At 48.1% G+C, this 265,308-nt stretch overlaps 10 protein-coding genes across 11 annotated transcripts; 5 read left to right on the forward strand and 5 right to left on the reverse strand.

The window, feature by feature from the left end:
- Nucleotides 1-61,154: 61,154 nt before the first annotated feature.
- Nucleotides 61,155-70,917, forward strand: LOC308269330 (cytochrome P450 2F5; the record flags this gene model as incomplete). The annotated part of the gene is made up of 9 exons (XM_080704664.1): nt 61,155-61,334; nt 61,416-61,578; nt 63,619-63,768; nt 66,561-66,721; nt 67,028-67,204; nt 67,596-67,737; nt 68,368-68,555; nt 69,716-69,857; nt 70,736-70,917. The coding sequence occupies exons 1-9, from the start codon at nt 61,164-61,166 to the stop codon at nt 70,915-70,917; spliced, it is 1,476 nt and encodes a 491-aa protein (XP_080560790.1). The 5' UTR covers nt 61,155-61,163.
- A 2,843-nt stretch (nt 70,918-73,760) lies between these two features.
- On the forward strand, nt 73,761-80,019 carry LOC308269329 (cytochrome P450 2F2-like; the record flags this gene model as incomplete). The annotated part of the gene is made up of 9 exons (XM_080704663.1): nt 73,761-73,937; nt 74,191-74,353; nt 76,742-76,891; nt 77,039-77,199; nt 77,410-77,586; nt 77,685-77,826; nt 77,917-78,104; nt 79,605-79,746; nt 79,838-80,019. 9 exons carry the CDS (start codon nt 73,761-73,763, stop codon nt 80,017-80,019), a joined length of 1,482 nt encoding a protein of 493 aa, XP_080560789.1.
- A 616-nt stretch (nt 80,020-80,635) lies between these two features.
- Nucleotides 80,636-89,832, reverse strand: EGLN2 (egl-9 family hypoxia inducible factor 2; the record flags this gene model as incomplete). Of its 2 annotated transcripts, none has more annotated exons than XM_080702215.1 (5): nt 80,636-80,691; nt 81,047-81,114; nt 81,338-81,474; nt 81,871-82,013; nt 89,379-89,832. In XM_080702215.1, the coding sequence occupies 5 exons, from the start codon at nt 89,830-89,832 to the stop codon at nt 80,636-80,638; spliced, it is 858 nt and encodes a 285-aa protein (XP_080558341.1). The 2 variants fall into 2 exon arrangements, with proteins under 2 accessions (XP_080558341.1, XP_080558340.1); XM_080702214.1 differs by having other exon boundaries at nt 81,871-81,990; nt 89,020-89,832.
- Nucleotides 89,833-101,986: 12,154 nt separating this feature from the next.
- On the reverse strand, nt 101,987-107,615 carry RAB4B (RAB4B, member RAS oncogene family; the record flags this gene model as incomplete). Its single annotated transcript, XM_080702943.1, has 7 exons — nt 101,987-102,102; nt 102,189-102,284; nt 103,869-104,023; nt 104,107-104,169; nt 105,919-106,033; nt 106,294-106,374; nt 107,600-107,615. The coding sequence occupies 7 exons, from the start codon at nt 107,613-107,615 to the stop codon at nt 101,987-101,989; spliced, it is 642 nt and encodes a 213-aa protein (XP_080559069.1).
- Nucleotides 107,616-108,611: 996 nt separating this feature from the next.
- Nucleotides 108,612-110,059, reverse strand: MIA (MIA SH3 domain containing; the record flags this gene model as incomplete). Its single annotated transcript, XM_080703390.1, has 4 exons — nt 108,612-108,635; nt 108,961-109,071; nt 109,503-109,636; nt 109,930-110,059. The coding sequence occupies 4 exons, from the start codon at nt 110,057-110,059 to the stop codon at nt 108,612-108,614; spliced, it is 399 nt and encodes a 132-aa protein (XP_080559516.1).
- Nucleotides 110,060-128,903: 18,844 nt separating this feature from the next.
- Nucleotides 128,904-138,183, reverse strand: SNRPA (small nuclear ribonucleoprotein polypeptide A; the record flags this gene model as incomplete). Its single annotated transcript, XM_080702350.1, has 6 exons — nt 128,904-129,063; nt 130,611-130,699; nt 131,079-131,252; nt 133,745-133,924; nt 136,735-136,907; nt 138,111-138,183. 6 exons carry the CDS (start codon nt 138,181-138,183, stop codon nt 128,904-128,906), a joined length of 849 nt encoding a protein of 282 aa, XP_080558476.1.
- Nucleotides 138,184-140,841: 2,658 nt separating this feature from the next.
- On the forward strand, nt 140,842-144,903 carry ACTMAP (actin maturation protease; the record flags this gene model as incomplete). The annotated part of the gene is made up of 6 exons (XM_080703193.1): nt 140,842-141,158; nt 142,535-142,603; nt 143,028-143,152; nt 143,504-143,633; nt 143,717-143,787; nt 144,566-144,903. 6 exons carry the CDS (start codon nt 140,842-140,844, stop codon nt 144,901-144,903), a joined length of 1,050 nt encoding a protein of 349 aa, XP_080559319.1.
- Nucleotides 144,904-147,758: 2,855 nt separating this feature from the next.
- ITPKC (inositol-trisphosphate 3-kinase C) lies at nt 147,759-169,746 on the reverse strand (the record flags this gene model as incomplete). Its single annotated transcript, XM_080703589.1, has 7 exons — nt 147,759-147,962; nt 150,710-150,781; nt 151,425-151,526; nt 156,129-156,333; nt 160,702-160,915; nt 163,023-163,122; nt 168,628-169,746. The coding sequence occupies 7 exons, from the start codon at nt 169,744-169,746 to the stop codon at nt 147,759-147,761; spliced, it is 2,016 nt and encodes a 671-aa protein (XP_080559715.1).
- A 3,642-nt stretch (nt 169,747-173,388) lies between these two features.
- Nucleotides 173,389-205,579, forward strand: COQ8B (coenzyme Q8B; the record flags this gene model as incomplete). The annotated part of the gene is made up of 14 exons (XM_080704408.1): nt 173,389-173,490; nt 173,628-173,747; nt 173,885-173,951; nt 175,168-175,245; nt 183,570-183,692; nt 183,819-183,904; nt 187,146-187,286; nt 187,364-187,445; nt 189,094-189,187; nt 197,189-197,330; nt 197,439-197,546; nt 201,125-201,190; nt 204,699-204,785; nt 205,277-205,579. The coding sequence occupies 14 exons, from the start codon at nt 173,389-173,391 to the stop codon at nt 205,577-205,579; spliced, it is 1,599 nt and encodes a 532-aa protein (XP_080560534.1).
- A 1,635-nt stretch (nt 205,580-207,214) lies between these two features.
- NUMBL (NUMB like endocytic adaptor protein) lies at nt 207,215-243,564 on the forward strand (the record flags this gene model as incomplete). The annotated part of the gene is made up of 10 exons (XM_080704407.1): nt 207,215-207,238; nt 211,130-211,214; nt 215,457-215,596; nt 217,331-217,405; nt 217,498-217,572; nt 219,211-219,351; nt 229,865-230,054; nt 235,456-235,761; nt 240,868-240,990; nt 242,906-243,564. 10 exons carry the CDS (start codon nt 207,215-207,217, stop codon nt 243,562-243,564), a joined length of 1,818 nt encoding a protein of 605 aa, XP_080560533.1.
- Nucleotides 243,565-265,308: the final 21,744 nt, after the last annotated feature.

Consider the following 265,308-nt stretch of genomic DNA (forward strand, 5'->3'; position numbering starts at 1 on the left):
GTCTACAAAAGTTTTTTTTAATCCCACTATGATATATGAATACAGTGCACCAATAAAAAATTAAAAATTAAAAAAATAGGAGCCGGGTGTGGTGGCACCCCCTTATAATCCCAGCATTCAGGAGGCTGAGAATGGAGGATCGCAGTTCGTGGACAGCCTCAGCTACTTAGTAAGGCTCTCCGCAACTTAGTGAGACCCTGTTTCAAAAAAAAAGAATAAAAAATAGGGCAGGGGGGTGTAGCTTGGAGGTTGAATGCCCCTGGGTTCCATCCCCAGACCCGCAAAAAAAAAAAAAAAAAAAAAATAGGCTTGGAGTGTAACTCAGAGGTAGAATGGCCCTGGGTTCCACTCCCAGTACTGCAAAATAAAAAATATATATATACAGATATAACCCTTTGTATGCAGCAGAGTGTGACCTTAGGGGCTGAGAGGAGGACTGTTCTCAGTATGGTCATTGCCTGCTATAGTGAGAGAGAGATTTTACACAAATAAGAAGTCAGCATGCCAGTCATTTAAGCAGTGTTCATCTAAAGCCGGAGCTCCACCACCTTCAAGGTTGAAGACACCATGATAACAATAATTAAGGCAGCCAAGCCTGGTGGCACATACTTGTGATCCCAGTACTTGGGAGGCTCAGACTAGAAAATCCCTGCTTGAAGGCCAGCCTCAGCCAATTAGTGAGGCTCACATCAACTTAACAAGCCCTTGTTTCAAAATAAAAAATAAAGTAAGACCCAGGAGCAGTGGCACTTGTAATCCCAGTACTTGGGAGGCTGACACAGGAGAATCACAGGTTCACAAGTAACCTTCACAATTTAATGAGGCCTTGTTTCAAAATAAAAGGATAAAAATAGAGCTGGGGGGGGGGAGGTATAGCTTGGAGGTAGTATGCCCCTGAGCTCAGTGCCCAGTGCCACAATCAGTCAATCAATCAATCAGGGCTGGGGTGAAGTGCAAAGGTAGAATGCCCCTGGGTTCAATCCACAGTACCACAAAATAAATAAACAAATAGAGTAACCAAAGGCATTTTCAAGATTTGTGGGACATTCCGCTGCTAGCTTTTACTACATGCAGTTCCAGACCCCTGAAGTGGTGCCTAGAAGTCTCCAGTAGCTGTCCAACACCTTCCAGGATCAGCAGAGACTTCAGACAGATCACCCCACAATGAGTCTGCCCCACTAAGCAGGAGCAATCCCCTTGTGGGATCCGAATCACTCTCTTCCGGCATCCCACATGTAATAGATAAATATTCCGAGCTGCAAATGGAGATGGGCTCCTCAAGCAATAAGGGCTCTTCTGAAGTCACTCCACAGACCCGGAGCTGGGATGATGATCACCCAGACCACACTTGGACCAATGCTGTTCAAGTCTGCATCCTCCCACCCAAAGCCCAACACACAGTCAGTACCCTAAGGAATGGGCTGAGGCGCCTGCTCTCGCTTTACCTTCCCTTCACGACCATATTCCTTAGGCTCCTTTATTACTTCTCACCATTCCCTTTTCTCTTTGGGTTTCGAGTAGAGTGTCCAGACCTGATTTGGGGGGGAATGCAAAATTGAGACTCTCGCCCAGGACTCCAGTTAAACCCTGATCTAATGTCCGGATCTATTTAATTCTAGAGACTGTACTGTTTGTTTTATCCACTGCAGGTGGGTGTGTGTTACCGGGGATTGAACCCGGGGCCATTCTACCTCCTAACTACAACCTCAGCATTTTTTTTTGTTGTTGTTTTGTTTTGTTTTGAATCAGGGTCTTCCTAAGTTGCTGAGGGCTTTGAGAAATTGCTGAGGCTGATTTGAAACCTGTGACCCTCTGTCTCAGCCTCCCAAGTCCTGGGATTCTAAGCATGCACTACATTGTCCACCTGTTCTTTTAACTACCACCCTCAATTCCCCTGTTTCCCTTTCCCCAATCTACTGACAGGCAACTAAGGCCAAGTGGGAAGAAATTCAAACTCCAAGGCACTGTTTCATAACAAACCACAGACCTCAAATTTCAAATATGTTCCAATGTACTTTGCAGCTTAAATGTCATTTGTTGGCTGGGAGCAAGGAGGTGGGGAGGAAGGTATTAGGAAACACTGAAGCCATGTCTTGTTTTGTAACACGCACATAAATCAACAAACAAATAGTAATGTTGGACCCTAACTACCCACATGCACTTTCTCTTGGGAAGAAGCCAAGAACTTTTAACTCGGAGGTTCTTCAAGACATGGTCTTAGAATTAAAACTTGTGCTATTAAAGTCACAGTACTTGGGAGGCTGGACAAGAGAATGGCAGGTTCACTGACAGCCTCAGCTACTTAGTGAGGCCCTGTGCAACTTAGTGAGATCTTGTTTCAAAATAAGGGATAAAAAATAGGGCTGAGAATGTAGCTTGGAGGTAGAATTTCCCTGGATTCCATCCCCAGCACCACACACAAACACATAAAAATCACTGGGCATAGAATCACGGTCTCTTGAAAATCTGTATACTCACACCTGTAATCCCAGTACTTAGGAGGCTGAGACAGGAGGATCACAGGTTGGAGGACAGCCTCTGCCGACTAGAAAGACCATCTGAAACTTAGTGGGACCCTTTATATATGTGATTTGTGTGTATATTTAATATATAAATAAAATAATGTATATATAAATAAAAATAAAAGGGGCTGGGGGTATAGCTCAGAGGTAGAATGCCCCTAGATTCAATCCCTATTTCCACAGGAAAAAATTATGTTTTGTTTTGTTTTGTTTTGTTTTTGGTGGTACTGGGGTTCCTGGAAACCCTTCTACCTCTGGGCTACACTCCCAGACCTATTTTATATTTTTATTTGGAAACAGGGTCTCTTAAGCCAGCAAGGCTGGCTCCAAACCAGTGCGATCCTCCTGTCTCCGCCTCCCAAGCAGGGGGATTACAAGCGTGCGCCACCACGCCCGGCATCCACAGGAAAAAATTATGAATACTAAAAATCTTACATAAATACTACGATTGGCTTTCTAGGTTGCGGAACAAATAGTCACAACACTCATTTGCCACCAGAAACCTAAACTATTTCTCTCTCTCTCTCTCTCTCTCTCTCTCTCTCTCTCTCTCTCTCTCTCTCTCTCTCTCTCTCTCTCTCTCTCTCCCTGCCTCTTTTCTAGATCCAAGAGCATAGAACTTTAGACTTATTTCCAAAAAGCAATTCTTTTTTTTTTTCCAGGTCTGGGGATAGAAGCCAGGGGCATTTGACCTCCAAGCTACACCCCCTGTTCTATTTTTTATTCTTTATTTTGAAACAGTGTCTCACTGAGTTGCTGAGGGCCTCACTAAGTAGCTGAGGCTGTCCATGAACCGCGATCCTCCTGTCTCAGCCTCCCAAATGCTGGGATACAAGCGTGCGCCACCACGCCCGGCTCCCAAAGAGCAATTCTTACTCTCAGTCATGGCTGATGAAGCAGTCAGTATATTTGTACAACTTCAGAAGAGAGTAACGCAACCACATTTTTGTGAATTATGTAACAGCATACCCTTTGATTCTGTAACTCCACTTCTGGTAATGCCCCTTACAAATGTACTTGAAAAAAAATGAAATAATCTATGTGCACAGTTCCCATCACAGGAGAGTTTACACAGTGAAAAACTGCAAATAACCAAAATGTTCACCAAAGGATACTAGTTAAATAAGTGATGATACGTCCACTGAATGAAATGTGCCCACCAGAATCCCATGAGAAAATAGGAGAGCTTAATAAAGGGTCTGTTTACAGATCTAAGGAAAGTGGTGAATGGCATCTTCAAGATGAGGAGCCTGAGCCTGATCTGACACTGAGGGTTCAGTGAGAGGGAGAAGCTTCTGAAACGAAGACTTGCTGTAGAGGGGTAAAGAGAACTCCCTAGAGGAATCATGGTTTCTGGCAGAGGAATACAACTACTACTACCATACAGCCCAGCAAAAAGGAAGGTACCAAATAAATAACCTGACACTGCTTTCCTCTCAATCATCCATTGACCAAACCCAAACAAAAGCAGAAGTCAAGGAAGTTTGAGTGATACTGTTTATAGAGGCCACCCTTCTAAGAGGTCTCCACCACAGACCATGTGGGGAGTGAAGATAGGAGGGCAGAAAGACTATCCAGCTCCCACCACTCAGCTTCACCAACCATTCACAAACCAATTTGCTTGAGTAAAACTGAAGGTGTGAATGGAGCATCTTCGGGATGCTCTACCCAGTGAAGGACACAAGATGCAGAAGAGCAAGCATCACGAGCTCAAGATTCCATCCAATCTGGCTCTTCTCACCCTCAAGTACACGGAAAACTAAATCTCCTGGATCTCTCACTGTCATTTAGCAAGGCCACCAGGCTATTTCTAGTCAGTGGGTAGTAATGTGTGTGCCCTTTGGGGCAAAGGAATTAATTGCTGACATAAGACCTACCAGCATCCTCTTGCACCTACAGAAGTGATCGCAGAAAGCCAGGCGTGGCAGTGCACACTTGTAATCAAAGCATTTGGGAGGCTGAGACAGGAAGATCGTGGTTCACAGACAGCCTCAGCTACTTAGTGAGGCCCTTTTTCAACTCAGTTAGACCCTGTTTCAAAATTAAGAATAAAAAATAGGACTGGGCCATTGCTCGGTGGTAGAATGCATCTGAGTTCAATCCCCAGTTTCACAAAAAATAAATAAATAAGCTGGACATGGTGGCCCACATTTGTAATCCCAGCATTTGGGAGGCTGAGACAGGAGGATCGTGGCTCTCAGACAGCCTCAGCTACTTAGTGAGGCCCTTTACAACCCAGTGAGACCCTGTTTCAAAATAAAGAATAAAAAATAGGGCTGGATGTCACTCAGAGATAGAGTGTGCCTGGGTTCAATCCCCAGTTTCAAAAAATAAATGAATAAATAAATAAATAAATAAATAAATAAATAAGAATAATAAGAATAATAAAGGAGGCTGGTGAACAACTGTAATCCCAGCATTTGGGAGGCTGAGACAGGAGTATCACAGTTCACAGACAGCCTCAGCTACTAAGTGAGGCACTTTGCAAACAGGGTCAGTGAGACCCTATTTCAAAATAAAGAATAAAAAATAGGGCTGGGGGTAAAGCTCAGAGGTAGAATGGCCCTGGGTTCCATCCCCAGTACTGCAAAAACAAAAAGTGATCACACAAGTACATAATCAGTTGGAGTCTATATCGTTGAAATGGGCAGTTGCCTGTCAGTACACTCTGAATTTGAGTACTTAACTTTCTTTGTGTTAAACAAAATTCAACCTAATGGATATAGTACTGCAACCTGGTAATATTAATGTCCTCTGGGCAAGGTAAATGGGTTGAAAAGTTTTTCACTTTAAACACTATATTTTTTGAACCTTGGATCATGTGAATTGCTATTATCTGTTCAAGGAGAAAAAACTGTTTAAGCCAGATAGAAAGAAACTCTTCATCTGCTTCCAAATTTAAGCCAAGAAAAATATAGAATATAATCAGCATGGTATTGACATTGTATCTTCTATAGCTGAAGTCTCATCCCATACAAACTAAGATGGCATTCTCACTGCTATTACCCAAAACAATTGACCACACAACATAGAGGAAAGATTTATTTGTTCACAGTTTTTGGAAATTTCAGGGTTCAGTCCATATCTGGCCGGGTCCGTGGAGCTCAGGGCATAGTGGTAGGAAGCAGAGAAAGGGAGGAAGCAAGGTTCTACTCTCACATCAGGGAATCCAGAAACAAGAGAGAAAACAGGGGAGGTGAAACTATATATATAATCCATCCCCAAGACCACCCCCAGAGACCTCACCTTGACCAGGCAAACCTCCAACATGGCTGCCTACCTTCCCTAAGGTCTCAAGGTAGGTTATAAATTCAAACCATGACACAGACTGAGGAATATTTGTTTTGGCACAGTGATAATGAGTTATGGTTGGCTCAGATAGTAATAACTAATGTTCATATAGCTCTAGATGGACACATGTTTAATACAGGTTGATCCAGTCAATTATGTCAACATCCCTTTAAGGTAAGCACTGTCCTTTCCATCTTCCAGATTATGACAGAAATAAACTTACCCAAGGTCACAGAGCTAGGAAATGATAACTCAAGCAGCTTTACTACAGAACTTGAAGGTTGGTGCATGCCCAAATATCTTCAGCTCTGGTTCCCAAATGATGACCATAGGAGAAAAGTTAGGTTGAGTCTGAAGGTTTTTCAGCCTCAGCCTCAGCCTCGGCCTCTGCCCAAATCAGATTCTTCTCACTAACTTGCAAGAACCTGTTTTAAGAGAATCCTCTCCATATTCATGCTTCCTTCTCAAAATTGTGTCCTGCCATTTCAAATGCTAGCAGGAGTTCTAGAACAAGCTAAAACAAGAATTAGAAGAGTTATCAGCCAGCACTGTGGGGGCATGCCTGTAATCCCAGCAGCTGGAAGGCTGCGACATGAGGATCACAGGTTCAAGGCCAGCCTCAGCAATATAGAAAAACCCTGAGCAGCTTACTGAGACTCTGCTTCAAAATAAAAATGGCTGAGGGTATAGTTCAGAAATGTAACATATCTGGGTTCAATCCCCAGTACCCAAAAAAGTAGAAAATAAATTTTAAATAAGTTGTCTTCTTTGTTAGTATTTTCTGAATTAGGAGTCAGACTTGGCCATGAAGAGAATATCTGTTAGGAGAAAAAGAAATTATCAATGCTTTTTTAGTAACACAAAAATTATTTGACATGTTGGAAATTTGAGGGAACTCTAACGCATAGTCATTGCTTCATATGAGACACTTGCTGAATTCAAGGGGTAGACAAGAGCACAAGGAGTTAGTCTAACAGCATTTTTAGAAGTGAAGTCTCATATATTCATGTAATGTGTCAAATTTTAAAATATCACTATAGGAAATTATTTTACCCCCAAACATTCAACCATTCTGACCCACAAAATATTTACCAGATTTTTGCTCTGGGGGTGGGAGCAGGTGGCTACAAATCTAAACACAAATTCTCCAACTGGCAGCATTTCTGCAGACTTTCAAGGCTAAGGAGATGGAAACCTATTAAATTATAATAAAAAGTCCAGAGTAGGAGGAAGAGAAGCTTATTGAGCATGGACAAACCATGAGTAAACTGAGATTTGCTAAAACTGGAAATCTAGTTTCAACCAGATCAATTCCTAATTATGTTGAAATGATTAACTCTTCATCCTATCTGCCTAGAAGTGAAAAGGTGAAACCCTTTCTGGTAGTAAAATCACCTACTGTGCCCCTGGCTCATGTATTCATAACATCTATCATACAAAATAAAGACACTCAATCAGTCTCACCCACAAAATATAGTATATATGAAAAGTGAAAATGAGAATGATAATCTTTAGGGGGAACAAAACAAAAAAATAAGAAGCATACCTACAATCAATTCAGATATGGAGATAAATGATAAATTTTAAAGTAGTATAATATGTCTTTAATAAGTATGGTGATAAAATAGAGGAAATGGAGAAATGTATACAATATAGAATTCAAGTGAGAATTAGAATCCATGCAAAAAAACAAATTGACTGTCCTTATTGGTTCATGTAATTTTTTATCAGTTTTGCAAAGATAAAAAAGATATGTATTCCATATTTCATATGTGCATAAATAATTGCTTTTATTCATGTTCTTTATTTCTTTGTATTGACTCAAACTATTTTCTGGTATCATTTCCTTTCAGCCTAAATAATTTTCCTTAGTATTTCTTGTAAGGCAAGTGTATTAACAGATTCTCTCAGTCTTTATTGATCTGAGAATGTCTTGTTTCACTTCATCATTGGAGGTAGTTTTCCTGGATACAGAATTCTTGATTGATAGATTTTCCTTTCAGTTCTCTGAATGTCTGCTGGCTATATTGTCATGGATGCCTTGATGTCATGAATCATTGCTCTTCCTTTCAAGATTTTCTCCTTGCCCTTGGCTGCCAATAGTTTGCTTGTGGTATGTTTGGGTGTGGATCTCTTCAAGTGTATCCTACTCAGAGTTAAGCTTCTTGATGTATACATAATGTTTTTCATCACACTGGGGAGTGGGCATCCATTATTCAAATACTTTGTCCATTCCTTTCTCTCCTCCTAATCTTCTGGGATTTCCATCATGTGTGTATTAGTATATTTGATTGTGTCCCAGAGTCTCAGAAGCTTTGGGGGGTTTTTTGTTTTGTTTTGTTTTGTTTTTATTTTTATCCATCAGGTTGAATAATCTGTATCTACATTCCAATTTACTTATTCCTTTTTCTGCTATCTTGGGTCTTCTGTTGAGTCCCTCTACTGAAATTTTTATTCTACTTATTAAGCCTTTCAACTTAATAATTCCCATTTTGCTGGGCATGGTGGTGCAACAGAAGCATCATGAATTCACAGCCAGTTTCAACAACTTAGTGATGAGAGGCCCTTCACAATTTAGTGGGTTAATTTCGTTTTATTTAGGGTTTCCCTCAATTGAAGATTTGGTTGTTTAGTAAATTGCATGAATTAACCTGTGGAATCTGTTTTCCTCACAGCCTGTGGCTGCTGATGTCTTTATTCAATTTTTAATTTTGTATTGTTTTTATGGTTAAGTCTAGCTTCTAAGGGACAACTCCTGTGTCAAAATAATTTAATTATCATCCATGTTTCCTAGAGGCTATATTTTTATAACCAAATCCATATACTTCTACCCTTGCCTGTAGGATCTGTATAGCAGTTAAATAATGCAATCAAAGTTCAGGGAGGAAAGGTGTAGTGGCCCATGCCTGTGATACCAGTACTTGAGAGGCTGAGACAGGAGCATTGTAGGTTCAGGACCAGCCTCAGAAATTTAGTGAGACATAATAAGACACTGTTTCAAAACAAAAGTTAAAAATGTGCTAGGACTGTAGCTTAGAGGTGAAATTCTCCTGGGTTCAATCCTCAGCATGAAAAAATATTTTTCAAGCAGTTTTCAAGTCTTCTCTTCTTTCTCTCTGGATACACAATGGCTAGTGTTCATCCAGAAATTAAATAGATAATGAGTGCCCTCTTTGTTCTCTCCTGAGTGCATGTTCAGCCTTGTAGCTGTACACAGCCTTCCAGATCCCGAGATATATGAGAGCTTAGCAAGGCCCACTATGACTATCTTGTTCCCATATCTCCATGCTGAATTTCTAGTTGGTCTCCAAGTGTTTCTGTTGCTTGCCTCAACCAGAATAATTACCTCAGGCTATTTATTATGTTGGCCTTCCACAACTGCTTGAAAATATAATAGATATCTTCCACAATGTCCCTGAGGATGGGATTTTTTCCATGTTGTTTTTATTCCATTCAGCCTGTCTCAGTCAACATTCTCACTGCTACAATTCAAAACAACTGACCACACAATATAAAGGAAGAAAGATTTATTTGCTCACAGTGTTTGGAGATTTCAGGGTTCAGTTTATGTCAGGCCAGGCCTGCAGAGCTCAGAAAATGGTGGCAGGAAGCAGAGAGACAGAGAGGGCAAGGCTCTGCTCTCACATCATGTAGGCAGGAAGCAAAAGATAGCATGCAAGGGGATTCAAAGACACAAGCACAGGAGAGGACAAAATGGCAACTGCAGGACACAGCACTTCTCAGTAGCTGAAATAAATAAAGTTCAACTACCTAGAAGACAGCTTCTTAACCAACAAAATAAATATATCTCAGGAACCAAAACAGATCCAGGAACCTTGACAGAAGGAATCCAGAAACCCTAATCTACGAGATCCACGCAAAAAATTTTTTAAAGTTCGGGCATCGGATCTGCTGCAGACACAACTGGGCCGCCCACCGGCACCAGTGTGGGTTGCTGGCCCAAACCACAATCCCTGGAGCAGACTGACACTACCGTGACAAAACAATCCAAGAGTTTGAAAACGGACATAGAGCTCCAACATCGTAAGCAGCGAGTGGTGCCCGAGCCAGAAGCCTGTGTGCTCACCAAAGACAGGACTACAGTGGCACAGTGAGTCCTCCAGACACCTGGATCAAGGAAGCCAGGTATCTGAGTGCATCCAGAGAAACTGCGGGTCTTAGCGTGCACCTGAGGTCCAGCACTAGCCTGGGGCACTTATCCTCCACCCCAGGACCCACCACTATCCTCGTGTGCCCTGCCTGTGCCCCAGGACACCCAATAGTTGTCTGGGCCACCCGCACCCCTAGATTCAGTGCTCACTTTGTGCACCTAGCCCACACTCCCTTCCCGAGCCTGAGCGCTAACCTCGTGGGCCCAGCCCACTCCCCGGGACAGCAATATCTGTGTGCAGCCCACTCACAACCTGAGACCAGGAGCTATCCTTGGGCCCCCAGCCCACGCACTGGGTCCAGCATGAGCCCTATATGCTGCCCCACAACCCAGACCCACCACTGACTGTCTGCGCCCGCCCCGCAGCCTGAGACTTGGCACTAGTCTAGAGTGCCCAGCCCACACCCTGGGTCCGGCTCCAGCCCTGTGTACTCTGCCTGAGCCCTGGACCAGGTGCTAGGTGTCTTTGCACACACGCACCTGGGTCCAATGATAGCCATGCACCCAGCCTGCACCCTGGGACCTGGCAGCACTCTGGAGGTCATTGTGTGCATCCCGGGACCCTACAGCAACCCTTTGCCCAGGTTGCATCTTGGGACCCCACAGGCTAGCCCAGTTAGAATTTCCAGAGACATAGGATAAGTCATCAAGACACAATACCTACACAGGGCCTCAGGGGGAGGTTCCAAGACTGCTCTGGACATTTTCCACCCCTGTGGTAGGGAAGCATAGGCCTGAGTCTATGGTGGAGAGTGCAGAGGCGCTGACTACAGGCTGGAAATACACAGAACCCAGGACTTGTACAGAATTTATTAACAGTGACACCAAATGCCCTGACAGCTACACCCAAAGCTGTCAAAGGAAAGAAAGGTGTTCAAACACCCAGAGAGTGGCTTAAGAAGCTGACAATAGAGTACAGAACAAATTAAGAGACATTGGATTATACTCCGAAAGCTACCACAGCAATCAGACATTCAAATATTATATGGACCCAACTCCATATTTGTAAATTAGTAGGACTGGAGTTTTTTGTACTTGTTGTTGTTGTTTTGTTCTTTATTTTCCCCTTCATTCTTTTAATTTTATTTGGGTTTTTTTAAATATATTTGATAGTTTGCTTTGTTTTCTGGTCTCACACAGTCGCTAGTTCTTTTTATTTTATTTTATTCTTGTCCTTTTTTTCTTCTTTCTTACTCTTTTTTTTCTTTTTTTCTTTTTCCTCTTTCGGTTGGTTTTTTCCTTTCCTTTCTTTGATTATATAATAGTTAGCTTTTATATCTTGTGTTGATACTTTATTTGTGTGTGTTTGCTCCTCCCCCGCCCCTCTTACAAACTTCCCCACTCTAACTTATCTACTCTCTTCCCTCAAAACTTTTTCTATACTATATCTCCTTGTTTAATATTCAAATTATTTCATATCTCCATACTTAAATACTAACTACAAGAGTCCTTACTATTTAACTCTCTCTCTCTCTCTCTCTCATTCTCAACAAGATATTACCTTATTATACTTAAATTCTAACTCAACCTAAACATATCCTCTACTTAACCCGACTCCTGTACCCATCACTCTGGCTCCTCCCCCATCACCCAACCCTCAACATTGGAAAAAGCACTGCTGACCTGCTGATACCTCTAAATTCCTAATACTAAGATTGGATTAAACGTAATACTGACAAATAATGGGTAGACATCAGAAAAACAGGACTGAAAATGTTGAAAATACAAGAACCAGCAATAATGAAGAGACAACAGAAATCACGCATACTGACCTGCAAGAAATGCAAGAAGGGAAGTTCAGAATCTTGATCTACAATATGATGAAAGGATTTAAAACAAGTCTACAGGAAATGAAAGAGGAAATTGAAACACTAAGGAAGAATCAGAAAGAGGTCTGGAATGAAATGAAAGAATCAATAAATGAAACGAAGACAGCAATAAAAAGAAATTCTGGAAGATTAGATGAAATGGAAAGTAGAATATCACTATTAGAAGACAGTTCATTCAGGAGACACGTGGCCACATCAGGGAGGTTGAAAGTAGCTTATCTTCAACTGTTCTTTAACTTCAGAGACCACCCAGATTTCTTTAATGATTGCAGGGTTGAGACAGTTGTGGCAGCCTTGGCTAAGGTAGTGTGGGGAGGGAGAGTTTAAAGTTCAATCTGTCCATGTGCAGTTTTTTTTTCTTCTTTTTACGGGCTGAGTTTAGAGCGATATCACCAACTCAAACAATAGGTGATGGCATTCTTAAATCTTTTTTTTTTTTTGGTGATACTGGGGTTCCTGGAAGCCCTTCTACCTCCGGGCTACACTCCCAGACCTATTTTTATATTTTTATTTGGAAACAGGGTCTCCTAAGCCAGCACGCGTGGCTGGCTTCGAACCTGCACGATCCTCCTGTCTCTGCCTCCCAAGCGCGGGGATTACAAGCGTGTGCCACCACGCCCGGCTGCATTCTTAAATCTTTACCTGGTAGAACGAGAGGCCATCCTCAGACTGAAGGCTGCCAATTCAGTTTAACAGGGACTTGAAAAGGAAAGAAAGGATCAGGATAGAAAAATCAAGAGGGTTAAAACAAGTTGCAGAATGTTTGTGGTAAGTTGCAGAGTGTTTGTGGTATGTTTCTTTGCATATGTGATGAAGATGGATCATTAAAAGGGTGTAGGTTTCTAATAAGTCTGCCGCTTGTATATTCCCAAGAGAAAAGTGCTAGAGTTCAGCAGGGGTGTACTATGGATAGAAAGGATTACTTTTGGCAATAAAATCGCGAGAGCCCCAAAGTCTGTAATAATTCTTTAAAACTGGCTTCATGGTTGTTTACAAAAAAAAAAAAAAGTTACAGGAGACTAAGTCATATCATACAGGGATTTGAAATTTGCCTTAGAAATTAATTTTTAAAATATACAGCTTGTTAAGTCCACCAGGCAAGCAATCTAGAGACACATGTCCAGGTGAAGATTGGCAGCTTGGTTTCACTCATATGCCAGGGGAAACTTTTAGATCTTTTCTGACTGGGACATAGTCCTAGATAACAATGTTACCCTACTGTCAGTATACCAGAAAGTTTTAAGTAAACTTCAAACAATGCCAGAGGAAAAGGGTAAATTCTGTTTTGTCCAGGTGACCTGGTACTCATCAAATCATCTAAAATCTTTATTCCAAAGCCAATTTCAGGTCTCCACAGCACTAATTTCTGGATTCACGTGGTACAAAATAAACTTAATACATCCCACTTTTGTGTGTTTCAGCCTAAGTCTGCAAAACAGGTTTTAATTTCTCATTTAAGTGTTATCTTTTGGGTTTCATGGTTAACCTGTATTGTAAGTGTTGTCTCATTGGGTTAAAGCTTTCTGACAGACAGAACTTGACAGACATCTATCGAGGCCCTTTGGATCATCATAGACGTACATGGCACGGACCCATCTGATTACCCCATGCCAATTACATGCATAAATGTTACCCTAAAGCTAGGGCCCCCCAACTTCACCCCTATACAGCTTGAAGCAGCTTATGACTGACTCGCCATCCTTATTCCTTTGCCAAGGGGTACATTCATGTGATAGAAATGGGAAAAAAATTAATGGATATTGAGCTCATGTTAAATGTTTGTAAAATTATAAATATCAAAATGTATTTTCTGTATCTACCTTTGGCCTGACAGGTGTCAGAAAGTTACTAGACAGAGGGGGGAATGTACCAGTATTGGGAATGGTCTAGGAAGATTTGAGAAAGCTCTGATTATTAATATATTTAAAAATAATTGTGTCAAAATGGCGGCAGACCTGGAGAGAGTAAAGGCTTGGCTTTGGTCAGGAAGCAAACAGCTATTGAAACTCAGATTGACTTAGCTACATGTAATTAGCAAGTCAATAGGAGAGGAGAACTAGGCCTTTCTCTATCTAAAGACAGATCTACATGATTAGATAAGCTAGCTAGGACAGGAGGAGAGGTCGACCTTCATGAAAGACACCTTGCCACATCTTGCTGGGGGAGGTACCTTACAAAAATGTTCACTACATCAGAATTATGCAAACAAGATGGAGGTCATGGGTATCAAAAGTCCAGTCCACGTGCTGTATCTTGGGGGTGGTGAATCAGCTTAGACCACCCTCCCCCCATGCCATTTTGGCATGGGGCTATAACTATTTTCTGTATTTCTTTTTAATAAACTTCTTTAAATCTTAAAAAAAAGAAGACAGTTCATTCAAAACTTAAAACACAGTCAACAGCATACAGAAGTCAATACAACAACAAAACCTAAACATCCAGCAACTATAGGACAATATGAAGCATCCTAACTTATGGATAAAAGGCATTGAAGAAGGGATAGAAGTACAGACCAAGGGCATCCGTAATCTCTTCAAAGAAATAATTTTAGAGAATTTTCCAAACATGGCAAGAGACTTGGATCTTCATGTCCAGGAGACATGGAGAACATCCCTAAGACAAGATCAAAGAAGAACGTCCCCATGCCATATAATAATCAAAATGACCAACATAAATGTCAAGGAAAGAAACTTAAAGGCAGTGAGAACAAAAGGACAGGTGACATATAGAGGCAAAACAATAAGAATCATTCCAGACTATACATCCCAAGTCATGAATGCCAGGAGAGACTGGTATGATGTGATCCAGACCCTGGAAAAAAACAGCTTCCAACCAAAACTGCTATATCCAGTAAAACTACTATTCAAAATTGATGGAGAAACAAAAGTGATTCAAGATAAGCAGAACTTCAAAAAATTCATGAATTCTAAGCCAACACTAGAGAAAATACTTAAATAAATAAACCATAAAGAAGAAAAAAGAAGCAGACTCCAGAACCAGAGAAGAGATGAAGTTGATCAGCAGGGCATCTAAGTAAGAAGAAATAATACTATATCCAACAGAAGATAGAACACAAAATGACAGGAAACAAACACCATATTTCAATAATAACACTGAATGTCAAAGGTCTTAACTCTCCAATCAAAAGACACAGACTGGCAATGTGGATTTTAAAATATGATCCAAATATATGCTGTTTCAAGAAACTCACCTTACAGCAAAAGACATCGCAGACTGAAAGTGAAAGGATGGAAAAAGATTTACCATGCCAATGGGGACCAAAAAAGGGCAGGGGTAGCAACCCTGATATCCAACAAAATAGACTTTAAGCTAAAACACATCAGAAGAGACAAAGAAGGGCACTTCCTTTTATTAAAAAGAACAATCCACCAAGAAGATATAATGATAATAAATGTTTATGCCCCGAATGTGGGTGCAGCCACATTTGTAAAACAAAACCTCTTGGACATAAGATCTCAAATAGACCCAAATACAATAATAGTGGGAGACTCCAATACAGCCCTCACACCACTGGATAGACCTTCAAGGCAAAAGATGAGTAAAGACTCTTCAGAACTAGTGAAAACTAAAAACCAAATGGACTTCATAGACATATACAGAATATTTCAACCAGGAAAAACAGAATACACATTCTTCTCAGCAGCCCATGACACCTTCTCCAAAATAGATCACATTCTGGGGCACAAAGCAAGCCCCAGCAGATTCAAAAGATGTAATATAATTCCCTGCATCTTTTCAGACCATAATGGAATGAAAGTAGAAATCAACAGCAGGAAATCCAAAAGAAACTAAATACATGGAGATTGAATGATACACTCTTGAACAATGAGTGGGTAAAAGTGGAAATTAGGGGAGAAATAAAGAAATTTATGGAATAAATGAAAATAGAGAAACAACTTAACAAAATCTATGGGACACTTTGAAGGCAGTGTTGAGAGGAAAGTTCATAGCATTGAATGCCCACATAAGAAGAACAGAAAGCCACCAAGCAAACAACCAAATGACACCACTCAAGGACCTAGAAAGACTGCAACAGTCTAATCCCAAAGCCAGCAGAAGGCAAGAAATTATTAAAATCAGAGCAGAAATAAATGAAATAGAGAACAAAAAACAATTCAAAGAATCAACAAAACAAAAAGCTGGTTCTTTGAGATTAATAGGATTGACAAACCCCTGGCCAACCTAATCAAAAGAAAGAATCAACTCAAATTATTAAAAGAAAGAAAGAAGACTCCAGGAATGATGAGGTGGCACATACCTGTAATCCCAGTACTAGTACTTGGGAGGCAGAGACAGGAGGATCACAAGTGTGAGGCCAGCCTCAGCAATTTAGCAAGAGCCTGTTTCAAAATAAAAATAATAAAAGAGGCTGGGAGTATACCTCAGTGGTTAAGTCCCCCTGGGTCCAATCCCCAGCTAGGAAGGAAGGAAGGAAGGAAGGAAGGAAGGAAGGAAGGAAGGAGAAGTGAGGAAGGAGAGGGAGGAATGAAAGAAAAAAAAGGAAAAAACCTAGGATTAAGCAGTTTAAGCAGAAAGAAGAACCGAATCCTGCCTAGTGAGCTGGCACAAGAAAAGAGATTTCTTGCACTTTTTGTGGATTTGGTGAAATCCAAGTTTGTTTATTTTAAAAGGGGCTTCATGGCCGGGCGTGGTGGTGCACGCTTGTAATCCCAGCGCTTGGGAGGCTGAGACAGGAGGATCGCACGGGTTTGAAGCCAGCCTCAGCTACTCAGTGAGGCTTCCAGCAACTTAGTGAGACCCTGTTTCCAAATAAAATATTAAAAAGGTCTAGAAGAATAGCCCGGAAGTAGAAAGCCTCTGGGTTCCACCCCCAGTACCACCAATAAATTAATTAATTAATTAAATTAAATAAAAGGGGCTTCATTGCCCAGGGTGGTCTCAGACCTACAATCGTTCTGTTTCAACTCCCAAGTACTGAGATTATAGGCATGTGCCACTATGCCCAGCTAGAATCCTAAACTACTAACTAAAGAATTCTCTTTATTTTCAAGCACACATAGAGGCTTAACAACTAATAGCCATATGCCAATTCAAAATTTTTTTGTATGTGTGGTACTAGGGATGAAACTCAAGGGCATTCTACCTCCGAGCTACATCCCCTGGCCTGATTTTATTATTTTGAAACAGGGTCTCACTAAGTTGCAGGGGACCTCAATAAGTTTCTGAGGCTGGCTGTGAAGCTGTGATCCTCCTTGTCTCGGCCTCCCAAGTACTGGGATTACAAGCATACACCACCATGACTGGCCTACTCCAAGATTTAAACCTCTGCTTCCAACCCACATCAGGTCTTGCAGCTGAATGAACAAGCCACCTTCTCATTGTCCTCCACCCCCTTCATGCCAAAGGAGTCTGAAGGGATATTAATGTGGGGAAGCTCTGAGTCCCCAGGGTTGTAATGGAGAAGGCTCTGGGGAGATGTGCATGTTCTTTTCCACAGGGGCTCCCTATGGCCTAAAACAGAAAAGGAAAGAGTACGGCTGTAAGTTCTAGTCCTTTCCAGGAGGAAAGTTGTGAAGACACTCTCTGCTCAGCCTTGTGCAGTATCCTGCTGTTAGTGTGGTGGATTTGGGATTTTCAGGCTCCGGAATTCTCAGGCTTCTCACCCTCCTGAATCTCTCCCAGGATGACAAGGGCCCCAGTAGACTTGGCCAGCCACTGCCTTCGAGCCTCAGACCTTTAGAAGCCAACACCACCACAAGTTACCTCAGTCCTGTTGGGGAGTGCTTGCTTGCTTGGTTGCCATCAGTGCCCCATCCAGGGGAAGGGACCTCAGGGTGCCTTCACCTGGGCTTTGGTGAGAAGTCTGAGAAAGACAGTAAGGGAAGCTCTCAGGTACCAAGTAAGTTTACTCCTCAAGGTGTTCTACTAAGCATGGGATACACTGGAGCACACTGAATTCTCCCAAGATCCCCATGGTGCACAGACCAATGGTCCACTTTTTCAGATGAGGTCATGGGGCTCAGAAGGGAGAGGTCATTTATCCAGAACACACAGAAAAACTGAGCAGAACTGGGATTGATGCCCAGGTCTACCTGACTCTGGAGCCCCTGCTTCTAAAATGTCTTTTGCGAGGCGTGGTGGCGCACGCTTGTAATCCCCACGCTTGGGAGGCAGACAGGAGGATCGCGCTGGTTCGGAGCCAGCCTCGCTGGCTTAAGAGACCCTGTTTCGACTTCCGGGAAGATGGCGACTGAGAAAAGCGGGGCTTAAGAGCCCCGCTAACAACCAATCTCCATTACCACAAAATCAGCGCCTTTCATAGCCAGAAAACACCATCACCAGAGAAACAAAAAAACCACCAGGCTCCACAGAGAAAGCGGACTGAGAACAGAGCTCAGAGCCACAGAGGAGATACACCAGCCTCACCCCCGAGGACGCGGCAGCAGCGCCATATTGCCGGCGGCAGCGGCGAATTCACCGGACAGCTACAGCAAGTCGAGGTGAGCCGCTGCGGAACAGCCAGGCAGGATTTTTCAGCGCAGGGAACATCTAAAGTTCCCAGTGGCTGAGCTCAGCACACGCTGCAAGGACTCAGAGTGGAATTCAAAACCAAGAAGAAATAAGCCAGCCTCACAGCCAAGGGCGTAGCAGTGGTGCCATATTGCCACCGGCGGCAGCAGCAGCGAATTCAACGAGTCCAGTACAACTACATCTGTGAACTCAAGAACAGTGAGTCAAACTGCGGGCCCCAGAGGAGAAATCCCAGTACTGTACTTCCTGGGACTTGACCCAGTGGGGGAGGGGCGGTGGCAGAGATATCACACCATAGGAGAACGTGCAACCTGGCACCCCCCACAGTCTAAAGCAGCCTCTATCGACTCCCTGGGTCGGAGACTCTGTGATAAAACCCAGTAAAGGAATAGTGGGGTCTGAGATACTACAGACTCAAGATCCAGAGCACCTTAAGTGAAGTCATAGTGACCCAAGGGAAGAACCCAGAGAAGGCACAAACTTCTGAAATCATGGGAAAGAGGAATAACACTGGAGCAATGAATGCCCACAACCCCACAACATCAGAACCCGATAAAACTGAAAATCAGAGATTTCTAGAAGATCAAATCAGGAAAATAACTGTAGAAATAATAGAGGTGCTTCGAAAAGAACTCAGAGAAAGCCAAAAAGAGATAAAGGATGCAATTAATGAAGTAAAGGCCTCAATTCAAAGCACAAACAACCGATTAGACCACATGGAGAACAGAATCTCGCTCTTAGAAGATGAGCAATCCAAAAATGAATGCATAGTTTCTAATCTAGAAAAAAATATCCAACAGCGGGAATCTGACATTGAAGAAATATGGGCCCATTTTAAGAGAGCTAACCTAAGAATAATTGGAATAGAGGAGGGAAAAGAAAGTGATACCAAAGGGATCAACAATCTCTTCAAGGAAATAATAGCAGAAAATTTTCCAAACAGAGCAAGAGGTCGATACACAGATCCAGGAAACTTATAGAACTCCCTTTAGACAGGATCCGAGAAGAGGATCCCCACGCCACATAATTGTTAAAATGACCACTGTGGAAGCCAAGCAGAGAATCTTAAAGGCAACAAAAACAAAGGGCCAAGTGACATTCAGAGGCAAACCAATTAGAATCACTCCAGACTTCCCAAACCAAGTCATGAGAGCCAGAAGGGCTTGGAGTAACATATTCCAAACTCTGAAAGAAAACAACTTCCAGCCAAAAATTTTCTACCCAGCAAAACTTTCTATCAAATTAGATGGAGAAATAAGAAGCTTCCATGACAAACAGAAACTGGAGGAATTTATGTCTTCAAAACCAGCGCTAGAGAAAATACTCAAAGACATTAACTACAAAGAAGAAATAGGTAACACACACCAGAACCAGAGAAACAAGATTTTCCATCCAACAGACAACTAAGATTGGTTATCTGTGGAGATTCATTATTTATGTTAGTCTTTTACCTATCTCTAAATTGTATTGTTTGCCTTTATTGTTGTTAATTTTTAGGATTTCTAGTTGGAATATTAATATACCTTCAGATACAGCAATTGGAAATATTTTATCCAATTCTATTAGTAACTTTTAACTCTGTTTACATTGTCTCTGGAAATACAATATCTTTTTATTTTTTAGGGAGTTTGTATACTCTTCTGTTGCCTGCACCATTGAAATCATATCCGAGAAATCACTGCCAATTTCAATGTTGTGAGGTTTTATGACCCAGATTTTCTTCTAAAAGTTTATAGTCTTAAGATTTATATTTAGGTCTTTTATCTATTTTGAGTTAATACTTGTATATGGGATTAGGTAAGGGTCCAATTTTATTCTTTTCCATGTAATTATTATTTTTCAACAATATTTAGTTAAAAGATTATTATTTCCACCACCAAATGTTCGTGGAAACCTTGTCAAAAATAACTTGATAATATAGGGAAGAATTTAGCTCTAGGCTTGTATTTAACTCCAATGGTTTATATATCTGCCTTTATAACAGTACTACACTGTTTCAATTATTGTAGCTTTATATGGTTTGAAATCAGAAAATATATATCTTCTAGCTTTGTTCTTTTTCAAGATCGTTTTGGGTATCTAGAATCCATATTCCATATTAGAATAGATTTTTTTCTGAAAAATAAATATATAAATATATGATAGTTTCACCTACTAAAATAGAAAATAAAATATTCTCTGGTAAGAAAGAAAGCAAAAAGAAATATTGAAATGTTATCTTTAAGTCATCAAAAGCTTGGTATCTGACAAATGAAACTGTTATGTGAGATTATCATTTTTAATTTTGGATAAATTGCTATAATACTAGATGTCAACCACTAAGCCAAGCATGAGAAGGAGGGATGGGGAGAGAATGGGGTGGGGACCGGGTGGGGGCTGACTGGGCGATGTGTGCATGTATGTCTACAAAAGTCTGTATCACACTATGATGTATGAATACAGTGCACCAATAAAAAATGTAAAAAAATAAAAATTTAAAAAATAAAATTTAAAAAAAAAGAGACCCTGTTTCCACAAAAAGTTAAAAAATAGGTCTGGGAGTGTAGCCCATGGGAGTGTAGCCCGGAGGTAGAAGGGCTTCCAGGAACCCCAGTACCACCAAAATAAATAAATAAATAAAATGTCTTTTGATTCACTAAACATTCCTTGAGCGCCCACAGTGGGGGCAATCATTGGCTGACGATTGTCAGACAGCAGACAAGTCTGGTAAAGTCCTGTCTTCCTATGGATGACCTTCTAGGAGGGCAGAGAGGTAGGAATAGAGTCAGCATTGTCACCAATGTGACCCCAAACACCTGACGACACCAACTTAGAGGAAGAAAGACGTATTTGCTCAGGGTCCTGGAGATTTCCATCCACGCTTAGACCAGCTTCCAAAGAGGAGTCAGGGCTGCAGCGCCTTCGACATGACAGTGGGGGGCAGATGAATCCGGGTGAGACCTTGTGTGGGTCAGCTCCTCGCAGCAGAAGACCGGGAAGAGCTGGAAGCTGAAGAAGCCAACGGGAAACACTGGCCACCCCTCCTTGCCCAGCAACCACACCCAGCCTCCCGCAGGGCTGCCTCCAGCCCTTGAGGTCTGGGGCACATCCCAAATCCAACCATAACAGAACTCTAAGGTTAGAAGGTGGTGACCCTCAGGCGAACACAGCAGGCAACAGCTGCAGAGGAATGGAGGGGGCTGCTTCTAAGAAGGCAGACAGACCCCAGAGTGAGAGGAGAGAGGGGCCTGCCACTGAGGCTGGAAGGCACAGCTCATCTGCGAGCTAGCCCAGCATGCACACTATTTTCTTTTATATTATTATTTTATTTCGTACTGATATGTAATAATTAGACATATTTATGGTGGACGGCGTGCTTTTACGACAGCAGGTGTGGATCCAACCAGGAAAATTAGCATTTCCCTCTTCTTAGTCATTTTTTTTTTTTTTTTTATGTCTGGAGGCTTCCGGCTCTTGTCTTCTAGATTTGGGGGTGGGAGTGTTTACTGAGGATTGAACCCAGAGGCATTCTACCTCTGAGCTACAACCCCAATCTTTTTTTTTTTATTTTTTACTTTTGTGAAACAGAGTCTCAGTAAATTGTTGAGAGTCTCTCTCCTTGAGCTGCTGAGGCTGGCCTCAAAACTGTCATCCTCCTGTCTCAGCCTTCCAGTATTAGGATTACAGGTGTGCGCCACCATGGTTAGTGAGTCTTCGAGAGTTTTTAAAATTTGTTTCACGTGGTTATTAGAAGGGAGCTTTTAAAATAATTTTATTGGTGTAATGTGAGTACACATGATGATGACATCCGTAGTGATAAATTCATATATGCTCACACATTATTTGGTCTGTTTCTTGCCCAGAGCCTCCATTTTCCTTCCCTAGAAGAGGATTTTGAGTCAACCAAGTGCTAGTCCCATAACCAAATCCCAATTTCTGATTCCTTTGAAGCACCAAAGCCAAGCTGGAACATGGTGGCACATGCCTGTAATCCTAATACTTAGGAGGCTGAGACAGAAGGGTGACAGCCGACCTCAGCAACTTGGACCCTGTTTCAGATATATTTATTTATTTATTTAAATTTATATAAAATATAACTTTATTATATATTATATATTTATATAAAATATATCTTTATATATTTATGTTTATATAAAATATACCTTTAAATATGTATATTTACAGAGAGAGACAGACAGACAGACAGAGAGGGGACCCCTAGGTTCAATCTCCAGAGAAAGAAAGGAAAAGGGAAAGAAAGAAAGAACGAGAGCCTGACCTTTAGGTCTCCCATCCTGCTGGTCTCCCTATCCTTCCCACCCCAGGCACAGCACTTCGTAACCAGCACCTGATGCCAGGCTTCCATCACTCGGGGGAGCTGTCCTGCTTCCAGGCTCTGAAAAAAGGCTGTTATAGAGGGTACAGAGGGCTTGGACCTGTGAGTTCTCTTCCACCATCTGGATAGTGAGATGGGTATGGGCATGTGTCGCTCACACACACACACTCCCCTGCTGCCTGACTCCCAACTCAGTACCCACAGCACTTGGGTACCCACAGAACATGTCGCAGGAAGCTCGTTCATTTACCCAACACACTTATATGAAGCGGCTCCAGAGCTGCCAATCTGCCAGCAGGTCCGGGCGTTCTCTGACCTGTTGCCAGAGCCTGGTGACCAATCTGGTCAATGCTCATGCCCAACAGTTGCAAAAACGTATCCTCTTGAAACTCACTAAAGCCAGGTGTGGTGGCACACGCCTCTAATTCTAGTACCTGAGAGATTAAGACTGGAGGATGGCAGGTTTGAGGCTAGCCTAGGCAATTTATCAAAGCCCTCAGCAACTTAGTAAAACTCTGTTTCAGAATAAAAATAGGGCCAGGAATATAGCTGGGCTCAATCTCCAATATCGAAAAATAAAAGTGAGGGAGTGAGGGAGGGGGAATACCAGCTGAGCATTCAATAAACTGCCTTTTTATAAAAAGTGGGTCACCTTGAAGCCGGGTGTGGTGGCGCACGCTTGGAATCCCAGCATTCGGGAGGCTGAGACAGGAGAATCGCCGTTCGTGAACGGTCTCGGCTACTTAGTGAGGTCCTTTGCAACTCACTGAGACCCTGTTTCAAAATAAAGAATTAAAGATAGCTCTGGGGGTGTAGCTCAGAGTTAGAATGCCCCTGGGTTCCATCTCCAGTGCTGCAACAAAAAAAGAAAGAAAAGAAAGTGGGTCACGTTGGGTGCCCTCAGAAGAATGTGTCTCTGCTTTGCTCTCTTGCTTTTAGTTGATTTGCTATAGTTAAATTGACTCTGCTTTCATAAACGTGTTCTTATGTTTGTTCAAGGGATCATTCATCTTTTAATTTTATTATGAAAAATTTCCAACATGCAAAAGTAAACAGAATCAACTTCCAAGCACCCACACGCATAGCACTCAGCTTTCTCTCTTCATCTGCACCTCTCCCTCGACCCTTTGTCTCTCCCATGCAACCTGTTCTTTTGTATAGCGGGTTTTTTTTAATGTTTACATAAATTGAAATGCACCAGTCTTAACTGTACCATTCAAATAAGTGAATCCATCCATGTAGCTCACACCCTTTCAAGATAAAGAACGCTCTATTATTCACTGCTTGTTGTAGTAATCATATTTTTCGGCTTACTTTTTTTTTTTTCTTTAGTGCTGTGGATTGAAACCAAGGACATCTATCACTGAGAAACACCCCTAGGGCTTTTTATCTTTGTTTTTATTTTGAGAGACAGGCTCACTAAATTGCCAAGGTTGGCCTTCAACTTGCAATCCTCTTGTCTCAACCTCCCTGGTCTCTTGGTATTACAGGCTTGTACCACTGCCCTGGGCTTCCAGTTTACTTTACTTTTATTTTATTTTATTTTATTTTATTTTATTTTGAATGGTTCCAGGAATTGAACCGAGGGGCATTTTACTTCTGAGCTACACCCTCAGCCCTGTTTCATTTTTTATATTGAAACAGGGTCTTTCTAAATTGCTAAGGCTGTCCCTAAACCTGCAATCCTCTTGTCTCAGCCTCCCAAGTGCTGGAATTACAGGTGTGGGGCCAGGCATGATAACAGTTAAATTAGAAAACTTTGGTGTTCTCTGTATACAACACAAAAAGAAAGACAATACATAACAGCACTAAAGTGTATGCTAAAGTGAGGCATAGGTTTTGGAGGGGTTTTTTTTTGGGTTTTTTGTTTTTTGTGGTACTGGGGGTAGAACCCAGGGTCTTTCTACCTCCAAGTTATACTCCCAGACCTATTTTATATTTTATTTGGAAACAGGGTCTCACTAAGTTGCCGAGAGCCTCACTAAGTAGCTGAGGCTGGCTTCAAACCTGTGCGATCCTCCTGTCTCAGCCTCCCAAGTGTGGGGATTACAAGTGTGCACCACCACACCCAGTGGCAATAGGTATTTTAAAGATTAATTTAAGCCAGATGTGGTGGCGCACACTTGTAATCCTAGTACTTGGGATGCTAAGACAGGAGGATCACAGGTTTGAGGCCAGCCTCAGCAATTTAGTAAGGTCCTCGGCAACCTAGTGAGACCCTTTTCCAAATAAAAAATAAAATTGTCTGGGGATGTAGCTTAGACATAGAATGCCTATGGGTTTACTTCTCAGTACAAAAAAAAAATTACTTTAGCCTGATTGCTACCACTGTCCTAAAAACAGTGCTTTAGATAACATTGTAAAGTACACTAAATTAAATTTTATTTAGTGGGCTTATAGTTAATATAGAGCTATTTAAGCTGATTTGCATTTTGTTTTGTGCTTCAAATATTTGTTTTCCTTTATTTCCATCATAACTTTTTAAATACTTAAAATTTATCAAAAGTAAATGATAGCCGGGCATGGTGGCGCACGCTTGTAATCCCCATGCTTGGGAGGCGGAGACAGGAGGATTGCACAGGTTCGAAGCCAACCACACTGGCTTAAGAGACCCTGTTTCCAAATTTAAAAAAGTATAAAATAGGTCTGGGAGTGTATCCCGGAGGTAGAAGGGCTTCCAGGAACCCCAGTACCACCAAAAAAAAAAAAAAAAAGTAAATGATAGCCAGCCAGGCATGGTGGCACACACTTATAATCCCAGCATTTGGGAGGCTGCAACAGGATGATCATGGTTCATATACAGCCTCAGCTACTTAGCGAGGCCCTTTGCAACTCAGTGAGACCCTGTTTCAGAATAAAGAATAAAAAACAGGGCTAGGGATATAGCTCGGAGGTAGAATGCCCCTGGGTTCAATCCCCAGTACCCCCCCCCAAAAAAAAAAGGTAAATGATAGCAGGTTGTGGTAGTGCACACTTATAATTCCAACATTTAGGAGGCTGAGACAGGAAGATCAAGGTTCATGGACAGCCTCAGCTACTTAGTGAGACCCTCATAACTTTGTGAGACCTGCTTTCAAAATAAAGAATAAAAAATAGAACTGGGGGTGTAACTTGGAGGTAGAATGCCCCTGGGTTCAATCCCCAGTACCACAAAAAAAGAAAAAAAGTAAATGACAAAAACTAAACTTTGCCAGGCACATGGGCACAAATCTGTAACCACAGATGCTCAGGAGTCTGAAGCAGAAGGATCATAAATTCAAGGCTAGCCTTGCCAACTTAGTGAGACGCTGTCTCAAATTAAAAGAGGAGCCTGGACATGCAGAGAGGGAACCCCTAGGTTCAATCTCCAGAGAAAGAAAGGAAAAGGGAAAGAAAGAAAGAGAGAGAGAGAGAGAGAGAGAGAGAGAGAGAGAGAGAGAGAGAGAAAGAAAGAAAGAAAGAAAGAAAGAAAGAAAGAAAGAAAGAAAGAAAGAAAGAATGAGAGCCCGACTTTTAGGTCTCCCATCCTGCACACACTTGTAATCCCAGCATTTGGGAGGCTGAGACAGGAGGATCGAGGTTCATGGCCAGCCTCAGCTACTTAGTGAGGCCCTTTGCAACTCAGTCAGACCTTGTTTCAAAATAAAGAATAGAAAATAGGGCTGGAAGTGTAGCTTAGAGGTAAAATGCCCCTGAGTTCCATATCCAGTACCACAAAAAAAGAAAAAATTAAAAATAGGGCTGGAGGTGTAGCTTAAAGGTAGAACGCCCCTGGGTTCCATCCCCAGCACCACAAAATAATTAATTAATTAATTAATTAAAATTTAAAAAGAAGAATTATTTAAACAATTAGGCAAGTTGTAATTTTTTAGAGACAAAGAGATTTATTTAGGAAATTGGGGTATACACATTCAAGGAAGAACATGGACCATCTCAAAAGGGAGAGAGGCAAGTTGGAATATGTACTACATTTTAGATGATATTAAGAATGTTTTGAGCTAGGTATGGTGGTGCACACCTGAAATACCAGTACTTGGGAGGCTGAGATAGGAGGATCCCAGATTCAAAGCCTGCCTCAGCAACCTAATAAGAAGACCCTGTTTCCAAATAAAATAAATAAAATAGGGCTGGGGCTATAACTTGAAGGTAGAATGCCCCCAGGTTCAATCCCTAGCACGCCCCCAATTTTTTTTAATTAAAAAAAGAATGCTTTATCCAGTGTTTAGTTGTAATATTGGCATTGGGGTTTATTTTTTAAGCCTTTCTGTGTTAGAGATACATGCCAAAAAGTTTATAGGTAAAATAATGTATCTGAGATCATCAGGGGATTAGGAGTTCTTTCTTGTTGTTTTCGTTTTGATACCGGGGACTGAGTCCAAGGTCATTCTACCTCCAAGCTATACACCAGCCCTATTTTATTTTTTTATTTGGAAACAGGGTCTCACCAAGTGGCTGAGACTGACTTCAAACCTGTGATCATATACAGCCTCAAGAACTTAGTAAGGGTCTCCACAACTCTCCCCAAAGCACAGTGAGGCCGAAACAGGAGGATTGTAGGTTCAAAGCCAGCCTCGGCAATTTAGCAAGACCCTGTTTCAAAGTAAAAAATAAGCCGGGCGTGGTGGCACACAAGACAGGAGGCAGAGACAGGAGGATCCCGCTGGTTCGAAGCCAGCCTCCCTGGCTTAAGAGACCCTGTTTCCAAATAAAAGTATAAAATAGGTCTGGGAGTGTAGCCCAGAGGGAGAAGGGTTTCCAGGAACCCAGTGCCACCAAAAAATAAAAATAAATAAAAAAATAAAAAATAAAATAGGGTTAAGGGTGCAGCTCAGAGGTAGAATGTCCCTGGGTTCCATCCCCAGTACTAAAAAAAAAAAAAAAAGAGGGACAGTCTGGTATTCTCAGAGAGTTGTTATAAATCAGTCAACCACTATGAAGAACTGTTAAGTAACATGTTATATTCCTTTATAAGTGGCAGCTGGAATCACCCAATAGCAGCAACAAGGAATTTCCCACAAGGCAGCGCCCCCAAAGCATCCCACGATTCCAAAGAAAGAAGCACCTGAGGCAGGGCGTTCCCTCCAAAGCATTCAGTAGAGAACACACTTACAGCGTCGGAGAAAAGAGAGGTTTAGCCTAGGTGTGTCTGCGGCAGTGGATGGGTTTATAGAAAGGCTTAAGGAGCTTGGCTCCCAGTCAGGGCCAGTTTCTCTCAATACTGTGGGCAATGACCTAGATACCTTTTTCAGTGCTTGGCTTTCAAGCCCTGGCTTGGCTTCAGACTTGCCAAGGAAAACATCGAGATGGCAGGTCACAGATTGATCAAGGCCCTCTGGGACCTCTGATCTCGGAAAGAAAGCAACGTGCAGGGTGCATGAGCACATGCTTGGCACGTGTGAGGAGCCCTGAGTTCAACCAAAAGGAAGGGAGGGATGGAGGGAAGAGAAGGGAAAGGAAGGGAAAGAAAGAGAAGGAGGAAGACAGGATGGGCGGAAGGAGCTGGGCATCACGGAACAAGCTTGTAATTCCTGTACTCGGGAGCTGAAACAGGAGAATTTCAGGTTCAAGGCCAACTTCAGCAAAAGTGTAGGACCTGTTTCAAAACAAAAAATCAAAACAGGACTGAGTGTGGCTTGGGCAGAAAGCCACTGGGCTCTATCCCCAGTGCCAAAACAAATAAACACAAATTGCAAAGCCTTAGGAATTTGTGAAAGTCTAATATCAAGTCTAATTCACATCACTGGAGTCTCAGGGGAAAGAGGAAAATATTAATGCAAGAATACTGGCCCCACACTGCTCAAATTTGGTGAGAGACGTAAATGTACAGATTTAAGGTGCTCAGTGAATACTAACATAAAAAAGTCAACATTTCTGATCATATATATATATATATATATATATATATATGTATGTATAATCAAACTCCTGACAATTAAAGATAGGCAATGATTCACCAAGCACAGTGGTGCACGCCTGTAATCCCAGAACTTGGGAGGCTGAGACAGGAGGATCTCAGGTGTGAGGCCAGCCTTAGCAATTTAACAAGGCTCTCAGCAACTTAGTGAGATCCTTTTTCAAAATGAAAAATAAAGCCGGGCGTGGTGGCGCACGCTTGTAATCCCCGTGCTTGGGAGGCGGAGACAGGAGGATCGCGCAGGTTCGAAGCCAGCCGTGCTGGCGTAAGAGACCCTGTTTCAAAAATATAAAATAGGTCTGGGAGTGTAGCCCGGAGGAAGGAGAAAGAAAATAAGACTGGGGGTGTAGTTCAGATGTAGAAAGTCCCTAGGTTCAATACTGTGTGTGTGTGTGTGTGTGTGTGTGTGTGTGTGTGTGTCACTGGGGATGGAACCCAGGGGCATTCTACCTCTGAGCTACACCCCCAGCCTTATTTTTGTTCTTTTTAATTTTGCAGCAGGGTCTCACTAAGTTGCAGAGAGCCTCAGTAAGTTGCTGAGGCTGGCAGCAAGCCTGTGGTCCTCCTATCTCTTCTTCCCAAATACTGAGATTGCAAACATACATGTACACCATGCCCGGCAATGTCTTTTTTTTTTTTTTTTTTTTTTTGCAGTACTGGGATGGAACTCAGGGGCATTCTACTTCCCTGTGACACCCCCAGCCCTATTTTTTATTCTGTATTTTGAAACAAGGTCTCAGTGAGTCACAAAGGGCCTCACTAATTGGTAGGTGAGGCCGTCCGGGAACCGTAATCCTCCCATCTCAGCCTCCTGAATGCTAGGATTACAAGCATGCGTCACCATGCCCTGCTAATGTCTTTATTTTTTTAAGTTTTTTTAATATATGTGGAACATATTGAAAATGGTATACATTTAGATTGTGCTTCGTGCCCTCTCTCCCCTCATTCCCCTCCCCCCCCCAATAAAAAGTGCCCAGGTTAACCATGCTATATTTATACTATTACAACATATTCAGATGTAGCTCCTCCATTGAACAACCTCAGCCTTCTTCTTCTCCTATCCTTCCATTCTAGCTCTGCTGAGGTTTCCCCTCCATCATCTGGAGTCCCTCTGGTATTACCACTACTCCCTAGCTTGGGCATATTAGAGAAAACATATGTCCCTTCTCTTCTGTGCTTGACTAATCTCACTTAACATAATGTTCTCCAGTTCTTTCCATCTTCTTGCAAATGGTATTATTTTATTCTTCTTTATAGCTGAATAGAATTCCATTGTGTGTATTTCCCTATTTTTAATGGCACCTTGAAAATGGGCAAGATGAAGGACTCACTATCCTTGTAAAACAACACAAATTAAATTGGACTACTATGCAAACCCCTAATCTTGTTGATCTGGGTGGCTAACATTCTAAAACCCTTCAAACCGTGGCAAAGAAATAGGCCACTCAGATTAAGCATTTAAAACTCTAACAATTTATTGAGCTAAAACTCTCCCGGGATGTCAGGCGTACACCACCACACCCAGTTCAAAGAAAGCCCTTTTGATCACCCCTAGGAGTGCTCCAAGGACCTGAAGGGGACTTTCTGTTTTCTCTTAAACCATATAAGAGATTAAAATGTTTAGGTCAGGCCTGTTGGTGCACGTCTGCCATCCAGTACCTGGGAGGCTGAGACAAGAGAATTGAAGACTCGAGGACAGTTTCAGCAATTTAGTGAGGCCTTTAGCAATTTAGTGAGACTTTCTCTCAGTGGACCTTAAAACATCTTTTCTTATTTAACCTGAATCTGTTCTGTGCTCCAAAAATTTAGATTTGATTATTCATTGATCGGCGCACCAGCCATTGCCCACTTGGAGATGAGGTCACTGCAGGCATTGAGAACATGCTGAGTTCTGCTGTCTGCTTGAAACCCACAGGGATAGCTCATATCCAAACCCTCAGGCCTTAGCATCTGATGTGCTACAAATCTCCTATTCTTATCTACAAAAACAATGGTGTTGGCAGCTCCCAAATGTCAACTGCATTTCTGCACAATTTCTCCACTTCAAATGTCCCATGGCACCATCTTTTTATCAGACAGTCCAGTCACAAAGAGATTTTGCTTACTTTCATTGAGACTGAATTTGACATAAAAGGATACATTTGATTATAAAACTTTTGTAGGGGGGGAGAAGAGTACTGGGAATTAAACCCAGGGGCATTCTACCTCTGAGCTATACCCCCCAGGTCTATTTTATTTTTATTTTGAAACAGGGTCTTACTAAGTTGCTGAGGGCCTCACTAAGTCACTGAGGCCAGCCGCAACTCTGCGACCCTCCTGTCTCAGCCTCCCAAGTACTGGGATGACAAGTGTGCACCACCATGTCCAGCTCCATTTGTGAATCTCAATATACACTGTCCCGCTCAGTGCCCTAGAGTTTAAGAAACTTATCATAGGAGACGATATTGGGCTCTATAAACCTCCCATGGCTTAATTTTATAGTCCATGGAGCAAGACAGCAATAAATGGCCAGAGAGAAGAAACCATCAATCTCACTGCACCGGCACCCTTCGTGCGCCCAGATCACATGTGAGTTTGTTTGGGGAGGGGGGAAGACAGCACTTTTCAGGTGCACAGAGGACCACAGATGAGCACCATCTTCCTGGGGGGTGTGAGGATAGGGCCTCCCTGGGTAGCCACACATTTCTTTAACATGTAAGAATGTCCTCTCCTCTGCAGGTTTCTCTTCCTCCTGTTTGCCCTTCTTGTGCCTCTTGGCTGTGATTTCCTCTTGCTCTTCTTCTGAAAGTTTGGCCACATTTTTTTTTATTTTTGCTCATCTGGGGATGGAACCCAGGGGCATTCTACCTCTAAGCTACAGCCCCAGCCCTAGTTTTTATTCTTTATTTTGAAACAGGGTCTCACAGAGTTGCAGAGGGCCTCACTAAGTAGTAGCTGAGGCTGTCCGCGAACCACACTCCTCCTGTCTCAGCCACCCAAATGCTGGGATTACAAGCGTGGGCCACCAAACCCAGTTGGGCCATATCTTTGAACTTTTTCCTCTTTTCTGTTTTCTTCTGGCCAGTCTCAGATACAATTAAACCTTGGTTTCTTTTTGCAGCTTCCTTCTACAGAACCAATGTACTCTGCAGATATTCGATGATTATCTAACGAAGGGTCCAATGCATAACCTTGTGTGGCCAAAGTTCTTCTTTGCTGTTCAAACATTAAATCATTGATATGAACCCATTCGGCATATCCAGAAAGCATATTTCTAGGAACACCCATTGGCTGTGTTCTAAAGGGATTTTTCTAGTCCAAACTCAGAAGCAAACATGGTCCCAGAGGTAGGACTATATTGAACCTCTTTGACAACAGGATCAAGGTGAACTCCAAGCTCCAAACCTTCCTTAACTGCCACCTCTGGAGCCAAGTCCACCACCACTGCCAGGGAGGGCCTGGCCAGAGGTGATTTCCTCAAGTATATGAGGATAGTCGGTGCTGGCAGTTGACACCGACTGGCCTTGCTGTCCAGGATGGTTGTGACCTTGAACCCAGCCACAGCAAGCAGCCGGAGCTGGACAGCAACAGATCCTCAGCAGAGACCAGGCTCGGGGGGTAGAAGCGGCTCCCTGGTCCTCACAGAAGGAGAGGGAATTATAATAGCTTATAACTTTCAGGACCTAACTGGTAAGATTAAAGACTAGGAGATGTGAAATACCTTGAGGGATCGAGGTTCTACAGAGACCCTGCCTCAAAATAAAAAATAAGCCGGGCGTGGTGGCGCACGCTTGTAATCCCAGCGCTTGGGAGGCTGAGACAGGAGGATCACACAGGTTCGAAGCCAGCCTCAGCTACTTAGTGAGGCTCTCAACAACTTAGTGAGACCCTGTTTCCAAATAAGATATAAAAATAGGTCTGGGAGTATAGCCCGGAAGTAGAAAGCCTCTGGGTCCCACCCCCAGTACCATCAAAAAAATAAATAAAAAATAAAAAATAAAAAAGGGCTGAGCATGTAGCTCAGGGGTAGAGTGCTTGCCTAGCATGTGTGAAGCTCTGGGTTCAATCCCTAGTACCTCCAAAGAAAAAGGGGAGAAAAGAAAGCCAAATGGCAGAGGGTGGCACTCTGTTCAAGATTTGAGGGCAGTTAATATCACTGTCACATCCTATACCCAGTCGTGCCCAAGCCTTGTGTACACGCTCTTGTCTGCCATCCTAGAAGACAGCAAGGTGCTGGCCGCCATTGACCCAACAGCGCCATGTTCAGCTCTCCTGTGAGCTCAGCCAATTCCTCTTCAGTGTTTTGATTTTACCTGGGACCAGCACCGATGCGCTGGAACATGGTGCCCCGGGCTGCACTGAGGGCCCCACTTGTTGTTCTCATATAGTCAAGTCTGGTTTTCGCTGCAAGACTTGTGCTCCTGCCATATGTGGAAGATTCTTTAGTTACATTCCCAGGGAACAGCCTCCACCTGTTGTTGCTGTTGTTGTTGGCTGTGACGGTGGTGGTGGTGGTGGTGGTGGTGGTGGTGGTGTGTGTGTGTGTGTGTGTGTTGCATTCTACCTCCAAGCTACAATTCCAGCCCTATTTTTATTTATTTGCTTATTTGTTTGGTTGTTGTTTGTTTATTTAAACAGGGTCTTGCTAAGTAGCTGAAGCTGGTTTCAAACCTAAGATCCTTCTGTCTCAGCCTCCCAAGTACTGGGACTCCAGGCATGTGTCACAGTTGGCTAACCTCCACCTGTCAGATGGCATTAAAGGGACTCAAGTTCCCCCCAAGATAGACGGTCAGTTCTGCCAGACTCAAGCAAACTATGTAAGACATTATCTCCAACGTAGCTAATGATTAACCCAGACAGAATGAAAGCGTGATTAACCCAGACAGAACAAAAGCATGCATGTTAGTTTTCCCAGCCCCAAGAGCAAAGAATCAATTCTGTGTGTTTTTCAGACTAGCTGGATATTCCAGAAACTATATTCCTAACTGTTCCTAAATGACTTAACCATTGTATTCCCTTTTCAAAATGGGACAACCTGACTCCCTCGGATGGACTCCAGGACACCACTCTGCAGTACCAAAAAAAAGCTGTTAGCACCCCATCATTTGGACACCCCAACTATAAGTTGCACTTGTCTCTGTACATGAAGAAAAGAAAAATGTCTGGGGGTCCCAACCCAAAATCACAGAGGGGCTAGCTGGGCGTGGTGGCGCACGCTTGTAATCCCCGCGCTTGGGAGGCAGAGACAGGAGGATCGCGCAGGTTCAAAGCCAGCTGCACGCGCTGGCTTAGGAGACCCTGTTTTCAAATAAAAATATAAAATAGGTCTGGGAGTATAGCCCAGAGGTAGAAGGGCTTCAAGGAACCCCAGTACCACCAAAAAAAATCACAGAGGGGCTGAGGCAGGAGGATTACAGATTCAAAACCAACCTCAGCAACTTAGCAAGACCCTGTTTCAAAATAAAAAATAAAATAGGGTTGCGGGTGTAGCTCATAAATAGAATGACCCTGGTTTCACTCTCCAGTTACAGAGAGAGAGAGAGAGAGAGAGAGAGAGAGAGAGAAATCCAATAGGAATAGGAAAATATAATCAACAATTGAATGCTCAATTGAATACCATTACTAGACATCTGTCCCTATACATGAGAGCTATTTTAGCCACTGCCAATCTCCTTAAAACCACTCAAGAACCGGGTGTGGTGGCGCACGCTTATAATCCCAGCATTCGGGAGGCTGAGACCAAAGGATCACAGTTCGCGGACAGCCTCAGCTACTTAGTGAGGCCCTCTGCAACTCAGTGAGACCAAATTTCAAAATAAAGAGTTAAAAATAGGGCAGGAGGTGTAGCTCGGAGGTTGAATGCTTGGGGTTCCACCCCAAGACCCACAAAAAATATATATACCCACTCAAGATATTGTGGTGGGGCCTCCTTTAAACACTTATGTTCCCCCTTTCAGTAGAAGCTCTCCTTTTTTTTTTTTTTTTTTTTTGAGGTAATAGGGATTGAACCCAGGGACATTCTACCTCTGAGCTACACTCCACCACTATATTTTTATTCTTTATTTTGAAACATGGTCTCACTAAGTTGCAGAGGGCCTCACTAAGTAGCTGAGGCTGGCTGCAAACCTGCGATCCTCCTGTCTCAGCCTCCCAAGTGCTGGGATTACAAGCGTGCGCCACCACACGCGGCTACTAGAAGCCCTCCTCAACTCACATTAGCCCAGCACTTTTCTGTCAGTTAGTTGCCTCCTAAGAAACCCTCCTCCTGTCATCTTCCAATGTTGCCATCTCTCCTGTTAATAACCTTAACCCTGCAACTCTCTTAGCCTTGCCTTCTCAAGAGCCTCCACAGGCTTTACGAACAAAACCTATAGGCAATGCATAGATAATCTGGTTCACTGATGGTTTGGAGCTGAAGGATGACTCAGGAGTATATCAAGCAGGATGTGCCGCTGTCCCTTTGACAGAAATAATAGAATAGAAAGTAGCCCTCTCCCAGAAGCTAAATCAGCTCAACAGGCTGAACGGATTGTTTTCACAAGGGCATGTGTTTTTCCATCAGCTTTTCCATCGCTGTTACCAAGGTACCTGACAAGCACAACTTCAAGAAGGAAAGGTTTATTTGGCTCACCGTTTCAGAGGTTCAGTCCCTGGTTGGCCGGATCCAAGGTCGAAAGTGCAGTAGCAGAGCATGTGGCGGAGAAAAGCCACTCCTAGTCATGATGGGTGGAAGCAGAGAAAAGGAGAGGAGGGTGCCCACAGACCTAATGGTCTCCAGTGCCCCATTCCTCATGACCCACACCCTCCAGCCATGCACACCTCTGATCTTCACTTCACCAGGGACATGCTTTCAACACATGAGTTTTGGGGGAGACACTTCAAACCAAAACCAAAAAGCATGTCAGAAAAAAAATGCTAACATATATACAATCAGTGGATAAGCTTTTTAGTGTGGCTCATGATTTTGGAATATTAAGAAAATAGCGAGGATTTTTAAACTTCTATGGCCAGTCTATTAAAAACAACCTACAGGAGACTTCCGGGAAGATGGCGACAGAGAAAAGCAGCGTTAACGAGTCCCGCTAACAATCAATCTCTGTTACCACAAAATCAGCACCTTTCATAGCCAAAAAACACCATCAGCAGAGAAATAAAAACTGTAAATACAAAGGACAGAGGAAAAGAGGGCTGCAAGAACAACCAGACACCAGAAAAGAAACCAGCCTGCAGTGCCATGGCTGGAGCCGCAGCGCATAGCCATGGCGGCGCCATCTTCCCTCACAGCAGCAGGCTCCAGAGAGGAGAGGTACTCAGAACTGAACTCAAAACCAGAGAGGAGATACGCCAGCCTCACGGCCGAGGACACGGCACAGCACCATACTGCTGGCGGCAGCGGTGAGTTAACCAGATGTCTCCAGAACAGCGCACTCAACAAGCCACCAGGCTCCAGAGAGGAGGGGTGGACAGTGAGCTGAGGTGAACAGCTGTGGAACAGCCGGGTATAACTCAGCAGTTTTTTTTGGCGCAAAGAGAGTCTAAAGCTACCAGGGGCCGGGCTCAGCACACCCTGCAGGGACTCAGAGCAGAGCTCAAAACTAGAGAAGAAATACTCCAGCCTCACGGCCGAGGGCGTGGCAGCAGCGCCATATTGCCAGCGACGGCAGCAGCGAAATCACCGAGTCCACTACAGCTCTATCAGCACACTCAACAACCGTGAGTCAAATTGCGGCCCCTAGAGGAGAAATCCCAGTACTGCACTGCCAGGGACTTGCACAGATAGTCTCCCTGGGTCAGAAATTTTTGCAGTCCAACCCAGTGGGGGAGTGGCGGTGGCAGAGATATCACACTATAGTCACAGCTCCATGCAGAACGCCCAGCCTGGCACTTCCATGGTCTAAAGCAGCCTCAAATGACTCCCTGGGTCTGAGACTTTGTGATACAACCCAGTAAAGTAGTAGTGGGGACTGAGATACCACAGACTCGAGATCCAGAGCACCTTAAGTGAAGTCGTAGTGACCCAGGGAAGAACCGAGAAAAGGCACAAACTTCCAAAATCATGGGAAAGAGGAATAACAATGGAGCAATGAATGCTCACAATCCCACAACATCAGAACCTGGTAACACAGAAATTCAGAGATCTTTAGAAGATCAAATCAGAAAAATAACTGTAGAAATAATAGAGGACTTTCGAAAAGAATTCAGAGATAGTCAAAAAGAGATAAAGGATGCAATCATTGAAGTAAAGGCCTCAATTTAAAGTATAAACAACAGATTAGACCACAAGGAGAATAGAATCTCGCTCCTAGAAGATGATCACTCCAAAAATGAACACATAGTCTCTAATTTAGAAAAAAAAAATCTGGCAGCAGGAATCTGACATTGAAGAAATATGGGCCCATTTTAAGAGAACTAACCTAAGAATAATTGGAATAGAGGAGGGAAAAGAAGGTGAAACCAAAGGGATCAACAATCTCTTCAAGAAAGTGATAGCAGAAAATTCTACAAACATAGAGCAAGAGGTCAATACACAGGTCCAGGAAACTTATAGAACTCCCTTTAGACAGGATCAGAGAAGAGGATCCCCATGCCACATAATTGTCAAAATGACTAATGTAGAAGCCAAGGAGAGAATCTTAAAGGCAACAAAAACAAAAGACCAAGTGACATTCAGAGGCAAACCAATTAGAATCATTCCAGACTTCCAAACCAAGTCCTGAAAGCCAGAAGGGTGTGGAGTAACATATTCCAAACCCTGAAAGAAAACAACTTCCAGCCAAAAATTTCCTACCCAGCAAAACAATCTATCAAATTGGATGGGGAAATACAAAGCTTCAATGACAAACAGAAACTGAACGAATTTATGTCTTCAAAAACAGTGCTAGAGAAAATACTCAAGGAGATTAACTGCAAAGGAGAAATAGGTAATACACGCCAGAACCAAAGAAACAATATTTTCCCTCCAGCAAACAACTAAGAAAAGAAGAATAAACAGTATCTCAAACAAAAATAAAATCTTAACATGTTAGGAATTAAAAATTATCTCTCTATAATCACACTGAGTGTAAACAGCCTCAACTCCCCAATAAAAAGACATAAAGTGGCAATATGGATTAAAAACCAGAATCCATCCATCTGCTGCTTACAAGAAACACACCTGACAAGTAAAGATAGGAACAAACTCAAGGTAAAGGGCTGGAGCAAGGTAATCCATACCAATGGAACTCGAGACAGGCAGGAATAGCAACTATGATATCAGACAAGTTAGACTTCAAACCCAAACTTATTAGAATAGACAAAGAAGGTCACATTTTACTGGTAAAAGGAATAATCCAGCAAGAGGAAATAACAATAATCAACAGCTATGCCCCAAACATAGGTGCAGCTACTTTCATAAATCAAACTCGTTGTGACATGAAGTCACACATAAATCCCAACACAATAATACTGGGAGACCTCAAAACACCTCTCACAATACTAGACCAATCTTCCAGACAAAGGGTCAGTAAAGATGCCTCAGAACTAAAGAACACCATTAACCAAATGGACCTGTTGGACACATATAGAATATTTCCCCCAACTACAACAGAGTTTACATTCTTCTCAGCTGCTCACGGAATTTCTTCTCCAAAATAGATCACATCCTGGGACACAAAATGAGCACTAGCAAATTTTTAAAAATGTTACATATTTCCCTGTGTCATTTCAGACCATAATGGAATAAAACTAGAAATCACCTATAAGAAGACTCAGAGAAACAACATAAACATGTGGAGACTGAACACCACATTCTTTTTTTTCTTTTTTTTTTTATTGGTGCACTGTATTCATACATCATAATGGAATAAAGAAAATACTTTTGTAGACATACATGCACACATTGCCCAGTTAGCCCCTACCTGATCCCCACCCCGTTCACTCCCCATCCCTCCTTCCCATGCTTGGCTTATTGGCTGACATCTAGTTTTAGTGGTTGACATCTAGTTTTATAGCAATTTATCCAATATTAACAATGATAATCTCACATAACAGTTTCATTTGTCTGATACCAAGCTTTTGATGACTTAAACATTTCAATATTTCTTTTTGCTCTCTTTCTTACCAGAGAATATTTTTTTCTTTTTTTTAGGTGAAACTATCATACATTTATTTATTTGTTTTTCAGAAAAAATCTACCCTGATATGGAATATGGACTCTAGATACCCAAAACAATCTCGAAGAAGAACAAAGCTAGACGATGTATATTTTATGATTTCAAACCATATAAAGCTACAATAATTGAAACAGTGTAGTACTGTTCTAAAGGCAGATATATAAACCATTGGAGTTAAATAAAAGCCTAGAGATAAATTCTTCCATATATTGTCAAGTTATTTTTGACAAGGTTTCCACGAACATTTGGTGGAGGAAATACTAATCTTTTAACTAAATATTGTTGAAAAATAATAATTACATGAAAAAGAATAAAATTGGACCCTTACCTAACACCATATACAAATATTAACTCAAAATAGATAAAAGACCTGAATATAAATCTTAAGACTATAAACTTTTAGAAGAAAATCTGGGTCATAAAACCTCACAACATTGAAATTGGCAGTGATTTCTTGGATATGATTCAATGGCACAGGCAACAGAAGGGTAAACAAACCTAAAGAATAAAAAAAAAATTGTATATCCAAAGACAGTGTAAACCGAGTTAAAAGTTACTGATAGAATGTGAACACCACACTTCTGAATGAAGAATGGGTCATAGAAGATGTAAGAGGTGAAATCAAGACATTTCTAGAAACAAATGAAAATAAAGATGCAACATATCAAAACCTCTGGGACACTTTGAAGGCAGTATTAAGAGGAAAATTTATAGCACTGAGTGCTCACATAAGAAAAACAGAAAATCTTCAAATAAATAACCTAACGACACACCTCAAAGCCCTTGAAAAGCAGGAACAATTGAACCTACCTAAAGACACACCTCAAAGCCCTTGAAAAGCAGGAACAATTGAACCCCAAAGCCAGCAGAAGACAGGAAATTATTAAAATTAGAGCAGAAATTAATGAAATAGAGAATTAAAAAAATACAGAAAATCAACAAAACCAAAAGCTGATTTCTTGAAAAAATTAACAAGATAGATAAACCACTAGCCAACCTAACTAAAAAAAAAAGAGAGAATCAACCCAAATTATGAAGATAAGGGATGAAAAATACATTACTACTGACAGTGCAGAAATCCAGATGATTATCAGAAACTACTTTGAAACACTATAATCCAACAAAATGGAAAATCTGGAGGAAATTGACAACTTCCTAGATAAATACAACCTTCCTAAACTGAGTCAAGAAGATAAAGAACACTTAAACCAACCAATAACAATCAAAGAGATTGAAACAGCAATAAGGAGCTTACCATCAATGAAAAGCCCAGGACCAGATGGTTTCCCAAGTGAATTCTATAAAACCTTTATAGAAGAGCTAATCCCAATACTACTCAAACTATTTCACAAAATAGAAAAAACCGGGACTCTCCCAAATACATTCTATGAAGCCAATATCACACTAATACCCAAAATGAATAAAGACAGTTCAAGGAAGGAAAACTACAGGCCTATATCTCTGATGAACTTGGATGCAAAACTATTAAACAAAATACTAGCAACACGCATTCAAAATCACATCAAGAAAATCATACACCATGACCAGGTAGGGTTCATCCCAGGGATGCAAGGCTGGTTCAACATACAAAAATCAATTCATGTAATTCACTATATAAACAGAATCAAGGAAAAAAACACATGATCATTTCAATAGACTCTGAAAAGCATTTGATAAAATTCAACATCCATTTATGATAAGAACACTGCAGAGAGTTGGAATAGAAGGGACATATCTCAACATTATTAAGGCAATCTATAATAAGCCCACTGCCAACATCATATTAAATGGGGAAAAACTTCAAGAATTCCCCCTAAAAACAGGAACGAGACAAGGATATCCATTATCATTACTTCTCTTCAATATAGTACTAGAGACTCTAGCCAGAGCAATAAGGCAAGAAAAGGAAATCAGAGGAGTACAAATAGGAAAAGAAGAACTCAAGCTTTCACTATTTGCAGATGACATGATACTATATTTAGAAAACCCAACAAACTCAACCAAAAGGCTTATAGAACAGATCAACAAATCAGCAAAGTGTCTGGATACAAAATCAATCTTAAAAAATCAGAAGCTTTCCTGTACACCAACCATAAATCCACTGAAAAAGAAATTCAGAACACATTTCCACTCAGGATCTCCCACAAAAAAAATAAAATACTTAGGTATAAACTTGACCAAGGAGGTAAAAGATCTCTACAAAGAAAATTATAAAACACTGAAAAAAGAAACCAAAGAAGATCTTAGAAGATGGAAAGATCTTCCATGTTCATGGATTGGCAGAATAAATATCATTAAAATGGCCATCCTTCCAAAAGTGATCTACAGATTCAATGCAATGCCCATTAAACTACCAAGATCATTCCTCACAGACATAGAAAAATCAGTCCTTAAATTTATCTGGAATAACAAAAAGCCCAGAATAGCCAAGGTAGTTCTCAGCAACAAAAACCATGCAGGAGGAATCACAATACCTGACTTTAAACTATACTACAAAGCCATTGTAATAAAAACAGCATGGTACTGGCAAAAGAACAGATATATAGACCAATGGAGCAGAATAGAAGACCCAGAAACAAGTCCACACACTTTCAGCCAATTGATTTTTGACAAAGGGGCCAAAAACATACACTGGAAAAAAGATAGCCTCTTCCACAAATGGTGTTGGCAAAACTGGTTAACCATATGCAGAAAATTGGAAATTAATCCCACTTTCTCACCCTGCACAAGAGTCAATTCAAGATGGATCAAAGACTTGGAAATCAAACCAGAGACCTTGAAGCTCCCTGAAGAGGGCATAGGTCCAACACTGCAACACATAGGCACAGATAAACACTTTCTCAACAAGACCCCAAAGGCACAACAAATTAAAAGGAGAATCAATACATGGGATTGCATGAAACTGAAGAGCTTCTGTTCAGCAAAGGAAACTATCAAGAACCTCAACAGAGAGCCAACAGAATGGGAGAAGATTTTTGCCACCTACACCTCTGATAGAGGACTAATATCTAGAATATACAGAGAACTCAAGAAACTCAACACTAAGAAAAAAAAAGCATCCAATAACAAAATGGGCAAGTGAACTAAATAGACACTTCACAAAAGAAGAAATTCAAATGGCCAATAAATGCATGAAAAAATGCTCAACATCACTGGCAATCAGAGAGATGCAAATCAAAACTACCCTGAGATTTCACCTAACTCCACCTAGAATGGCAATCATTCAAAACACAAACAACAACAGATGCTGCCGAGGATGTGAAGAAGTGGGAACTTTAAGACATTGTTGGTGGGAGTGCAAATTAGTGCAACCACTTTGGAAAACAGTATGGAGAATCCTCAGAAGAATGGGAACAAATCTACCATTGATCCAGCAATACCACTTCTGGGTATCTACCCAAAAGATAGAAAACCAAACTACCAAACTAATGCATGTGTATCTATGTTCAGAGCCGCACAATCCACCATAGCCAAACTATGGAACCAGCCAAGATGTCCATCAACAGATGAATGGATTATAAAACTGTGGGGTATGTACACAATGGAATTTTACTCAGCCATTAAAAAAACTCAATTACATCATTTTCAGGGAAATGAATGGAACTGGAGGACATTATGCTAAGTGAGATTAGTCAGTCACAAAAAATAAGAAAGCAGATGCTTTCCCGAATATGTGAGAGTTAGGGAGAAATGGGTTATAGGAGGAACTCTAGATGAAAAGTAAAATCCTATAGAGGAGGAAACAAGGCAACCTAAAGGAGGAGAAATGAGGGGGGAAGAGGAAAATCTCTAAAACACACAATGTACTTAAACATATCGAAGTCAACCACTAAGCCGAGCAAGGGAAGGAGGGACGGGGAGGGAATGGGGTGGGAACTGGGAAGGGGTTAAATCAGTGATGTGTACATGTATGTACACACAAGTGTTTTACCCCAATATGATGTATGAATATAATACACCAATAAAAAATTTAAAAATAAATAAATAATTTTTAAAAACAACCTACAAGTTTTAAACCATTCAGGAACCATGCAGTAGCCAAAAACTCTGGCCACTATAAAAATTCCTAGTCATTCTATATCAGACACACCAGAAAACACAGGTAATTAATTCTGTTAAGTATTTTAAATATACTGCTAAAAATGTGTGTGTGTGTGTGTGTGTGTGTGTGTGTGTGTGTGTGTATGTGTGTGTTTTACTGAGAACTTTACCTCAGGGGCATTCAATCTCTGAGCTATGCCCTCTGCCTCCCCTTTTTTATATTTTGTTTTGAAACAGTCTCACTAGGTTGCTGAGATTCTTGCTACACTGCTGAGGCTATCCTCAAACCTATGATCCTTCAGTCTCAGCCTGCCAAGTACTGGGATTATAGGCATGTGCCAACATGCCCAAATCCTTATCTACTTCTTTGGGATTCTCTATAAAACTGTCAGGACAACTTCAGCCCTTTTTTTTTTTTTTTTAATGGTACTGGGGTGGAACCCAGGGGCTTTTCTACCTCCGGGCTATACTCCAGACCTATTTTATACTTTATTTGTTTTTTGTGGTTGTTATTGTTATTGTGGTGGTGGTGGTGGTTGTTGTTTGTGGTACTGGGGTTCCTGGAAGCCCTTCTACCTCCGGGCTACACTCCCAGACCTATTTTATACTTTTCTTTAATTTTGGAAACCAGCGTGGCTGGCTTCAAACCTGAGCAGTCCTGTCTCCGCCTCCCAAGCACGGGGATTACAAGCATGTGCCACCACGCCTGGCCTTTTTATACTTTATTTGGAAACAGGGTCTCACTAAGTTGCTGAGAGCCTAAGTAGCCGAAGCTGGCTTTGAACCTATCTGATCCTTCCTGTCTCAGCCTCCCAAATGCTGGGATTACAAGCGTGCGCCACCACGCCCAGCTCAACCTCAGCCCTTTTTACAAGATTACTAAACGGAGCTCAGACAGTGGTCTCAAAGGGACAAAAGAATTTGGCAAGTCATGGGTGTACTTTTTCAAAAGGCTGATCCTCCTCTCAGAAGAATTATCAACCGTGTGTGTGTGTGTGTGTGTGTGTGTGTGTGTGTGTGTGTGTGTGTGTGTGTTACTGAGGATTTAATCATGGGTGCTCTACGCCTAAACTATACCCCCAGCCCTTTTTATTTTTTACTTTGAAACATGGTCTAAATTGCTGAGACTGACTTCAAATCCTCTTATCTCAGCATCCCAAGCACTGAAATTACAGGCACGTGCCACTTACCTGGCTAATAAACAACCTTTTTACAATACATATGTGACCAGAACCAGAATACACATGTGAACCCAGATGGAGAAGCTGTCCCTAGGAGATGTGCAGAAGGCATAATTAAAATGCCACATCTAGCTGGGCGTGGTGGCTCACGCTTGTAATCCCCACGCTTGGGAGGCTGAGACAGGAGGATCACAAGGTTCGAAGCCAGCCTCAGCTACTTAGTGAGACCCTGTTTCCAAATAAAATATAAAATAGGTCTTGGAGGATAGCCCAGAGGTAGAAAGCCTCTGGGTTCCACCCCCAGTACCACCAAAAAATAAAGTAAAAAAATAAAGTAAAAATAAGTGCCGGGTATGGTGGTACACTCTTGTAATCCCCACGCTTGGGAGGCTGAGACAGGAGGATCGCGCAGGTTCAAAGCCATACTCCATTGGCCTAGGAGACCCTGTTTCCAAATAAAAAATATAAAAAATAGGTCTGGGAGTGTAGCCCGGAGGTAGAAGGCCCCTGGGTTCCATCCCCAGTACCACCAAAAAATAAATAAGTAAATAAATAATAAAATAAAATAAAATGCTACATCTAGCTGGGCGTGGTGGCACACACTTGTAATCCCAGCATTTGGGAGCCTGAGACAGGAGGATCGCGGTTCGCAAACAGCCTCAGCTACTTAGTGAAGCCCTTTGCAACTTAGTGAGACCCTGTTTCAAAATAAAGAATAAAAATTAGGACAGAAGGTATAGCTTGGAGGTAGAAAATTCCCCTAGGTTTCATCCCCAGTACCACAAAACATAAATGAATGAAATAAATAAAAATAAATAAATAAAATGCCAAATCTGTCCTGACCATAACCCTGATGAGCCATCACACAACTCACAGAGACAATTTCCTTTGTTCTTTGGGTCCTTTAAATTATGACAATTAGACTTTATCCAATATCCCCATCCCAAGAGTTACACACATGTTTTGCTAATGATTTTTTTTTTTTTTGGTGGTGGTACTGGGGTTCCTGGAAGCCCTTCCACCTCGGGGCTACACTCCCAGACCTATTTTTACATTTTCATTTTGGAAACAGGGTCTCCTAAGCCAGCGCGCGGCTGTCTTCGAACCTGCGCGATCCTCCTGTCTCCGCCTCCCAAGCGCGGGGATTACAAGCGTGCGCCACCATGCCCGGCTTTGCTAATGATTTAGATACTTCCTCATTGAGTTGAACATACCCATGACAGAGGTACAGTCCACATGGCAGGTAAAATACTGTTAGAAAAAAATAATTCCCCTTGAAGGAATTACTTTTGAACTCAGTTGTGACGAGGCATAGGTTTTGCCAGCCTAGTGATGAGATCAGTCCGTGATAGGTGGCCTGTCCTTCAGCATTGCCATTGGCATGCCCTTCATCCCTCCAACCTGGGGCAATGCGCTGGTGGGACCATCAAAACAGGTACTCTTATCAACTGTTGGTGGGAATGCAAATTAGCACAGCCACTAACGGAAATCAGTATGAAAAGTCCTCAAGAAGCTAAAAATAGAACACCATATGATCCACTGCTCCTTGGTATTTATCCAAAATAATTAGAGTACCATAGCAATGTATGCATATCCATGTGTATAGCAGCATAATTCACAAGGGCCAAACTATGGAACCAGCCTAGGGGTCTGTCAACAGATGAATGGATAACGAAAATATAGGAAGTATATACACTACGTAATTTTTCTCAGCCATAAAGAAGAACAAAATTAAGCCGATGTGGTGGCGCACGCTTGTAATCCCAGCATTCGGGAGGCTGAGACCTGGAGGATCGCGGTTCACGGACAGCCTCAGCTACCTAGTGAGGCCCTCTGCAACTCAGTGAGACCCGGTTTCAAAATAAAGAATAAAAAATAGGGCAGGGGGTGTAGCTCGGAGGTCAAATGTCCCTGTGTTCCATCCCCAGACCCGAAGAAGGAGGAGGAGGAGGAGGAGGAGGAGGAGGAGGAGGAGGAGGAGGAGGAGGAGGAGGAGGAGGAGGAGGAGAAGGAGGAGAAGGAGGAGAAGAAGGAGAAGAAGAAGGAGAAGAAGAAGAAGAAGAAGAAGAAGAAGAAGAAGAAGAAGAAGAAGAAGAAGAAGAAGAAGAAGAAGAAGAAGAAGAAGACATTACTTGTAGAAAAATGGGTGGAAAGCGGGATGTAGAGGCGCACACTTGTAATCCCAGCATTCGGGAAGCGGAGACCGGAGGAGCGCGGTTCCCAGACAGCCTCAGCTACTTACCGAGGCCCTTTTCAACCCAGTGAGATCCTGTTTCAAAAATAAAATGACAAGCCCGGCGTGGTGGCGCACGCTTGTATTCCCCGCACTTGGGAGGCAGAGACAGGAGGATCGCGCAGGTTCGAAGCCAGCCGCGCTGGCTTAAGAGACCCTGTTTCCAAATAAAAATATAAAAAATAGGTCTGGGAGTGCAGCCCCGGAGGTAGAAGGGCTTCCAGGAACCCCAGTACCACCAATAAATAAATAAATAAATAAATAAATAAATAAATAAATAAAATTACTTTAAAAAATAGGGCCGGGGGTGTAGCTTGGAGGTAGAATCCCCCTGGGTTCCATCTCGGTACAGCAAAAAAAAAAAAAAAAAAATAGATGGAACGAGAGAATATTATGCTAAATGACTATTATCAGCCAGTCTCGGAAAATCAAGGGCTGAGAATTTTCTCTCAAATGTGGAAGCTAGAGAGAAAAGAGGGAACAGAAGAAACTTTAGACGATTGAGGAGAGTGATCAGTAGACTAATGGGAGGGGTCGGGGTGGGGGGAGGGAGGAAAGGAGGAAATGATGGAAGAAGCCATTCAAATGATGTGCCCGTGTATGTACAGAGAGGGGAGACTCACCAAGACCTGTGTGCATGTGTGTTTATATGATGTTGAGCCTCACTAGACATATAATTACAATGCGCCCATAAAAGTATACAAAAATTATGTCATTTTAGCCAGGCGTGGTGGCACACAATTGTAATCCCAGTACTTGGGAGGCTGAGACCAGAGGATCACCGGTTTGAGGACAGCCTCAATAAATAGTGAGACTCTCATCAGCCTAAATAAAATAGGGCTTGGAATGTAGCTTGGAGGTAAAATTCCCCTGGGTTCAATTTCTCATGCCACACACACACACACACACACACACACACACACACACACATCATTTGCAGGAAAATGATGGAACTGGGGGTTATAATGTTAGGAGAAATAAGTTAGACTTGGAGAGAAAAGTCTTGTATGTTTAAATGTATATGTATAAACTAGAGGGAAAGAAAATCAGGGGTGGGAAAGAACACCACAAAGGTAGAAGGAAGATCATTAGGAAAGAGAAAGGGGATCAGGGGAGCAAATATTCACTATTGCCAAGAATTAGTCAAACACCTCACTAAAAATGCTAAATTAGTGAGAGCTCATTTTTACAGTGAACTCCCGAAAGACAAAGACATCAGACATGATCTCCAGCCTGGAGATTTTGTTTACAGAAAACACTACCAAATGAAAGTCTCCCTCCAGCCTCTTTAAAAGGGATCACGTCAGGTATTAATAATTAAACCTTGTGCTGCTCGATCTAAGGGCATTGATGAAGTTGGCTTCATGCCTGCGATTCTACGGTCTCAGTCTCCCAAGTACTGGGACTATCGGCCTGCACCACCCTGCCCAGCTCACATTTCTCATTCTAAAAAGGCTCTCAACCAGGCATAGTGGCCACACCTGCAGTCCCAGCTCTCAGGAGACTGAGGCAGGATGATCTCTCCAGCCCAGGAGTTTGAGGCCAGCCTAGGCAACATAGCGGACTCTTCTTCCACTGTACCTGCACGTTATAACCAACAGAGTGGCGGTGAAGTGCAGGCCTGGTGCGGGTTGTGATTCCCCTTCTAACTCACACCTTCTCTCAGCCACCATCTGAGGAGCCCTTGCCAGCCGGCCAGCCGCAGCAAAGGCCAGCCCATCCTCACGCCGCCCATCCCTCCTTGCTGGCCTTTTGCAATTTCAAGCTTTCCGTCAGGCTAATCAAGGCCGCTGAAGCTCTTGGAGCGTCTCTGTACTCGAGAGGCAGCCCGCAGTCAGTAAGCAAGCGATCAGGGGCCCCCTGTCGGCCCTTGCTGCTACCCCAGCATCCCCCCTGTCAAGGCCTCTTCCCCACCTCGTTTCTTTGGAATCCTGCCAACTACACCAATTGCTTCATTTCTCCCCCCACGCCCCAAGAAAAATTGCTGGTGGGATCCCCTCAAATGTGGGTCGGCCCCATTTTTTCACAAGGCATTGCCCCAAATCACCCAATACAAGGCCTTCAGAATCCAAAGGAAGAGTGACCAGTCTAAAGCATTTCTCGGCGACTACAATGTCCTCAACATGGACAGCAAGAGAAAGATATTCTACCTGTATATCCACAGGGAGAGGTCAGAGATGGAGCTGACATGAGGGTTCAGGAACTTGGCTCATGGCCAGAGACAATTTATTTTGGTTTGGGGCAAGAATCTAAGTATCTAAACCCCAATAGTGTGTTAGAAGTCTTAAAGCCTCAGCTTGTATCCAAGCCTGCCATCAAAAGTACACAGTTCAGCCAGCCATGTAATACCTGTAATCCCAGTACTTGGGAGGCCGAGACAGGAGGATTGCAAGTTTTTTTGTTTTGGTTTTGGTTTTTTGTTTTTGTTTTTTGTTTTTGTTTTTTGGGGTTTTTTTGGTTTGTTTTTTTGTTTTTTGTTTTTTTGGTGGTACTGGGAATAGAACCCAGGGGCCTTCTACCTCCGGGCTATAATCCCAGACCTATTTTATATTTTATTTGGAGACAGGGTCTCTTAAACCAGCTGAGGCGGGCTTCGAACCTGCACGATCCTCCTGTCTCAGCCTCCCAAGCGCGGGGATTACAAGCGTGCGCCACCACGCCCGGCGAGGATTGCAAGTTTGAAGATGACCTCAGCAATGTAGCAAGACTCTCAGTAAATTAGTGAGACCCTGTTTCAAAACAAATAAACAGAAGAGTGAGGTTGGCGGAGTGAGGCACATCTTGGAACCCACTGGGGCATGTTACCCAAGAGCCAAGTCTGTCTGCTGGAGGGTGTAAGGATCCTTAACACACAGGAAGAACATTTTCCTTGCCTTTGGGTGCATTTATGTTCATCTCAAAACAACATTCTGAACCAAGGACTTAGCGGGCATTTCTATGTTGTCTCCTAGAGTGGATCATCCTGCTTCCCTCATCCAGCCACTCTCCCTGTTGAAGTGTGGCTCTTCTCACACCTCACCTCCATGGTTTGGAAGAGAAGAATCTGATTCAACACAGGGAAGACTTAGGGTCCAGTTACCTTGCTGACATCTCCAGGGAGAAAAAAGCAACTGACGGGTCTTCTGCTGCAGTTTGTGTAATTATAAGGAAATTATTTTGCAAGCTGAAGGCGGATATTTAATTGGAAACAGGTGCTTGGATTATGGTATTTGTGAATTCCTTTCCTTTTGTCCCAAACAAAAAGGTGTGTGTGTGTGTGTGTGTGTGTGTGTGTGTGTGTTTTGCTGGAAATCCAACCCAGGGACATGCTACCTCTGAGCTATACCCCCAACCCTATTTTATTCTTTATTTTGAAACGGGTCTCACTAAGTTGCAGAGGACCTCACAAGTTACTGATGCTGGTCTTGAACCTGCGATCCTCCTGTCTCAGACTCCCAAGTACTGGGATTACAAGTGCACACCATCATGCCCAGTTACAAGAAGACTTAATAAATGGCCAAATATGGATGGCTTTAGGGTCTTTAAAAAATGTCTTCCAGCCAAGTGTGGTGGCACACGCTTGTAATCCCAGCATTTGGGAGGCTGAGACAGGAGGATCGTAGTTCACAGGCAGCCTCAGCTACTTAGTGAGGCCCTTTGCAACTCAGAGAGATGTTGTTTCAAAATAAAAAACTAAAAAATAGGTCTGGGATGTAGCTCAGGGGTAGAATGCCCCTGGGTTCCCCCCACCCAGTACTGGAAAAAAAAACTGTTCAGAACAGCTTGCAGCCCCAAAATAAGACACAAACCAAGTGCCTATTTATAGTTGAATCGGCAAAAAATAAAGAAAAATTTAAAAATGCATGTTATATTCATTCAATGGAATTCCATATAGCAATAAAAAAGAACTACTGAAACAAAAAAGACACAGATACTCACCAACATAATGAAATTGGAGCCAAATATGAAGGAGAGCATGCAGTTTTATTCTGTTTACATCAAATTCCAGAGCAAGCAAAACTAATCTATGGTGATTAGGTCAGAAAATGGGTTTTCTTTGGGAGGTATCGGAACCCTCAGGAGGTGGAACCTAGTGGGAGAAGCATGTCCTTAAAAGGAATTGTAGGGTTTATCTATCTTGTTAACTTTTTCGAGGAACCAGCTTTTGGTTTTGTTGATTTTCTGTATTGTTTTTAATTCTCCCCTTGGATGATTTCCGCTCTGATTTTAATAATTTCCTGTCTTCTACTGGCTTTGGGGTTAGATTGTTCCTGTTTTCCAAGGGCTTTGAGGTATGTCATTAGGTTATTTATTTGATGATTTTTTATTTTTCTTATGTGAGCACTCAGTGCTATAAATTTTCCTCTTAATACTGCCTTCAAAGTGTCCCAGAGGTTTTGATATGTTGTATCTCTACTTTCATTTCTAGAAATTTCTTGATTTCACACCTTACTTCTTCTATGACCCATTCTTCATTCAGCAGTGTGGTGTTCAATCTCCACATGTGTATGTGTTTTTCTCTGAGTCTTCTTATAGTGGATTTCTAATTTCATTCCATTATGATCTGAAAACACACAGGGAGGTATGCCACATTTTTTTAATTAGCTAGTGCTCATTTTGTGGCCCAAGATGTGATCTATTTTGGAGAAGGTTCTGTGAGTAGCTGAGAAGAATGTGAACTCTGCTGTAGTTGGGTGAAATATTCTATATGTATCCAACAGGTCCATTTGATTAATGATGTTCTTTAGATCTGAGGCATCTTTACTGACCTTTTGTCTAAAATATCAATCTAGTGGTGTGCGAGGTGTGTTGAAGTCTCTCAGTATTGGGATTTATGTGTGACTTCATATCACAAAGAGTTTGTTTTATGAAAGTAGCTGCACCTAAGTTTGGGGCATAGATGTTGATTATCATTATTTCCTCTTGCTGAATTGTTCCTTTTACCAGTAAAAAATGACATCTTTGTCCCTTCTAATAAACTTGGGCTTGAAATCTAACTTATCTGATATTGTAATTGCTACTCCTCCTTGTCTTCGAGTTCCATTGGCATGGATTACCTTGCTCCAGCCCTTTACCTTAAGTTTGTTACTATCTTTACTTGTAAGGTGTGTTTCTTGCAAGCAGCAGATTCTTGCCATGATGTGCTGCCTAACCACAGGCCCAAAACTATGGGGCCAATCAATCATAGGTTGGAGCCTCCTAAACCTTTTCTCTTTATAAGTTAATTATCATCAGCATTTCATTATAGTGACAGAAAGCTGACTAACAGATTGTATACGAAGTGAAAAAATATAGTTGCTTCAGAAAATAGCTAGGGGGGGGGGTTCTTATAAGCATATGCTTATCATAGGACCCAGCAGTTATATTCTTACAAATATACACGTATAAATTAAACTAATTATCACAAAGACGTGTAGATATACAGAAATAAATATGGGGGTATTGAAGCTACCTCCAAGGTGTTCTACCTCCAAGTTACATCCCTAGCCCTTTTTAATTTTGGTTTTGAAATTTGGTCTCACAGGGTACTGAAAGTCTCGCTATGTTGCTAAGGCTATCCCCAAACCTGTGATCCTCCCACCTCAGCCTCGAAACAATCTACATGCCCATCAACCTGCAATTAGATAAGTACACTGTGTTACATCCATAGCTAGTAGAATATTACTCAGCAATCAAAAGAAATGGATGTGAAGAAAAAATAAAAGGAATTAGACGCTGATATATGTAACATACAGTTGAATCTCAATAGCATTATATATACTTACCATAAGCAGTGCTAAGAGTATATGATGTAAACCGGACACAGTGGCGCACGCTTGTAATCCCAGCACTCAGGAGGCTGAGACAGGAGGACCATGATTCTTGGCCAGCCTCAGCTACTACTTAGTGGGGCCCTTTGCAACTCAGTGAGACCCTGCTTCAAAATAAAGAATAAATAGGGCTGTGAGTGTAGCTCGGAGGTAGAATGCCCCTCGTTTTTTTTGTGGTACTGGGGATGGTTCCATCCCCAGTACCACAAAAAAGAAAGAGTATATGATGTATACCTTCATTTACATGAAAGATTGATTAATGGTGTGAAGAGTAAACTAAAGCAATGGTGGGCAGCTATGTTAGTCAGCTTTCCATTGTGTGACAAAATGCCTGAAATAATCCACTTTAAAAAAAGGAAAGGTAGCTGGGCGTGGTGGTGCACATTTGTAATCCCAGCATTTGGGAGGCTGAGACAGGAGGATCGCAGTTTACAGCCAGCCTCAGCTACTTTTTTTTTTTTTTTTTTTTTTTTTTTTTTGGTGGTACTGGGGTTCCTGGAAGCCCTTCTACCTCCGGGCTACACTCCCAGACCTATTTTTTTATACTTTTTTTTTTTTATTTGGAAACAGGGTCTCTTAAGCCAGCGCGCATGGCTGGCTTCGAACCTGCGCGATCCTCCTGTCTCCGCCTCCCAAGCGCGGGGATTACAAGCGTGCGCCACCACGCCCGGCCCAGCCTCAGCTACTTCGTGAGGCATTTTGCAACTCAGTGAGACCCTGTTGCAAAATAAATAATAAAATAAATAGGGCTAGGGTGTAGCTCAGAGGTAAATGGGTTCCATCCCCATTACCAAAATAAAAAAAAGAGGAAAGGTGCCAGCCATGGTAGCACACACTTGTAATCCCAGTATTCAGGAGGCTGAGACAGGAGGATCGCAGGTTCACAGCCAGCCTCAGCTACTTAGTGAGGCCCTTTGCAACTCAGTTAGACCTTGTTTCAAAATAAAATATAGGGCCGGGGGTGTCTCAGGAAGGTAGAATGCCCCTGGGTTCCATCCCCAATAATAAAAATAAAGAGGAAAGGCTTATCCTGGCTCAGAGTTTGGAAGGTTTCCTTGGATGGTCAGCTGCACCATTGCTTTGGGGCCCATGGAATAGCAGTACACCGGGCGGAAGCGTGTGATGGAAGAAGCTGCTTGCCTCATGGTGGCAGGAAGCAGAGAAAGAAGAGGGCCAGGATCCCAATCTCTCCTTCAAGGGCACACCCCAGGTGACCTAGGACCCACCTCATAAGGACCCCACCACCCCGGTAGCACCACAGGCTGGGGACCAATCCTGTAACACACTGCCCTTTGGAAGGGCATTCTAATCCAAACTACGGCAGCTGCCTGTGGGGATGCAGGAGCATGGCTACCTGAGAGAAATATGCTAAGGCTGTCTGGGCCGATGAAATGCATGTATTTATACTGAAAATTCAGGAAGTGTTCGCTTAAGGTCTATGTATCTCGGCTGGGCGTGGTGGCGCACATTTATAATCTCAGCACTTGGGAGGCTGAGACAGGAGGATCGCAGGTTCACAGCCAGCCTCAGCTACTTAGTGAGGCCCTCCGCAACTTAGTACGACCCTGTTTCAAAAGTAAAGAATAAAGCTGGGCGTGGTGGTGCACGCTTGTAATCCCCATGCTTGGGAGGCAGAGACAGGAGGATTGCGCAGGTTCGAAGCCAGCCTCAGCTACGTAGAGAGGCTCTCAGCAACTTAGTGAGACCCTGTTTCCAAATAAAGTATATAAAATAGGTGTGGGAGTGTAGCCCAGAGGTAGAAGGCCTCTGGGTTCCATCGCCCGTACCACAAAAATGATTAATTAATTAAAAAGAAAGAAAGAATAAAAACTAGGGTAGGGAGTATTGCTCTGAGGTAGAATGCCCGTGGGTTCAGTCCCCAGTACCACAAAAAAAAAGGCTTATGTATCTCACCATATGTAAATTCTAACTCAAAAGTGTGTGTGTGTGTGTGTGTGTGTGTGTGTGTGTGTGTGTGTGTTTACTGGGAATTGAACCCAGGAGTATTCTACTTCCAAGCTATACCCCCCAGCCACTTATTTTTTTTTTTATTTGGTTTTAAAACAGGGTCTCTAAGTTGCTGAGGCTGGCCTTGAACCTACAATTCTTCTATCTCAGCCTCCCAAGTACTGAATCAGAGGCGTGTATGCCACGAAGCCAGACTGATGATCCCTTCTTGACTATTAGAGTGAAGAGCAGCCATCAGTAGAGAGTTCCTCCTCCACCACAGAGCCTGCCCGCCCACCAGCCTCTCCAGTCTAACATCTTGGTCTCCTGGCTAAGTCAGCCCTTTGCTGTTACACCACATCCCACTTTCATCCCCAACCAGAGAACTTCCTTCTCTTGTCTGTGTCATGCTTTGTGCGCACATATGTAGATGGATTTATTTTCTGTACATAATTTTTTGAGGTAAGCTGGGCACCGTGGCACATGCCTGTCATTCCAGGACTTGGGAGGCTGAGACAGGAGGATGGCAGATTCAAGAACAGCCTCAGCAATTTAGCAAGACCTTGTTGCAAAATAAAATAGGAGTGGGGGTGTAACTTGGAGGCAGAATGCCCCTGTGAAAAAGGAAGAGGAGGGGAGGGGAAGGGAGGCAGGCCTGCCAGTGCATGCCTATAATCCCTGTACTTTGGAGGCTGAGCCAGGAGGATCGCAGATTTGAGAACAGTCTCAGCAACCTAGTGAGACCCTGTTCAAAACAAAAAAAAAAAAAGAGAAAGAGCTGGGGTGTAGGTCAGAAGTTGAATGCCTCTGGGTTCAATCTCCAGTACCATGGTCAGGAGGTTGGGAGGGAATCATCAACAAAGAGTAAGGTGGGAGAAGAGTCTTGGAGGTTTCGGAGGCAGTAAAAACACCCAACAGTTGGAGGACTCAAGAAGAGTGTGATTGCCGGGCGCAGTGGCGCACGCTTGTAATCCCAGCATTTGGGAGGCCAAGACCAGAGGATGGCGGTTTGCGGACAGCCTCGGCTACTACTTAGTGAGCCCCTTTGCAACTCAGTGAGAGCCTGTTTTAAAATAAAGAATAGCCGGGCGTGGTGGCGCCCGCTTGTAATCCCTGCGCTTGGGAGGCCGAGACAGGAGGATCGCACAGGTTCGAAGCCAGCCTCAGATATTTAGTGAGGCTCTCAGCAACTTGGTGAGACCCTGTTTCCAAATAAAAATATAAAATAGGTCTGGGAGTATAGCCCGGAGGTAGAAAACCTCTGGATTCCACCCCTAGCACCACCTAGAGAGAAAGAAAGAAAGAAAGAAAGAAAGAAAGAAAGAAAGAAAGAAAGAATAAAAATAGGGCTGAGGAATAGCTTGGAGGTAGAATGCCCCTGGGTTCCATCCCCAGTATAAAAAATAATAAAAAAAAAAAGTCTGATTGAGGTGAAGGGCTGCATGGCCCTTGGGTATGTGCTGTTCTCCCCACTGCACCAACAGTTCTCAATGAGTTGGTCTTCCCCAGAGGATATTCAGTAATGTCAGACCTTTTTTGTCTGTTGCAACTAAGAAGGCTGGTGAAAGGACTTCTGGCATACCGCATCCATTGGGTATAAAGCGGGAACCTCCTACCATTCCGGGAACAGTGAATTATCAGCCCCAAAACGTCTGCCAAGTTGGGAGATTGCAATTCATCCCTCCTTGGCCCCAAATTCTGTAGCAGGAGAGCAAGTCAAGCTACGAGGAGAACTCAAATCCCCCTGAAAAAACTCCCCTGCCCCTGACCCCAGTTCCCCGCTGAGGAAGCCCCATCCGGCACTTCTCAAACCCCATTCCAGCGTCGGAGGAAAGTGGCTTAGGCTTTGGAGCGAGTCCAGGGCTGCACCCTCTCCAGAAGTAGGGGCTGATACCATGGGAAACTGGAGGCGCATAACCCCATAACAAGCCGTCACCCCTCTCCCAGAACCTGCCCTAACCAGCCTTTCCAGGGGACAAAAACAACAGAATCTGCCCCACCTGCATTTCACTGTGTGCCTGGGACTGGAGTATCAAATTCCCCGGGTCTTCCAAGGCTTCCTCCCCCGCCCCGTAAGGACTGCAAGCTCAGCACACACCCAGTGCACCCCGGGGCCCCTGGGGCACCCACACCTCCACTGGGGCTCCCAGACCCTTGATCTTAAGGGCTCTTTCTCTCACCTTTGTCCTAGACACTAGAACTCTGACCCAGCTCTGCTTCTCTAACACTGCTCTTCTGGCGAGGACAGGAATTGGGTAACTAAGACCAATTTCTAAGACAGGAGTCAAGAAAGAACATAGCTGGGGGCAGGGGAGCTTAGGAGAACAGAAGGAAACTGTATAAGCATTTGGAGGAGGGGACGGGGGAGTAGGTCATTCAAGTCTGGGGAGGTTATTTGTTTCAATAAACACACACACACACACACACACACACACACACACACACATTGGAGCCAAGTGTGGTGGCACATGTTTGTAATCCCGGTACTTGGGAGGCTGAGACAGGTTTGTGGCCAGCCTCAGCACACTTAGTGAGGTTCTCTGAAACTTAATGAGACCCTGTTTCAAAATAAAGAATTGCCGGGCATGGTGGTGTATGCTTGTAATCCCAGCATTTGAGGGGCTGAGACTAGAGGACTGAGGTTCACGGACAGCCTCGGCTATTTAGTGAGGCCCTCTGCAACTCAGTGAGACCATGTTTCAAAAAATAAAAAGAATAAAAAATAGGGCTGGTGGTGTAGCTCAGAGGTAGAATGCTCCTGGATTCCATCCCCCGTACAAAAAAAGGAAAGAAGGACGGAAGGACGGAAGGACAGAAGGACGGAAGGACGGAAGGAAGAAAGGAAAAGGAAGGAAAGAAGGAAGGAAGGAAGGAAGGAAGGAAGGAAGGAAGGAAGGAAGGAAGGAAGGAAAAATAGGGCTGGGGTGTATGTAGCTCAGAGGTACCAAACACACACACACGCACATGTACCTTTAATTGTGGGAGGCTACTGCAAATATATAGAAGCATGTATAACGACTTTGATCAATTTTATTTTAGGAATTTACTATACAGCATGTTTTGTTTTGTTTTTTGCGGGTCTGGGGATGGAACCCAGGGCCATTCTACCTCTGAGATACACCCCCTGCCCTCCTTTTTATTCTTTATTTTGAAACAGGGTCTCACTAAATTGCGGCGGGCCTCACTAAGTAGCTGAGGCTGTCCGCGAACCGCGATCCTCTGGTCTCAGCCTCCTGAATGCTGGGATTACAAGTGTGAGCCACCACATTTGTTTTGTTTTGTTTTGAAATAGAGATTGAATTCAGGAGCATTCTACCTCCAAGCTACACCCTCAGCTCTATTTTATTTTTTATTTTGAAACACGGTCTTGCTAAGTTGTTAAGGCTGTCCTCAAATCTGTGATCCTCCTGTCTCAACCTCCCGAGTACTGGAATGACAGGTGTGAGTCATCATGCTCGGCTCTTTTTCCCTGTGGCTTCCAGTGGCCCTGACCTTCTCCCTAATTGCCCTTCGGCCTCATCCTGGCTTCAGTCCTGCAGTTAACTCATGGAAGATGAGAGGGAGGGAAGGAGGGAGGGAGGGAGGAAGGAAAGGAGAGGAGGAAACAGCCACCAAGAAGGACTTGCCAGAAGACCAGGCGAAGGAAAGGCAGAGAAAAAGAAAGAGCATGAGAAACAGGCTGGGTGTGGTAGTGTATGCCTGTAACCCCAATACTTTGTACTTTGGAGGCTGAGACAGGAGGATTGCAGGTTCTAAGCCAGCCTCAGAAATTTATGAGACTCTCATCAACCGTGTGAGACCTTGTTTCAAAACAAACAAAAAGGGGTTGGGGGTATAGAGACAAAGACCCAGAGACGAGAGGGAGGTGGAGGAGGGGGAAGAAACAGACATGGAAAGAAACAAAAATATTTAATAGCAGAGATTATAGAGATGGCATCAAAAGTAGCCAGGCATGGTAGAGCATCTGTAATCCCTATACTTGGGAGACTGAGACAGGAGGATTGCAGGTTCGAGGATCAGCAATTTAACAAGACCCTCAGCAACTTAGTCTGTTTCAAAATAAAAAATAAGCTGGGCGTGGTGGCGCATACTTGTAATTCCAGTATTTGGGAGGCTGAGACAGGAGGATCACAGTTTGAGGACAGCCTCAGTCAGCTACTACTTAGTGAGGCCCTTTGGAATTCAATGGGACCCGGTTTCAAAATAAAGAATAAAAAATAAGACTAGGGGTGTAGTTCAGAGGTAGAATGCCCCTGGGTTCCTTCTCCAGTACCGCAAAAAATTAATAAATAAAAAATAAAAATAAGCTGGGTATGGTACCACATGCTTATAATCCCAGCATTTGGGAGGCTGAGATGGGAGGATGTGCTTCACGGACATTCTCAGCTACTTAGGCCCTTTGCAGCTCAGTGAGATCCTGTTTTCAAATAAAGAATAAAATATAGGACTGAGGGTGTAGCTCTGAGGTAGAATGCCCCTGGGTTCCATCCCCAGTATTGCAATAAATAAAAATAAATAATTTAATTAATTAATTAATTAATTAATTTTTAAAAAGGGCTATGTGGATAGCTCAGAGGTAGAATGCCCTTGGGTTCAATCCTCAGTGTCAGAAATTTCCTGGGATGTGTTGTTTTAATGTTACCAATAATTCAAAAGGATAACTAGTTTAATATATGATATATAAAAACAACTAGGCAATACTTGTCAATCAAATGAAATCTTAAACCAGGCGCACGCTTGTAATCCCAGCATTCGGGAGGCTGAGACAGGAGGATCGTGGTTCGCGGACAGCCTCAGCTACTGAGTGAGGCCCTCCACAACTTAGTGAGACCTTGTTTCAAAATAAATAATTTAAAATAGGGCAGGGTGTGTAGCTCGGAGGTTGAATGCCCCTGGGTTCCATCCCCAGACCCGTTAAAAAAAGCAAAACTCACTAACCACTCTGTTCAGCAGGTTCTTCTCTTACAGACCAAAGGCCAATGCATCCTCCCCCCAAATGCACAGGTGAAGCCCCTCACAGTGCCTGCAACACAGCTCCTAGCCTTCGGTCTACCTTTGTCCCATGGTCGTGCAGGAAGTAGCCAGAGAAAATCCAGCTGCCCATTTTCCAATATAAATATTGCAAAACCCCTGGAATGTGGGCACTGTGTGGTCTGGCTGTGAAGTGTGGCCGGAGGAGGCAGAGAACAAAGAAATCCAGCAGTGGCAAGAAAAGTGACCCTAAGCCCATCAGCCCATAAACTACCTGTCTGGGCCCCTGTCAAGACCACCAATGGGAAAAGCCACGACTGTGTAACTATCCCTCCCTCACAACACCCCATAAAAAGCCCCTAGTCTGTAAGGCAGGGGCCTTGACTCTCGTGGACTCCCTCTCCTGGTCAGGTGCCTCCTCCCAGATTAACCCCAAATAAATCTGTTCCTGCTGCGGAGCTGTGCACTCCTGGTCCCGACATCTACCAACATATGATAGTTACCAACACCCAGCACCACAAAAATAAATAAAACATAAAGAGCAGCAGGGTGAAATGCATTCAGGATTTCAGAGCTAAGTCGTACGAGATAAAGGATGAACAAAGGGGTTGTGGAAATTGGGCCCCAGAAGCGGGCCACCCACAGAGGGCAGGGTCTGCCCCACGTCTCACACCCGTCAGTGGCAGAAGCCTGAAACCAGAGAAATTGAACCAAGTGCCCAAACCCCAGTGGACTCGGCCCGCTTCTGCCCCATTCTGTTGCCAAGGCCACACAACCCCACTCCAGCCAGGCCCAGAGCAGAAGCCTTTGCCCTGTTCCAGAGCAAACAGCCGCCACTGGCCACAAGGAGGAAAGCTGAGGCCAGCCTGCAGCTGGGCCAGGCAGGTGAAGAGGGTTCCCAAGGCGCGGCCCCCACCCACTGGCCGTGCGCCAGTTGGTCACAGGAGAGGGCTGTGGGGCAGGGGGGGCTCAGTTCATTGGGAGGACACAGAAGGGGGTGGTGCAAGGCAGGGGTGTGGACAGAAGCAACTCAAAAGCCTCGGGTCTCCCCCCAGGCACACCCAGAGCTCCGAGCGTACCTCAGCAGGTAGAGGGCCCCGCTGGGGACGGAGGGGGCTCCCCGGGCAGAGGGCTCCAGCTACATCTGTCTCTAAAATGGACTGGGACTCCTTTGGGGAACCTACGTGTCTGTCTTTGTGTATCTCTCTCTCTCTCTCTCTCTCTCTCTCTCTCTCTCTCTCTCTCTCTCCTCTCTCTCTCTCCTATCTTTCTCTAGCTCTGTGGCTCTATTTTGCCTCTTTCTTCTAGTCTACAGTCTTCCTTTTTTATTTTATTTTATTATTATTTTTTTTAATGGTACTGGGGATGGAATCCAGGGGCATTCTACCTCTGACCTACGTCCCCAGCCCTTTTTAATTTTTTTGTTTGTTTGTTTTTGTTTTTGTTTAGAAACAGGGTCTTGCTAGGTTGCTAAGAGTCTCACCAAATGGCTGAGGCTTTTCTGGAACCTGTGATCCACTAGTCTCAGCCTCCCAAGTACTAGAATTACAGCTGCGCGCCACCACACCTGGCCTTAGCCCCCTCTTTCTGTGATTTTTCTCTCTGTCTGGCTCTCTCTCTCTGCTGATGTCTTGTCTGTCTCTGTTCAGTGTATGTATATCTCTCCTTATCACTGTCTCTGTGTGGGACTCAGTATGTTGACAAGCAGACCGACATCTAAGGACATACAGCTATCATATTCTGTTTTTCTGTCTCCCTCATTATCTTTGGGTATCCTTCCACATCTCTCTGTCTCTCTTGGTCTCTATCTATACATAGTTTGTCTCTCTCAGTCTCTTTCTTGTCGGTTTTTTTTTTGTTTTGTTTTTTTGTTTTTTTGTTTTTTTTTTGCAGTACTTGGGATGGAACCCAGGGGCGTTCTACCTTCGAGCTATACCCCCCCCAGCCCTATTTCTTATTCCTTATTTTGAAACAGTCTCACTGAGTTGCAAAGGGCCTCACTGAGTAGCTGAGGCTGTCCGGGAACCCAGATCCTCCTGTCTCGGCCTCCCAAATGCTGGGATTACAAGTGTGCACCACCACGCCCGGCTTTTTACTTTCTATTTTGACACAGGGTCTCACCAAGTCTCTGAGGCTGGCCCTCGGACCTGCAGTCCTTCTCTTTCTTTCTCTCTCCTTATCTCCTGACCTCTCCCTGTCTCTGCTGCTTTCTCCTTTCTTTTCCCTGCATGCCCCCATTTCCCAACCTGGGGAAGGGGATTCCCAAGGGAGAAGAGGAGTGAAGGTCCCCCCCAATCTCTCCAGCTCTGCCCTCCGGACATTGCAGCTGCCTTCACCATGGACAGTGTGGGCACAGCCATCCTGCTCCTGCTGCTGGCCCTGGTCTGTCTCTTCCTGACCTTGGGCTCTGGGAGCAAGAGCCGGCTGCCTCCAGGACCCAGACCCCTTCCGCTGCTGGGAAACCTGCTGCAGCTTCGCTCCCAAGACTTGCTGACCTCCCTCACCAAGGTGCAGGGCCTCGTTCAGGGCGGGCGGGGAGGTAGGAGGCGGGAGTCCCAGGGCCCCCTAACTTCTGTTTTCTATCCCCAGCTGAGCAAGGAGTATGGCTCAGTGTACACAGTATACCTGGGGCCCAGGCGAGTGATAGTCCTCAGCGGGTACCAAGCTGTGAAGGAGGCCCTTGTGGACCAAGGGGAGGAGTTCAGTGGCCGTGGCGAATACCCTGTCTTCTTCAACTTTACGAAGGGTGATGGTAAGCCTGCATCCATCTCACCACCCCACTCCCCACCTCTTCCACATTTAGCGAGGGGGTGAAGGTGGGACACTGACATCCCAAACTCACCAATGACACCCAATGGCATGGAGCCAAGCAGGCCTAGTCTAGAGTCAAGTCTGTCCTCTCTTCCACATCTCCAAATCCAGAGTGGGGTGTGTGTGCGTGTGTGTGTGTGTGTGTGTGTGTGTGTGTGTGTGTGTGTGTATTGAACCCAGGGACGTTTTACCTCCAGGCTTCACCTCCAGCATTTTTTTTTTATTATTTTATGTTGAAACAGGGTCTCGCTAAGTTGCTGAGGGCCTTGTTAAATTACTGAGGCTGGTCTTAAACCTGCAATCCTCCTGCCTCAGCCTCTCAAGTACTAGAATTACAGGTATATACCACTGTGCCCAGATCTAAACTATTTATTTATTTACATATTTATTTATTGGTACTGGGGTTTGAGCCCAGGGGCAGTCTACCTCTGAACTGTATCCCCAGCCCTATTTTATTTTTATTCTTGAGAAAGGATCTCACTAAATTGATGAGAGTCTCACCACTTGCTGAGGCTGTACTCAAACTTGCAATCCTCCTGTCTCAGACTCCCAAGTACTGTGATTGCAGGTATGCACCACCAAACCCAGCTCGAACTCTTTTATTTTTTAAACACAAATCTCTTATTCTAAAGAAACAATGTGATAGACCCAATAAATTACCTAAAGAACTGTTCTGGTTGGAAAAGGAGTCCTGGGGACCTGTAACCAGGACTATATTCTCCCTAAAAAAAATGCCTAGGGCTCACCCTGTTCCCTTCACCAGATAGATCCCACTCCCTCCCAAACTTGGAATCAAAAAGCTCTGATAAAATACCACCTAAGTGTATATTAAACACATTTTTCACACTTCATATCCCCTTCCCCGGACTCAATCTTATGAGTCCACCTGTCCAGGTACATCAGATGCAAGGAGATAGGGACAGGCACTTGAGAAAGTCACCTTGATTCTTTTGCATAGAAAACATCTGCATATATTTATCTTTTGTTACTAAACATAGCCTGCATACTATTAGTCAAAACACAGCACAGGCCAGGTATAGTTAATGGCACACACCTATAATCCCAGTACTTGGAAGGCTGAGAGAGGAGGATCACAGTTCAAGGCTGGCCTCAAAAATTTAGTGAGACCCTGTTTGAAAATTTTTTAAAAAATAGAATAGGGCTGGGTTTGTAGCTCAGAAGTAGAATGCCCCTGAGTTCAATATCTAGTACAAAAAAAAAAGTGTTCTAAGAGGACAGAGGGCAGGTATGTTGGTGCACACCTATAATCCCAGTATTTATGAGGCTGAGTTAGAAGGATTGCAGGTTTGAGGCCAGTTTCAGCAACCTAGTGAGGTCCTCAGAAACTTAGTGAGAGCCTGTTTCAAAAAATAAAATAAAATAGGGCAGTAGGTGTAGCCCAGAGGTAGAATGCCCCTGGGTTCAATCCCCAGTACCAAGAAGAAAAGAAGAAGGAGGAGGAGGAGGAGGAGGAGGAGGAGGAGGAGGAGGAGGAGGAGGAGGAGGGCGAAGAGGATTGTAAGAAAGACTGTGCAAAGGCCCAGAGTCCAGGCTTGCTCCTGGATGAGTTCCCACCGTCCCAATATTTATTTTTCTTGCTTATCTCTTATCTGCACAGTCAATGAGCAATAAGCAATCATGGGCATCCTCTCTGATAATTAGCTGCCCTGAGTAATGCCAAGGACACAGGGTGACCACGGGAGGTCCCTGTCTTGCCTTCCAAGTTCCACAAGGGAAATAGCCTTATCATGAGAAGGTAACAGCCCAAAGCAACCAGGTCCTTACGGGGGACCAGAGGCGGCATGATCAGGACCATGGTCCCATGGAGCTCAAAGGAGGCACCTGACCGACCCGGAGAGTCACGGGGGTGTGCTGGGTCAAACCTGGTCTCTCTCCCAGAAGACACCAGGAAAAGAGGCTCAGGAGGCGGCGGGCTCAGGGATGAGTTGTCGTTGGAGCTGGCTGCTTCTCTTCTCCCCAGGCATTGCCTTCTCCAACGGAGAACGATGGAAGGCCCTGAGGAGGTTCTCTGTCCAAATTCTACGGAACTTTGGGATGGGAAAGAGAAGCATCGAGGAGCGGATCCTGGAGGAAGGCAGCTTCCTGCTGGAAGAGCTACGGAAAACTGAAGGTCGGGGCCCCTGAACACAGTCTGCACCCCTGAGTCACATCCATGTGCCTAGGGGCAGGGCAGCCAGGTGCCACAGCTGGGTATGAAGGCAGAACTGGAGGCTCTTCACTTTACCCAAGACAAAGGGCCGCCCCCTGATAATGATGGTGATGACCTTCTTAAGAACTTGGCACATATGGGGCCAAGTTCTTAAGTGGTGCACACTGTAATCCCAGAATTTGGGAGGCTGAGACCGGAGGATCGCGGTTCGCGGCCATCTTCAGCTACTGAGTGAGACCCCCACAACTCAATGAGACCCTGTTTCAAAATAAAGAATAAAAAATAGGGCTGGGGTGTAGCTCAGAGGTAGAATGCCCCTGGGTTCCATCCCCAGCATTAAAAAAAAAAAGAATTTAGCACATATAGAGCCCTATGGTAAGCACATTTTCACACATAAACCCTCTAAGCCACAGAACAATCCATTTTGCAGAAGGGAAAACGGACACAGAAAGGCTAAGCAACTGCCTTGCAGTAAGGAGAAGAGCCAGGTTTCCAACTGATTTCTGATACATCTATACCACTCCTGGGTATCTTCCCAGAGGAATCAGAATCTTATGGTGATATATGCATATCCATCTTCTAGCAGCACAACTCACAGTAGCCAAACTGTTGAACCAGCCTAGGTGTCCATCACAGTAGCCAAACTGTTGAACCAGCCTAGGTGTCCATCAACAGATGAATGGATTATGAAACTGGGGTATATCCACACAATGGAATTTTTTCTTATTTTGAATATACTTTTACTGGTGCACTGTAATGAAACATCATATCGAGGTTCAGAGTGATAGGAACACACACGTTTCCCTCCGAATCCCACCCCGCTCCCTCCCCGTCTCCGTGGATGTTGTTGAGGTTGGTGCTGACAACCTTGCTTGTCGAAATAATGCTCCACATTATTTCGGCTGTTGCCTTCATTATGTCTCCTCCCCTCCCCACTCCTCTAAACCCATCTGTCGCTCACCAGAGTCTCTCCGTAACCTAAAGTCCCTTTTGTCCCAATATCTCTCTAGCTTCCACATAGAAAACATGTACTTGTTGGTTGCCTGAGAATGGCCAGTTCCATTTAGTATAATAGTCTCTAGTTCCACCCATTTTTCTACAAATGGCATAATTTTGTTCTTCTTTGTACTGGAGGCGGAACCCAAGAGTGTTCTACCTCTGAGCTACATCCCTAACCCCTTAATTTTGAAAAATGATCTCCCTCAACCAGGCGTGGTGGCTCCCGCTTTTTATCCCAGCACTGGGGGAGGCTGAGACAGGAGGATCGCAGGTTCACAGACAGCCTCAGCTACTTAGTGAGGCCCTTTGCAACTTAGTGAGACCCTGTTGCAAAATAAAGAATAAAAAATAGGGTTGGGGGTGTAGATCGGAGGTAGAATGCCCCTGGGGGTTCCATCTCCAGTAACACAAAAAAAGGATCTCCCTAAGTTGCTGAGGACCTCGCTAAATTGCTAAAGCTGGTCTAGAACCAGAAATCCTCCTGTCTCAGCCTCCCAAATACTGGGACCATAGGTGTGCACCACCACACCTAGCTTCCACATAGAATTTTACAGATTTTTTTTTTTTTTTTTTTTTTTTTTTTTTGGCGGGTCTGGGGATGGAACTCAGGGGCATTCTACCTCCGGGCTACAACCCAGCCCTATTTTTTATTCTTCGTGTGTGTGTGTGTGTGTGTGTGTGTGTGTGTGTGTGTGTTTATGTGGTACTGGTGAGGGAACTCAGGGGCTTTTCTACCTCTGGGCTACACTCCCAGACCTATTTTATACTTTATTTGGAAACAGGGTCTAAGTTGCTGAGAGCCTCACTAAGTAGCTGAGGCTGGCTTCGAACCTGTGCGATCCTCTTGTTTCAGCCTCTCAAGTACTGGGATTACAAACCTGAGCCACCACGCCCGGCTACAGATTTTTATTAAAGGGAAATCATTTGCATTAGTGCTGGGTGGCAAGCTCTGGATGAAATTGCAAGTCTGCCCCCCTGAGGAAGAGGCCGGAAAGCCTTGGAATAAGTCTCAAGCCTACTCCCCACAAGACCCAGCCAGGCAGAGGGAGGCACCCTCTTTAAGCCTCCCTCTTAAGTACATATCCTCTGAAATTGTCTTCGTCTGGGGCCCTGGAGGACATCATGGGTGTAATACAGTTGGACGGGACAGCGGGGACCTGTCTTTGAAGCTGTAACATAGAAGGCGGGGCTCATTGGGGTTTACGTTCAGAACACTCTATTCAGAACACCCTGTTCTTGGGGCTTCCTGGCCACCTCCCAAAGTTAAGCAAAGTACCACCGTGTCGCCCAGAATAGCCTGCCTGTTCTGTTGTTGGGGGTTTTGTTTTGATTTTTGGTACTGGAGGTTGAACCCAGGGGTATTCTGCCTGGGAGCTACACCTCCAGCCTGATTTTTTCTTGTTTCCTACTTTCAAACAGGGTCTCCATAGACTGATGAGAGTCTCCCTATTTGCTGAGACTGGCCTCAAACTGTCAATTGTCCTGTCTCAGCCTCCAAGTACTGGGATTACAGGTGTGCACCACCACGCCTGGCTGTTGTGGGGTATAGTGATAGTCAAAGTACTGCAAGATACTCTGGGTTCTGTGCCGTCTGTTGCATTGCCAAATATTCTCGGAGTGTTGTTATATTACAAAACCAGCTGCTTGGTTCCTTTGGAACCTGTGCAAATTAGGGATGGGACCGCGCGTGATCCGGCTTGCTGTCTATTGTGCCTCCAGAGCTGGGCCCTGACCATCCTGATCCCTCCCCGCAGGCGAACCCTTTGACCCCCTGTTCATGCTGAGCCGCTCCGTGTCCAACATCATCTGTTCCGTGATCTTCGGCAGCCGCTTCGATTACGACGATGAGCGTCTGCTCACCATCATCAGCCTCATCAATGACAACTTCCAAATCATGAGCAGCCCCTGGGGAGAGGTCAGCTGACTGAGCTCCACAGGAGATGGGGCGGGGTGGGGGGGAGTCCCTAAGGTTCAGTAACCAAGAGACAAAAGTCGGTGGGGGAGAAGCCTGGTCTTGCCCTGCTCGGTCCCACCCCTTCTCTCTGACCGGGAGGCCACAGGGAGGCCCCTCCACTCGACTCCACTTGGCACCAGCCCCCGCCTCTCCAAAACCTGGTCCCCGCCCACTGGACCCACTTGTCACACCCCACAACCTCACCCCCACCACCCCGAACACACCCTGCCTGTTCCTCCAAGCCCTCCGACCCTGCCCACTCCCCAGCTCTACAACATTTTCCCGAGCCTCCTGGACTGGGTGCCGGGGCCGCACCGACGCCTCTTCCGTAACTACGGGAGCATGAAAGATCTGATCGCCCTCAGCGTCCGCGAACACCAGGCCTCCCTTGACCCCAACTCTCCCCGGGACTTCATCGACTGCTTCCTCACCAAAATGGCGCAGGTAAGCCCCACCTGGAAATCCCACCTTGGTCTGACTTGAAGACCTCTTGCTGCCCCCGGCCTCAACCCAAGGATCCCAGACTGGACAGGGTTGGGGGGGCTTCCTCCTGGAGCAGAAGCTGGGGCACCTGGCCCCACTAGGCCACCGCCCTGAGCCAGTGCCAACCAACAGCTCTTTAGGAAGTGTTAAACTCCGAGATGGTAATTGTGCACCCTGTGGCTGAGATTTTTTTCCCCTGCCTTGCCCTCCCCAGCTCCCAGGGGCAAAAGAAGGTAAACCAAGGCGGGACCAAGCTGGCACCCTGTAGCAGTTGTGCAAGTCTGGGCGTGTGAGCTGGCCGGGATGGGATCCCCTGGCCCTGGCGCTAACCCCCACCCCTCAACCCTGGCAGGAGAAGAAGGACCCACTGAGCCACTTTCACATGGACACCCTGCTGATGACCACACACAACCTGCTCTTCGGAGGCACGGAGACGGTGGGCACCACGCTGCGCCACGCCTTCCTGGCACTGATGAAGTATCCCAGAGTGCAAGGTGTGCCGCCTACACGGCCAGCCGGGTGGATGAAGCCCCGAACAGCCCGCAGAGGTCACAGAGTGCGGCCGACCCTCCGGCTCACAGAACCCCTCCAGGAGCCCCGCCCCCCCTCCTACTGTCTGACCTGCCCACATGCTGCCTGCGCCCACCTTCCCAACCCGAGCATGCTCTAGAGGTAGAGCCCGGGGTCCTGCCCCCAGCCCTCCAGCAGGGCCAGTGCGGGACCTTGGCCGCTGCCGAAACCCTCCCCGGAGACCTTGCACTCGCCAGTGTTTTGCCCTCTTTGGCCAGTCTTTTTTATTTCTCTGGTGTGTGTGTGTGTGTGTGTGTGTGTGTGTGTGTACACACCCGCATGTTAGTGGGGGTTGAGCCCGGGAGCTTTCTACCTCTGAGCTACACCTCAGACCTATTTTTTATTTTTATTTTGAAACAGGCTCCCACTAAATAGCGGATGGCCTCCCTAAATTGCTGAGGCTGTCAACCAACCTGCGATCCTCCGGTCTCAGCCCCCCAGACACTGGGATTATAGACTTGTGAGCCACGCCCCGCTGTGGCTAACCTTTGCACGCACACACGCCGTGCTCAGCCCAGCCACTACCCTCCACTACCTTCTCCCTCCCCCTCCAGCCCGTGTGCAGGAGGAGATTGACCGCGTGGTGGGGCGCTCGCGGCTGCCGGCGCTGGAGGACCGAGCGGCCATGCCTTATACAGACGCGGTGATCCACGAGGTGCAGCGCTTCGCAGACGTCATTCCCATGAACCTGCCCCACCGTGTCATTCGGGACACGACCTTCCGCGGCTTCCTGATACCCAAGGTGTGCTGGGCACTTGGAAGCCACAAGGGACAAGCAACCTAGGGAGAGACAACTGAGTTTCTTGCAACTGCCAAGGAGCACCTTAGGCCCTAGCAATTGGTACCCCGGCCTTAGCAACTGGTGTCCCAGGCCTTAGCAACAGACATCTGATTTTTTTTTTTTTTTTTTTTTGGTGGTGGTACTGGGCATGGAACCCCATTCTACCTCTGAGCTACACCCCCAGCCCTATTTTATTTATTTATTTATTTATTTATTTATTTATTTATTTGTGTGTGTGTGTGTGTGTGTGTGTGTGTGTGTGTGTGTGTTACTGGGGTGGAACCCAGGGGCTTTTCTACTTCCAAGCTATACTCCCAGACCTATTTTATACTTTATTTGGAAACAGGGTCTCACTAAGTTGCTGAGAGCCTCACTGAGTAGCTGAGGCTGTCTTCAAACCTGTGCGATCCTTCTGTCTCAGTCTTCCAAGTGCTGGGATCACAAGCGTGCGCCACCACGCCTGGCTTTTCTTTATTTTTGAAACAGGGTCTCACTAAGTTGCAGAGGGCTTCACTAAAGTAGCTGAGGCTGTCCGAGAACCGCAGTCCTCCAGTCTCAGTCTCCAGAATGCTGGGATCACAAGCATGCGCCACCATGCCCGGCTTATTCTTTATTTTTGAAACAGGGTCTAACTGAGTTGCAGAGGGCCTCACTAAGTAGCTGAGGCTGTCCTGGAACCATGATCCTCCTGTCTCTGCCTCCCAAATGCTGGCATTACAAACATGTGCCACCACGCCTGGCGTTGAGATTCTTAAATCCGGAACCTCAGCCCCTTCCCAGGGCCCCATCCCATACCATAGTGGGCTGGATTCTGTTCCGAACCCCACATCCTTTCCCTATCACAAGTTATCTTCCTAGGACCCCTCTCCAGAATTCCTGTGGATTCCCTGTGGCCAAACACTGACCTCAGAGACCTCCCCTCTCCCCAGACATTCCACGGGGCTGGGGGGGATCCCACACCTTTCTCAGATCCCAGCAACACAGCTTCCAGCTGGGAACCCCAGATCTAGCCCCGCGCTCCATTCCACCCCCCTTTTCTGGAGGACCTGGGGACTGAAAGCCCAAGTTGGCAAAATTCCCAGCCCTTTTGCTCCACTAACTCCGCCTCTGTCCCCACACAGGGCACAGATATCATCACCCTCCTCAACACCGTGCACTATGACCCCAGCCAGTTCCTGAAGCCCCACGAGTTCAATCCTGAGCACTTTCTGGATGCCAACCAGTCCTTTAAGAAGAGCCCTGCTTTCATGCCCTTCTCAGCTGGTGAGGGCCAGAGCAAGTCTTGTAACCCTAGTCCTAATTCCATCTCCAGATCCTCTCACTTCACCCACCCCATCCTCAGCTCCGGAGCCATAGACACACTCACTCCTCCCAACTCTGCTCCAGTAGGCAAATAATGACTAAAATCGTTGTGGAGGTAAATGGATAGCGAGGCAGATGGGTCATTTAATTTGGAAGTGGTCATTGTCAGTCTCTCCACTAGGTGGCGCAGTTGAAATGGTTACAATTTTTCTTTGGCTCCATCCTGCAGGGGAAAAAAATAATAAATCCGTTTACTCAGTTGCAGGGAGTAAAAAGAGGGTGGCAGGTAATAATGATAGGCAAATTACGATATTGCCTACTGTGTGTCAGATGCTGTCTCTGAAGATAACGTTAAACGTGGTGGCTCAGAGCTGGATCTGTAGCCACGTTACAGAAGTTTTGCCTCCCAGCTTGGTCAGCTCCTAACTCTGTGACTTTGGATGTTACTTACTTCTCTGGGCCTCCACTTCCACCTCTATAAAATGCAGGCAGCGCTAAAACCCACCTCTTGGAGTTGTTAGGAGGATCGAATTATTTAAGGGCTGTGTGATGCCTACAGAACACTGTCACGCAGTAAGACACATCAGACATTCCGTTCTCACCGAGTTACCTGTACTTAAATTCACAGCGAGGTACTAGTATCATCCCCGTTTCGAATAGAATCGTGGCATTCCAGGAGTGCTAGAGCAGCCTGGCCAGGGTCAGGTGCGAATGCCGGCAGGGACACCTGTACTGGCCGCTCCACCGTCCTCGCATTAGCTGCAGGGGTCCTCAGATCTCTTCGCGCCCCGTGTTTCCCTCTGAGCATCGCCCATCTCACCGCCCTCCCCACCCCGCAGGGCGCAGAGTGTGTCTGGGCGAGCCGCTGGCGCGCATGGAGCTCTTCCTCTACCTCACCGCCATCCTTCAGAGCTTCTCCTTGCAGCCGCTGGGGGAACCCGAGGACATCGACCTGACCCCGCTCAGCTCGGGTCTAGGCAACATTCCGCGGCCCTTCCAGCTGCGCCTGCGCGCACGCTGACCCCGCGGCCCTCCGCGGGCTGGACCCCTCCTCTCCTTCCACTGCCCCCACCTACTGTCGCAGTCTCGTCCCTGGGTCACTTGACATGCCAGTCACTCGTCCCTCCCGACTTAAACTGACCTGCACACAGAAAAAGGGCATTTGGAATGGGAAGTGTATGCCTTGTGCCCAGAGTACTTGTTCTATGACGCGCCCTTTTCTGGGCTGTTTGTACTTTTCTAGCGAATTGTTATGATAGACTCCAGCCTGGCTGGGCTGATTAAATAAAGCTTTTCTGGCTGGGCAGGCATTGCAGACTTCATTGGGCCAGATCTGGACACAGGTGGCCTGGGGAGGCCTCACCCTGGGTCTGTCTCCCCAAAGGCCATTAGAAACTGGGGCCTGATGTGCAGAGCCTGGGACTGACCGCGGTGAGGCTGTAGGCGACCCCTACTCGGGGCATGGGCTCTTTAGTCCCCACGCATGGACCACGGAATCCACCCCCGGACCCAACCAGAGACGAAGCAGGAGTGATGGAGAGATTCACACAGATGGGCAGCCGGCCATGGTGGTACACATCTATAATCTCAGTACCTGAGGGGCTGAGACAAAAGGATCGTGAGGCCAGCCTGAGCAACTTAGCCGGGCCTTTTCAAAACAAACAAAAAAGGCTGGGGGTGTGCTCCAAGGTAGAATGCCCTGATTAAAGTCCTTGTAGAAAGAAAGAGAACAGAGAGTAAGGAGGAAAGAGTGAAGCCGGGCATGATGGCGCACACTTGTAATCCCAGTGCTTGGGAGGCTGAGGACAGGAGGATCACAGGTTTGCAGCCAGCCTCAGCTACTTAGTGAGGCCTTCTGCAACTTAGTGAGAGCCTGTTTCAAAATAAAGAATAAAAAATGGGGTTTGGGGTATAACTTGGAGGTAGAATGACCCTGGGTTCAATCCCCAGTACCACAAAAAAAAAAGGAAAAAAAAAAAAAGAAATTAAGAGATGGTCAGAGGTGCAGAGAGGCCTTAGAGAAAAAGGAAAAAGGGTGAGACGGACTGTAACAGAAACCAAGTGTAAATTAGTAAAACAGGGAGGAACAAAATTTTGCCGTCATTCAACACATCTTTACTGAATGTTTACTATGGAGTGAGCACTATTTTAGGTGCTGGGGTACAGAAGTGAACACTGTAATCCCAGTACTACAGAGTCTGAGGCAGGAGGATCACAGATTCAAGGACAGCCTCAGCCACTTAGTAAGACTCTGTTTCAAAATAAGAGGTTTTAAAAAGTGATAGTGGTGTAGCTCAGAAGTAGAATGGTCCTGGGTTGAATCCCCAACACACACACACACCACACACACACACATACACACACACACACACACACACACACACACATTAAAATAAATAAATAAATAAATATATATATATGTATGTATGCCAGGTGTGGCACATGCTTGTAATCCCAGCTTTTGGGAGTCTGAGACAGGAGGATCATGGTTTGAAGCCAGCCTCAGCTACTTAGTGAGGCCCTTTGCAAGTCAGTAAGACCCTGTTTCAAAATAAAGGATAAAAAATAGGGCTAGAGATGTAGTGTGGAGATACAATGCCACTGGGTTCCATCCCCGGTACTACAAAAAAAAAAAAAAAATCATTCACCCCAGCCATCCATGGCGTTAACACCTCTGGGCAGTGGTCCCGCTCAGCCCCTGTCAGGAAGCCCCTGCAGAGACAGACAGAAGCAAGGGCAGCAGAGTGCAGTCAAGACAGACTGGAGAGATACAGAGAGAGAGACATATTGGAAAGAAAGAGAGCTTACGGATGTGAAGCAGAGACTGAGAGAAAGACAGGGGCAGACAGTGAGAAAAGGAGAGACCGGCCGGAGCAGAGAGGTGAGAGGGGCGCGCTCAGAGCCTGGCGAGGGAGGCACTGGGAGGCGGCGGAACACGCACTGAGGAGGACACTGAGAGACACTTCCAGAAACAAGTCCAGTTTCAGATTCTGCAGGGCCCCCCCGCTTTAACCCCATGTCTGGGCCCTGTGCCAGGCAGGAAGGCTGAATCTGGCGAGGCAGGGAGGGGTATAAAGTGGATCACACTCCAGAAAAGTCTGTCCCAAGTACTGACTCAGCCCCCACCTCAACATGCCCCTCTGGCCTGAGCTGACCCCAACCTGTGCTCTTACGGCAGAGTGGGACAACAGAGGAGCTGTCTGTCTGTCATCTCGGCCTGGCCTCCAATGAGGGTGTCCACTGAGGATTTTGGTGGACTGGGGACCAGGAAGTATGCTAGCAGGTTCACAGGATGTTCTTGGGCCAGAGCCTTGGGAAGAAAGAGAGCAGAAGTTCTGCAGGGCTTGAATAGAGGTTCAAAGGGGCCCACGTGTGGAAAGGCACCAGACGCACAACAGGCACAGAAGCTTCAGGCTCATGGGCGCCAGGAGCAGCCAGGGGACTAAGGAGCCTACCCACAGACCAGATAAGAAGGCCCAAAGGTGGTATGGACTCCGAGATGTATTGACCTATCCTCCCTTTCAGGAAAAAACAAACATGGGTGCCTCCATGGCCCAGTGGCACCTGAGGCTACTATTGCCCCTTTCTGGGTCACTCCGGCATCCTCAGAGGGGGCATCAGGACCTTGGGGACGAAACAGCTAGAGATTCAAGAGAATGGCAAGCGGAGGCACTCACACACATACAAAGCCTGAGGACGCAGCAACGCCAGGCTGGGTGGGACGAGGCGGAGGCAGTACTTAGGATTGGGGGATTTGTGAGACCAGCCCAGCAGATACTCGCCCCTCCCACACTGGGTTTCCACCCCTGCTCCAACCCCAAAAACACAATTCATAGCTGTGAAGGGTAACTGAGGGTTGCAGGCATGCTGACCACCGGCGTCGCCCTGCTTCTGTTGCTAGTCCTGCTGCTGGTGCTTGCGTGGTGGGGCGGCCAGGGTGCTCAGATGCGGAGGGGCCTGCCCCCCGGACCCACCCCACTCCCACTGCTGGGGAACCTGCTGCAGCTGCAGGCCGGAGGCCTGGACCATGCACTCATGGAGGTAGCCCCCGGCAGTGGGTGGGGGGCAGAGTTCTGGATTTGTGAAGGTGGGATTGAGGGTGAGAACTTCTGGTTCCCAGAGAGCTGGGGGCGTGGGGGGAGCCTGAGTCCCCAGAGACTGAGGGGCTGGAGCCCAGGCCTGCTGAGTGGGGTCTGGAACGGGGACTTGGGGATCCCAGCAGGGAAGATGGACTGGGGGAGGGGAGGAGGGACACTGGGTACAGGAGGGGATCCAAGACACCTGCTCCCCACAGCTCTCTGGCCGCTGGGGTCCCGTGTTCACCGTGTGGCTGGGCCCACGCCCTGCAGTGGTACTGAGCGGCTACGCGGTGCTGCGGGACACCTTGGTGCTACAAGCTGAGGCCTTCTCTGGCCGAGGGTCCATGGCAGTCTTCCAACGGTTTACGTGCGGAAACGGTGAGGCCCAGGCAGTGGGTGGGAGTGAGGACCTGAACCAGCCGGTTTGAGTGGGGATAAAGGGTGGAACCCCACACATGGGGCGGGGACCTAGAGAGAAGCAAGCTGACAAGCTGAAAGAGCAAAGAGAAAGCGGGGCACAGCTACAGTGGAGGGGCCCAAGGAGAGGAGAGAAGAGCCTTAGGGTAGACGCCTTTTACAGGGCAAGCTCAGGTCAGAGATCCCCAACAGCAAAGGCAGCACTTCCATAAGGCAGGGTAGGTTGGCAACTATCAGTTTAAGAAGCAAAGCTAGGCCTGAGGGAGCTCATGTAGAGCATTCGCTTAGCACACTTGAAAGTTTAGGTTCTAGCCGGGCGTGGTGGCGCACGCTTGTAATCCCAGCATTCGGGAGGCTGAGACCCGGAGGATCGCGGTTCATGGACAGCCTCAGCTACTTAGTGAGGCCCTCTGCAACTCAGTGAGACCCTGTTTCAAAGTAAAGAATAAAAAATAGGGCAGGGGGTGTAGCTCGAAGGTCGAATGCCTCTCTGGGTTCCATCTCCAGACCCGCAAAAAAAAAAAAGAAAGTTTAGGTTCTATGGACAGCACCACAAAACCCCTGCAGTGGAGCGCTGTGATAGCCCAGCTACTCGAGAGGCTGAGGCAGCAGAAAGCCAAGTGCCTGAGCCCCACATTCAAGCCCTAGTGCAAAAAACTGTCAGGCGTGGCGGCTGCCTGTAATCCCAGTGCCTGGGAGGCTGAGACAGAATCGCAGGCTCAAGATCAGTCTCAGCAACTCAGACTCTAAGCAACCTAGAGACGCAGTGTCAACACAAAAGCTAACCAGGTGCAGTGGCACAGGCCTATTATCCCAGGACTTGGGAGGCTGAGACCAGAGGATTGCAGGTTCAAGAACAGTCTCAGCAAGTAGTGAGACTCATCAATTTAGTGAGACCCTAAAACTAAAAAATAGGACAGGGAGTATAGCTCAGAGGTAGAATGCCCCTGGGTTCAGTCCTCAACACACACACACACACACACACACACACACACACACACACACACACACGGACACACACGGACACACACACACACGGACACACACAGAAAAAAAGCTAAAAAAAAAAAAAAAAAGAATCGAGCATGGTAGTGCACACCTGTAATCCCAATACTTAGAAGACTAAGACAGGAGGACCGCAGGTTCGAGGCCAGCCTTGGCAACTTAGCAAGGTTCTCAGCAACCTAGTGAGACCCTGTTTCCAAATAAGAAATAAAATGAAGCAGGAGGTGTAGCTCATAGGTAGAATACCTCTGGGGGAAAAAAAACAGCCAGGCGTGGTGGTGCATACTTGTAATCCTAGCATTTGGGAGGCTGAGACAGGAAGATCCGGGTTCATGGACAGCCTCAGCTACTTAGTGAGGCCCTTTACAACTCAGTGAGACCCTGTTTAAAAATAAAGAATAAGAGCCGGGCGTGGTGGCGCACGCTTGTAATCCCGGCACTTGGGAGGCGGAGACAGGAGGATCGCACAGGCTCGAAGCCAGCCACGCTTGCGTAAGACACCCTGTTTCAAAAATATAAAATAGGCCGGGCGTGGTGGCGCATGCTTGTAATCCCGGCACTTGGGAGGCGGAGACAGGAGGATCGCACGGGTTCGAAGCCAGCCTCAGCTACTTAGTGAGGCTCTCAGCAACTTAGCGAGACCCTGTTTCCAAATAAAATATAAAAAAGGTCTGGGAGTATAACCCGGAGAAAGCCTCTGGGTTCCACCCCTAGTACCCCCCCCCACAAAAAAATATATATATATACACATATATATAAAATAGGTCTGAGAGTGTACCCTGGAGGTAGAAGGGCTTCCGGGAACCCCAGTACCAATAATAATAATAATAATAATAATAATAATAATAATAAAGAATAGGGCTAAGGTGCCAGGCGTGGTGGCGCACACTTGTAATCCCCATGCTTAGGAGCCAGAGACAGGAGGATCACGCAGGTTCAAAGCCAGCCTTGCTGGCTTAAGAGACCCTGTTTCCAAATTTAAAAAAATATTTTTAAAAAATAGGTCTGGGAGTGTAGCCCAGAGGTAGAAGGGTTTCCAGGAACCCCATACCGAAAAAAAAAAAAAAAAATAGGGCTAAGGGTGCAGCTTGGAGGTAGAATACCCCTGGGTTCCATTCCCAGTAGTGCAAAAAGAAAAAGAAAAAATAAACTAAAAACGGGGAACCTAGTAGTGTATCTCAGAGGTAAAATGTCCCTGGGCTCAATCCCCACTACCAAAACACACACATACACACAGAAAAGTCAGTTCTTGGAACTGGAGGCCCCAAGAGGAATGAGGCTAGCAAGGGGCTCTTCCTGAATGGGCTTGGCCAACTCCTGGCCTCCCTCTCCCTTTTCCTGTAGGCATAGTGTTTTCCAATGGGCCACGTTGGCGAACGCTGCGCAATTTTGCACTTGGAGCGCTGAAGGAGTTCGGGTTGGGTACGCGGTCCATCGAGGAGCATATCCTAGAGGAAGCTGCTTGCCTGCTGGAAGAATTTCAAGGCACTACTGGTGCGGCTTGGCAGGGAAAGCAGAAAGGCCTTCTGTGGGGTTACCAAGGGACTTCAAGGAGGCCCAGGAGGATGTGTGGGTAGAACGAATCCTGTAAGCTTGGGGCTGGGCCATAGCAATATTATCCAAGGCTGTTCCCACCCCCAGGATCCCCACTGGACCCCCGGCGGCTACTGGATAATGCTGTATCCAATGTCATCTGTTCCGTGGTCTTTGGGAAACGCTATACCTATGGGGACCCGGAGTTCCTGAGGCTCTTGGATCTCTTCAATGACAATTTCTGCATCATGAGTTCCCGATGGGGTGAGGTGAGAGGGTTGGCTCCAATCTCTTCTTCATGTCTCCCATCTTATGCTAACCACCTAGCATATAGCCTTACCTACAATGGGCTCATTAGGATAGGACAGTCTGATTTTGGAAGAGCTCTAAAACTTACACCAAAGTTCCCATCCAGTCCCCATAAGACAATTAAGGCCAATGGCCTTGTCCCGGGCCCTATTGAGACCCTGTCTCTCTAGATGTACAACATTTTCCCCTCCCTCCTGGACTGGCTTCCTGGCCCACACCACCGAATCTTCCGAAACTTTGAAGAGCTGCGAGTTTTCATCTCTGAGCAAATCCGACAGCACCGGCAGACAAGGCAGTCTGGGGTGCCCCGCGACTTCATCGACTGTTTCCTTGACCAGATGGATAAGGTGCATATATAACCCGATGGATACAGACCCCTGCTACCCTCAACCCTATCGATTCCACATACAAGCTGGCCTGTGGCAGCACCTATCTCTGCCTGCAGGAACAGCAGGACCCAGAAAGCCATTTCCAGGAAGAGACACTGGTGATGACCACACACAACCTTTTCTTTGGTGGCACAGAGACCACAAGCACCACCCTGCGCTATGGGCTCCTCATTCTGCTTAAGTACCCAGAGGTGGCAGGTCTGTGAGCAGGAGGCACCCGTTAGGAGAGGGTGGGGTTTGGGGATGGAGGTCTGGGTAGTGGGCATCTCACTGCCTCTGCTGACCCAGCCAAGGTGCAGGCGGAGCTGGATGCCGTGGTAGGTCGGGCGCGCACCCCAGGCCTGGAGGACCGTGCGCGCCTGCCCTACACAAACGCCGTGCTGCATGAGATTCAGCGCTTCATCAGCGTGCTGCCCCTGGGGCTGCCACGTGCAACCACCCGGGACACCCACTTTCGGGGCCACTTTCTGCCCAAGGTACACAGAGCGTGGGGATTGCATGATGGCTTGGGAGGGTAAGCCCTTATTTGCACCTATTGTTGGAGTTCAGCAGAAATAGCTACCGAATGAAATATAACCCCTGGCCCCCAAAACAGGACGAGAACACCGTCTTGGCACTTATTTTGGGAGGCCAAGGGGGAGACTGGGGATTGAACCAGGGGACATTCTACCTCAGAGCTATACCTTTAGCCCTTATTTATTTAGGTACTGGAGATTGAATTCTGGGACTTTCCACCTCCTACCTATATACCAGACCTTCATTTTTGTTTTCTCTCTCTCATGGTAGGCAGGGATTAAATCCAGGGACATTCTACCTCTGAGATACACACCAAGCCCTATTTTATTTTCCATTTTAAAATAAGTCTCACAAAAGTTGCTGAGAGCCTCACTAGGTTGCTGAGGCTAGCTGCAAACTTGCGATCCTCCTGTCTCAATCTCCCAAGTACTGGAATTACAAGTGTGCACCTCCATGCCCAGCTTGTTATTTTGAAATGGTCTAGCTAAGTTGCTGAGGCTGGCCTCATGACTGCGATCCTCCTGTCTCAGTCTTCCATGTACTGGAATTACAGGCATCTGACAGGGACTCTTTTGTGTATGTGTATGTGTATGTGTGGTACTGGAGAGTGATCCCAGGAGCATTCTACCTCCAAGCTATAACCCCAGTCCAATTTTATTTTTATTTGCAAACAGGGTCTTGCTAGGTTGATAAGAGTCTACTTGCTGAGGCTGTCCTTGAACCCTCAGTCCTCCTGTCTCAGCCTCTCAAGTACTGGGATTACAGCATACGCCACCATGCCCACTTTGACAAAGGTTTTATTTATTTTTGGCAGTACTGGAGATGAAATCCAGGGGCATTCTGCCTCTAAACTACATCCCCAGCCCTATATTTTTTTATTCTTTATTTTGAAACAGGGTCTAAGTTGCGGAGGGCCTAAGTAGCTGAGGCTAGTCACGAACCTGCAATCCTACTGTCTCAGTCTCCCAAATACTGGGATTACAAGCATGTGCCACCACACCTGGCTGATAGGGCTTTCAAGATCTTTCCTGAACCTGGGTATGGTGGCACATGCTATAACTTATCAACTCCTTAGAGACGCCTTCTGCAACTTAAGTGAGACCTGTTTCAAAATAAAGAATAAAAAAATAGGGCTGGGTCAGGCGTGGTGGCACACGCTTGTAATCCCAGCATTTGGGAGGCTGAGACAGAGGATCTGGGTTTGCAGACAGCCTCACCTACTTAGTGAGGCCCTCTGCAGCTCAGTGAGACCCTGTTTCAAAATAAAGAATAAAAACTAGGGCGGTGGGGTGTAGTTCAGAGATAGAATGCCCCTGGGTCCCATCTCCAGTCCAGTTTAAAAAAGAAAAAAATAGGGCTGGGAGTATATGCCAAAAAAAATAAATAAAAATAAGTAAAAGGGCCTTGGAAGAGGCACGGCACACTACTTCCACTATTAACCAGCCTGTGTTCACCCCCAGGGCACCTTTGTGATTCCCTTGCTTGTGTCTGCACACCGGGACCCCACCCAGTTCAAGGACCCAGACTGCTTCAACCCCACCAACTTCCTGGATGATAAGGGCGAGTTCCAGAGCAAAGAAGCTTTCATGCCCTTTGCCCCAGGTCTGGGCCAGTAGTCTGGGTCAGGAGGAGGGGACCAGCTGGGATCAGCCCTGAGAGCACGCTGCTTACCATGCAATATGCCCGTCCCCAGGAAAGCGGATGTGCCTGGGCGCGGGTCTGGCTCGCTCAGAGATCTTCCTCTTCCTTACCGCCATCCTGCAGAAGTTCTGCCTGCTCCCTGTGGGGAACCTCAGCGACATCGACCTCACCCCAAAGTACACCGGCCTAGGAAATGTCCCCCCAAACTTCCAGCTGCGCCTCACAGCGCGCTAAGCTGACTTCCTTACCCCCTTTGGTCAATAAAGGCCCCTAATTGCAGACGAAAGAGGAATGAGAGGGAGAGTCAGATATATGCAGCTATGAGGTAAACTTTTATTTTTTTCTTGGCTGACAGGACTTGCATACCCATGCTCCTCCCAGCACCTTACCCTGCCCAGGCAGCCCAGGCAGAAAGGTGCCGTGGCCCAAGGGGTTGGGGAGTCACTTCACATTCCAGGCTGGAGGTGTGGGGGTGTGGGGATACTCCCCCCACAAACCTTTGCCAGCAAGAGGCCATGACTCACCTCAACCCCTTATTTTGCCTCCTCTCAGTTCTCCACACCCAAAGGGAAAATGACCAGAGAGGACAGGACACAGGCCCACAGTTGCAGTAACGGTAGCCCCCAATGCTGGCCGTGGCCCAGGTCACAACCCTGCCCCCGTGGGCAGCAGAGGCCTCTCCTCCTTGGTCCTCAGTGATGCGCAGAGCCTTCCACGCCAGGCAGGACAGGCGAGCCGGAGGCAGCAGCAGTGGCAGGGAAGGAGCAGGCACTAGACTGGCGGGCTGCCGCGGGGCCCAGGGCCTCCTGGAGCTGCTGAGCTGTCAGTGGTGCAGCTGTGGGGCTAGCCCCTAGGTGGGTGTGGCTGGCTGTGACACGGGCACTTGGACACCTTTCTGTCCAGATGCTGAGGGTGAGAAGAGAGGAGGTCGTGAGTCATCAGGGAAGAGACAAGACCAAGGGGAAGACGGGGAAACAGGGAGAGGATCAGGAAGAAATGCCGCTCATGGTGGGGGACCAGGAGAGTGGGTTGACTAGGGAAAGATGAAAAAGTAGTAATGGTAGGACTCAAGTAAGAGGCTCATGGGGGAGGCTGAGGATGTAGCTCAGTGATAAGAGGACTTGCCTAGCCTGCACCAGGTCATGGCTTCCATCCTCAGCATCGCAAGAAAAAAAGGAAAAGAAACCTGATGAGGTGGATGGGTGGCTTGAGGCCGGGTGGGGTACAGGGAGCAGGAAGGACATGGGGAGGAAGCAGGTACCTAGCTGATACTTGTCTTTGGCTGCTGCCCGCTCCTTGGCATCAAAATACCAGACAGTGATGGCGTACCTGGGGACCAGGGCAGGTGACATCAGTTTTTTGCAGTTCCAGTCGCCATAACCACAGTGACAAGAAAGCCCACCCCTTTCAGCCACCTGGTTCTATTCCCACTGAGGCCTGCCCTCAGCATTTTATCACTCCCTAGTCACTCTGGGGGTCTGAGAACACTTTCACACAATGAGGACACATGTAGGGGGGTCCTTGGGCACAATCCCAGAAGCATAGGTCATACCTGGTGGCATAGGCTGGCTTCACTTCGTGGGGGTTCCGTCGGTCAGACCAGAAAATTAGCAACCGGTCAAAGAGTGGCTCGATGTTGGCTACCACAGGCCGACCTTCAGGGAAGATCTGCAGCAGGCCACCATGCACCTGGGGGAGGAGGGCCAGAGAATGAGACTTGTCCAGCCTGCAGCCTCTACCTTGCACTGCATACACATGTCCACCAGGGGGCGCAGCGCCAGCACATCACTCCCACCTCTCAAGCTCTTAAAATGAATGACAGCACAGAGTCTGCATCCCCATGGAGATGGGCAGGAAGCAACTAAAGACAGGAAAGGGGGGCAGTGTTCTTTACAAGGTTGGGTGGGGCTAGGCAGACAGCACCATTCCCGGAAAGGGGGGTGTTCCCATCACACTGCTAGCTGAAGAGAAGGAAGAGACTACAGACTGCACCACCCCCTGTGGGCTGAGAAGAGGAACAGAAGGCTAGAATCTGAGCTGGGAGTGGAATGGAGTGGATGCACGCCGCCCCGCCCCACACCCTACCTTAACGTCCCAGTTCCGATTCAGGTAATAGATACAGGTGATGCAGCGCCCATCTCCGTGGGGATTGTCGACGTGCCTCACGTACCCCAGCCCGTTGCCTGGGTAACACGCCACCATGGCCTGGCAGAGATGAAGGTAGTTTACTGAGGCTCGGCAGGGACATCTTGAGAAGCAGCCCTTACCTGCTGCTCACCATCCTTCCTGCCCTTTTCTTCCTCCCCTTGATTCCTCGAGCTCCGAAGGCTCTGGCCCCAAAAGACATTCTCCTATTTCAGCCAAGGCATCCTCAAGTTCAGCAAAAACTCCAGCTCCTGGGCCTCAAGAGGCAGAGACCAAGCAACAAGTAGCGAATGGTTTTGTTGTTTGTTTCTGTGGTACTGGAGACTGAATCCAACAGGGCTCTACCACTGAGCTACACCCCTAGCCCTTTTTATTTGGAAAGGGTCTCACTAGACTGCCACATGCTGACCTTGAACCTGCAATCCCCCTGCCTTAGCTTCCTAAGTACTGGAATTACAGGCATGTGCACTACACCTGGCTGACAGTCTGATTTTTTAAAATATATCCTAGCCCTACCTCAGACATTTCAGTGTGGCAAAAAACAATTTAAGCATTTTCAAGGTGCAAGAACATAACCTCACAGCCCTAGGCCAGGGGTTTTTGCCCTTTGCTATGGAACAGAACTTCCTGAGAAGCTTTGAGACACCTGAGGGCCTGGCCTCCTTAACCTCAGAGGTTCTGAAGGGCTTGCTCTAAGGTGGGGCCTACATTTTTTAAGTTCTGCAGGTAAGCCCGGCGTGGTGGTGCACCTTGTAATCCCAGCATTAGGGAGGCTGAGACCAGAGGATCACAGTTCGGTTCGCAGACAGCCTCAGCTACTTAGTGAGGCCCTCTGCAATTTAGTGAGACCCTGTTTCAAAATAAAGAATAAAAAATAGGGCAGGGGGTGTAGCTCGGAGATCGAATGCCCCAGGTTCTATCCCCAGACCCGCAAAATAAATAATAAATAAAATAAAGTTCTGCAAGTAATCCTAATGTGCCATAATATTAGAACCACTGCCCTTAACTATAAATAATCTAGCTAAAGAAGTGATCTGCTCCATATGCATGTGAACAGGCATAATACCAAGAGTCTGACACTGAGATCTGTAATCTGAGCAACTCAGGAGGCTAAGGCAGGAGGATCACAAGCTTGGGGCCAACTTGGGCAACTTAGCAAGATCCTGACTCAAACTATAAAAATTTTAAATAGGGCTGGGCAGGTAATCCCAGTATTTGGGAGGCTGAGACAGGAGGATAGTGGGTTCGAAGCCAGCCTATGAAACTCATCAAGGCTCTTGGTTAATTTAGCAAGACCTCATTTCCAAAAAATTATAGTAATAAATTAGGGCTGGGGGGTGTAGCTCAGAGGTATGCCCCTGGGTTCAGTCCCCAGCACCACAAAAAAAAAAAAAAAATAGAAAGGACTGAGTATGTGAGTCAATGGTAGTACCCCTGGCTTCAATTTCCATTAAAAGAAAAAGTAAAATCTCGCCAGGCATGGTGGCACCTGCCTATAATCTCAGTACTTGGGAGGCTGAGACAGGAGGATCACAGGTTCAAGGACAGCCTCAGCAAGTAGTGAGACTCATCAACTTAGCAAGACTGTTTCAAAGTAAATATAAAATAGGGCTGGGAGCATAGCTTAGAGGTAAGAATGCTTCTGGATTTAATCCCCAATACCACCAAAAAGAAAAGAAGAAAGAAAAAGAAAAATCTAATTCAACTCCAAATTTGTGTTCAGGTGTGGGACTATCCCACCACCTGAACTCAGGGCCTCAACTACCTCAACAGTAAAATGGAGTAAATAAACCCCTTCTGTTTTCAGCAGTAGCATTAACCCCTCTGAGAACTTAAACTTGGGATGTTCCAGATTAACACAGTAGTCTAACAGGACTCCAGATCTTGGCTTCTGTGTACACTGTTCTACAGCCCTGGCCCAGCCCTGACCATGCCGCAGTAGGACCCTGGATGTTTGTTACCAGGAAGCTAGCAGAAAAGTGGCTGTCGTGTAAAGGAAGGGCTCAGCCACTTCTGCAGACCCAATTACTAGGTTCATATGTTGGTGCTACCACACAAGTTGTGACATCAGGAGACTTAATTTCCCTGCCTCAGGCTCCATGAAATGGAGCTGACTTCACAGGTTATTACTGGAATTGAACAAGACAAATGTCTGGGTAGACACCCAGCACAGTGCCTGCCACATAATGGAGAACCAATGCACAGGTTAAAATGCCATTGCAGGGGAGTTCCTGTTTCCACCCTCTGTCCAAGCCCAGTAAGAGGGCTGGATGAGGTACTAAGCCAACGGAAGGACTAGCTAGCATGAGGGCCCTTCAGCATCTCCCCAGCCGGGAATCATCTGTCTAGACCCTACCACCACAGGATAGCTCTGTTGACTGGGGCTCCCCGCCAATGCTCAGCTTATCTGTGGACCTGGCCCAGCAGGGCAGCCCTGAGATAAACATTCATCATCAAACAGACCAGTGCCTAGTGCCAGAACAGAAAGCCTGCCAAGCACTCTACCGGCCCAGACCAGGCTGACTCAATTCTTCTTCTCCTTCCAGGACCCCTCCCCTCCACCCCTTATTCCCAAGGCTCACCTAGTGTGGATGTTAAAACTGCTCAGCAGCAAACATGTATACCAGACCCACTACAGGACCTGTCCTGGGAGAGGCCAGGAGAGCTGCCTCAACCCAAAAACATCCAGCAGTGGAGAGCCCAACTCCTTCCTGGCAACTCTGGGTACAGAGTGGGATGGCCCTCAGGGAAAACCCTAAGGTTCAAGAGGGAGATTTTCTGCACACTGCTTACTCCCTGCAGATAAAGATTGCTCTGAGCAACACTTAAAAGAATGCCGCATGGCCCTGGGGGCTCCAGATCATTGTGCCACTGGTTAGAGGTGGGCAAGGCCTCCCCAGTTGGGAATTCAACTGGAAATCATGCTGGTCCTGAAATTGGACGGATGGGAAGGGCAGTGCCATCCCCACAAAACCCATCTCCACACAGCAGCCAGACCTTTTTCTCCAGCTCTTCACTGCATGCTCAGAAAACACAAACTCCCAATCAGAACCTCCAAGACCACCAACCTCAAGGGCTATCCCATTGCTCTGCTCCAAGCCTCAAGAGACCCACCTTACCCCCACCTCAAGGCCTGTGCACCTGTCTGAGATAACTCCCCCCCACCCCCGTCATCCTTGCTATTCAAGATGCAGGGTCAAGGGTCATGTTAAATACTCTTGCTGACTGTCCATTCCACTGCTCTCAACCCGAAGTCAGCACTGGTACATGTTTACCTAGCCCTGGTCTGAGAGACAGCCCCATCGTGCCCTTGGGACAGGCAGATCTGTCTCCCCAGTTCCCCATGTGCTATCTGCTGAGCGCACTCAGAGCTCTGCATCCCAGCCCAGGGGAAAGCCGCAGCCGCAGGGAAAAACAGACAGAGTGAGAAGGACTTGCTTCCCACCCTCCCATCTCATGGAACCCACAGTGTGCTCAAAGCCAGGACACTAAAGAGTTAAAAGGCTATTGATAACTGTGCTAAGAGCCCTACCTTCACCGCACACATGTACACCTGATTCTACCTCTGAGCTACACTCCCAGCCCTATTTTACCCTTTTATTTTGAAAAAGGGCCTCACTAAATTACAGAGGCTGGCCTGCAATCCTATCTCAGCCTCCTAAGTACTGAGATTACAAGGATGCACCACCACATGCAGCTTCCAAGCTACTCTGAAAGTGACAAACTGAGACAGCTGGACCTTCCCTGGGTCCCCTCTGACAGCTCTTGATGTAGTGGCCGTCAATTCTCCCCCTGCTGCAAGTGGAGCAGCAGGATGAGGAAGAGGAAGGCACCAGAAAGACAGAGGAGCTCCACCATGCTCCACTCAGGAATGACTGAGGAGCAGGTGACTGCTGGCTCGACCACGCTGGGGATCTGTGTCCCCACTGCTGCTGCCTCTGCTCACCTCGGCCTCACTCCAGAGCTGTGGGAAGAAGCCCAGCCATGGTCCTTTGGAAGTAGGGGAGCATGGAGTTGCTGGAGAGGAACTCCAGTGATTGGGTGGCTCAGTTCCCCAATAAAAGGGTCACCTAGGGCTTAAAAAAGCCCAACTTTAAGTCGGGCGTGGTGGCACATGCTTCTAATCCCAGCATTTGTGAGGCTGAGACAAGAAGATCGCAGTTCGCAGGCAGCCTCAGCTACTTAGTGAGGCCCTTTGCAACTTAGTGCAACCCTGTTTCAAAATAAAGAATAAAAAAATAGGGCTCGGGTGTGTAGGTTGGAGGTAGAATGCCCTTGGGTTCCATCCCCAGTACCAAAAAAAAAAAAAAAAAAAAAAAAAGCCTAACTTTTTCCTCCTCAATCCTAGTCTAGCTCCTGTCCCCAAACACATTCAAGTGGGAGCCAGAGTCACCAAAGGGAAAGAAACCTGTCCCCTCAAACTTCCCTCTTTAAGCTGCGAAACTGCCTGAGGACTTAGCCTGGTTCTCCTACTCTGCAGGTGAGTAAACTGAGGCTCTCAGCTGCATCCCATTCTGGGCCACTCTGTTCTCACTGACACCAGGGAAGCTGCTGAGCCAGGAGGCCACACTGATCTCTCCTGCACAGAAGCCAAGCCCCGGGAGGGGCCAATTCTGGCTCTCAGCTATCAAGTAACGGGAGGGAGAGGGAAGTAGGACATGTTCCAGCTGGGGTGGGGAGGAAACAGGCCTGGGCCCCGGGGGAGCCCTGGTCCCCAAGCCAGCTCCAGCCCAAGTGGAAAGACACTCATGGGCAGGACCTAAGACGCAACCTGTGAGGGGAGGGAGGGGCAACAGGAGCACAGCCTGCTGCTCACAGGGCAGAACAGCCAGCACCATCAGCCAGAAATCACTGGTGTTGAGCAGCAAGCACTCCCCAAAGGCCTTGTCCAAATAACACCAAGCCTTGAACTTGAGGCCAGGGCCCCATGCCCTCCCATTAAGAGAATGACCACGTCAGCAGGCCAGAAAGGCCCTGGGGAACATTGTGAAGGCCCCTGGCCCCTGGTTCTTGAACGAGCAGCTGGAGGCCCACGAGGCCCTGACAACTGCCCATAAACTCCAATTAAATGAGCACTTTTCTTAAGAGAAGGTCTGTGGCTTTGGCAGATACTCAAAAAGGTCCAAGCTCCAGAAAGAGATTAAGAACTGCTGAGCCCAGTGGTGCACACCTGTAATCCCAGTACTTGAGAGGCTGATAAAGGAGGATCACAGATTTAAGATCAGCTTTAGCAATTTAGGAAGATCCTGCGTTTCAAAAATAAATAACCGAGCCAGGCATGGTGGTGCACATTTGTAATCCCAGCATTCGGGAGGCTGAGACAGGATTGCGGGTTCGAAGACAGCCTTAGCTACTTAGTGAGTCCCTTTGCAACTTAGTGCTGCTTGGAGGTCAAATGCCCCTGGGTTCCACCCCCAGACCCACAAAAATAAAAATAAATAAATATCCCCAGTTATTTATTTGCTTATCATTCAGAGGTAGACTGTCCCTGGAATCAATCCCCAGTACAAAAAAAAAAAAAAAGATTAAGAACTACTATTCTGCCGGGCGTGGTGGCGCACGCTTGTAATCCTCACACTTGGAAGGCTAAGACAGGAGGATCACACGGGTTCGAAGCTAGCCTCAGCTGCTTAGTGAGGCTCTCAGCAACTTAGTGAGACCCTGTTTCCAAATAAAATATAAAAAAAGGTCTGGGAGTATAACCTGGAGGTAGAAAGCCTCTGGGTTCCACCCCCAGTACCACCAAAAAAACAAAAAAGAACTACTATTCTACAGCAAGAAAAAGGGACCAGCAAAAGACAAGGAACCAGGTATGGTGGTGCACCATTGTAATCTCAGTACTTGGAAGGCCAAGACAGAAAAATCACAGGTTCACCGCCAACCTCAGCTACTTAGTGAGGCCCTCCGCAACTTAAACAGGACTGGGGGAGTAGCTCAGAGGTAGGTTCCATCCCTAGTACCACCAAAAGAAAAAGAAAAGAAACATAAGGCATACTCAAGGTAAAGAGATGGAAGGGAAGTGACAAACAGGAAGAGGTTGAAAAGATGGGGACAAGCCGGGAATGGTGGCGCACGTTTGTAATCCCTGAGCTTGAGAGGCTGAGACAGGAGGATGGTACAGGTTCGAAGCCAGCCTCAGCTACTTAGTGAGGCTCTCAGCAACTTAGTGAGACCCTGTTTCCAAATAAAGTATAAAATAGGTCTTGGAGAGTAGCCTGGAGGTAGAAAAGCCCCTGGGTTCCACCCCCAGTACCAAAAAAAAAAAAAAAAAAAAGAAAGAAAAGATGGGGACAGGAGCTCCACTTGGACCACCATGCAGTCACCCAGTGACTCAATACAAATGTCACCGTAGGGCCACAGGGCACAAGGCAGCCCTGGGCAGGTGTTCAGCATGACAGGAAAAAGCCAACTCCTAGCACATGACTTGGAAGTCTGAGACAGGAGGATCGCAGGTTCGAGGACAACCTCAGCAAATAGTGAGACTCTGATCAACCTAGGGAGACTGTTTCAAATAAAACTAAAGGCTGGGGGTATAACTTAGAGGTAAAAGGTCCCTGGGTTCAATCTTCAATACCGCAAAGGAAAAAAAAGAAAAACCCCCCTTATCAGCCAGAAGCTCACCTCACCACTGCTACCCTCCCCCTCTGCCTTCAGAGATGAGGAAAGCCAGCAGGAAGGGACAGATGGGAGGACAGGGCAACAGAGGATGAGAAGAGAGACAGACTCGTGTGTCCATCTACAGACTTCTCATTTGGGGGCCCGCAGACAGACAATGGGGGCCAAGAACCTCACCATGGCCCAAGCACAGGTGTGGGCTGTGTCAGCAGCTCTCATCAGGACCGCCACGATTCCTGGAAGGTCAAGAACCAGTGTGGCTCCAGACCAAACCTCTGGTTCATACGTACACAAATTATGCCCCACAGGGATGACAGATACCCCCGCCCAACCCTTCCCATCTCTGTTGAGCTGCCTAAAGCCTTCTACAACCCCAGAAATACACCTCCAAACCTTTTCATCGCCAAAGCACTTGGCACGCAACAAACAAAAGTGCTAACAAGCCCTGCCACCGAAGGCCCCACCCGCCCTTACCTTGGTGCGTCCGTTGATGACGTAGCTGCCCAGCCGCCCAGCACAGTGGCGGATCACAGCATCCACATGGGACATGAGGGCACCGATGCTTCGACATCCTGGCTCGTGGCCTTCGACCCAGGCAATCTGGTCCCCACGAATGCTGCGCGGCGGGATCGCCCGCTGGCTCACTAGTTGCCCATCACGCAGGCGCCCGCCCCACTTCAGGGCCTCCACCTCTGCCAGCACACGGCCACCCAGTGCTGCCCCCAAGAAGTTATCCTTGACGCAGATGCCGTAGTACCGCATGCAAGGCACTATATAGTCCAGGGCCAGGCGCTCGGGTGTGGAGGGCAGGACCTCCTCCCTCGTCCCAGCACGTGCCTCACCACTGTCACTGCCATGGCCCATGCCACCCTCCTCCTTTGCCTCTTGGTTCTCTTGCCTGGCCCAGGGCCGCTTGCAGGGCGATGGGGCATCCCCACCATCCTCTGCCCACTTCCGTTTTGGGGCCTCAGGCCGGGCACCCTGGGCTGCCAGGCGCTGGCACTCCTTGGTGACCAGGGCTGCAGCACCTTCGCTCTGCAGGGGCCACAGCTCACCGCCATCCTGCAGGGGGGTGGCAGTGGTGGAGGTGGCTGTGGCTCTGGGGATCCCACTCCCTGCTGCGGCCTCACCAGGCACTCCTGGATGGTGATAGGAGGGGAGCAGGGGACAGGGCACATAACTGTCTACCCCCATCCTGGCCCTGCTAGGTTCCAAGGACTCTGACACAGACCCCGGCAGCTGAGGGAGCGCCTGACTCAGGGACTGTGGCTGGCACGGGCTGTCCATGGCAGCAGTGTCTTCATCCCCCGGGCATGGAGGGCACGGCCCAGGCCCATGGTGCCACCCTCCTCCACCTCCTCCTCCTCCTCCTCTTGATGAAGCCGGGGGCCGCTGGGCCTGGCGTGGGGCAGGGTGAGGCACGGCAGGCAGCAGAGGATCCTCTTGTGCCCTGGGGGTGCTCGCTGGTCCCCAAATCCACTGTTGTCCCTAGAGGCTTGGGAAGAGACTTGTCAGGGTAGCTGGAGAGAGAGGGAGAGACAGAAAAAGGAGCATGAGAGGTCAGAGGCAGGCAAATGGTGGGGATGGTAAGGGCAGTAGGAAGGTAGGTTCTGGTAGACTTGGCTACAGAGACCCCACACACACGCGATCTGAGAAGACTGAGAATTTTGAGAGGAAAAAGCAGACAGGCATAGAACAGTGAGGGGGAAAGCCACAGGAAAAAGGCCGGTGACCCAAAGACACAGGCCGGCATAGAGTGCGCGCACGCGCACAAGTGTGTGGTGTGTGTGTGTGTGTGTGTGTGTGTGTGTGTGTGTGTGTACACGCGCGCGTCCTCAGCCGAAGAGGGAGGGGCCTAGAGCAGAAAAGGAATGATTGAGGGGTGGGATGTAGGAGGTGTTCTGCCTGGGGCCTCCCGGAAGACACAGAAATGTGGGCGTCACAGAGAGAACGGAGGATGTGGAGAAAGTCAAGTTGAGGGGTCAGCACAGAGGAAACTGGGGAGCACAGAGACAAAGAGAAAGGGGGGTCCAGAGGCAGAAAAACAGGCCGAAGGGAAGCTGGGAGGAAGGCCTGAGGCGGCCAGGCAGAGGGTGGCGGGGTCGACCTGCGCCCGCCAGGAGGAAGCCCGCTGGGGGCGGGCACACACCCAGACGGAAGGGAGGTCCTGAGACAGACGGACGGAAGGCCCCGGGAGGAGGGTCCGGCGGCGGCGGCGGCCGGGCTCCACGCGGGAGGGCCGGGTCCAGCCGCGGAGGCCCTGCGCGCCGCCCCAGCCGGCCGCGCCCCCCGCCCGGGCCGCCGCCGCCCCTGCCCCCGCCCCGCCCGCGCCCTCCTCACCGAGCCTTTTCCTCCGGCCCCGGCGCCGCCGTTTGTGCCAGCCGCCCTGCGCCGCGCCGCGCGCCATGCCCCGCCCGCCGCGGGCACGTGACCGCGCGTGCGCAGACGGCGGGGGCGGGGCCGGGGCGGGGCGCGGCGCGGCCTATGGCGTCTCCCCCTCCGCCCCTCTCGCGCGAGGGGAGGAGCCGAGTGAGAGGAGCCGGCCGGGGGACGCCGCGGGCGAGCCGCTCGTTCACGCACGCAGTCATCATTTACCCACGCGGGCCCTCCCCACAGCCGGAGGAAGCGGACTCTCAGAAATGGCTGCGGAGTTAGTTGGGAAATGTACGTAAACTCGCACATCAGTAGTAATCCACATAAGTGAGCACTTTTTATAAGGAAGGGTAAAATTGCGGGTTGTCCTTAAGTGAAGGCAGGCAGGCTGGAAGAGACGGGCGACGTTATGTTTGCTCGGCCCCCCCCACCCCGGGAAAGCGATGAAGAGCGCGACCGGCCCCCTCTGAGGACCGCGGGGCGGCTCCCAGGCCCCGGCGCAGAGAGGTCACTGGGGAAGCCCCGCCCGCCCGCCCGCCCGCGCAGGCGCCTCGAGGCAGGACCAGGCCGGCAGGTGGAGCAGCAGCTGGCACTGTCCCCTGAAGGCTGCGCCGTCCTCCGGCAGGCCACGTGAGGGTGTTAGCGACTCACCTGGGTCCAAGGAGATGCACACTTATATCAATCACCAAGGGCACAGAATACTCGCAACACTTGCCACACGTTCCTACAGACACTGTCACACACACCTATGGGAAAGACTCACAAGCATGTCACAAACACAGGGACATCAGTTACACCCATGAGCCTCAAACACCCACTGTCACAGGGTAGCATACGCCCTCCACGATGAGCTCCTGCGCTGATGTACCTAGTGAGTCTCCACACCAGACCCACCCCAGAAACCCAGCCCCCAAAAAGTGTGACCCATGATTATTCCCAAAATGACAGAGGACAAGACACGGTTATAAACAATGCTTTATGGGGGTAAGGTGGGAACAGGACAGGCCTCCAGGTAATAAATAACACGTACTCGCAACAGCAGGGGCAGGCGGGAAGTTGGAGCCAAACGGCCCTGGTCTCAGGCTTTGGGAATTCTTAGGGTATGGTTAAGGTTTGGGGAGGGGGCAGAGGTTGGCCAAGACAGAGGAAGCAGCAGCAGGTACGGATTCCCCCTTCCCCCGTGGCTCAGTCTTGCCCCAAAGCCAGGCCCCACCAGGCCAGGGAAGGAGGGCAGGTGGCAGGGCAGCTTTTCCGGGGCTAGGGCAGGCTGGGGCACAGCCTCTGGGGGCCTGGTTCTGGGCCCCAGCAAGGAGGACAGGGCTGGTCCTGGAGAACAGGTGAGCTGAAAGAGAAGGGCGTGGTCACCTGAAGGAGTCCTGGGTCTGTCTAGCCAATGTCTGTCTCATTTCTGAGTATCTTCCTCACCTCCCATCTGGGTCTATCTATACCCTTCTTGTTCACCAGTTCCCTGAATTGTCTTTCTGTTTCTCCTCTGCAGGAAATCTGGAGCATATTTTCTCTCTCTCTCTCTCTCTTCACCCCCTTCCTTCTCCCTCTGAGGGCACTTGCATCTCCCTGTATGCCTTAGAGAGCTGTCTGAGTTTGTAAAGGGACACTGCAGTGTCTAAATATCATGTCCCCACTATCTGTGTCCCTCTATGTCCCCGATCAACCTGGCTTTGAATTTCATTCCTGAGCCGGGGATGGTGGCGCACGCTTGTAATCCCGGCATTCGGGAGGCTGAGACAGGTGGATCGCGGTTCGCGGACAGCTACTTAGTGAGGCCCTCTGCAACTCAGTGAGACCCGGTTTCAAAATAAAGAATAAAAAATAGGGCAGGGGGTATAGCTCGGAGGTCAAATGCCCCTGGGTTCCATCCCCAGACCCGCAAAAATAAATAAATAATAAATAAATAAATAAATTTCATTCCAGTGTTTCTCCAAACTGGAGAGACACATTAGAATAGTGATTCTTGCTTTGGCTGCATTTAGCATTACCTGGAAACCTCTAGAAATTCTGAAATTACTTCAGAATCTCTGGAGTAAGGCCTGGAAATCACAGGCCTTTTAAAATTCTTTTATCTTTTAAAGCTCTCCAGACTGATTCTAAAGTACACTACTACATGAGACAGGAAATTAGTTCAGTGGGCCTTGACTATTGTTTTCAAATAGGGTAAAATAGCTGGGTATGGTGGAACATGCTTGTAATCCCAGGAAGTGGGAAGCTGAGACAGGAGGATTCTAGGGTCAAGGCCAGCCTCATATACTTAGTAAGGTCCTCTGCAACGTAGTAAGACCCTTTTTCAAAAATAGAATAAAAAATAGGGCTGAGGATATAGCTTGGAGGTAGAATGACCCTGAGTTCAATTCCCACTATCACAAAAAAGGGATAAAATAGATAATATCAGAGTCAGCAGGGCATGGTGGCACATACTTGTAATTCCAGAATTTCAGAGGCTGAGACAGGAGGATCTCGGTTCAAGGACAGCCTCAGCTACTTAGTGAGGCCCTTTGCAACTCAGTGAAAACCTATTTCAAAATAAAGAATTAAAAATAGGGCTGGGGGTATAGCTCAGAGGTAGAATGCCCCTGGAATCCATCCCCAGTACTGCAAAGGAAAAAAAGAAAAAAAGAAGAAAAAAAGAAGCAGCAGCAGGACATGGTATGCACACCTCTAATCCCATAACTTGGGAGGCTCAGACAGGAGGATCCCAGGTTCATAGCCAGCCTCAAAAACCTAATGAAGACCTCCACAACCTAGTGAGACCCTGTTTCAAAAATAAAGTAGGGCTAGGGGTGTAGATCACAGGAAGAGTGCTCCTGGGTTCAATTCCGAGAGAGAGAGAGAGAGAGAGAGAGAGAGAGAGAGAGAGAGAGAGAGAGAGAGAGAGAGTAGACTGGTGGTTGCTAGAAGTAGGGAATGACTGCTTAGTGGGTATACAATTTCCTTTTAGGATAATGAATGTTCTAAAACTAGATAGAGAAGGTGGTTGCACAACCTTGTGAGTGTAATCAATGCCAGTGAATTGTACTCTGTTTTGTTTTGTTTTGGTATTTTTTTTTGGTACTGGGACATTCTACCTTGAAACCACACCCCCAGCCTTATTTCTTAATCTTTATTTTGAAACGGGGTCTCACTGAGTTGCAAAAGACTCACTACATAATAGCTGAGGCAGGTTGCAAACTGTGATCCTCCTGTCTCAGCCTCCCGAATACTGAGATTACAAATCTGTGCCACCACACCTGGCGAACTGTACTCTTTAAAGTTTTTTTTTTTGCAATACTGGGGATTGAATCCAGGGGGATTCTACCTCTAAGCTACACCCCTAGCCCTATTTTTTATGCTTTACTTTGAGACAGGGTCTCACTAAGTTGCAGAGAGCCTCACTAAGTATTTGAGGCTGGCTGTGAACCTGCAATCTTCCTGTCTCAGCCTCCCAAATACTGAGATTACAAGTGTGTGCTACCAGGCCTCGCTGAAATGGTTAAATTTATGTTATGTGAATTTAACTTGGGGAAAACAGAGAATATCTTTGGTAGGCAAACGTTTTTGAGTTTTACATGTAGGTGTGACTATGTTAGATCAAAATATGAAACTGCAGTCAACAAAGTTTGTAAAAGCATTACTTAACTCTGAAAGAGACTGTGCTCAGCCCTGAAGTGAAGAATACACACCCATCCACTTCTGCAGAGCCCACAGTCTTAAGATGAATAAGAAACAGCTGGGCATGGTGGAAGCACACTTGTAATTCCAGCATTCAGGAGGCTGAGACAAGGATCACGGGTTCACGGCCAGCCTCAGGTACTTAGTGAGGCCCTCTGCAACTTAGTGAGACCCTGCTTCAAAATAAAGAATAAGCCGAGTGTGGTGGTGCACGCTTGTAATCCCAGCGTTCGGGAGGCTGAAATTGGAGGATGGCAGTTCTCGGACAGCCTCAGCTACTTATTGAGGCCCTCCGCAACTTAGTGAGACCCTGTTTCAAAATAAAGAAGAAAAATAGGGCAGGGGATGTGGCTCGGAGGTCAAATGCCCCTGGATTCCATTCCGAGACCCACACACACACACAAAAAAAAAAGAATAAAAAATAGGGCTGGGAGTGTAGCTTGGAGGTAGATTGTTCCTGGGTTCAACCCCCAGTTACCCCCTCACACACACACACACACACACAGATGAAGCCGGGCGTGGTGGCGCATGCTTATAATCCCAGCATTCGGGAGGCTGAGACCGGAGGATCGCGGTTCGCGGACAGCCTCAGCTATTTAGTGAGGCCCTCTGCAACTCAGTGAGACCCAGTTTCAAAATAAAGAATAAAAAATAGGGCAGGGGGTGTAGCCTGGAAGTCAAATGCCCCTGGGTTCCATCCCCAGACCCGCACACACACACAGAAAAAGTTAAATAAGAAGCAAAATAATAAACAGCTCAGTTCATGGAGTCCCCTTTTTTTTTTCCGGTACTGGGATGGAACCCAGGGGCATTCTACCTCCAAGCTACACCCCCAGCTACTGTAGTTTTTAGTCTTTTTATTTATTTTTTTGAAACAGGGTCTTACTAAGTTGCAAAGGGCCTCAATAAGTGGTTGAGGCTGTCCAGGCACAGAGATCCTCTGGTCTTCGCCTCCCGAATGCTGGGATTAAAAGCGTGCTCCACCACACCTGGCTTTTGTTTTTGTTTTTGTTTTGAGATGGGGTCTTGCTTTGTTGCCAGGGTGGCCTCAAACTCTCCTGGACTCAAGCGATCCTCCTGTCTCGGCCTCAGAAAAACTGAGACTACAGACACCCACCACCAACCCCAACTGTTTATCAAGTTTTAGTACTGTTAAGACCCATTCTAAGTACTTCGCGTGAATTACCTTAGTTAGTCTTTTTGTGTGGGTGCCTATGTGGTACTGGGGATTGGACCCAGGAGCATTCTACCTCTGAGCTACACCCCTAGCACTTTTTATTTTTTATTTATTTTTTGTGGTTCTTGGGACTGAACCCAAAGGCATTCTACCTCTGAACTACATACAGCCTGAGCCCTTTTTATTTTATTATTTGGAAACAGGTCTCACTAAGTTGCAGAGGGCATCACTAAGTTGCAGAGGACATCACTGAGGCTGGCTTCGAACCTGCGATCCTCCTGTCTCAGCCTCCCAAGTACTGGGATTACGGGTGGGCGCCACCACGCCCAGCTATTTTTTTGTTTTGAAGCAAGGTCTCGCTAGGTTGCTAAAGCTGTCCTTGAACCCGTGATACTATCTCAGCCTCAAAATCCTGAGATTACAGCATGCACCACCATGCCTGGCATACTTTATTTACTCTTTCCAACACCTTTAGGAGGCAGGTACTATTACTGGCCCCTGTTTACAGATGAGGAAACCAAAGCCAAGAATAAGACAACACAGTCAAAAGAACTCATCTTTCTCCCCTCTTTCTCTCCCTTTCTTTCTCTCTCTCTCTCTCTCTCTCTCTCTCTCTCTCTCTCTCTCTCTCTCCCTCCCTCCCTCCCTCCCTCTCTTTCTTTCATTCTCTTTCAAATTGCACATGCATTCCATCAGGAAACCAAGCTGGCTCTCCCTCCAAAGGAGATCCAAAGTCTCACCACTTCTCCCTACAGCCACCCTGGAGCTGCCAATGCCTGAAAGTGGGCCAGGCAGGCAGGAGAGAAGGGAGAACTGGGGAGAGAAATCCACACCCACAGAGTGGGGACAGGACCAAATCCTGCAGGGAACTGCAGGCCTATCAAGAAGTTTGGACCAAGCCGGACATGGTGGCACACGCTTGTAATCCCAGCATTTGGGAGGCTGAGTCAGGAAGATCATGGTTTGAGGACAGCCTCAGCTACTTAGTGAGGCCCTTTGCAACTCAATGAGACCCTGTTTCAAATTAAAGAATAAAAAAAAAAAAAAATAGGCTGAGACCGGAGGATCGCGGTTCACAGACAGCATCAGCTACTTAGGCCCTCCGCAACTCAGTGAGACCCTGTTTTAAAATAAAGAATAAAAAATTGGGCAGGGGGCATAACTCAGAGGTAGAATGCCCCTAGTTTCCAGCCTTAGTACCGAAAAAATAAATAAATAAAAATTGCCGGGCGTGGTGGTGCATGCTTGTAATCCCTGCACTTGGGAGGCGGAGACAGGAGGATCGTGCAGGTTCGAAGCCAGCCTTGCTGGCTTAAGAGACCCTGTTTCCAAATAAAATATATAAAAATAGGTCTGGAAGTGTAGCTCAGAGGTAGAAGGGTTTCCAGAAACCCCAGTACCATAAAAAATAAATAAATAAATAAAAGAGCAGCAGGAGTGGTGGTGTATACCTGTGAACCCAATACTTAGGAAGCTAAAACCAGAGGATTACAGGCTCGAGAATAGTGTCAGCAAGTAGTGAGACTCTGTTTCCAAAATAAAAAAAAAAAAATTAAAAACAGGGCTAAGGAAGTAGTTCAGAGATAAAATGCCACTGGTTTCGATCTCCAGTACCACTAAAAAAAAATTTTTTTTTTTTGGTGGTATTGGGGGTGGAACCCAGAGGCTTTCTACCTCCGGGCTATACTCCCAGACCTATTTTACATTTTATTTGGAAACAGGGTCTCACTAAGTTGCTGAGAGCCTCACTAAGTAGCTGAGGCTGGCTTCGAACCTGTGTGATACTCCTGTCTCAGCTTCCCAAGCACTGGGATTACAAGCATGCGCCACCACGCCCGGCCCACTAAAAAAAATTTTAAAATAAAATCCAGGCATTGTGGTGCATGTTTGTAAATCCCAGTACTTGGAAGGCTGAGACAGGAGGATTGCAGGTTCAAAGCTAGCCATAGCAACTTAGCGAGGCACTCAGTAAATAAATGAGAGCCTAAGGTCTGGAAGTGTAGCCTGGAAGTAGAAGGCCCTGGGATTCCATCCTCAGTACCACACACTACATAAACAAATAGGCAGGAGGCTGAGACAGAAGGATGGGGTTCACAGACAGCTTTAGCTACTCAGGCCCTTTGCAACTCAGTGAGACCCTGTTCAAAATAAAAAACAGGCCTGGGGGTATAGCTCAAAGGTGGAATGCCCCTGAGTTCCATCCCCAGTACTGCAAACAATAAATAAATAAACCCAATGATTGCATCAAAAGGAGTCATGGCAAGTGTTGTGGCACATGCCTGGAATTCCAGCTACTGGGATGGCTGAAGCAGGAGGATCTCAAGATTGAGGCCAGTATGAGCAACTTAGTGAGACTCTGTCTCAAAATAAAATAAAATAAACCAGCGTGGTGGTGCACGCTTGTAATCCCAGTACTTGGGAGGCTGAGACAGGAGGATCCGAGTTCACAGCCAGCCTCAGCCACTTAGTGAAACCCTCCACAACTTAGTGAGAATCTGTCTCGAAATACAAAAATAAAAACTCGGGCTGGGGGTGTAGCTCAGAAGTAGAATGTCCCAGCACCACAAAAATAAAATAAAAGAGCTGAGGGTATAGTTCAGTGGTAAAGCATGCTTTGCCTAACATGTAGGAAGCATTGGATTCGATACCAAGTATCAAAAAGAACAGAGAGAGGGAGGGAGAGAAAGAGACAAAGAAATAAGACTGGAGAAAGAGAGATCAGTAAGGAAAAAGAACATACCTACTTCTCAATACCCCCACCCAGCCTGGGCTGTCCACCACCCACTCGCACCACCAGAGCGCTCTCCAGGGCCCACAGGCAGCAGCTGGCCAGCTTCCCCCACCCCTAACAAGCACACACCACACCCTGCCACATGGCGCCTAGGCCTCCCCACCCATGCCAGGGCCTTTGCACCTGCTCTGCTCTCTGTCTGAAACTCTCTCTTGCCTCACACAGCCATAGGACGCCCTCCTTCAGGTTTTTGTTCAAACATTCCCTTCTCAGTCAGGACTCCCTCATTGTTCTGGATTTTTTGTTTTTGTATTGAGGATTGAGCCAGGGGCATTCTACCACCAAGCTATACCCCTAGCCCTATTTTATCTTTTAATTTGAAACAAAGTCTCATAAAGTGGCTGAGGGTCTTGGTAAATTGCCAAGTCTAATTTAGCTTCCCAAGTACTGGGATTACAGGCACGTGCTACCACTCTTAGCTTCAGTGATACTCCTTTCTTTCTCTCTCTCTCTCTCTCTCTCTCTCTCTCTCTCTCTCTCTCTCTCCCCTTTCTTTCTTTCTTTCTTTCTTTCTTTCTTTCTTTCTTTCTTTCTTTCTTTCTTTCTTTCTTTGCTGGGGATGGAATCCAGGGCCTTCTACCTCCAGGCTACACTCCCAGACCTATTCTATATTTTATTTGGAAACAGGGTCTCTTAAGTCAGCTGAGGCTGGCTTTGAACCTGCGTGATCCTCAGCCTCCCAAACACGGGGATTACAAGCGTGCACCACCACGCCCAGCTTTGCTTTTCTTTTCTTTTCTTTCTGTCTGTCTGTCTCTCTGTCTGTCTGTCTGTCATTTTTTGTGGGACTGGAGAATGAACCCAGAGGTTTCTACCTTCAAACTATACTCTCAGCTTGATTTTATTTCTTACTTGGAAACAGGATCTTGCTTGGTTGAATAGAGTCTCACTACGTGCTGAGGCTGTCCTCAAACCTGCGATCCTCCTGTCTCAGCCTTCCAAGTACAGTGATTATAGGCATGTACCACTGTGCCAGGTGATGCTTTTTTTTGGGGGGGAGGGGTGGTACTGGGGATTAAACCCAGGAGCATTCTATCACCAAAATATACCTGCAACTCTTTTAAATTTTTATTTTATTAATTTATTTTATTTATTTATTTATTTATCTAGTGGTACTGGGGGTGGAACCCAGGGGCTTTTCTCCCTCTGGGCTATACTTCCAGACCTCTTTTTTATATTTTATTTGGAAACAGAGTCTCACTAAGTTGCTGAGAGCCTCACTAAGTAGCTGAGGCTGGCTTCAAACCTATGCGATACTCCTGTCTCAGCCTCCCAAACACTGGGATTACAAGCGTGGGCCACCATGCCCGGCTTAATTTTTATTTTATTTTTTGTGGTACTAGGACTGGAACCCAGGGGTGTTTGACCTCTGAACTACACTCCCCACCCTATTTTTTTTTTCATTCTTTATTTCTGAAACAAGGTTTCACTAAGTTAAGAGGGCCTCACTAAGTACCCGAGGCTGTCTGTGAACTGTGATCCTCTGGTTTCAGCCTCCCAAATACTGAGATTACAAGTGTGCGCCATCACGCCTGGCTTCTTTTAAATTCTTAAATAGAGTTTCACAAAGTTGCTGAGGCTGTTCTCAAACCTGTGATCATTCTGCCTCAGCTTTCCAGTTACTAGGTTTACAGGCCTGTGCCACCACCCCTGGCTTCATTGTTTTGTTTAAAAGCTCATCACTAAGTCTTCCATCACAGATTGGAAGCCTGTGTGAGTGAGACAACTTAGACTTTCAGCAACTTACTGAGACCCTGTATATAAAATTAAAAAATAAAGCTAGGCATGGTGGTACATGCCTGTAATCCCAACACTTGGGAGGCTGAAACAGGAAGATCACAGGTTTGAGGCCAGCCTTAGGAACTTAGCAAGGCTCTCAGCAATTTAGCAAAACCCAGTTTCAAAGTAAAAAAATAAAATAAAATAGGATGGGAGTTTAGCTCAGAGGTAGAATGCCTTTGGGTTCAGTCTCTGGTATCACTAAATAATAAAATATAAATAAATAAATAAATAAAATTTAAAAATAAAAAGGGGCTGGAGGTATAGATCAAAGGTAGAATACCTCTGGGTTAGATCGCTAGTACCAAAAAATAAAAAATAATAAATAAAAGTGGAACCGGGCATTGTGGCACACACTTGTAATTCTAGTACTTGGGAGGCTAAGACAAGAGGACCACAGGTTCACAGCCAGCCTCAGCTACTTAGTGATGCCCTCTGCAACTTAATGAGACCCTGTTTCATAAAGAATAAAAAATAGGGCTGGGGGTATAGCTTGGAGTTTGAATGCCCCTGGATTCAATACTTGGAGGTTGAATCCCCAGTACTGTAATAAATAAATAAATAAATAAATAAGCATCCACCCTCCTGTCTGACTCATTTTTTCTCCATAATGTTTACTGCCCTAACTATTCTTTAATTTACTTACATATTTTATTTATTGTCTGTCTCCCAAGAGAATGTTTTGGGGTTTTGTTTTGTTTTTTTCCTATTTGGTGGTACTTGGGTTCTTGGAAACCATTCTACCTCTGGGCTATACTCCCAGACACCTATTTTTTATATTTTTATTTGGAAACAGGGTCTCTTAAGCCAGCAAGGCTGGCTTCAAACCTACGCAATCCTCCCATCTCCGCCTCCCAAGCGCGGGGATTACAAGCGTGTACCACCACGCCCAGCTGTTTTAGTTTTTTTCTCTTTTGCAGTACTAGAAACTGAACCCAGGGCCTCATAAATGCTAGGCGCTCTACCACCACTGACCTACATCTCCAGATGTTTTACAGTTTAAAAAAATTTTTTTTTCATTTTTTTTTTTTTTTGTGGTATTGGAGATTGAATTTAGGGGCATTCTATCTCTGAGCTACAGTCCCAGCCCTATTTTATTTTTTTATTCAGAAACAGGGTCTCACCAGTTGTGGAGGGGGCCTCACAAGGTTGGTGAAGCTGTCCAGCAACCTGCGATCATCCTGTCTCAGGCTCCCAAGTACTGGGGTAACACCACGCCTGGCTTTTGTTTGTTATTTTAAGACAGGGTCTTGCTAAGTTTCCCATGCTGGTCCCAAACTTGGGATCCTCCTGTCTCAAGCCTCCCCAACTGCTGGGAATCCAGGCATGTGCCACCACACTCAGCTGGGGCCGGGGGTTCGTATCGGTTTTCCCCACTGCTGTCTCCCAGGAGCCTCACACAGGGCACTCCAAGACACAGGTGAGAATCTAAGCGGGGGCATGAGGTCCAAGCCTGAGAGCTGGCAGAGGGCTGGGTGGAGAAGGCAGGATGGTCCTCTGTGGCCAGGAACGGCTCCTCTGGCTCATGTGCTTTTGCACCTTTGTCTCTTACTCTGGTTCTTTTGTTGTCCCATTCTCATGTCTCCATGTTCATGGCCCTGCTTCCCAGAAGACCACTCCCGCCTCTCCGGCCCGTGTCCTACCTGGTTCTGCAGGTCTCAGCAGCCGCAGGGCTGTGGGGTCACGGCCTGGGCACTCCGAGGCTGCCGCAGCTGGCGGAGGGAGGCATCGCCGTACTGAATGCCCGAGCCCATCCTCTCGGGGTCTAGCTCACCTGCGGGCAGTGGGCGAGGTCAGGACTGGCCCCCAGAGACCCTCGAGCCCTGCCTCCCACTCACTCTCAGTCAGTCAGGGCCTCACCTGAGTCGATCTTGTTGAGGATGGTACGAGCACACTTCAGGAAAGCCTCCTCCACGTTCTCGCCGGTTAGAGCGCTGGTCTCCAGGAACATTAACTCTGCAGAGGTAGGGCCTCAGTCAGTCCCTAGCCTCCGTTCCCACTGAACACTGCCTCTCATTCAGTTCACCCCAGCCCCCACCTCGGGCCTCTGCGCATGCCATTCATGCTGTTCCCCTCTCCTGAGAGCTGTCTCCTTCCCCACGCTACCCACCTAGCTCTTCCTTCTGGACACAGCACACACGACTCCTCCCCAGGAAGCCGTCCCTGACTTCCTGGGTCAAGCGTCTCCCTTGGGCTCCCCAGCCTCCTGTGCATCCCCATCCTGGCTCTCAATTTTCTCTTCTATGCGCTGAGCATCATGAGGGCCAGGCCTAGAGCTGTCTTTATCACTGGTTTCCTCAGCAGCCCAGGCCCATCATACCCATGAGCCACGTGACACGGCCTCACGGACCGGTAAGTTAGGGCCAGGATTTGAACTGGTGTCTGTGTGTCTGTATGTCTGTCTGTCTGTCTGTCTGTCTGTCTCTCTCTCTCTCTCTCTCTCTCTCCAGTGGCAAAACCTCCTCAAAGCCAGGTGTGGTGGTGCACATTTGTAATCTCAGTACTTGAGAGGCTGAGACAGGAGGATCACAGGTTCACGGCCAGCCCTAGCTACTTCGTGAAGCCCTCTGCAACTTAGTGAGACCCTGTTTCAAAATAAATAAAAAACAGGGTTGGGGTATAGCTTGGAGGTAGTGTGTCCCTGGGTTCCATCCCCAATACTGAAAAAATAAATAAAAATAAAGATAAAATAAACAATGAAAAAGAAGGCTGGGGATATACTTCGGAGGTTAGAATGCCCCTGGGTTCAACCCCCAGTTCCAAAACAAACAAACCAACAAACAAACCTGTGATCCTTCTTGGCCTCTGAAGTACAGAGATTACAGGCTTTCGCCAGCACAGTGTTTTTTTTGTTTTGTGGATTTTTTGTTTGTTTGTTTTTGTTTTTTGCAATACTGGGGATGGAACCCAGGGGCATTCTACCTCCAAGCTATACGCCCCTGCCCTATTTTTTTTATTCTTTCTTTTGAAACAGGGTCTCACTTTGTTGCAAGGGGCCTCACTAACTACTAAGTAGCTGAGGCTGGCTGCGAACCACAATCCTCCTGTCTCAGCTTCCCAAATGCTGGGATTATAAGCGTGCGCCACCACACCCAGTGCCAGCACAGTGTTTTCAAGTGGGTTTTTACTTGTAAACCTTTTGACAGGACCTGTTAGTCCGCTGCATTACCTGAGCACCAGTGCCTGTCCCACTGGGGTCCCCCAGGCCCATCTCCCTAATTCACAAAATGTGCCTATCCCAAGGGCCACCAAATATTGCAACCTCCCCCTTAAACGAGTTCCCGGTGCTGCCTCCCTGGGAGGCTGGGAAGTTCTCAGCAGTTAACACCCATGTAGCACCCACTCTGCGCCAAAGGGTACTAAAGGCTCTCCATGGGCAGACGACCTCCTTAACTCACACTGTGAGGCAGAGGTGCTGTGACCTCTGCTCAGCACTCCGGTTTGAACCAGGACTTTGGCACTCCCATCTTTAGGGCGTGGCCACAGTGGACTGCCGTGCCCTCACCCTCACCCCCACCTGGCCCTCAGCGCGGCCCTCACCATTCTCCTGAGCAAAGCGGGAGGCCTCCAGGAAAGTGACCTCGCGCTCGGGGTCCAGGTCCTTCTTGTTGCCGCAAAGGATGACCACAATGTTGGGGCTGGCCAGTGTGCGGGCATCAGTCAGCCAGGCGGCCAACGAGTTGTAAGTCTCTCGGCTGTGGGAAAGGGACAGAGGAAGGAGGTCAGAAAGGGGCTTCCTGTGCCCACCCCTACCATTCCACCCATGCTGTGCACCCACCTGGTAATGTCGTACACCAGCAGGGCTCCAGCTGCCCCTCGGTAATAACTCCGTGTCACCGACCTGTGGGGCCAGGGGGACCCAGTCACCCCAAGGCTGGGGTCTTCCCCGAGACTGCCCCCCTCTGCGGAGAGAGACTGGTGGTTCGGAGGCCCCCCTTCACTGCCAGTCCATCCCCCCAAAACCTGGCCTTGGTCTGGGTGAGATAAAAAAATATATATATTTCTCTGCCTGGAATTCTCTGTTTCTTAATTTCTATCTCACTTGGCTGGCTGGCTGCCTATCTCTGTTTCTCCCTGTCTTTGACTCTCTCTATCCTTGCATCTCTGCCTCTCTGCATCGGTCTGTTTCTTTCTCTGTATCTCTTTTATGTGTGTTTTTATAGCTTTTTTTTTTCTTTTCCCAGTGCTGGGGATCTAACCCAGGGTGCACAGGTGGAGTTCTATCCCTGAACTAAACTCCCCGCTGTGTGTCTTTATTTCCCTTTTTTCTATTTTTCTTGTTCTTTCTTTTTCTTTTTTTGGTACTGGGGACTGAACGCAGAGGCATTCTACCTCAAAGCTACAGCCCCACCCTGATTTTCTCTCTTATCTGGAAACAGGGTTTCACTAGGTTGCACACAGCCTCACCAAGTTGTCCAGGCTGGCTTTGAACCTGGCTTTGATCCTGTCTCAGCCTCCCAAGTATTGGGATTACAAGTGTGCTCCACCACACCCGGCTTTCTCTATTTTCTTCTCCGTCTCTCTAGTTCTGGCTCTGGCTCTGGCTCTGCTCCCTCATACTTAACCTTCACCTTCCCTCTCATTCATTCACTCATCCATTCTTTCAACATATTCTGAGCATCTTCCCTCAGCCAAGCCTGGGCCAAGTCTTATGTAACATCTTCCATCTTCTTGTTCTCTACTGCCATATCTAGTGGATGCCCCCTTTCTGGTGTAGCTAACTATGAATTTCCCCATCTCACCAGTCTGAATCCCTCTGTAACTCATGCAGTTTATTCCACAAGCACTTATTAAGAGCACTTACTGCAAATGTCAAGCCCACGTCACACACCCATCTCCCTTTTACTGTCTTTCAACATCTTTCTCTGTCTCTGGGCTCTACAAACTTCATGCAAGTCAATCAGCACACAAATATTAACTTGGCACCTATTACCCCGGGGCATTCTACCTCTGAGCAATATCCCCAGCCCTATTTTTTTATTCTTTATTTTGAAACAGGGCCTCACTAAGTAGCTGAGGCTGTCCACAAACCGCAATCCTCCTGTCTCAGCCTCCCAAATACTGGGATTACAAGCGTGCACCACCACGCCCAGCTTCTATCAACTTTTCTGCAGACACTTTCTGAAGACCTATGGTGTGCTGGTCCCCACACATTTTCCTCTCCTACCACACATCTTGTTTCTCCATCTCCCTGGCTATACCTGTCCACCTTCCCTCTCTCTGCCTCTGACCTGCTTTTCTTGGCATTTCCTTACGTCCTTTATCGTTCTTCACCTCTCTCAGCCCTTGTCTCTTTCCCTTTCTACTTTAGGGTCTCTCGTAAACACTACTCTCAGCCCCACCTTCAAGCCTCCTCCTCTTTCCGTCCATTCGTCTGCCCACCCATCCCTCCCTGCCTCCCTCCCTCTCTCCCTCCGTTCCTTCCTTCCTCTTTCTCCTGCCATGCTGTAGAAGGAACATAGTATGCAATCTCTCTCCCCCTCTGCCTTGCCCTCTCAGTGCCTCCTCGCTCCTACTGTTCTGTCTCCCGTGACTTTGAGAACACCTCCCTCTCCCTTGCCTGCCCTCCTTGGGAGCTCAGCCCACCTACCGAAACCGCTCCTGGCCAGCAGTGTCCCAAATCTGCAGCTTCACAGTCTTCCCGCCCACGTTGACCACCCGGGATCCAAACTCCACGCCGATCGTGTGGTTGGAGTCCTGTTTGACTGGGTGTGGGAAGGAAAGAAGCAGCATGCAAAGGCTCAGAGGGTCTCGGTCTCCAAGGCCTCCGCTGTCTCTACCACCCCATTCTCATTACTGAGGTGACTGGGAGTCTAGCAACGAGCATACACCAAACGCAAGGGTCAAAAAGCCAGCGCTGGAGTTACACCTACGGCCAGCCCTATCCACCCTGCCAGCTGCCCACCTGCCCACAGCACGCCCACATCACGGCTCACTGCTCCCGGGGCCACTGCCAGAAACTCACACTTATTCTCAATGAACTGATGAAGGAGACATGATTTGCCAGTTCCTGCGCTGCCGATCACCAGGAATTTGAAGAGGAAGTCTGAGCAGACGAAGCCCAAATCAAGGATACCCACAGGGAGGGAAGGGTAAAGGGGGAAAGAGGGAAACCAAGACGAGTTAGAGGGAGAGAAGCAAGACACAGTAGAGAATGGCCACAGACAACAACAGATACATACTGCTTTTCTGTGTGTGTGGTGCTGGGGATGGAACCCAGGCCCTTGCATGTGTGAGGCCAGTGTTCTACCACTGAGCCACACCCCAGAATAAGATTACTCTTATATAGTCAACTAAGGGGAAGTTCTAAAGATCTTTCTTTATATCAATAGCTAACTTAATTTTCAGAAAAACCTAGGAGAAAGCTATTCTACTAATTATTCTCATTTTCCAGATGAGGAAACTGAGGCCAGAGAGGTTAACTGACTTGCCTATGATCTAGGCCGAGCTGAGAGTCAAACCCAAGCTAAAGGTCTCCAGAGTCTAAGATTTTAACTATAATATTACTAAATCCTCCATATAGCCGCTGTCCCTCTTGACTTCACTTCCGACTACTCCTACTCATTTACTCTGCGATAGCCCCTGGCCTTCGGTCAATTCTCTGAAAATGACAAACTGGTTCTCACCTCAGGGTCTTTGCACTTTGATCCCTCGGCCGTCCTGTTTGTTGAATGAAGGCAAGTCCTTCTGACTCCTAAGCCAGAACCTTCTATCGCCTCCTGTCACCTCGACCAGCTGCTACTGTACAGCCTTATTCATTTTCCAATTCCCAACCTCTTCTTCCCACCCTTGTTCTCAAGCTTCAGCCCCATTATTTGCCACTGAATTCTCAACTTTAAGTCAAGGACAACCCACGCCAACCCCATTCAAGACCTCTGGAGGCAGATCAATCCTAGGGTTCATAGCATCTCTTCAGGGTTCCTTCTAGACCCAAAAGCACGACCCCTCCATTCACAGTCAGCCCTACCCCATTCGCTCCAGTATATGAAGCTCCATCTCTTCCCTCAAGGCCTACCCAGAACCCATCATGACAGGATCCTTCAAGTCCCGCCCCAGATCTATTTAGCCCACGAACCAGACCCTCAGGCTCCACCCAAATAGGTTAAGCTCAGCCCCGGCCCCACAAAACCCCTCCCAGCATCCACCTAGGCACTGCCCCTACAGCGGCAGACCCCGCCCCCAGATACAAAGGCCCCGCCCCATCTCCACAGGCCGCATCCTTCCTGAGCTCAGACCCTAGACCCCAGCCAGCTTCAGCCCACCACCCTCACCGTAGGTCTCGGCCATGACTCGGTCGCGGCCGCTGAGGGCCGCAATATGGCGCCGCGGCCGCGCCTGCTCTCCGGCTGGCAGCCGCTCCGCTCCGGCTGCAGCCCCGGCTCCTACTCCCGGACCCGGCGCCACTTCCGCCTCCACCCCCCGCTCCGGCGCGACCCGCTAGTGCTGCGGGATACCGGGCCACGCTTCCCGACCCCAGGGATTGGCCGACACGGCGGGCAGAGGGCGGGACAAAGGGTTTGGATTGGCGGAAAACGAGGCACTGAGTCGGAGGGGGCGGTGACACCACCAGCGATTGGTAGAACGAGTGGGAAGGGGCGGTGCAGAGGTGCTTCGCCAACCGAGGAACGGATTTGGTCAGGAGACCCCGACAGAGTCGAGATTCGGATTGGGTAGGCGCGGACTTGGAGGCGGGGACACGGACGGGCAGGATTGACAAGAGTTGGAAGAGGAGCGGATCTTAAACTAGTGGGTGCGATTCCTGACTCCAAGGGCAAAGATTAGGAAAATTGGGAGGATGTACGCAGGTTACTTTCCACTCCGCTTTGCAGATATTCTCCAAGAAAACTTGTGCCCAGCGATTTATGTGCTCGTGGTCGGATTGCCTCGTTCCCAATAGTTCAACTACTTCTCATTAGTCTAGGAAGGACCCGATCCCCTCGTGGGTCGTTTGTTACCCCATCTACTTGTTCGCTAAGCTTAAGAGCCCGCCTCGAAAGCCAGCTTGAAGCAAAGGGCTTCATCAGTGAATCTCCACCTAGCATCCTTTGACGTTGCCACCTTCAGGGCGTTGATTGGCTAGTCAGGAACCTGTGAAACTCTACCTAGCATCCACTGACTTTACCACATTCAGGGAGTTGACTGGCTAGATTCAGGAACTTACAAAACATTTCCTCTATTCGTCCCACCCCACCCCAAAAAACAGAGACCAGCGTTTTGCTCTTGGCTGATGTATTTGTGTAAAAGCAGGGAGGAAAAAACAGCAGGGACAGCAGTATGTTGAATTCACTGGCAGTAAAAATCCCATTTCTGGAAAAGAGAAAGGGAAAACAGTGGAAAGAAAATCAGTGGTCACATCAACAGGAATCTGGTGGTTTTAACAAAGCTGTAGCCACAGGGGCCAAGTTAGGCCACGGGTTATCCTAGAGCCTTCTACTTTTGTGCCTCCCAACTAGACCGGAGTTTAGAATTCACTCCCCATTTTACAGGTGAGAAAGCTGAGACAGGTAAAGAATTTGTCCCCCCCACACACAGCGAGGCTGCCAGAGCACCAAGGGTAGGAGCATCTTTGCCCATCAGCACAAGCCAAGTCCCCCCACCCACCCAGAACTCTGCCACCCCTGTGAACACTCACATCGGTCTTCACATCAATTTTGCCAGGTTTCAGAGTCTGGTCCTCCCGAACAATACTACTGGGGAAATAGCCCAGGCGAGCAATCAAGTCTCCATAGTAATCGTCCTGAACCTGGAGGAGTTGAAAGTTGAGTGGCACGCTCATTCCTGCTGAAGGCTGTGCACGTCTCCGTTTGCTCCCCACATGTCTGGCTCCATCCTTGTCACTGGAATCTCAGCTCAGATGCCCTTCCTGAGCACCCAATTAAAGCAGCCACTCACTATATTAATGCTTATAGCAGCACATATTTGCCGATATTTTTGATGCCTTGCTTATCACTTATCTCCCTCCATTAGAATAAAAGGAATCATTTACTGTTGTATCATTAGTATCTAGTAAAGAACCTGGCAACAAGTAGGTGCCCTGCAACTGCTAAATAAAGTAAAACCAAAAAAAAGTAGATCACAGAATATCTCACTTCCCCAGTATCTCTCTTTCGGCTCACTGCCTTGAAGTTCCCACTTCCACGTTTACTGCCACCCCATCGCTTTCCCAGGACTCACACTGCCTCCCCAGAAGAGTCGCCCCCGGCCCTTCAGCTTGGAGAAGACATACACCACTTGGCCCTTGTGTATGGTCAGGAAACGGCAGTCAGGAGCCACATAGTCCTGAAGGGCCACAGCCATGGAGATGGGGTCTGGGGAAGGGATAGAAAGGAGTGGCAGCTGGACATGGTGGTACACGCCTATGATCCCAGCACTTGAGGCGGAGACAGGAGGACTACAGGTTAGCAGCCAGTCTCAGCAATTTAATGAGGCCCTCTGCAACTCCATGAGACTGTTTCAAAATATAAATGAGATAGAGCTGGGGGTATAGCCCAGAAGTAGACTGCACCTGAGTTCAATCCCCAGTATCACACAAAAAGAAAAAGGAATAGCATCCCACCGCAGACCAGCAACCCAAGCCCCAGCTCCCTGTCCCCGCTCTTACGGCTGCATTCCTCATCCGCACAGAGCTTCCGTTCAGCCAGCTTGGGCATGGAGCGGCCTGCCACACTAGGCCCTAGGAAAGCAGACAGCAAGAGGATGACACCGAGGAGCACTGGAGACCATGCCATCATGGACCATGGGCAAGAGTGATAGTGGGGAATGGGGTCTCCAATTTCTTCCTCCCCTCCCTGTCTTCAGAGGCACAAGGAAACCAGTGTTCTCAGTCTTATCCCCGCCCCAAACCAGTCCTAAAGTTTGCCTGCACCACCTAGAGGCTGCTATCCAGCCAGAACCATTTCAAGGACAGGGTGAAGGCCACAGGTCTGAGGAAATGCCCAGACTGGACCAAAGTAATTCATACCACATCCAAGTGGCAGCCACCCCCTCAATAGATGCCTTAACAGGCAGGCTAAGATATTCAATTCCATCTTGAGTCAGCTTGGGTACCCTTTTACTTTCCCCTCCAGAGACTGAACCAGAGGAGCGCCAGTATGGAAAAACAACCTTGGAATTTCCTGTGCTGAGCGGCAGGAGAACAAGGCAGCCCTTTGATTGCCACTAGCTCTCAGGCACTAAGGGAATACTGTGTGTTGGGACTTAAGCTAGCCAATGCTCACGGTCCACGCTCACAGGCTGCTTCCTAACTGGCTGATCTGGATCAAGGTATTCTTCTCTCAGAGCCTCATCTTCCCCATCTATAAAATAGGAATAGTGATCAAAGCAGATACAGAGCCTTCTCCAAGTATACTTTATTAAAAACAAGTAGATACAGAGTTTCTATCACCACAGGAGGGGCTATTATAAGCCCATTTTATTTATTTATTTATTTATTTATTTATTTATTTATTTTTATTTATTTATTTTTGCAGTACAGGGGATTGAACCCAGGGGCATTCTACCTCCGAGCTACACCCCTAGTCCTATTTTTTATTCTTTATTTTGAAACAGGATCCCACTGAGTTGCAAAGGACCTCACTAAGTAGCTGAGGCTGTCGTGAACCATGATCCTCCTGTCTCAGCCTCTCAGCTCCCAAATGCCGGGATAACAAGCATACGCCACCACGCCCAGCTCCATTTTATTTTATTTTGTGGCACTGGGGATTGAATCCAGGGGTATTCTACCTCAAGATACACCTCCAGCCATATTTTTATTTTTATTTTGAAACAGGATCTCACTAAGTTGATGAGAACCTCACTACTGGCTGAGGCTATCCTGGAACCCATGATCCCCTGTCTCAGGCTCCCAAGTACTAAGATTACAAGTGTGCACACCACGCCTAGCTTATAACCCCATTTTAGCCAGTCATGGTGGTGCATGCTTGTAATCCTAGTACGTGGGAGGTTAAAACAGGAGGAAGGACTGCAGGTTCAAATCCAGCCTCAGCAAATTATAAAGACTGTCAGCAACCTAGTGAGACCCTGTTTCAAACAAAAAAAAAAAAAAAAAAAAGAAAGAAAGAAAGAAAGAAAGAAAGAAAGAAAGAAAGAAAGAAAGAAAGAAAGAAAGAATAGGGCTGGAAATGTAGCTCAATAGTAAAATGCCACCAGGTTCAATCCTCAGGACCATTATGTCCCCCATACACACACATACACACACACACACACACGCACACACACACACCAAAAAAATACACACACACACCAAAAAAATACACACACACACCAAAAAATACACACACACACACACACACACTCTACATGGGTGGGATATGGAAAGGTATAACATATATATTACATGGATATGAAAGGGTAGCTGAGCATGGTGGGGCACTATCTAATCCAGTGACTCAAGAGCCTGAGATTTCTCAAAGCCAGCCTCCACATTTAGTGAGACTCTATCAAAATAAAATTAAAAAGCCAGGTGTGATGGCACACACACTTGTAATCCCAGTACTTGAGAGGCTGAGAAAAGAGGTTTGCAGGTTCCCAGCCAGTCTTGGCAACTTAGTGTAGCTCACTGCAACTTTGTGAGACTGTTTCAAAATAAGAAATAAAAAATAGGGCTGTGGGCATAACTCAGAAATAGAATGCCCCTGGGTTCAATTCCCAATACCACAAAAATCAGTAAATAAATAAAACAAAATGGGGCTGGGATGTAGCTCAGAGGTTTAAAAAAAAAAAACCACTCCTGGGTTCAATCTCCAATATCAATAATAAGTAAATAAATAAAATAAGAAACAAAAAATATCTAGGATGTAGCTCAGTGGTAAAGGACCAACAAAGTACCAAGAAAGAAGAAAGGAAAGAAGGAGCCTATTGTACTGGTGCATACTTGTAATCCCAGCATTTGGGAGGCTGAGATAAGAGGACTGGAGTTCACTGCCAGCCTCAGCTACTTAGTGAGGCCCTTTGCAACTCAGTGAGATCCTATTTCAAAACAAAGAATAAAAAATAGGGCTGGGGCTGTAGCTTGGAGCTAGAATGTCCCTGAGTTCCATCCTCAGTACTGCAAAAAAATAAATAAAAATAAATAAATAAATAAATAAAAATAGAACTGGGGGTGTAGTTTGGAGGTAGAAAGCCCCTGAGGCTGGCTGTAAACCTGCAATCCTCCTATATCAGCCTCCCAAGTACTAGGATTGCAAACATGCACCACCACAATCAGCTTATTTTTTTTGTTTTTAAACAGGGTCTCACTAAGTTACTCTGACCCTCACCAAATTGCTGATGCTGACCTCAAACCTGTGAGGTTCTCCTATTTCAACCTCCCAAGTACTGAGATTACAGGCATGTGCCATGATGCTCACACTAAGAGGCATATAAACCAGTTACAATAAATTCAGTTAATTGAATTCTGAAAGGGCATATAGATGTTATCTATAAAAATTTTAAAAATCTGAATACTAATAAGGCATCAAATGCTATTTAAAAACTTATTTAGGCAGTGAGACCCTGTTTCAAAAAATAAAAAGACTAAAGCTGGGCGTGGTGGCACACACTTGTAATCCCAGCACTTCAGAGGCTGAGACAGGAGGATGGCAGAGGTTCAAAGCCAGCCTCAGCCTCTTAGGCTCTCAGCAACTTAGTGAAACCTTGTTTCCAAATAAAGTATAAAATAGGTCTGGGAGTATAGCCTGGAGGTAGAAATGCCTCTGGGTTCCACCCCTAGTACCACCCACACACACAAAAGTAATAATGTAAAGACTAAAAGATAGGGCTGGCAGTATAGCTCAGAGGTACAATGTCCTTGGGTTCCATTCCCGGTACTACAAAAAAAAAATTTATTTAGGAATGATCATGGCACTGTGGTGTGGTTTTTTATATTTCAGAATAATACTCAAATATAAAACTGTTACGGAGCTAACAGAATGTCTAGGATTTGCTTAACCCAGATGTGAGAAGTGATGAAAGACTGGAAGCTTGCTTGAAAAAATTTACCACAAGTTGTTAAGCAGATGGAATGGAACATGGGGTTCAGCTCTAACGTTATTTCATATATGTTTAAACTTCCCATTTTAAAACTTTTTAAAATTACTCCTTCATTTAATAAGTATTCTGGAGCACAGTGGCTCACGCCTGTAATCCCAGTACTGGAGACACTTAGAAGGATTCCAGGCTCCAGGCCAGCCTCAGAAACTGGTTTCAAAATAATAAAGGGAGCCGGGCTTGATGGTGCACGCTTGTGATCCCTGCATTTAGGAGGCTGAGACAGGAGGATCGCAGTCCAAGGACAGCCTCACCTACTACTTAGTGAGGCCCTTTGGAACTCAGTGAGATCCTGTTTCAAAATTAAAAATTAAAAAAAAAAAACAATAAGGCTGGGGGTGTAGTTTGGAGGTAGAATACCCCTGGGTTCCATCCCCAATACCGAAAATAAATAAATTAGTTAATTAATTAAAAGGGAAGCCGAGTGTAGAGGCACACGCTTGTAATCCCAGCATTTAGGAGGCTGAGACAGGAGCATCGTGGTTCGTGACCAGCTTCAGCTACTTAGTGAGGCCCTTTACAACTCTCAAAGACTACATTACTCTTGTATTTTCATGTCATGTCAGCAGTGAAACAGTGAGACCCTGTTTCAAATAAAGAATAAAAAATAAGACTGGGGGTGTAGCTCGGAGGCAGAATACCCCTGGGCTTCCGTCAAACACTAAACAAAAACAAAAACAAAAAATAAAAAAGGGCAGGGAGTACAGCTCAAAGTTGAAATGCCCCTGAGTTCACGCCCCAGTACCAATAAATAAATAAATTTTGACTATGGACACTATACTATTCCCCGAACTCAATTGCTAAAAATCTCTCAAATAATGAAAACTAAAGGCCTCTCATACAGGAGAGAAAATTCATCAATCAATAAATACTATGTACATGAGATAGTGTGTGAAATACTCAGGAGGAGCTGGGAGTGTAGCTCAGTGGTAGAGCATATGGTTGGCATGCACCAGACTGAGAGTCCAATCCCCAACACCAAGAGAAAAAAAAGTAGTATTTAGAAAGAACATACTCATGCCGGGCGTGGTGGCGCATCCTTGTAATCCCAGCATTCAGGAGGCTGAGGCAGAAGGATCGCAGTTTGCCGACAGCTTCAGCTACTCAGTGAGGCCCTTCGCAATTCAGTGAGACCTTGTTTTCAAAAATAAAAGGACTAAGCTGGGCGTGGTGGTGCATGCTTGCAATCCCCGCGCTTGGAAGGCAGAGATAGGAGGATCACGCGGGTTCAAAGCCAGCCACGCCGGCTTAAGAGACCCTGTTTCCAAATAAAAAATTATAAAAATGGGTCTGGGAGTGTAGCCCAGAGGTAGAAGGGTTTCCAGGAACCCCAGTACCACGAAAATAAATAAATAAATAAATAAATAAATAAATAAATAAATAAGACTAAGCCAGGCATGGTGGTGCACACTTACAATCCCAGCATTGGGAGACTGAGACAGGAGGATCACAGTTTGCAGACAGCCTCAGCTACTTAGTGAGGCCCTCCCAACTTAGTGAGACCCTGTTTCAAAATAAAGAATAAAAAATAGGGCAGGGGGTGTAACTCGGAGGTCAAATGCCGTGTAGTTCAGAGGAAGAATGTCTCTGGGTTTAATCCCCATTATCACAAAAAAATTTAAAAAAAAAAAAAGGAACACTTGCAGCCGGGTGTGGTGGCGCACGCTTGTAATCCCTGCGCTTGGGAGGCTGAGACAGGAGGATCACGCAGGTTCGAAGCCAGCCTCAGCTACTTAGCGAGGCTCTCAGCAACTCAGTGACACCCTGTTTCCAAATAAAAAATATAAAAAATGGTTCTGGGAATATATCCTAGAGGTAGAAAGCCTCTGGGTTCCACCCCTAGTACCACCAAAACAACAACAACAACAAAAAAAAAACAGAACACTTGCTGTGTATAGTGGTATACACTTGTAATCCCAGTACTTAGGAGTCTGAGACAGGAGGACTGCAGGTTCACAGAAAGCCTCAGCTGCTTAGTGAAGCTCTCCACAACTTAGTGAGACCCTATTTCAAAAAAAGAATATAAAGAGACAGGAAAAGGCATCATTGAATATTTGGACTTCAGTGGCTTATTTGTATTAAACACTGGTTAATACTTTTTTTCTTCCTATTGAGTTTGTCTTACTCTTTGTTAATAAAATTAAAATTTCAAGCCAAGTGTAGTGGAGCACGCTTGTAATCCCAGCATTTTGGAGGCTGAGACCGGAGGATCACGGTTCACCAACAGCCTCAGCTACTACTTAGTGAGGCCCTCTGCAACTTAGTGAGACCCTGTTTCAAAATAAAATATACAAAATAGGGCAAGGGGTGTAGCTCGGAGGTCAAATGCCCCTAGGTTCCATCCCCAGACCCATAAAAAAATTTTAATAAAAAATAAAAATAAAAATTTCAAGCATTGTAACTCACCTGTCAATGGGATAAAAGAAAACAAATTTCTACAAGACAGCAATCCCAAATGCTGACATGACATGAAAATATAAAAGTAATGTAGTCTTCGAGCCGGGCGTGGTGGCGCACGCTTGTAATCCCCGCGCTTGGGAGGCAGAGACAGGAGGATTGCGCAGGTTCGAAGCCAGCCGGGCTGTATTAAGAGACCCTGTTTCCAAATAAAAAAAAGTATAAAATAGGTCTGGGAGTGTAGCCCAGAGGTGGAAAGGTTTCCAGGAACCCCAGTGCCACCAAAAAAAAAAAAAAGGAATGTAGTCTTTGATAAGAGATTAGAGATATAGAAGGACATAAGGAAGAATTAAAAATTAGGGGTTATATCTCCCCTAAGACAACCACTGTTGACATATCAGTATGTTTTCAAACTTTTTAAGTTCATATATTCACAAATAAATTTCAAGAAACATGGGGGGGGGGGATAAACCCCAGTACCACCAAAAAAAAAAAAAAAAAAAAAAAATCAAATAGGTATGGGAATATAGCCCAGAGATAGAAAACTCATGGGTTCCCTTCCCAGTACCACAAAAAATACATACAGACAGACAGACATACATAACAAATAGGGCTGAGGGTGTAGCTTGGAGGTACAATGCTTCTGGGTTCAATCTCCAGTACCATCCCCTCCAAAAACAAACACTCATTAACTGCACATAACTGTAAAAATGACTTCATTTTCCAGCCCAATTTATTTACCTGTTTCTTATTCTGCATAATTACCACAAAATGCAGTAGCTTTAAACCAACATTTATTATGGCCATTTCTTTTCTCTCTCTCTTTTTTTTTTTTTGATGTGTGGTACTGGAAGGTGGTGATGGAATCATGAAGAATTCTACCTCCTAGATATAATCCCAGTCCTTTTTACTTTTTGTTTTGAAGTACTAGGGATGAACTCAGGGGCATTCTCCCTCTGAGCTACACTCCTAGATCCTATTTTTTTTCTTTTTCTTTTTCTCTCTCTCTCTTTTTTTTTTTTTTTTTTTTTTTGGTACTGGGGGTTGAATCCCAGAAGCATTCTACCTCCAAGCTACACCCTCAGCCCAATTTTTTTTTTTTTTTTTTTTTGGTGGTACTGGGGGTGGAACCCAGAGGCTTTCTACCTCCAGGATATACTCCCAGACCTATTTTATATTTTTTATTTGGAAACAGGGTCTCACTAAGTTGCTGAGAGCCTCACTAAGTAGCTGAGGCTGGCTTTGAACTTGTGCAATCCTCCTGTCTCAGCCTCCCAAGCGCAGGGATTACAAGCGTGCGCCACCACGCCCAGCTCTCAGCTCAATTTTATTTCTTATTTGGAAACAAGGTCTTGTTAGGTTACTGAGAGCCTCACTAAATTGATAAGGCTAGCTTCAAACCTGAGATCTTCCTGTCTCAGCCTCCAAAGTGCTGGGATTACAGGCATGCGCCACCACAACTGAAGTTTATTTTCATTTTGAAACCTGCAGGGTCTTGCTACGTTGATCAGTTTTATTTTTTATTTGGAAACAAGGTCTCACTAGGTTGCTGAGAGCCTCCCTAAATTACTGCCAAGGCTGTCCTCAAACCAGAGATTCTCCTCACTCAGCTCCCCAATACTGGGATTATAAACTTGTGCTACCATACCTGGCTATTTTTTTGTTTTGCAACAGACTTTCCCTGGGTTGCTAAGAGTCTTGGCACATTGCTGAGGCTGTCCTTGAACCCTCCTGTCTTGGCTTCCTAAATACTAGGATTACAGGCACACACCACCATGCCTGGCTTTATGACCTTATTGCCATTTCTTTGGATCAGAAGTAGGCACAAGCCAAGTATGAAGATGTACACTTGTAATTCCAGTCGGAAGGCTTAGACAGAATATCACAGGTTCAGAGCCACCCTCAGCAACTTAGTGAGACCTGTTTCCAAATAAAAACATAAAATAGAACTAGGGGTATAGCTCAGAAGTAGAATGCCCCTTAGTTCAATCCCGGGAAGGAAGGAAGGAAGGAAGGAAGGAAGGAAGGAAGGAAGGAATGGAGGGAAGGAGGGGAAGGGAAAGGCAGGGAAGAAGGAGAAAGGAGGAGAAGGGAAGGCAAGGCAGGCACAGCTTAGCTGGGTGCTTCTGGATCAAGGGCTCCTACAAGGATAGGATCAACCTCTCAGCCAGGGCTTCAGTTTCAACTGATGGCCAGACAGGGGCTGGATCTGCTTCTAAGCTCTCAGGCAGCTACTGAAAGGATTCTGTTGTTTGTGGTAACTTTGGACTGTGGGCTTTGCCTTGGCTCTAATTGCTAGCTGAAGTGTCTCTCATTTCTTGCCACATGTATCTCTTCACTGACAGCTAGCAACACGGCAGCTGGCTTCCTCACAAAGCAAGGGAGAAGCCAGTTTTGCATTTTTCTTTATTTTTTTTCTTTCCATACTGGGGAGGAAACCCAGAGGCATTCTACCTCTGAACTATGCCTCCCAGCCCTATTTTTTATTTTTTTGGTTTATTTGTTTGTTTTGTTTTGCAGTTCTGGGGATGGAACCCAGGGGCATTTGACCTCTGGGATAACCCACCTGCCCTATTTTTTATTCTTTATTTCAAAACAGAGTCTAAGTTACAAAGGGCCTCACTAAGTAGCTGAGTCTGTCCACGAACCACAATCCTCCAGTCTCCACCTCCTGAATGCTGTGGTTACAAGCATGCATCACCAAGCCCAGCTTATTCTGTACTTTGAAACAAGGTCTCCCTAAGTTACAGAGGGCCTCGCTAAGTAGCTGAGGCTATCTGTGTATGGAGGGGGTGATCCTCCTGTCTCAGCCTTCCAAGTACTGAGATTACAAGCATGCACCACCACACTGGGCCCATTTTATTTTTCTTTTCTTTTGTGGCACTGAGGGTAGAACCCAGGGGTCTTCTACCTCTGGGCTACACTCCCAGACCTATTTTATACTTTATTTGGAAACAGGGTCTCACTAAGTTGCTGAGAGCCTCACTAAGTAGCTGAGGCTGGCCTCGAACCTGCGCGATCCTCCTGTCTCAGCCTCTCAAGCGCTGGGATTACAAGCGTGCGCCACCATGCCGAGCTTATTTTTATTTTAAAAGTCTCACTAAGTTGCTGAAGCTAGTCTTGAACCTGTTATCCACATGTCTCAGCATTCCAAGTACTGGGATAACAGGCATGTGCCACTATGCCTGGCTAAGTCTATGTACTGTGTGTGTGTGTGTGTGTGTGTGTGTGTGTGTGTGTGTGTGTGTGGTGCTGGGAGTTTAACCCAAGGTTAAGGTACATGCTAGACAAAAGCTCTACCACTGAGCTACAGCCCCAGCCATCAATCTTTGTACTCACGACTGTTGCATCCCATTATTATTACTATACAGTAGCCCCCACTGGGTCCACAGTTTCCTTTTCTGTGGTTTCAGTTACCAGTGGTCTGAAGATGGAAAATTCCAGAAATAAACAATTCTCCCAACACACACACACACACACTGATTGTATTGGTGTTTGTTTTTGGTGGTACTGGGGTTCCTGGAAACCCTTCTACCTCTGGGCTACACTCCCAGACCTATTTTATACTTTTTATTTGGAAACAGGGTCTCTTAAGCCAGCGCAGCTGGCTTTGAACCTGTGCGATCCTCCTGTCTCTGCCTCCTAAGCGTGGGGATTACAAGCGTGCGCCACCACACCCGGCTTGCTTTGTACACTGCATTTTGGGAATAAAAAGTAAAGCAAAAAAGACATTATAGATTTGCATTTTTGCCAGGAAGACATGTTTAAAATCAGGGCCCAGAGAGATGTTGCCTAAAAAATATTAAAACAGCTGAAGGGAGGCGCAATGATAAAGGCAGTGGTTCATGCTGTGCATAGGGTGACCCGCTAAGCTCCTCCAAGGTGGACAAACTCATTCACAAAGTGGATGGGATAACTCTGAGTGAGGCAAGGGCCAGGGCCAGTTGGGGCTGCAGAGACCCCAGGGAGCTGTGGAGGCCTTAGGGATCACATCCTCCCTGCTGGAGATCACTGGAGCTCAGGCACAGTCAGGCATGCCAGACATCCAGCCCGGGCAGGGGCACCTGTCACCATGGTCTTGATGGGCTGCCAGAATGTGGAGGATGAAGCAGAGATCTGCAGGTAAAATTCTTACCTGTTCCAGCTGACTAATAGCACCACCCTATGTATCAGTGACTATAGATGTGTATACATCTGAGAACTAAGCATGCTGCACTCCGAGGTTTATCTCAATGTTTCATGAAAGCTTAAAAAGCTAGATATATGGGTTTTATATACATGCAAGGTAACCAGCAAGTGGTCTCTTTCTGCAATGTGAATTGTATTTGATGTTTAAAACCATTTTAAAAATCCCTGTCATTTAACTCTGGTCTATATCTGTTTGCTTTGAATGAGTGTTTTATTACTGTATTAGATACAACTGTTCATCAGATAATGAGCCTGTTTTTGATCATTAACACTATTCTCTAAATTTAATAAACGGTCTAGAGCTATTCTTTGATATTTTTGTTCATGCTGTTAACCTACATAAAGCTGCAATTACAGTTATCTTACTTAACCGTTAATTCTAAATTTCACTGCTAAAGATTTATATGCAATCTGTAATGTTAATTATTACTCTTTTGTAAGTTATGTATATTTGTGTTTCCTAAGTATCTTCTAAAATACAAAGCTTAAGAGGACAATTTATCCAACTGGTATTCTCTAAGCAAAAATTGCTAATGATGATGAAATTTTTTAGGTTTACATTTGTGTGTTCCTAAATTATATTATGATAATCTCTAAGCAAAAAATAATTGCGTGGGAGGAGTACTGGGGGTGGAACCCAGGGCTTTTCTACCTCCGGGCTATACTCCCAGACCTATTTTATATTTTATTTGGAAACAGGGTCTCACTAAGTTGCTGAGAGCCTCACTAAGTAGCTGAGGCTGGCTTCGAACCCATGCGATCCTCCTGTCTCAGCCTCACAAGCGCGGGGATTACAAGCGTGAGCCACCACACATGGCTAAGCAAACATAATTAAAGGTGCTCAAATACTTGGCATTCCAAACCATGCCACTCTGATTACAATCTGTATATTACATATATATATATATATATATATATGTATAAATGAGTCAAATTTAGATAAGAATTTGTTTATATCATTAGATATCATCAGAACTTTTATAAAAACTGGATTTATTTTGTACCTAATAGTTCTGTTTTGCACTTTTTTTTGTAAATCTTTGTAAATGTTGTCTGCTAATTTTTTTTTTTTTTTTTTTGGCGGGTCTGGGGATGGAACCCAGGGGCATTCAACCTCCGAGCTACACTCTCTGCCCTATTTTTTATTCTTTATTTTGAAACAGGGTCTCACTGAGTTGCAGAGGGCCTCACTAAGTAGCTGAGGCTGTCCGTGAACCGTGATCCTCCGGTCTGAGCCTCCCAAATGCTGAGATTACAAGCATGCGCCACCACACCTGGCTTTGCTAATTTTTTTTTCCAGGAGTACAACTTCTAGTAGAATAAACTAGACAATTTTTTTTTTTTTTTTTTTTTTGGTCCTGGGGTTCCTGGAAGCCCTTCTACCTCCGGGCTACACTCCCAGACCTATTTTTACATTTTCATTTTGGAAACAGGGTCTCCTAAGCCAGCGCGCGCGGCTGGCTTCAAACCTGCGCCATCCTCCTGTCTCCGCCTCCCAAGCGCGGGGATTACAAGCGTGCGCCACCACGCCCAGCTAGACAATGTTTTGAGATGAAAGCTATCACCTGGAAACAAGCTATAATACTGACCCTTACTTATTACCAAGGACCTATTGCGTGTTAACAACTGGGTCTTGGAGAACAATCAGGAATAAAGGGACTAAGGAGAAAACAGCCAATATTTTGGCTCTTGCCCTACAAGGTCAAATAGGAACTGGGGATAATATTGGGACTTTGCTAAAGGCCCTGCAACTCCAGTGAGTTATTTTACCTCCTGAAACAAGAAAATCATGAAGGCCCCAGAAACTGGGAGCCACCAGCATATATCTGTAAAAAAGAGAAGTCATCAAAGAGAAAAAATCCTGTAGCTTTAAAAGAAACCATGTGGTTGGCAAGACCATGACCCATCCTGGCAGATGGCACAACTGGAAGAGGAAAAGCCTCACAACGTTCCTAAAAATAACCCTGAGGATCCTTGACTAACCTTGACAGTAAAAATAATTTTATGAAAAGGTCCCATATTGGGCTATCTACTTGGTCTTGAATACCCAACAGGAAAGTTTAACCAGAAAGAATAGCTATCCTTATAAAGTCATTTAAAGGACCCACCTCATTTAACTTGTCTTCTAACTTTGGCTCTCCCTTATATTCTACATTATAATTCATAATGGTGCATCTATTTTTAGGCTCAAAGAAAATATATGGCACTGATGTCTAAAATATCTGCCTCTTTATTAAATGCTAGTAAAAAGCCCTAAACCTGTCCTTCTTGAGGTTTTGCAGGTCCAGAACCACTGTACACCTAAAGGAAAGAGATGATGCTTGATTTACATATGGGTCTGCCAAATGTCAAAACAAAACACAGCTGTGGACTACCCTTATAATAAGCAAATTATTAGTGCTAATAGGGTATTAGTAACCAACATGCTAAATCGTATGCTATGTTGACTTTTTAAACAAATGTAGAGTAGATTAGTTGTTAGATGACATGGGAAAATAAATGAGCTCTTATGGTTGCTATGGTTGTTACAACCCTAGCAATTAAACTTGTGAAAATTCAAGAAGAGATTATAATCCATTCACTGATCTAACGAAACAATGGTTCAGTAAATGAAGGAAATAATGACATCTGTCTTGACATCTGTCATCGTTATCAGAATGATTTCAGTTAAGATGCTATATAATTTCCTTGCATATGAGGATTAGTCCAGAGACAGAGATAGCCATTTCTAAACAGCCTCTGCCCCTATCCCATGAGAACCTTTTCCTACTTGCAAACCCTGATCACAAAAGTCAGCTCATGTTAAGAGAATTCAAAGAAAAGAGAAGTGTATAATAGAACAGGGGGGAATTGTTAAGAAAGGAAATTAATCTTTTCTATCAAAGTTACAAGATAGCCAGGCATGGTGGTGCACTTATAATCCCAGCATTCGGGAGGCTGAGACCAGAAGATCACAGTTCGAGGACAGCCTCAGCTACTTAGTGAGGCCCTCTGCAACTTAGTGAGACCCTGTTTCAAAGTAAAGAATAAAAAATAGGGCAGAGGGTGTAGCTAGGTCAAATGTCCCTGGGTTTCATCCCCAGACCCACACACACACACACAAAAAGTTACAAGATCACATAGAAACTAGCAGGCTTCCATTTTGTAACTATAGCTTAGATATCCATTTTGTAACTTTTGTACATGTGTATGTATATTCCATTCCTGGATATACTGGTTTTTTCTTTGTAAAATTTGCCCAAGGGAAACTAGCCAACCAGATTAGATTGTGAAGTCTTACTCCATCCAATGGGGGATGGCGCAGTGGTCTTTGCGTCGGGGGATAAAAGGCTATGCGGACTGCCCGCCCAGTGTGCTTGCACCATTCTGCACAGAAGTAAATTGCTTTATCAAGTTAAAAAATAAAAAATAATTCTTTTGGGGGAGAAGAGGTACTGAAGATTGAACTCAGGAACATTCTATTTCTGAGACACAACCCCAACTCTATTTTATTTATATTTTTGGTACTGGGGATTGAACCCAGAGACATTCTGCCAAGTTATACCTCTAACCCAATTTTATTTCTTTTTTTTTTTAAAACAGCACTATGGGTGGAGCCCAGGGGCATTCTACCTGAGCTACCCCCTAGCCCTATTTTCTTTTTTATTCTTTATTTTGAAATAGGGTCTCATAGCCGGGCATGGTGGCGCACGCTTGTAATCCCCGCGCTTGGGAGACTGAGACAGGAGGATTGCACAGGTTCAAAGCCAGCCTTACCTGGCTTAAGAGACCCTGTTTCCAAACAAAAATATAAAAATAGGTGTCTGGGAGTGTAGCCCGGAGGTAGAAAGGTTTCCAGGAACCCCAGTACTAAAAAATAAAAAACAAAAAATAGGTCTGAGAGTGTAGCCCGGAGGTAGAAGGCCCTTGGGTTCCATCCCCAATACCACCAAAAAAAAAAAAAAAAATAGGGTCTCATTGAGTTGCAAAGGGCCTCACTAAGTAGTTGAGGCTGTTCTCGATCCACGATCGTCCTTTCTCAGCCTCTCAAATACTGGGATTACAAGTGTGCACCACCACACTTGGCTTATTTGGAAACAGGGTTTCGCTAAAGTGCAAAAGACTTCATTAAGTTGCCGAGGCTGGATTCAAACTTACCATCTTTCTCAGTCTCTCAAGTACTGGGATTACAAGTGTGCGCCACCATGCCCGGATTTATTTTCAAACAGGGTCTCACTAAATTAACTGCATGCTGGCCTTGAGCCTGTGATCCTTCGTAGACTCCCAAAAACGGGATTACAGGCATGGACCGCCATACATGGCAAACGACTCATATTGAGTATTGAATAGTATGGGAAAATGTCTAATCCCATATTGGCTGCCCAGGACATAAATCATCCCTTTGTCCCAGGCACACACAGTTTATATGGTACCAGAGATGGAATCCAGAGGGATAGTACCTCTGAGATATACCCCTAGCCCTATTTTTTAATCTTTTTATTTTTGAAACAGGGTCTCAGAGTTGCCAAGTGCCTTGCTAAGTAGCTGAGGCTGTCTGTGAACCACGATCCTCTGGTCTCCACCTCCCGAATGTGGAATTACAAGCCGGTGGCTACCTATTTTATTTTTTATTTAGAGACAGGGTCTCACTGAGTTGCAGAGGACCTAAGTAGCGGAGGCTGGTTGTGAAACCTGCAATCCTCCTGTCTCAGCTCTGAAGTACTGGGATTACAAGCATGTGCCACCACACCCGACTCAGCTCTGAATTTTGCTGACCACTTTCTCCAGTGACTCCCCCCGCAGGAAAACAGCCTCCACACTTCAGTCACTTGAAAAGATCAAAAGGAGGAAACAGAGCCGGGCGTGGTGGCGCACGCTTGTAATCCCCGCGCTTGGGAGGCAGAGACAGGAGGATCGCGCAGGTTCGAAGCCAGCCACGCGCGCTGGCTTAGGAGACCCTGTTTCCAAATAAAAAATGTAAAAATATATAGTTCAGTTAGAGCACAGAATACACAACAGGCTCAGTGTGAGCGTGGTCCTTGTCCTCCACTCACTGGGACCTTGTCAAACAACCTGAGGGACCCTGGCCTAGAGATAAATGTATAAAAGTAACGTAAAAACTTTAGTTGTGTTAAACCAAGATTAAAAATAAGGACCTGCCACGTGAACTCAGTAGAAAAACCCCAGTGATTAATTGCAAGTCATTTTCAAATGGCTCATTAGCCACAATTTTTTTTTTTTTTTTTTTTTTGTGGTGCTGGGAATGGAATCCAGGAGCATTCCCCAACCGGGATACACACCCAGCTCAATTTTTTATTCTCACTCTTTTTTATTTTTTTGTGGTGCTGGAGATGGAACCCAGGAGCCTTCTACCTCAGAGCTATACTTCCAGACCTATTTTATATTTTATTTGGAAACAGGGCCTAAAAAAAAAAAAAAAAAAAAAGTAAAAATAGGTCTGGGAGTATAGCCCAGAGGTAGAAGGGCTTCCAGGAACCCCAGTACCACAAAAAAATGGAGGAAACAGAGATCTGAATTCACGTTGTCACCTATAAACCCGCATGCACAAGTCCATTATCTACAGCATCCACCCTCCTCCCAAGTAGCCTCTTCTCTAGGCTGGCCATAGCTTTATTGGGGATTAGGTCCAAGAGCATTCTACTTCCAAACTACACCTGTACCGCATGCACGCGTGCATGTGTTACTGACAATTGAACCCCGAGAGCGTTCTACTTCTTAGATATACCTCTAGCTCTAATTTTTTTTTTTGGGGGGGGCCCATACTAGAGATGAAACCCAAGGGCATTCTACCTCTGAGCTATGTCCCCAGCCCTATTTTTAGTCTTTATTTTGAAACAGGGTCTCCGAGTTGCAAAGGGCCTAAGTAACTGAGGCTGGCCACAAACTGCGATTCTCCTGTCTCAGCCTCCCGAATGCTGGTATTACAAGTGCGCGCCACATGCCTGGCTTCTATTTTTATTTTGAAACAGGGTCTTGCCAGGTTGATGTCTTATTACTTGCTGAGGCTGCCCTCAAACCTGCAATTCTCCAGTCCCAGCCTTCCAAGTACTGGGATTTATAGGCATGTGCCAGTACGCCCAGTTTGTTTTTAATTTTGAAACAGGATCTCGCAAAATTATTGAGGCTGGCCTCGAGTCTGAGATCCTTCTGTCTCAGCCTCACCATGTACTGGGATTGGGGGCAGGTGCCACCAGAACTGGCTAAGTCAGAACTTTTTCTGGCAGGTAGGCAATCAGAGGCTTGGGGTGACAGAAGAATCTGTCAAGGGCACAGACCAGGCATCAACCATCTCTAAAAACCTAACACCTATTAACATGTAGCACAAAAGCATCAAACAGCTCTATTGCCATGCACCTTCTCAGAGGGACACTTGTGTGTTTGTGACACTGGAGATTGAACCCAGGGGCCTTCTACCAAGCTACACCCCCAGCTCTATTTTATTTTGAAACAGGGTCTTGATAGGCTAATGAGTCTCACTACTTGCTGAGCCTGTCCTGAACCTGCAATTTTCCTGTCTCAACCTTTCAAGTGTTGGATTACAAGTGTGCACCACCACGCCTAGCTTTCAAAGGCTTTATTTATTGGGGGGAAGGGGGGGGAATTGAACCCAGGGGCCTTCTACCTCTGAGTTACATCCCCAGCCCTATTTTTTATTTTTTTAGGTGGTACTGGGGGAAGAACCCAGGTGCTTTTCTACCAGGCTATACTCCCAGACCTATTTTAAACTTTATTTGGGAACAGGGTCTCACTAAGTTGCTGAGAGCCTCACTAAGTAGCTGAAGCTGGCTTTGAACCTGTTGCATCCTCCTGTCTCAGCCTCCCAAGCACTGAGATTATGCTGGGCTTATTCCTTATTTTGAAACAGGGTCTAAGTTACAGAGGGTCCAATTATCTGAGACTGGCCAGGAACCTGCAATCCTCCTGTCTCAGCTTCCAGCCTGCGCCACCATGCCCAGCTCAGAGGGGGTTTCTTTCATCACCCATAGCTACTGCCAGTCCCAGTCTCCACCAGTTTCCTTTAGAACAGTACGTGAAATCTTTATTTTATTCACCTATACATGCCCTATCCCTAGAACAGTGTTTGCTAATAGGTGCTCAGCACATCTATGCTAAAACAATTGGGTGCTTACTGAAGTACCAGGTAGGATTATGTGTGTAGATCCTGGCAGGATAGTGAGTACAAACCTTACCACAGTATTAACAGAGGGATTCCTCTTTACAATGGAAAAGTAGGAAGCTCAGAGTAAGGCCATCAGTTGCCAGTTGGTTAACAGCTAGGGTTCCCAGGACTGAAACCAGGGTTGGCTGACCACAGAACCCACAAATATCGAAGCCAAGTGCCCAGTCTGGTGGACAAGCTATTTCCATTCCCCAGTCTGCAATAACACGGCATCATTGTTGCACTGAGGATCAAACCCAGGGGTACTTGAGCTACACCCGCAGGCTGTATTTTGAAACAGGGTTTCCCTAAGCTGCTGAGGTCCATCTCAAATCTCACTTCCCCCATCTCAGCCTCGCAGGTACTGGGATTATACGCGTGTCCACCACACTTGGCTCTCCTTCCTTTTAGATCAACAGGGAGAAAGTGTGTACTGGGTGCTACATTCCATCTTTTTGGGGGCAACACTAGGGACTGGACATAGGCCCTTGCTGTACTAGACAAGTGTTCTATCAATAAGCTTCATCCTCAGCTGGGCATGGTGGCGCACGCTTGGAATCGCAGCATTCAGCTAAGACCAGAAGATCGTGGTTCTCAGACAGCCTCAGCCACTTACTGAGGCCTTCTGCAACTTAATGAGACCCTGTTTCAAAGTAAAGAATAAAAAACAGGGCTGGGGGAGTAGCATGGAGACCAAATGCCCCTGGTTCCATCCCTAGACCCGCAAAAAACAAAACAATAAGCTTCATCCTCAACCCTTTCTCAATTTTGAGACAGGGTCTCAAATTGCTCAGACTAGCCTCAAACCTGGAGCCTTCCTGCCTCAGCCTCCCAAAGTAGCTAGGATTATAGGCACGCGCCACTACACCCAGGGGCATTATACCTCTGAGCTAAACCCCCAGTACCACCCTTTTCTTGGTGGTACTGGGGATTGAACTCGGGCATTCTACCTATGTTTTGAAATAGGGTCTCACTAGATTGCTGAGTCTCACTGAATTGCTGAGGCTGTCCTCCAACTTGCAATCCTCCTGTCTCTGCTTTCCAAGTACTAGGATTACAGGTCTGTGCCACTGTGCCCAACTATTTTTTATTTTAAAACAGGGTCTTGCTGAGTTGCTAAGGCTGCCCACAAACCTATGACCCTTCTGTGTCAGCCTTCCAAGTACTGAGATTATAGGCAAATGCCACCACACTCGGCAGATTTTAAAACAAGGTCTTACCCAGCTGCTCAGGATACCTCAAACGTGTAACCTTCCTTCGTTCCTGACTGTCTTCTTTAGTGGAGAGAATGGAACAAGGCTAGGTATAGGGCCTCGGCGGAAAATAGTTCCTTTGTAATCCCGGCACAGTACACAACCACTTAACTGTGTATGGCAGCCCCAGTTTCTATGTCCTACCCTGAATGCTGACTTGAGACAAAATAGCAATACATTTAAACTTAAGTTTGGATAATATCACTACACTCTTGTGCATTTCCCCAAGTTTGCAAATACCAAAACAAGGTCATAAAAGCCCAGGATGTGCTGATGTGGAGGGAAAAGAACCACAAAAGGTTAGAAAATAAAACAGACAAATGGCTGCGAAAAACCAAACCTCAAAAAAAAAAAAAAACTTTAATTCCAGCCTTACAACAGCGCCAGGTGCAATGTCTGGGGACAGACTCTGGGTACAATGCTGTGTGGCGACCACGCACTCACACACAGCTCTGAGAAGGCCCCCAAAGGGGGACTTACCTTCAAGGGGCTGAGCCAAGGGGGGGAGGGGCAGCCCCAGAACTGGGGCGGGGCAGACCTAGGGAAAAGGTGCTACTTCTTGGCAAAGGAGATCTTCATGGCGTTGTTCTGAGTGATCTTAAAGCCCTGCAGGGCGTCCCGCGCTGCCCCTGCCTGCACCTCATTGTCAAACTCCACAAAGGCGATGTCGTGACGCACAGGGACCAGGCGGACTTCTTTGAAGCCAGGGAACCTGAGGGAAGAAAAGAGATCTCAGGAACCCAGCTCTGCATGTCCCCCTAACATTCTGGCACCTAACGGGCAGAGGCCAGGGATGGTGCCAACCACCCCACAATGCACAGGACGGGACCCATAACAAGGATTATCCTACTCCAAATATATACTGCTGAGAACTCTTAATGCTTAAACACACTGTTTCATAGAAAATCTTAACACACGTGCAACCACAGCATAGACGGAGAAACAGAACACTAAGAGCCCCATCCTTGTCATCACGGCCACATCCAGAAACAACCCTTTTTTCTTCTTCTGTGGTACTAGGGACTTAACCTCTAAACCCAGCCTGGCTTTAAATTTGTTTGTTTGTTCTTAAACAAGGTCTTTCTAGGTTGTTGAAGAGTCTTGCTAAATTCCTAAGTCTGGCCTCAAATCTGCGATCCTCCCCTATCAGCCTCCCAAGTACTGGGATTACAGGCATGAGCAACCACGCCTGGTTCAGAATCAATCTCTGTTCTCGCTTTTTATTACATGCTGTTTAATTTCTTCATTCTTATTCCTTACAGCCAGCATCTTTTCCCATCAATATTTTCCAAATATGTACTGTCTTATAGACATGGTATCCAAGTGGCATTGTTTCCCTATTTTGTTCAGTTTCTCAAAATTTCCTCTCAGTAGTATAAACAACCATCATGGCCAGGTGTGGTGGCTCATTCTTATAATCCAAGCACTTGGGAGGCCAAGACAGGAGGATGGCAGGTTCAAGCAGCCTCAACAAGTAATGAGCTGCTCACCAACCTAGTGAGATCCTGTTGCAAAATAAAAATGAAAAAAGTGTAGGTGTGGCTCAGAGGCAGAATGCCCCTGGGTTTAATCCCCAGTAACACACACAAAAGAACTATTTTGTTCTTCCTGTTTCTCTAAACTGACACATCGTACCCTATGCCATGTAAACACCAGCATTTAACCCATCCCTTCTCCAGGGCTGCTTCCTACTCCCCACAGGAGACAACGCAATGGATGTAACTTCACAACCCCTTGGGCATTCTATCAAGTATTTCTACAGGACATACAATCGGAAGTAGAGCCACCTGACAAACCTGCCCACACCTCCCAGCCAACAGTCCCGACACACCATGGCCCTGATGTGGCCCATCGGCAGAGCTCAAGGTTCATACATCCACCTCCGACACGGGCCCCTTCAAACGGGGACCAGTGTGAGAGAACTGGCCAGTCTGCAACACTCAATGTTTGGCAACTCAAGGAAGGTTTGTTACACCTTGCATTGCATTATTCTGTTTTAGAGACTGGGAAAATGAGGCCCAGAGCTTGGGCTGATGTAGGCTGGCATGCTTTGGCCGTGGTGACTCCTCCTGCCTCATCACTAGCCTCGGCGGCCCGCTGCTCTTCCTCTTCCTCCTCCTCCTCTTCTTACACCTTGGTTGCCGTCTCTGCTGCCAAGCCTGAGCTGGCTCAGGCCGCAGCCAACAGACCTCCCAGGCTTGCCCGCTGGCTACACCTCCGGCTGTCACCCTCTCAGCTCCAGCCACAGACCCCACTTACTGGTTGAAGAGCATTGACAACATGAGCTCGTTGGTCTCCTCCGGCAGGTTGGTGAGGAACAAGATGTGATTCGGAGGATTCTCAGAAAGCTGCGAGAGGAAGGAGAGCCCATGAGGAGGGGAGTCCTGAGTCCAATGGGGCATCTCCGGTGCAGCTCCCTGCTCCCTGTCCCTCCGCGCTCAGATGCCTGTCCCACGAGATGGCAGACATTTTTGCTCTGAGCCCTGCTCATCTCTAGAGCACAGTGTAGGGCGCGGTGCGCAAGCAGATGCTCAGCAGAAGTTCAGGGGTGAATCCAGCCGCTAGCCACTGCAGCCCGACTGCGTCACGCTCACCACCGAGGTGGCTGCTTCAATATTACCTCCTCGGAGCCTGCCCTTTCCACCCAGTCAAAAGCAGCCCCTGTGCCAGCCCCCTTCTAGTCTCATACTCCAGTTCTGGGAGACCTTGGAGGAAGGGTGCACTCACAGGCTGGGCAGGTGGCATCTGGCCTGGCATGAGCTGCTGCGGCGGCATGGCCCCTGGCGGAATCTGGCCCGGTGCGAGGCCTGGCGGTGGGATCATGCCAGGCGGCGGCATGTAGGGAGGCTGGCCTGGCATGTGGTGCATGATGCGAGGTGCCTGGGTCATCGGTGGCATGCCCTGCAAAGACGGAGAGGGCAGGACTGACACACTGGTAGGGGGAGTGGTAATGGCATCCACAGGAGGCAAGAAGCAAAGACTGTTAAGAGGAAACTTGGAGAGAGGCAGAAAAGGCAAAGAAAGAGTGCCAGACAGAGCAAAATAGAACCGTGTCCAAGGGGAACAATAGAGTAGAAAGTATTAACCAAGCCGGGCGTGGTGGCGCAAGCTTGTAATCCCCGCGCTTGGGAGGCTGAGACAGGAGGATCGCACAGGTTCGAAGCCAGCCTCAGCTACTTAGTGAGGCTCTCAGCAACTTAGTGAGACCCTGTTTCCAAATAAAATATAAAAAAAATAGGTCTGGAGTATAGCTCGGAGGTAGAAAGCCTCTGGGTTCCACCCCCAGTACCACAAAAAAAAAAAAAAAAAAAAGTGTTAACCAACAAGCAAACATTTAAGGTTTGGAAATTACAATGTGTCCCAGTTTTTTATAAACATCTGAATAGAGCAGGGCATGGTGGCACATGCTTGTGGATCAGGCAGGTTCGAATCCAGCCATGCTGGCTTAAGAGACCCTGTTTCCAAATAAAAAGTATAAAATAGGTCTGGGAGTGTAGCCTGGAGGTAGAAGCGTTTCCAGGAACAACAGTACCACAACAACAACAAAAAAAATCTGAATAAAAAAAAAAAAGACTGAGAAAAAAATCAGAAAACTAACAACTGTTAACTCAAAGGTACAGAAACATATGTTAAAGAAAAAACAAGCCGGGTGTGGTGGCACACGCTTGTAGTCCTCGCGCTTGGGAGGCAGAGACAGGAGGATCGCGTCGGTTCAAAGCCAGCCGCGCATGCTGGCATAGGAGACCCTGTTTCCAAATAAAAATATAAAAATAGGTCTGGGAGTGTAGCCCGGAGATAGAAGGGCTTCCAGGAACCCCAGTACTACCAAAAAAATAAAAAGAAAAAACAAAAAACAAAAAACAGGAGGTAGAGATGGGAAAGCTGGTCCCCATCTAGAGTTGTCATCCAGGGAGAGGGGGAAGGCAGCCTGATGACACACAGTACATCCAAGACCAAAAACTGCAATCTGGCCGGGCGTGGTGGTATGCACTTGTAATCCCAGCATTTGGGAGGCTGAGACCGGAGGATCACGGTTCGCGGACAGCCTCAGCTACTTAGTGAGGCTCTCTGCAACTCAGTGAGACCCGGTTTCAAAATAAAGAATAAAAAATAGGGCAGGGGGTGTAGCTCAGAGGTCGAATGCCCCAGGTTCCATCCCCAAAAAATAATTCAAATCTGAAGAGTCAAACGTGGAGAGAAGGCTGGGCACAGGAGAGTGGTAACAGTAGGTAAACCCAACAGCCAACAGAAACCCAGACACCACTGCCAACTCCAGACAAAACAGACCCAGCCTGAGTGCCATGTGACTCAGGAGAGCCAGAGGCAAGGAGACTTGGAGACCTAAGACTGGGTCCATTTCACCCATCTTTTCCTTTGCACTTAGCCCTTCTGGTATCCTATTTAAAAACCAGGATGTTGGCTAAGAGCAGTGGTGCATGCCTATAATCCTAGTACTTGGGAGGCTGAGACACGAGGCTTGTAGATTCAAGGCCAGCCTGGGCAACTTGGCAAGACCCTATCGCAAAGCAAAAAAATAGGCCAGGCATGGTGGTGCACGCTTGTAATCCCCGCACTTGGGAGGTAGAGACAGGAGGATCGCACAGGTTCGAAGCCAGCCTTGCCGGCTTAAGAGACCCTGTTTCCAAATAAAAAAATATAAAATAGGTCTGGGAGTATAACCCAGAGGTAGAAGGGTTTCCAGGAACCCAGTACCACCAAAATAAAATAAATAAATAAATAAATAAATAAATAAGTCGGGCATGGTAGCACATACCTGTAATCCCAGTACTTCAGAGGATGAGACAGGATGATTCTAAGTTTGAAGACAGCCTCAGCAAGTAGTGAGACTCTCATTAACCTAACATGACCATGTTTCCAAATAAAAATAAAGCTGGGTGTGGTGTAATCTCAGTACCTGAGAAGCTGAAATAGGAGGATCACAAGTTTGAGGACAGTTTCAGCAAGCAGTGAAATTCTAATCAATCTAGTGAGACCTTGTTTCCAAAAAAAAAAGTAAATAATAAGGCTGGGAATGCCGGGCGTGGTGTTGCACACTTGTAATCCCCACGCTTGGGAGGCGGAGACAGGAGGATCGCGCAGGTTCGAAGCCAAGCTGCACTGGCTTAAGAGACCCTGTTTCCAAATAAAAAAGTATAAAAATAGGTCTGGGAGTGTAGCCCAGAGGTAGAAGGGTTTCCAGGAACCCCAGTACCACCAAAAGAAAATTTTAAAAAAGGCTTGGAGTTTAGCTTGGAAGTAGAACATCTCTGGGTTCAATTCCCAGTACCACATGAATAAATGAATAAATAAAGGCTAGGAGCGTTGCTGAGGTAGAGTGCCCCCAAAGAGAACTTCCCCACCCTTCCCCTGCACCAGGCCAGGTGGCTGCTTACCGGGACAGGCCCCTGAACAGCTCCCACGACTGGAGCAGCTGCCCCACCCTGCGCAGCCTTCTTGGAAGAGGGCGTTTCCTGGCTCTTCGGCTTCCTCTTCTCTCGTTTGCGGTCCCTCTCCACAAAAGTGCCCTTCATCTTGGCGATGATATCTGAGTCCGTCTTGGCGTACTGGATGCGCTACCATACAGAACACAGAGCAGAAGGGTTAAGGGGCATGGAATTCAGATCCAAACTGCAAACATTCAAACACAAGAGCACCGCACTCATAAAAGAGACAACTCTGAGCATCGGGCCAAAGGGAGAAGCCTGAGGAGGCAACGCTAGGACAAGAGTGCCACACAGGTGTTCCAGGTACATGAGGAAGAGTTCCATAGTCCAGGCTAAATCTCACCCACCCTGCCCTCCCCGGAGAACCCACTGCGTACCATGCTTCATTCTAGACTACAGGAGCGCAGCAAGGAGCAGAACAGACAAGAGCCCGCCTCAGAGGCACAAGCGCAGTGGAAGACGGGATGGTAGAGACTCACACCCGAACCAAGAAGGGGGTAGAAAATGCTGAGAAGCTGGTTTTCAAGACAGAGTGGCCAAAAATGCCTCAGAAGTGACACTTCCACAAGACAAAGGGAGGCAGGCAGAGCGCCATGAGGACAGCCAGGAACAGGTCTATGTGTCAGGTCCAAGAAGAGCAAGGAAGCTAAGGGGATGGAAGGGAGGAAGGAGGCGAAGCCATAAGGACAACAGGAGACCCCAATAAGAACTCTTAGTTAGCTCAAAGGCATGGAGTGCTCAGTACAAGAGTGAGCAGCTCTCACTCATGTCTCAAAAGAGGGGAGGAGCCGGGCGTGGTGGCGCATGCTCGTAATCCCAGTACTTATGAGGCCAAGACAGGAGGATTGCAGGTTCAAGGACAGCCTTAGCAAGTAGTGGGGCTCAAAACCTAATGAGACCATTTCAAATCAAAAAAAGAGAAAAAAGGCTGGGATATAGTTCAAAGTTAGAATGCCCCTGGGCATTCCAAAAAATAAGAGGGAAGGGGTGGCTAGGACCAGGCCAGCCACAGGGAGGACTGAGAAGCAGGCAGCCAGTAGACACACTTTTTTTTTTTTCTTGGTGGTACTGGGGATGGAACGCAGGGGCCTTCTACCTCTGGGCTACATTTCCAGACCTATTTTATATTTTGTTTTGGAAACAAGGTCTCACTAAGTTGCTGAGAGCCTCACTAAGTAGCTGAGGCTGGCTTCGAACCTGTGGGATCCTCCTGTCTCAACCTCCCAAGTGCTGGGGTTACAAGCGTGCGCCACCACGCCCGGCTTCAGTAGACCCATTTTGGTTACTTAGTGAGGCTTTCGGCAACTTAGCAAGACCCTGTTTCCAAACAAAATTAAAAAAAAAAAAGGTCTAGGAGTACAGCCTGGAGGTAAAAAGCCTCTGGGTTCCACCCCTAGAACCACCAAAAAGAAAAGAAAGTACAGCTGACAGAACTTTCTGACAAAACTCATACCTGGATGCTTGATGCGTTGAAACAATGACTTGAGGGAAAAGTGTGAAAAGCAGGTAACACAAAAAGATTTAGTTTTTATCTTTGGTTTTTCTTTTTTGTGGTACTGGGGATTGAACCCAAGGGCATTCTACCTCCAAGGTATACCCCAGCACTATTTTAGTTTTTATTTTAAAAAAGGGTCTCACTAAGCCAGGCATGGTGGCGCACGCTTATAATCCCAGCATTTGGGAGGCTGAGACTGGAGGATCGCAGTTCACGGACAGCCTCAGCTGCTTAGTGAAGCCACACACACACACACACACACACACACACACACACACACACAACTTAGTGAGACTCTGATTCCAAATAAAGAATAAAAGTACTTGGATTACAAGCATGCCATGCCTGGCTAGGATTCAGATTTTAAACCTCAAACTCCTGGATATTGAAGAAAAGCAACTGGAAAATGTCACAAGACCAGCCTCCTATACCAAGAGGTGACAACAGGCAGGTCAATGCTCCATCCTCCCCAGATGAGGTGACAGGCAGCCCAGCTACTCCTGGGGCCTCCCGTCTCTCACCACTTAGGGGTGGCCTGCCTGAGACTTACTACAACTTTCCACGGGAGTTGGCTGAGGGAGACACATTTCCATTGGGCAAAACTCAAAAACTGATTGGGCAGCAAGGGTTAGGGAAAAGGCCCAAATATAGAACCAGACTCCTGCCAGCAAAACACAAGGAACTCTAGTTCAGGACAAAGACTATAAGCTACCCCTCACTTTCCACAGACTACAGTCCCCTCAGTAGTTCCCCTGGCCTCTTGAACATCTGCAACCCATCTTATCTTCCAGCCCATGGTCCTGCCTGGTCCAGACCCAACCCTCTCCCAACCAGGGGCCTGACCCAGTCTCACCGTGATGCCTGCACACCAACACATGACCAGAGACAGCTCCTTGAGCCCTTCCGTGGCCCCCCACCACTATCCGGATTAAGTCTACTTTCAAGACAAACTCCAGCTCCTTGGCCTAACATCTGACATGCTCTTGAGCCCATGCCTTCCCCACCATGTCCCACCCTGTGCTCCAGCCAAATAAACTCGATTCACTCACTTCTTCAATTTACAAACGTGCTTATTTTATTTCTGGGCTCCCATCCATCATCTGTCTAAATCCTCTTTTCCCCTCTCCTCCCTCAGGCAACTCTTCTTCCAATCTTAACTCACCCAAAAAGTCCTGCCTGAACACTAAACTAGAGTCCCCTGGCTCTGTGAACTTCCCTCATTCCAGCCCCGAGGCCTCTGTCTGTCCCTCTCCCATACAAGTGTGGATCTGGAAGGGTAGGGCTGGGGTATCCCTTGGTCACTCGTGTCCCCACAGCCCCAATACAAGGAACAGGTAATGTTAATATTCAGCAAGAAAAAGTACAGGAGGTCCGGGTTACCCAGTTTCCTGCAGTGCACACAAATATGCCACTCAGACCCGACCTCTGCACCCACAGTGCTCACCATGGGCTTGTCATAGAATGGGAAGCCCTGCATGGAGCGCAGGGCATTCGTAGCACTGCTGACTTCCTTGAAAATGACAAAGGCCTGGCCTCTCATCTTCAGGCTTCGTGACACCAGGATATCCAGGATCTGGCCAAACTGGGAGAAGATGGCATACAGGGACTTCTTCAGCTCTACAATCAAAGAATAAAAGATCCACTGTGACCAGAGGACTCGGCACCACATTAGGGGGCTTTGTGCTTCAGAGGAAGTATAATCAGATGCAAGACCAACAAGGTACTGAATACATGACAGGTCAATAAACTCTCAAGACTCCAGAATAAGGCAGCCATTAAAGAACCATTGAAGTCATCAAGTATGGAGAAATCTTCTGTAAAACTGAACAATCATAGTACCTTTCCCAGAGCTGTGGTACAGGAACATGAATGCACGCATACAAAAGGGCTTAGAATGGTCCCTGGTATGTAGTAAGTGTTCAGTAAACACAAAGTATTTCCTTTCATTGCCACAAGAACCTTGACAAAGACCCATATAATTTTAATACTGGCAAACTTCCCCAGTCTCATCTCTGCCCACATTCCACCTCACTTTGTCTCCAGCCATGCTGGCCCCCCAGCCCTTCTCAAGACCAACATGACAATTCTGCCTGGCTCTTTCTACCTGCAACAACCTTCTTTTGTGAGAATTAAATAACATTAAAAATTATAAAAGTATATAAGTCAGCCCCTGGTACCAAGTGTTAACCATCACTACTGCTGTACATTTCCCTTGTAGGCTGATGACTGGGAACACCAAAGAGACTAAGACAGTCTGTTCCTGAACTTACAGAGCTCACAGGCCAGCATCATGACAGCAGAGTGATCCTGGCTTGATGAGGGACACCCAGGGCTTATGAGAAGTCAGTGGCAACCACCTGGAGGAGTGTGGATCCAGGAAGGCTTCCTGGAGGGAACCTTTAAGCTAGAACTTTGAAATACTATCAAGTGACCCTGTTAAAGGGCAGAGTGTAAAGTGAACTAGGGGTGTGTTGAAGATACAGGAGGTGGCATAAAGTTTTTTTTTTTTTTTCCTACTTAGAACTGAACTCAGGGGCATTCTACATCTAAGCGACACTCCCAGTTTTTCTGTGTGCGGTACTGTGGACAGAACTCAGGGGCGTTGTATACCTCTGACCCACTATCCCCATAACTTTTTTTTTTTTTTTTGAAGCTAAGTTTCTGAGGCTGGCCTCGAACTTGCGATCTTGTCCCAACCTCCCAAGTACTGGGATTACAGGCGTGTGCCACTATGCCTTCATGGTCAAAGGATTTAAACTCTTCAAGTTTGCCTGAATTAAGGAAAGCGGACGCTCGGGGTGGAGGAGCGGTAGAACTCACCATCCTTCTTGATCTTCTCGTTCAGATTGTTGATATAAATAGTGTGGTTGGGGCGGGTCTCGGGAACTGCCATGGAGAGAGGCGCCGAGGCAGGGCTTGGAGGAAAACGGTGACTGTGGCTCTGGGTCTCCCCAAATCCTTCTCCCGACGCTGGCTCGAGCGGCTCTGCTCAGGGACCTTTCTCCTAGGAGGAAGTCGGGTAAGACGGGAGTTGAAGGAGACCGCACAAAGCGTGCGGACGACTCCACTCCCACTGCCCGCGTGCTGAGGGCAGTCTCGAGAGGTTTACTACGACTCCCAGGATGCCCTACGCGGCCCAATAGGCGGGGCGTCCCCAGCTACGACTCCCATTGGCCCACGCACCCAAAAGGACGGCCTGGGGGAAAAACACCCGGATGTGAAAGCCAGTTAAGAACGCTGGTAAGAATTTGGGACACCCTAGCCTCACATAGAAAGACTTCCCCCGATGAGGGCAGGCTGAACTAAACCAAGCGCTTCGGCGGCCTTCCTGGCGCTGGCGGCCGCCGATAACTTACCGGCCGGACGTAACTTACCGATAGGACCGCAGGCTCCCAAAGTGGCGCCAGGCGCGTTCTGCGGGCCAGACCACAAAGGTTCCTCTCCTAGGCCCGCCTTTGCTTTCCTACAAGCCAATCCCCATCCGGAAATTGTATAGCTTGACCAATCAGAATAATGCTCGTCCCTAGGCTCCGAGCTTGCCAATCAAAACGACACTTGGGTTCCCGCCTCAGCAGAAAAAATCCCGCCCCCTCACTGCCCTCTGACGGGCCGGGGCTATAGACCAATCAGCGAAGGTCCTGAGCTTCTGGCCAATCGGGACGCGGCTGAGCCCTAGCCTCTTCCGGAGGCTGTCCTATAGAAGCCCTACCTCTTCCCCCGCCGCGCCTGTGTACTATCACGTGATAGCCAAAGGGGCCGGCACGAGTTGCGCATACTGCCACGTGACAGGCGAGAGGCGGTGTTCCGGCTCCTCCATTTTGCAAGAGAAGGCGTCTCCTAGTTGAACTTTTCTCCTGTGCGAGCGTGTCACGATTTCTTCCGGCATTCTGCAACACAGACTTTTCCTGTTGCTGATACCAGGATCTCCACAACTAGGCTATTTTCCCTGCCTGGTGTCCATTTTGACCTCTTGTCCTCTGGCCCAAAGGTCAGCCCCAAAGTTCGAATTGGGCCTGGGATGTGAGGGGGAACCGAGTCTAAATTCCTTCGATCTCAGCCGGGCTGGGTAGCGCACTCCTGTAATCCCAGTACTTGGGAGGCTGAGACAACAGGATCGCAAGTTTGAGGCCAGCCAAAGCAACTTCGAAGAGACCCTTTTTCAAAAATAGAATTGGGGTAGAATACCTCTGAGTTTAACCCTCATTACCAAAAAAAAAAAAACAAAAATAAGTTCCTCGGATCTCTATCCCTGGGCCTCTAAGTCTTGCCTCTCCTCCCTCTTTGTCTCTGTGTGTGTATGGGGGTGGGCCTGGGGACTTACCGCCCCTCTCTAGTTTTTATTTTTATTTTGAAACAAGGTCTTGTTAGGTTGATGAGAGCCTTACCACTTGCTGAGGCTGGCCTCAAACCCGCAATCCTCCTGTCGCAGCCTGCCGAGTAGTGGGATTACAGGCTGGGCCACGAGGCTGGGCTGTTTTTTTGTTTGTTTTTGTACAGGAGGATGAACCGGGCCATTATGTCTCCTGGCTACACTACCAGTCCTTTTTTTATTTTTTTTTTTATTTTGTGGTACCGGGGACTGAACCCGGGAGCATTCTACTTCCAAGTTATACCCCTAATTCTGTGTGTGTCTGTGTTTGCTGAGATTGAACCCAGGGTATTCTACCTCTGAGCTACTATTTTATTTTATACCCCCAGCCCCATTTTATTTTATTTTTATTTTGAAACAGGGTCTGCCTAGGTTGAGAGTCTCACTATTTGCTGGGGCCGTCCTGGAACCTGTGATCCTCGTGTCTCAGCCTCTTAAGTACTTGAATTACAAACATGTGCCACCATGCACATGTTTGTAATTCAATAAAAAATTTATTTTTTATTTTTTGAAAATAAAGCATTTATTTTTTATTTTTTGAAACAGGGTCTTTGAGAGTCTTGCTACAATGCTTCAATCCTCCCATCTCAGCCTCCCAAGTATTGGTATTACAAGCGTGCACCACCACTCTTGGCTAAATCTTGTTCGTTAGGCACCTCACTCTGAGCCTTCTTATCCCCAAATACCCAGGAATTTCCACTCACAAAAAAATGACATAATAGGTACATAATTTCCCTTCCTAAACTTCCCGATTCAGCCCAATTTGCCTCAGTCCCATACCAAAAACTGATTTCAGGGGTTTTTTTGTTGTTTTTTGTTTGTTTGTTTTTGGTGGTACTGGGGTTCCGGGAAACCCTTCTCCAGGCTACACTCCCAGACCTATTTTATATATATATTTTTGGAAACAGGGTCTCTTAAGCAAGTGCGGCTAGCTTCGAACCTGCACGATCCTCCTGTCTCTGCCTCCCAAGCAAGGGGATTACAAGCGTGCGCCACCACGCCCAGCTCAGATTTCAAGTTTATGAAACCTGAGATTAATAGATCCTAGTCCCTGCTCCCACTGTTTCAAATTTTAAACCTGATTCTTTCACACCTGTTATTCAGTCCTCCTAAGACCAACCCTTTTGGAGGATCCTAACCTCTCCTAGCCTCAATCTCTTGGCCCATCCTACACACCCCAAAATGACTTCTCCATGTTCTCCTCCCCTAGACCCCCCAGTTTCTTCTCCAAGAACCTCTGCACTCCAAACCTCCATACTTCCACCTCCCCTACCACCAAGTCCCCCGAACTTAGCTTTCCTACCCCACCCCTGTGGTCTCCAGACCCATATTCCCCCTCCTCCCCCCCTGCCACCCCTGCGGGCTGCCATGAGGACTGCTCCCCCTCACGTCTATGGCCTGGAGAAGAGCCAGCTCCTGAAAGAGGCCTTGGAGAAGGCAGGTCCAGACCCCAAGGGCAGAGAAGACGTGAAGAGGCTCCTGAGGCTGCACAAAAACCGGTAGGGACGCCTCCCCACTTCACACACCCACCCAGGGTGTCACCAAACCCAAACCCTTCGTCCCCAGGCCAGTCTTCAGTCCCCTACTCTCCACTGCAGTAGCCCAGGGTGGTCGGGGCGGTGATGGCAGAGCACAGAGAGAGTCTGGGCCAGACTGGGCTGTCATTTGGGGAGAAGGGAGCCCGAGCACTACTGCTCCAGTGATGTAAAGAGTGAGTATGTGATGGGAGCCTAAGGCCTGGGCAGTGGCCCAGAGTAAAATGGGGACTTGTGTTCTTTTTAAGGAACCACAAATATCTCCTTAAGCAGACAGGGGAAATAGCAGAGATGGGTCTGGGAAGTGGGCAAGCACAAGCTCACATGGCAGGCAGGGTGAAGGGAGCCTGCGTCCTGTGCACACCCAGGACCCTGGGGGCCAGGGAAAGGCTCTGCTTGGAGGGAGGCCCTGAGCCAGCTTCCCCAGAGAGGAACCTTCACAGGAGGGATGGTGCTTGGGGACTCAATTAGATAAGAGAAAAAAAGGACTTCCTTAGACTCATGAAGAAATGCCTAAGCTCTCCAGCCATATTTTTTTTATCTATTTATTTTTTATTTATTTTTTTTTTTTTTGTGGGTCTGAGGATGGAACTTAGGGGCATTCTACCTCCGAGGTACACCCCCTGCCCTATTTTTGATTCTTAATTTTGTTTTTTTGTTGTTTTTTTGTTTTGTTTGTTTTTTGTTTTTTTTTTTTTTGGTGGTACTGGGGTTCCTGGAAGCCCTTCTATCTCCGGGCTACACTCCCAGACCTATTTTTACATTTTTATTTGGAAACAGGGTCTCCTAAGCCAACGCGCGCTGGCTGGCTTCGAACCTGCGCAATCCTCCTGTCTCTGCCTCCCAAGCGCGGGGATTACAAGCGTGCGCCACCACGCCTGGCTTGATTCTTAATTTTGAAACTGGGTCTCACTGAGTTGCAGAGGGCCTCACTAAGTAGCTGAGGCTGTCTGCGAACCGCTATCCTCCTGTCCAAGCCTCCCAAATGCTGGGATTACAAGCGTGCACCACCACACCCGGCTCTTTAACAGATTTGAAAGGCCAGGGAAGTCACAGAATTTGGGGGTAAGACATCCCTTTGAGAAGTCTCCTAAATAAATCTGAGTTGTACTTACCAAATTTGCACATCTGCTTTTTGCCCTTCAATCCTTGAGAGAAAGAGCAGGGAGCAGGCAGGAGGAAGATGAGACACACGGAGCCTTAGGAAGGGAGCTGCCTCCTCGGGGAAGAGGGAGCCAGTGGCTGAGGCCAGAGCCCCTCCCTGTCTTGGACACCCGCGCCTAGTCGCATCTTGAGATTCATAGCTGTTCTCTTGTGACCTGCTGGTGGCTCTGCTTCAGGTTCCGAAGTGACTTGCAGTGGATCCTCTTCTGTGCTGACCTGCCCTCCCTCATCCAAGAAGGCCCTCAGTATGTGCCCCCACCACCACCATGGGCGTGTGAGGACGGGCCTGGGAGAGTGGGAAGAGTCTCCATCCCAGCAGCCTGAGGGCGGATGGATAGCGGGAACTTTCCACCCTGGGTCCTGGGTGCATGCCTAGTAAACACAGGTGGGACCAGTGAGCAAGGAGTGGGTGTCCCTGGGTGAATAAATGCCCTTGGCCGTCTAACTCCTCCTTGGCCCCCGGTCCCAGGAAGCCCAGGTGACCTCCATCCCCAGGCTCAGGCCTGGGTCATCATCTCCCATGGAGGGAAATCAGATCTCCTCACCTGGTCTGTGAAAGGGATGGGGAACTCCCCCAGGGTGGTAAACCTTGCCCCCACTCTGGCTTCCTGGGTAGAGGGACCCATAAAGACATGAAGGTGGAGTTAAGGGCCTGGGTTTGTCTCCCAGGTGCGGGTTGGTGGCCTTGTGGATGGCAAGCTCTCTCCTGTCGCCTCCTCGCAGCATCCCCCTGGAGAGACTCGTACAGGTGGCCACGGAGAGAGGCTACACAGCCCAGGGAGAGATGTTCTCTGGTGAGTGGGATGGGGAAAGGCCTGAGCTTGGTGCTGCATTGTCTCTTCTTCCCTAAGAGGGAGCCTAGAGGCCAGTGGGGTGCTGCAGGCACGTGAGGGTCTCGTTCATTGTCCAGGGCTATGCCCTTGCCTGTAGGCCAGAACAGTCACCAGGTAGAATCTGGTGCCAGACTGCCTGGGTGCCAAGCCCAGCTCTGCCACCTCACCACTGTGGGCGGCCATGGACGAGTGGCCGGCCCTCTCCGTGCCTCACATGGAGGTGGTGGGCATGGTGCGGATTGGAAACATGAATGTGTTAGCAGGTGTCAGACACACCACGACCCCCCAACCCCCATGTGCTCTCTCCTGCAGTGGCCGACATGGGCAAGCTGGCCCAGGAGACCCTGGGCTGCCAAGCTGAGCTGCTCTGCGGTGGCCTGGGTGGTCCCAACAGAGCCCTTGTCCTACAGCACCTTGTCACAGGACACCCCCTTCTCATCCCGTATCCCAGGGCCTGGGAGGGAGAAGGGCAAGGGCCGGGTTTCAGGGCCACCCCCACAGTTCTGGCCTTAACACCAACACCAGCTATGATGAGGACTTCAACCACGAGCCGTGTCAAAGGAAGGGCCACAAGGCCCACTGGGCAGTGAGCGCAGGTGGGTGCCCCCTCTTTTGCCCCGTGCCCCTCTGAGTTTTCCCAGCCTCTATCAGCCCTCTCCACATTGTCATCCCTGCACTAGGGCCTCCACCGCCATTCAAGGCACGGATCAGAGATGGGCTACCCATCCCTGCAGGGTACTCAGCACAAGTTCTCGCAGGCAGCAGGTGCCTCGGGCATCTGCCTGTTGGGCTTTCCACAGACAAGCTCAGAGCACAAGCCCTGCCCAGCCACTCCCAGGCCTGTGACTCTGGGCAGGTGTTTTCACCTGTTTGGACCTCTGTTTACCATATGGAAATTGAGGGTGACAGTAGACCCATCCCATCAGGCAGCTTCATAGGAAGACTTCGTGAAACTTTGAACAGTGCCTAGTGTGTCACCAGCATTGTCATCCTCATTCCACCTCCTGAAAGAGGGCCAGCTCCTGCGCACGTCAGAAGGCCAAGATCGGCCAAGATCCAAGGTGCATTCGGCCTCTTCCTGGCTATGTGGCCCCGAGGGCTCCTCCCCGAGCGAGTCTTTCATGACAGCTAGAGATGACAGATGGCGTTTGCCTTGTCTGTCACCACCTCCCTGCCTCCCCTATGCTGTGGGAGGCAGAACTTAAAATGCCTACAGCTTTGGAGCCAGATGCCCTGGTCCCAGTCCCGACCCAGCAGTGTGCCTGCTGACCTCCACTGACAGAATTCTGTTATGTGGGAATCAAGGCAGCGCCACCCTGGAAGGTTGAAGTGGATGGAATCCAGTCACCTGCCACTCACTTCTCCTCTCCCCAGGGGTTCTGCTAGGTGTGCGGGGTGTGCCGAGCCTTGGCTACACTGAGGACCCCGAGCTGCCAGGCCTGTTCCACCCTGAGCCCGGCACATCATGCCAGCTGCCATCCCTGCCAGAGGAAGGCTCCCCGGGTGCTGTCTTCCTTCTCGCCAAGCAGGGCAAGAGTTGGCACTACCAGCTGTGGGACTATGACCAGGTCCGGGAAAGCAATCTGCAGCTGACAGACTTCTCACCCTCTAGGGCCAACGACGGACGGGTGTATGTGGTGCCCGCGGGTGGAGTACAGGCCGGCCTCTGTGGCCAGGCCCTGCTCCTCAGACCAGGGGAGTCGAGCCACTAGTGCTCAAGTCACTAGTGCTGGAGCTCCTGACTACAGCTTGACTGTCACCCCTGCTTCTCAGGGCTGTGCTCCAGCCTGCAGCTAAAGATCACTCAATTCCTCCATCATGGTTCAAGTAGCACTTTCTCAGGGAGAAATCCCTGCACTCAGGCTAGTCACACTGCCCACCATGTATCTTCTGGGGGTTTCAGATCCCATCTAGGTGCAGTTATGGCTTCTCCAGCCCTGTGAGGGACATCTTAGAGTCCTTCTGTCCTAGTCCAGTTTTCCTACTCGTTTCTGTTTTATTAAATAACCATCTTTTTTGTGTGTGTGTGATATTGGGTTTCCTGGAAACCCTTTTACCTCCAGGCTACACTCCCAGACCTATTTTTATATTTTTATTTGGAAACAGGGTCTCTTAAGTCAGCGAGGCTGGCTTCGAACCTGTGCGATCCTCCTGTCTCCATCTCCAGGATTACAAGCGTGCGCCATCACGCCTGGCTCTGTCTATTCTTTAAAGAAAAAATGTTAATTTGGCCCAGCTCTGGTGGCTGCAAAGTGCAAGAGCACAGCATGGCAGCAGGCGAGTGCCTTCATGGGGAGACAGAACAAGCGAACCAGCTCAGGTCTCATCTGCTTATAAAGCCATAGCTGCCGTCATGGAGCCTCACCCTCAGGGCCTCATCTAATTACCTCTTATAAAGACTCCGCCTTCAGATACCATCAACCTGTGAATTTGGGGATAAGGTTTCCAACACATGGACTTTGGGGAGATATTTTCAAACTATAGCCACTCCCATCTGACAAGTGGTAAGACTGAAGCCGGGCGAGATGGTGCACACCTGCAATCCAGTACTTGGGAGGCTGAGATGGGAGATCGCAGGTTCACAGTCAGCCTCAACTACTTAATGAGTCCCTCCACAACTTAGTAAGACGCTATTTCAAAATAAAGAATGAAAAATAGGGCTGGGGGTGTAGCTCAGATGTAGAATGCCCCTGGGTTCAATTCCCAGCACCACACACACAAAAAAAAAGAGAGAGAGGAAATGGTAAGGCTGAGGCTAAGAGTGGTCACTGGCCTAAGCCCACAGAGCTGGCAGAGTTAAGACTAAACTGTCCAGCCACCAGCCAGGCTGCTTCCAGTTTCCCTGAACTCGCGATGGTGCTGACCACAAACTGGTCCTTCCATCTACTTGTACAAACGTAAATAAATACATATATGTATGTATGTGTATGGTGTTGGGATTCTTCGGGTAATGAATATCTTACCTCTGCTCTGAACCGTGAGGAACACATCTGTCTTGGTCACTGTAGTGTCCCTAGCATCCAGCAAAGGGTCTCATTTAGGGAAACCACAGCGTCGCATTTCTAACCAGTAAATGGGATAAAGAAGAGGCATCTTCCCATCCCAGCTGCTACTTGGGTTGGCACCATCCCTCTAGAGCACTGTTCTGGGAGTTCCTGAGGGCAGGTGAAAGCTGTCTTGGTCACCACTATTCCCTCTATTTTGTCCAGCACAGAGCCAGGCACAAGAACTGCAACCTTGTAGACATCGAGTCACTGAACTGGCCAGCCCTGAGCCTGAGTCAGTCCCAAGGTGGTCATTACCCCACCCAGCACTAATGCCTAGAGTGCAGATCTGAGCCCACACACCCCAGATTCAAAGAAGAAAACCACAACATTGACTATGAGTGTCCTGTTTATTGGGGTGTTGTCACGGGCAGGAGGCATAGGAGAGCATTTGCCTCCTGCTTCCCCAGTGCTACCCCACCTAACTACCTCACATATAAATAAGTATAAAGATGGACAGTAGAAAAGGAGGACATCCCTCAGTTCTGGAAGACAGCATTAGGGCTTCAGCTTAGGGAAGAGGTAGTTGCCTGTCCTCCCCAAGTCCTCTTGTGGGCAGGGAAGCCAAAGTTCAGGTGCTAGCCACAGGCAGTCACCACACCCCAGAGTTCCGGAGTCTTGGGTTTGGACCAGGTTGCAACCCCTGGTCATGTCCAACAGCTGCATCCACCTGTGCTTCCGAGCCACCCTAGCACTCTGCTGCAGGTAGCCCCCCCCCCCCCCCCCGAGCAAGGCAGCTCTGATTCCCAAGGAGGAAATTCATTCCCCCTGCCTAGGAAACTCCTTTCTACCACTGCAATCCACTAGGAGGAAGAAGACAGAAAAACCTGGGGTCAAAGGCCGGAGGAGGAAGTCCTGAGGCTGGGTCTGGCACACTGAGGAACACAGCTGGACTGATCACGCTAGTGTGTGGGCTGGCTGTGGCCGTGGTTGGGGCCTATGGCAGGTCAGCACAGTCCTCTGAGGAGCGGGGAGCCTCCCCGCATGGCTGGCCAGGGTGAGCTGATCCCCACCCAGCAGTATCAGATTCTGCTGGCGTCAGTAGGTGTCCCATGGTGTCACACCCTCCTCAGGGCCCAGTGGGCTCCAGACGGAGACTGGACTGTCACTCCTTCACAGGGACAGCGGCACACTTATGCACCCTTATGCACGAAAGATACCTGACTGGGCCCGGGGTTGGGGAGCCAGCTGGGAGCATGAAGGGCTGACGATGAGGCAGTTACCAGTCCTTCACACAACCATGGGCACCCTGGGGCTGCGGACCTGTGTTCTCGGGGCACTGTGGCTCAGCTGTGGCCTCTGACGACCCCACAGAAGGTTTCCCGGCTGACCCAGGAACCTGGTTCTGGCTCTGCTGACTCACTAGGAGCCTGCCTGGTCTCACAAGCCCTTTGAACCTTTCACCCTGGTCTTGTACTCTGACATAACCTCTCCCATCGCAAGCCTCAGGCCGGCACGGCATCTCAGGGCTCCTCCAGGAGACTGGCACCATCCCGTAAAGAAGTCTGGTGGCAGCTGACCAATCAACGCTGGGTGAGCCCCTGCAGGATGTCGATCAAGTTGTCCAAGCCCCAGAGGTAGCCATCCTCACGGTTGCCCTCAGCCCAGGGCAGCCTGTGGCTGAGCGTCTGGCAGTCAGGCAGCGGCACGGTCTTGCCGAAGTCAATCATCCAGACCTTGGCCAGGCCGCTGTGGTCGTGCACAAAGAGGAGGGAGCTGCCCACCACCTGCAGGGGGAGAAACCGCGGTTATGGACAGGAGCAGGCACTGGCCACGGACTATTCCCCGACAGCAGCAGAACCGCATGAAACTTGGAGCCAGGCTGCCTGAGTTCAAATCCCGCCTCTGTCACTTACTGACTGTGCCGCCCAAGGCAGGTGTCTTAACCTCTCTGTGGCTCTGCTTCCTCATATACAAGGTGAAAGTAATAACATTCACCTTAGAAGTTGTTGTGCACATTGTACATACACAGATTTTTTTATGCTTTATGTAGATCACGTCACATATATGCGCATATATATATATATATATATATATATATATATATATATATCCTATATGTAAAAGTGAAATATAGGTGTATGAAGTAATCCATATAAAATATTTAAAACCGGGCATGGTGGCAAACGCTTGTAATCCCAGCAATTGGGAGACTGCAACAGGAGGATCGCAGTTTGCAGCCAGCCTCAGCTACTTAGTAAGCTCTTTGCAACTCGGTGAGACCCTGTTTCAAAAAAAAGAATAAAAAAAACAACAACAACTGGGGGTGTAGTTGAGAGGTAGAATGCCCTGGGTTCCATCCCCATATCAAAACAGAAAGCCAAAACAGCTCTTGGTGCATAGCTGTTACATTGTTTTGTACATGTGCTAGAGAGCAAACCTGGAGCCTGGAGCTTGTCAAATGAACACTCTACCATTGAGCCAAACGCCCCGCCCATTTTTTCTGTACTGTTTTGTTTTAGTGGTACTGGGCATTGGACCCAGGCGTTCAGCTACATCCAGCCATATACATATATATATATATATATATATATATATATATATATATATTTTTTTTTTTTTTTTTTTTTTTTTTTTTTTTTTGGTGGTACTGGGGTTCCTTGAAACCCTTCTACCTCTGGATTACACTCCCAGACCTATTTTTATACTTTTTATAAATTTGGAAACAGGGTCTCTTAAGCCAGCACGGCTGGCTTCAAACCTGTGCAATCCTTCTTCCTCCGCCTCCCAAGCACAGGGATTAGAAGCGTGTGCCACCACGCACGGCTCCTTTCTATTTTTTTTTTGTTTTGAGACAGGGTCTTGCTAAGTTGCCCAGGCTAGCCTTGAACTTGTAATCCTCCTCCCTCAGCCTCTGGAGAAGCTGGGATTACAGGTGTGTACCACTGTGTCAGGCCCTATTAGCATTTTTCTTTTGTGGTAATGATGATGGAACCCAGGGACATTCTACCTCTAAGCTCCACCCCCAGCCCTATTTGTTATCCTTTATTTTGAAACAGGGTCTCACAAAGTTGCGGAGGACCTCCCTACTTAGCTGAGGCTGGTAGCAAACTGTGATCCTCCTGTCTCAGCCTCCCAAATGCCGGAATTACAAGTGTGCACCATCATGCCTGGCTCCCTATTAGCTTTATTTTTTAATTTTTTTATTTTTGGTGATACTAGGGGTAGAACCCAGGGGCTTTTTCTACTCTCAGACCTATTTCATACTTTATTTAGAAACAGGGTCTCACTAAGTTCCTGAGAGCCTCAATAAGTAGCCAAGGCTGGCTTCGAACCTGTGCAATCTTCCTGTCTCAACCTCCCAAGCACTGGAATTACAAGTGTACGCCACCATGTCTGGCCCTATTAGCATTTTTGTGTGCGTGTGGTACTGGGGTTCCTGGAAGCCCTTCTACCTCCGGGCTACACTCCCAGACCTGTTTTTTATATTTTTATTTGGAAACAGGGTTTCTTAAGCCAGCATGGCTGGCTTCAAACCTGCACAATCCTTCTGTCTCTGCCTCCCCAGCACGGGGATTACAAGTGTGCGCCACGAAAAAAAAAAAAGTTGTGTTGTTGAGCCAGGCGTGGTGGCACACACTTGTAATCCCAACATTTGGGTGGCTGAGATGGGAGGATCCAGGTTCGAGCCAGCTGCAGCTATTTAGGCCCTTTTTAATTCAGTGAGACCCTGTTTCAAAATAAAGAATAAAAAATAGGGCTGGGGGTGTAGCTCGGAGATAGAATGCCTGTGGATTTCATCCCCAGTACTGCAAAAAAAAAAAAAAAAGTTGTGCTGTAGTGACCCATCCTACAGGTTGGGTCCCTAAGGCCTCCCAGGATGACTCCCCAGGCCCAGGAGGCTGGGGAGGGGCAAAGCTGGGATGTGAACCAGGGTCAACCTGAGAGTCAGTGATGTGAGGAAAATGAGGTGAGTGGGCTGGAGGTGCAGAGGGAGGAGCCTAGAGAGGACAGGTGGCAATACCACCACGTCACAGGCTTCCCAGCAGCCTCGGCATCCATGATGCCCAAGAGAGTCAGGCTGGGAGCGAGGGGGAAAGGGGAAAGGCAGGAACCGACAAACGAGGGAGGCCTATAACGATTACAATAAGTAATTATATCATGAGACAATTATAAAGACTAAGAGTTCAACGTCTTGGGATATCCCCAGCATTGCTCTACGGCGGCTCCCTCACACCCTCGCCACCCTGGGAGAAAGGTACTATTCCTCCTGCCATGTTTACAGAGGAGGAGACTGAGGCTCGAGAGGGTCAGTCACGTGGCCAGGGTGACACAGCAGAGCCTGCTCCATCCCCAGCCCGACTGGCTCCAGTCCACACTCCTGACTGTCCTGCCCCCCTGGAAAGCCCTTTGCTGGGCTTCAAAATGTGGGGCCTCCCTTTTTTAACTTCGGCCCTAACTCTCTCAATAGTCTCCCCTCTATGCCGCCTGAACCCCAAAGCCCTACTGCACCCACGTGGGCCAGGGCTCGCACCTCGTGGGTCTTGAAGAACGGGGAGTTCTCCAGAGCTTCTCGGAGTTCTTCTAGGCGTGCCACGTACTTTTTCTGAGTGTGAGAGGGAGAGCACCTTGGTTAGCACAGAAATGTTGAGAGCCCTTTGTGAGCTACTTTGAGGCTGACCCCGTCCTGTACCCGCAAAGGAGTGGGAAGACTCCGGCTAGGATAGGATAAGGGGAGCCCAGGAGAAATGGGGCAGGGGGTGAGGGATTGGATTCCAGATGCCACAGATAAGAGTAGGCAGATTGCATGAACATCCACAAATCCATCAAGAGGTGAAATCTGTCTCTCCTTCCCTTGGAGCTGGGCTTGGCCATGTGGGATGACCTGCTTTGGCCAACACGGCGCGGCCATGCCGAACGCAGCCCTCAAGAGGCCCTGAGCTTTTACTTCATCTCTTAGCATCCTCTTCCATGGTGAGAACCAGCCCAGGCTAGCCTGCAGGATCAGGAGGAGGGACAGACAGCCAAGTTCTGAGCTAAGACGTTCAGCCAACAAGCAGCCACGTAAGCCAGGCTGCCCTGGGCCAGCCAGCCTTGGCCAAGCCTCCAGCCGATCTGTGTACACAGACCAAGTGAGCAAAGCCAGCCAGGATCAGCCCAGCCCAAATCAAACGGCCACTGACCTAGAATGGACAATAAATGGTGGTTGTCGTAAGCAGCTACATTTGGTGCGTGGGCATTCTACTCACCAGGACTTCACGGTCCCTATCCACAAAGTCCTCCAACACCTTTGTCACCTGCTCCAGTGCCTGGGTCTTCTTGAAGTTGGTGTTACAGGTGCCATCGGCTTTCTGCAGGACAAGGGGTGAAGGGACGCTGTCATACCACTTCCTGCCCACCCCCAATCCAGAGCAACCTCCTGTGGCCACCGCCCGCCTCGTAGAGATCCTGTTGCTGGGAGAAGCCAGCCACCTGCCTGGCCCGTTCAACCCAGTCTCAAGTCGTGCTCCTGAGCAACCTGTCTTTCCACGGCCAGCTCTAAACCTCTTTGTTGAGCCAGTCTAGCAAAGTGGGCATGAGGGGGCAGAAATCCAGCATTTGATAGTGACTCTGCTACGTTTTTTGTTTTGTTTTGTTTTGTTTTGATGGTACTGGGGGTTGAACCCAGAGCATTCTACCTCTGAGCTATACCCCAGCCCTTTCTTTTTATTTATTTATTTTTGTTTTGTTTTGTTTTGTTTTTTTGGTGGTGGTACTGGGATTCCTGGAAGCCCGTCTACCTCTAGGCTACACTCCCAGACCTATTTTTACATTATTTTTATTTGGAAACAGGGTCTCCTAAGCCAGCGCGCGTGGCTGGCTTCGAACCTGCGCGATCCTCCTGTCTCTGCCTCCCAAGCGCGGGGATTACAAGTGTGCGCCACCACGCCCGGCTTTTTGTTTTGTTTTGAAACAGGGTTTTACTAGGTTCCTGAGAGTCTTGCTAAATTGCTGAGGCTGTCCTCAAACCTGCATTTCTCCTGTCTCAGCCTCCCAAGTACTGGGATTACTGGTGTGTGCCACCACCCTGGCTGACTCTGCTACTTTTTTTTGTCTTCAGAACTGGATATCAAACCCAGGAACATTCTACCTTGGAGAATATCCCTGGGGTTTTTTTTTTTTTTTTAATTTAACCCCAGCCCTGTTTTTTCTTTTTAATTCTTTATTTTGAAACAGGATCTTACTAATTTGCAGAGGGCCTCACAAGTTGCTGAGACTGGCTGTGAACCTGCGATCCTCCCATTTCAGCCTCCCAAGTACTGGGATTACAAGCGTCTAACTCTGCTACTTTTTTTTTTTTTTTTTTTTTTGGTGGTACTGGGGTTCCTGGAAGCCCTTCTACCTCCAGGCTACACTCCCAGACCTCTTTTTACATTTTTATTTGGAAACAGGGTCTCCTAAGCCAGCGCACGCGGCTGGCTTTGAACCTGCGTGATCCTCCTGTCTCTGCCTCCCAAGCGCGGGGATTATAAGCGTGCACCACCACGCCCGGCTAATTTTTATTCTTTTTATTTTGAAACCAGGTCTCACTGAGTTGCAGAGGGCCTCACTAAGTAGCTGAGACTGTCCGTGAACCACCATCTTCCAGGTCTCAGCCTTCTGAATGCTGGGATTACAAGTGTGCACCACCACTCTCGGCCTCTCTGCTACTTTCTAATCTTTTAATTTTTTTATTTTAATTTAAAATTTTTGTGGTACTTGGGATAGAACCCAGGGCTTTTCTATCTCCAGGCTGTACCCTCAACTCTTATTTTATTTTTTGTTTTGTGGTACTGGGGATTGAACCCAGGGGCCTTCTACCTCCAAGCTACACCCTTAGCCCTATTTTTTATTTTATTCTTTTTTTTTTTTTTCCAATACTGGGAATGGAACCCAGAGGCATTCTACCTCTGAGCTATACACCCAGCCCTATTTTTTATTCTTTATTTTGAAACAGGGTCTCACTAAGTTGCAGAGGGCCTAAGTAGCTAAGGCTGTCCACAAACCCGGATCCTCCTGTCTCAGCCTCCCGAATGCTGGGATTACAAGTGTGTGCCACCACGCCCAGCCTTATTTTTTATTCTTTGTTTTGAGACAGGATCTCACAAAGTTGTGGAGCACCTCGCTAAGTGGCTGAGGCTGGATATGAACCTGAGATCCTCCATTCTCAGCCTCCCAAGTGCTAGAATTTTATTTGGGAATATGGTCTCACTAAGTTGCTGAGAACCTCATTAAGTTGCTGAAGCTGGCTTTGAACCCGCAACCCTCCTGTCTCAGCCTCCCAAATTCTGGGATTACAGGTATACACAGGGTATACCAAAACATCTGGCCTTTTTTTTTTTTTTTTTTGCAGTACTGGGTACTGAACTCAGGGGCATTCTACCTCCGGGCTACACGCCCAGCCCTATTTTTTATTCTTTATTTTGAAACAGAACAGGGATTACAAGCATGTGCCACCATGCCCAGCTTCTAGCCCTATTTTTATTCTTTATTTTGAAACAGGGTTCAATCCCCAGAACCACAAAAAAAAATAAAAATAAAAACTTGGAGATTTAACTCAGGGGCATCCTACCTATGAGTTACACCCCTAAGACTTTTTGGGTTTTATTTTGAAATGGAGTCTCACTAAATTGTTGAGGGTCTCACTAGGCTGGCATCAAACCTATGATCCTCCTGTCTCAGCCTCCCAGGTACTAAAATTAAAGGTGGATTACAGTGTATGCTACTGTGCCTGGCCACTCGGCTACTAGCCTGAGATCTTAACCAAGCCACTTAACTTGCCTCAGCCTTGAACTACTTATCTGAAAAGTGGAAACTGTGTTGGGATTTACTTCCTAAAGCTGATAAAAAGATGAGGAGACTGATGTGTAGAACACACACCACAGGGCCTGGTACCTGGTGGGTAAACATGTGATAAAAGAGGTAGCTTTACTTTTTATATGTAAGAGGGGCTCCGAGAAGTCACTCGGAGGCACCTTCTACCACACTGTGCCAGGGACCAGGTTGGCGCTGCTATCATGGAGATAAAAGGACAGCCACAGTCAGACAGGGAAGCAGACGGTGATAAGATCAAAAGAAAGGAAGACAAGAAGAACACAAAAAGCCAGGTCAAATGCCCCTGGGTTCCATCCCCAGAACCACAAAAAAATAAATAAAAAATAAAAATAAAAACACAGCTGGGGCTATAGCTAAGTCAATAATGTGCATGTAAAGGAGGCTAAGAGGAGGTAAAAAGAGGATCTTGATGAAACAGGATGGAAAAGAGGGAGGGTTTCCCTAAAGAAGTAAAATTTGAAAAGGATACAGAAAATGATGTAGAGTCAGCTGGGCATGGTGACAGCCTTTTAGAGAGAGAGAGAGAGAGAGAGAGAGAGAGAGAGAGTATGTGTGTGTGTGTGTGTGTGTGTGTGTGTGTGTGTGTGTTACTGGGGATAGAACTCAGAGACATTCTACCCTTGAGCTACACCCCTAGCCCAATTCTATATCCTATTTTTTTTTTTTTTTTTTTTTTTTGCAGGTCTGGGGATGGAACCCAGAGGCATTTGACCTCCGATCTACACCCCTGGCCCAAATTTTTATTCTTTATTTTGAAACAGGGTCTCACTGAGTTGCGAAGGGCCTCACTAAGTAGCTGAGGCTGTCCAGGAACCGCAATCCTCCTGTCTCAGCCTCCCAAATGCTGGGATTACAAGCGTGCACCACCACGCCCGGCTCTCTATATCCTATTTAAAAAAGACATTACTCAGTTGATGAGAGTCTCACTACTTGCAGAGGCTGATCTCAAACCTACAAACCTACAATCCTCCTGTCTAGCTTCCCAAGTATTGGGATTACAAGTGTGTGAACAGCCAGGTGTGGTGGTGCACAATCTGTAATCCCAGTACTTGGGAGGCTGAGACAGGAGGATTGCAGTTCGCAGACAGCCTCAGCTACTTAGTAAGGCCTTTCGCAACTCAGTGGAGCATGGTATGGTGGCTTAGGCTGGGGGCTTGTAATCCCAGCATTTGGGAGGCTGAGACTGGAGAATTCCAGTTTGTGAAAAGCCTCAGCTACTTAGTGAGACTCTTTGTAACTCAGTGAGACCCTGTTTCAAAAAATAAAAAGACTAAAAAATAGGGCTGGAGGTATAGCTCAGAGGAGTATTGCCCCTAGGTTCCATCCCCAGTATCACCAAAATAAATAAATAAATAAATAAATAAATAAATAAATAAATAATAGGACTGGGGATGTAGATCTGAGGTAGAATACCCTTCGGTCTCATCCTCAGTCACACACACACACACACACACACACACACACACACACACACACAAAGCAAGAGCTGAGTGTGGTGGTGCACACTTGTAATCCCAGCACTTGGGAGGCTGAGACAAGAGGATGGCACAGGTTCTAAGCCAGCCTCAGCTATTTAGGGAGGCTCTCAGCAACTTATTGAGACCCTGTTTCCAAATAAAGTATAAAATAGGTCTGGAAGTATAGCCCGGAGGTAGAAAAAGCCCCTGGGCTCCACCCCAAGTACAACCAAAACCAAACAGACAAAACAAACAAAAGAAACTTTCAGTGGCTTCCCAGTACCTCAGGAGAAGATCCTTGACCCGGAGCATCCTCCTAGCCTAGATCGCATTCTTCAACCCTCGCTTCCTGTTTGTCCACCTCTAGGCTGCAGAGAGGCATTTTTATTTCCTTGAAAGGCCCTTGCTTTTCCTACCTTGCCCTTCCCTCTGCCAGGAATGTTTTTCCTCTCTTATTCCCTAGTTGACTCTGATGGATGCAGGGATGGGAGAAAAGCGGGGCCTTACCTAGCCCTGGCATTCTCACCCTTGTTACTCTCCTATTTTTTCTCCAAATCTGCTCTTTTTTCCTGACACCCAGATCCCAACTTCAGATACAGTTCCAGGCCTTACAATGGCAGCCAGACTGCTCCTGGCCCTTACCTTGACGCCCTCAATCCGAAAGCCCAAAGTGGAGGTGGAGCTCATGGTTTCCCTCCACTGCATGTAGCGCGGCTTGGTGACGGCTCCCAGGGCGTGCTCCTCTGGGGTGGGGGCTTCAGGGTCCACAGCCACCATCTTCTCGTACATGTCCTTTCGGGGCCGGGGCCGTTCTCGCGCCTTCACCAGCTCCTCCTCCAGGTAGGTCCTGAGCACACAGAGGACGTGACAAAGGAAATCATGAAGCTGTGAGCTGGGGGCCTCATATTCCTGGTATTAAGACATTATATACATACATACATACATACATACATACATACACATAGGTTTTTGTGTGTTTACATGGTACTATGGATTGAACTCAGGAGTGCTATACCACAGAGCTACGCCCCTAGTCATTTTTTACTTTTATTTTTTTTTTTGGTGGTACTGGGGGTGGAACCCAGAGGCTTTCTACCTCCAGACTATATTCCCAGACCTATTTTATATTTTATTTGGAAACAGGGTCTCACTAAGTTGCTGAGAGCCTCACTAAGTAGCTGAGGCTGGCTTCGAACCTGCGCGATCCTCCTGTCTCCGCCTCCCGATCGCGGGGATTACAAGCGTGCGCCACCATGCCCGACATCATTTTTTACTTTTAACTTTTTTATTTTTTGCGGTTCTGGGAATTGAACCAAGGGGCATTCTACCCCCCAGCCCTATTTTTCACTGTTTATTTTGTTTTCTTGTTTTTGTTTTTGTTTTGGTGGTACTGGGATTCCTGGAAACCCTTCTACCTCCAGATTACACTCCCAGACCTATTTTTATATTTTTTTAAATTTGGAAACAGGGTCTCTTAAGCCAGCGCGACTGGCTTCAAACCTGCGCGATCCTCCTGTCTCCGCCTCCCAAGCCCTGGGATTACAAGCTTGCGCCACCACGCCCGGCTCATTCTTTATTTTGAAACAGGGTCTCACTAAGTTGCTGAGGCTAGCTTTGTACCTGTGATCCTCCTGTGTCAGCCTCCCAAGTACTAGGATAACTAGTGCGTATCACCACGCTCAGCAACCTTTTTTTTGTGTGTGTGTGTATGTGGTACTGGGGATTGAACCCAGGGATATTCTACCTCCAAGCTACACCCCCAGCCCTATTTTTTTATTCTTTATTTGGAAACAGGGTCTCACTGAGTTGCAAAGGGCCTAAGTAGCTGAGGCTGTCCACGAACCACAATCCTCATGTCTCAGCCTCCCAAATACTGGGATTATAAACGTGCACCACCATGCCCAGCTAGCCCTTTTTATTTTGAAATGGTCTTGCTAAATTATTGTGTGCCAACCTCAAACCTGGGATTCTTTTGTTGGGATTACAGGTATGTGCTACCACACCCAATTTATTAAGACATATTTTGTTTGTTTGTTTTGTGGTGCTGGGGACTGAACTCAGGAGCATTCTATCTCCAAGCTACACTCCCAGGTCATTTTATTTGTTATTTGAAAACAAGGTCTTGCTAAATTGATGCAATCCTCACTGTGTGTGTGTGTGTGTGTGTGTGTGTGTGTGTGTGTGTGTGTGTGGTACTGAGGATAGAACCTCGAGGCATTCTACCTCCAAGCTATACCCTCAGCCCTATTTTTTATTTATTTATTTTTGGTGGTACTGGGGTGGAACCCAGTGGCTTCTCTACCTCCTGGCTATACTCTCAGACCTATTTTTTAATACTTTTTGGAAACAGGGTCTCAATAAATTGCAGAGAGCCTCACTAAGTAGCTGAGGCTGACTTTGAACCTATACAATCCTCCTGTCTCAGCCTCCCAAGCACTGGGATTATAAGCGTGCACCACCATGCCCGGCTCCCTAATTTTTATTTTGAAATAGGGTCTTACTGAGTTGCAAAGGGCCTCACTAAGTAGCTGAGGCTATTCATGAACGGTGATCCTCCTGTCTCAGCCTCCCGAATTTTGAGATTACAAGGGTGCACCACCACACCCAGCTTTCAAACCTCACTAATATGCTCAGGCTGGCTTTGAAATTGCAATCCTCCCATCTCAGTCTCCTGAGTACAGGGATTACAAACCTGCAACACTATTGGTCTTATGAAGACTTACTCAGCCCAGTTTATGGTCTATATAGTAAATGGTGAACTCAGACCTCTGCTTCTCACCTCACACAAACATTAACTCTTGGGGTCAAGGAGCTGGGCGTGGTGGCACATGCTTGTAATCCCAGCACTTGGGAGGCTGAGACAGGAAGATTGCTGTTCACAGATAGCCTCAGCTCCTACTTGGTGAGGCTCTCAGCTTCAGCAAATACAATAGGGCTGGGATGTAGCCTGGAGGTAGAATGCCTCTGAGTTCTATCCCTAGTACCACACACACAAAAAAAAAGTTTTCAAATTTGATATATTTGCATAGATGGTGCTCATAGGTTTCAGATATCTGGAGCATTTCAGATTTCAAATGTTCTGATTAAGGACTCTCTCAATCAGTATTAAGAGAGTGAACTAGAGCCAGGTGTGGTGGTGCACACTTGTAATACAAGTACTTGGGAGACTAAGACAGGAGGATGGCACAGGTTCCAAGCCAGCCTCAGCTATTTAGTGAGGCTCTCAGCAACTTAGTGAGACCCTGTTTCCAAATAAAATATAAAATAGGCCTGGGAGTGCAGCCCAAAGGTAGAAAGCCTCTTGGTTCCATCCCCAGCACCACTAAATAAATAAATAAATAAATACATACATAAATACATAAATACATAAATAAATACATAAATACATAAATAAAATATAAAATAGGTCTGGGAATATAGTTCAGAGGTAGAAAGCCCACAGGTTCCATCCCAGTACCACACACACACACACACAAAAAAAAAATGAACTAGGAGAGGTAGAGAATTTATACTTATGTTTGTGTGTATACATATACAACAAAAGACTTGCAGTCAGAATATAAAAAGAATTACATATTAAACGCCGGGCGTGGTGGCACACGCTTGTAATCCCCGCGCTTGGGAGGCAGAAACAGGAGGATCGCGCAGGTTCGAAGCCAGCCGCGCGCGCTGGCTTAGGAGACCCTGTTTCCAAATAAAAAAAATGTAAAAATAGGTCTGGGAGTGTAGCCCGGAGGTAGAAGGGCTTCCAGGAACCCCAGTACCACCAAAAAAAAAAAAAAAGAATTACATATTAAAAGGAAACAGATGCAGCCGGGCGTGATGGCACATACTTGTAACCCAGCATTTGAGAGGCTGAGACAGGAGGATCGTGGTTTGAGGCCATCCTCGGCTACTTAGTGAAGCCCTCTGTGACTTAGTGAGACCCTGTTTGAAAATAAAGAATAAAAAATCTGGCTGGGGTATAGCTCGGAGGTAATATGCCCCTGGGTTCCATACCCAGTACTGTAAAAGAAAGAAAGAAAGAAGAAAGAAAGAAAGAAAGAAAGAAAGAAAGAAAGAAAGAAAGAAAGAAAGAGAAAGAAGGAAAGAAAGAAAGAAAGAAAGAAAGAGAAAGAAACAGATGCAGTCAGGCATGGTGACTCATACTTGTGATTCTAGTGCTTGGGAGGCTAAGACAAGAGGATCACAGGTTCGAAGCCAGCCTCAGCAACTCAGTGAGGCTCTTAGCAACTTAGTGAGACCCTGTTTCCAAATAAAAATAAAATAAAATAAGTCTGGAGGTATAGCTCAGAGGTAGAAGGCCCCTGGGTTCATCCACAATACCACAAAAAAATAAAAAATAAAGCAAGATTCTCAGCAACTTAGCAAGACCCTATTTTTTGTTTTTTGGTTTTTGTTTTTTTTTTTGTGTGTGTGTGTGTGGTACTGGGAATTGAACTCAGAAGCATTCTACCTCTGAGCTAAAACTCAGCCCTATTTTTTTTTTTTTTTGAAACAGGGTCTAGGTTGATGAGTATCAATACTTGCTAAAGCTGGCCGTGGACCTGCGATCCTTCTGATTCAACTTCCCAAGTACTAGGATTACAGGTGTGTACTACCACCCTGAGACCCCGTTTCAAAATAAAAAAAATAAAAATAGGGCTGGGGTGTGACTCAGTGATAGAACAACCCTGGGTTCAATTCTCAGTACCAAAGTAAATATATAAATAAAATAAAATAAAAGAGGGCTGGGGTGCACCTGGGAAGTAGGACGCCCCTGGGTCAATCCCCAGTACCAAAGAAAAACAGAAATCAAAACCACTATATACCCATCAGAATGGTTTATCTTATTTATTTATTTTTGTGTGGTACTGGGGGTAGAACTCAGAGGCTTTTTTACTCCGGGCTATACTCTCAGACCTATTTTGTTATTTATTTGGAAACAGGGTCTCACTAAGTTTGCTGAGAGCCTCACTAAACAGCTGAGGCTGGCTTTGAACCTGTGCGATCCTCCCGTCTCAGCCTCTCAAGCGCTGGGATTACAAGTGTTCACCACCACGCCTGGCAGAATGGTTTAAATTCATAAGAGTTGCAAAGATGAAACAACTGGAACTCTCAAACGCTGGTAGGAATATACACTCAAAACAACCACTTTGAAAATTGGCTTGACATTATTTTGAAACCTGCCCACCATCTACCCTTCACCCCTGCCCCAGGGCTCCCCATACCCCACCTGCTGCCCATTTTGCAGTCCATGATGGAGGGGCCCTCAAAGTCAGCCAGGAGGTCTTCCATCTGGTTGAAGGCCTGGCCGTCCCTCTGTACCATGCCGTAGTAGGCTGGCACAAAAGGCCGCAGGGGGTCTCCCATCAGCTGTTCCAGGCTGTGCTGCTCACACTGGCAGAAACGTTTCAGAATCCGACCGTCCTCTCCTGCCTGGAAGTTCCCTATGGGCAGCAGGACCGATGCAAGGGTCAGAAATTGGATCAGAAAGAGAATATAGCGCCACCTCCCCGCATGCGCAGATCCGGGACGCCAGCATCCTGTGCCTGCGACCCTCCTATCTCCCTGGCAACTCCCAAAACCTTGGCCAGGTATTGGCCACGATTTTCTGCTCTCTGTTGCTTCAACAGTCCCGTCACAGCCTAGGGTTTTGTAAATTTTGTTTGGTAATTTTGGATTGTGAGCTCAGGTTCATTCATGAGAGTTCTGTGAGATCTGAACTGAGAGCGTGACTTTCCAGGTAGATCTGTATTTGCTTCTACCTGGAGTTCCCAGATGCTAACAGCCAGGTCCTATTTAAGTCACTCTATAAACCTGGTACTTCCTAGACCATGCATAGTTCAAGTAGGTTAGAATTCCAAATTTTATTATGTCATTTTTTACTTTGTGTGTGTGTGTGTGTGTGTGTGTGTGTGTGTGTGGTACTGGGGTTCCTGGAAACCCTTCTACCTCCAGGCTACACTCCCAGACCTATTTTATATTTTTATTTGGAAACAGGTTCTCTTAAGCCAGAGAGACTGGCTTCGAACCAGCGCGATCCTCCTGTCTCCGCCTCCCAAGTGCGGGGATTACAAGCGTGCGCCACCACGCCTGACTCATTCTGTATTTTGAGATTATATTTGCCAAAGATGACCACAACAGTATCTCCTGTTCTACCTATTTGCTATCTGGACCTTCACAAAAAAGTGCTATGTGCTGGGCACTGTGCTTCTATGTACTAGAAGTGTTTACTAGGTCCTGTGGGTGGAGGGAACCACTACGGCTACTGTTCACAGAAAGCCTGCTACACTCTGGACATGGGGAGGGGGTCAGGAAATAATAACTTGTATTTTCTGTCTTTCTTTTTCTTTTTTGTGGTACTGGAGATTGAACCCAGAGGCATTCTACCACAAGCTAACATCCTCTATATAGTATTTTTTGTTTTGAAGTAGGGCCTCATATTGCCGAGAGGTTTGCTTAAATTGCTGGGGCTCCTCTTGAACCTGTGTTTCTCCTGTATCAGCCTCTCTAGTACTGGGATAGAGGCCTGTGCTACCCACCTAGCTATAGTTTATATTTCTGAGAGACTTGTGTCTCTCTCTTTTTGGTACTGGGGATTGAACTCAGGGATATCTACCTGTGAGATAAACCACAGTCCTATTTTATTCTTTATTTTGAAACAGGGTCTCATTAAGTTGTGGAGGGCCTCACTAAGTTGCTGAGGATGGCTATGAACCTGTGATCCTCCTATCTCAGCCTCCCAGGTACTGGGATTACAAGTATGCACCATCACACCCAGCTACATTTGGTTTTTATTTTTAATTATTATTTATTTATTTTGTGGGTACTGGGCATGGAACCCAGGGCTTTCTACCTCCAGGCTATACTCCCAGACCTATTTTCTATTTTATTTGGAAACAGGGTCTCACTAGGTTGCTGAGAGCCTCACTAAGTAGCTGAGGCTGGCTTCGAACCTGTGCGATCCTCCTGTCTCAGCCTCCCAAGCGCGGGGATTACAAGCGTGCGCCACCACGCCCGGCTTACATTTGGTTTTAATTCAATTAACTTTGCGAGGGAGGCTCCATATTAACTGATGGGGAAACTGAGGCACAGGAAGGGAAAGTAACCTTCCCAGGGTAACTCATGAATAAAGAGGAGAGGACTTGAACCCAGGCCCAACTAGCCTAGAGGTAAGGCTCCACCACTCATCAGACTACTAAGGAACTGCTTCTGCTCTGATATATGAAAGCCCAGGCCCAAGTTTTTGTTAGAGTGTTTGGGATCTGTCACCAGGTCCTTTTTTTTTTTTTTTTTTTGGTACTAGAATTAAGCCCAGGGGCATTTTATCTCTGAGCCACACCCACAGCCCTTTCTATTTTTTATTTTGAAACAGGATCTTGCTAAGTTGCTCAGAGTCTCTCTAAGTTGCTGAAACTGGCCTCAAACCCATAATCCTCCAGTCTGACTCTCAAGTACTGGGATTAGAGGCATGAGCACTTCAGACCCATAGAGCAGTCCTTTCCCTAGCCCAGGAACCTCTGCCCGGCCTGGCCCACCCACCAGTCCTCTCACCAGCGTGTCCGGAAAGCTGGACCCAAGGGTAGTTTTTACGGAAGGAGACCACAAAGGGCGAATACTTCAGAACCGTCTTCAGCTTCCTCCACGGCTTGCTCTGTGTGGGGACAGAGTGGGGTTGGGTCAGGGTCAGGCAGGGAAGGGACTGTGCATGCTGCCGTGAGAGGGAACCAAGACGGACCTGGGGCTTTACCGGGCCAGGGGCTTTCTGGGATCACTGTTCCCAAGCTTTCTGGGGTAAGTGAAACCCACTTAGGTCAGCAATCATAAGGTCTCCAAAGGCCTCAGCAGAGGCAGGTGAGGTCTCCGTCTCTGTCTCCGTAACCACTTTCTTTGTATCTGTCTCTCTGCCTTTGTCCTTGTTTGTTTGTTTGTGGTGCTGGGGATTGAACCCAGGGTCTGTCTACCTCTGAGCTATACTCCCAGCCATAGTTTATTTTGAAACAGGGTCTTGCTAAGTTGCTGACGCTGGGCTCCTGTCTCAGCCTCCCAAGTACCGGGATTATAGGCATTTGAGCCATAATGGTTTGTTCTTCTATTATGAGTAAGGATAGACTAGGTTTTATTAAAGTAACTACTGTCAAAAACCTTCCTGCCCTCCCCAAACACACACATTCCCAAAACACAGAAGCCCCATCTCTCTTTTTTTTTTTTTTTTTTTTTTTTTTGTGATACTGGGGATGGAACCCAGGGACCTTCTACTTCCAGGCTCCCAAGCCTATTTTATATTTTATTTGGAAACAGGGTCTCTTAAGCCAGCAGAGGCTGGCTTCGAACCAGCGCGATCCTCCTGTCTCAACCTCCCAAGCGCGGGGATTACAAGCGTGCGCCACCACGCCCAGCTCCAGAAGCCCCATCTCTACCCCTAAATGAACTGAGATCTTCTGGGGAAAATTACAGATGTATCCATGGATGGATGGGGTGACCACAGTGAGAGACAGAAGCAGAGGCAGACGAAAATTGAAGACAGAGGCAGAGAAACAGGGACATAGACAGAGATGAAAACTAGCAGTCAGGAGAGCTGTTCCCCAAATGGCTCTAGCTCTTCCTCCTCCCAGAGAAGTCCCTGCCCTCTTAAACTGAGGTTATTTACTTGCTTTGGCCAATGAATTGTAAGCAGAAGTGTCATTCTGAACAGAAGTCTTCAAAGGCAGTTCATGCCTCTCCATGTTCAGTCCCCTACTATGGGGGGAGGGACAGGGAGTGGAAAGAGAAATGGAAGCTTCCTCAGCCCGGACCCCTAAGTGAAGAGAGCATAGAACAGAGCCCCTCAAACCCCACTGACCTGGGACCAGTGTGTAGTATGAACAAAAATAATCCCTTGTTTTTATGAGTCACTTAGATTTGGGGGCTATTTGTTACTGCAGCAGATAGTGGTCTACTCTGACTAATACAGAAAAAAAGCAGAGTAGCTAATGAAAAGACAAAGCCAGGTGTGGTGGCACACGCTTGTGATCCCAGTACTTGGGAAGCTGAGACAGGAGGATCTCAAGTTTAAGACCAGGCTTAGCAACTCAGTGAGACCCTGTTTCAAAGTAAAAAATAAAATAGGTCTGGGGGTGTAGCTTGGAGGTAGAATGCTCCTGAGTTCAATCCCCAGTATAAAAAAGAGAAAGAAGGCCGGGTGTGGTGGCGCACGCTTGTAATCCCAGCATTCAGGAGGCTGAGACAGGAGGATGGGGTTTGCGGACAGCCTCAGCTACTACTTAATGAGGCCCTTTGCAACTCAGTGAGACCCTGTTTCAAAAAAAAATAATAAAAAATAGAGTTGGGGTGTAGTTTGGAGGTAAAATGCCCCTGGGTTCCATCCCCAGTACTGTAAGAAAAAATAAATAACAATAATAAAATAATAAAAGAAAGAAAAGAGAAGCACAGACACAAAGGAATGGCAGAGAAAGAGACAGATTAACAGAAAACAAGAGCAGGACTAACTAGGGGTTTAGCTCAGTGGTGCATGCAGTGGTACATGCACAAGGCCCTGGATTTGATCCCTAGTACATTAAAAAAGAAGTAAACAAAATACTGGATTTAGTCATACCATACTGCTTCAACCAAGAGCAAGACAGGTCTGCTCCATATTCATTCTCTTTTTCTCTGACACAGACACACACACACACACACACACACACACACACACACACACACACACACCCTTCTCTATCAGCGTTGGGAGAATGGGCTGGCTTAGGAGGAGACATTGGTGCAGCTCATTCCCCTCCCGCCCCGGGTCAAGGGCACGTTCTATTCCAGCCCCTCCGAGCCCAGCCACCTCGCAGACATCTGAGAGCAAGAGGTCAAGCAAGAGTCAGGGTGCTGGACCCCGGGGTACAGGAAGAGCTGTTCCCTCCTGTGGAGAGGAGGTGATTAATCAAGGTTCCTGTTTACTAAGCACCTGGAACATTCCAGGCACAATGACAAAGACTCAGTGTGCCTACCCGACTTAATCCTAAAAACACAACCCCAGAAGATCATTATCTGTGTCAGAGGAGGAAACAGAAGTTCAGAGAGGAGACAGCACTTGCCCAATATCACCCCGCACGGTGCGGGGTGCTGGCTCTGGTCTGACCTCCCTGCCCAGTTCTTGTCTGAGCAGTCCTGCTGGACTACAAGGTCCAGAGGGCAGACAGTTGGGTGTCACGGTCACGATGTGTCCCCAGCACACAGCACAAAGTAGGCGCTGCAAAAATGTGGCTGGGAACCACGAGATTAGTTGAAACTGCCTTTTACTATCATAAACAGATTTAGTATCTTCTCTTTTTTTGAAGTGTTGGCGATGGAACCAGGGCCTCCTGTGTGCCAGGTGAGTGTCTACTACTGAGCCACACCCCTACCTCTCTCTTTTATCTTAGCTCCAAGGGTTAATTTGGGCTTTCTCAGCTCACGTGCCCCCTCCTCCAGGAAGCCCTGATACCCTAGATCTGGCCAGTCACACTGTCTGAGTTCCCAGAACCCCCTGGATTTCTGCTATCTCAGCCCTGACCACTCTGAGCTGCCACTGTCTAGAGACAGGCCTCCCTGGCGGGCCTGAGAGCCCCACCAGAGCAGTCTCCATCACTGCTGTGTCTCCAGGAAAGTCAACATAGGGTCAGGCACGTGGCAGAAGCTCAGGGACTGACAGTTGTCTGATCAGGAGAAGAGGATGGCAGGAAGGAAAGAAGGAAGGAAGGGAAGGCGGAAGGATAGGAAGGAGAGGGGGAGGGGGAGAAGGAACAAAGGAGGCTGGGCCTTTAAGGTCAGATGGATTTCAAAATTAAGAGAGAAGGAAGCAGGGACGTTCTGGGCAGTGGGAGCAGCTTGAGCAATGCGTGCAGGCAGGAAGGCGGCAGGTGCTCAGGGGAGGTGTGCGCCCAGGGTCAGTTATAGCAGAAGGGTGGGGGTGGAGGGGGAGCGGGGGAAGAAGACGGAGGGCAGGAGGCTCTGCCCACAGCACTGAGCCCTGGAGAGCCTCGGGCACACGACAGGGAAAGCGTCTGCTCAGAGCGGGGCTACTGAGGCGACTTGTGGAAAGATGAGGAAAAACTGGAAATAGGAATCCTGGGAAGAAGGCAAGTCAGGGCCAGATCCACACACCACAGGGTTAAAGTGACGTCACCTCTCTGAGCCTCGGTTTCCTCATCTGCAGAATGGAGATGATAACAATCCCAATCTCCTAATGCTATTGTGAGGATTCAAAGGGGAAACACATACGAAGCACTAAGGCCACTGGCCTCCTTGGACAAATGGCTTGACCTCTCACGGCCTCAGGTTCCCGATCTGTGAAAGGGGGTAATAATAAGCCGGGCGTGGTGGCGCACGCTTTTAATCCCAGCATTTGGTAGGCTGAGACCAGAGGATCGCGGTTCGCGGACAGCTTCGGCTACTACTTAGTGAGGCCCTTTGTAACTCAGTGAGATCCTGTTTCAAAATAAAGAATAAGAAATAGGGCTGTGGGTGCAGCCCACTCACCTACTCGAAGGTACAATGCCCCTGGATTCCATCCCCAGTACCACAATAAAAAGGGGGCATAATAGTATCTACAAGCCGGGCGTGGTGGCACGCGTTTGTAATCCCAGCATTCGGGAGGCTGAAACTGGAGGATTACGGTTCTTAGACAGCCTCAGCTACTTAGTGAGGCCCTCTGCAACTCAGTGAGACCCTGTTTCAAAATAAAGAAAAAACAGGGCATGTGGTATGGCTCGGAGGTTGAATGCCCCTGGGTTCCATCCCCAGACCCGCGAAATAAATAAATAAATAATAGTATCTACATCATTGGACTGCTGTGAAGTGTGAGAGAATTAACAAGAGCACGGGGCCAGGCTTGAGTAGGAGCTAGCCGCTGTTGTTCTTGCTGTTGTTTTGTTATTATTGTTATTATTATTATCATCATATTTTAGGTCCAGGAGATTGAACCCAGGAGTACTCTACCTCCAACCTACACCTCCAGTCCTTTTTATGTTTTATTTTGAAACGGTCTCATTAAAGTTCTGAGGCTGGCCTCACACCTGTAATCCTCTGGTCTCAGCCTCCCAAGTCCTGGGATTACAGGTGTGTGCCACCACGCCCGGCTGGTTGTTATTATCATTAGTCACCCAATTCCAGCTCAGCTGCACCGAGATGCCAACGAGGTGAGCGAGTGAGCAGAGCCGAGGGATGGCAGAAAGCCCCTGAGGGCCAGCTCCTCTGCATGGCACCTGCACGTCTGGGCAGGTCTGTTTCTCACAGCTGTGGCCACATGTGTGAACACGTCCCTAAAGGAGGTATGTGGGGGGGGGGGCTCCAGCCAGGGCCCCAGCACCATGGGAGGGCCTGGCAGACAGGCTGGCAAGCTGATGGCCTATGGACTGCGCTCCTCGTGAAACTCCAGTTTCACACCTGCATCTGCTGTGACCCTCCCTCCCTGAACCTGCCCTGCCAGCCCTTCTGATTCACCAGGAGAGACCGCACCCAAGCAGGGGATGAGGGTAAAGGATGTAAACAGGAGTCTGCAGGGGCCTCCTGAAGAGCTGGGGGGCAGCAGGGAGAGCAGGGAGGTCCTTGGCTGTCCCGGGCTCTCTGAGCACTTTGGGTTTGCACAGCCCTTTGAGAATCTGCTAAAAGCTATGGGCTCAGTACACTCCTTAGAAAAAGGGGACAGGAGGCTAAGAGATAGGGAAGATTCAAGACCCTCTAAGGCAACCACGAACCCCGACTAAGACTTCTGGGGAAGAAAGTGCCTCGAACTCCCTGTTCTAGTGTTCTTCAAACTCCCCAGAAGAGTCAACAGAAGTCTTGGACCCTTGCTGCAAAATTAAGCACGCACCTACACACTGACTCACACGCGGGTACAATTTCAGGGTTTGCGGGGCACCCTGAAGTCGGTCAGTTGCCTTCCATTGTAGGTTCCAGAACTGGAGACAGTGGGAGGAGAAAGGAAAGAATATGGAAGGGCGGGAGGTGAGCAAGTGCCTAGAGTGGGTTAGTAACTGGCTGTCAGAGAGAGGAGGTCAGTGGATAGAAGAGGCACCTGGAGATGGCACTGTGGACAGGGAGCCAAGGTGAAACTGGCAGAGAACTTCCCAAGCAAAGACGGAGGGGATGAGAGGTCTGGGGCACGTGCTGCAGGTGCAGAATGGGCCCCACTCACCCTAGACCTGTCCTCGGGATCGCTGGCACCTGCGCCCCCAGCCACCAAGTCATCCTCAGACTCGTCGAAAGAGGAGGCAGAGGAAAAGCCACCACTGCCCCCCTCAATCCGGGAGGGGTGTCCCCTTGGCTGGGCATCAGGTTCAGGGGTTTCAGGGGTGATGATGAGACGGGGCACAGGGCACAGGGGGCTACACTCCAGGTGAGAGTGCAGGTGCGTCATCAGCTTCCCGGGTTCTGATTCCTCTAATGGGCCATCTTGGTTGAGTTCCCCCAGAAGGCAGTCTGTTCCAGGGTCTGCCTGGTGACCCTCAGGGCCAGGCTGTGTCCAGGAGCCATCAGTATCTTCCCGTGTTGGGAAGCCATCAGTGCCCGGAGTTTTCAAGGCTGTTTCAGCATTCTGTTGTGTCTGGGAGCCATCAGTGTGTGGCTCTGACCAGGAACCTTCAGTGTCCTGTGGTGTCCTAGAGACATCAATGTACATTTCTTTCCAGGAGCCATCAGCACTTGGTTCTGTTGAGGGACAGGCTCCCTCTTGGTAAGTCCAGAGGTTACTGGCCCAGAGCTTGACCCTCTCGGGCTGGGTCTGCCACCCAAGTATTTCCAGCTCTGTCCAGGGCTCATCAACCCTTGGCTGTGTCCAGCTGGACTGGAGGTCGGATCTATGTGGATCGGTCCAAAAGCCATCTGCCCCAGTCCCTCTCCAGGGACTGGCTGTCTCCTGCTCTGAGCAGTGGCTGTTCCTTTCTGGATGTGTCTGGAGGCTAGACCTGTCCGACTCCGTATTTTGGCTGGGCCTCTCGGTCTCTGCTCCCAGACCAGCTGCTTCGGGCTCAGCCAGTCCTTCTGTCCAGGATTCTGTCTGTGTACCGTCCGTCCCCGGCTCAGGCCCGAGGCCCGCGCTCTCGGGCTCGGCGTGCAAGCTGGATCCCTCAGTACAGGCCCAGGGCCCGCCCCCCTCCGGCCGCCCGGCCGGGCCCCCGACGCTGGGCCCGGGTCGCTGCTGTCCAGGCTGCCGCCGCCGCCCCCCTCCAGGCGCCTCCAGCCCCATGCGGGCGGCCGGGGGCAGCGCCCGGGCCTCCGCCTCGCTCAGGCTCCCCCGACACGGGCAGCGCCTCATGCCCGCTCCCTCGAGATCTGGACTTCAGGGAGCCGGGTCCCTCCTTCCCCTTTAAATCCTGCGAGGGGTGTGGCTGGGGAGCCCCGACTCGCGGGTTCCGGCCCGCGGAGCTCCAGCCCGCCTGGCCACAAAGGGTTAACCGATACTCCACCTCCCGGGAAAAGCCCGAGGCCCCGCCCACCGGACGTGGCGCAGACAGGCGGGGCTCTCTGGCTCCGCCCACCCCGCCGGGCGTGCGGGGCGGGCTCCCTGGGGCCCCGCCCACACCCTTAAGTGACCAGGTCCGCCCTCTCACCTCCCCGGGACGAGTCCAGCCGCGAGACCGTTCTCACGCAGGACCAGGACTTTTTGTTCTTGAGGTACTGGGGATGGTACCCAGGGGCACTGTACCTCCGAGCTACACACCCCCAGCCCTATTTTTTAGTATTTTTATTTTTTGAAACAGGGTCTCACTGAGTTGCAAAAAGGGCCTAAGTAGCTGAGGCTGTCCGTGAATTGCGATCCTTCTTTCTCAGACTCCCAAATCTGGGATTAACCTTTTTATTTTATTTTATTTATTTTCTGATACTGGGGTTGAACCTAGGGGCATTCTACCTCTGAGAGCTCACCCCCAGTCCTTTTTTTTTTTTTTTTGGCCACTAGAGATTGAACCCAGGGGCATTCAACCTCCAAGCTGTATCCCCAACCCTTTATTTATGTATTTATTTATTGTTGTTGGTAGTGGATGTGGCAGTGGTGTGTGTTCCTGGGGACTGAGCCCAAAGGCATTCTACCTCCAACTCACACCCAGCCCTTTTATTTATTTATTTTTTGAAACAGGATCTTACTAAGTTACTGAGAGCTTTGCTAGATTGCTGAGGCTTGCTTTGAACCTGCAATCTTGGCCTTCCAAGTACTAGGATTTCAGGTGTGTGCCACCACACCTAGCTTCCCCGCCCCCCCCCCCAGTGTGGTACTGGAGATTGAACCCAGGGAGTTCTGCCTCTGAGCTACACCCTCAACCCTATTTTATTTTTTCATTTTGAAACAAGGTCTCATTAAGTTGTGGAGGGCCTCACTAAGCAACTGAGGCTGACCTAGAACCTGCGATCCTGCTGTCTCAGCCTCCAAAGTACTGAGATTACAAGCATGCACCACACCATGCCCAGCTTCTATTTTATTTTTTGTTTTGAAATGGTCTCTGAGCCAGGTGTGGTGGCCCATACTTGTAATCCCAGCATGTTTATAATCCCAACATGCTTGTAATCCCAGCATTTGGGGGGCTGAGACAGGAAGATCGCAGTTCGCGGCCAGGCTGAACTACTTAGTAAGGTCCCTTGCAACTCAGTGAGACCCTGTTTCAAAATAAAGAATAAGCCGGGCGTGGTGGCGCACGCTTGTAATCCCAATATTCGGGAGACTGACTGGAGGATCGTGGTTCATGGACAGCCTCCGCTACTTAGTTCAAAATAAAGAATAAAAAATAGGGCAGGGGATGTAGCTCGGAGGTCAAATGCTCCTGGGTTCCATCCCCAGACCCACATACACACACAAAAAAAAGAATAAAAAATAGGGCTGGAGTATATCTCGGAGATAGAATGCCCCTGGGTCCCATCCCCAGTACTACAAAAAGAGGAGAGGGAGAGGGAGAGGGAGAGGGAGAGGGAGAGGGAGAGGGAGAGGGAGAGAGAGAGAGAGAGAGAGAGAGAGAAGAAACCAAATGGTCTCGCTAAGTTTTGAGAGCCTCACATAGTTGCTGAGGCTGGCCTGGAATTTGTGATCCTCCTGTCTCAGCCTCCCTAGTACTGGGATTACAAACCTTTGTCAATGTGCTGGGCTTCACCCTTGTTACTCTGAATGAGTGATTTGCGCTCCACTGAATTTTCCGCAAGAAATCTTATGCATAGAGCGCTTGTTCTACCAGCTACTCTCGCTGTTTCATTCCTTCTCCCCGTCACTAACACCGTCAGTAAGGGATACCCGATTTACAAATGAGGACACTAGCTAGCCTGAGCCTTTGTTTATAGCTCGGGGGCTGTGTGTGTGTGTGTGTGTGAGGCATGTGGTGCCAGGCTTGGCACTCTCAGCCACAGCCCTGGAGGGTTAGTTGTGACGGGGCTTTTTAGCACTGTGTGACCCAGCTGGTGAGTTGCCCCCAGCTTCTGAGTCAGACCCTTACCTTTAGAGGGGGTGCGGGGCGGGGGGTGTTTCACTCTCAAAACTGAGTCACCCCAGGGAGGGACACTGGGCACAAGCCCAAGGCTCTAAAATAAGTCGTCTCATTATAGGCCAATTAGAAGTCAGACATTGGCCCTCCTGGTACATCAGGCAGGTTGGCAAGCTGAGCTCCAGAGAGGGAGCTCTCCTAAGGCTGAACAGCACAGGGGGGATAGAGAAAGGGAGGCCTGGTTGCCAACAAAGAGAGTTGGCCAGGGGAATCAGGGTGCCTGTGTACTCCTTCCTCTTCCAGTGGTGGGAGAGATGCCCCCGCCAGCTGTTTCTATTCCAGACGGCCAGAAGAGCAGTGAGTCAGCCCCATGGCGCACACGCCCATTTGGGCTGGGAGCTGATTTTCTGGGATGCCAAGGTTCCTGACTCAGCACTGGGAATCTTGGCTGAGTGTGTTCTGGGAAATGTCAGGCCTACAGGAAATAGAGGGCCCCCACTCTCGCCATCCCGCAGGTGGGCGGGGAGCAGAGAGAGCAGGGTGTGTGAGGGAACAGAGGCTCAGTGTGCAAGGAGGGGGTTTATGTACACGGGAGAGTTGAGGGTGTGATCAGGAGACAGCTGGCCGACAAGGCAGGAGATTTACAGGCACAAGGAAGGAGGATGGTGCCGGGGTGTTTGTGCAAAGGGGCTCTGTGTGCAAGGTAAAGGCTTGCTTGGAAGAGTGTATGTTTAAAGGAGAGATGTTGAGCCTGCCAGGTGTAAAAATGAGGGAGGTAGGCAAGATGTTTGTGTAAAGAGCGTTTGTAAGGAAGAGCATGTTTGCAAGAAAGACAGCCTAGGTAACAGAAAAGTCTGCCGCGTACAAGTCACCCTGAGATGAGTGGAAGGCCTAAGGAACTGCGCCCTCCCAGATCTCCAGCCATCCACCACCGCCCGGAAGCCTCCAAGCCCCATCTCCAGACAGACGCCGAGCTCCGGCGCCTGGGCCCCGCCCCTGGCCCCGCCCCCCACGCATGAGGGATGCACGTCCTGTCTGTCAGAGAGTTGTTGCTCCGCCATTGGTTAATTGACCGGAGGGGGTGGGCACGCACATTTTCCCGGAACTGCAGAAAGCCCCCGTGCCTCGAGGATCCTGAGCCGAACCGTGGGTGCTTAGCAACTGGGGGAGGTGTCCAGTAACGGGGGTGGGGGGGCATAGGAGGAATTGTGGGTACCTAACAACAGAGGGTAAGGCGGTGCCTAGCAACGTGGTGGCTCAGAGAAGTGGAGAGGTAACCCTGGAAGACCGTGGGTGTCTAGCAACGGGGGAGGACCCTAGCAACGAGTGGACTAACTAGGAGACCGTGGAGCTCTATTAGGAGAGGAAGTCTTTGGTAGATGGGAATCTTAGAGTGATTGGACACAGGGAAAGGGGGGCCCTGCAAAGAGGGGCAAAGCAGAGAGGCCGGTACTACAACTCCTATCTCAATAATCCTCCCTCTTCTCCCTTAGGCAATGAGGCTTGAGGTAGGGGGCCTGCTGCGGGGGACCTGTGGTCAGCTGGGCTGGACTGTTTTTCTGCCTTGTGGGACCTGGGGGCATAAGCCCCCCTGGTGGGTAAGAGGCCGTGAGGGGGGTCCCTAAAAGGAAGGGACTGAGGGCGGGTTGAAGGGATAAAAGAACAGGGAGGGGTCCAAAAGGGCCAGAAAGTGCCCATGTTCTCTACTCTTTACAAAAGTCCACATCTCTTGCAGGGGCTGTTTGGAGGTTCTTGGGCCCAAAAGTTTCATCAGGATGGTCCTGGAAGAGGTCTGGGTGAGGAGGATATTCGCAGGGCACGGGAGGCCCGTCTCAGGAAGACATCCCGGCCCCAGGTATCATTGCCCCCCACTCAGCAACACCCACGAAGGCTGCTGGATCCCTGATCTTGGCCCAGGGGGTGGTAGTGGGTTGGTTAGACACTGTGGGAACTGTGCCCACCATTGCACCCTCAGACCTCTCCATTTTCCAGCTGAGCAACCGTTCTCGAGAACGCAAGGTGCCTGTCTCCCGCATCAGTCGCCTGGCCAGCTTTGGGGGTAGGTGTGACTTTTTGGGATCTAGATGTGCCCTGGATCTAAGTAGGGGAGATTTACAGAATGAAGAAAGGGAAGGACAAATCAGACAGAGAGATGAGGGAAAGATGGGGAAAGAGTGATGAAGGTCAAGGCCTGCAAAGCCAAGAGAAATAAGAACATAAATGGTGATCATATTAGTTGAGAATTGCTTAATGCACAAGGTCCCCAACCTGGCAGACTCCCTGTATTGAATTGATGAGTGTTTGTTTTCAATTTATAGATAAGGAAGTGGCGGCTAACAGAGGTGAGGTGACTTGCTGCAGTGTTCTTCAAACCTGCAGGAAATAATGTAGTGGGTTGTAACCAACCTTTAAAGGAAAAATAGAGCCGGGCGTGGTGGCGCACACTTATAGGGAGGCTGAGACAAGAGGATCACAGTTCGCAGACAGCCTCAGCTACTTAGTGAGTCCCTCTGCAACCTAGTGAGACCCTGTTTCAAAATAAAGACCAAAAAAAAAAGGGCAGGAGAGGCCAGGCGTGGTGGCGCACACTTGTAATCCCCACGCTTGGGGAGGCTGAGACAGGAGGATCGCACAGGTTCAAAGCCAGCCTCAGCTACTGAGTGAGGCTTTCAGCAACTTAGTGAGAGCCTGTTTCCAAATAAAAGAATAAAATAGAGCTGGAGGTGTAGCTGAGAAGTAGAATCTTCCTGGGTTCCATCCCCAGTGCCACAAGAAAAACAAACAAGCAAACATATGAACGCATTGTAGAATGAGGAAAGTCTTTTTTTGTGTGTGTGTGGTACTGGGGGTGGAACCCAGGGGCTTTCTACCTCCAGCTACACTCCCAGACCTCAGCTAGACATGGTGGCACACACTGTAATCTCAGTACTTGGGAGGTTGAGGTAGGAGGACTGCAGGTTCCAGGCCAGCCTCAGCAATGTAGTAAGGTCCTTAGCAACCTGGTTAGAGCCTGTTTCAAACTTAAAAATTTTTTAAAAGGCCTGGGAAGTAGAATATCCCTGGGTTCAATCCTTAGTACAGAGAGAGACAGACAGACAGACAGACTGACTGACTGACTCACCTCCAAGGGGGACCAAGCAGGAAGAGAGTAAGAGCCTGAGTTGGAGACAGATGAAGAGTTGAGGACAAAAATCAGCGTGACCCACATCTGAGAGAGGGAGCAGCATCAGGGAGGAGCCTGGCAGGCAGGCGCTCAGGCTTTTCTCACCTTCCAGGACTGGCTATGGGCTTGGGGCTAGGAGCACTGGCTGAGGTGGCCAAGAAGTCCCTGCCAGGAGGACATCTACAGTCAGGTGAGTGATCCACACTGCTGGAGTTCAGATCCTGCCCTTGGTCTGTGGCCCGGGATAAGCAGCGTCACCTCTGAGCCCTGGTTCCCTCAACTGGAAGATGGAGGTGATGATCAGTCTTAGAGACATGGTGCTCAGGTAGGGCAGAGCCACTCTCCGGGCTGCGATGAATAGAAATACACCATCTGAGAAAAAGTAAATAAAAATATAGAGCGCGCTGGTGCAGGTTTGTAATCCTTGCGAGGCTGAGACGGGAGGATCGCAGGTTCAGAGCCAGCCTCTGCAACTTCTGATGCTCTCAGCAACCTAGAGAGATGCTGTTTCTAAATAAGAGAGTTGGCCTGGGGGTGTAGGTTGGAGGTAGAATGCCTCAGGGCTCAATTCCCAGGTCCAAAAAATAATCATAATAAAAATACAAATAGAGCCAGGCGTGGTAATACACGCTTATAATCCCAGCATTTGGGAGGTTGAGACAGGAGGATCCGGGTTCATGACCAGCCTCAGCTACTTAGTGAGGCCCTTTGCAACTCAGTGAGACCCAGTTTCAAAATAAAGGATAAAAACTAGGGCTGGGGGTGTCACTTGGAGGTAGAATGCCCTGGGTTCCATCCCCAAGGAAGGAAGGAAAGAGAAAGGGAGGGGAGAAATAAGAAAATTCAAGCCACAAGGTGTTCTTAAATATAAGTAGGTGAGAAAAGCTAAAAATAAGATTGCCAGTCACATCTGTGCACACCCAAAATGGAATTTGATGTACGGCATTTTTAGGACTTTTTGACAAATCAGTGTCCTAGTCAGGTGTGGTAGCACGCGCTTGTAATCCCAAGTACTTGAGAGGCTGAGACAGGAGGATCCCAGATTTGTGGCCAGCCTCAGCCACTTAGTGAGGCTCTTAGTAACTCAGTGAGACCTTGTTACAAAATAAAGAATAAAAAATAGGGCTGGGCAGCTGGACATGGTGGCGCACGCTTATAATCCCAGCATTTGGGAGGCTGAGACCAAGGATCGCGGTTCACGGATAGCCTCAGCTATTTATTGAGGCTCTCTGCAACTCAGTGAGACCTTCTTTCAAAATAAAGAATTAAAAAACAGGACAGAGGGTGTAGCTCGGAGGTAGAATGCCCCTGTGTTCCATCCCCAGACCCGCAAAAATAAATAAGTAATAGGGCAGGGGGTATAGCTCAGAGGTAGAATGCCCCTGGATCCCATCCTAAGTACCATAAAAATAAAAAAGATCAAATAAATAGAAAATTAGTTAAAAAAAAAACTGTGCTTCAAATAAATAGAAAAATAGTTTTAAAAAACTGTGCTTCAAATAAATAGAAAAATAGTTAAAAAAACTGCTTCACATAAATAGAAAAATAGTTTTAAAAACTGTGCTTCAAATAAATAGAAAAATAGTTTAAAAAACTGCTTCAAATAAATAGAAAAATAGTTTAAAAAACTGCTTCAAAGCCGGGCGTGGTGGCGCACGCTTGTAATCCCCGCGCTTGGGAGGCTGAGACAGGAGGATTGCACAGGTTCGAAGCCAGCCTCAGCTACTGAGTGAGGCTCTCAGCAACTTAGTGAGACCCTGTTTCCAAATAAAATATAAAAAATAGGTCTGGGAGTATAGCCCGGAGGTAGAAAGCCTCTGGGTTACACCCCAGTGCCACAAAAAAAAAAAAAAAAAAAAAACTGCTTCAAATAAATAGAAAAATGGTTTAAAAAAAACTGCTTCACATAAATAGAAAAATAGTTTTAAAAACTGTGCTTCAAATAAATAGAAAAATAGTTAAAAAAAACTGCTTCAAATAAATAGAAAAATAGTTTTAAAAACTGCTTCAAATAAATAGAAAATAGTTTTAAAAACTGTGCTTCAAATAAATAGAAAAATAGTTTAAAAAAACTGCTTCACATAAATAGAAAAATAGTTTTAAAAACTGTGCTTCAAATAAATAGAAAAATAGTTAAAAAACTGTTTCAAATAAATAGAAAAATGGTTTAAGAAAAACTGCTTCACATAAATAGAAAAATAGTTTTAAAAACTGTGCTTCAAATAAATAGAAAAATAGTTAAAAACTGCTTCAAATAAATAGAAAAATAGTTTAAAAAACTGTGCTTCAAATAAATAGAAAAATAGTTTAAAAAAAACTGTGCTTCAAATAAATAGAAAAATAGTTTAAAAAACTGCTTCAAATAAATAGAAAAATAGTTTAAAAAACTGCTTCACATAAATAGAAAAATAGTTTAAAAAACTGCTTCAAATAAATAGAAAAATAGTTTAAAAAACTGTGCTTCAAATAAATAGAAAAATAGTTAAAAATAAAATAAAATAAAAAGAATATTCTTATTCTTAGCAGAGATTAAGTACAACTGTATATAACTTCAGCAAAATGTAATAATTTTAGATGTGCTACACATACATGCCCAGAGAGATAAGGCAGATGAGGCAGAATTCAGGTAGAGTCTTCTTACTGTTACGCATGCAATTTTTTCTGTCTGGTCGGATTTTTTTTTCAAAAATAAAAATTGAGGTCTGCTGGAAATTAGGCTTTATGGTACTGCTAACTCCAGTCTACCCCTGCTTGGCCACTCGGCTGGGTGACCCAGGACAAGGCGCTTCTGGATCTCTCCTCTTTCCTTGAAAATTAAATGTGCGGGATAATGAAATTTACCAAATTATGTTATGTACGTGTATATAACAACAAATCCTACTATTATTTATAATACTAATAATGAATCAATGAAAAAAAAAAAAAGAAAACGAGCTGGGCATGTTGAAGGTGAGCGCATGGTCACTTAGCCTGTCATCCCAGGACCTGGGGCTGAGACAGGAGGGTTGCAGGTTTGAGGCCAGCCTCTGCAGCTTCACAAAACACTCAGCAATTTAGGGAGATGCTGTTTCAAATTAAAAAGGGCTAGGGGTGTAGCCTGGAGGTCAGATGTCCTTGGGTTCAATTCCCAGTACTAAAAAAAGAAGGAAGGGGAAGGAAATTAAGGTATGGTGAATTCTTACTTCCCCAGTGATAGCTGGGCTTCCACCAAAGAATCTACAAAGATGTTTAGAATTCCGTCTAGCAGTTGGGTGTGGAAGCAGGTGCTGATAATTCCAGTACTTGGGGGGCTGAGACAGAAGGATTGCAATTTGAGAACAGCCTTAGTAACTTAGCAAGACCCTGTCTCAAAACAAAAATAAAGTGGGGCGTGGTGGCGCACGCTTATAATCCTTGTACTTGGGAGGCTGAGACAGGAGGATCATGGTTCGCAGACAGCCTCAGTTACTTAGTAGGCCCTCTGCAACTTAGTCAGACTCTACTTCAAAATGAATTAAAAAAGCTGGGCATGGTGGCGCACGCTTGTAATCCCAGCATTCGGGAGGCTGAGACTGGAGGATTGCGTTTCGCGGACAGCCTCAGCTACTTAGTGAGGCCCTCTGCAAATCATTGAGACCCCGTTTCAAAATAAAGAATAAAACATAGGTAAGGGGGTATAGCTCGGAAGTCAAATGCCCTTGGGTTCCATCCCCAGACCTGCAAAAAAAAAAAAAAAAAAAAAAGAAGACAAAATAAATAGGGTTGGGGTTTAGCTTGGAGGTAGGAGGTAGAATGTCCCTGGGTTCCATCCCCCCAGCACCACAAGAAATTTAAAAATAAGGCTAGGTAATGTAGCTAAGAGGCAGAATGCCTCTGGGCTCAATCCCAGTACCCCTCACAAGATGTGCGTAAAATGTGTGCATGTGTCATGCGCATGTGCATGTAAGCGTACAGTCGGGTGCGTTTTCATACACTAGTCACATGTGTGCACCCAGACTGAGAAACCCAGGAACACTAGTGCTCAGACTCTCTGCACACCCTTAGACTGATAAATAGTTGTCCATAACAAGGAATGAAGTACCGACACATGCCGCCGTGTGGACGAATCTTGGAGACATTCCACTAGTTGACAACAGCCATACACAAAAAGGCCACATGTTCTGTGATTGCGGTAAAATGAAATCTCCAGAATAGAGACAGAAAGATTAGTGTCTGCCTACGGCTGGGAGGTGGGAGAAAATGCTAAAGAGTTGGAGGTTTTTGTTATTTTTCAGCACTGGGGGTTGAACCCAGAGACATTCTACCTCCAAGCTATACCCCAGCCAACCTTTTTTATTTATTTATTTATTTATTTTTTTTTTTTATTTTTTGTAATACTGGGGATGGAACCCAGGGGCATTCTACCTCTGAGCGACACCCCCAGCCCTAATTTTTTATTCTTTATTTTATTTATTTATTTTTTTGGTGGTACTGGGGATGGAACCCTTCTACCTCCGGGCTACACTCCCAGACCTATTTTATATTTTATTTGGAAACTGGGTCTCTTAAGCCAGTGAGGCTGGCTTCGAACCTGCGCAATCCTCCTGTCTCTGCCTCCCAAGTGCGGGGATTACAAGCATGTGCCACCACGTCCAGTCTCTTTATTTATTTATTTATTTATTTATTTATTTATTTATTTAGTGGTACTGGGGTTCCTGAAAACCCTTCTACCTCCAGGCTACACTCCCAGACACCTATTTTTTATATTTTTATTTGGAAACAGGAGGCTGACTTCGAACTTGCCTGATCCTCCTGTCTCCACCTCCCAAGTGCAGGGATTACAAGGGTGCGCCACCACGCCCGGCTCCCCAACGTTATTTTTATTCTTTATTTTGGTGGTACTGGGGGTGGAACCCAGAGGCTTTCTACCTCCAGGCTATACTCCCAGACCTTTTTTTTTAATATATTTTATTTGGAAACAGGGTCTCACTAAGTTGCTGAGAGCCTCACTAAGTAGCTGAGGCTGGCTTCGAACCTGTGTGATCCTCCTGTCTCAGCCTCCCAAGCGCGGGGATTACAAGTGTGTGCCACCATGCCCGGCTTTATTCTTTATTTTGAAACAGGGTCTCACTGAGTTGCAAAGGGCCTCACTAAGTAGCTGAGGCTTTGTTCTTTTTTTTGTGTGTGTGTGGGTTTGGGGAAGGAACCTAGAGGCATTCGCCCTCCGAGCTACACCCCCTGCCCAATTTTTTTATTTTGAAACAGTCTCACTGAGTTGCGGAAAGCCTCACTAAGTAGCTGAGGCTGTCTGTGAACCGCGATCCTCTGGTCTCAGCCTCCCAAATGCTGGGATTACAAGCGTGCGCCACCACGCCTGGCTTTCTTCTTTATTTTAAAACAAGGTCTTAAGCCAGGCGTGGTGGCGCACGCTTGTAATCCCCGCGCTTGGGAAGCAGAGACAGGGGGATTGCACAGGTTCGAAGCCAGCCTCAGCTACTTAGTGAGACCCTGTTTCCAAATAAAGTATAAAATAGGTCTGGGAGTATAGCCCGGAGGTAGAAAGCCCCTGGGTTCCATCCTAGTACCACACACACACAAAAAATAAAACAAGGTCTCGCTAAGTTGCAGAGAGCCTCGGTAAGTAGCTGAGGCTGGCGGCAAACCTGTCTTGTGTCAGCCTCTCAAGTACTGGGATCATAAGCATGTGCCACCATGCCAGGCTTGAGGTTTCTTTTTGAAGTGATGAATTGCTTTCACATGGATTGTCATGATGCTTTCATTACTTTTATGAATATACTAAAACCCATCAAATCCTATACTGTGTGTATGTATGTGTGTGCACACGTGCAGGGCCTTCACCTGTTAAGCAAGCATTCTGTCACACTCTAAAACAAATTGTGTGCTTTTTTTTTTTTTTTTTTCCTTCATTCTTGTTATTGGCACTTGGGATTGAACCCAGGGGCATTCTACTTCTGGGCTGCCTCTCCCTATCCCTTTATTTATTTATTGGTGGTACTGGGGGTGGAACCCAGGGGGTTTCTACCTCCCGGCTATACTCCCAGACCTATTTTATATTTTATTTGGAAACAGGGTCTCACTGAGTTGCCAAGAGCCTCATTAAGTAGCTGAGGCTGGCTTCGAACCTGTGCGATCCTCCTGCCTCAGCCTCCCAAGCGCGGGGATTACAAGCGTGCGCCACCATGCCCGGCTTATTTTTCATTTCGAAACAGTCTCACTAAGTTGTTAAAGGTCTCACTAAGTTACTGAGGCTGGCATCAAACCTGTAATCCTCCTGTCTCAGCCTCCCAAATAGTGAGATCACAGTCATGTGCCACCACACTCAGCTAGTTCACCCATTGAAAGCATACAATTTAGTTGAACACAGTGGTGCCCACCTGTGATCCCAGTACTCGAGAGGCTGAGACAGGAGGATCACAGGTTCAAGGACAGCCTCAGCAACTTAATGACACCTTCAGCAACTTAGCGAGACCCTGTTTTGAAATTAAAAATAAAGTGTTAAGGGTATAGCTCAGAGATAAAATTGCTCCTGAGTGCAATCCTCAGTACCAAAAAATAAATAAATAGGTGAACTTTTTTTTTTCAGTACTGGGGATTGAACCCAGGGTTATTCTACCTCTGAGCTACATGCCCAGCTCTATTTTTATTTATTTATTTTTATTCTTTTTTTCTGGCGGATCTGGGGATGGAATCCAGGGGCATTCAACCTCCGAGCTACACCCCCTGCCCTATTTTTTATTCTTTATTTGAAACAGAGTCTCACTAAGTTGCAGAGGGCCTCACTAAGTAGTAGGTGAGGCTGTCTTCGAACCACGATCCTCCTGTCTCAGCCTCCCTCTTTTAGTTTTTATTTTGAAACAGGGTCTTTAAGTTGCTGAGGCTGGCCACAAACCTTTGATACTCCTAGCTCAGCCTCCTACATGCTGGGATAACAGTCATGCACCACCACGCTCAGCAAACAATTTTTTAACAACCCAAGAAGCGGAGACAGGCATAGTGGCGCATGCTTGTAATCCCAGCATTTGGCAGACTGAGAGAGGAGGCTCACGGTTCGCAGACAGCCTCAGCTACTTAGTGAGACCCTTAACAACTCAGTGAGACCCTGTTTCAAAATAAAGAATAAGACAGGCGTGGTGGCATACGCTTGTAATCCCAGCATTTGGGAGGCTGAGACCAGAGGATCGCAGTTCATGGACAGCCTCAGCTACTTAGTGAGGCCCTTTGCAACTCATTGAGACCCTGTTTCAAAATAAAGAATAAAAAATAAGGCAGGGGGTGTAGTTTGGAGGTTGGATGCCCCTGGGTTCTATCCCTAGACCCACAAAAAAAGGGGAGGGGCTGGGTATGTAGCTCAGAGGTAGAATGCCCCTGGGTGCCATCCCTAGTACTGCAAAAAAAAAAAAAAAAAAAAAAAACAGGAAGCGCTGGGCATGGTGGCACATGATTGTAATCCCCCAGCATTCGGGAGACTGAGACAGGAGGATCGTGGTTCGCAGACAGCCTTAGCTACTTAATGAGGCCCTTTGCAACTCAGTGAGATCCTGTTGCCAAAGAATAAAAAAATAGGGTTGGAGCTGGGTGTGGTGGCGCCTGCTTGTAATCCCAGCATTTGGGAGGCTGAGACTTGAGGATGTGGTTTGTGGACAGCCCCCAATACTTAGTGAGGCCCTCCGCAACTTAATGAGAGCCCGTTTCAAAAGAAAGAATAAAAAAATAGGGCAGGGGGTGTAGCTTAGAGGTCTAATGCCCCTGGGTCCCATCCCCAGACCTGCAAAAAAAAAAAAAAAAAAAACAAACAAAAAAAGCAAGAAGACATATGTACACATTCATCAGCCGTCAGAGCAATGGTGCCCTCATATGTCCTGGAACCTATGGGAAGCTCCGTGAACTGGGGAACATGAAATGGCAAAAGACTGAATAACATCCTTTGTTTTGGCACTGGGGACCAAACCCAGGGGCGCTCTGTATCTCAGCCACGCCCCTCGCCCTTTTGTTACCTCTTGTTGTGAAACAGAGTCTCCCCAGGTTTATGGGCTTGCTGAGGCTGTCTGCGACCCTCCTGGCTCAGCCTCCAGGACTGGGATTATAGGTGTGCACCGTGGTGCCCAGGCCATGTGTAGCATCTTAATATTATGATGAAAATACTTTGACCCCGCAGACCACCCTGAGAGATCTCGGGGCCCCTCGGCTCTTGGAGCTGAGCCGCCCTGGCTCTCCAGAGCTCCTCTCACACTGCCTCCTCCTGGTCATTCCCTCTCTTCACCAAGGTGACCACTGTCTGGCTTTGATTAGTTTTGCCAGTTTTTGCTGTTTATATAATTCTAATTGGATAGCACGTTCTCACGTGTCTGACTTCTTCTGTTCAGCATCAGGTTGTGAGAGGCACCCGTGGACACCTGGGAGGGGAGTGTGTGGAGTGCGTTGTGTGCTTTCAGGAACTGCCCAGCCGTTTTCCAGAGGGCTGTTGCCAGCACCTCTGTCTTTTGTAAACCCGTGGTAGTGCCTTCGTCATACTAATGGTCATTCTGTCCTCCCCAGAGGCCGGCTCCCAGCTGGGCTCTAGCCCTTTCCTGTCAGAGGCCAACGCGGAACGCATCGTGCAGACCCTATGTACAGTCCGGGGGGCCGCCCTCAAGGTTGGCCAAATGCTCAGCATCCAGGGTACAGCACGGCCCCCAGCTCCTGACCCCTGACCTCCTGTCACCCCCGCCCCACTACCCACAAGCCCTGCTGCCCGGGGCCTCCGCACCGCCTTCCTCACCGTCCCCTCGCCCGCTGTCTCCCAAGACAACAGCTTCATCAGCCCCCGGCTGCAGCGCGTCTTCGAGCGTGTCCGCCAGAGCGCCGACTTCATGCCCCGCTGGCAGGTGCTGGTGAGTGCCTGGCGGAGGGGTGACCGGGAGGCTGGCTCACCTCCCCCACACCACCCGCCCTCCCCGAGAGGCCCCACCTGTGAAATGGGGATCAGCAAAGTACACACTTCATTCGTAGCATCACTGACGAAATGAGAGGCTGGTGCTCAGCGCTTTGCTCTGTTCCGGGCACAGACTCAGCAAAGCACAGTAGTCAGGGTCTGAATCCTGTCTCTGCCACTCAGACAAGGGTCTGCACCTCTGTGCCTCAGTTTACCTCATCTAGATAATGGTCACAGTGATATCACACTCCTACTGTAGGGTTACATAAGTTAGTATGTTACTTACTCATTTAGTAAGGGGGATTCTACCTCTGAGCTACACTTCCAACTCTATTTTTTTGTTCTTTTTTTTTTTTTTTTTTTTTTGCGGGTCCGGGGATGGAACCCAGGGGCATTCAACCCCTGAGCTACAGCCCCTGCCCTATTTTTATTCCTTATTTCTTTGAAACAGGGACTCACTAAGTTACGGAGGGCCTCACTAAGTAGCTGAGGCTGTCCACAAACCACAGTCCTCCGGTCTCGGCCTCCCAAATGCTGGAATTACAAGCGTGTGCCATCACACGCGGCTCTATTTTTTTAATTCTTTTTTTTTTTTTTTTTTTTTTTGGTGGTGGTGGTACTGGGGATGGAACCCTTCTACCTCCAGGCTACACTCCCAGACCTATTTTTATATTTTTTATTTGGAAACAGGGTCTCGTAAGCCAGCAAGGCTGACTTTGAGCCTGCGCGATCCTCCTGTCTCTACCTCCCAAGCGCCGGGATTACAAGCGTGTGCCACCACACCCGACTTTATTCTTAATTTTGAAACAGGGTCTCAGTGAGTTGCAAAGGGCCTCATTAAGTATCTAAGGCTGTCTGCAAACTGTGATCCTCCTGTCTCAGCCTCTCAAATGCAGGGATTACAAGTGTGTGCCACCATGCCCGGTCTTTTTCTTTTTTTTGAAATAGGGTCTCACTGAATTGCTGAGGATGGCCAAGAACCTCTGATCCTCCTGCCTCAGCCTCCCAAGTACTGGGATTAAAAGCATGTGGCACCATGCCCAGCTCAATTTTTTTTTTTCTTTTTTTTTTTTGGTACTGGGGGTTGAACCCAGGGTCATCCTACCTCCCAGCAACATCCCAAGCTCTATTTTTTATTCTTTATTTTGAAACAGGGTCTCACTGAGCTGTAAAGGGCCTCACTAAGTAGCTGAGGCTGGCTTTGAACCTGCACGATCCTGTCTCAGCCTCCCAAATACTGGGATTACAAGCGTGTGCTACCATGCCCGGCTCAATTTTTTTTTAAACAGGGTCTCAAACAGGGTGCTCTCAAACCTGCAATCCTTCTGCTTTAGCCTCCCAAGTTACTGGGATTATAGGAATATACCACCAGTTTGAAAAATTAGTATATAATTTGTAATATATTTATTAGAACACTTGGTTTATGTTACGTAGAACACTTAGAACTGCCCATTATACCATGAGAGACATGGAAGTTTTAGCTATGATGTTAGTGGAGTTTTTTTATTTGTTTTGTTTTGTGGAGTGAGGGGCATTCTGCATCTGAGCTATGCTCCCAGCCCTTTGTATTTATTTATTTAATTTATTTATTTTATGGTACTGGGGGTGGAACCCAAGGGCTTTTCTACCCCTGGGCTATGACCTAGTTTATACTTTATTTAGAAACAGGGTCTCACTAAGTTGCTAAGAGCCTCACTAAGTAGCTGAGCCTGGCTTCAAACCTGCGCGATCCTCCTGTCTCAGCCTCCCAAGTGCTGGGATTACAAACATGCACCACCACACCCAGCTTGTGTTTTGTTTGTTTGTTTGTTTTGTTTTTGTTTTGTGGTACTGGGGATGGAACCCAGAGGCATTCTACCTCTGAGCTATACCCCAACCCTATTTTTCTATTCTTTTTTTTTTTTTTTTTTGCAGGTTTGGGGATGGAACTCAGGGACATTTGACCTCTGAACTACACCTCCTACCCCATTTTTTTTATTATTTTATTTTGAAACAGGGTCTCACTAAGTTGCAGAGGGCCTCACTAAGTAGCTGAGGCTGTCGGTGAACTGCAATTCTCCGGTCTCAGCCTCCCGAATGCTGGGATTACAAGTGTGTGCCACCACGCCCGGTCTTTTTCTTTATTTTGAAACAGGGTCTCACTGAGTTGCAAAGGGCCTCACTTAAGTAGCTAGGGCTGTCCATGAACCACAATCCTCTGGTCTCAGCCTCCTGAATGCTGGGATTACAAGCGTGGGCCATCACGCCCAGCTTGTTATTACATTTTAGAACTTCTTTTGGTGATGCTGGAAATTAAACCCAGGGGCATTCTACCTCCAAGCTACTGCCTCAGCCCAAATTTTTATTCTTTATTTTGAAACAGGGTCTCACTGAGTGGCAAAGGGCCTCACTAAGTAGCTGAGGCTGTCTGCCAACCTCAATCCTCCTGTCTCAGTCTCCCAAATGCTGGGATTACAAGCATGTGCCACCATACCCGGTTGGTTTTTTTGTTTTGTTTTTGTGGTGCCGGGAATTGAACCCAGGGGCATTCTACATCCAAGCTACATCCCCAGCCCTATTTTTTATTCTTGATTTTGAAACAGGGTTTCACTAAGTTGCGGAGGGCTTAAGTAGCTGAGGCTGGCTGCGAACCTGGATCCTCCTGTCTCAGCCTCCCAAATACTGGGATTACAAGCGTGTGCCACCACACCCAGCTCTGTTTTGCTTTTAAATAAAGGAAATTGGCCAGGTGTGTTGGCAGATGCTTGTAATCCCAGTACTTGGGAGGCTGAGCCAGGAAGATCACAGGTTCAAGGCCAGCCTCAGCAACTTAGTGAGGCCCTCTACAATTTAGAACCTGTTTCAAAATAGGGCTGGGGGTATAGCTTAGGGGTAGAATACTCCTAGGTTTCATCCCCAGTACAAATAAATAAATAAATAAATAAATAAATAAATAAATAAATAAATGTTATCTATCTTAACTAAAAGTGACCGCAATCCATACCAGCACCTATGCACCCAGGGAGTACAGGCTCAGGAGAAGCAGGCTGGGCTGGGCCTCCCCATCTGCCCATACCTGGTTGTTCACCTGGACAAGACACCTCTTTCTGAGCCTCAGTTTCCACATCTGTAAAATGGGAGTGACTAAGCCCAGGGTTATTGCAGGGAATCACCTCAGCCTTTATAACCATGGTGACGACTGTCTTGACCATTCCCCACAGAAAGTCCTGGAAGAGGAGCTGGGCAGGGACTGGAAGGCCAAGGTGGCCTCCCTGGAGGAGGTGCCCTTTGCCGCTGCCTCAATTGGTCAGGTGCACCAGGGCGTGCTGAGGGACGGGACAGACGTGGCTGTGAAGATCCAGGTGAGAGGGGAGGCTGGCGGGGTGGGGGTGGCATCCTGCTCCCAGAGGCCTCACTGACCACTGGATCCTTCCCCCAGTACCCAGGTGTCGCCCAGAGTATCCAGAGTGACGTGCAGAACCTGTTGGCTGTGCTGAGAATGAGCACGGCCCTGCCAGAGGGTGAGGCGCCTGCTCTGCCCTGCGAGGAAGGGGGCTGGGGGAGGGGCAGGGGGAGGGGCAGGAAGGAGGACACTGAGTAGGGAAAAGCCAGAGAGCGAGAGTATGTGAGAACCAGGAAGGGACAGAGGCCGCCTGAAATCTAGAAACACACACACAGAGTGCGGCAGGGGATCAGAGGGAGGTGCAGGCCAGCCACGGAAGCAGAAAGGGGGAGTCAGCGGGACAGTAGGTTTTGTGTTCGCCCACGTGAGCCAGGGCCTGCTGAGGATGGAACAGCAGGCTGTGTGTGTGTGTGTGTGTGTGTGTGTGTGTGTGTGTGAGTGAGAGAGAGAGAGAGAGAGAAGGAGGGAGGGAGAGAGAGGCCTAGAGGTGAGAAGTGTCCAAGTCAGTAAGCAGGAGCAGGCATTGGCGTGACTCTAAAGAGCTGCCTCGGGACTGGGGTGCATGCATAGGAAGAGCTAGGCCCCAGGGGAGACTGCAGACAAGCACAGTGGCACACTCCAGGAACCCCAACAGCTGGAAGGCAGGAGGGTCGCAGGTTTGAGGCCAGCCTGCGTAAACTTTAGTGAGACCCTGACTCTAAGTAAAATTAAATGGGAAGCCGAAGGCGGGCCTGGTGGCGCACACTCGTAATCCCAGAACTTGGGAGGCTGAGACCGGATCGCAGGTTTGGAGCCAGCCTCAGCTACTTAGGTCCTCCGCAACGTAGTGAGATTCTGTTTCAAAAATAAAGAATAAAAAATAGGGCTGGGGGTGTAGCTCACAGGTAGAATGCCCCTGGGTTCAATCCCCAGTTCTGCAAAAAAAAAAAAAAAAAAAAGGTAGCCAAGCACAGTGGTGCACACCTGTAATCCTAGTATAGTACTTGGGAGTCAGAGACAGGAATATCACAGGTTTGAGGATAGTTTTAGCAATTTAACAAGACCCTGTTTCAAAAATGCTGGGAGCATAAACCAGGCATGGTGGCACACGCCTGTAATACTAGTACTTGGGAGGCTGAGACTGGTGGATCATAGGTTACAGCCACCCTCAGCTACTTAATGAGGACTGCAACTTAGTGAAACCTTATTTCAAAATAAAAAATAAAGCCGGGCATGATGGCATACGCTTGTAATTCCAGCATTTGGGAGACTGAGACTGGAGAATCGCGGTTCATGGACAGCCTCAGCTACTTAGCAAGGCTCTTCGCAACTCAGTGAGACCCTGTTTCCAAAGTAAAAGAGACTAAAAAATAGGGCTGGGGGTGTAGCTCGGAGGTACAATGCTCCTGGGTTCCATCCCCTGTACCGCAAAAAAAAAAAAAAAAAAAAAAGTAGGGCTGAGAGTGTAGCTCAGAGGCAGATTGTGCCTGGTTCAATCTCCAGTACAAATAAATAAATAAATAAATAAATAAATAAATAAATGGGTTGGGAGTGGAATCGAGAGATAAAATACCCCTGGATTCAATCCCCAGCACGGAAGGAAGGAAGGAAGGGAGGGAGGGAGGGAGAGAGAGACCACAGTTATGGGAAACCACACAGATGAGGATTCAGGGAAAAGGCCCGGGCCTGAAGGTGTGAGGGGCAGCGAGAGCCGGAAGGTACCCGGGCGGAGAGGCTGGAGGACTGAGGCGGCAGGCTGCGGCTCCCACACTGCTGTGTTGCCCCAGGTCTGTTTGCCGAGCAGAGCCTTCAAGCCCTGCAGCAGGAGCTGGCGTGGGAGTGTGACTACCGTCGGGAGGCGGCCTCTGCCCAGAACTTCAGGTGAGCTCCCTGCGGGCCCTTCCCTCCAGCCTCCCTCCTCCTCCACCGGGCCTGAGCAGGGGTGACGCCTCCTGGCCCTGACGAGCCCCTGCAGGACTGGCAGATTTTTGCTGTTTCTTACGTCCATTGGTTCATCTGACCGTCCAGTTACTCATGACTTCACTGTCCCTGCGTGGCCTCTGCGAGCGAGGGCAGGGCTGTGAGCGTCCGTGTTCCCCGCAGTCAGGCAGAATCCATTTCCTCCGAGGTCTGACGTGGCATTTAATTTCACCATGAGAGGCTGACGTCCCCTCTGGACTGACAAAGATCGAGCCGTCTGGCAGCATCAGGGTGGGAGAGGATGGGGGCTCAGAGCTGCCCTCAGGCACTGTGGACAGGAGAACAGCTTGGTACAACCCAATCGTTGCTATATACCGTAGGGATACTTTTGCCAGTATATACCATTAGACTTGTCTATAATTTTCAGAATAGCATTATTTGTAAAAGCCCCAAACTGGAAACTTCAACTCTATTAAATCTACCCAGCAGGGGAGATAAATAAATGATGTTATATTTACTAGTGGAGTATTGTGTAACCGTGAAAATTAGTGAACCACAGCTGCCCAGGACGGTGTGGTTGTATCTTGGAGGTATGTCGATATGGAGCAGTCCATGACACCCCAGCAGGATGCCCAGCAGCGTGCCTCATCAGGTGTAGGGCCCCGTCTTGGTACCGAGTGAGAAGAGTGTGTGCAAGGCAGTGGTTTCGGGCGTGCAGCCCAGACTCAGGTACAGGATCCAGCCTGGGTCCGCCCTGCCTGGGTGTGTGGCCAGGTTCCATGCCGTGGCCTCAGGAGGATGTCCTCATGGAGTGAGAATATGGGAATTGTGCAGATTAAATGCTTATCCGGGCGTGGTGGCGCACATTTGTAATCCCTGCGCTTGGGAGGCAGAGACAGGAGGATTGCACGGGTTCGAAGCCAGCCTCAGCTACTTAGTGAGGCTCTCAGCAAGTTAGTGAGACCCTGTTTCCGAATAAAATATAAAATAGGTCTGGGAGTATAGCCCGGAGGTAGAAAGCCTCTGGGTTCCACCGCCAGTACCACCAAAAAAAAAAAAAAAAAAAAGATTAAATGCTTAGCCTGGCTCTTGAGAAATGGCTCAAACATTGGAGATCTTACAGCCCAAAGCAGGATGTGTGTGTGTGTGTGTGTGTGTGTGTGTGTGTGTGTGTTTCTTGGGATTGAACCCAGAGGCATTCTACCCTCAGACCTATTTAGTTAGTTAGTTAGTTATTCATTTATTTTTGCAATACTGGGGATGGAACCCAGGGGCATTCTATCTCTAAGCTACACCCCTGGTCCTTTTCTTTTCTTTTTTTTTTTTTAAGTGTATTTATTTATTTGTTTTTGTAGTACTGTGGGTGGAACCCAGGGGCTTTTATACCTAGGGCTATACTCCTAGACCTATTTTATACTTTATTTGGAAACAGGGTCTCACTAAGTTGCTGAGAGCCTCACTAAGTAGCTGAGGCTGGCTTCGAACCTCTGCGATCCTCCTGACTCAGCCTCCCAAGCGCTGGTGTTACACGCGTGCGCCACCACGCCCGGCTTAGTCTTTTATTTATTTATTTATTTATTTATTTATTTATTTATTTATTTATTTATTTATTTTGCGGGGCTGGGGATGGAGCCCAGGGGCATTTGACCTCCAAGCTACACCCCCTGCCCTATTTTTATTCTTTATTTTGAAACCCGGTCTCACTGAGTTCCAGAAGGCATCACTAAGTAGCTGAGGCTGTCCCCAAACCGCGATCCTCTGGTCTCAGCCTCCCAAATGCTGGGATTACAAGAGTGCACCACCATGCCTGGCCCTATTTTTTTATTTTGAAAGAAGATCTCACTGACTTGTGGAGGCCCTCACTAAGTAGCCGAGGCTGGCTGCGAACTCAGACCCTCCTGTCTCAGCCTCCCAAGTACTGGGATTACAAGTGTGCACCTCCACACCCAGCCCGAAGCAGAACTTTAAGGAGGAGGGTGCAGGCAGGATGCTGAGTTAGGGCTCCTGTGTGCAATCTGGGGAGACCCTCCCCAATGGGATTCCTCAGGGCCCGCCTCACACCCTTCACCCTGGCCCTGTTCTGCCTCCCCTCACTCCCCAGCACCCCACAGGTCCTCAGCAAGAGGCCTCTTGCCGTGACACACTTATTTCTATCTATAATTGTCTCTTAGAGTGTGCTCTGGTGGGGGCAGGCTGAGACTGACTCAGTCTCCCATCTGTCCCCCAGCATTGTGCAGCACAAGAAGAGACAGAAGGATTCCTCCCTTTATTTACCAATGTTCAGCATCCCCCATATCCATGGTGACACATTCCAAGACCCCTACTTGATACCTGTGGAGATGCTACCAACCCTATATAGACTATGTTTTTCTCCTACGTTCCTATGATAAAATTTAACTTAGGCACAGGGCTTTCTGGTTTTTTTGTTTTGTTTTGTTTTTGTTTTTGTTTTGGTACTGGGGTTCTTGGAAGCCCTTCTGCCTCTGGGCTACACTCCCAGACCTATTTTTACATTTTCATTTGGAAACAGGGCCTCCTAAGCCAGCGCGCGCGGCTGGCTTCGAACCTGTGCGATCCTCCTGTCTCTGCCTCACAAGCGTAGGGATTACAAGCGTGCGCCACCACGCCGGGCTAGGCACAGGGCTTTCTGGAACAAGTGTAGCCACTTGTGTTCAAGTCGTTCACAAATGTATGCCTTTTTCTTTTTTCTTTTTTTTCCTTTCTTTTTTTTTTTTTTTTTTTTGGTACTGGGGATTGAACCCAGGGGTATTCTACTTCTGAGCTACACTCCAGTTTTGTTTTGTTTTTTTACTTTGAAATAGGGCCTTCCTAAGTTGCTGAGGGACTTGCTAAGTTACTGAGGCTGGCCTTGAACCTGTGATCCTACTACCTCAGCCTCCATCCAAGTACTAATATTAAAGGTGTGCACCACCATAGCTAGTCCTCCTCCCTTCCTCTTTCTTCCTTTCCTTTTCTTTCTTTCTTTCTTCCTTCCTTCCTTCCTTTCTTCCTTTCTTTCTATATTGGGGATGGAACCCACCCTACCTCCAAGCTAAACCCCAGCCCCCTCCCCTTTTTTTTTGCTGTACCAGGGATTGAACTGAGGAGCATTCTACCTCCAATCTATACCCCCAGTCCTATTTTTTATTCTTAATTTTGAAACAGAGTCTCACTAAGTTGCAGAGGGCCTCATTAAGTAGCTGAGGTTGGTGGCGAACCTACAATCCTCCCGACTCAGCCTCCCAAATACTGGGATTACAAGTGTGCACCTCCACACTCAGCCCGAAGCAAGACTTTGAGGAGGAGGCTGCAGGCAGGATGCTGAGTCAGGGCTCCCATGTGGGATCTGGAATTCAAGCATGTGCCACCACACCTGGCTTCTTTTTTATTTTGTGGGATTTTTTTTGTTTTTGTTTTTTGTTTTTTGCAGGTCTGGGGATGGAACCCAGGGTCATTCGACCTCCGAGCTACACCCCCTCCCCTGTTTTTTTTTTATTTTTTATTTTGAAACTGGGTCTCACTGAGTTGCAGAGGGCCTCACTTAGTAGCTGAAGCTGTCTGCGAACCGCGATCCTCCAGTCTCAGCCTCCCAAATGCTGGGATTACAAGCGTCCGCCACCACGCCCGGCTTCTTTTTTATTTTGAAACAGGGTTTCACCCAGTTGCAGAGGGCCTCACTCAGTAGCTGAGGCTGGCTGCAAACCTGCGATCCTCCTGTCTCAGCCTCCCAAGGACTAGGATTGCAAGCGTGCGCCACCACGTCCGGCTCCTAATTGCCTTTTCTGTCTTAACTCAGCACTTCCCATACATGTAGTCATGCCTGTTGCAGTTTGAGGTGCAACAGCAAAGCTAGCATGAGTTTCTTTTTTCCTCTTCACAATTTCAGATAGATTTGTTCTTACCATAAATCTTAGCAACTGACTTTTCCCCCCCATTCCTTGTTAAGTTGAGAAAGTTCGCCTTTCACTTAAAGAAAAGCACTTTTGCCGGGCGTGGTGGCGCACGCTTGTAATTCCTGCGCTTGGGAGGCAGAGGCAGGAGGATCGAGGCCAGCCGCGCTGGTTTAAGAGACCCTGTTTCAAAAATACAGAAAATAGGTCTGGGAGTGTAGCCCAGAGGTAGAAGGGCTTCCAGGAACCCCAGTACCACGAAAAAAACAAACAAACAAACAAAACAAAACAAAACAAAAAACAAAAAAAAAAAAAAGAAAAGCACTTTACACTTCTCTTTGGCCTATCTGCAGCACTGGCATCGCTGCTCTTGCTCTGGGGCCGTTACTAAGTAAAATGAGGGCCACAGGAGCATGAGCCCTGCAGTAGCTGGGCAGTGAATCAGGAAACTGAGCTGGCTGCGAAATGACTGCCAGGCAGGTAGCAAGAACAGTGCCTACACCCTGGACGAGCTGATGATTCTCCTCCCAGGCAGGCTGGAGTGAGACCGCACACACTACTCAGGGAGGTGTGCAATCAAAATATATGAATTATTTCTGGGGGTTTTTTTTTTTTTTTTTTTTGGTGGTACTAGGGGTGGAACCCAGAGGCTCTCTACCTCCGGGCTATACTCCCAGACCTTTTTTTAAATATTTTATTTGGAAACAGGGTCTTGCTAAGTTGCTGAAAGCCTCACTAAGTAGCTGAGGCTGGCTTCGAACCCGTGTGATCCTCCTGTCTCAGCCTCCCAAGCGCGGGGATTACAAGCGTGCGCCACCACGCCCGGCCCATTCAATATTTTTAGATACAGTAACTTGGAGCATGAAACCACAAATGGGGGGGGGGGGGCTTCATGTAGTGACCCTAGGGAGTGAGGAAGTAGTCTGGGGTACAGTTGCGGGCATTAGCTGGGCATGGTGGTACTCAGGAGGCCAAGACAGGAGGATCACAGGTTCAAGGCCAGTCTCAGTAATTTAGTGAGGCCCTCAGCAACTTAGTGAGACCTTCTTTCAAAATAAAGTAGGGCGGCTGGGCGTGGTGGTCCCCCCCCCCCCCCCCCCCCCCCGAGCTTGGGAGGCAGAGACAGGAGGTTCGCGCAGGTTCGGAGCCAGCCACGCTGGCTTAAGAGACCCTGTTTCCAAATTTAAAAAAAAGTATAAAAATAGGTCTGGGAGTATAACCCGGAGATAGAAAGGGTTTCCAGGAACCCCAGTACCACCAAAAAAATAAAAATAAAATAAAATAGGGCTGGGGTGTAACACAGAGGTAGAATGACCCTGGGTTCAACCCAGTACCACAAAATAATGGGGGGGGGGGCGTTGAAAGGGGTGGTAGACGTGCCCAGGGGCACCAAGTACTTATTTTGGGCATTAAGCCACTAAATTTGGGAATCTGTGCTAAACTCAGAGATATTTATTATATCAGTGACTAATTGGAGATGAATTAATAAAATTTTTTGTGGCTCTTGGACTGAACATAGGGGCATTCTACTTCTGTTCTATACTGCCAGCCCTATTTTATTTTTAATTTTGAAATGGGGTCTTGATAAGTTGTGGAGGGCTTCGCTAAGTTGCTGAGGCTGGCCTCAAACCTGCAGTCCTCTTGTCTCAGCCTCCCAAGTGCTGGAATTACAGGTGTTCGCCACCATGCCTGGCATAAATTGATTTTTTAAGTTTTATTAATTAATTAATTTATTTATTTATTTTGTGGGTCTGGGGATGGAACCCAGGGGCATTCAACCTCTGAGCCACTCCCCCTGCCCAATTTTTTATTCTTTATTTTGAAACAAGGTCTCACTAATGTTATGGATTGGGGAGAATATGGTTGTGGGGAAACTGTTCCCCGGGAACCTCTGCGAGGGTCCCGGACACACTTTCCCCCAACTCATAACAAAACCCAAAAAGACCAAAAACAGAAAAACTGCGGGTTCTTGTCCTAAGCTAAGAATAAATATGCATAGCTAGGACAGTTGCTGAAGATTTAAAGAAGTTTATTAAAAAGATAGAAATCCAGAAAATAGAAATACAGGAAATAGTTACAGCCCCATGCCAAAATGGCATGAGGTGGGAGGGTGGCCCGGGCCAACTCACCACTCCCCAGATACAGCACGCGGACCGGACTTTTTATACCCATGACCTCCATCTTGTTTATGTCCCTGTAAGGTACCTCCCCCAGCAAGGTGTGGCAAAATGTCTCCTTTCATGAAGGTCGATCCCTCCTACCATATCATGTTGATCTGTCTTTAGATAGAAAAAGGCCTAGTTCTCTCCTATTGACTTGTTAATTACTTTTAGCTGTGTTAATTTACATTGGAATAGTTGTCTGCTTTTAGGCAGAAACCAAGTCCTTGCACAGATTTGCCCTTCACCCAATTTTTGAAATATTAATAATCATAGCTTTCTCAAATCTTCCTAGGCCATTCCCAATACTGGTACAACTAAGTTGCAGAGGGCCTCACTAAGTAGCTGAGGCTGTCTATGAACTGTGACCCTCCGGTCTCAAACTCCCAGATGCTGGGATTACAAGTGTGTGCCACCACGCCTAGCTTAAATTTTATTTTTATTAATTATTTATTTTTATTTTTATTTTTTGTGGCATTGTGGATGGAAACCAGGGGCTTTCTACCTCTGATTGACACTGCCAAACCTATTTTTTATATTTTATTTGGAAACAGGCTCTCACTAAGTAGCTGAGGCAGGCTTCAAACCTGTGCGATTCTCCTGTATTAGCCTCCCAAGTACTGGGATTATAAGTATGCACCACCATTCCTGACTAAATTGGTGTGTGTGTGTGTGTGTGTGTGTGTGTGTGTGTGTGTGTGTGTGTGTCCCAGGGGCTTTTCTACTTCTGAGCTATACTCGCAGACCTATTTTATTTTGAAACAGGGTCTCACTAAATTGACCTCACTAAGTAGCTGAGGCTGGCTTCGAACCTGTGCGATCCTCCTGTCTCAGCCTTCCAAGTGCTGGGATTACAAGCGTGCACCACGCCCGGCTAAATTGATTTTTTATTTTGGTGGTGGTACTGGGAGTAGAACCCAGATGGTTTCTACCTCCGGGCTATACTCCCAGACCTATTTTTTGGATTTTATTTGGAAACAGGGTCTCACTAAGTTGCTGAGAGCCTCACTAAGTAGCTGAGGCTGGCTTCGAACCTGTGCGATCCTCCTGCTTCAGCCTCCCAAACGCGGGGATTACAAGCGTGCACCACCACGCCCCACTCTAAGTTGATTTTTTTAAAGTGATGCATTGAGCTGGATGTGGTGGTACACACCTATAATCCCAGTATTTGGGAGGCTGAGATAGATCATAGGTTCGAGGACAGCCTCCACAAGTAGTGAAACTCTCATCAACCTAGAGAAACCCTGTTTTAAAATAAAAATAAATAGACATTGGAGGTGTAGCTCAGAGGACGATTGCCCCTGGGTTCAATCCCTAATACTAGATATACGCACACAAAGAGTGATGCATTGGGAGGGTGAGACAGGAGGATTGCAGGCTCAAGGCCAGCCTCAGCAATTTAGACCCACTGCAACTTAGTGAGACCCTATTGCAAAATAAAAAATGAAAAAGTCCTGGGAGTATAGCTCAAAGGTAGAATGGCCCGGGTTCAATCCATTGTACCACACAAAAAAATTTTAAAAAATTGGGCTGGGGGTCTGGCTCAGATATAGAATGCCCCTGGGTTCAGTCCCCAGCACCGAAAAGGAAAAAAAGGGATTCACACAGTAAATAAATAAATTGAGCTCAGCCTGGGACCCCCCCAGGAGTCAGCCAAGGGCTCCCAGTAGGGAATAGGGAAGTGATAACTAGGTCTCCAACAACACCCATCTCAGGGGCAAGCGCACAGAGCGGGTGCTAGAGGGACACCGTTACATGTCCAGCCAGCCAGGCACTGGTGATTGCCCAGGGCAGGCAGAGGAGGAGAAGTGCAGAGGGAACAAGGACCTCACCAAAGGCATCTCAGCCAGGCAGTTCACACCAGGCCTTGGGGGCCTAGAGCATGGAGTCTCACTCCCTGTCTCCTGCCCCAGGCAGCTGTTGGCAGGGGACCCCTTCTTTCGAGTGCCTGCTGTGGTTAAGGAGCTGTGCACAACACGCGTGCTGGGCATGGAGCTGGCTGCAGGAGTCCCTCTGGACCAGTGCCAGGGCCTGAGCCAGGAGGTCCGGAATGAGGTTTGTCGCCTCGCAGGACGGTAGGGAGGACCCAGCCATGCTCGCTCTCCAGGCCCGGGAGGGCTCTGCCAGGCACGTCACCAAGAATCCTTACTTCTCCCAACCCAGATCTGCTTCCAGCTCCTGAGGCTATGTCTGCGAGAGCTATTCGAGTTCAGATTCATGCAGACAGACCCCAACTGGGCCAACTTCTTGTACGACGCCTCCAGCCACCAGGTGGGTTCCTTCTGATGTGAATCAGGATACCTTAGCTGCCGTACCAAGTATTCCTGGTAGTTCAGTGGTAGCTCAGCGTAGTTTATCCCCCACGTGATAAGCTGGGATGGCCCCCTTTTGTGTGGTTGTGTCTCCCCTGGGCCTTGCCATGCCTGCTCTAGTGAAGGAAAAAGAGGCTGGGAGGGTGACCCACCAAGTGCTGTGGCCAGGAGTGGCGTGCCGTTCCTCTGTGGTTCCTCCCAGGGTGACCTAGAATGGTTAGTCCCACGATGGGGAAGCAGGCCAGGGCCATCAGGGCTGGGACAGGGGGAAGGGGGGCCGTGGGGCCCCAGGGACTGTGCCTGACCCTGCCTGGGGTCGGATGGGGGTAGAGGAAGGCTTCAGGGACATGCCGATAATTCTGCGACCAGAGAAAGAAGAAGGAGACGACTGTTCAGAGAGCAGGGTCAGTGAGAGCTTAGACCTGCAGGTTTCCCTGTGTGGACACATCTTTACATGACTAGAGGTTGCCAGGTGGCTCTCCAGAGCGGCCTGCTCCCAAAGGGATCTTTTCCAAACGCAAGTCTGGCCAGGATTTCCCCTCCTCAGCCCTCCAGCCTCAGGGTCAAACTCGAGCCCTTTGCTGAGCAGCCTGTGGCCGCGTCCCCCCTGAGCTCTTTCCACCACCCCCCATGTGCACATGCAGCCCCACACAGGCCCCTAGGCTTACACCCCAGTGGTGTTCTTTTCTTTTTGCGGGGTGAGTGTACTGCTGATTGAAACCAGAAGCATCTACCTCTAAGCGACATTCCCAGCCCTTTTTATTTTGAAACAGGTGTCATTAGGTCCTGGGGTTCTCCATAAGTTGCTGAGGCTGCTGGCCTCAAACCTGGCATCCTCCTGTCTTAGCCAATCAAGGACTGAGATTACAAGCATATACCACCATGCCTGGCTCAGAGGATGTTTTTCTTACTCCAGGAGATAAGAGTGCTGACATCCATTTATTTATAGGGCTCCAGGAGCTTTTCTTTCTTTTTCTTTTTTTTTATACTTTTTTTTTTTCTTAAACAGTCTCACAAACTGCTGGGAGTAGTAGTGGCATGTGCTTGTAATCCCAGTACTTGGGAGGCTGAGACAGAAGGATTGCAAGTTTAAGGCCAGCCTTAGCCACTTGGTGAGACTCTGCAACCTAGCAGGACCCTGTTTCAAAAATAAAAAATGCTGTGAGTGTAGCTCGGAGGTAGAACACCTCTGAGTTCAGTCCATAGTATTAAAAAAAAACAGAGCCCAAGTACTGAGATTACAGGTGTGCCATTGCGCTGTGCATTTTGTTTCTTTTCTTTTTTCCTTTTTTCCTCTCTTTCTTTCTTTCTTTCTTTCTTTCTTTTTTTCAGTACTAGGATTACAAGAGTATACCACCACACCTGGCACTATTAAGTACCATTTACATTCTACCTCTGAGCTGTACCCCTTTTTTTTTTTTTTTTTTTTTTTTTTGGTGGTACTGGGGTTCCTGGAAGCCCTTCTACCTCCGAGCTACACTCCCACGGGCTACACTCCCAGACCTATTTAACTTTATGTGGAAACAGGGTCTCCTAAGCCAGCAAGGCTGGCTCCAAACCAGCGTGATCCTCCTGTCTCTGCCTCCCAAGCGTGGGGATTACAAGCGTGCGCCACCACGCCTGGCGTACCCCTATTTTTTATTCCTTATTTTGAAACAGGGTCTCACTGAGTTGGAAAGGGCCTCACTAATTAGGTAGCAAAGGCTGTCTGCGAACTGCGATCCTCCTGTCTCAGCCTCCCAAATGCTGGGATTACAAGTGTGCACCACCATGCCACCACGTCTGCTGTTTTGTTTCATTTTAAGGGAATAGAAACTATCAGTGTGTCCCAGATGGGAGGAGTCCCTATTACCTGAGGATACTTATGTATGATGTTTATAATCATGTGTGCATTTGCGTGGGTATAAACTATGTTTCTTCCCTTTTTTTTTCCAGTATTGGGGGTTGAACCCAGGGACATTCTATCTCTGAGCTACACCTATTTTTCATTCTTTGAAACTGGGTCTTGCTATGTTGATGAGAGTCTCACTACTTGCTAAGGCTGGCCTTGAACCTATGACCCTCCTGTCTCAGCCTCCCAAGTACTAGGATTACAAGAGTTTACCACCACACCTGACACTATTAAGTACCATTTACATAAGTTTTAAAGTTTGTAGACTCTTACCATATATTGTCTACAGGTGTTCATATATGTAAAATGTAGAAATGCATGCATGAGGATTTCTTTTTGTTGTTGTTGTATTGGGGATAGAACCCAGGGGCATCATTCTACCTCCAAACTATACCTCCAGCCCTATTTTATCCTTTTATTTTAAAACAGGTTTTCACTACATTACAGATGGCCTATGTTGCTGAGGCTAGGATCCTCCTGTCTCAGCCTCCCATGTACTGGGATTATTGGTAGTGAGATATATCTAAACCAATAATAGTGAGATATTTCACTACCAATAATATGTATATATTATATATATATATATATATATATATATATATATATATATATATATGGCTACTATATATATCACTACCAATTATATACATTTATTATTATTATTATTATTTTGCGGAACTGGGGATGGAGCCCAGAGGCATTCTACCTCTAAGCTACACATGCCCTATATTTTTTATTCTTTGTTTTGAAACAGGGTCTCACTAAGTTGCGGAGGGCCTCACTAAGCAGCCGTAGCTGGCTGCAAATCTGATATCCTCCTGAATCAGCCTTCTAAGTACTGGGATTACAAGTTTGTGCCACCACACCTGAGTGTGTGTGTGTGTATTGTGTATGTGTTACTTAGGATTGAACCCAGGGGCATTCTACCTCTAAGCTACACCCCAACCCTTTTGTGTTTTTGTTTGTTTGTTTGTTTGTTTTAAGATAGGGTCTCACTAAATTGCTGAGGCTGGCATTGAACCTGTGATCCTTCTGTGTCAGCCTCTCAACTACTGGAATTATAGGTAAGCATCACCATACCCATCTAGTATTTTATATTTTAAGCCAGGATTTGTGGGTGTTCATTTACTTTTTATTATATCTTACTGTTTCCTAGGGGGCTTTTGGGGGGGAGGGCTAAAATTGTTAAACAAGCAAATAGGACTGAGAAGCTACAAGCCAGATCCTTTCTGCTACCTTGCTGGGTGGCTTGGAGGAATGGAGACCCAGGGCTGAGAGTCCCTGCCAGCAGCTGGGCAGGGACTAACACAAGATGCTAGGGCTGTAGAGAGAGAAGTGTCCTGGTTGTCTCAAAAGACAATGGTGGAGCCAGGCGTGGTGGTGCACGCTTATAATTCGGGAGGCTGAGACAGGAGGATCATGGTTTATGGACAGCCTCGGCTACTTAGTGAGGCCCTTTGCAACTCAGTGAGACCCTGTTTCAAAATAAAGAAAAAAAAAATGGGGCTGGGAGTGTAGTTTGAAGGTAGAATGCCCCTGGGTTCCATCCCCAGTCCCACAAAAAAAAAAAAAAAAAAAAAAAAAAAAAGACAGTGGTGATCACATCGCTGGCTCTCAGAGTTCTCCTCACCATTTTTCATTCCCAGGTCACTCTGCTGGACTTTGGTGCAAGCCGGGAATTTGGAACAGAGTTTACTGATCATTATATTGAGGTGAGTTTCCCTGATCCTGGGGCTTTTGAAGGGCCAAGGTTCAAGCCACATACAAGAGGCAGAGGAGTAAGAAGGACAAATACAGCATCTGGAATTAAGAAAAAACAAATCATTATTAAAACCATACAAATGGCTTTATATGTTTATTAATGGTAGCGATTCATAAATGGCAATATGGTTTGTAAATGGTAATGATTTATAACTGGTAATATTAGTAGCAGCTAATAAATACCAAGCACTTAATAATACATCAGGCAGTTTTACAGACAGTGACTGACTGAAACCGCACAGCAACTCCACGGGGTCAGGACCTCTTAGCCCCATTTTACAGATGAAATAATAGGGCAGGGCTGGGCTGTAGCTCAGTGGTTGAGCACTTGCCTAGCATATGTGAAGCCTTGGGTTCAATTCTCGGTGCTGGAGGAAAAAATTGGAGAAGGAAAAGAAAAGAAAAAGAACAGGGCTGGGAGGGGTTGCCTAGGCTCCCAGTCCACCTGGGAGTCACCCTCAGGTAGTCTAGGTCCAGAGCTCAGGTTCCCAACCCCTTTCTCTCCCCTCCGAGAAGAAGGCCCGTAATGGCCACCCTGTCCAGGGCACCCAGCCTCGCCCCACAGGGAGCTCTGGCCTCAGAAGTGCTTCCTCGCCTGCTTTGGCTGGTTGAAACGGGACATTCAGTCTAGAATTTCTTTTATTTTTTTGTTTTTTGTGGGTTTTTTTTTTTTTTTTTTTTTTTTTTTTTGTGGCACAGGAGTTCCTGGAAGCCCTTCTACCTCCGGGCTACACTCCCAGACCTATTTTTTAATATATTTTTTAAATTGGAAACAGGGTCTCTTAAGCCAGTGCGGCTGGCTTCGAACCTGCGCAATCCTCCCGTCTCTGCCTCCCAAGCGCGGGGATTACAAGCGTGCACCACCACGCCCGGCCTAGAACTTCTAATCATGTAACCATCAACTCAAACATTATCACCGGGAACAAATGGTGGCCCAGGTCCAACTCAGGTCCTCACCTTCAGAGCTTGCAGCCCAGCAGCCTGACAGTGAGGACCCAAAGTGGTCAGGGCTGGGCTGGGGGAGGGCGGAGGCTGTGAGAGCCTGGGGAGTCTGAGAAGGCTTCCTGGAGGAGGAGACATTGGAGCGGAGATGTGGGATGAGGACAGCCAATCAGGAAGGCACTAGAAGGGTGTTCCAGAAAATATTGACAGAGACCAAGAGGTGACTGAGGAGTCCCATTAGAGCTGTGCCACTGGTCCGTAACACGCACATGGCGATCCTGCCACGCGCAGGCTCTGAGGAACGGGGTATGAGATGCTGCTGCGCAAACAAGCTGGGTGGTGCCGGTGCCCCCTGTGTGGGGACCACACTTTGAGTAGTAGACTCTAGGGGACCAAAGAGAAAGAAACTCCTGTTCTGGCTGGGCAAGGGCAGAGGGAAGGCACTGTGGGTCTCAGAGGCCAGCTCTGTAGCATGTCCTTTATCCCTGTGCTGTGGGGACCCTGGAAAGGACTTGAGCAGTAAGTGACGTAGAATTAGATTTTCCTAAACAAGTGGTCCTTGAGACCGGGATGGTGTGCGAGAGACGCTATAGAAAGGGCCAGCTGGGAGGGATGCCCAGGCAGACGTGGAGCTGACAGGCTGGAAGTCAGGGGAGGAAAGTCTGGGCCAAGGCCCATGGCTCTGACCTGAGAACTCATGGGGCCACCCCTGAGAAAGGGACAGGAGGGCCCCCGCTCTCCCCACCATGTGCACACCAGCCCCTTGGGTGCACTCGGCAGGCCACTTGAAACATAAGACAAGGCCTCTCTGTAGAGATGGGACATCCCACATCCCACCAACACTCCCCCCAGCCTACTTAGCCTTTTTCAGTTTAAAAACCTGTCACATGGGCCCCTGGGGACCAGGCCTAACAGATGGTCAGACAGGCACGGGGACCTGAGACAATAGAATTGTCAGATTGATCCTGTACCCCACCTCCCCCCGAGAAAGGGCAACACAGTGGGTAATGGCTGGACCCACCAGCTTTCATTCCGCACTTTGAGCCCGTTTCTCCTGTACAGCAGGGACCCTCCCTCACAGCCGGCTGGATTTTTGTTTTTGTTTTGTTTTATGGTACAGGGATAGAACCAGGGGCATTCTACCACTGTACTATACACCCGGCCCTATTTTATTTTTTATTTTGAAACAGTCCCACTAAGTTGCTGGGGCTGGCCTTGAACCTACAATCCTCCTATCTCAGCTTCTCAAGTAGTAGGATTACAGGTGTGCGCCACTGAACCTGCCTCACAGCCGGCTCTTAATAATAAGGGTAACTCATAATCAGTACCTACAGGCTCGGGGATAAGCTGGGCACCCCACAGGTGGCACCGTCCTGAGCTTCACAACCTCCCATGAAGAAGAAACTTTCAAGGCCCACTTTGCACATGAGAAAGCAGAGGCCAGGGCAGCAGCTTGCCTATTCTCTCAGCCTTCCGGGGAGCCTACAGCAGAGCTGGGAATGAGTCCAAGCATGCTGCCCTGGCTGGGTGGGGGCTCCCGGCCTCCCCCTGTAATTGCATGGCTGAATGCGAGAGAGGGGCTTAGCTCCACACTCATTTGCTAAAACAAGGTTCACCAAGGTCCTCCCAAGTGCCAAACCCTGTGCCCAGCGTAACCAGACCCAACTGGGATTTCCAAAGCCTTGGGGCTCAAAATCCAGTGTGAAGCCAGACATGGTGGTGCACACCTGTAATCGCAGTATTTGAGAGGCTGTGTCAGGAGGCTTACAAGTTTGAGGACAGCTTCAGCAATGCAGCAAGACTTTTAGCAAACCAGCAAGACCCTGTCTCAAAAAAAAAACAAAAAATAAATAAATAAAAAGGGCTAGGTAAGCCGGGCGTGGTGACGCACGCTTGTCATCTCAGCATTTGGGAGGCTGAGACGGGAAGATCGCAGTTTGCAGACAGGCTCAGCTACTTAGGCCCTTTGCAACTTAGTGAGACCCTGTTTCAAAATAAAAAATAGGGCTGGGGTGTAGCTCGGAGGTAGAATGCCCCTGGGTTCCATCCCCAGTACTGCAAAAAGAAAGGGGGCGGGGGGGGGGGCTAGGTATGTGGATCAGAGGTGGAAAGAATGCCCCTGGGTTCAATGCCTAGTACTATGAAAAAAGAAGAAATAATCCAGTGTGTGAGAGAGAAAGGGCCCCTAGCAGCCTCGGGCACGGTTGTGGGTTGCAGTCACGTCTCTGTCCTGCGGACCCACAAGCAGCCTTGACACACACTTTCCCCGTGCCAGTTCACCGTGGCTTCCAGGCAGCTCCACAGCTGCCAGGCGGACAGAACTCCTAACCTCTGCCCCTTCCTCTCAGGCTCTGGAAGAGTCTGAAGGGAGACACAGAAGGGAGGGAACCGTTTCCAGTAAGAGGGAGGGCCAGGTAGATGAGAATGAAGGTGGATCCAGGCCAGGCTGGGCTTCTCCAGAACCTCTGCTTGGGTCCTCAGTCGGCTTTCATCCTGCACCCACTCCCATCCCTCTAGGTGGTGAGGGCTGCGGCGGATGGAGACAGAGACCAGGTCCTGCAGAAGTCCCGGGACCTCAAGTTCCTCACAGGCTTTGAAACCAAGGTTGGGGGGCATCAGGGGAGTAGGGGGTTGGTGCCTAGTGGGGAGTGGGGGTGTGCCTATCTACTGAGGGACTGGGATGGAGGAGCAGAGGATGGGGCTTATCTCTGCTAGGGGGCCTGAAGGCCGTGTCTGTGGGAGGGCAACTCTAGGGAGGATGTTTATCTATACTGGGGACCTGGGGGCCAGGTCCCCAGGTGAAAGACGCAGCTGCCTAACCACTCAGTAACCATGGAAAACAAGCACCACTTACTCACTGGGGTGGCTGCTGATGGGCACTAGGGGTTGGGGAGTGGGGAGTACTTGTCTAGGAGGCTCTGAGAGGAAGCCAAGGCTATTTATTTAGGGGCTGCTTTCTACCAGGGGTTCTGGACGAGTTGGAGGCTCCTTGTCACTCTTGGGGGCGTTGGGGTTTATGTGTGTCCTTGATACTGCAGGCTCTTCTGGGGTGAACGGAAGGCCTGCATCCATTTGTGTGTATCCCCTCCCCCCAGGCATTTTCCGAAGCCCACGTGGAGGCAGTGATGATCCTGGGGGAGCCCTTTGCTGCCCCTGGCCCCTATGACTTTGGGGCAGGGGACACTGCCCGCCGCATTCAAGGCCTCATCCCAGTGCTGCTGCGGCACCGGCTGCGCCCACCCCCAGAGGAGACCTATGCCCTGCACCGCAAGCTGGCAGGGGCCTTCCTAGCCTGCTCCCGCCTCCACGCTCACGTTGCCTGCCGGGATCTGTTCCAGGACACCTACTGCCGCTATTGGGCCAATCGCCAGGCACAGCCGCCTCTGCCAGCCTCCTAAGCAGTGGAGGTCCCTGCGGACCCCAAGACGACCTCCAGCAAGAGATTCCAGCTCCAGTGAGCCACCCCTGTCTAGGACGCCTCCCGTCCCTTTCCCCTCTGCCCTGGTCTGGGGGCAGCCCGGCTTTGGGCTTCCTAGTCTTGTCTAGCTCCCCTCCTGGCCAGACCCAGGAGATCAGGAACCCTGGGCCTGGGGAACTCTGAATTTCACAGCACCTCCCCACTCCAAAATGTGCATCCAGGAGCCCGGTGTGGCGTGGCGGCGGTGCACGCTTGTAATCCCAGCATTTGGGAGGCTGAGACAGGAGGATCCTGCTTTGGGGACAGCTTTAGCTACTTAGTGAGGCCCTCTGCAACTTAGTGAGACCCTGTTTCAAAATAAAGAATAAAAATTAGGTTTGGGGGTGTAGCTCGGGAGTAGAATACCCCTGGGTTCCATCTTCAGTACTGCCAAAAAAAAAAAAAAGTGCATCCAGAAACTAGGCTGGGGAGCTGGTGACTTGCCAGCAGTGGAGGGAGCCCTCGGCCCCCTGCCTGCCTTCGTGATACATACTTATCTGGAGGGGGCGCCCTCACCTCTCTGCCTGCCCCTGCCTCCCAGGATCCGCTGGTGAAAGGGAAGAGGTGGTGGGAGCAGCCCTCACCTTAGCCCGCCTCCTTCCACCAGCAACCAGCTGCCTTCTCCGGGTCCCAGTCTCCGCAAACTGGAGGGATGGGGGCCTGAAACTTCCCTCTGAATTAAAGAGACCCTCCCCTACCCTCAGCTCTTTTCTCGGCGCTAAGGGGAGGAGCTCCAGGTGCAGATGGTCAGCCCCCCAACCCCCTAGGCTGAAAGCCCTAGCCCCGCCTGGGCCATCTGTTGCCGTGACCCCCCCCCCCAGCACACGTGCTGACCACCTGCTCGAAGGGCTGTGGCAGCTGAAAAGCGCCCCCCCACCACACACGCCCGGCTCCGGGCTCCCTCCCCTCGCTTCCAGCAGCCTCGCCTTTGCTAATGGGAGTAATGCCCCTGCCAGCTGCCTTGCCAAACCCACAGGGTGGGGGCGGAGGGGGGAGCAGCGGCGGCCGGAACCGCGCCCAGGCCCCAGCTCGGCGCCCCCGGCGCGGCCGAGCCGAAGGCGCTCCGGGACGCCGGGGTCCGCTCCCTCCCTCCCTGCGGAAAGCGCCTCGTCACCGCTCCGCCCGCCCCCGCCGGGCTGGAAGAGCCTGGGGCTCGTGAGAAGCCCCGGGGCGGGGGGGCGGGGGGCACCTCCCGGGGTAATTTTCTCGACGCAGAACTGGAGGGGATCGGAGCCGGGTCACCGAAGGCAAGGGAGCCCCCGCCCGAGCGACCCCGGGGAGGACTCGGGAGACCCGCGGGCGGGGCGGGGCGGCGGCCGTGCTTGCGCCGGGGCGGGGCCTCCGCGCCTAGACGGCCGGCTGCGGGCCAATGGGCGGGGCCGAGGCGGGAGGGCGCTCCCCGCCCCCGGAGCGGGATCCTGGGGAGCGCGCGGCTCGCGCGTGCATCCCGCGCCATCCCCCGGCCCGGCCCGGCCCGCGTCAGCCGAGCGAGCCGCCGCCGCCGCCGCCGCAGCAGCAGCCCTGGGGGAGCCGGGCCCGGCCGGGGCCGCGGGAGGCGGGGGCGCCCAGGCCCTGGATGTCCCGCAGCGCGGCGGCCAGCGTGAGCAGGGCGGGAGCGGGGGGCTCGGGCCGGGGGCAGCGGCGCTGCTGATGTGGCGGAGGGTGGGAGGTGGCCGCGGCGCCCGGATGGAGAGAGGATGCCGAGGCTGGAGAGGGGGGTCCTGAGTGGGAGTCCAGGAGCAGGCCCCCACCAGGTCAGAGCCTGGAAGACCGAGGTCTCGGGCACAGGCCATCTTTTTGGCAAGGCCGTGGAAATTGGGATCCTGGACACAGGACCCCCCAAATCAAGAACAGAGGGACAGAGACTCAAGGTACAACTCCCTCGCCAAGGTCTTGGGGACGGTCCGAGACAGCCCCCAAATCAAGCCAAGGCCTCCGGGAGGCGATTCCAGACCTAATCCCTACCTCTCTCTGCCAGAGGGGGGTCTTTAAGCACTATAGCCCCATAGGTAAGGTCTTGAGGATGGGGTCCCTGGGTTCAGCATTCCCACTAAGTCAAGGCCTGGGTGGGGGGGATTGCAAACACAGTCTGCCTCCTGCCTCAGAGGCTTCCTGGGCGCAGCCTCGGCCAGTCCTTGGGCAATGTCCCAGGCACATCCCCTTCTCATAACAAGGTCCCCGTGCCTGGGACTCCACCCACCCCACCCCAGTCTGAATAAATGAGGATTCCAGCGCCCTCCCCCCTTGGTCAAGGATCTCAGGGCACAGGTCCCTAAGGCCAACCCCCTTTGTCCCTAAAGCTGGCCAGCTGTCCAAGAGAGGCCCCACCCTCAGACAATGCACAGCCCCCCCACCCCCCAGACATGAGGATTCAGGCTGGGCTGGGGGCGGCTCCCCAGGGACTCAGTGCAATCCTGTCTGCAGCATCTGTGGTGACAGCGGCTTTGTGTGTGTGGTACCTGGGGGAAGCCCCGAAGCAATTGATGGAGAGGTGGTGGCTAGGAGTGTAACCCTGTGTTTGTGTGACTGTGGCTGTGTGTGCGTGTGTGTGTGTGTGTTACAGCTGGTGGCTGTGAGGAATCTGCAGTGTACAACTGTGTGCTTGTGTTTGTATGTGGTGGTGGTGGTGTCTCTGTGACTCCGGTATTTGTATGATGGTGTATATGTGCGTGACAGATGTTCACTGTGTGGAACCTCTACTTTTTAGTGTGTCAGTGGGTGTGATTGTGTGGTGGCGTCTGTGGTTATATCTTGTGCGATCATTTGTGTGTCGAGGTATGTGACGGCATAAGTGTCAAGTCTGGGGTTGAGCATGTGTGTGACTGAGGACTTGGGTGGATTCGTGATTGTGTGAGTGGAGTTGTGTCTAGGACTCCATGTCCAGCGATTGAGAATGTTACGTTGTATCTATAGCTGATTTTAGATGTGTGTGACACACTACTATCTGTGCAACTCTGTTTGCGTTTTGCCTGTGAGGCTGGGATTGTGTGTGACACTGCATGGCTGAGCCGTGTCTGCGTGTGATGCTGAGCAGTCGTGCGCTTACCACCTCGCGTGTGTGACTGGGGCTGTGTTTTTTGACGTGGCTTCTGAAACACAGGGTACCAAGAAGGGTTATTTACATGTGTGTCACTCAAGCTATGGCTGTGTCTATGTATGCTGAGTGTGCTGCGGCTATGGCTTCTGTTTTCCTCTGCGTGTATCGCCTGTGTGTCTGGGACCCTGGGTGACTACATGTGCTTGTGTCAGTGGCCTAGTGTGAGTGTGCGTGTGTGTGTGTGTGTGTCTATGCTGAACTATGTGTGTTTGAGTCCGTGATTTGGTGTGAGGCACCTGGACCCTGGCAGTGCACACGGCTCTGTCAGGGATCATGACTTCAGCGTGAAGCCACCTAGAGAGGCTCTGTCCAGGTCACTGCATTCCTGTGCTGTGGGAGATTGAAACTGTTCTATCTTGGTGTGTGAGAGCTTATACGTGTAGGTGTGGCTATGACTCTGTGCACCTGTCCACGTGGGGCTGAGATTGATTGTAGCCACATACTTGTCTGCAGGACTTGTGTGTCTGTGTGAAGAGAAGCGATGTGAATCACTGTCGTGGTATGACGTGGCGCAGCTGTGTGTGGTCCACTGCCCATGACAGATGGTTGGGAACATGGACACTGGTGCTGTGAGACTGTGCGTACACAACCATTTCTGAAATGTGTATGGCTGTGTCTGAGGGTGGCCAGCCTTGGAGAATTTCTCTCTGGTGGTGCCGTGCCATGCCACGGGCATATATACATATGTATGTATATATATATTTGTTTCTCTGTAATGTATGGCTAGGGCCATCATTGTGTGGTTGTGTATAGAGGACCAAGGAGGCAGAGACAAGGAGGATCACAGGTTTGAGGCCAGCCTCAACAACTTAGTGAGACCTTCAGCAAGTTATCAAGACACTGTTACAGAATTTTTTTATTTTCAAAAATTAAAAGGGGCCGGGCGTGGTGGCGCACACTTGTAATCCCAGCGTTCGGGAGGCTGAAACCAGAGGATTGTGGTTTGTAGACAGCTTCAGCTACTTAGTAAGGCCCTCTGCAACTTAGTGAGACTCGGTTTCACAATAAAGATTAAAAAATAGGGCAGGGAGTGTGGCTCAGAGGTCAAATGCCCCTGGGTTCCATCCCCAGATCTACACACACAAAAATAAATAAATAAATAAATAAATAAATAAATAAATAAATAAATAAAAAGGGAGGTGTAGCTTAGATGTAGAATGCCTCGGGTTCGAGCCGGGCGTGGTGGCACATGCATGTAATCCCCGCGCTTGGGAGGCTGAGACAGGAGGATCTCACGGGTTCGAAGCCAGCCTCAGCTACTTAGTGAGGCTCTCAGCAACTTAGTGAGACCCTGTTTCCAAATAAAATATAAAAAAGGTCTGGGAGTATAGCCCGGAGGTAGAAAGCCTCTGGGTTCCACCCCAGTACCACAAAAAAGAAAAAAAGAAGAAAAGAATGCCTCGGGTTCGATCCCCAGTACCACAAAAAAAAAAAAAAAAAAAGCGGCCCTCACAGAAAACTGACAGATACTGTGAACAAATACTGTGACCACATATGAACACCTAAAATGGTATGTAACCAAAAAGAATATGTGAGCGTGGTGGGTATGGCTGAGGTTGGACAGCCACGTGTACCTGTGTAGGCGAGCTTTATGAGACCAATGTGTGTCGCTTGTTTAAACGTATCCAGATGTTGGTGTGCAGCAGTGGAGACGGGTGTGTGGAGTGATGGGTCAGTGTGCGACCAAACGGTGAGCTCCGGCTGGGCGTGATTCTGGTGCCTGTGACGGGGATTTCTTGGGTGGGTGCCTGAGGAAACACAACTGTCCCTGGGTGTGGTTGCACATGTGTCGCCCTGTGGGTGTGCCTGGGCCCAGCTCTGTATGTGGCTGAGAAAAGTGGAGTGACCAGCTGTCGGCCAGTGGTGTGACCACCTAGGTGTCTGTGGTAGGGCCTAGGCAGGTTGGGACTATATATGTGGACAGAGGTCTGGAGTAGAGCCGTGTGTCTGTGAATGTGAACGTGGGACCACATGTTCATGGTAGCAGCTCTCTGTGACCTCAAGTGTGCAGCTATAATGGTGTCTGTGTGTAACTCAGTGTTCACAGCTGTGACCAGGTACTAAGGACCACTGCAGACATGAGTTGGCTACATACATGTGACCATGTGTTTGTGCGTAACCCTGGACATGTATCTAGGGCAGAGACATTCCCCTCGCACTATCCCTTTGGGTACAGAGGGCACATCCCCAACAGTGCCCACTCCAATACACCTACTTGTTCCTGGGTCCTTAGAACCAGGTGGCTGGTCTCCCTGGTAACGGTTGTCTTGACAACCAGGGCTCTCACCAGGGAGCCTAAGATGGGGGTTGACTGAAGTCCAAAGGGGGGATGAAATAGGGGACTGAAGTCCACCCCAAACCAACTTCTCACCTTCTCCTCCCTCCCTCGGGCAGGGCGGACCCAGGAGGCCTGAGCAGCATTTGCCCCCAGCCCCCTGTGGGGCCCCGGGGCCCCCTGAAGCCTTCAGGACGGAGTCAGGTGAGTAACTAGTTTGGGAAAGGAAAAGGGTTGGGTGGTTTATGGCTCTGCCCAGAATGACTGGAGAAACTGCCCCTACAGCCCACAGGTTTCATTACATTCATAGTGGACACCTTCAAACATCTTCTCTCTACACCCCATGACCATCCAAGCACCCCTCACTCACAGCCACACAGCCCTAAACTATCACACACACGGACATTGTCACACTCACCATGACTGTGTATAGGGTCACACTGTTGCAGACTGACACGTATGCAGACCCTCACAGATCCACAGACGTACAGGTCGATGCATGCGCACACATACTTGTGAACACAATGACAAGCACACTTGAAGACATGCTTAGGTAGCTGCTCGTTCACACAGACATGCAGACACACATGTGTTCACGTGGATGGAGCTGCACACACATCCCCAGACAACACCCATATTCTCATACAGGCAGCCACAGGCACTTGCCAGATACATACTCTCAAGAAATGCATGTACGGCATTCCTGACACAGGCGGCACACACAGCAACACTTTCCAGGTGACAGCTGCACCTCTGTAGCCAAGCACAGACTCACAAACACATGTGGACCCAGGCTCTCTGAAAGAGCTGAACTTCCCGTCTCACAAAATACTCAGCACTCACTCAGACAACAGTCACATTCTCACAAATAACACTCATAAACACCGTCTCAAAGATTATGACCTCACAGTCTCACACACCCTCAGAGATGCACCATCGCATTGCAGACACCCTCAAAACAACAGCCACGCACCCACACTCGTAAGACAACGGCCACAGGCCCCAACACAGACACTCTCAGAAACAACGCACAGCCATACGGTCCCAACAACAGCTGCTGTCTTCTTGGACATAGACACTATCTTGTCATTAAAGGCAATAGACACAACCTCACGCAGAGGCTTCATGGACAAAGACAATGTCCTCATGCGCAAACACACACATTCACATATACGCAGTGAAACACAAGCTTTCATGGATGATACACCCGCACTCTCAGCACATACCAACACACAACACACACACAAGCACTCCGACATCAGTGCCTTTTAGCAACAACTGTCAGGGATATACTGTCCCAGGTAACCAACTCTGCGACACGGAGCCCCTCACAATGTTCACAGACACACGCTGTCATAACCAGCCAGGCCCAGACACAGATCTTCTGTACAGCCTTCAGAAACAGATAGCAATTGCCTGCACAGATACAGACACCCTCGTAGACGCCATTCCAGAGTACACCATCGTACACTTGCATTGTACACACAGGCAGTCCCTTCCGCCGCTGGTGCCCCCAGTCCCGGATGTCTCCTCCGCCTCCTCCTGGAATGGTCAGGATGGCTTCTCAGTCACTGAAAACGGTCCTCTTGGCAGGCCGCCTCCACCGCCATCGCACGCACACAGCCCACCTCTGACTCTTGCAGACACACCACCCCAGAGGCCTCACCCCAACTTAGCACGACTGTGGGAGAAGGCTGTCTCAGAGGCATACCTTGCCACTCCACCTCACACCCCATACCCCACACGGTCGGTCAGGACGTCAGCCCCGGGCCATCTGAACTTCCCGATCCCATTCCTCCCACACCTGACTCCTGAACCCTCATCCACGAAACTCCCAACCCCTGACCCTCTGGTCACTCCATCCCCTGAGCCTCATACCTCTAAAACTCATGGCTTTGTGGCCCGGACCCCACACTCTCTAACCCTATGCCCTCCAGTGCTGTGACTTCCAGTCCTTAAGATTCAATGACAGCTCCATCCTCAACCTCCAAAGACCCCATGACCCATAAGCCCCACTCCAGGTTTTTTCCCTCTCCCTCTCCCTCTCCCTCTCTCTCCCTCCCTCCCTCCCTCCCCCCTCTCTCTCTTAGGTACTAAGGATTGAACCCAAGGGCATTCTACCTCTGAGCCCTGGGTCTTGCTGAGTGTTGATGGTGTGCACTTGTAATCCCAGAACTTGGGAGACTGAGACAGGAGGATAGAAGGTTTGAGGACAGCTTCAGCAACTTAGTGAGGCCCTCCGCAATTAGTAAGATCCTGTTTCAAAATAAAAAATAAAATAGGGCTGGGGATTTACCTTGGAGGTAGAATGCCCCTGAATTCCATCCTAGAACTGGGAAAGAAAAAAAGAAAAAAGAAACAGTCTTAGGCTGCTGAGGCTGTCTTATGTGTGTGTGGTACTGGGATTGAGTATAGGGGCATTCTACCTCTGTGCTACATCCCCAGCCCTACTTTTTTTTTTTTTCAGTACTGGTGATGGAACCCAGGGGCATTCTACCTCTGAGCTATACCTCCAGCCCTACTTTTTTATTGTGCATGTGTGTGTGTGTGTGTGTGTGTGTGTGTGTGTGTGTTACCGGAAATAGAACCCAGGGACATTCTACCTCTGAGCTCCACTCTCACCCCAATTTTTTTTTTTTTGGTGGTACTGGGGATAGAACCCAGAAGCATTCTACCTCTGAGCTACCCCCCCCAGCCCTATTTTTTATTCTTTATTGTGAAACAGGGTCTCACTGAGTTAAGCATGTGCCACCATGCCTGACTCCAATATTTCTTTCTTTCTTTCTTTCTTTCTTTATTTATTTATTTATTTATTTATTTATTTTTGTGGTACTGGAGATGGGACCCAGGGGGCATTCTACCTCCCAGCTACACACACAGCCCTATTTATTATTATTATTATTTATTATTATTATTTATTATTATTATTATTATTATTATTATTATTATTATTTTTGGTGGTGGTACTGGGGTTCCTGGAAGCCCTTCTACCTCTGGACTACACTCCCAGACCTATTTTATATTTTTTTATTTGGAAATAGGGTCTCTTAAGCCAGCAAGGCTGGCTCCGAACCAGCACGATCCTCCTGTCTCTGCCTCCCAAGCATGGGGATTACAAGTGTGTGCCACCACGTCCGGCTTATTCTTTATTTTAAAACACGGTCTCACTGAGTTGCAAAGGACCTCACTAAATAGCTGAGACTGTACACCATCCTCCTGACTCAGCCTCCCAAATGCTGGGATTACAAGCATGCTCCATCACACCCAGCTTTGCTTTATTTTGAAACAGGGTCTTACTAAGTTACCAAAGGCCTCGCAAGTTGCTAAGGCTGGCCACAGACCTGCGATCCTCCTGTTTCAGCCTCCCAAGTACTGGGATTACAAGCGTGCGCTACCATGCCTGGCTTATTCTTTATTTTATTTTATTTTATTATTATTATTATTATTTTTTTTTTTTTTTGGTGGTACTGGGGTTCCTGGAAGCCCTTCTACCTCCGGGCTACACTCCCAGACCTACTTTTTATACTTTTTTTATTTGGAAACAGGGTCTCCTAAGCCAGCGCGCGCGGCTGGCTTCGAACCTGCGCGATCCTCCTGTCTCTGCCTCCCAAGCGCGGGGATTACAAGTGTGCGCCACCACGCCCGGCTTATTCTTTATTTTAAACAGGGTCTCACTAAATTGCAGAGGGCCTCACCTAAGTATCTGAGGCTGGCCTCAAACCTGCGTCTCAGCCTCCCAAGTACTGGGATTACAAGGGTACACCACCAACATGGCTTTATTTTACTTTTGAAACATTGTCTTCCTATGTTGATGAGAGTCTCACTACTTGTTGAGGCTATTCTCAAACCTATAATCCTCTTGTCTTGGCCACCCAAGTACTGGGATTACAGGTGTGGCCCACTGTGCCCAGCTCCAGCTTTTGAGACTGTCCTCAAACCTGCAATTCTCCTGTCTCAGCCTCCCAAGTACTGGGATTATAGGCGGGCGCCACCACAGCCAATTTTGGTCTTACTTTTTTGTAGGGGAGCAGTACTGGGGATTGAACCCAGGGGAATTCTACCTCTGAGCCAAACCCCCAGCCCAGTTTTATTTTTTTATCTTGAAATAGTCTTACTAAGTTGCAGAGGACCTTATTAAGTAGCTGAGGCTGGCTGCGAACCTGTGATCCTCCTGTCTTAACCTCCAAAGTACTGGGATTACAAGTGTGTGCTACCATGCCCAGCTCGGTCCTACATTTCTGAATCCCTATTTTTAGAACTCTGGAATTCCTCTGCCTTACCCATGAGACTTGAGTCTGCTTGGCCGCATGTCCCTGCGTGCCATGACCTGTGACCTAGCCACCCTCTGACCCTGTAACCTCACTCTCATGTTATCTGACCCTGTGCTCCTTGGGCCCCATGCCTCTGACCTCCCCACTTGACCCACACCACTGTTCTGTGTCATAGACGGGGCAGGTACCATGAACAAGTTACGGCAGAGCCTGCGGCGGAGGAAGCCGGCCTACGTGCCCGAGGCATCGCGCCCACACCAGTGGCAGGCGGACGAGGACGCGGTGCGCAAGGGCACCTGCAGCTTCCCCGTCAGGGTGAGTGGGCAGGGCGCCTGCCGGCACAGGCGGCCTGCGGCTCTGGGCAGGGTTGCTAAAGGAAGAGAAAAGACGTTTCAAGAAGCTCTGGAGCCGGGGCCACTTCATTCTATGGGGCTCGTGATTTCCAGGGAGGAGACCAACCTCCATTGGAATGTCAGGAGAGTTTTGTGGCATTTGCAAAGTCCTGGGGTGTGTGTGTGTGTGTGTGTGTGTGTGTGTGTGTGTGTGTGTGTGTATTACTGAAAGTTGACATGGGCATTTTACCTCTGAGCTATACCCCCAGGCCATTCTTATTTATTGTTTTGACACAGGGTCTTGATAAGTTGCTAAGAGTCTCACTAAATTGTTAAGGCTGGTCTTGAACCTGCAAATCTCCTTCTCAGCCTCCCAAATACTGAGATTATAAACATGTGCCATCATGCCCAGCTAAAGCCCTGTACTCTTTTGGGGGGGGGAGGTTAGGGGGTGCTAGGGATTGAACTAAGGGGCATTCTACCAACTACCTACCCCCCCCAGACCAAAATTTTTTTTTTTTTTTCACTTGGAAACAGGGTCTTGCTAAATTGTTGAGACTGGCTGCAAACCTACAATCCTCCTATTTCAGCCTCCCAAGTACCGAGATTACAGGCATGTACCACCACACCCAGCTAAGCCCTGTACTCTTAAAGAGTTTTCTGGCATAGGCCGCCACAGCCCTTTACAACATGCACTACCTTTTACCAGGGAGACAGCAGAACTTAGGGCATGAGCCGTGGAGCTCAGACTCTTCCTAGATGGGAGACGACATCTTGCTCCTCTGTCTGGTTTTCTCTTCCCCAGAAGCAGACCCTGAGTGTAAGAGGTTCACTTGGGAGGCACAGGAAGTGCTGGGGGGAGTGGGAAGGGAAGGCGGCCAGTCGAAGATGAGCTAGTAAACTGCAGCTGTGGGCAACTGGGCTTATTCCCACTGGGGAATCTGGAAAGTTACCCACCGACCCCGAAGGAAGCCGGGTCCTGTGTGCCCCAGCTCCCATCAGTCATTGCAGGGGGAGTGGGCCCTGGCCTGGGTCAGGGGAGCCTGTAGCCAGTCCTCAGGCACCGAGAAGAAAATGCTGGCACTCATAAGTTTCGTAATGAAGTGTTCAGGCCCAGGGACATAGGACTGGAGCTGCCCTCAAGAGCTGTGCTTTGGTTTTCTCATCTGCATAACTGGGCAAAGAATGGGGTGCCCAGGAGCCAGGCGTGGTGGTGCACACCTGTAATCCCAGTACTGGAGAGGCTAAGACGGAAGAAGGATCACAGGTTCTCAGCCAGCCTTAGGCCCTCCGCAACAGTGAGACCATGTTTCAAAATAAAGAATAAAAAGTAGAGCTGGGGGTGTGGCTTGGAGATAGAATGCCCCAAGATTCAATCCCCAGAATTGCAAGAAGAAAGAGAGAGGGAGGGAGGGAGGGAGGGAGAGAGAGAGAGAGAGAGAGAGAGAGAGAGAGAAAGAGAGAGGGGGGGGAGAAAGGCAGGCAGGCAGGCGAAAATAGGGCTGGGGTAGCTTTGAGGTAGCATGCTTCTGGGTTTTATCCCCGGTACTACAAAAATAAAACAAAATAGAATGAATGTGGTGCCTGGTCTTGTAGAGGTGCAGGATAAATAAGTGAATAGGCCCGATGTGCTCAGGGAACCGCCTGCTGTGTGGCACATGTGGGGGGAATGCTGGGAATTCTTTATTGCTGTCTTATATCCTGTCCCTGCCCCCAGTACCTGGGGCACGTGGAGGTGGAGGAGTCCCGGGGCATGCACGTGTGTGAGGATGCCGTAAAGAAGCTGAAAGCGGTGAGTGAGGGCTGGGGGGGCGGGGGCACAGGGACAGGGAGAGGGCAGGAGCAGCCCTGACCAGGCCTCTCTGTCTCCCACCCCCACCCCAGATGGGCCGGAAGTCCGTGAAGTCTGTGCTGTGGGTGTCGGCGGATGGGCTCCGAGTGGTAGATGACAAGACCAAGGTAGGAGGCCTGTGGGGCTGGGGGCTCCAGGGTCCTGCTCCGCCCTGCTCACACCAGGGCTGAGGACACTTCCCGCCTCTCTGGGATGTCCGTCGCTTGGGGGTTTCTACACCTGCCACGTATGCCTGCAAGGACTTGGCTCAATTCGCAGTCCTAATTCAGGAATGAGGGCTGTGGGTATTTGTGAGCTGGTAGAGAGTGGGCGAGAGCAGAGACAGAGCCGCTGCCCAGCCCACCCACTCACCGGCTGGGGGCCCAGGGGCATGAGACTCAACACTGGGCCTCCGCTGTCTCATATAAAAAATGGGGCTCATAACAGACCCTACCATAGTTTTTTGTTTTTTGTTTATTGAGCCCAAGGGGATTCTACCTCTAAGCCATAATCCCACCCTATTTTATTTTATATTTTGAAACAGAATCTCTCAAAGTTGCTGAGGGTGCCTCACTAAGTTGCTGCGACTGGCCTCACACCTGTGATCCTTTTGTTTCAGCCTCCCAAGTAAATGAGAAAGTATGTGCACATTGTTTAAAATACTACCTGTTTAAAATATTACTCTTCTGCCGGGTGTGGTGGCGCACGCTTGTCATCCCCGCGCTTGGGAGGCGGAGACAGGAGGATCGCACGGGTTCGAAGCCAGCCTCAGCTACTTAGTGAGGCTCTCAGCAACTTAGTGAGACCCTGTTTCCAAATAAAATACAAAAAAATGGGTCTGGGAGTATAACCCGGAGGTAGAAAGCCTCTGGGTTCCACCCCCAGTACCACAAAAAATTAAAAAAATTAAAAAAATATATATTACTCTTCTGTAAATGCTCAGACCAATAAACATTAGCAGGTATATGTTTACTGTCAGTCTGCCCAGCCGGAGAGGAGCCTCACAGGGCCAGAATCTGGGCATCTATTTTGGCTTTATTTATTTATTTATTTATTTATTTATTTATTTTTTGCGGTGCTGGGGATGGAATCCAGGGCCTGGTGTGTGCTAGGCATGTGCTCTACCACTGAGCTCCGCCTCTAGCCTGAGTATCTGTTTGTTTTTTATTGCCAAAAGACTGCCCAGGTAGGTGCCCAGGACTGAGAGGTAATGACAGGACGGTTTTTTGTTTTTTGTTTGTTTTCTTACCACCTTTGAGATCAAACCCTGTGGCATTCTACCTCTGAGTTCTACATCCTCAACTCTTTTTATTTTGAAACAGGGTCTCACTAAGTTACCGAAAGCTGGCCTCCGTCTCGGCCTCCCGAGTGCTGGGAGTACAGGTGTGCACCACCACACGTGGCTCAGCTTTACTCCTTGGCACAGGCAGTCCACGTGGCTGAATACTATTCCCCACCTTACCGCCTAGTTAATACATCCTCCGGGAAACTCTGTCTAATTTCCCAAGTTGGACCAAGCACCCCTTCTTGGCTCCTGCAGGCCCCTGGGCTTCGCCATCCAGGCCCCGACCTCGTATGTTTGACCGTGGGCTGTCCCCATCTCGCAAGGGATCTGACCTCCCCCACTGAGCTGGGGCCTCAGGCAGCAGTGACTGCTGGGTCCCCCACTCCATTCAGGCTGAGGCTCAGAGCAGACAGTAGGGGAGTACTGTATGAATACACAAAAGACAGATCTGAGTCCTCCCCGGCCTCCCTGGCCCTCCTAGGACCTGTTGGTGGACCAGACCATCGAGAAGGTCTCTTTCTGCGCTCCTGACCGCAACCTGGACAAGGCTTTCTCCTATATCTGCCGGGACGGCACCACTCGCCGCTGGATCTGCCATTGTTTCCTGGCACTGAAGGACTCCGTAAGTATTGCTGAAGGCCAGCGGCTCCTCTCTGTCCTTGGGTCCCAGCAGCCTGCACGGACGAGAAGAGTCGCTTACCAGTTTGTAACTCAGGAAAAAAAATTTTTTTTTTTTTTTTGTAGTACTGGGGATGGAAACCAGGGGCATTCTATCTCTGATCTATACCCTCAGCCCTATTTTTTTATTCTTTATTTTGAAATAAGATCTCACTGAGTTGCAAAGGGCCTCACTAAGTACCTGAGGCTGTCAGAGAACTGCAATCATCCTGTCTCAGCCTCCCAAATGCTGAGATTACAAGCGTGCGCCACCACTCCCGGCTTCTTTTTTCTTTTCTTTCTGTTTTTTTTTTGTTGTTGTTGTTTTTGTTTTTTGTTTTGTTTTGTTTTTGTGGTACTAGGGATGGAACCCAGAGGCATTCTACCTCTGGGCTACACCCCCAGCCCTATTTTATATTTTATTTGGAAATAGGGTCTCATAAATTGCTGAGAACCTCACTAAATAGTTGAGGCTGGTTTCAAACCTGTTCGATCCTCCTGTCTCAGCCTCCCAAGCGCGGGGATTACAAGCGTGCGCCACCACGCCCAGCTCTTCCGTTTTTCTTTTGTCTTGGCAGTAGAGGTTGAACCCCAGGGACGAACTGCCACTGAGCTACACCTCCAGTACTTTTTTTTTTTTTTATTTGAGGCAGAGTGTTGCTAAATTGCCCAGGCTGGCCTTGATCTTAAATCATCCTGCCTCCGCCTCCAGAGTAGTTGTAACTTAGGAGATCCTTGTGAGGCTCATTGAGTTAATACAAAACTTTTAGAACAGTGCCTGGTGCATACTGAGTACTCAGGACATGTTCAATGTCACATCGGGCGTGGTGGTGCACGCCTGTAATCCCAGTACTTGGGAGACCGAGACAGGAGGATGGCAGGGTTGAAACCAGCCTCAGTAACTCAGTAGGGCTTGCACCAACTTAGTGAGACCCTGTTTGCAAATAAAAAATAAATAGGACTTGGGGGTGCAGCTCAGAGGTAGACTGTCCCTGGGCTCAACCGTGCACACACACACACACGCTTATTATCGTCCTCCTGATGAGCAGTAGCCTCATGTTTATGCAGTAAAGTGCACAGATCATCAATGAAGTGAATTTATGCTTAATGTATAAACCCTTAAAGTATACGTTTAGATCAAGTCAGAGAGATTCCTGCTCCCAGTAGCGTCCCTTGCGTTTCCTCAAACAGTACCCACCCAGGCATCCGCCATTCATTTAGCCTCAGTATATTTTGTCTGTGATTCTTCATATTTTAGGGAGGTCAAAATCCCCTCTGAAGCCGGGCGTGGTGGCGCACGCTTGTAATCCCAGCACTGGGAGGCTGAGACTGGAGGATCGAGGTTCGCGGGCAGCCTCAGCTACTTAGTCCTTTTGCAACTCAGTGAGACCCTGTTTCAAAATAAAGAATAAAGAATTGGGCAGGGGGTGTAGCTCGGAGGTCAAATGCCTCTGGATTCCATCCCCAGACCCCCCCCCCCCAAAAAAAAAATCCCCTCTGAAAATCTGATGAAAACAACAAGTGGACCTTCTTTTCAAAAGTATTCAGAAAGTTAGCATACTGAAACTTGTGACAGAAGATTGCCAGACACCTGTGTTTTCAGTGAAAGAGAAGTTTGCTCCTGGTTCATGGGAAGGAAGCCCATGCGCAGGCAAGGCGGCACTGGTGCACCCTCCGGCACCTCTGGGGGCCGAGGTCCCTGTCATCTTGCTGCTCCTCCAGAACACGGCTCCCCCCCACCCATGATCCAAGATGGATGCCCATGAGCCAGCCTTCACATCTGCATCCCAGTCAGCACAAAGGGAGGCATAAGGCCGGGCGTGGTGGCGCACGCTTGTATTCCCCGCGCTTGGGAGGCTGAGACAGGAGGATTGCACGGGTTCGAAGCCAGCCTCGCTACTTAGTGAGGCTCTCAGCAACTTAGTGAGACCCTGTTTCCAAATAAAATATAAAAAAGGTCTGGGAGTACAGCCTGGAGGTAGAAAGCCTCTGGGTTCCACCCCCAGTACCAGCAAATAAATAAATAAATAAATAAATAAATAAATAAATAAATAAATAAATAAATGGGAGGCATAGGGAGGGGGCACCTTCTCCTCTTTAGGAGGTGCACGGCCCTTCCAGTTATATCCTATTGGTCAGTCACATGGATAACCCTACCTAGAAAAGATGCTGGGAAATGTAATCATATTCTGCCTGTCCCCTGGTCCCTGACCTCACATTACAGGAAGCCACAGTCTGTCTCCTATGTGAGCTGGGTCCTTTGGTTGCTAGCAATAAAAACAAATCTGGCTGCCTGGCGTAGTGGTGTACACTTGCAATCCCAGTACTTGGGAGACTGAGACAGGAGGATCACAGGTTTATGGCCAGCCTCAGCTCTCAGTGAAGTCCTCTGCAACTTAGTGAGATCCTGTTTCAAAATAAAAATAATAAAACATAGAGCTGGGGGTGTAACCTGGAGGTAGAATTCCTCTGGGTTCAATCCCCAATACCATACACTTGTCATCCCAGTACTTAGGAGGCTGAGACAGGAGGATCACAGGTTCCAAGCCAGCCTCAGCTACTTAGTGAGGCTCTCAGCAACTCAGTGAGACCTTGTTTCCAAATAAAATAGAAATAGGTCTGGGAGTGTAGCCCGAAGGTAGAAAAGCCCCTAGGTTCCGTCCCTGGTACCACAAAAAAAAAAAAAGTAAATAAAATAAAAAGAATAAAACATAGGGCTGGGGGTGTAGCTTGGAGGTAAAATATCCCTGGGTTCAATCCCCAGTACGATAGATGGTAGATAGATAGATAGATAGATAGATAGATAGATAGATAGATAGGGCTAATTTCAATCCATAATGGAGTTGGGCATGGTGGTGCACACCTGTAATCCCAGTACATGAAAGGCTGAGAAAGGAGGATTGCAGGTTTGAGGCCAGCCTCAGCAATTTAGTGCGACCCTCAGCATCTTTGTTGAGACCCTTTTTCAAAATAAAAAAAAGGTCTGGGGGGTTAGCTTGAAGGTAGAATGTCCCTGCATTCAATTCCTAGTACCAATAAAATAAAATAAAATTGAATCCAGAAGAGGATTAATAGAAGGATGCGAGGAATCTCCCCAAAGTGAAGGGTACTAGAAGAATCAAGTATCAGAAGACAGAGATCAGGGCAGCTCGGGACATGGCACCACTGGGTAGTTTCTTCAGGACACCACTTTAGAAGAAATTCCAGACCGCTCTAGGCTCTGAGGAGAGGGCGCGGAATTGTCCCAGCTTGGGTCCCTGTCTTCGCCTTGGCCCGGGGCGGGTGGGACCACATGCAGCACTGAGGGTGTGGTCCCCAGGGGCAGCTGGGAGCCAGTGTCCAAAGCAAGGAAGTGGATGCCCGGCAAGTAGCTCAGCCTGCCCGCCGCGGACCCTGGCCGCCTCCACTCAAATAGTCCCCATTTCCTTTCAGGTTTCAGAAATCTCCGGATAGCTCTGAGCCCCCAGACTCCCCCAGCACACCTAAGTTAGTGGAAAATTGAGAGGCGGAAAGCAAATCTGAGTGTCAGCACTGATGAGTCAGTAGTGAGTGGTGCTGCCGGGCCAGGCGCCGGGCCGTCCCCTGAGCGGAGCACGGCAGCGTTTGGATCAGTTAGCCACCGCCGCGTAACAACTGGCTCCGAAGCCTCGTGGCTTGACATTACGCTCATTTCTTATCTTCACAGTTTCTGAGTATAGAATTTGGAGAAGGGGCAGCTGAGTGGTTCTGCCTGCAGGGTCTCCTGCCATTGCTTCAGATGGTGTCTAGGAGACTGGCCGGATGCTTGTGTGTCTGTCTGTCTTTACACATACACTCTCTCGACCTCTCTCGACGACCTCTCTCTCTCGACCTCTCCCCAGGGTCAATTGGTGTCTGTCTGTCTGTCTCTTTTTTTCTTTCAGTACTGGGGAGAGAACCCAAGGGTGCCCTACCAGTGAGCCACATCGGCAGTCCTTTTATTTTTAATTTTGAGACAGGGTCTCTAAAACTGGTCCGGGAACTTGCGGTCCTCCTGCCTCAGCCTCCGAGTTGCTGGGATTGCAGGTGTGACCACGGCCCTGGCACTCCATGGGGTCTCTCCAGCATGGAGGCTTCAGGAGAGCTCGTGACTCCAAAGCTAGTCTCGAGAAGGAGGGGCAGAAGGAGAAGAGGGGCAGAGAGAACTAGGAGGAAGAGGTATTGCCACTTCCAGCTTAGTTATTTATGTGTGTGTTTGTTTGTTTGTTTGTGTACTGGGGATTGAACCCAGGGGCATTCTCCATCCAAGCTACACCCCCAGCCCTTTTTAGTTTCTATTTTGAAATATATTTTATTTTCTCACTAAGCTCTTGAGGGGCTTGCTGAATCGCCGAGGCTGGTCACAAACCTGCAGTCCTCCTGTCTCAGCCTCCCGAATCCTGGGATTGCAGGTGTGCACCGCTGCGCCCAGCTCGCCCAGCTCAGCTCGCTTGAATGTCACCCGGCATGGCTTCCCCGCCTCTCGCCACAGGGGCCCTCCCAGGCTAAGGGGACGAGGCCTCCACCTCTGCTGGGGAGTGAGAGGCTGTCGGAGAGCGTGTGGAGCCAGAAATTTGTTGTGGCTATTTTTGGAAAATCCACGGCCACATGGTTAGTGGTATGAATTCAGTGTCCAACCGCCTGGCCGGCTGTCAAGTGACATCTCCCCCTGGGGACCAGACAGTGGCTTCTCAGAGTCACTGTAGAAGGGTCCACTGTGACCACACACAGGGAGTCCGAGCGGAACTTGAGAGGAAGTGTTCAGTACGTTAGAACTCTCTAGGAGCCAGAATCAAACCAGACTATTTGGGGTGGGAAGAAGCCCAGGGCCATGTGCTCGGGTAATATGCCGCTGACTAAATTCCTTCCCACTCCCCAGCTCTGGGTTTTAAGTATAAGCAGTAAATTCCCAGGAGTCCTCAAGATGAGCTTTTTTTTTTTTTTTTTTTTTTTTTTTTAAGATGAAATTCACATAGAAGTCGTCATTTTTGCCAGGCGCGGTGACGCACACTTGTAATCTCAGCACTTAGGAGGCGGAGACGGGAGGATCGCAGTTCCCGGACAGCCTCAGCTACTTAGTGAGGTCGTTTGCAACTCTGTGAGATTCTGTTTCAAAATTGCCGGGCGTGGTTGGCGCACACTTGAAATCCCCGCGCTTGGGAGGCAGAGACAGGAGGATCGCGCAGGTTCGAAGCCAGCCTCAACTGGCTTAAGAGACCCTGTTTCCAAATAAAAATATAAAATAGGTCTGGGAGTGTAGCCCTGAGGTAGAAGGCCCCTGGGTTCCATCCCCAGTACCACCACAACAACAATAAACAATAAAAAATAGGGCTGTCAGGCCGGGCATGGTGGCGCACGCTTGTAATCCCTGCGCTTGGGAGGCAGAGACAGGAGGATCGCGCAGGTTCGAAGCCAGCCGCGCGCGCTGGCTTAGGAGACCCTGTTTCCAAATAAAAATGTAAAAATAGGTCTGGGAGTGGAGCCCGGAGGTAGAAGGGCTTCCAGGAACCCCAGTACCGCAAAAAAAAAAAAAAAAAAAAAAAAAAAAAATAGGGCTGAGGGTGTAGCTCAGATGTAGAATACTACTGGGCTCCATCCCCCATACTGCAGGGGAAAAGAGTCATCGGTTCCTGTCTCAGCCTCCCAAGTACCAAGATTACAGGTGTTCATTACCACACCTTCAGTATCTTTTCATTTTATGTTTTGTTTTGTTTTTATACTGGGGATTGAACCCAGGGGCATTCTGCCACTGAGCTATACCCCCAGGCCATTTTGGTGTTTGTTTTGAAATGAAGTCTTACTAGATTGCTGAGAGTCTCACTACATTACTGAGGCTGGCCTCAAACCTGCAATCCTCCCATCTCAACCTCCCAAGTACTGGGACTGCAGGCGTGTACCACCATGCCTGGCTCTGTTCCATTCTGAGTTTATTTTCTCTTCCAGCGCTGGGGTGGAAGCCAGGGCCTCAGGCCTGCTAGGTGATTGCTCTCCCAGTGATCTGTCCCCTGGTCCTTGAGTTAATTTTTGCATATGGTCTCAGGCAAGGAGCCAACTTCTTTTTCCTTTTTCTTTTTCTTTTTCTTTCTCTCTCTCTCTCTCTCTCTCTCTCTCTCTCTCTGGTATGAGAGATCTGATTTTCTAAGCATTATTTGTTGAGATTACTCCTTCCCCATTGAGTGATCTTTGCACCCTTGTTGAAAATCAATCAATCATACGTGTATGGGTTCACTTCTGGGCTCTCAGTTCTGTTCTTTGGTCTATGTGTCTGTTCCTTTTTTTTTTTTTTTTTTTTTTTTTTTTGTAGTACTGGGGATGGAACCCAGGGGCATTCTACCTCCGAGCTGCATCCCCAGCCCTATTTTTTATTCTTTATTTTGAAACAGGGTCTCACTAAGTTGCAGAGAGCCTAAGTAGCTGAGGCTGGCAACTAACCTGCCATCCTCCGGTCTCAGCCTCCCAAGTACTGATAATACAAGCGTGTGTCACCACACCCGGCTATGTGTCTGTTCTTATGCCGGTACCACATCATTTTGATTAACATAGCTGTGTACTAAGATGGTTTATTTTATTTTATTTTTTGCGGGTCTGGGGGTGGAACCCAAGGGGATTTGACCTCCGAGCTACTACACCCCCTGCCCTATTTTTTATCCTTTATTTTGAAACCGGGTCTCACTGAGCTACTTAGTGAGGGCCTCACTAAGTAGCTAAGGCTGTCCACGAACCGCGATCCTCCAGTCTCAGCCTCCCAAATGCTGGGATCACAAGCATGCACCACCACGCCCAGCTATGTTTGTTTGTTTGTTTGTTTGTTTGTTTGTTTGTTTGTTTGTTTTTTGGTGCTGGGGATGGAACCCAGGGACCTTCTACCTCTGGGCTACACTCCCAGACCTGTTTTATATTTTATTTGGAAATAGAGTCTCACTAAGTTGCTGAGAGCCTCACTCATTAGCTGAGGCTGGCTTCGAACCTGTGCGATCCTCCTGTCCCAGCCTCCCAAGTGCTGGGATTACAAGCGTGCGCCACCACGCCCGGCTGTGTAGTAAGTTGTGAAACAGAAAGCATGATATTTCTACTTTATTCTTCTGCGTACTTGGTCTGGCTGTTCTAGAGCCTTCGGAATCCCATATGAATGTTTTTCCATTTCTGAAAAGAGCCCATTGGGATTTTGATAGAGATTTCATTAAATCTGTGTATCACTTTGGGGAATATTGCCATCTTAACCATATTAAATCTCCCAGTCTATGAAGACAGGATGTCTTCTGTTTATTTAGATCATCTTTAATTTCTTCCAGCAGTGTTTTGTAGTTTATAATGTACGTGTCTTGTACATCCTTGGTTGTATCGATGCTAATTGTGTATAATTTTTTGTTTTGTTTTGGTTTTTGCTGTACTGAGGATGGAACCCAGGGGCATTAGACCTCCGAGCTCCACCCCCAGACCTATTTTTTTAGTCTTCATTTTGAAAACGGGTCTCACTGAGTTGCAGAGGGCCTCACTAAGGAGCTGAGGCTGTCCGCGAACCGCCATCCACCTGTCAGCCTCCCAAATCCTGGGATTACAAGTGTGGGCCACCATACCCAGCTTGCGTGTGTGTGTGTGTGTGTGTGTGTGTGTGTGTGTGTGTGTGTGTTACTGGGGGTGGAACCAGGGACTTTCTACCTCTGAGCCTCAGCTACTTAGTGAGACCCTGTTTCAAAATAAAGAATAAAAATTAGGGCAGGGGGTGTAGCTCAGAGGTAGAATGCCCCTGGGTCCCAGACCCACGAAAAAAAAAAACAAAAAGAAAGAAAAGAAAAAAAAAATCTGTAAAATTCTATGTGAAAGCTAGGTGTGGTGGTACACACCTACGGTCCCAGTATTTGGGAGGCTGAGACAGGAGGATTTCTGGTTCTAGACCAGCTTCAGCAATTCTGTGAGGCCCTCAGCAACTTAGGGAGATCCTTTTTTGTGTGTGTGTGGTACTGGAGATGGAACCCAGGGACATTCTACCTCTGAGCTACACCCCCAGCCCTATTTTTTATTCTTTATTTTGAAACAGGGTCTCACTGAGTTGCAGAGGGCCTCACTAAGTAGCTGAGGCTGCCTGCAAACCACGATCCTCCGGTCTCAGCCTCCAGAATGCTGGGATTACAAGCGTGCACCACCACGCCCGGCTTGAAGTAATTTCCTTTAGAACATGCAGTTAGGAAGGGGACAGTCAGCATCATTCCTAGGCTGCTTGGCCCCGAAGCCTTGCAGATAGAGACTCAAGAACCATGGCTGCCGTCTTTTCCCGTGTGTGTGTGTGTGTGTGTGTGTTGGTGCTGGGAATTGAACCTGAGCTATCCTCCCAGCACTATTTTATTTTGATTTCAGAGTCTCGCTAGGCTGATGAGAGCCTCACTACTTGCTGAGGCTGGCCTTGAACTTGCGATCCTCCATTCTCAACCTCCCAAGTACTGGGATTATAAGCATGTGCCACAATGCCTAGCTCCCAGTCCTATTTTATTTATTATTAATTTATTAATTTATTTGTTTATTGCAGTACTGGGGATGGGACCCAGAGGCATTCTACCTCTGAGCTACCTCCCCAGCCTTATTTATTTATTTATTTATTTATTTATTTATTTATTTATTTATTGTGGTACTGGGGATAGAACCCAGGGGCATTCTACCTCCAAGCTATACCCCCAACCCTATTTTTTATTCTTTATTTTGAAACAGTGTCTCACTGAGTTGCAAAGGGCCTCACTAAGTAGCTGAGGCTGGCCTCAAGCCACGATCCTCCTGTCTCAGCCTCCCGAATGCTGGGATTACAAGCGTGCGCCACCACGCCCGGCTCCCGACCCTATTTTTTATTCTTTATTTGGAAACAGGATCTCACTGAGTCACAGAGGGCCCCACTAGGTAGCTTGAGGCTGGCCTCCACCTGCAATCCTCCCAGGTACTGGGATTACAGGCATGTGCCAACACACCCAACTATTTTGTCTCTTAGAATTCCATGTACATGGAGCTGTACTCTAGGCACACATTTCTCTCTGGCTTCTTCCACTGGGGCTGCTATTTGTCTTGTCTTTTGCGACTCCCCTGGTACTGGGGATTGAACCTAGGGTGCTCTTTGACTGAGCTACACCCCCATCTCGTGTGTGTGTGTGTGTGTGTGTGTGTGTGTGTGTGTGTGTGTGTGTTTTTTTTTTTACTGAGAATTGAACCCAGGGACATTCCCTCCCTGAATTATACCTCCAGCCCCATTCTTTTCTTTTTTTTCTTTTCTTTTCTCTTTTCTTTTCGCGGTACCGGGGATGGAACCCAGGGGTATCCTACTTCCAAGCTTACAACCCCAGCCCTATTTTTTTATTCTTTATTTTGAAACAGGGTCTCACTGAGTTACAAAGGACCTCACTAAGTAGCTGAGGCTGGCCACGGACAACGATCCTCCTGTCTCGGCCTCCCAAATGCTGGGATTACAAGTGTGCGCCACACCCGGCTCATTTTTTATTTTGAAATAGGGTCCTGCTAAGTTGCTGAGGCTGGCCTCCCGTGCTCAACCATACATACCCCTAGCTCTGTGTAAACAGTTGTAGCTGGGCGTGGTCCTGCAGGCCTGTAATTCCAATACTTGGGAGGCTGAGTCAAGAGGATAGAAGATTCAAAGACAGCCTTAGCAAGTAGTGAGACTCTTATCAACCTAGTGAGACCCTGTTACAAAATAAAAATAAACTAGAGTTGGGGATGTTGCTTGGAGGTAGAATGCCTCTGGGCTCAATCCTCAGTATCACAACCAAAACAAAACAATTATTATTTTTATTTTTTGGGGGGCGGGTTAGGGGGAGAACCCAGGAGCATTTGACCTCCGAGCTACACCCCCTGGCCTATTTTATATTCTTTATTTCGAAACCAGGTCTCACTGAGTTGCAGAGGGCCTCACCAAGTAGCTGAGGCTGTCGGGAACCGCGATCCTCCGGTCTCAGCCTCCCGAATGCTGGGATTACAAGTGTGCGCCACCACACCCGGCCTAAACAATTATTTTTTTTTAGGTAAAGACTCACTAAGTAGCCACGGCTGACCTCCAAGTTGGGATCCTCCTGCCTCAGCCTCCCCAGCAGCTGAGATTATAGTTCAGAGTCACAGTGCTTGGCGTGATTTTGGTTTTTGTTGTTTGTTTTAGAGTTGTGGCCTCACTGTTTTGGCCCGGCTGGCCTGGGACGCCTGGGTTCAAGCGATCCTCCTGCCTCAGCCTCCCGAGTAGCTGGACTACCCCACCCCACTGGCTTGGTTTTCTCCTTCCCTGGTGCTGGGGATGGAACCCAGGGCCCCATGCGTGCTAGGCCAGCGCCACTACCAAGCTACATCCCTCAGGCCAAGGAGCTGCTATCCGTAACCCTGGCTCCCGGTGCAGCTGAGCACACGGCCTAGAGAGGGGAAGGGCCTCCTTGGCGCAGCCAGCACCTCCCAGCTGGAACCTGGGCTCCTGGGTCTCTAACCCCAGCAACTCTGTGCAGGGCGAGCGGCTGAGCCACGCTGTAGGCTGCGCCTTCGCCGCCTGTCTGGAGCGGAAACAGCGGCGAGAGAAGGAATGCGGGGTCACCGCCGCCTTCGACGCCAGCCGCACCAGCTTCGCCCGCGAGGGCTCCTTCCGCCTGTCCGGGGGCGGCCGGCCGGCCGAGCGAGAGGCCGCAGACAAGAAGAAAGGTGGGTGCTGCCCGACGGCGGGCCGGGCAGGTGGAGCTGGGGACCCAGTCTGGGAGGAGAGGAGGAGAGCCGCAGAGGCCCGGGGAGCAGCGTGGGCAGCGGGGCGCCGCCGCCTGTCTGATGCTTCACAAAGAGCCCTTCAGTGCAAGTTCTTGCCGCAGAGGGCGGCGGGCAGCGGGCCGGCAGAGCTCACCAAGCGGTCACCAGCTGCCAGGTCCGGTTCCCGGGCCCTTCACGCTAGGTATGGAGACCTAGCAAGTCTGTTTGCTAGATTACGGCTGCATTGGGGTTTGGTTTTGTTTAGTTTTGGTGGTGCTGGGATGAACCCAGGGGCATTTTAACTCTGAGCTACACCCCCCAGCCCTATTTTATTTTTATTTATTTATTCATTCATTCATCTTGTGGTACTGCAGATGGAACCCAAGGGCATTCTACCTCCCAGCTACACCCTCAGCCCTATTTTTTATTCTTTATTTGGAAACAGGGTCTCATTGAGTTGCAAAGGGCCTCACTAATTAGGTAGCAGAGGCTGTCTACAAACCGCAGTCCTCCCGTCTCGGCCTCCCAGATGATGCGGGGATTACAAGCGTGTGCCATCACACCCGGCCCTATTTTATTTTTTATTTTGAAACAGGGTCTTGTTAAGTTGTGGAGAGCCTTGATCAGTTGCTGAGGCTGGCCTCAAACCTGAAATCCTCCTGTCTCAGCCTACCAAGTATTGGGATTACGAACCTGTACCACCATGCTGGGCTAGTGCTGGGGGTTTTAACCCAGGGCCATACACATGCTAAGCAAACACTCTAAGACTAAGCTACATCTTCAGCCCTTCGTATCTTACTTGGAATTCCCATCAAGAAAGAAGGAGGAAGAATTTGAGAGTCTGAGACAGGAGGAGCATGGTTCGCGGACAGCCTCAGCTACTTTATTTATTTATTTATTTATTTATTGCGGGTCTGGGGACGGAACCCAGGGGCATTCGACCTCTGAGCTACACCCCCTGCCCTATTTTTTATTCTTTATTTTGAAATCGGGTCTCACTGAGTTGCAGAGGGCCTCACTAAGTAGCTGTGGCTGTCCGCTAACCGCGATCCTCCAGGTCTCAGCCTCCCAAATGCTGGGATTACAAGCGTGCGCCACCACGCCCAGCCTCAGCTACTTAGTAAGGCCCTTTGCAACTCAGTGAGACCCTGTTTCAAAAAAATAAGGAATAAAACACTGAGTTCCAACCCCAGTACTGAAAAAAAAAGAGCGAGTAAGCCAGATGTGGTGGTGCATGCTTGTAATCCCAGTACTTGGGAGGCGAAGACAGGAAAATTGCAGGTTTGAGGTCAGCCTCAGCAAGTAGTGAGACTCCCATTAACCTAGTTAGACCTTATTTCAAAACAAAAATAAAATTGGACTGGGGGTGTAGCTTGGAAGTAGACTGCCCCTGAGCTCAATCTTCAGTACCCCCCCCCACCAAAAAAATGAGGGAACTGGGTGTGGTGGTATACACTTGTGATCCCAGTGCTTGGGAGGGTGAGACAGGAGGACCATTCAAGGCCAGGCCTTCCGAAACTTAGTAAGACCCTGTTTCAAATAAATAATTTTAAAAAATGGGCTGGGGGAGCCGGGCGTGGTGGCGCACGCTTGTAATCCCAGCATTCAGGAGGCTGAGACCGGAGGATCGTGGTTCGCGGACAGCCTCAGCTACTTAGTGAGGCCCTCAGCAACTCACTGAGACCCGGTTTCAAAATAAAGAATAAAAAATAGGGCAGGGGAGCCGGGTGTGGGAGGCGGAGACAGGAGGATCGCGCAGGTCTTAAGAGACCCTGTTTCCAAATAAAAATATAAAAATAGATCTAGGAGTGTAGCCCGGAGGTAGAAGGGCTTCCAGGAACCCCAGTACCACCAAAAAAAAAAAAAAAAAATAGGGCAGGGGGTATAGCTTGAAGATAGAATGCCCCTGGGTTCAATCCCTAGCACCAAAAAAAAGAAAAAGAAAAAATCCGAGCAGCCAGGCATGGTGGCACATGCCTGTAATCACAGCACTTGGGAGGCTGAGACAGGAGGCTCTCAGGATCGTGGCCAGCCTCAGTAGCTTTGTGAGGCCTTCTACAACTTAGTGAGGCCCTGTTTCTTTTGTGTGTGGGGAGGGAGGAGTACTGGGTTTTGAACCCAGAGGCATTCTCCCTCCGAGCTGCACCCCCAGTACTATTTTATTTTTGTTTTGAAACAGGGGTCCCGCTTGGTTGAGGAGAGTCTCACTATTTGCCGAAGCTGTCTTCAAACCTGTGATCCCTTTCTCAGCCTTCCAAGTACTAGGATTACAGGTGTGTGCCACCATGCCTGGCTGAGACTCTGTTTAAAAACAAAATAAAATAGGGCTGGAGGTGTAGCTTAGGGGTAGAATGCCTCTGGGTTCCATACCCAGTACCACAAAAATAAGTAGATAGATATATAGTAAATAGATAGATGCTAGACAAACAGACAGACAGACAGACAGACAGGGCTGGGGTGCATCTCAGAGATAGAACTCCCCTGGGTTCAACCTGCAATGAGGATGAGGGTTGGAGAACTGACTCAGTGGTTACATAAGTCAAAACAAAGAACACATGTGTATGCAGTCTTTTGTAGTTTATAGATATTTGCTTTGCCATTTACATGAGATATCAGAATTAACAAGGGTATTGTCAGGCGCAAAACACGCTATAGCAGGCTTTTGAGTCTGCAGAGTTCCCTGTTTCGGAAGGACATTCTGGTTTCCAGAGAGCACAGTGAGGTCCGACTCCGCACTTGTGCTTCCCTGCGTCGCCACCTGAGGGCGCTGCGTTAACACGGAGCTCTGGAGCCTAGGACCCTTTTGCGGGATTCCAGAGCTTTGGACTTTCTACCTTAACTGGCCTCCTCCGGAGACCTGGGAAGGTAGCCTAGGGATGCTTATCCCAGGTTTCTAGTTGGGAAAGGAGCTCAGAGAAGGGAGGGGACTTCCTGCAGCCACACAGTGACCAGAGGTGGTTTCATGGTTCCAGCCTAGCCAGGGCTATTTCTGTGGTCCAGAGCCCAGCCAGGGGAGGGGACTCATTACGTCATCCTGGAAGGCTGGAGAAGCAGTTCTGGGTGACAGCTCCCTGGGGTCCTTTCCAGCCAGCAGGCTGCAACTTGATGAGGCCTGGGCAGGAGGACTGTGTGCCTTTGTAGATTGGTGGGGGTTGAGAGGACACTGCCCTTGAAGAACCTGCCTGTTGTGCCAAGTGGGGACACAGCCCTCGCCAGACAGCAGGCCCAGAGCAGAAGGTGCCCAGACTGAGGGGCTGGAGCAGTCTGGAGAGCTTCCCAGAGGGCGAAGCTGCCAAGCCAGGTCTAGAATGACTGGTCCCAACCAGAGGAAGGGAAGGGAGGGGTACTTGAGGTGGAAAGAAAGGCGGAGGGGGGTGGGGGGGAGACAGGGGCAGGGGCAGCAAGCAGTGAGGGGCAGTCACTCACTCACTCAGTGGAGCTCAGACGAGTTGGCTCGCTCCCGCAGGTCACCGGCCTTTGCTGAACCTGTTTCCACATCTGTAAAGTGACAATAGTCTCTTTATTTTTTTTTTAATACTAGAGAGTACTCCTAGGTGCATTTTACCTCTGAACTTCCCCACTGCCCTTTTTTATTTTTACTTATTTGTGTGTGTGGTACTGGTGATGGAACCCAGGGGTCTTGTACCTCTGAGCTCCACCCTCAGACCTATTTTATTGTTTATTTGGAAACAGGGTCTCACTAAGTTGCTGAGGGTGGCTTAAAAACCTGTGATCTTCCTGTCTCAGCTTCTCAAGTACTGGGATTGCAGCTTGTGTCACCAGGCCTGGCTAAACTGACAGTAATCTTGAATGAGTTAATGCTTGCAAAGGTCTTGGAACAGCCAGGCTTGGCGGTGCACACCTCTAATCCCAGTACTTGGTAGGCTGAGATAGTAGGATTGCAGGTTCAAAGCCAGCATTGTTTGCTTAGTGAAGCTGTCAGCTACTTAGGGAAATCTTGTTTCCAAATACACAATATTTAAAAATCAGTCTGGGGGCATAGCTCAGAGGTAGAATGTCCCTGGGTTCAATCTCCAGCACCACACACGCACCAAAGAAAAAGGTCTTGGAGCCAGGTGTGGTGGCACATGCTTTTAATGTCAGCATTTGGGAGGCTGAGACAGGAGGATCACGGTTCACAGACAGCTTCAGCTACTTAGTGAGGCCCTTTGCAACTCAGTGAGACCCTGTTTTAAAATAAAGAATAAAAAGGCTGGGCGTGGTGGCGCATGCCTGTAATCCCCGCGCTTGGGAGGCTGAGACAGGAGGATCGCACAGGTTCAAAGCCAGCCTCAGCTACTTAGTGAGGCTCTCAGCAACTTAGTGAGACCCTGTTTCCAAATAAAATATAAAATGGGTCTGGGAGTATAGCCCGGAGGTAGAAAGCCTCTGGATTCCACCCCCAGTACCACCAAAAAAAAAAAAAAAGAATAAAAAAATAGGGCTGAGGGTATAGCTTGGAGGTAGAATGCCCCTGGATTCCATCCCCAGTACCTCAAAAAAAAAAAAAAAAAAAAAAACATAGGGCTGGGGGTGTAGCTCGGGAGGTAGAATGCCCCTGAGTTCCATCCCCAGTGCTGCAAAAAAAAAAAAAAAAAAAGTCTTGGAACAATGCCTGATACACTGTTTATGCACCAAATAAGTGTTTGTAAATGACCAGAAACGGAGATAGTCTCTGAGGGAAAAATGGAGAGCGCAGTAGAGAAAGACAGGGGAGGTGAGCCGGGCATGGTGGCGCACACTTGCAATCCCAGCATTTGGGAGGCCGAGACAGGAGGATCATGGTTCGCGGACAGCCTCAGCTACTTAGTGAGGCCCTTTGCAACTCAATGAGACCCTGTTTCAAAATAAAGAATAAAAAGCCAGGCATGGTGGCACACGCTTGGAATCCCAGCATTTGGCAGGCCGAGACAGGAGGATTGTAGTTCGCAGACAGCCTCAGCTACTTAGTGAGGCCCTCTGCAACTCAGTGAGATCTGGTTTCAAAATAAAGAATAAAAAAATAGGGCAGGGGATGTAGCTTGGAGGTCAAATGCCCCTGGGTTCCATCCCCGGACCCACACACACACAAAAATAGGGCTGGGGTATAGCTCCAAGGTAGAATGCCCCTGGGTTCCATCCCAGTACCCCCCCACACCCACACACACGATAGGAGGGGCAGAAAGCTAGGAAAAACAGAGCCAGTTGGGTACCATTTTCCAAGGGCTGCCTGGAGCATGTGGGGCTGAGGGACGTCCCACGGCTCTGAGGTGAGAGCAGGACACACAGGTGAGGAAGCCCACCTGGGGTATGGCCAAGAGGACCAGGTGAGAGGTCTCAGTGCCAAGGTGAGATGTGTAACTGACTGTCCTCATCTCTTTAGCAGAGGCAGCAGCTGCACCCACTGTGGCTCCTGGCCCTGCCCAGCCTGGACATGTGTCCCCGACACCAGCCACCACATCCCCTGGTGAGAAGGGTGAGGCGGGCACCCCAGTGGCTGCAGGCACCACGGCCGCGGCCATCCCTCGGCGCCACGCCCCTCTGGAGCAGCTGGTGCGCCAGGGCTCCTTTCGTGGCTTCCCCGCACTCAGCCAGAAGAACTCACCTTTCAAACGGCAGCTGAGCCTACGGCTGAACGAGCTGCCATCCACACTGCAGCGCCGCACCGACTTCCAGGTGAAGGGCACAGGTGAGCCCTGGGCTCGGGGGAAGGGGCTTGGGAATCGGCACTGTCTGATGTGAGCGGGGGAGAGAGGAGAGATGGTTTGCATTGTGCTTGATTAACACTGTCTGCCAGGAGCAAGGAAGAGAAGATATCAGAATTCATGATTGAGCCAGGCGTGGTGGCGCACGCTTGTAATCCCCGTGCTTGGGAGGCTGAGACAGGAGGATCGCGCAGGTTCGAAGCCAGCCTCAGCTACTTAGTGAGGCTTTCAGCAGCTTAGTGAGACCCTGTTTCCAAATAAAGTATAATAGAGGTCTGAGAGTATAGCCTGGAGGTAGAAAAGCCCCTAGGTTCCACCCCCAGTACCACCAAAAAGAAAAGAAAAGAGAATTCATGATCGCTGGGTGTGGTGGCGCACGCTTGTAATCCCAGTACTTGGGAGGCTGAGACAGGAGGATCGAAGGTTCGTGACCAGCCTCAGCTACTTAGGCCCTCTGCAATTTAGTGAGATCCTGTTTCAAAATAAAGAATAAGTAGGGCTGGAGGTATAGCTTGAAGGTAGAATACCCTGGGTTCAATCTCCAGTACTGGGGTGGGGGGGGGAGCATAATTGGTTAGACATGTCTGCTAAGAATTTGGTGAGTAGTGCCAGGAGATCTGGCCAGGGAAGGGGTAAGATGAGCAGTGAGCTTAATGTGGGCGAGCATCATATTTGATTATTCATGTCTGCCATGGGCCAGGGAAAAGAAAGAGGTGGCACGCACCGTGGTTTTGCCAAGGGAACTGGGCAGGGAGGAAGTCTGAGCCGTGTGGTCTGGCCACTCTGCTGGGTCCATATGTCAGCTCTGGGGCTCCTACCCTATGGCTTTGGGGGCTGGCGTTGATTTGTATCCACCGGGCTGGGCTGCTACAAAAGGTAACTGTTGAGCAGATGCCAGCGCATGCAGAGAATGGTGCACGCTCGCTTCGTGTCCTGCAGCAGACCTTGACTGTCACACACCCTCGCACTGGCCGTCCTCGCGCACCCAGGGCTGCCACCTGCCTTCCCTGAGAAGTGGCAGGTCTCCCAGGATCCTCACACTCCTACAGTCTGCTGCACACTCACTTGGGTGTGACTTGCCCCACAGAAAATTCAGACTTACACCGATGTCTCGGTCTCACGCACCTATCACATACACTTTGGAAATCAAAAACATAAGAGTCATATACAGAGCCAGGCATGGCGCACACTTGTAATCCCAGCATTTTGGAGGCTGAGGCCAGAGGATTGCAGTTTGCAGACAACTTCAGCTACTTAGGCCCTCTGCAACTCAGTGAGACACTGTTTCAAAATAGAGAATAAAAAAATAGGAGTTGGGGTGTAGCTCAAAGGTAGAATGTCCTTAGGTTCCATCCCCAGACCCGCAAAAAAAAAAAAAAAAAAAGTCATATACAGATCAGGTATGGTCGTGCATGCCTTTAATCCCAGTATTTGGGAGGCTGAGACAGGAGGATCACAGGTTTGAGGCCAGCCTGAACAACTTAGTAAATTCCTCCACAACTTAGTGAGACCCTATTTCAAAATAAAAATTAAGTCGGGCATGGTGACACACACTTTTTTTTTTTGCGGGTCGGGGGATGGAACCCAGGAGCATTCTACCTCCAAGCTACATCCCCTGCCCTATTTTTTATTCTTTATTTTGAAACCGGGTCTCACTGAATTGCAGAGGACCTCACTAAGTAGCTGAGGCTATCTGCGAACCGCGATCCTCCAGGTCTCAGCCTCCCGAATGCTGGGATTACAAGCGTGCGCCACCACGCCCGGCGACACACACTTTTAATATCAGTACTGGAGAGGCTGAGACAGGAGGTTCGCAGGCTCAAGGACAGCCTCAGCAACTCACTGAGGCTCACAGCAACTTAGCGAGGTACTGTTTCCAAATATAAAATAGGTCTGGGGGCGTAACCTGGAGGTAGAGGCCCCTGGGTTCCATCCCCAGTACCATACACACATAAAAAAGAGTCACACGCACACAGAAATCTCGAATGCTGAGAACCGTCACACTCAAAAATCACACACAGCCAGATTCACACACTTACAAGCCATACACCTGGAGCCGCACAGACTTGGAGCCACATGTGCAGTTTTGTGACACTCACAAGCACACTCCTCTACCACACAAGCAGAATCACTCTTAGGAGTCACGTGGCAGGATACCACCCCTCAGAAGCCACATGCCCGTTTGGATGCATGCGTGCGCGCGCACACACACACACACACATCTGGAACCCCCATGGGCCGCCCGGGCCCTCACATCACACCTGCTGACTGCCAGCGCCACTTGTGGTGCTCATTGGAGCACCCCACCTGCCCCTTGGGTTCAGTCACGTTGAAATGTCCCAGGTGTTGCCAGGCGTGGTGGCGCACGCTTGTAATCCCAGCGCTTGGGAGGCGGAGACAGGAGGATTGCGCAGGTTCGAAGCCAGCCGTGCTGGCTTAGGAGACCCTGTTTCCAAATAAAAATGTAAAAATAGGTCTGGGAGTGTAACCCAGAGGTAGAAGGGCTTCCAGGAACCCCAGTACCACCAAAAAAAAAAAAAAAAAAAGAAGAAAGAAAGAAAAAGAAAAAGAAATGTCCCAGGTGTTTGCCACACATCACACATGTGGTCCTCTGATTGTTTAGATGGGAACTGCACTCTTCCCAAGCCTTCATGAAGCCACCACATCTGCTTCATGTCTCCTGTCTTGCTGACATAGGTGCATCTTGGCCCCAATGGTGTGTGTGTGTGTGTGTGTGTGTGTGTGTGTGTGTGTGTGTGTGTGTGACAGGCTGGGCTGGGTGGGTGGCCAGGGATTGGCACCTTTGTCCAAAGCAGGGCACGCTTCTGCCAGTGAACAGTGGTGGACAGCATCTCTGTTGCTGTCAGAAACCTGGTGGGATGCATTTTGATTTATTCATTTATTTTTGGTACTGGGGATGGAACCCAGGGGCATTCTACCTCCAAGCTACATCCCCAGCCCTATTTTTTTTTTTTTTTTTTTTTTTTTTTTTTTTTTTTTTGGTGGTACTAGGGATAGAACCCTTCTACCTCTGGGCTACACTCCCAGACCTATTTTTATATTTTTATTTGGAAACAGGGTCTCTTAAGCCAGCACGGCTGGCTTCGAACCTGCGCGATCCTTTTGTCTCCGCCTCCCAAGCACGGGGATTACAAGCTTACGCCACCACACCTGGCCCCAGCCCTATTTTTAATTTTTATTTAGAAATAGGTTCTCACCGGTTGATGAAAGTCTCACTTCTTGCTGAGTCTGTCCTTGAAACTGTAATCCTCTTGTCTTAGCATCCCAAGTACTGGGATTATAAGGGTGTGCCATCAGGCCTGGGTTGCTTTTTTTTTTTTTTTTTTTTTTTCAGTACTGGGGCTGGAGCCCAGGGACATTCTACCTCCGAGGTACACCCCGAGCCCTATTTTTTATTCTTTATTTTGAAACAGCATCTCACTGAGTTGCAAAAGGCCTCACTAAGTAACTGAGGCTGGCAGATTCTCCTATCTCAGCCTCCTCAATGCTGGGATTACAAGCGTGCACCCATACCCAGCTCTGGCTTGCTTTTTTTTTTTTTTTTTTTTTTATGTGTGCGCCCATACCCAGCTCTGGCTTGCTTTTTTTTTTTTTTTTTTTATGTGTGCGCCCATACCCAGCTCTGGCTTGCTTTTTTTTTTTTTATGTAGTATTGAGATGGGACCAGGGGTGTTCTACCTCCAAGCTACACCCCCAGCCCTATTTTTTATTGTTTATTTTGAAACAAGGTCTCATAAAGTTGCAAAGGTCCTCACTAAGTAGCTGAGCCTGGCTAAGAACCAGGATCCTCCTGTCTCAGCCTCCCAAATGCTGGGATTACAAGCATGAGTCACCACGCCAATTTTTAAATTATTAAATGTTAACTGGGCATGGTGGTACATGCTTGTTATCCCAATATTTGGGAGGCTGAGACAGGAGGTTTGCAGGTTTGAGGCCAGTCTCAGCTACTTAATTAGGCCCTCCGCAACTCAATGAGACCCTGTTTCAAAATAAACAATAAAAAATAGGGCTGGAGGTATAGCTCAGAGATAGAATGCTGCCCCAGGGTTCAATCTCCAGTTTTGCAAAAAATAAAATAAAAAATAAATTACTACATGTTGGCTGGGTGTGGTGAAGCATATCTATAAACCAGTACTTGGAAGGCTAAGATAGGAAGATCACGGGTTCAAGAAGAGCCACAGCACTTAGTGAGGACCTCTGCAATTTAGTGAGACTCTGTTTCAAAATAGAAAGGTCTAGCCGGGCGTGGTGGCGCACGCTTGTAATCCCCACGCTTGGGAGGCTGAGACAGGAGGATCGCACAGATTCAAAGCCAGCCTCAGCTACTTAGTGAGGCTCTCAGCAACTTAGTGAGACTCTGTTTCCAAATAAATTATAAAATAGGGCTGAGAGTGTAGTCCCAAGGTAGAAAAGCCCCTGGGTTCCACCCCCCACCCATACAACCAAAAATAAATAAATAAATAAAAATAAAAAGGGCTAGAGAGTAGCTCAGAGGTACAATGCCCCTGGGTTCAATCTCCAGTACTGCTAATTAATTAATTAATTAATTAAAATACAGGGATGAGGTGTTGCTCAGAGGTACAATGCCCCTGGGTTCCATCCCCAGTACTGTAAAATAAACAAATAAATAAATAAATAAGACTAAAAAATAGGGCCAGAGGTATAGCTCAGTATCTCAGAGGTAGAATGCCCCTGGCTTAATCCCCAAGTACCACACACATACATACACACACACACACACACACACACACACACACACACACACAAAATTAACGCATGTTGTAAAACATTTTTAATATCTCTTTTGATTTGTTGCCACCCACAGATCTTGGGGTCCATGTCACTGTTAGCCATCAAATGTCACCTGTTGTCTGGCTGTTTACCACTACACACACACACACACACACTTTTAGTGCCAGTGACCATAGAGTGGCCCTGTTGGCCCCACACACCTTGGAAAGGACAGGATCCTGTCATAGATAAGGCGGCCCAAGGCTGCAGGAGGAAGAGCGGGGCTGTGGCCGTGCCCAGGCCCATCTGCTGACCTCTGCTCTGCCCTGACTTCCCAGTGCCCGAGATGGAGCCTCCTGGTGCCAGTGACAGCGATGGCATCAACGCTCTGTGTACGCAGATCAGCTCGTCTTTTGCCAGTGCTGGAGCATCAGCCTCGGGGCCACCATCTGCCACAACAGGTGAACCCCGGGAGGGAGGGGCGCCAGGTCTAGGTGCACGTGTGGCAAATAGGATCACCTTGGAACCATGAATGGCCTTAGGGCTCAGGATCACCATAGAGCCATGGATGCCAGAACAGCAACAGCCGGGCATAGGTTTATCTAGAAACACAAGAGCACCTCAGAATCTCAAACAGTATAAATGGAGACCACCAGACTATTAGAAAATAAAGACACTTGAAGCTGGGCATGGTGGCACACGCTTGTAATCCCAGTACTTAGTCTGAGTCTGAGACAGGAGGATCGCAGGTTCGAGGCCAGCCTCAGCAATTTAACCAGACCCTGTTTCAAAATAAAAAAGGATGCCAGGCATGGTGGCGCACGCTTGTAATCCCCGTGCTTAGGAGGCAGAGACAGGAGGATCGCGCAGGTTCGAAGCCAGCCTCGCTAGCTTACGAGACCCTGTGTCCAAATAAAATATAGAAAATAGGTCTGGGAGTGTAGCCCAGAGGTAGAAGGGTTCCATCCCCACTACCACCAAAAAAAAAAAAAGAAAGAAAAAAAAAGAAAAGAAAAAAAAGAAAAGAAAAATAAATAAACAAACAAAAAATAAAAAAGGACTGGGGAGTAGCTCAGTGATAGAATGCCCCTTGGTTAAATAGAAAGAGAGATAGAGAAAAAGGAAACTTAGAAGTGCTGAATCTTGAGCCAGGGCTGGTGGCCCACGTTTACAATCCCAGCATTCGGGAGGCTGAGACAGGAAGATCGCAGTTTGCAGACAGCCTCGGCTACTTAGTGAGGCCCTTTGCAACTCAGTAAGACCCTGTTTCCAAACAGAGAATAAAAAATAGGGCCCGGCATGGTGGCACACGCTTGTAATCTCAGCATTCGGGAGGCTGAGACTGGAGGATCACAGTTCGCAGACAGCCTCAGCTACTTAGCGAGGCCCTCTGCAACTCAGTGAGACCCTGTTTCAAAATAAAGGATAAAAAAATTGGGCAGGAGGTGCATCTCGGAGGTCAAATGCCCCTGGGTTCCATCCGCAGTGCCACACATTAAAAAAAAGTGCTGGATCTTACTTTGTTAGCATAGTGTTCTCTAAAAGAGATTCATGGAATCTTAGAATCTTAGCCTCCTAAAATAACTCCGTCTCACAATATTAGAATCAAAGGTGGATGGAGCAAACTGATATGCACCCGTAATCCCACCTGTAATCCCAGTAATTGGGAAGATGAGACAGGAGGATCGCAGGTTCAAAGCCAACCTCAGCAACCTAGCGAGACCGTTTCCAAATAAAAAATAAAATAGGGTTGGAGCATACCTCAGGGCTAGAACGTCCCCGGGTTTAATCCCCAGTACCACTAAAAAGAATAAAAAAAGAAGAATCAAAGGTGAGACTCAGAATATATATATATATTTTTTTATTTTTTTTATTTATTTTGGTGGTACTGGGGTTCTTGAAAACCCTTCTACCTCTGGGCTACACTCCCAGACCTATTTTATATTTTTTATTTGGAAACAGGGTCTCTTAAGCCAGAGAGGCTGGCTTCAAACCAGCACAATCCTCCTGTCTCCGCCTCCCAAGCGCGGGGATTACAAGTGTGCGCCACCACGCCCAGCAAGAGACTCAATATTTAACACCAGGCATGGTGCTGACTGAGAAGGACGGTGGGGCTGGAGGAGCGTCAGTCCTACTTAGACCTTTCTGCTGTCAGTCCTTACGGTCTCAGGACTTTATGTTCTCAGCACTATAGGTCTGATATGTGGTCCAGAGCAGTTAAGTCACTTCCAGAGACAGCACAGCCAGTGGGGGGTTTGAAGGCGGTGGGCACGCTGCCTCCAGAGCCTATACTCTTATCCCCAGCCATGCTGAATCCCAGCCTGGGCTTCTTCGGCTGCAGCCAGCACCCCTCACCTTCCCCTCTCCTTTCTCCAGGGACTTCTGCTTGGGGTGAGCCTTCCGTGCCTCCTGCGGCTGCCTTCCAGCCCGGGCACAAGCGGACACCTTCGGAGGCTGAGCGATGGCTGGAGGAGGTGTCCCAGGTGGCCAAGGCGCAGCAGCAGCAGCAGCAGCAGCAGCAGCAGCAGCAGCAGCAGCAGCAAGCAGCCTCAGCTCCCCCAGTGTCCACCATGCCCCCCGTCCTGCAGCCCTTCCCTGCCCCTGTGGGGCCCTTTGACCCAGCACCTGCCCAGGTGGCCATGTTCTTGCCACCCCCACACATGCAGCCCCCGTTCGTACCCACCTACCCGGGCCTGGGCTACCCACCCATGCCCCGGGTGCCCGTGGTGGGCATTACACCCTCACAGATGGTGGCCAATGCCTTCTGCTCAGCTGCCCAGCTCCAGCCCCAGCCAGCCACTCTGCTTGGGAAAGCTGGGGCCTTCCCACCCCCTACTGCACCAAGTGCCCCTGGGGGCCAGCCCCGTCCACGCCCCAATGGGGCCCCCTGGCCCCCAGAGCCCGCACCAGCCCCGGCCCCCGAGTTGGACCCCTTCGAGGCCCAGTGGGCGGCATTAGAAGGCAAACCCACCGTGGAGAAGCCCTCCAACCCCTTCTCTGGCGACCTGCAGAAGACATTCGAAATTGAACTGTAGCCCAAGCTGCCCCGCCCACCCTGTCACCCCCAGGTGCACCACACCTGGAAGTGGAGGCACAGCCTGACCCCTTCCTGCTTCCTGGGGCTGTGCCCCTCAGTGCCCCGTCTACACCCTTCTCGTCACCGCCCCTCACAGCTCCTACAGAACCAACATTGTGACGCCCAGGTTGCGCAGGATGGAATTCAGGGACGGACCCAGCCTGGCTGAGGGAGCCATTTCACTGCCGGACCCAGGCTGGCAAGCCCCCACCCCGACGCAGGAGTACGGCCACAGTCCACGGAATGCCCTCCCTCCCAGCCCCACTTCCACTTTCTGTTGCTTATCTTCACCTTCCAGTGTTGGGCGGGATGGAGGAGGGGTGCCCACTCGGGGGCTCTCCTGGGCCCCACATGAGTGCCCACCCCGCGTCCGGCCTTCTCTTACCCCCATACACAGCACAAGCTAAGGGCTTCCCGCTGCCCATGCTGCGTTCACTGCCAATGCTGTGCTTGCCCCCATTTGGGGCCCACCTCCTGCAGGGGGCCAAGGTCTCCCCGGGGGCAGGGGCCAAGTTGGGGGCCCAGGAGTGGGGGAGGGAAGGGAAGATGCTCTGTTACCTCATGTTGGTACCCGCTGGGGAGGGGTCCCGGAAGAAGGGGAAGGGGTGCCTGGCGGGTACTTTTCTATCTTTTATTTCCAGATTTTTTTTGTATCTAAACTTGCAGATTTGTATTATACAAGGACAGCTAATAAAGGAAGAATATAATGGTGCCCCTTGTGAAAGCAGGGTGTGTGTGGGGGGGTGATGCGGCCACAGAACGCTTTTCCTGAGTCATCTTCTAAAACGGGAGGGAGAGAAAGGGTCTCCCTGAGCAGTAACATCTGAGTCATAGCCAGGATCAGTGCTGCCGACTCAGTACCCGCTATGTGGGTATTAAGGAGAGCCCAAAATGAATCGCCCTATTCCTAGTTCTTAACAATTTTGAACCGAGGAATAAAAAACTCAAGTTCTAAACTACTGCTGATTGGTTCAATATCAGCATTCTGAAGGTGGATGCAGTGGTGTGTACCTGTAGTTCCCAGCAGCTCAGGAACCTAAGGCAGAGTTTTTTTTTTTTTTTTTTTTTTTTTTAGTCCTGGGAATGGAACCCAGGGGCCTCTACCTCAGGGCTACACCCCTGACCTATTTTATATTTTATTAGAAACAGGGTCTCACTAAGTTGCTGAGAGCCTCACTAAGTAGCTGAGGCTGGCTTCGATCCTGTGTGATCCTCCTGTCTCAGCCTCCCAAGGGCTAGGATTACAAGCGTGCGCCACCATGTCCAGCTTCACAGAATTTTTTTTAATGTTTACTGGGGGTTAAATCCAAAAACATCTACCTCCAAGCTACACCCAGCCCTATTTATTTATTTATTTATTTATTTATTTATTTATTTATTTTGGTATTATGGATGGAACCCAGGGGCATTCTACCTCTGAGCTATACCCCCAGTCCTGTTTTTATTATTATTATTTATTTATTTATTTATTTATTTATTTATTTTTGCGGGTCTGGGGATGGAACCCAGGGGCATTCTACCTCTGAGCTACACTCCCTCCCCTATTTTTATTTTTTATTTTGAAACTGGGTCTCACTGAGTTGTGGAGGGCCTCACTAAGTAGCTGAGGCTGTCCGCGAACCGGGATCCTCAGGTCTCAGCCTCCCGAATACTGGGATTACAAGTGCACCACCACGCCCGGCTATTTTTATTATTATTCATTTTGAAACAAATTCTTACTAAGTTGAGGGAGGTTTCACCTAAGTAGCTGAGGCTGGCAAAGAACCATAATCCTCCTGTTTTAGCCTCCCAAAATGCTGGGATTACAAGTGTGCACCATTATGCCCAGCTCACATGGCAGCGTGTTATTATTATAATTTTTTTTGGGGGGTGGTACTGGGGTTCCTGGAAACCCTTTTACCTCCGGGCTATATTCCCAGACCCATTTTTATATTTTTATTTGGAAACAGGGTCTCTTAAGCCAGTGTGGCTGGCTTCGAAAACCTGCGTGATCTTCCTGTCTCCGCCTCCCAAGCACAGGGATTAAAAGCATGTGCCATGCCGGGCGTGGTGGCGCACGCTTGTAATCCCCGCACTTGGGAGGCAGAGACAGGAGGATTGCGCAGGTTCGAAGCCAGCCACGCGCGCTGGTTTAGGAGACCCTGTTTCCGAAATTATATATATATATATATATATATATATATATATATATATATATATATATATATATATATCTGGGAGTGTAGCCCGGAGGTAGAAGGGCTTTCAGGAACCCCAGTACCACCACCAAAAATAAAAATAAATGTCACTTCTAGCTTGTAATGTCAGTACTTGGGATGCTGAGGCAGGAGGATTGCAGGTTTGAGGACAGCCTCAGCAATTAGTGAGACTCTCGACCTAACAAGACCCTGTTTCAAAATAAGAATGAAATCGTGCTGAGAGTGCAGCTCCGAGGTAGAATGCCCCTGGGTTCAATCCCTAGTACCACAAAATAATAAATAAAGTAAAAGAGGGCTGGGAATATTGCCGAGAGGTAGCACGCCCCTAAATTCAATCCTTATGACCACAAAATAAATAAACAGGTAAATAAATAAACAAAAACTTCCAACGCCTGGAGCCCCATCTGTCTGGGCGCAGCACGTCAGGCTGAATCAGGCGCGCTCCTCCCCACCCTATTCCAGGCTGGGGCTCCTTCGGGGTGTGGCTCCCTGGTGGAGGGTTCTAGGCTGTGCCAGTCTGTTTGGGTCCCAGCACAGGGCCAGACACAGAAGAGTTAGTCCCAGCTGCTCACATCTGTCAACTCGCATCTGGCGACTTCGCGGGATAGAAAGGGCCCAGAACTGGGACAGAATGGTTCAAGCCGTGGGACAGATGCAGAACGCACCCGGCAGTCAGGGACAGAATCGCGGCCACCCACCAGCGCCCCTCCTCATCTCCCCATTCTTCCCTGTGTCCAGGGGGTCCTTCACGGAGCCCCCACTTAAGAGCCTCGTCCCTGAAGAAAACGGGGGACACCCCTGCAGTTCCTTCCACAGACCCGAGGACTCCCACGGGTTCCTCTTGGCCAATTTCCCCGCCTGGATGCATTTCTGCAGAGACTACAAACCTAAGGCCAAGCCCGGCCCCACGGCCCCCAGGCTTGGGCCCCCGGGGCGCAGAGCCTGGAAACCGGAGTCAAGGACCCGCCCTACAGGGGTGGCCTGCAGGTCCACCTAACGCCACGTGCTGCGGCCCTGTGGTGTCAGTGTGGGGCGCGTCCGGCCCTCCAAAGCCACGCCCATCTCTAGAAAGCCCCGCCCAGCTCCCTGGAAGCCCCGCCCATCCCCGGGAGGCCCCGCCCGGCTCCCCGGGAAGCCCCGCCCAGCGCCGAGAGACCCCGCCCAGGTCCCCGGGAGGCCCCGCCCTCAGTCCTCGCCTCCCCGGAGCCGCCCGCCCAGCCTCCGCCGCAGCGCAGCCTGCACTTCTTGAAGGCTCCCCGGGCCGATGCTTCCACCGCTTGGCCGCCGCCACCCCAGTTGTCACGGGGGGAGCACACCCCACCCACGCCCCACGCCCCCGGGTCTGCGCCCCGCCAGGCCGGGACAGGGCGGGACAGCGCCCCCTCGCGGCGCCCGAAGAGAGCGCGCCAGGATGCCAGGGCAGAACAGCGGCTGGGCGGGAAGATTGGTGCAGCCCAGAGGAACATTATCCAGAGGGCCGTGGTTCAGCCGGGCCCTCCTCGAGGAAATCCTCCCTGACTCCACCAGTTTGGATCAGGACCTCCTTTGGACTCCTATGCTCCAGCATGCCTGCCCCCGCCTCCCGTCCCACCCCAGACCCTCCCCTGCCCCCACGCTCCAAGCTTTGCCTCCCCTCACCCCCCAGCATCTAGCCTGTCACTGTCTACGGGGCGGGCGCAGCCTCCTCGCACCGCTGGAGTCCCCATGAGCGCAGGGACGAGGGCTGTGTGGGCGCAGCTGTGTTTCCAGTGCGGCTTAGCGAACCCGTACTTCTAGTGAGTTGGACTCACTCATCACGAACTCAATGTTGTTTTGTTTAACAGGGTGATGAAGGTGATATCTACTTATATTGTTTTCAGTAGTGGGATCGAACCCAGGGGCATCTACCTCCAGCCCTATTTTATTCTTTCTTTCTTTCTTTCTTTCTTTCTTTCTTTCTTTCTTTCGCGGGTCTGGGGATGGAACCCAGGGGCATTTGACCTCCACGCTACATCCCCTGCCCTATTTTTTTTATTCTTTGTGGTACTGGGGTTCCTGGAAACCCTTCTACCTCCGGGCTACACTTCCAGACCTATTATATATTTTTGAAACAGGGTCTCTTAAGCCAGCGCAGCTGGCTTCGAACCTGCGCAATCCTCCTGTCTCCGCCTCCAAAGCGCGGGGATTACCAGCGTGCGCCACCACGAACTCCTTTTCAAGTGAGCAACGGAGTCGCTGGATGTTAAGGAACTTTCAGAAGACACAGGCTAGCGAGCTGTGGGTGGGAGTTAGAGCCCAGCTCTGCTCCAAAGTCTCTACATTTTCAGTAGTACAAGATAAAGCCAGGTGTGGTGGTAGTACGTACTTGAAATTCCAATACTTGAGAAACTAAGACAGAGACAGAGGGTTGCGAGTTCAAGGACAGCCTTAGCTACCTAGCAAGATTGTTTTAAAACAGAAAACTTTTTTTTTTTTTCCAGGTCTGGGAATGGAACCCAGGGGCATTTGACCTCTGAGCTACATCTCCTGCCCTTTTTTTTTTTTTTTTTTTTTGGTGGTACTGGGGTTCCTGGAAGCCCTTCTACCTCCGGGATACACTCCCACGGGTTACACTCCCAGACCTATTTTTTAACTTTTTATGTGGAAATAGGGTCTCTTTAAACCAGCGAGGCTGGCTCTGAACCAGCGTGATCCTCCTGTCTCCGCCTCCCAAAAGCGGGGATTACAAGCGTGTGCCGCCACACCAGGCCCTGTTTTTTATTCTTTATTTTGAAACCAGGTCTCACTGAGTTGCAGAGGGCCTCACTAAACTGAAGCTGAAGCTGTCCGCGAACCGCGATCCTCCAGGTCTCAGCCTCCCAAATGCTGGGATTACAAGCGTGCGCCACCACGCCCGGCTAACAAAAAACTTTTTTAAAAAAAAGGATTCTTCAGCTACTTAGTGAGGCCCTCTGCAACTCAGTGAGACCCAGTTTCAAAATAAAGAATAAAAATATAGGGCAGGGGGTTTAGCTTGGAGGTCAAATGCCTCTGGGTTCTATACCTAGACCCGCAAAAAAAAAAAAAAAAAAGGAATGTTGGTGGTGGGCACAGTGGTGCATGTCTGTAATCCCAGAATTTGAAAGTCTGAGACAGGAGGATCTCAGGTTCAGTAATCCTCAACTATCTTGTGAAACCCTTCACAACTTGGTGACATTCTGTTTCAAAATAAAGAATACAGAGGCGGGCGTGGTGGCACACGATTGTAATCCCAGCATTCGGAGGTAGAATGCCCCTGGGTTCCATCCCCAGTATTGGAAAAAAAAAGGGGGTGCTTTTGACATTTTGGGCTATGTTGTCCTTTATCCCGTCCCCTGTATTGCAGCACATTGAGTTCGCAGACAGCTCAGCTACTTAGTGAGGCCCTTCACAACTCAGTGAGACCCGGTTTCAAAATAAAGAATACAGAGCCGGGCATGGTGGCACACGATTATAATCCCAGCATTCGGGAGGCAGAGACCGGAGGATCGTGGTTCGCAGACAGCCTCAGCTACTTACTGAGGCCCTCTGCAACTCAGTGAGACCCTATTTCAAAATAAAGAATAAAAAATAGGGCAGGGGATCGCCGGGCGTGGTAGCGCACGCTTGTAATCCCTGCGCTTGGGAGGCGGAGACAGGAGGATTGTGCAGGCTCGAAGCCAGCCATGCTGGTTTAAGAGACCCTGTTTCCAAATAAAAATATAAAAAATAGGTCTGGGAGTGTAGCCCAGAGGTAGAAGGGCTTCCAGGAACCCCAGTACCAAAAAAAAAAAAAAAAAAAAAAAATAGGGCAGGGGGTGTAGCTTGGAGGTCGAATGCCCCTGGGTTCCATCCCCAGTACTGAAAAAAAAAAATCAAAGTGTCTCTTGTGGATAAGGGGGTCCACTATATAAACTTTCTTTGCTCACATAAGCTAGTGTAAATGCATTTCTGTTTCTTGCAACCCAGCATATGGCGGGGGGGAGGGGGAGACAATATCTCTTCTGAACCTGAGTCATGAGTCCAACATGGAAATAACAAATAGCAGTGTAATCTCCCATTAACCATATGAGGTCACTTCAGCTTTGGGTCAGGCAGACTCTGCTGAGATTTTGGTCATATGCTGCCAAAGCATCCACACCCTTTGGCCAGGAATCTGGCCCCTGGAGTGCACAGGGATGTGCACTGGGGCAGTATTTATAATGGAAGGAACTGGGAACAGCTTCAACGTCTGGCGATGCTGCCCTGCTGAGTAAACAGCGCAAACATTAGAGCTAGTGTTTACATGGAAACATTTTAGCACCGGGACAGCTTACATTTTAAGAAGAAAAAAACAGGATTGTATAAACAACTTGCTCATAGTTATGGAAAACACACATATAAAAAGCCCACATAGGATAGAAAAGGCTGATCCCCGTGCTGCTTGGGAGGCTGAGACAGGAGACTCACAGGTTCGAGGACAGACCTAGTAAATTAGTGAGGCCCTCAGCAACTTAGTGAGACCCTGTTTCCAAACAAATAAAATTGGTCTTGGGTGTAGCTTAGAAGTAGAATGCCTCTGGGTTCAATCCCCAGTAACACACACACACACACACACACACACACACACACACACACACACACACAGGACTAGAAGAGAAAACACTGAGTGGAAATACATCTGACTGTTAACAATAATAGCAACGTAGGATGCAGTGGCTGGAGGGGAGTCTTTATCGTTTTAGTTCCTGTAAATTCTAAACGGTGCTTAATGAACACAAACTCTCCTTAATTCACTTATTTATTTTTCCAGTGCTGATGATTGAGCCAAGGGCCTCAGGCACGTCAGGCAAACACTACCACTGAGTTAAATGGCTAAACTTTTTTTTTTTTTTTTCCCAGAACTGAGGATGGAACTCAGGGGCATTCTACCTCCAAACTACACCCCCTGCCCTATTTTTTATTCTTTATTTTGAAATGGTCTCACTAAGTAGCTGAGGCTGGCTGTGAACCCGTGCGATCCTCCTGTCTCAGCCTCCCAAGCGCGGGGATTACAAACGCCATCACGCCCGGTTGATGGGGCTTTTTAAAAAATTTCTTTGTCTTTTTGTTGGGCTAGGGATAGAACCTAGGCCCTTGAGCGTGCGAGGGAAGCACTCTATACCCCCAGCCCTAATTTTTTTGAGTATTGGTACCAAAGGGATATTCTACCTTTGAGCTACACCCCCAGCCCTATTTTTTTTTTTATTCTTTAATTTTGAAATAGAATCTCACTGAGTTGCAAGGGGCCTCACAAAGTAACTGAGGCTGTCTGCAAATTGCAATCCTCCTGTCTCAGCCTCCAAAATGCTGGGATTACAAGTCTGCGCCACCATGCCCGGCTTCCCAGCCCTATTTTTTTTTTAATGCTTAATTTTGCAACAGGGTCTCACTAAATTGTGGAGTGCCTCACTAAGTAGCTGAGGCTGACCACCATCCGGTGAACCTCTTTTTCTCAGCCTCCTAAGTACTGGGATCACAAGTGTGCATCACAACAGTGGCTAGCCCATTGTTTTTTAAATTATATTTTGCAGTAGGATCTTGCTAGGTTGTTTAGAGTCTCACTACTTGCTGAGGCTGTTCTCGAACCTGCAGTTCTCCTGCCTCAGCCTCCAAGTACTGGGATTACAGATGTGCACCATCACACATGACTGTTTTTTAAATATATTAATGAAGCCGGGCGTGGCACACACTTGTAATCCCCATGCTTGGGAGGCAGAGACAGGAGGATCGCGCAGGTTCGAAGCCAGCTGCGCTGGCTTAAGAGACCCTATTTCCAAATTTTAAAAAAAGTATAAAAATAGGTCTGGGAGTATAGCCAGGAGGTAGAAGGGTTTCCAGAAACCCCAGTACCACAAAAATAATTAATTAATTAATTAATGAGCCAGGAGTAATGCTGCCTTCCTGTAATCCCAGTACATATGAAGCTAAAACAGGAGGATCACAGGCTCAAGGCCAGCCTCAGCGATTTATAGAGACCCTGAGCAAACCAACAAGACCTTGTTTTCTTTGTTTTGGGTTTTTTTTTGTCTGTTTGTTTTTGCGGGTCTGGGGATGGAACCCAGGGGCGTTCTACCACTGAGCTACACCCCCAGCCCTATTTTTATTCTTTATTTTGAAACCGGGTCTCACTGAGTTGCAGAGGGCCTCACTAAGTAGCTGAGGCTGTCCGCGAGCTGCGATCCTCCTTTCTCAGCCTCCCGAATGCTGGGATTACAAGCGTGCGCCACCACGCCTGGCTTCCATTCATCTGTTGATGGAGACTTAGGTTGGTTCCATATTTTGGCTATTATGAATTGTGCTGCTATGAACACGGGTATGCATATGTTACTGTAGTTCTCTGATATCTTTTTTTTCTTTTTTTTTTTGGTGGCACTGGAGGTGGAACCCAGGGGCTTTTCTACCTCTGGGCTACACCCTCAGCCCTATTTTATACTTTATTTGGAAGCAGGGTCTCACTAAGTTGCTGAGGCTGGTTTTGAACCTGTGCAACCCTCCTGTCTCAGCTTCCCAAGTGCTGGGATTACAAGCGTGCGCCACCACCAAGCCCAGCGAGTTCTCTGATTTCAACTCCTTTGGAAAGACACCCAGGAGTGGTATAGCCAGATCATATGGTGGATCCATTCCTGGTTTTCTAAAGAATCTCCACAGCAGCTGAACTAATTTGCACTCCCACCAACAGTGTAAAAGAGTTCCTCTTTCCTCTTCTTATTCTTTATTTTGAAACAGGGTCTCATGAGTTGCAAAGAGTCTCACTAAGTAGTAGCTGAGGCTGTCCTCTGGATCCTCCTCTCTTGGCCTCCCAAATGCTGGGATTACAAGCGTGCACCACCACGCCCGGCTACCCTGTTTCAAAATAATAAAGAAGGCCGGGTGTGGTGGCGCACGCTTGTAATCCCCGCGCTTGGGAGGCTGAGACAGGAGGATCGCACGGGTTCGAAGCCAGCCTCAGCTACTTAGTGAGGCTCTCAGCAACTTAGTGAGACCCTGTTTCCAAATAAAATATAAAAAAAGGTCTGGGAGTATAGCCCGGAGGTAGAAAGCCTCTGGGTTCCACCCCCAGTACCACCCCCAAATAATAAATAAGATAGGATTTCCTTATCTTATGTATTTATTGATTTATATTTTATATCCCAAAAAATTGGGATGCAAGGAAAGTACATTCATTATATTGGATTTTTGTTGTTGTTGTTATTCTTATTTACAAACAGTAAATTTCCCGGGAAGGGGTGGGGGCTGAGGAGTGTGTGTGTGTGTGTGTGTGTGTGTGCACACCTGCACACATCCAGTTCTGGGCGTTCGCACACTGCAAAGTCACCTGATCACGGCAAGGTGGGATTCAGCCTCCAGCACCTCCAGACCCTTCTCGGGCTTTGTAGTCAAGTGTGTTTCGTTTTCCTATCTCTCATTTCTTTTTCCAATGGGAGAAAAAGCAACCGTGAGGGGGCAGGCAGGTGGAGGTGCGGCCAGCCAGCCCTAAGCAAGCTCTCCGGTGGCCCTTTCCTTCATACAGACCCCGAGGCCCAGACACCACCTGCTCCAGGCACCGGCTGCCCCTCCCTCTCTCCAGCCAACCACAGTGGATTCTGTGTTCTCTGCCTTTTAAAAAATTTTTCTTTTGGTGGTACTGGAGATTGGAGCTATATCCCCACCCCTAGCCCATTTTATTTTTTATTTTTATTTTTTTGGGGGGGTACTAGGGGTGGAACCCAGGGGCATTCTACCTCCAAGATACACCCCCAGCCCTATTTTTATTCTTTTTTTTTTTTTTTTGGTGGTACTGAGGGTGGAATCCAGGGGCTTTTCTACCTCCAGGTATACTCCCAGACCTATTCTTTTATACTTTTTGGAAACAGGGTCTCACTAAGTTGCTAAGAGCCTCGCTTAGTAGCTGAGGCTGGCTTCGAACCTGTGTGATCCTCCTGTCTCAGCCTCCCAAGGGCTGGAATTAAAAGTGTGTGCCACCACATCTGGCTTTTTATTTTTTATTTTATTTGAAAGAAGGTCTCACTGAGTTGCAGAGGGCCTCACTAAGTAGCTGAGGCTGTCTGCAAACTGCGATCCTCCAGTCTCAGCCTCCTGAATGCTGGGATTACAAGAGTGTGGCACCACACCCGGCTTATTTGTGATTTTTGATACTGGGGATTGAATCCAGAGACATTCTACCTCCAAACTACAAACCCATGTGTTGTCTGTCTGTTTGTTTTATATGGGGAATTGAACTGAGAAGCATTCTATCTCCCAGCTATACCCTCAACATTTTTATTTCATTAAATCTTCTTCTTTTTTTTTTTTTTTTTTTTCGGTACTGGGAATTGAACCCAGGGGCATTCTACCTCTGAGCTATACCCCCAATCCTATTTTATTTTTATTTTGAAACAGGATCTTACTAGGTTGATGAAAGTCTCACTACTTGCCGAGGCTGTCCTCGAACCTGCGATCCTCCTGTCTCAGTTTCCCAAATCCTGGGATTACAAGCATGTGCCAAAACACCTGACTTCAATCTTACTTTTTTTCCTGTATTGGAGATTAAACCCAGAAGCATTCTTCTTCTGAGCTACACCCCCAGCCTCCTTCCTTTTTTGTGGCACTGGAGATTGAACCCAGGGGTGTTCTACCTCTGAGCTATACAACAGAGTCTCACTAAGTTTCTGATGCTGCTCATAAGCCTGTGATCCTCCTACCTCATCCTCTCAGGTACTGGGGTTACAAGTGTGTGTCGCCACGCACAGCTTTTTTTTTTTGTAACAGGGTTTCACTAAATTGCTGAGGCTGAGCCGGGCATGGTGACACACATCTGTAATTCCAGCATTCAGGAGGCTGAGACTGGAGGATCACAGTTCGCAGACAGCCTCAGCTACTCACAGAGGCCCTTTGCAACTCAGTGAGACCCTGTTTTATTTTATTTATTTATTTTTTGGTGGTACTGGGGATGGAACCCTTCTACCTCCAGGCTACACTCCCAGACCTATTTTATATTTTTATTTGGAAACAGGGTCTCTTAAGCCAGCGAGGCTGGCTTCGAACCTGCGTGATCCTCCTGTCTCTGCCTCCCAAGCGCAGGGATTACAAGCGTGTGCCACCACGCCCGGCTGAGACCTTGTTTTAAAATAAAGAATAAAAAAAAAATAGGGCAGGGGGTATAGCTCGGAGGTCGAATGCCCCTGGGTTCCATCCCCAGACTCGCTAAATAAATAAATAAATAAATAAATAAATAAATAAATAAATGATACTGGAGGTTCTTTCTTTCTTTTTTCTTTTCTTTTTTTTTTTTTTTTTGAAACAGGGTCTAAGTTGTGGAGGGCCTAAGTAGCTGAGGCTGGCTTCGAACCTGCCATCCTCCTGTATCAGCCTCCCAAGTATTGGGATTACACATGTGTGCCACCACACCTGTCTTAAAAGTATTTTCAAGGTAAAACCAGAAACAGAGCAAAAGCCATCCCCTGGACACTGGGGCCAGAGCGCTTGGGGGCCTGTTAAAGTCCTCCCTTCCTCGGCAGACTGGAGTGCGGGCTGGGTGTCACGAAGCGCAGCTCCTCTGCCCCAGCTCCCCGGGGTGCCCGTGGGCCCGAGGGTCGGGAGCTCAGGCTGTGCGAGCGCTGAGCCAGCTCACGGCTATAAAAGCAGGCTGTCCTGGGAGCGGGGAGCCTGGGGACCGAGAATATTCTGTTTCATAAACTGGTGGATTTCCTTGTGTCTTGTTTGTTTGGTTTCTTTCTTCTTTTTCTTTTTTGCAACTGTTTATTGAAGTAAATGTACATGCAAAAAAGTACAAACCGTACGTGTAACAGTTGGACTGAATTTTCACCAGCCGAACACAGCCAGGAAACACTTCCAGCTCTTCCCGTCCTTTCCTCTCTCTCCAAGGTCATCATCGTTCTGTCTTTTAAGAGCCTCTATCCACTGTGGCTGTTTTAAGTTTTATATAAATGGAATCAGAAAATACTTTATCTTTAGTGCCTGGCCTTTTTCACTCAACACGATGGAAAAAAAAAAATCAAAGTGGCTGTTATGTGTAGCCATAGGGTTTCTCGTGCCAGTACCTGACTCCACGTTTATTTATCCATTCTCTTTCTTGGTGGTGAAGGAGGGGGCCAAGGAGAAAGAACACCAAGCCCCAGGCAGAGGGGAGAGCCAGTGCAAAGGTCCTGTGGTGGGAACATGTCTGGTATTTCAGATCCATGTGACTGTGGAGGAATGAGTGAGGGGAGAGATGAGGTCAGAGAGGGAACAGAGAACAGTTAGTTCTCTCTCTCTCTCTCTCTCTCTCTCTCTCTCTCTCTCTCTCTCTCTCTTGTTGTTGTTGTTTTTGGCTGTGCTGGGGATTTTGCTGAGACTTATGGGGACTTTGGCTTTTACTCTGAGTGGGGTGATGGAGCCATGAGAAGGTTCCAAGCAGGGGAGGGACTCGGTCCGAGTTGGCTGCTCACTGCACATGTCCCCCAGCTGCACCAGAGCCCCGGGGTGGGGGTGGCGAGGAGGGCGAAGCAGTAGAGGTGGTGAGAAGCACTTGGGCTCAGGGCCTGTTTTCTCCTGCTTGTGATTAGCGATGTATTTTATTACTTCAACCGTCTTTCTTTGTGACTTATCATCCTCAGTTTTTCCGACGCTCTTTCCCCTCTCACGATGCCTGTTTGAATTGGCTGCATCTCTGGTTTGGCGATGCCTGGGCTTCCTCGCCTCTCCTTTCCCTCCACTGGTTTGGAATCTCGGCATCATTTCTCTCTTTTAGCAGCGATCTTTGATTGCACACTTGATTGATTGCGTGGCGCTAGGGATTGAAGCGGGGGGTGTTCTACCGCTATGTCCCCCAGCCCTGTGGGCTGGTTGGTTTATTGTACTAGAGGTTGAACTCAGGGCATGCCGCCTTTGCCCCTCCTTTGTTAGTGTGTGTTTGGAAACAGGATCTGGCCATATTGCTGAGAGCATCGCTAAGCTGCTGCAGCCAGACTCAAGTCTGTGATCCTTCTGTCTCAGCCTTCCAAGTACTGGCGTTACAGGTGTGTGCCACCAGGCCAGGTTGATTTTTTATTTCGAAATAGATTTCTTCAGGTTACTGGGCCTAGCCTTGAACCTGTAATCTTTCTGTCTCGGCCTCTTTCAAGTATCGGGAGTACAGGTGTGTGCCACCATGCCTGGATGCATGCACACTTTTTTGAGAGGTGTTTGGGATTAGGCCCAGGGCCATTCTACCTCTAAGATTTACCCACAGCTCTATTTTATTTTATTTTATTTTTTTATTTTATTTATTTTTGTGTGTGTGTGGGTCTGGGGATGGAACCCAGGGGTATTTGATCTCCCAGCCACACCCCTGCCCTGTTTTTTAATTCTTTATTTTGAAACAGCATCTCACTAAGTTGCAGAAGGCCTCACGAAGTAGCTGAGGCTGTCCTCGAACCTCGATTCTCTGGTCCCAGCCCCTCAAATGCTGGGATTACAAGTGTGCGCCACCACGCCCAGCTTTTATTTTAATTTATATTCATACAGTACTGGGGATAGAACCCAGGGGCATTCTACCTCTGAGCTACACACCCTACACACCCAACCCTATTTTATTTTTTTTTATTTTTTAAATTTATTATTACTTTTTTTTATAATCATACATCACTTTGGAATACAAGACTTGAGAGGATATACAAGCACATATCATCCAATAACCCCTCATCCAATCCCCATCCCATTCCCTCCCCCCTCGATCCCATGCTTAATTGGTGATTATCTTTGATATAACTGTTTACGCACCTCATGAGTTTTAAAGAGATTCCATCCTCTCCCATCCCCTTCCCTCTGATTGGTCACCTTAATTGCTTCTTAATAGGGCCCTTTCTACTACTCGACTTCCTCCTGTTACCCCTTTCCTCCTAGTTCTTGCTAATTAGGGGAAGCATCTGGATTTTATTTTCTGTGCTATTTCTCTGTGCATGCCACCTTGCAAGTTCTGATCCCACTCTTAATGGCCCCAGTAGTGGCCTGGCCACCCGGAGAACTCTTATCCTGACCTCGCTGGCTCCAGCACTGGCCTTGCCTCATGGGAGGCCCTGATCCTGGCCTCAATGGTCCCTGCACCACACTAACCCCTCGGCTGGCTCCTCTCCCGGCCTCAGAGGCCCCTCCCAGCACTGGCCTAGCCTCACAATAGGCTCCGATCCCGGCCTCGCTGACCCTGGCACCGGCCTAACTGCTCGGCAGGCTCCTATCCTGGTCTCGTAAGTCCCAGCTCCATCCTTGCCTCACGGCAGTTTCTGATCCCAGCCTCGCTGGCCCTGGCACCGGCCTTACCCCTCAGCAGAGTCTGATCCCAGCCTTGGAGGTCCCAGCACCAGTCTTACCTCACGGCAGGCTCCAATCTCGACCTTGCTGGCCCTGACACAGGCCTAACCCCTTGGCAGGCTCCTATCCAGGCCTCAGAGGCCCCGGCACCGGCCTTGCCTCACAGCAGGCTCCAATCCCAGCCTCGATGGCCCCGGCACTGGCCTAACCCCTCGGCAGGCTCCGATCCCGGCCTCGGAGGCCTCAGCACCGGCCTTGCCTTGCAGCAGGCTTCGATCCCAGCCTCGCTGGCTCCAGCACTGGCCTAACGCACAGCTGGCTCTGATCCCGACCTTGGAGGCCCCAGCACCAGCCTCGTCTCACAGCAGGCTCAGATCCCAGCCTCGCTGGCCCCGGCACCAGCCTAAACCCTCGGCAGGCTCCGAACCTGGCCTCGCTGGCCCCGGCACCTGCCTTACCTCATGGCAGGCTCCGATCTGAGCCCCCTCTTCACCTAGCAGGTTGTCCCACATTCCCGAGGTGCATGGTGGTAGTATTCTACCTCTGAGGTAATTTCTTCAAAAGTTCCAAGTGTAGCCGGGCGTGGTGGCGCATGCTTGTAATCCCCGCGCTTGGGAGGCGGAGACAGGAGGATCGCGCTGGTTTGGAGCCAGCCTCACTGGCTTAAGAGACCCTGTTTCCAAATAAAAAAGTATGAGAAAAATAGGTCTGGGAGTGTAGCCCGGAGGTAAAAGGGTTTCCAGGAACCCCAGTACCACCAAAAAAAAAAAAAAAAAACAACATTCCAAGTGTATTACGTCAGATCTCTGCCTCCCCTGAATACTTGCCACTGCCAATGCGACTGCCTCCACCATTTCAAATCTTTCCCAAGCTCTTTTGCCATTCTGCATAATGTCCAGTGTTCCTAAACATGTGTGATGGTAGCATTCGACCTTTGGGGTAATTTCTTCAGAGGATCAGGGTGGGTTGGATCAGATTTCTGCCTCTCCCAAAGACAAGTCTCCACCGCCGTCTCGGCCGCCACTACCTTCCTCCTAGGTCTCCGCTAGACTCTCTCCTTACAGGTGATGTCCAGGATTCTTAAAGATTTAGAGAAGCCTCAGTCCTCCTTGGCGGGGAATTTTTCTAAAAGTTCCAGTTCAGATGTATATGTTTTATCTGTATCTCCAATATTCTAGCTGCCGCCTCGGCCATCTTAACCCCTCTTGAATATTTTTCTTTTTTCTTTCCCTTTTTTTTAAAAAATAAGAGAAGAGAGTATGTGTGGTTTGGGGAGGATGTGGGATCAGGCACTCAGTAACGATGAAAATTTTTTTTCATTCTGGGTATGTTTTTCATTCCGGGTGTGTGGGGTGGGGGTCGCCTAAGGGTGCCCCACCAGCACCTGCCACCCGCCCAGGGTCGGGGCCTGGTGGCCCGGACCCCTATTTCTTATTCTTTATTTTGAAACAGGGTCTCACTAAGTTGCAATGTGCTTCACTAAGTAGCTGAGGCTGAACCTTGATCCTCCTGTCTCAGCCTCCCAAATGCTGGGATTATAAGCATGTGCTACCATGCCTGGCATTATTTTTATTATTATTTTTTCTTTGCAATACTGTGGATTGAACCCAGGGGCATTTTACCTCTGAGTTACACCCCCAGCCCATTTTTTATTTTTTATTTTGAAACAGGGTCTCACTAAGTTGTGGAGGGCCTCACTAAGTAGCTGACATGTCCTAGAACCCATGATCCTCCTGTCTCAGCCTCCCAAGGACAAGGATTACAAGCATGTGTCACCACACCCAGCTTTCTTTCTTTCTTTCTTTCTTTCTTTCTTTCTTTCTTTCTTTCTTTCTTTCTTTCTTTCGGTACTGGGAACTGAAGCCCGGGGCATTCTACCTCTGAGCTACACCCCCTATTGTGTGTGTGTGTGTGTGTGTGTGTGTGTGTGTGTGTGTGTGGTACTGGGGATGGAACCCAGGGGCTTTTCTATCTCTGGGCTATACTCCCAGACCTATTTTATACTTTATTTGGAAATAGAGTCTCACTAAGTTGCTGAGAGGCTCACTAAGTAGCTGAGGCTGGCTTTGAACCTGTGCAATCTTCCTGTCTTAGCCTCCCAAACGCGGGGATTACAAGTGTGCGCCACCACCCCCGGCAGCTACGCCCCCAATTTTATGCTTTTTTACTTTGAAACAGGCTCTTACTAAGTTACTGAGATTGGTTGCGTCCCTGTGATTTTCCTATCTCAACCTCCCAAGTACTAGGATTACAGGTTTGGGGCATCGCCCCTGGCTTCAGTTCATTTTTCTAAATAATAGGGAAATTATTTTTATACATACAGAAGAGGTATAGTATATAATTGGCTGACTCCAAGACAGACATCAAGGCCACATGGCAGGGCAGAGGAAAGCTGGCTTAACTCAGTGGCGACTGGAATCCAGTACTTGGGAGGCCGAGTCAGGAGGATCACAGGTTCAAGGCCAGCTTCAGCTACTTGGCAAGATTCTCAACAGCCTAGCAAGACCCTGTTTCAAAAGAAGAACATAAAAGGGTTAGGAGCCGGGCATGGTGGCGCACACTTGTAATCCCAGCATTTGGGAGGCTGAGACTGGAGGATGGCAGTTGGCGGGCAGCCTCAGCTACTTGGTGAGGCCCTCCGCAACTTAGTGAGACCCTGTTTCAAAATAAAGAATAAAAATAGGGCAGGGGATGTGGCTTGGAGGTCAAATGCCCCTGAGTTCCACCCTCAGACCCAAAAAAATAAATAAAATGGGTTAGGGTATCCGGGTGTGGTGGCACACGCTTGTAATCCCAGCATTTGGGAGGCTGATATTGGAGGATCGCGATTTGCGGACAGCCTCAGCTACTTAGTGAGGCCCTTTGCAACTCAGTGAGACCCTGTTTCAAAAAAATTTTTTTTAAGTAAAAAATAAATAAAAAGGGTTAGGGATAGAGCTTGGAGGTAGAATGCCCCTGGGTTCAACCTTCAACACTACACAGGCAAAAAATAAAAATAAAAATAAATGGAGAGAGCGAGAATAGTAATATATCTGTTGGATACAGGTGTAGCTCAGTGACAGAAGTTGTTCTTTGGATCATGAAGCCCTGGGTTTGATTCCCCAGTACCTCAAAAAAAAAAAAAAAAAAAAAAGGGAGGATATTCTCCTATAGAACCACACCACAGTGATCAGCTTTAGTAAATTTAACATTAACACACAAGTTTTTCTAATCTATTTGATTTCCTTCTTTCTTTTGTGGTGCTGGGGATCGAACCCAGGGGCATTCTACCTGTGAGCTACAACCCCAGCCCTATTTTTTAGTTTTTATTTTGAAACAGGGTCTCACTAAGTTTCGGAGGACCTACGTAGTTGAGGCTGGCTGTGAACCTGCGATCCTCCTGTCTCAGCCTCAGCCTCCCAAGTACTGGAGTTATAAGCATAAGCCACAGTTTGATTTTTTTTTTTTTTTTTTTTGTGGTGCTGGGGATGGAACCCAGGGACATTCTACCTCGGAGCTATACCCCCAGGCCAATTTTTTATTCTTTATTTTGAAACATATTCTTAATAAGTTACAGAGGGCCTCACGAAATAGCAGGTTGGCCGTGAACCTGTGATCCTCCTGTCTCAGCCTCCCAAGTACTGGGATTGCGAGCATGCACCACCACGCCCGGCTGATTTTCATTTTTCAAGCCACTTGATAATGTTCTGATTTGTGGCCTCACTTTCCCCCTAATACAGAATGTGAAGAAAGATGTCATTGCTGAAAGGCTCTGGGAAGGCCCTCGGGCCCTGTCCCAGCCCTGCTACGGCCTGCCTGAGCGCCGGCCCCAGGCCTGTGCCTGCCAGTCCAGCAGGCTGGGAGGCCCTTCCTCAGCATCCAGCCACAGTCCAGAGATGACCTTCACCACTCTGGCTTCCAGGACATGTCCATCCCTGGACCTACTGCAAAGGCCACCCCGAGGCCAAGGGATTCCCACACTGGCCTGGCCTGGGTTCCCCAGCAGGTCAGCCCCGTGTGAACCCCACAAACAGTGTGAAGGAGGCAGGGAGGCAGTCCCCCAGAGGGGAAGAATGAATGAAGGCCGGGCTGCATCAGGATGGGAGGGCTCTCAACGTGGACTCTTTGGGGCTGGAGTGTGGCTCAGAGGTAGAGCACCTGTCCAGTCTGTGCCAGGCCCTGGGTTCCACCCTTGAGGCAGCTCCAGGAAACTTATTCAAATTACAATTTTTCAGTCCTCACCTGAAACTACTAGGGATGGAGCCCAACAACCTGGCTTCACAAGCCCTCCAGGTGATTCCAGTGCAGTTATTTAGGGTATCAGCTGCATTCGCTGCTGTAACAAAGATTTCAAAACATGAGAACTGAAAGAAAAAACGTAGTTAGTATGATGGCCCACACCTGTAATCCCAGTACTCGGGAGGCTGAGACAAGAGGATCACAGGTTCACGGTGAGCCTCAGCTATCTAGCGAGGCCCTCTGTAACAGCGAAACCCTGAGTCCAAATAACAAATAAAATCAGTCCGGGTGTATAGCTTGGAGGTAGAAAGCCCCTGGGTTCAACCCCCAGTGCCACCAAATAAATAAATAAATAAATAAGCAAATAAAATAAAATAAAGTAGGGCTGGGGGTGTATCTCAGAGGTAGAATGTCTCTGGGTTTAATTCCTAATACCACATACACAAAAAATTGATTCCTTTTTTACATTGTTTTCACATTTGGACCTCCAGGGACCCAGGCTCCTCAGCCTCAGGCTCAATTATTCTATAGCTTTTCTTTGAAATGGGTCTTGCTGTGTTGACCAGGCTGGTCTTGAACTCGTAGCGCATGAGATCCTCCTGCCTTGGCCTCTCAAGTGCTGTGAATGCAGGCACATCCCACCTCACTCCACTCAGGATTTGTGATTGTTTTTCGTACTGGGATTGAACACAGAGTTATTATATCCCTGGGTTATACCCACAGCCCTTTTTATTTTTTTTTCTGAGAATCTTGCTAATTTACAGTTGAATGTGTGTGTGTGTGTGTGTGTGTGTGTGTGTGTGTGTGTGTGTGTGATGCTAGCAATTGAACTTGGGCATTCTACCACTGAGCTACACCCCAGCCCTATTTTTTATTTTGATTTTGAAACAGGGTTTCATTAGGTTGATGAGGGCCTCACTATTTGCTGAGGATGTCCTCGAACCTGTGATCCTCCCATCTCAGCATCCCAAGTACTGGAATTATAGGCATCTGCCACCACACCCAGCTCGGGATTTTTTTTTTTTTCCTTTGTACTGGGGATAGAACCCACGGGGTTACATCTCTGGGTTACACTCTCAGACCTATTTTTGTGTGTGTGTGTGTGGGGGGGTCTGGGGATGGAACCCAGAGGCATTTGACCTCCAAGCTACACCCCCTGGCCAATTTTTTATTCTTTATTTTGAAACAGGGTCTCACTGAGTTGCAGAGGGCCTCACTAAGTAGCTGAGGCTGTCTGCGAACCGCGATCCTCCTGTCTCAGTCTCCCAAATGCTGAGATTGCAAGCGTGCACCACCATGCCCAGCTACGGATTTTGTGTGTGTGTGTGTGTGGTGGGGGTCTGGGGAAGGAACCCGGGGGCATTTGACCTCTGAGCTACACCCCCTGCCCTATTTTGTATTTTATTTTGAAACAGGCTCTCACTAAGTTGCAGAGGGCCTGGCTAAGTAGCTGAGGCTGTCAGCGAACCTCGATCCTCTGGTCTCAGCCTCCCAAATGCTGGTATTACAAGTGTTCGTCACCACACTCGGCCTAGAGATTTTTTTTTTTAATGGTCCAGAAAATGACTCTGAGCCGGGCATGGTGGCGCACGCTTGTAATCCCAGCATTTGGGAGGCTGAGACCTGAGGATCGCGGTTCGCGGACAGCCTCAGCTACTTAGTGAGGCCCTCTGCAACTCAGTGAGACCCGGTTTCAAAATAAAGAATAAAAAATAGGGCAGGGCGCCGGGCATGGTGGCGCACGCTTGTAATCCCCGCGCTTGGGAGGCAGAGACAGGAGGATCGCGCAGGTTCGAAACCAGCCCCGCGCGCTGGCTTAGGAGACCCTGTTTCCAAATAAAAATGTAAAAATAGGTCTGGGAGTGTAGCCCGGAGGTAGAAGGGCTTCCAGGAACCCCAGTACCACAAAAAAAATAAAAAATAAAAAAAAATAAAAAATAGGGCAGGGGGTGTAGCTTGAAGGTCGAATGACCCTGAGTTCCATCGCCAGACTGTCAAAAAAAAAAAAAAAAAAAAAAGAAAAGAAAAGAAAAGAAAAGAAAAGAAGAGAAAATGACTCTGGACCCAGACGGTCTAAATTCAATTCATGATATGTCATTTAGTAGCTACGTGACTTTGGGTAAGTTCTTACCTTTCTGTGTTTTCAATGAAGAAAACGGGGATGGAAATAGAACTCTCAGCCCTCACAAACATCTGATGTGAGGATTAAACTGGGAGGACCATCTGAGTAAAGACCAAGAGGTGGCTGCCAGTTGTGGTGGTGCACATTTGTAATCCCAATACTTAGGAGGCTGAGACAAGAGGGTTGCAGGTTCAAAGCCAGCCTCAGCAATTTAGTGAGAACCTGTTTCTAAATAAGAAATAAAATCAGGCTGGGGGTATAACTTGAAGGCAGAATACCTCTGGGTTCAATCACAGTACCACAAAAGGATAATAATAAATAAATAAAAATAAAATAAATAAAAAATTTAAAAATGGAGATCTAGCTGGGTGTGGTGGCACACATTTTTATTTATTTATTTATTTATTTATTTATTTATTTATTTATTTTGGTGGTACTGGGGGTGGAACCCAGAGGCTTTCTACCTCCAGGCTATACTCCCAGACCTATTTTATACTTTATTTGGAAACAGGGTCTCACTAAGTTGCTGAGAGCCTCACTAAGTAGCTGAGGCTGGCTTTGAACCCGGTTGCACACGTTTATAATTCTAGCATTTGGGAGGCTGAAACAGGAAGGATCCTGCTTTGTAGGCAGCCTCAGCTACTACTTAGTGAGGCCCTTTGCAACTCAGTGAGACCCTGTTTCCAAATAAAGAATAAAAAATAGGGCTGGGGATATAGCTCGGAGGTAGGGTGCCCCTGGGTTCCATCCCTAGTACCCCCCCAAAAAAAAATGGAGATCTAAGCTGGTGTGGTGGCTCACTCTCTTAATCCCAGTGCTTGGGAGGCTGAGACAGGGGGATCAGAGGCTGGTGGCCAGCCTCAGCTACTTAGTATGGGGTGGCTCAGAGGTAATAGATCCA

The sequence above is a fragment of the Muscardinus avellanarius genome (assembly GCF_963383645.1).
Source record: "Muscardinus avellanarius genome assembly, chromosome: 10".
Classification (NCBI taxonomy): domain Eukaryota; kingdom Metazoa; phylum Chordata; class Mammalia; order Rodentia; family Gliridae; genus Muscardinus; species Muscardinus avellanarius.